Source organism: Neovison vison, chromosome 1, assembly GCF_020171115.1.
Source record: "Neovison vison isolate M4711 chromosome 1, ASM_NN_V1, whole genome shotgun sequence".
NCBI lineage: Eukaryota > Metazoa > Chordata > Mammalia > Carnivora > Mustelidae > Neogale > Neogale vison.
Genome location: NC_058091.1, coordinates 77,730,141 through 78,018,498, shown reverse-complemented (window position 1 = coordinate 78,018,498; position 288,358 = coordinate 77,730,141). Strand labels below are relative to the sequence as shown.

Here is a 288,358-nt window from a genome sequence, read left to right as displayed (position 1 = left end):
CTAGGCTGTTGCCAGGCCAAGAAGAAATCTTCCTTTCTCTGGTAGGGACTTGCAAGGTCCCTTTCTTCTGTTGGGTGTGCAATTGGTAACTGGTGCTAAATGTAGAGCTCCCCCTGCTGGCCTCCGGACTTCATCTAAACGAGGTTTTTTTCTTGTTGCTGTTTTTAAATTTTCACACAATTTATCAAAGTACAATTGCCATACATTGTTTTGTTAAGAGAATTTTTTCTTTTTAAAATCTTACTAAAAACCCCATTTCAGGAGAAGGTGAGAATGGAGCCATTTAGAATCTATCCTGGAGGCAGAACAGTTCTAGGATTGGCTAAAGTATGCACTTAAGCCTGATAATTTTGAAAAAGAGAGAAATTCTTTGTACCCTCCTTACACCTTACCAAACATCTCTTTTCCTTAAGGAAGGAAAGTATTTTCCAGAAGCCTTGACCACCTGTTATCAGATTCTTCTTCAGTCTCAAGATCAGAACTGTGTTATATGTATCTGCTTTAAACAATTCTTGAGAAAAGGAGTGGAGATACCACGATAGATTTACTCATCAGTATTCCCACCATAAAGCCCTGAAGAACGCAGTCCTGGATCAAACCTGAACAAAACTGAAGTTCAATTACCAAGCCACCTCAAGTCTAGAAGCTGCTTCATTCTCAAGCAAACTTTTAAAATTCAGTATATAACTTCTCAATAATAAAAATTAGAATTAAAATACCGTTTTCATAAGTAAATAGAAAATGTAAAATTTTATTCACAATAATTAGGAACTTAAATCAGTAGGATACTAAATTTCTTTTTAAAAAAAAGATTTCTTTATATATTTATTTATTATTTAGAGAGAGCAGCGGGGAGGGAGGGAGAAGGAGAATCTCATGCAGATTGTGCCGAGCATGAGCCCAATGTAGGGCTTGATCCTAGGACCCTGAGATCATGACCTGAGTTTGTTAGGGTACGGAGTGGACCACCCCTCAAGTAGACAGAGAATACTCTCGATAATGCAAATCACACAGTGAGGTTTATTTCCAGCTAGCTAGGGTCCGGCGCAGCGGGTTTCAACAGGGACCCTGAACACTCAAAGCCAAGGATTTTATATAGCTTTTTCATGGCTACATACATATCTTGCGCCCCACTTTGACAGTTTAACTTTATATAACTTTTTGCCACCCCAGCATCACCCTGGCACCATTCTGGCAATTAAGTGAGATTTAGGTTTAGAAGAAATTTAACTTTATTTACATTTCCTTCTGCCTCAGCCTCCTTCAGTTTTACAGTGGGGAGGGCGACCTTAGGCCTTGAGGAACTGAGCCATTTGTCTCAGGAAACTGGGCCATTGAAGATATGGCCTTTTTGTTGTAAATCACCAGGACATTTGCAAACCAAGGAAGACTCCTGTCTTGCAGGATTGTGATCTCTGCAAGTTAACTATTTGTTTTTCTTTAACATCTGGTCCCTGTGGCGCCTCCGCCTAACCGCCCTCGTGGTATATGATTAAGTTGTTTCTTAGGTTTTAGCTACTTTCTCTTATCTCAAGTTACGTGAGCCGGTCGGCTAGTTAGGGATGCTCAATAAAATGGCTTCCAGGCCTTCAGGATGGCCATTCTTAACGCTAACCCACTCTTACAGTGCAAGGTGCCGGCTTTTGCTTTGCCAAGATGGCTGTGCTTATGTCAGGGCTAGACTCGAGGTGGGTACAGCCTTGTTTTTCTTGGCCTTCACACCTGGAGCTGGTTTTCCAGGACTTGTTTTTAAGTCCCCTGGGGGAAGGGGAGCAGGGACAGTTTAAGGGTTAAACAACAAAGTTATTGTTTAACCTCAATGGAAGCCTCTGGCTAAAATAAAAATATAAAATAGGTCCTTACAAGTTGAAATCAAGAGTTGGATGGGGTAGGTGGTGGGTATTATAGAGGGCACGGCTTGCATGGAGCACTGGGTGTGGTGAAAAAAATAATGAATAATGTTTTTCTGAAAATAAATAAATTGAAAAAAAAAAAAAGAGTTGGATGCTTAACTGATTGAGCCACCTAGGTGCCCCAGAATACTAATTTTCTATAAAATAACTACCCATCTTCTTTTCTAGGAAATAAAATTCTTTTTTAAAAAATATATTTTATTTATTTATTTGAGAGAGAGAAAGAGCGAGCACAGAAGCAGGGAGAAGCCGGCTCCCCTCTGACAGGGAGTTCAATGTGGGACTCAATCCCAGGACTCTCGGATCATGACCTGAGCCAAATGCAGATGCTTAACCAACTGAGCTACCTAGGGGTCCGGGAAATAAAATTCTTTTGAAAACCAAATCTTGTTTGCTTCAATCTCATTTTCTATAGAAGTGATTGCTAGATCTGAAAGTCTTTCCTGTGACATTGTACACCTCAACTAGTCGTTAATAATTTTTAATTTTGAGAAGCCTCCACTGGCAAATAATATTGCATAAATATATTTGTATATTTGCATAAATAAAAATATATACAGAATATAAAAGTTCTGAAAGCTGTGAAAGTATTTGGAATTAGTGCTAAATATAATGTAATATTTTAAAAGCAGTCACACCAAGGATGTTCAATTATTGGCATATTTCTCTTGCATAAATTCAAGTAGCATAATATATACCAACCCTGTTAAGATAGACATTTATTTTCATCAATTTGAAATTAGTTTTAACAGAGTTAATAGATAAGATACTTCATTAGAATATAGTGGAAAATAATTGTACAAATTACTCATCACTAGAGTCAGTTAATATTTATACTACAATTAAATGTGTTCCTATTAATAAAAATTTGTATGCTGTAAATCATACAAAGTATGTATTACTTAGATGAGGAACCCCTGTATGGTACCTGTCCTGAACAGTTAGACCTGGCAGCTCTACACTGTAGTCAAGAACAATGGAGACAATGGTTTTGGGATGGATCTAATACTTAAACAATTGCAAAATGATTAGAAAAAAAAAATTAAATATCTTCCGCTGAGGTAAAGATATTTAATTTCCCCTGCTCAGTTGTTCACAATGTCTCAGGTGTTGCATTTTCTTCAAGCATATATATTATTCTGAAGTCATGTGCATTTTTATTCCTGGTCCAAAGAATAAAGTTGAAGGTGCCATGTAGCTTATCTGCCTATGTCTCCAGTCTCCTCTCCACTTCTTCATTTTTCAATTATTTATTCTTTCTACAAATATTTTACATTTCTCAGTATGAATACATGTCTTTTATTAGTCATAATTCTATTTTTTTTAAGATTTTACTTATTTATTTGACAGAGAGAGATCACAAGTAGATGGAGAGGCAGGCAGAGAGAGAGAGAAGCAGGCTCCCTGCTGAGCAGAGAGCCCGACGCAGGACTCGATCCCAGGACCCTGAGCTCATGACCTGAGCCGAAGGCAGCGGCTTAACCCATGAGCCACCCAGGTGCCCTCATAATTCTATTTTAATCGTGAAGACATTTAAAGCAATAGATTTTTCCCCTGAATAATATTTTCCATTTCTTAGAGTATGAAAAGTTCTCCCTTTCATTGCATTATATAAAGGTTATGATTTCCTTTAAAATTCCCTTTTTGATATGAATGTTATCAGCAGTAATGATATTTCTCAATTTCCAAATAGAAAAGACTTTTCTAAATATTACTGGCTTACAACTTTTCTAATGTTATTGGCTTATGTTATTGGTTTAATTTTTCAGTGTGTGACCAAGCATCTGATTAGTTTTTCTAAACATTACACTGACATAAAAAGGAAAATAGTACATTGTCTATTAAAGGAATTTAAAGATCCACAAATCTATTAAATTAGGGTTATTACATCTATTATTTAGTTCCTTTGTCTTTATTTTTTATTTGCTAGATAAATCCAGTTGTAAGTGGGGTCTGCTGAATCTCCCACTGTTATTAAGTTTTTAAATCACTTTTTTCTTGTAATTTCTCATAGTATTTACTTGGTGGTTAGTCGTTTCTTTAATATGTTCAAGTTTATGGTTATATTAACTTGTTCAATTATAACTTTTTTATTACACTGAATCCTTCTTCATTCTGCTGTGTCATACCTTAATATTCACTTTCTCTGATGTTTATATGGGTATTCCTACTTTCTTTTGATTTGCTTTAAATGATATCATTTGCTCTTTTAACTGAAGCAATCAGCATTCTTACACTTCTTCCCTCATCCTCTTGCCTCAGTTTTTGTTATTTTGTTATTTCTAAGGCATGAGGGCCTATAACATTTAAGTTCTCTTCTGACCCCCTCAGCTCTATGTTTATTTTAAAATTTGTTCTATAGTAATATATAGTCAGTGTTCACTTCCAATATTTTGCTGTAGTTTCTTAAGTCATCTTTTGGTTAGTGAAGTTCTCTGTGTATTCTCCAAGAAAGGACTGATGAAAACAAGATTCCTTGAGTTCTTCCTTGTTTTAGATTTTTTTTGCCTTTGTATTTGTATAGTAGTTTGCCTAGAAATAAAATTACTGGATCACCTTCTCTTTTTGTAAGGGTTTTTTGTTTTTTTTTTAAGGTGTATATCAATTGTCTTTTTTATTTAAATTAAATGTTTCTGAGGAGAAGTCGGAGCTCAGTCTGATTTTTTTTTCCCTCTTATATGCAACCTAATTTTTTTAACCTTCATCTCCAAAGTGTTATTTTATTAATTCCAAGTCCAGTAACTTCATTAGGATATATCTTGGTATTGAACATTTTGAGTCCGGTTTCTCTGGAGTATGGGGAAACCATTTAAGGGAAAGTTCAGATTTATTTATTTTTGTTATCTTTGAAGGGGCGGGGTGTGGGAGGTCGGGGTACCAGGTGGTGGGTATTATAGAGGGCACGGATTGCATGGAGCACTGGGTGTGGTGCAAAAATAATGAATACTGTTATGCTGAAAATAAAAAATAAATTAAAAAAAAGAAAGTTATCTTGAATTATAATTCTAAGTTATTTGCTTATTTCCATTATTTTATTTTTCTTCTATAAGAACCAACTGTTTAATGTTGGCTGTCTTACCTGCCTTCCATACAAACTCTTCTCCCTAACCATTTTAAACTCTTTATTTGTTTTATGTTGTTCACCTTCTACCACTTAGTGCCTCACCTCTGCTATTAACATTTCTCTCTTCCTGTTATTTCCTCATTTCTTCACTGAGTTCTTTTAGTCTTTGCTTTGATCTATTGCTTCATAGAAGTCAGTTTCCTTCTTCAAGGTTATGGTTTCTCTGGTTTATGAGCATCATCTGCTATTTGTTTTTCTTCTTCCTCTTTTCATCACTCCTGATAATATTTTTATATAGGTCGTATGCTTTTAATATTTTAACTTCTCATCTTAAATGGTGAATTTGGTCCTGGACTTAGTAATTAAAGGAAATTCATATGGAGAAATGGCCAGCACCACGTTCCACCCTATCTGAAATTTTCTTTTGACCTGGGTTTTTTTTTTTTTTTTTTTTGTGGGGGAGATTATGAGGGGTGTTATTTATATTTTATTTCTCCTTAGTCAGTGCAAATTGTTTCTATCCCCTACCACCCCGCAAAAGTTTCTCTTTTATTTTTCTTCTGTTTTTTTTCTTTTACTATAACAGTTTCCTATCTACATATATGAGCTTATTTTCATGATCCTCAGATAAATCTGCCTCTGCTCTTCATACCCAAACTAGGCCCAGAGAAACATAACCATTGTCTACAATTGGTTTTCATGATTGCAAATAAAGAATTTAGTTTTTCACGTCAAAGTGTGCCCTTTTCCATTGAGAAGTGGATTTTGCTGGTTCTTTCAGGGATCTGTAGCCAAGGCATCCCCTCTTTGCTTCCTCTTGAATGTATCCCCTTCTCTTCTCCAGTAATTTTTGTCACCCTTTTCTTCAATTTCACTTGGAATTTAGCTGTCCCTTGATTTTACTTTGAAAATGAGATCATATTTTTGTTTTTCTTTCTCCTCATTCAATTTGGATGACTTCCAGAAATAGACTAAGCAAAATGCCAACTCCCAATTCCACCTTGAAACTGGAAATCTACTCTTGTGACTTGCATTTTATTTTATGCTTAAGTCACTCCACATTGCTTGGAGTTTACCCAATATGCCATGAACTTTTTAATCTTCCTGTCTTTGCTTCTGTATGTATTTCTACCAGCACCATTTCTCATAAATGTTTTTTTACAGCTGATATCAATTCATCAGCCAAGACTCAGTTGCAGCTCCTGCAAGAAATCTCCTGACACCTTTTCCTTTTTTTTTGGCTAATCTCAAACATTAAGTATGATGATTTATCTACTCTCGATGAGGCCTGAGCAGTTTTGCATGCCTACATTTATTATATTGTTACTGGCATCTCTTGTTGTTATTCGTTGTGCTTTTATCTCCCAACCATACTAGGATTCTTGAGAATAGTGACTGTCTTAGGCATTTTTGTATTCTCATGCAAAAAAATGTTAGGCCTGTGATAAACAATCAAGCTAGTTGAATGAATAAATACATTATTTAGAGAGACAACTCTCAAAATATGTGACCAGTAACATAACATTCCTGAGCATAAAAGAATGCATTCATTTAGAATTTAGTTTTTAAAACATTTATAAATAATAACATGTGTAGATATAACTAAAAAATTTAGCAATTCAGCTACAGCAACATCGGTTTGTGTGATTAAGATTATAGTGAGTGAACCTATTCATTTCTCAGAGATTTCCATAGCAAGTATGCTATTCAACTGGAAATGTAATTTTTATTGCTTCTGGTAACCCACAATCCACCTACAATCTGTCAGCAAGTAGTGCTATTTCTGTTTTTTGTATCCTCATCAGTAATAATTATTGCGATTGGATTGTAGCTGATAGTTCTCATTCTGCAGTGTAAGAGAAACATGGTTTTATTCTTTTTGTAATATATAACTGGAAAAGTTAGCCTTTTAGTAATATAAAAAGTAATACTTTCATGTAATCTAACATCATATATAATTTTTAATTTAATTTTTTTTCAGTATTCCAAAATTCATTGTTTATGCACCACACGCAGTGCTCCATACAATACGTGCCCTCCATAATACCCACCACCAGACTCACCCCACCCCATCATCCCCCTCCAAAAACCTCAGTTTGTTTCTCACAGTCCACAGTCTCTCATAGTTCTTCTCCCCCTCTGATTTCCCCCAACTCACTTCTCTTCTCCGTCTCCCAATGTCTTCTGTGTTATTCCTTATGCTCCACAAGTAAGTGAAACCATATGATAATTGACTCTCTCTGCTTGATGTATTTCACTCAGTATAATCTCTTCCAGTCCCATCCATGTTGATACAAAAGTTAGGTATTCATCCTTTCTGATGGAGGCATAATACTCCATTGTATATCTGGGCCATATCTTCCTTATCAATTTGTCTGTTGAAGGTTATCTTGGTTCTTTCTACAATTTGGCGACTGTGGCCATTGCTGCCATGAACACTGTGGTAAAGATGGCCCTTCTTTTCACTACATCTGTATCTTTGGGTTAAATACCCAGTAGTGCAATTGCAGGGTCATAGGGTAGCTCTGTTTTTAATTTTTTGAGGAATCTCCACACAGTTTTCCAAAGTGACTGTACCAACTTGCATTCCCACCAACAGTGTAAAAGGTTTCCCCTTTCTCCACATCCTCTCCAACACTTGTTGTGTACTTTCTTGTTAATTTTGGCCATTTTAACTGGTGTAAGGTGGTATCTCAATGTGGTTTTGATTTGAATCTCTCTGATGGCTAATGATGATGAACATTTTTTTCATGTGTCTGTTAGCCAATTGTATGTCTTTTATGGAGAAGTGTCTGTTCATGTCTTCTGCCCATTGTTTGATGTGATTGTTTTGTGTGTATTGAGTTTGAGGAGTTCTTTACAGATCTTGGATATCAGCCCTTTGTCTGCAGTGTCATTTGCAAATATCTTCTCCCATTCCGTGGGTTGCCTCCTTATTTTGCTGACTGTTTCCTTTGCTGTGCAGAAGCTTTTGATCTTGATGAAGTCCCAAAAGTTCATTTTCACTTTTGTTTCCTTTGCCTTTGGAGACATATCTTGAAAGAAGTTGTTGTGGTCAATGTCAAAGAGGTTACTGTCTATGTTCTCCTCTGGGATTTTGATAGATTCTTGTCTCACATTGAGGTCTTTTATCCATTTCAAGTTTATCTTTATACATGATATAAGAGAATGGTCAAGTTTCATTCTTCTACACATAGCTGTCCAATTTTCCCAGCACCATTTACTGAAGAGACTATCTTTTTTCCTCTGTATATTTTTTCCTGCTTTGTCAAAGATTATTTGACCATAGAGTTGAGGGTCCATATCTGGGCTCTCTACTCTGTTCCACTGGTCTATGTGTCTGTTTTTGTGCCAGTACCGTGCTGTCTTGGGTGATCACAGCTTTGTAGTAAAGCTTGAAATCAGGCAACGTGATGCCCCCAGTTTTGGGGTTTTTTTTTCAACATTTCCTTAGCAATTTGGGGTCTCTTCTGATTCCATGCACATTTTAGGATTGTTTGTTCCAGCTCTTTGAACAATGCTCGTGGAATTTTGATTGGGATGGCATTGAAAGTATAGATGACACTAGGCAGTATAGACATATTGACAGTGTTTATTTTTCTGATCCATGACCATGGTGTGCTCTTCCATCTTTTTGTGCCTTCTTCAATTTCTTTCATGAGTGTTCTGTAGTTCTTCGAGTACAGATCCTTTACCTTTTTAGTTAGGTTTATTCCTAGGTATCTTATGGTTCTTGGTGCTATAGTAAATGGAATCAATTCTCTAATTTCCATTTCTATTTTTTCATTGTTAGTAGTCAGAGATAAAGTAGGACACTACATCACTCTTAAAGACTCTTATCTAGTCTTAAAGGGTCTATTCACTAAGAAGATCTGACAATTGTAAATATTTATGCCCCCAATATGGGAGCAGCCAACTACATAAGACAACTGTTAATAAAGATAAAGAGTCATACTGCTATGAATACTTTAGTAGTAGGGGATCTTAACACACCACTCTCAGTAACAGACAGATCATCCAAGCAGAAAATCAATAAAGAAACAAGAACATTGAATGACACATTGGCCCAGATGGACCTCATAGAAATACACAGAACATTCCACCCTAAAACAATAGAATACTCATTCTTCTCGAGTTCACGTGGAACTTTCTCCAGAATAGACCACATACTGGGTCACAAATCAGGGCTAAACTGATATCAAAAGACTGAGATTACTTCCTGCATATTCTCAGACTACAGTGCTTTGAAACTGGAACTCAATCACCAGAAAAAGTTTGGAAGGAATTCAAACAGTTGGAAGCTAAAGACCACCCTGCTTAAGAATGTTTGGATTAACCAGGAAATTAAACAATTCATGGAAACCAATGAGAATGAAGACACTTGGGTCCAAAACCTATGGGATATGGCAAAGGTGGTCCTAAGAGGGAAATACATAGCCACCCAAGCCTCCCTCAAAAATATTGAAAAATCCAGAATACACACCTTAAAGAACTGGAGAATCAACAACAAATTAAGCCAATCCCACACACAAGAAGGGAAATAATCAGGATTAGAGCAGAGATCAATGAGATAGAAACTAGGGATAAAGTAGAACACATCAACAAAACTAGAAGCTGGTTTTTTGAAAGAATCAATAAGATCAATAAACAATTGGCCAAACTAATCCAAAAGAAGAGAGAGGACCCAAATTAATAAAATTATGAATGAAAAGGGAGAGATCATGACTAACACCAAGGAAATAGAAATAATCATCAGAAATTATTATCAACAGTTATGTACCAATAAGTTAAGCAACCTAGATGAAATGGATGCATTCCTGGAAACCTATAAACTTTTGCAACTGAATCAGGAAGAAATTGACAACTTGAATAGACCAATATCTAGTCATGAGATTGAAGTAGTGATCAAATGCCTCCCAAAAAAACAAGAGCCCAGGAACTGACAGATTCCCTGGAGAATTCTATCAAACATTCAAAGAAGAAATAATACCTATTCTCCTAAAGCTGTTTCAAAAGATAGAAACATAAGGAAAACTTCCAGACTCTTTTTAGGAAGCCAGCATTACCCTGATCCCCAAACCAGGCAAAGGCCCAACCAAAAAGAATTTCAGACCAATATCCCTGCTGAATACAGATGCCAAGATTCTCAACAAGATCCTAGCTGATAGGATCCAACAGTACATTAAAAAGATTATCCACCATGACCAGGTGGGGTTAATCCATGGGATGCAAAAGTGGTTCAACATTCACTGATCAATCAATGTGCTAGAACAAATCAATAAGAGAATAGAGAAGAACCACATGGTCCTCTCAACTGGTGCAGAAAAAGCATTTGACAAGATACAGCATCTAATCCTGATTAAAATGATTCAAAGTATAGGGATAGAGGGAACATTCCTCAACTTCATAAAACCTATCTATGAAAAACACAGTGAGTATCTTCCTCAATGGGGAAAAGCTGACAGCCTTCGTTTTGAGATCAGGAACACGACAAGGATGTCCACTGTCACCATCGTTGTTCAACATAGTACTAGAAGTCCTAGCAACAGCAATCAGACAACAAAAAGAAATAAAAGGTATTCAGATTGGCAAAGAAGAAGTCAAACTCTCTCTCTTCACAGATGACATGATACTTTATATGGAAAACCCAAAAAACTCCACCCCTAAACTACTAGAACTCATACAGCAATTCAGTAATGTGGCAGGATACAAAATCAATGTACAGAAATCAGTTGCTTTCTTATATATAGTAACACCAGATACCTTAATGTCAAGTTTAAGGGTTTAGTATTCACTTTTAACTCCTTGAGAAATATATCTCTGACATTTAGCAATATAAAACTAACATATGTCTTTCTCATTTTTGCAAAAGCAAAACTGCAATAAACTTGGTTTTTTAATTACTCTATAACCTTTTGGAAATAAAGACAGACCCATGAAAAGAGCATCATATAATATTTTTTTCTTTTTGTTTCGAAGAGAAGGTAGTACTATTAGACCATTTACTATAAAGAGTAAATATGAAGAAGCACATTTTATTGTTCAGCCAAACAAAAGATATAATAAAATAAGTTATATACATTCTTACTGTTAGGGATAATCAAAATTACATTGTCTGATAAGTATTTATAAAAGGCAATTTCTTTTTTTCCCCCAATTTATTTATTTTCAGAAAAACTGTATTCATTATTTTTTCTCCACACCCAGTGCTCCATGCAAGCTGTGCCCTCTATAATACCCACCACCTGGTACCCCAACCTCCCACCCCCCCCCCCCGCCACTTCAAACCCCTCAGATTGTTTTTCAGAGTCCATAGTCTCTCATGGTTCACCTCCCCTTCCAATTTACCCAAAAGCACATACCCTCCCCAATGTCCATAACCCTACCCCCCTTCTCCCAACCCCCCTCCCCCCAGCAACCCACAGTTTGTTTTGTGAGATTAAGAGTCACTTATGGTTTGTTTCCCTCCCTATCCCATCTTGTTTATAAAAGGCAATTTCTAATATGTTGACAGATACTTTATTTGCATATGGCTGAATAGAAGGTATATCTGTGGGTGTTTCATATTATGTTTGATTAAATATACCTGGTATCTAAACAGGAATACCTATATATATATATGCGAAAGAATATTTTTCTTTCATTTCTAGAAAAAGTTTGCAATGAAGAAATGAGTTAAAGCTTAAACTGGGACATAAAATCGATACCTTTATTAAACTGCTTCAACAATTTCTTGTTATTTTTAAACAATGACAGCTCTACTATCCCTCAAGCAGCTTTGGTTAAATAAACTGCTTATCCTCAAGTTGTTCAAATATCTTTTATGTATGGTGTGGGTTGGTAGTCTTGGTACAATTCTGAGAGGGGGACAGAAATAGTGGCAGATAGCTCACCAAATTTCCAGAAGTGAAACAAATGGAAAATGTTGAAAATGGTTTACAGTCATCAAGAATAAACAAACGTTACTACATTTATCATGAAATTCAAGTACTCATTCAAATCTGTTATATTGTAAACTTAGAAAATTCTCATCAAAGTATAAAACAAAATTTATGGAAACTATGAACACTTTGGTAGAACACTTCGATAGTACAATTGCTAGTACTTTGGTATCCATGTGTATGTATCATCTTGCTTAGTCAGGAGGAAATCTAGTGATGATTAAGAGTTCAGCATCTTTGGCAAATTCCTTAAACAGTTTGTCTTAGTTCTCTCATCTGGGAAACTGGGATAATTATAATACTTACTTTTTTCTAGTTTTATTGAGAAATAATTGACATATGTCAGTATACAAGTTTAAGGCCTACAGCATGATGGTTTGTTTTACACGTATTGTGAAAAGGTTACCTTAATAGATTCAGCTAACACTCATCATCTCATATAGGCACAATATAAAGAAAAGAAAGAAGCAAAAGAAAGAAAAAATTCTCCTTTTGATGAGAACTCTTTGGACTTACTCTTTTAACAACTTTCCTGTATATTATACCATGGTGTTAGCTACAGTCATCGTGTTGTACATTATATCCCTAGTACTGATTTATAACTGGAAGTCCATACCTTTTGACCAACTTCATCCAGTTCTTCACCCCCAACCCTTTGCCTCTGGTAACTGCAAGTCTGATCTCATAGAAACTCATATGAGTTTGGGGCAGTGGGTTTTTTGTTTTGTTTTGTTTAGGTTCTATGTAAGTAAGAATGTATAGTATTTGTCTTTTCTCTGCCTGATTTATGTCTTTTAGCATAATGCCTTCAAGGTCCATACATGTTGTTACAAATGGTAGGGTTTTCTCATTTTTTTATGGCTCAGTAATATGCCACTGTGTGTGTGTGTGTTTGTGTGTGTGTGTGTGTGTACATACACCATAACTTCTTTATCCATTCACCACCAGTAGACACTTGGTTTATTCCCATGTCTTGGTGATTGTAAATAATGCTGTAACCAACATGGGCATATAGATATCTTTTGAGTTTGTGTTTTCATTTCCTTTGGCTATGTTCCCAGAAGTAGAATTGCTGGATCATAGTTCTGTTTTTTAAGTTCTTTTTTAAAGATTTTATTTATTTATTTGACACACACAGAGAGAAGGAGAGAGAGAGATAGAGAGAGAGAGAGAGAGCAAGCAGAAGGAGCAGCAGGCAGAGGGAGAATTGGGCTCCCTGATGCAGAACTTGATCCCAGGACCCTGGGATCATTACCTGAGCCGAAGGCAGATGCTTAACAAACTGAGCCACCCAGGCATCCCCATTTTTAAAATTTTTTGAGGATCCTCCATGCTATTTACATAGTGGCTATTTACATAGTACCAATTTTCAATCCCAGCAACATTGGACAAGGGTTCCTGTTTCTTCACCTCCACACCAGCGTTTGTTATCCCTTGTTCTTTTGATGATATCAGGCCATTTACTAGGCATGAGGTAATATCACATTGTGGTTTTAGTTTGCATTTTCCTTATGATTAGTGATATTGATAATTTTTAATGTATCTGCTAGCCTTTCATATATCTTATTTAAATAAATGTTTGTTCAGTTCCTTTGCCCATGTTTTAACTGAACTATTTTTTGTTGTTTTTTGTTTGTTACTGAGTTATATGAGTTGTTTATATATTTTGGATATATGGTTTGCAAATATTTTTTCCCATTATATAGGCTGCCTTTACACTTTGTTGATGGTTTTATTTTGGTGTGTAAAGCTTTTTAGTTTGATGTAGTTAATTTTTTTGCATTGTTGCTTGTGTTTTGGATGTCATATCCAAAATATTATTACCAAGACCTACGTCAAGAAGCTTTATTCCTATGTTTTCTTCTAGTAGTTTCATGGTTTTAGGTTTACATTTAAGTCTTTAATCCATTTAAAGTTAATTTTGTGAGTGGTGTAAGATGAGATCCAGTTTCATTGTTTTACATGGAATATCCAGTTATCCTGGCACAGTTTATTGAAGAGGCTGTCTTTTCTCCATTGAATATTCTTGGCTTCCTTGTCAAATATTAGTTGACAGCATATGCTTGGGTTTTAGTTCTGAGTTCTCAGTTCTGTTCCACTGACATATTTGTCTGTTTTTACAATGTAACTATACTCTTCTAATTTCTATAGCTTTTTAAAAAAAATATTTTATTGATTTATTTGACAGAGAGAGAGCGATCACAATTTTTTGAGAATTTTTGAATCTATATCTCTCAGGTATCTTGGCCTATAATTTTCTAGTAGTATCCTTTTCTGGTTTTAGAATCGTTATAATGCTGACCTCATAAAATGAGTTGAGAGTACTCCCTTCTCTTCAATTGTTTTGGAGAGTTTGAAAAAGATTGGTGTTAATTTCTTGTTAAATGATACAATTGGTCTGTTCAGATTTTCTATTTCTTCCTGATTTAGTCTTGGTAAGTGATATGTGTTTCTAAGCATTTTTCCATTTTTTTTCTCTTTTCTTTTAATGCAAGAAATTGCAGGAACTAAAGGAAGGAAGCTAAACTTCCTTCCCTCCTTCCTTTCTTTCATCCATCCATCCACCCATCCATCCTTCTTTTTTAGAGAGAGGTGAGAGAGTGGGGTAGGGCAGAGGTAAAGAGAGGGGGAGTGAATCTTCCTCGTCCAGCATGGAGCCCATACTGGGGATCAGTCTCCTGACCCTGAGATCATGACCTAAATAGAAATCAAGAGTCAGATGCTTAACTGACTGAGCCACCCAGGCACCCCTCCATTTCTTTTAGACTTCTAGTTTATTGGTATATAGTTGTTCACAGTAGCCTCTAATGATCCTTTGTATTTCTGTGATATCAGTTGTAATGTCTTCTTTTTCATTTATAGGTTTACTGATTTAGGTCCCTTCTTTTCTTTCCCCTCGGTAAGTCTAGCTAAGGGTTTGTCAATTTTGTTTATCTCTTTAAAGAAATAACCCTTAGTTTGGTTAATCTTTTCTGTTGTTTTTCTGTTATTTATTTAATTTATTTTCATTCTAATATTTATTATTTCCTTTCTTCTGCTAACTTGGGGGCTCAGGTTGTTCTTTTTCTAGTTCCTTAAAGCATAGAGTTAAGTGCCTTATTTCCAATCTTTTTTACTTCTGTTGTAGGCACTTATTTCTATGAACTTCCCTCCTAGAACTGCTTTTGCTGCATCCCATAAGTTCTGAAATGTTAGTTTTCCATTTTTATTTGTCTCAACCTTTTTTTATAACCCCTTTAATTTCTTTTTTGATCCATTAGTTATTCATAATATCTATATTCATGAATTTTCTGGTTTTTCTCTTGCTGTTAATTTCTAGTTTCATGCCATTGTGGTCAGATAGGATACTTGGTATGATTTCGGTCTTCTTGAATTTGACTGTTTTGTGGCCCAACATATGGTCTTTCCTAGAAAATGTTCCATGTGCTCTTGAAAAAAATATGTATTCTGTTGTTGTTGGATAGAATGTTCTGTATATGTCTGTTAGCTCCATTTGGTCTATAGTGTTTTCTGATCTTCTATTTCCTTATTAATTCTCTGTCTGGATGATCTATCTACTGTTGAGAGTTGGTTATTGAAATCCTCAACTATTATTGTATTACCATTCATTTTTCCTTTTAGATCTGTTAGTTTGACTTTACATATTTAGGTGCTCCAATACTGGGAACATACATTTTTACAATTGTTATGTCTTATTATTGACCCCTTTATCGTAATATAATGACCTTCTTTGTCTCTTTATACCATATTTTAGTTTAAAGTATATTTTTCTGATATAAGTATAGCTAACCCTGTTTTGTTGTTGTTACTATTTGCTTGGAATGACCTTCTATCCCCAACTTTCAATCTATGTACTTTTTTTCCTTTTTAAGGTTTTTACTTATTTTTACTTATTCTACTTATTTATTTGACAGAGAGAGAGAGAGAGAGATGTTTGAGGATCTAAACCGGCATAGATGCACTGTACTGAGTTCCCTGATCCGAGTGTATACCCGACTTGGTTCTATAGATGAGCACAACTACCTTTTGGATTAGTACTTGTGCACTGCAGGTAAGAACTCAGTCTGCCAACATCCCTCTGCTGGTTGTTACAGGCCCATCCTTCCTGCTCTGTCATTCAAATCCACAGTGTTTGAGTCTGGCAAATTACCCTGCAATCCCCCTGGGGCAAGATCAGAGTACAGGCTCCCACAAAGCAACACACAACGTTGGGGGAAAGCTGGTTATCCCCTGTGTGTTCTCTTTTCCCACTGGAAGAACTGGAGGCTCAAAGAGACGTTTTCATTTTCTTGTGGTGCTGCACTGGCCTAGCGTAGGGGCAGTGTGGTCAACATGTAACTGCTTCCCTTACCCTTGTAAAGTGGTCTGTCTTGGTCTCTGTGGTGCAAGGGGTGCTTGAGTCTCACTTCCTGTTCTAGGATTGTCTCATCGGTATCTTGTTTTTGAATAGTTATTATTCTTTTGAGGAAATTGACCTGACACCACCTTGTTGATGTCACTCCAGTATCTACTTTATAGGGCTCTTAGGATGATTAAATACATTAAATGTGTAGTTGCACAGAGCAAATGCTCTAAAGGCGCTACAGTTATTTTTCTATTGCTGCTATAGAAGATTAGCACAAACCAGTGGCCTAAAACAACATGAATTTATTATCTTCTGGTTTTGTGGGTCAGAAGTCCAAAATAGGTCTCTTTGAGCTAAAATTAAGGTGCATTCTTTCTGGAAGTTCTGGGGAGAATCCATTTCCTTGCTTTTTCTAGCTTTAGAGGCTACTGACATTCTTTGGCCTATAGCTGATATCACGTTGATCTCTGCTTGTGTTGTCATATCTCTTTCTTATTTTCCTACCTACCTCTTTATTTTATAAGGACACTTTTAATTACATTGAGCCCAGCTGGATAATCCAGGCTAATTTCCCACCTCCATATCTTTATCTTAATTATACCTGCAAAGTCCCCTTTGCCTTATAAGGTGACATATTCACAGATTCTAGAAATTAGGATGTGCCCTTCTTCAGAGGAGCTATTATTTGGCCTAGGACAGGTGCTCTGATTTTGGAAATAACTGTAGAGTTTGTCATTTTTTGATTAATGAATTTTTATTTTCCTTAATTTTTTGTGATTGTTGTCTGTGGAAAATAATCTAATCTTTTAATATTTTAATATTATTGAAAAATAAGTAACAAATTTGCAAAGTAGTTACATGAAAATTTTAATGAATAATCTGGTTTGTATCCTTAAGGTCACCTTACTGCTACCACATTTAAATACATGTGGTCTTTATCATGCCTCAAACACTATACTCAAAATTTAATCACATGATACTCCTACAATTTGCTATATTTGTAAAATGAGAACATGCCTTTTACATAGGATGTGTTTTTAAATGAATGTAATTTTGCCAGTGTGAAATGAATTTGATAGTTTTGTTTTTCTTTCCATGAAATCATCTCTCCTTGAATGCCCCATATAGTGTAAATTCCATAAGGCCATAGATTATTTTATATGCTTTGAGGTACTGGGCATGTCTTTGTACATAACCTACATTCAGTAAATATTAATTAATTAAATAAATTATAATTAATTAAATAATTAATTATAATTGATTAAATATACATGAATGAGCTTACGGGTAAATTTTGTAGCAGGAGGAAATACGTGAAGAAGGATTTGGATGACAGTGAGTGGTTACTTAAGGTCCCTTCTCACCTTTTTTTTTTAGAGATTTTATTTATTTATTTGTCAGAGAGAGAGAGAGACACCAAAGCAGAGGGAGCGGCAGACAGAGGGAGAAACAGACTCCTGGATGAGCAGGAAGCCTGATGCAGGATTCGACCCCAGGACCCCGTGGGTCATGACCTGAGCTGAAGGTAGATGCTTCATTGACTGAGTCACCCTGGCATACCTCACCTGTTTTTGATTCTGCTGTGAAAGTATTTCTTTAGGAGACTCAAATTTTCTGAGACTTTTCAAAATTATTTTCTTGAAAAATAATCCAAGATATCATAATCTGGTAATCATATTTATTTTTTCCAGATGGATTATTATTTTCTATGAAAGAAGACAAGCAAGCATGTTTATAGTCCTAAATGAATAATAATTACTAAATCTTAGAACATTAGCAAATCTAGAGAAAAGCAATCTATGATGCTATCAAGAAAATCTCTTTGAGTTTCCTTCTTATTTCTTATCCCCGCCTCCAAATTCCAGTAAATAGAAGATTTTTAATGTAAAACAATATTAAACTGACCTCTAGCTCACAAAGCAAAATTTTGTTTTTGACTTTGCTCTTCCTCAGTTACAGAAATAAGGGTGGTATATTATAGTGAAATATCTCAAATTTCCTTGTCTAATGAATGAGATTGAAAACATTTGACCTCTTTTGTACATGAGTGCATAGATAAGTGACTATCCCGGAAACAAAACTTGAATTGATGGCTTGGGTTAGAATTTAATTTAGAAAGCCAGAAATAAAAGTTGCTACAAATTGTAAGATTTAGAAAGCCAGAAATATGATATGCTATGAATTTTAGTTCAGGAATACCTTGCCAAAAAAAAAAAAAAAAAAAAAGAAAGAAAGAAAGGAAGAAAAAAAGAAAGGAAGAAAGACCTTGAAATCTTGAAGAATTTTAAAACTTTTCCTCTTAGTTTTTAGAAATATCATGCTAATTTAAAGGTTCACGGCATTCAATTCATCCTCTTTTCCAGATGGTATCAGTCCTGACATGGAGAATTGGAATTAAAAAGATGAGGGGAAAGAAGCAAGTCTTACAGAAAATATGATTGCTTTTAACAACAAAATCCATGAAATATTTTCAGTCACTGAGGAAAGAAATAGAAAAACAAATTAAACTGAAAGGATAGGGATGGCTATCCTGGGTGGCTCAGTTGGTTAGGTCGCTGCCTTTGGCTCAGGTTATGATCCCAGGATCCCGGGATGGAGTTCTGCATTGGGCTCCTTCCTCAGTAGGGAGCCTGCTTCTCTCTCTGCTTCTGCCTGCCACTCTGCCTACTTGTGCTCTCTCTCTCTCTCTTTCTGACAAAGAAATAAATAAAATCTTAAACTGAAAGGATAAAGCTTGAATGTGAATATTTTGTAAGTGAATAAAAAATAAAACATCTCACCTGTAGTGTGATTGCAAATAATTCCATCATTACAGGCACATCTTGTCATTTTAAAAAATTTGTCATTTGTTGTTCCCCAAACTCCCAGAGGACGTATAATTTGGTATTTACTTACAAGTAAAAATAAGATTTTTCTAGTGCATTTACTCCCTCTTCCATAAATGCCTGCAGCCAACAGCTAGCTGCAAATGGATTCATTTTTGATTCTTTAAGAGCTATTTAGTGCTTCTTCAATAATACCCTCTTCTGTAGGCTCTAGTAGTGGAACAATGTCATAAATTCTTTTGACTTTCACAGCTTGACCTTCCGTCTGTATGTAAAGCCAGCATGTAGGCGTCATAAACAGCAGGCTTTGTAATGCTTGAGAGATCTGTGTGGGCATTATTTATGCCAGCCAATAACTATGGTTGCTTTTATATAAATATAGCCAATGTTTTGTCTGAGGAGGCAGAACAGCTGACTATCTCTTCTAAAAATAGGTTATTGATTCTGTATATATTTATGTTTAAATTAGTACTTCATTTCCAAATAGGAGTTTTATTCTGTATTGGTGTTTAAATTTTTTCTTGAAAACTACACACTGAAACAGTTGCAACTTGGGTCAGAATGTTTAAGAGTAAGAATCCTGACTTATTTATTAGGTTATTGATTATGTCCTGGGGTAGAGGAGAAATATATGGAGTGAAAATAGCCTGGGATTTAAAAGAGATTGTGCATATCGTTTCTCTGCAGTAAGGTTTAGTCCTGCCCAAGGCAAGGTAATGGAGTACTCTAGAATAAATGCACTTTAAAAATCTTATTTTTGACATGAATTGTGGTTTTAAGTTATTACCAGATTTATTTTCTTTTTAATAATCTATCTAGGCAGTGTTTGAATTATCAGAAGCAATTTTTTTCCATTGTCTGATATTTTTATAATATAGATTTACTTTTAAAACATGAGTTTCAATTTAAGAGAGCTGACATTCTTGAATGATATTCCATTTAAAAAGTAAAAGTCAACAAGAATATTTTAGTTGACCGTTTATCCATTTGCCGAGTTAGTTCATTGGTTTTATGTTCAATTTGAAGGCACATTTATTTCCAGGATAGGAAAAATAATTGCCTCGTTTGCTACATGACTCTTATTATCATCAACACCATCAATAATAATAATAATAACAATAACAGTTATAATCCAAAACTTGTACTATATGCATGCTGTTATAAGTGTTTACATGTACTGACTCATTTAATCCTCATCACAACTCTATAAGGAAAATAGAAGAAAGGAGAATTCTGAAGTAAAAGGGGGGCCAAAGTAAAGAGATCTTTTTCAAATAAGTGTTTTCTCTATTAGAGATTCACAGCACATATTACTTTTACAGGTTTTGAGAAATCCTGTGATAAACCTATTAAGCCAGTGTTTAATTTATATAACCTCAGGACTTTCTGTCTCCTGAGACAAAACAAAACAATTAACATATCACATATCATGGGTTATGCTTGAGGAAACACTGGTCAAATATACTCTTTTTCAGAACATGGTAACTAGGTGGTTTATATTTCCATTGAGAATAAAATGAGACAAAGTGGGAAAACTGGATTAATCTATTACGTGGGATATAAATAAGGGTTCTAAATAAGAATCTATACACTGAATTTATTACCCAAGGGAAAATTAAAATCTTATTTTATAAATAGAACAGATAGCCATCCATGAAGTATATATTTGAGAGGTTTGGGTTAAAATATTAGAACAAACTAATTTGTCAAAGCTTTACCATCCTCCAGCTAAAAGGCAGAAGTAGCAGCAATAAAAACAACATTAAATTCTTTGGAATGATTAAGATTAAGGATAAAATCAGTAGTATGTGACTGGAATACAGAAATTAGGATCCAAGGGAAGTGCACATAGCAAACAAGAAACAAATTAAGAAACAAAAGAGGGTTAACACACTTCCAAGTCACAGCGGGAAGAGAGTAGAGGATGGCTAGTTAACAGCGGAAACATCAAAGGCAGTGTTAAAATGGGGAGGTCAAGTTCAGGTTTCTGACATGAGAGTGGAGAAAAAAATCCTCAGCAGACTGAGATGTGCCTGGAGATAGAATCCTTAACTGGATCCGTTGATATCTTCCTTATCATGAATTAAAAATGAGTGCGCTTGAGCAGGCTGGATCTTTCTTGCCTTTTCTCTTTTTTTGTGTGGCAGCGAAGTTGGTCACCAAAATTAAGCCTCTCTTCCACTTTTGTCCTCCAAATCTCCAACAAATTTCTTTCCCCAGCAGCAACCTCTAATGCCAGTTTATGGTTCTCTTCTAGACAGAATATATTCACAGACACAGATAAAAATGTAACTGATAGATTGAACATATAAATTTAGAAATAAAGCAATTTATTTTTGTCTACCACTATCTCTTCTAAGTCATGATGCTACTTCTTCCTGTGGCAATGGAAGAAATCTGGAATCTGGTTTCATCATTTTGGGTCATATTTCAGATAATGAAAAGTCCTGCAGTCATCTTAGTCCCCCTAAACTCAGTCTCAATTAAGTAATTACTGTGTTCATTCTAGAGTAGCAACTATAATATTTTTACAAATTATGTGATTAACTATTTGTTCTATTTCATTATTTTAGCTTTTTCTTTGAAGTTTCCAATCATAGTTGCTTGATCCAACCCTCTTCATCTTCTATATTGTCTTCATTAATTTTAAATTTATTTCCCTTTCACTGGTTCATTTTTTAGTTTTATCTTCTATGTTTCAGCAGTATCTATCTATCTCTCTGTCTATTTACCTCCCTATATATATCTATCTACCTGTCTAATTATGATAATTAGATAGATAAGTAGATTTTTTAAAAATCTGGTCCAGGATCCAATGAAGGGTTACATGTTGCATTTAGTTGTCATGTCTGTTTATTATCTGGAGCCAATCCTTAGGTTTTCCTTTTTTCCCATGACCCTGTTATTTTTTGAAGCATGCCAGTCCAGTTAAACTGTTGAATGCCTCTCATCTTTGGATTTATCTGATGTTCCTTATGATTACATTCAGCTTATGTGTTTTGAGGAATATTATAGAAGTAAAGCTGTGTTTTTATTGTACTACATTAATAAGCATATGATATCAATTTTTTCCACTATTGGTGATAGTAAATTTATCTCTTTTTTAAGTGGTATCTGCCAAGTTTCTCTATTCTCTTTGTAATTAGAAGTATTTTGAAGGGAGATATTTTGAAATTATGTAAATATCCTGTTATTTAATCAATAATAATTTCCTATCATTTTCTTTTCAGCTCTTTCTTACTTTCTGGAACAAGATCTCCAGGTTCATATTATTATTTTATTTTCCCAAGGAGTTCTCATTCTATATAGTGGAAAATGCTATTTAGAAACCAAAATCTGACCACTAGTTCTATTTGCTGCTTCTGGTATGCAGTGGCTTCTAAGCTTTCCCATTAGGTAGAAGAAATATCCATCCATCCATCTATCTGTCTATCTATTATCTGTCATCTATCCATCCAATCATCCATCTATACTTACATACAAGCATTTGTATCTATTTCTAGATCTACATCTATATAATCAATAGCATGCATTCACAGTGGTAATTCCAATTCCAATTCAATATTGTTGAATTTGGCTGATTTTGGTCTTTGGCTTTTAAAATTTTTAATTATTAATTTAAAATTTTTAAAATATTAATTTTAATTTTAAAGTGTTAATGTAAATATCATCATTAATGGGTTACACTTTCTTGAATTCATCATTTGTAAGATTTTCCTTTTGGGAGAAAATGACAAGGTCAGGTTTTAGGCTAGCTACTTTTCACAGAGCATGGGCTTTCTCTTTTTTCTGTTACAGAGTCATATTTCTTCCTGCAAATATGACTTTTCTGTATAATTCTTTTTATAGCCCCACCTCTTCAAAGTAAGAAAGACATGAGGGTCTTTCTTAGATGTACCAGCTCCAGCTAGTCCTTACGCCCAGGATCATAGCCATGGAATATTACTTTTTGACTTCAAGATGTACCTCAATTTTCGGGAAGTATATTTTTGCTGATGCTTTTGGACATCTGTTTTCACTGGTTCCCTGCTCTTGAGCTTTCTCTCTACAAAGTCTTGTTTCCACTGCCTCCTTTTTGTTCCCAAATGAATGTCATCTGCTTTTGTCAGTGTTTGATATAAAATGAAGTCTGGGAATTATATGTGTTTACAAGTTCTCCAAAAATAGTTTGTGAATGTATTAAAAACTTCTTGTAGCTTTTGTATAATTCCCCTCAGAAGGGGAAAATGCTGCTTTATGCAGGCTTGAATATAGTTTTGACATAGCGGGTTCCCCAGGAAAACTCTGAGATGGAGTTTAGCATTAGGATATTTACTAAATAGTACTTTGGGGATTGATTCCTGCAGCAGGGATGAGGAGGAAACAGGAATAGACAGAGGGAGAAGTTGTGCAGGCCTGCCTGTAGCCTCAACTGACTTTATGGGAACCTCTGGAGCCAGAATGACATTTTAGAGTTGAGTGGGGCCTTTATGTCCTGATATAAATCAGTTATTGATGTAGGCCCCTAAAAGAAATATGGTGGCCTTGGTCGGGGCAACACTTTCCCAAGCTGGTGCAAAAAGTCTTTTCTTGAAAATGAATCACGGAATTATAGCATGGTGTCTTGGTAGATGACTTTTGGGATATAATTTTCATCTGATTTCAAATCTGTTCATAACTCAGAAATGTAAAGAATCACTGAATTATTGGGAAAATTCATTATATGTATATCTTAACTGTTTTAATCTAGAAAACTAAAGTTAATCAAGAAAGCTTTGAGCTGAATTTAATTTCTGAATCTAGTTGGTAAAAATAAATATTGTGCTTTTACGGAAGATAAATTTCCTTTACTTATGTGTGAGGATTATGAGTAACAAAAAAAGTTGTCATTTTTATTACACTGCTAAAAGCTAAGACCCACTAACTGTATTGGTTTACATAGGTTATTTCTGAAGTTTGAAGGTTTTATTCTGAGGTTTTAAGCCATTCGTTTCCAGTGCCTGAGAGAGTATTTCCTAAAACCAAAAGGGGGCAGCAGAGGGCCACCAGAGCAGTGAGGTGGAGGCTCAGGAACTCAGTGAGAAGGATACTGATTCTAGCTTGGTCTTGGAGACCCAGATAAACAGTGCTCTACTTATGCTAAATAAAGAAAGTAGTGCTTGGGTTTAAGAAGTACTAGTTATAAGCATACTGGGAGAATCCCCATTTGTTCATGTGTAATGCTCATGGGACAAAAACCCTGAAAGAGGAAAAGCAAATAGAATCCAGGTCATAGGGAAGCTGTGAGCTTGCCAGGAAGTGTGCTTTTCTATTGGATCTCTGACCTAGGACCACCTCTGGACCCTAGATCAGAATTACCATTGAGCACCCAGAAATACTATGAGGCTAAAGACAGCCGCAGTAACTTTTCCAGAAATGTATTTATATTCCTTTTCCACTAATTCCTGGTCTAGAAATAAGGGATTTCAGAGACATTTTTTCGAAATAATTCTCCCCTCTAACAAATCAAGGTTTTGCTTTTATAGATCAAACTACCTTTTTCTTTCAGTTTACTGTTTGACTTTTATTATTTTCATTGTTCTAACACTTTATGTTTTGTTTTGTTGAAGTGCTCGTTCTTTTTATTTTTCTATATTAATAATAATTGAAGTATAAAAAGTTATGCATTTGCCTACTTAAAGCTTTGACATATCTTATCCATTTTAAAAGCTTTGGTAGCTTTGGTTCTCTTTAAATCCAGCAATTTTTTAGGACACGTTTTTCATTTTCCATAAGGGTAAGCCTTTTGGTTGAAGTTATGATCATTAAATTATCTTTTTATTACATTGTACAGAGAATATGGCTTTTGTCATTCTATTCTGGAAAAATTGAAATTTGTGTCCCAGTATTTACCCAGTATTTTTGTTTCATGCATTCTTGAAAAGGATATATTTCCTATGATAAGTTATCTATTTGTATATCTAGCCTCATTAATTAAGCTCCCCAAAATTAAAATAAATTTTAGTTAATTAATTAATTAACTGATATCTCTAAAAATAAAAAAAGAAATCCTTTTGAGCTGTCAAAGTATGAGAAGTATTAAAATCTTACATGGAAAACTGTGGGGTTATTTTTCTCAATTTTTTCACATTTCTATTAGATTTTATGTATACTTTAATGCTATGCTTTCTAGCATGTAAATGTTCATTATCATGTAACTTTGATATTGGTGGTATTTCATAAATAGAATATTTAGCCAGAAGTTCTGCTTTGTCATTTTACATGAGACTAAGAACCCCAACAATTTTTCTAGAATGTATTTCTCCATCATTAGAATACAAAATTTGCCAGCTTGTCCTTTTTCTGAGATTCAGGTTTATGGTTCCTTTCTCTTGTCCTTCAGAATCTTTTCCTGGGCCTTAAATTTCCTTCATTATCTCTATGTAAAAGGCGGCCTATCCAGTCTAATATTTGCCAACTTGACTTTGACCTTCCTCTCTGTTCTCTTTATTCTAGGTATATAGAATTCTTTTCTTGGATCCATAGCCAGGGTGCACATTGTTCCCATTAATCCTGTTCTTGCAGTCATTTATCTACTGTGGCTCTGCTGGAAAGAAATAAGATCTTTCCTGTCCTTACTGTTGCTTTATTGCTTGCTTTTAATTTTTAACTATTTTCTTAAGTTGTCCTTCAGAGTCATGAAGCATATGTTCACGTTAATAAAGAACAAAATAAAAAAAATTATTAGTAATTCAAAATCAGTTACTAAATCCAACTCCACACAGGCCTTGAGTTTTCTTGTTTGAAAATTCAGTTTATTAGTTCACACTGAGTCTAAACAACAAAAATTCAGAAAACTTGAAAGGAATGCTAGAGCATTAAAAAACATTCATGTAACTTAGGAATATTGTTTAAGAAAAGCCTGCCTGCCATTTTGAACTTCACTCATTTTTTCACCCTAAATCAAGCCTATATGACTTCTCTGGATTTCTATTTTACCCTTTCTAAAAACAGAGATTAGTTTAGTGGTGCCAGATGATACTTCCTTCTGGAAGGCATTTGGTAATATTTGGATTTGTTTTAATTGTCACAATAACTAAAGCGTGCTACAGAGTGGGAGCCAAAGTATTAGTTATCCTTTAATTCATGGGACATTGTTGTACTATAGAGAATTGTTCCAACCAAAATCTTGATGATGCTTCCTTTGGGAAACATTGGCAGAGGATTCCTAAATTCCACTAAACTTCTTTAATGTGTTTTGGTTTTTCTGGCTCAAAAACATGTATTGAAAAGGAATGGTAAAAAAAAATTACCCCTAAAATAAATCTCAATTCTATTTGCATTTCAGGAAAATAGTTAATACAGAAGATAATAGTGTTAGCATTTCATATGGTTTTTCAGTGTCCTGTGATTCTTGGACTATTGATTGATAATTGCTGGCAAAATTATCAAAAATACCTACCTAAAATGCTCATTATCCTCACATTTAGTTTTTAAAAAATAAACTTAAAAAATTTTAGAATAGTTTTAGATTCACCAAAAAGTTGCAGAGATAATGTAGAAAGTTCATCTATACCCTGCACCCAGTTTTTAAAGTTTTTTGAACACTTTAGTCAGGGTGGTTTTGATGAGAGTGGGTAAGTGGGATGAAACAATACAACTAAGAGAATGAGACTTAGCTTTGCACCACAGAAATAAAACAACACAAAACTAATCATTTCAACTATGCTTCTATAAATAAATCAGTTTTATGATGTATTTATTGAGACAGATTTGTCCATGAGAGAGAAAACTCTTGCCTTAATAACCCACCCAATGATATTAGGAATAATGGAAGAAAATTCCTCAACAGGCTTTGTATTTCTAGGCAGCAGATGTTATATCATGTTCATATTTTGTATGTATGTATGTATGTATTTTGAAAGATTTTATTTATTAGAGAGAGAGCGCAAGCAGAGAGAGCTGCAGACAGAGGAAGAGGGAGAAGCAGGCCCCCCCGCCCCCGAACAGGGAGCCTGACGTGGGGCTCAGTCCCAGGACCCTGGGATCATGACCTGAGCCAAAGGCAGACAATTAACTAACTGAGCCCATTCAGGCGCCCCTCTTGTTCATTTTTAATATTCACTACCCAGGGCATATTAGGTGTTCAATAAATGTTAATGAAGTAGAATTGTAATAATGAGGAAGGAAACAGAAGATTGCCTTTCTATCTTAGCTCTTTTCTGTAAATTTTCTGTAAATATTTGTTTGCAGTAACTTGTTTGCAGTAACAGCACAAGAAATAACCTTGAGTCTTTTTGCACATTGCTAGTTTCAAACCTTTGCACTGTGTAGCTGGGAGTTCACACACAAAAATGTTGTATGAGATTATCTCTAGAATTATTCTGGTTGCTATAGAGAATTAAGAATTTACCCCTTGTCACATGAATGGACTTTTAGATATGTTCAATTTTTATAAAATAAGTAGATATTATACTTTCTTAGATATAGGGAAATTTATTTGCTATAAAATAAGTACCAAAAATACTTTCTTTATGTACTAAATAAAGCAAATTCGACATTTTGGAGATGAATTCTGTGGTTCATGAATTATGTAGATCCTGGTTTCTTTTCTGTTAAAGAATTTTTCAGTAATTTTTCATAGCTAATTACATATCTTCTTTAAAAGGATCAGGCAGGGGTTGTGAGTCTGAAATTTTTGTATAGCAACTCTTGTAGAGGTTTAAAAGTCACAGAGGAAGTAAAAATTATGCCTCATAAGAGGCTTATGTACTACTTGTAAATTTATCCAAGTGCTTTATTATGGATATTTGGTATTTGATGTTAATAATTTATATAAATGTTTCTGTTTCTTAAAACCCAATTCGAACTGGCTTAAGGAAATAAGGAAATTTATCTTGTATTTCAAGATGACTGGATCCAGGGATTTAAATAAATTCTTCAGGATATTCTCTTTTTCCATCACTTAATCTTTTTTTCCTTTATGGTTATAGCTTCATTCTCTTCTACTACCACAAGCTTCCTTCAAAAGGATATATGTCAGTTCAGTTAAGTACCCCAAAAGAAAGAGAGAACTTGTTTATTTGGGGATGTTACAAGGCGGATTAAATATCTGCCTATAGTTGTGCCTATTCTTCTCCTAACTCCCATTGTAGGGCAGTGGACAACTCTGGTTGGTTAGGCCTTAGTCACAAAGCCACCTCTTAGGTCATGAAGATGAGGCACTGTGATTTTTTTAGTAGCCCACTTTCCAGACTAGGGTTGAGGAAGGACAATTTTCCAAGGAAAATGGGGACTGTAATATGAACCAAAGATGAGAGCAAAAGAATATAGAAATACTGGGGTTCCCAGGTGGCTCAGGCAGTTGAGCATCGGACTCTTGGTTTCTGTTCAGGCCATGATATCAAGGGATTGCTCTGGGCTCTCTGCTCAGGAGGGAGTCTGCTTCTCCCTTTCCCTACGCATACCCCACCCCTCCTTGCCTATGCTCGCTCTCTCTCTCTCTCAAATAAATAAATAAATAAATCTTTAAGACAATATGGAAAGACCAAAACAAATCCCAAAAGATGTCTATTTAGCCAAACATCCAACTACATTATTGTTTCCAATAGCGAGAATGAGTTAATTCCAATGCCTTTTATGGCAGCTATTCAACTATTTTCTAAGGGTTAAAATACCTATTTTAACTATTCATATTCTTTGGAAAGATGCCAATGAGGGATATATTTAAAAGCATTTTTTCATTCCTAATTCACTGGACTGGATCTATATTTATTGTCTTTTGTGGTAGACTTGGCAGCAATGAGTAATTAGTTTCTTTTCTGAGGTCAATGGGTGGCAAGTCTTTGGGTCTTGGGCATCCTGGCTTTAAAATCTTTAATAATCTGGGTAATTCCTTATTTTAAAATCTTTACCATCTATTAAATGCATTTCCTTTTTGAAAAAATAATTTAACTATAAGTTCACCTTGTCTTAAGGAGTATGGACCTTGACAACTTGGAATACATCTGAGTCTAATGAAGCACTGCTTTATTTTCTATGACAGATAGTTTTCAAACCATTAAGTGATCAGTGTCCAGCAGTTGAAACAAACAATGCTACTCTTCATTTAAGATTCCTTAAAAGTTGATGTTAGTTTCTCTGAATGCATTTTGTGTCTAATTTTAGTATGTTTGTTAGAGACACATGGATGCACAGAGAGTTATTTCCCATAGCATGAAAAATGATTTTGGCACACTTCCAACAAATTGTACTATAAATGAACATATGGAAAGAGAAGAATAAATAAAGTAAGATGAAAACAGAGAGGCAGGCAAATCATAAGAGACTCTTAACCATAGGAAACAAACTGAGGGTGGCTGGAGGGGAGGTGAGTGGGGAGATGAGGTAATTGGGTGATGGGTGTTAAGGAGGGAACTTTAAGTCATGAGCACTGGGTGTTATTTGCAACTGATGAATCACTAAACTGTACCTCTGAAACTAATAATATAGTATATGTTGATTAAACTGAATTTTAAAAAATTTTAAAAACTAAATATTTGCCATGTTATATAGTATTTTTCACATCTCTCATATTTTGATATTACATAATTACATATTTTATCCACTGGAGGACATTTTACATAAAGGTAATAAATGTCTTGGTTTAGAAATATGTAAAGATTTGCATTTCTGACACTTTTCAGGGCATATCTTAATCTCTTTAAAATTATAGTGGTATCCTAACAAACTAGCACTTCAGGATTATATCTTTACTTCAAGCAATATAAGATACATTTTGTTTTGTGCATTTTTGAAAATAGGAAAGCATCAGTGCTTTGAAATAATCAGATTAGAGTCTTCTTGAAATATTCTTTTCCTCTGGGATAACTTACTCCCCAGTCCTCCTATCTTCTTGGTGGAATTTTCTTTTTCTTTTTCTTTTTCATTCCTTTTTGTTCTCAAGTTTCTCTCTTTGTCCTCTTGTCATTCTCTATCAGAGATTGGAAATTAGTGACTCATAGGCCAAATCTGCCTATAGATAGTTAATAATAATAAAAAGCTTCTGCCCAGCAAAGGAAACAAAAACTAGAAGATAACCTACTAAATTTACATGTAAGAAGATATTTGTAAATGACATATCTGATAAAGGGCTAGTATCCAAATATATAAAGAACTTATACAACTCAATACCCCAAAAAACAAATAATCCAATTAAAAAGGACAGAAGATATGAACAGACATTTCTCCAAAGAAGACACAGCTGGCCAAGAGACACCACCTGATAAAACACTCAATGTCCATTCATCTACAGGGCAATTCAAATCAAAACCACAATGAAACATCACCTCCCACCTGTCAGAATGGTTAAAATCAACAACACAAGAGACAATAGGTGTTGGCAACTATGTGTAGAAAAAGCAACCCTCTTGCACTGTTGGTGGGAATGCAAACCCATGCAGCCACTGTGGAAGATAATATAGGGGTTCCTCAAAAAGTAAAAAATGGAACTACTCTACGACTGAGTAATCACACTACTAAGTATTTGCCCCTCAAATTCAAAAACACTAGTTCAAAGGTTATATATGTACCTCCGTTTTCCTAGCATTATTTACAATAGCCAAATTGCAGAAGTAGCCCAAGTGTCCAATGATAGATGAAGGATAAAGAACGTGTGGCATATATGCGATGAAATATTATTCAGCCATAAAAAATGAAATGTCATTGTACAAATGCCATTTGTAACAACATGGATGGAGCTAGAGAATATAATGCTAAGCAAAATAAGTCAGTCAGAGAAAGACAAATACCATACAGTTTAACCTATGTGTGGAATTTTAGAAACAAAACAAATGAACAAAGAAAAAGAGAGAGAGAGAGAGAGAAACCAAAAAACATATTCTTAACTCTAGAGAATAAACTTATGGTTACCAGAATGGGTGAAATAGGTGACAGGGATTAATGAGTACACTTTTTATGATGAGCACTGAGTATTGTGAAGAATTATTGCATAACTATACTGTACACCTGAAATTAATATAACACTGTATGTTAACGATACTGGAATTAAAAGAAAAAGCTTAATATAAATAGTAGTAATAATAACCATAATAATTTGGCCTTTCAAATATTTGGAAATGTATCCAATTTAAAAATTGGGGGATTACACATAAAATGTGTTTTCAGCTTTTCCTGGAAAACTGGACTGTCTGGACAACCCAAACTAGTCCTTCCATCTGGTGATAGCTGGAGCTGTGTGCTGGCTGCCCATTGGGACAAAGCATGCACTATCTCTTCCACCAACCACTGTCTTCATTAATCATAACACACTGAGTCTAAGCTTCGGTTGTTGCTTATCACATGGATTGTTATTTTCCTCATAATAGAGAAACATTTCTTGATTTCTATATTTCCATAAAAAAATGAAAAATGAAAGACCAAGAGAACTTTGTGTTTTAAGGAAAATTGGAAGAATGCAAATGTTAATGTCCAAATAGCAAGTCTACTCTCTTATCTCTGAAAATTTTCATTTACTTCCATAAGACAGCAGCTACCATTTTTAATATAAATGATTCTAAACTATATATCTCCCATTTGGACTTTCTCCCCCTCAACTTCTGACCCATATATTCCATTGCTTGCTCAGCCTCTCTGCTTGAATGTCTCACAGATATTTCAAGCATAAAATGTCTTATGTGAACACATTATCTCACTCCCGGCATTCACTCTTCCACCTGTGATCTCTGTTGTGGCAGGTTTATTACTGTTTCCAATTGTTCATTCTCCCCCACCCTCTAAGAGAATAAATATACCTCCATCAGCTGCCATGTGCTCACAGTGCTTTCCTTGGAAAGAACATACCTTCCTATGGCATTGAGACTTGGCTCAGCCATGTGACATTCTGGCCAATGAAATGTTAGCAAAAGTGATGGTATACCTGTAAGAGCAGAAGCATTTGCAATGCATGGTTTCACCAGCTCTTAATTCTGTACACTGAGAAAAACAAATCACAGAGGCGGTACTCTCCTTTCACCTGGATGCTGGAGTGAAAGTAAAAAAAAAAAAAAAAAATGAACTGCTGGATAAAATATTTTAAGGATAAAATATGTAAGTAGGGACAGTGATGGAATCCTCAAAAATCAGAAATAGTAAGACATGAGTCTCTCTCTAGGTCAGTGTTAGAGTCAGCTTTTATACGGAAGGCATGTGTTGCTCCCTAGAAGTTTAGATTTTATTTTAATGAGTAGATTATTAAAGTTAGGAATGCTGGGCCTTACATGTAATTTGAGAGATTGGAATGAGACACAGAGGCCAATCCAGGTATGCCAAAGGGAGCATGTTAAGGGGATGAATTATCTTATTCAGGAGATAGAGGTAATAAGGATGCTTGCCTTTCTTGGTCTTAGCCCTAGGTAAAAGGAAAAACATTCTTCCCTTAAGAATTATCAACAAACCTTCCACCTACTTTGGGGCCAGAATCATATACTCCATATGCTTGGTAAAAACCCAGGCTGCTGATTTATGTGAAAATGGTCCTGGGCTACTAGTACACACAGGTTATCACATGAACTGTTATTTTTCTTATAATAAAGAAACATTTCTAGATTTCTATGTTTCCATAAAAAATTGCAAAATGAAAGACCAAGAGAGCTTTATGTTTTAAGGAAAATTGGAAGAATGCAAATGTTAATGTCCAAATAGCAAGTCTACTCTCTTATCTCTGAAAATTTTCATTTACTTCCGTAAGATTGCATTACCATTTTTAAAATTAACATATAATGTCTTATTTCCTTCAGGGGTGCAGGTCTGTGAGTCATCAATCTTACACGATTCACAACACTCACCATAGCACACGCCCTCCCCAATGTCCATCCCCAGCCACCCTATCCGTCCCACCCCCTCCCCTCCAGCAACCCTCAGTTTGTTTCCTGAGATTAAGAGTCTCTTACAGTTTGTCTCCCTCCCCACATTACCATTTTTAATATAAATGATTCTAAACTATATATGTGATTATACGCATGTTTGGCCTCAGTAGCAAACTCAAATCCTCTATGGATGTATAATCTTTAAACTCAGGCCTCAAAGAAGTCCCACTGATAAAGTTCCATAAAACCTTAAGGTGTTCATAAAAATATTTAAAACACACTTGGAAAAACAAGCCACCTTTAACAAAATTCAGTAGAACGATAAAGTGAAGAGTCAGGTTCACAAAATTGGCATACATAACAGATGTTTAAAGCTGCAGTGTAAGTTTCTATCATATTTCATGGACTTAAAGAAGACAGTTTCAGGGTCCTTCCAACCTTCTTTCTATGGATACCAACATAAGAAATCCTGCCTTTAAAGAGTAGTTTTCTTCAGGCTTTGTATACATTTATTCTGTGCTTCTGTGACTCAGGCCTTTGCAAGAGTAAATGGTAAAGTTCTCAAGCAATTCTTTCTCTCCTGGTATGCTTATAGAGATAATCCAACTGTAAAGTATTTTCATCTTTTAATTGATATTTATGTAGTTTCTTATAAACTCATGTTCTTCTTTGTGAAGAAAAAGTAAGGACTTTGAATGAAGTTTAATTAAATCATCAAAAATTCTATCCTAATATGCAATGCTAAATTGTTTTCCATTCACAGAATTATCATTTCATGATAAACCTCTGGATTTGAACTATTTGTTCCAGGCATAACAGCTTATTTTGAAAACCAATGAATAAAATATTTTAAAAAATGCCTTTTATATTTAGTTCGATTTCTGACCTTTTTGAACTCAGTATGCATCAACAGTTGTCACTTGCAGGGAATAAAAGATTTTCAAATAACTACTTTTATAAAGGATTCCATGGTCCCTCTCACAACTACTCAACTCTGCTGTTGCACAAAACAGTCATAAAAAAATGAAAGCGCATGGTTGTATTCCAGTAAAACTTTATGGATATGGAAATTTGAATTTTATATAATCTGCACATCATGAAATATTCTTCTTTTGAGTTTTTTCCCAACCATTAAAAAATATGAAAACCATTCTTAGTGTGTTGGCTGTAGAAAATAGGCAGTGGATTTGCCCTGCGGGCCTGTGTTACCAGCCCTGCTTTAAGAGTTCACAATCTAGAAGGAGATAAAAGAAAATAAACATATTCTTCTTTTAATACAGTCTTTTAGAGTAGCATATAGCAGGTCTTTTAGCGCCTACCAGTGAGAGGAACTAACTGCTCAAGTGCACTCAGGGAGATTTCATCAGAGAAATTGAGGGAGTAAGGCTCTGCTTTAATCAGAGGTTGTCAGGGCGTCTCTGGGGAAGAACCATTTGAAACTGAGAACTAAAGACTGAGACGGAGCAGCAGTTGGAGAACTGCAGGAGGTGCTTCCAAGCTGGAAGGAACAACATTTCTTATACCAGCCCTAGATGAAAGCACAAGGCACCACACTAGCAAGACTTCTAAGGTCCACCATAGCCCAGATATGATATGTTAATCTCCTCTCTCCACCCTTGTGCTGAACTATTTGCATTTTCCACATTTATAATGCAATTTCCTACCTTTCAAAAATTCTCTCTGCAATGCCATTTATTACCAAAGCAATTTAATATTCCCAGCTATGTCGTATGCAGTCATGGTGACTGAGGTCAAGCATCAATTCCAAGACACCTTTCTTAAATGTCAGGTAGGTCCAAGTGTCTTTTTAGTTTACTTTCCTGGCACTCTACTCATACGATGTCATGGCACTTGTTATACTACATTGAAATTATTGACGTATGGGTCAGTTTCTTCAAGAGTTCCATGTTCTACTAACTGAACCAGCCAGGCACCCCTTACTTCTAGATCTTTGATCGATTTTGACTTAATTTTTGTATATGGAGTAAGGATTAAGGTAAGGGTGCAACTTCATTTTTGGCATGTGGATATCCAGCTTTCTCAGCACCATTTGTTGAAAAGACGCTAACCCAGTGAATAGTCTTGACATCCTTGTCAAAGATAATTTGACCATATATGCTAGGGCTTACTTCTTAGTTCTTTATTCTATTTCAGTGGCCTATCTGTATGTCTTTATAGTAATACCTCACTGTTTTGATTATTGTAGCTTTGTAGTAAGTTTTGAAATAAGGAGGTGTGAGTCCTATGTTCTTCTTTTTCAAAATTGTTTGACTCTTCAGGGTTTTTTGAGATTCTATTTAAATTTTGGAATAAATCTTTCTATTTCTTCAAAAATATCCATTGGGATTTGCACTGAATCTACCACTTTTTTCTCTTTCCCTTTCATATAGGGAAAGTGAATAGAATAATACTTATGGTTTTAAAGGAAGATAAGTTATATGGAGACTACATATTCTGGCCAACTTGAAATTTAGAGAGAAAATTTTGGTCATATTTCTATTATTCAGCACAGCTGCCTCAGTCAATCCAAATTCCAGTCTCTGTCTTCATAACTAGGGAAATCATCATGCTATGTGCAGGTCCTTCTTCCCAATTTGTGGTCTAGGAAAGCCCTCTATGGAGATAGCAAGGTTGTTGTAAAGCTAACCTCAGTTGTCTCCTTTAAAGGGATCATAGTCTTGTACTGCTTGCTGGCCAATGTCTAAAGACCATTGTTTCATATATTTTACTCTGTTTTCTATTTGTTTGCTGTGGGAGGGCAAGTCCAGCATCAATTTCTCTATTATAGTTAGAAGTAGAAATTCTTCTTTAATTTTTAAATTTCTGCCTTCAAGACTAATTTCTGATCTAAATCATGGGTATAAAATAACTAAAGGACCAAAAATAGTTTATTCTTTTACATTACAATGTATTTTAATTTTCAGAGCATAAGAGACTTCATGTACTGTTTTATATGTAGAATTTTTATGCTTGTGTTTTAAAATTCTTGGAAGAACAACTGTATCTTAAGGTGAGCTTGTTTTGAATTTGATTACTCAAGTAACAAGAACAATTTACAGACAAAAACTAACTCAGGAAAACATTACCTGATCATATTAAGATAATGTCTGACTCCTGCTTCCTTTCTCATACATCTACCACCTCTTTCTCTTACTGTTTCTCAATTGGTATAACTTGAAACCTTATCTCAGCCATATTGTATGACCCTCAAACCTTCTAATGCTTACTTCTTAACTTCTCTGTATCTTTAGTTGGGTGAACTGGGCTTCCTAATTCTTGTCTCTTCTATCTACCATCTTCTCTATCCTCCTCTTATTCTTGTCATTTCTTGTATTTTACAATCTTCTGCCCATTCACTTTCTCACTCTTCCAACTCCCAATATTTATGAATTTCACTTATGAGCTGATCTAATTCTTTTCTGTTAACAACATCAACAATATTCACGGATAATAGAATAATTTTATATGAATTTTGCCTGTGATCAGGTTTCTTCTTTCCAAAGAATCTAAGTCTTTTTTGTTAATTGTAACAATAACAATAATATTCATTGATAATCTAATCTATCCCCAGGTTTTTAAAATATCTTTCTATATGGATCACTGCTAATCACCACAGCAACTCTGCTTGATATTATTATAGCCACTTTTTAATTAAGGGAAAGATTCAGAGAGGGTAGCTGGCAACTAGAAATACTGATATTATTTCTATATATGTGGGATTAATAGAAAGAAGGCCAAAAAGAAAAAAAAGAGGTCCAATACATGTTCATTCATATTTTCTCCAGATTAATGGTATCATCTCCCTTTAGCACACATGTGACTTCCTCCAGAACTTTCATAGTTTCTGTAATGCATTCATAATGATCAACTTTTCTCTTACACTTCAGGTGTAATTTGTAGAATAAGTTCCTTTTGCTCTCTAAATTTGAAAGGCCCTGTCAGACCTCAGTTTGTTTCTGTCTCCTTTTCTTTCTTTCTTTGTTTCTTCATACATGGCTTGGAATTTTTGTTTTGTTTAATCTTGTCATGGAAGTCTGTTTTTAGTTAATCTATGTCTGCAAAACCTGCTTTGTAAATTAATTTTTTTTTTTCAGGGACTTTAGGCGAGAGTTTCACTCATCAGATACTAACTCTCTAAGCAATTTTGTTAAAAGTACACAATTTGAAATTTAGGTGTTTAAATATTTTTTGTAAATCACTGGCTATTTCTATTTTCTTTCTCCTCTAAAAAATATCCAATTATGGGTTCCTTTTATATAACCACTACTCATTCAAACAATATTTGCTTTTGTTTTGTATTAGTTCTTTGTTAGTAAAGTGTGACATATTGGGTCCATTATGTAGTTAATTATTAAAATGACAACTATCAAATTTTGACCCCGTGATTTTATACTATTTATTCTTTTTCATTTATCCAGTAATGGCCTATATGCCAACCATAGTTTGTGTAGTTAAGAAGCCCACAAACCTTGCAAGATGATGTCTTCTTTCTTGTTTTATACTCTTATTAGTTCTGTTTTTAACTGCTACCTGTTTTTTGTTGTTTTTTTTTTTTTCCAGGATAGTTGGACTGTGTGGTCATAGGAGAGGCAAACTGGTAAGAAGTTAAGCAAATAGACTTGGGAATTAAAACACATGTACATTTAAGCCCTAGCTCTATCCCTCATTAGTGATATCACTCTGAGAAAAGCTCTTAACTTGGCTCTAAAGAAAATATATCAATAAATTTTTATAAACCTTAAAAATATTCAGGCCAAATATTCAGGTCTAAACATAGCATATTAAGTAAAACCTACAAACATTTAAAATGTGAAAATCATCTTTCAAAAAATCAGATACTGATTTTTTTTTTCCTTGAACAAGAATGTGGTGCAGGAGGACTCTAATCTGGAAGGAGCTTGTGAGATCTGGGCCTGGCTGTAGAAATGGAGTGTGCCAGAAAAGGGAGGGTCCACAGTGGAGGTTTCCCACTCTTTCTTTAAATAAAAAATAATATAAATTTGTACATATACATGTATATATGTATACATATATATACATGTTGTTTTTTGTATATATGTATACATATATATACATGTATATGTACAAATTTATATTATTTTTTATTTAAGTATATATTTGAATACACCATCAGCTTTAAAAGGACCAAACAGAGGTGACTCTAAGTATAGAGCAGAGACTGGCATCTGGGACAACAGAGTAGTTTTAGGGATTAAGTGTGGGGTAGGAGGTAGAGCCCAGAGAGATTGTCCTGGGGGGTCCATGAATAGAGTCAAGAGGTCTTGTTAATGTGTGTTGAAGTCCCAGGAATAGGAGTCTTCTCAGGTTAAAGGTTCATTTCTCTTTAACAGAGCATTTTTTTTTTAAGGTTTTATTTATTTATTTGAGAGAGAGACAGAGCATGAGTAGTGGGGAGAGGCAGAGGGAGAGGGAGAAGCAGACTTCTCACTGAGCAGGGAGCCTGATGCGGGGCTGGATTCCAAAACACTAGGATCATGACCAAGCCAAAGGCAGATGCTTAACTGACTGAGCCACTCAGGCACCCCTAACGGAAGCATTCTAATTAGAAGCATAAATATGGGGTAGCTTAGTGTTCACTAGAAACAAGGTCCTCAGCTGCTGGAAGCTGCAAACAGTTTTCACTTCTTGAGGTCAGTTTTTTGAGTGGCCAACGTAGAAAAGTAGGGGGACAAAATTGCCAATAATGTCTGATGACCCCAGTATGTCATACTTCAGAGCTGTGGCTAACACAGGGATCCCTTAGTCGGATACAAGTCATCCTAGAACCTACAGTTTAAGATGTGATTTTATCACCAGATCACTAGCCAGACTTCTATCTTCAAAATGATGCGTTTCAAAAACGCTGAGGGCTTAGAGACTCAGTTTAGTTGGCAACAACCTCTATGTCTTACAGCAAAAGAATGTGGAATAATTAATATGTTTTAATACCCCCTAGATGAAATATTATATAGCTATTGAACTGTTTTATGATTTTGAAATAACATGGAGCCTGTTCATCTTCACTGTCTAACTTTATGTGTAATTAAGTAGATATCATGCTTATAACTATATAGAAATGGCCACAAACAGGAAAAAAGTAAGGGGAGGAATATTTTAAAACATCTCTGTATGTTTAGAGGAAGAAACTGTGTTCATTTGATTTCCTTTTTTCTTTTTTTGCTTTAGTGTATACTTCAAGTACTCTTTAATCATATTTTTTAAAAGCACTAATAAAAATAATGTATTGAGCACTAAATATGTACAAAACCAGAGCTAGGTACAGTGGGGATAAGAAATTAAATAAGAAAAGGTGGCTTTCTTAACATGTTATATTGTAGTAGGGAGATGAGACACTGCACAATGTGAGGTAGAAAGTTGCATGTGTCAACAAGGGCTCAGAATAAGTACCGCACAGAGGAAGGGACAGGAGGGATGATGACAGCTTCCTGGTATCATTTTTTATTTACCACTTAATACATACAGGTCAGCTTTAGATCAATGAATAATGAAGCCAAATCCATGAAAAAAAATCTCTGTGTAACTTTAGAATATTTTATTTACCAGTCATATTTCAGGGAATAGGAACCTGGTTGCTGGTAGTTTATTGGGTCTCTTTCCTCCCACATTTGGAAGTGTGTGGTAAAGGAAGAACAAAGGTAATTTAATTTCAACAGACCTGTTTTGACATGACTCTAATTAATTGAAAACACGGCTGGGAATTACAGTAGCTTACAGACAACTCTCAACTCATTCTCTGGCCAAAAAAGAAATCCACAGTGCATTTTAAATATGAAAATAACCTCTTAAGAGGCTTTTGTGAGAAGGATTTTAAAAGCTTCTATAATTTGCTCAATGATATATAGACTTTCAACAGCTGAACTCACATTTCCGAGCATTTCTGAAACATAAACAAAGAAATCTCTTAGCAAATATGAAATGTCATCCTACTCTTTTTTAGAATGGTCATCTGACATCAAGACAGAAAGTATACCTAGAGAATAATAGGCAGAAAAGACACAAACATTATTATTTCATTTCAGTTTAGAATACAGTATTGTGATAGTTATACGGGTCATCTGTGGAGACTATTCAAAATGTTTTAATAATAGGATGGCAGAATGAATGCAAAACAGAATGAAGCACTTCATGTATTATTCAGTTTTCATCTTTTATTTTGTGTTATAAAAAGACACAAATATAGCAAGTGAACAAAGATTAAATTGATAGAAAAATGGAGTTAAGTAGCTAGAGTTTAAATTATATTATTCAGAATATATTAGAGTACAATTAACAATATTAGCATTTTGGGAGTTACAAAAGAACACTTAAGCATATTTTGATCGCACTTTGAATTCATTCACATGGAAATTTTAAGAAATTTACTTAGAGAGAAAGAAAAAATACTTTCTTAGGTAACTATAGATATATGTATAGTTAAATAGTTAACGATGAATTTTAAAGGACAAAGACATCTCCATGTTCTAGCACACAGGTCCATTTCAATACAATTGTGAGCTTCTAATAACGTACAGCAGTGACTTTCCACTTCCTCAACTTCAAGCCACAGAAAAAAAAGCACTGTAAAATCATGGTACTTGAAGTAAGCCAAGAAGATAATTTAGTTCATTCCCTCCCTTTGAGTCTGAATCATGTGTCAGCCATCAGCACAGATGTGAATCTCGTCTATTCTTAAAGTTACCGTGATTCAGCTCATCTGTAAAATGAGGCTAATAAGATTTGCTCCGTTATAATTAGGAGTGAGTCAAAAGGTATAGGTAAAAGACCTAGTATGAGTATCTCGTACATAGGAGGCCATAAAAAAGAAAAAAAAAGAAGCAGCTGTTATTATTATTAATGAAATGATACAGTAACCTGTTTTAAGTGGAAAATAAATATTTTCAAGAAATATTTTTTTGTATTTCTCTTAGATAATTAAATTCTCCATGCTACCATTCATACCCTACAGTTAGCACTGATGGCAATGTCCTCTAATTTCTTTGTTTCATGTTTCTCTCGCCACCCTTCTAGCCTGTCTAAACTTGTCGGCTCCTTGATGTCAGGGACTCTGTCTTATTCCAGTTTTATCCCCAGTGCAGAACATTGAGCTGGGCACAAATAAATTCTTAGGACACATTTGTTCGTTGAGTATGAATACGAGAATATTTTTAAATAATATATTCTTTTTTCCTTTATAGGCTAATGTAATTTTTGAAAAAGTAATATACACACACAGTTTATAAGTCAAATATATTTAACAAAATATTATAATTTTTGTCAAACTCTTCTCGGATTTCATTCCCCAGAAGCAGTCATTTTTTATTCCTTTAGAGATTCCCTCTTCATACATATCTGTATATCTGAATAAAATGTTTATACTCTTTTATATTAAGATTATTCAATTTTAGATATTATCTATTAGATTTCAAATATGGTTGTTGAGGATTTAACTCCCTCAAAATTCTGCAGGGCCAAGGCCTGGCCACCCCAAAATACACCACTTTGGCCTGTGGACTATTTTGAGTTGAAGGCAATCAAGACCCTGAGGGCTCAAGAGAAACTTTTGTTCCTCCCCTAACCAAATAGGAGAATCTAAATTGGGAATCTTTTCAAGAATACAAGTTATTACCAGAGATAAATTTTATTTGAGTGACCTATCTGTACAGTGGGACAAAAATCTAATTATCAAACATCTACTCTTCTTATTGCCCTATGAATTGCATTCCTTCCCTTTGAAGTCCCAAACCTCTACCCCATTCTCCTTAGTTCAGGATGACATATGTACCTCATTTTGCTTGACTGTCTCTGGAATTTCTTGTCTGTGTGGATTTCCCGCACATGCAAAACTGAACTTGATTTTCTCCTGTTAATCCGTCTCATGCTAATTTGATTCTTAGTCCAGCTAGGAGACATTGATGGGAAGAAAACAATTAATCGTCCCAGGCCCTTCCATCTCCTCTGCTTTCCCTCCCCAATTCTCAAAATAAAGTTACATTAAAAGTTTTGTTTAGGTATAATTAGTTGCTGACATTATTACAACTGTGTCAATATTTGTAGTTGAGCATTTTAAGAATTTATTGAAGTTACATCTCCTTTTATGCTCTTATTTTTCTTGAGAATAATAGCCTTGGTTTTTCATTAGGTTGATTTCATTTAAACTTTTGTTAACTTTTCACAATAACCTTTTAGTGCCATTTCCCCAAGATCATTCTTAGGTAATCCATCAGTTCCAATTATTTTTTTATGGAGTCATCTGTTTGAAGACCTCCATCTTTTTTTAGGAATACTGCAAAACACTTGGCTAAAAATTTCTCTTCCTTGCAAAGCTGAGAATTCCCTTGCTTTTCTTCTGATTTAAGTGTCCTCTTTTTTTTTTTTTTTTAATTGGAGAGAGAGACAGCAAGAGAGAGAGAGGGAGAGAGAGAGAGCATCAGCAGGGTAGAGAAGGAGAAGCAGGTGCCCAGAGAGCAGGGAGCCTGATGTGGGACTGGAGCCCAGTGCGGGTCCTGATCCCAGGATCCCAGGACCCCAGGATCATGACTTGAGCTGAAGGCAGTGGCTTAACTGACTGACCATCCAGGTGCCCCAACTGTCCTGTTTTCTTGATCTCTTCTTTTCATCTTTCTTTTTTACTCCCTTCTTTTATTGGAGTACACCTTCTAGTATTTCCTGAGAAAAGCTGCATGGCATGGTAAATACAATTTTAAGAATTTGCATACATGAAAATATCTTCTTTTTAACATAACACTAGAAGGCTGGGCATCAATTTCCATACTGAAATGATTATTTCTTCTTAATTTTGAAAGTCCTTCTCCACTCCCTTTTAGGTATCAGTATTATTCCTTATTTTTGCATGACATTCTATAGTTCTTTTTTTCTCTCTTGAAACTTATCTTGTTATCCTGAAATTGCACTTATGGGCCTTAATTTTTCCTTATCACTTAGTGGGTCATTTTAATCTGGGAACTCATGTTTCTCAGTACTGAGAAAGTTTTAAAAATTATTTTATTGGTGATTTGTTGGCTACTGTTTACCTGATTTCCCTTTTTGAAACATCCATGATGCAAATATTTTGCCTCCTGAACAATCGTATTTTCTCATCTTTCTGTCATTTCCCATCTCTTTATCTTTGTACTCCAATTTCTGGATCACTTCCTTGACATAATCTTTCATCACTGCTGTTGGGTTTTTCATCTCCGTCATCCTACTTTTTATCATGCTCTTTGTTTCCCAAATGCTTTTTTTTTTTTTAAAAGATTTTATTTATTTATTTGACAGAGAGAGAAAGAGTATAAGCAGGGGGAGCAGCAGGCAGAGGGAGAAACAGGCTTCCCAGTGAGCAAGAAGCCCAATGTGGGACTTGATCCCAGGACCCCGGGATCATGACCTGAGCCAAAGGTGGATGCTTAACCAACTGAGCCACCCAGGAATCCCACCAAATGTTCTTTTTATTGCAAAGAAGTCTTGGAATGTTTCTGACTTCTCTGAGAATATTTGAGCTCCCCCCCACTTTTTCTTTCTTTTCTTTTCTCTCCTTTTCTTCTCCCTTTTAAGGTCTTCTTTCCAATTATTGTTTTTGTCTCTATCCTTCATGATAGAGGCTTCCTCAGATGTCCTACTAGACTTATCTTCTCATTCTTCTCATTTTTAGGGTGTGGGAACTAAAACTTGTCAACATTGAGCCAGCTTCTGGAAGGCAGGAAGGAAAACACAATGGTCTCAACATTCAGCATTCAGCATTCAGCATTCAATATGCCTGTATTCAATTTTTCGCTTAATTTTCATACTGTGCCTGGGATGTCCCAGCCCAAAGACCTTCTGTTTGTCTTCAAAGCATAAAACTCTGGTCTTCCTGCTGGGTTGAAGGAAGACATTCAGCCTCCTGCAGAAGGAGATGGAAGGATCTGGTGGATCTGAGTACTTCAACAGTGGTTCACCAATCCTCCATCTAGCCTCTGCCTTCCCTGGCGGTTCTAGAGGTAGTACCCGTTGCTAAGTCTTTTGTGCATTCTTGATACAAAATCATGTTGGTTCTGTGCTGTCTCCACTGCTTTCTCTCACTTTAAATTCAGCCTTTTCACTTGTTGTGTGAACATGGAGATAGGCCAAAGAAATTATTTTCTTTGCAGGTAGCACAACATTTAGCTTTGTCACTAGAGGGTGCTGGAAAGACATTTAAGGAGGAAGGGGCTTTCCTTTCTAGCTCCAGTGCTTTTGTTTTGTCTGGCTCTGGCAGCATGTGTGGCTTTGGCAGCACGGGACTTTTCCAGTCCAGGCAGCCTCTCCAAGGGCCAGCTTTGCTCTTCACATCCGGCAGCAGAGCCCAGCAGCTGGCAGCTTCCTCAGCATCTCCACCCTCAGGCAGTTTTATAGCAGAGCCCTCCAGTGAGTCATCTCCCTGTGAATAGTTTTCACCAGCACCCTAATGGTTATATTTCCAGCAGGTTCCAGCAGTGCGACATCACAGCATCCTCTGCATCCAGTGAGCCACTTCTGTGCCCTCTCCAGCAATGTCTGGATCAGAGCTTTTGGGAGCAGATGTAGGCTTGTCCTTGGGCTCTATCTCATCCTGAGAAGTAGTAGCTGCTTCTTATAGCTGCTATTTCTATATTCTCTAGAGTTCTTTTTACTTCTTACTAGCTAATCCCTGGGTATTATAGTTAGTAACCCGTATTATAGTTAGTAATTCTTTATATTAAACCATCCCCACTCAAATTACTCTGATTCAGTCCTGATTGCCACAGTCACTGTGAGCCTGCATTTCAAGCTCCTAGGAGGCTGTCTATCACCTCCAGGGTAATAGCACAGTATATGGCACCCTTTTCCATCTGCCCCGACTACCTCTACATACATCCTCTGGCTATCTTGAATGCGCTGTACTCTGCTCACCATGTCTAAACACTCTTTTTTTTTTTTTCTTTCCAAGAATACTAAATTACTCAAGGTTTCACAATTCACAAAGCAGATTAATATTGCTGGGTCTTAAGTGTGTGCAGTTCCCTTACTTTAGACAGACCTTAACTCAGCAGCATGGTCATCTCGTGGGATTGTTCAATGCCACCTTTTCTGAAAGACTTCCCTGATCTTTTCTCTCTCTCGAGATTTTTTTTTTATAATTTTTTTTTTTTTTACCTCTTGCTCCCTTAGGGCACAACCTGTTCACAAATATGAACCCCTGAGTTTACAGTGAATCCTTTATTTTTCTTTCGGTTACCAGACCTAACACATTGCCATTTTGTCACATAGTAAAAACTTAATAAACTTATGCAGAATGAATCGATGTGTTGAATTAATAAGGAATCTAATTTACAGCTTCTTCCAAAAAGAATTAACTACAAATGTAAAGCAAAATCAAGGTGAAATTTCAGGAGTGAGAAAAATAGTACATAGTAGGATGATTCTTCCTTGGTGTGTAGCCCTATTTCCACTGCCGTTGTCAAAATTACAGCTGTACTAACCTGCTATTTCAGTTTTTTGGTCTGTTGGGGGTTTTTTTGGGGGGGAGGGGGAGAAAGAAAATCCTAAGCAGTTTCCACGCCCACCCAGTGAGGAGTCCCAGTGTCGAGATCAATCTCACGACCCTGAGACCATGACCTGAGCCAAAATCAAGAGTCAGATGGTTAACTGTCTGAGCCATCCAGGCACCCCACTATTTTCAAAGCAGCTGGCAGACCAGCTTGAGCTTGGTGCTTTTCACAACTCACAAGACTAGAGCAAAGTGACACAGGTACTTCTAATTTAGGTGGAGAAAAGTAACACTTCTAATTTAGGTAAAACAAATTATCAGTGTATTTCAGTGTTCTGGTAGACATTTACCTTTATAGGTCAGCAGGAATGACTGAGAATCTATACTTCTCAAAAAAAAATTCAGAACTTAGCATGTCACAGATTCCTTAAATTTACCAATTTAAAACTCTATACCACTGTGTTGGGATTAACCTGGGCTAGAATTTGAACTAGACACAAGGACTATTACACAAGACTGGTATGACTACAAATTACTTGTTTCTTTCTGGTGAAAGTAAAATATTAGCCCCAACAGTGACAGAAAAAAGTATTAACTCCAACTATGAAGCAAAGACTTATGAATTTTCCAGGTGCCATCTCAATGATTTTCTTTGAAAGGCAGTTATTTAAATATATGTTAATTAGGTTTCTATTTTGCTCAGACATTGTGAAGGTTGGTAGAGATATAATATTAAATAATAAATCAACATGGGGGCTTAAGTGGGTAGGAGAAGAATCCATGAAACAAGATGGGATAGGGAGGGAGACAAACCATAAGTGACTCTTAATCTCACGAAACAAACTGTGGGTTGCTGGGGGGAGGGGGGTTGGGAGAAGGGGGGTAGGGTTATGGACATTGGGGAGGGTATGTGCTTTTGGGTAAATTGGAAGGGGAGATGAACCATGAGAGACTGTGGACTCTGAAAAACAATCTGAGGGGTTTGAAGTGGCGGGGGGGTGGGAGGTTGGGGTACCAGGTGGTGGGTATTATAGAGGGCACAGCTTGCATGGAGCACTGGGTGTGGTGAAAAAATAATGAATACTGTTTTTCTGAAAATAAATAAATTGGAAAAAATATATTAAATAATAAATCATAGTGTTCACAAATCACTGGTACTCACTAAATGCACCAATATGTTTAGTAGGCATAAAAAATACTCATAATGCTAACATTGGACTAGTGTTTGTAACTCAATAAACTGTGATTTTCAAGAAATCTGTAAGATGGGCAAGAATTATCTTCATCTTACAATGGAAAGATAACTGAGCAGTAGGATTATCTGTCAAATGTCACACAGTGTGTTGGAAAACACTTTAATAAAGGTCTCTGTCCACGTATGTAACTTAGAGTAAACTATAAAAAGATCAACTTTTTAATTAACTGGTTAATTCTCTTTCTTACAGAGATTCATGCAAAGGTTGACTGCCAAAAATATCAACAAATTAGACATTGAATACCAGACTTCTAAATGACCTCTGAAATTATTTCAAAGGAACATTCTGTTAATGACTTTAGATAATTGCGTACATAGTTATTTTGGAAAAGTAATTTTCCTTTTAAAGATTTAAAATAAGGGGCGCCTGGGTGGCTCAGTGGGTTAAAGTCTCTGGCTTTGGCTCAGGTCATGATACCAGGGTCTTGGGATCAAGCCCCACGTTGGGCTCTCTGCTCAGCGGGGAGCCTGCTTCCCCTCTTTCTCTCTGACTGCCTCTCTGCCTACTTGTGATCTCTGTCTGTCTAATAAATAAATAAAATCTTAAAAAAAAAGATTTAAAATATAATCAACAGCAAATTGCAGGTGACTAGAGGGGGCTCTACAGTGGAGGATCTTGGCAAACCAGAAGGTAATAAATGCTTCTATTCATTTGTTGAGCAAATATTTTTTATGCTCCTTCTTTGTTCTATTCACTGAAATGGGCATATATAGATAGAAAATCAAAAATCTCTTTTGGTGAGCACTCTAACAATTATGACCCAAATGCTGTGGGGAGGCCAGAAGAAAGATTGATTCACTTGTTTGGGGGGAATTAGGGAAATAAGGGAAATCAGAGAAGAAATAGTACTTGAGTTGAATCTTGAGGTTGAATTGAGCAATCTAGGAGAGGGCGGCGGTGGTCATTTCCAGGAGAAGAAACAAAACACACAAAGACTAGTAGTTATGAAAACATACAAGTATTCTAGGAAAGATGAGGAATTCAGAATGGCTTGAGAATAGATTGTATGTCCAGCTGAGACTGGAAAGGTATATGGGGTTGTATTTGAAGGAGCCTTTGGCTATGGTTTTGTTTGTTTGTTTGGTTTTTGTTTTTTTGTTGTTTTTTGGTTTGTTTGTTTGTTTTGCTTTTTATCTTATAGGCAACACGGATCCATTGGAAACTGATATATTATGGTAGGGATAATTGAAAGACCTCAGCATTAGGTTGAGAATAAAAGAAATACCAAATGCTTAAAACAAGGACAAAATATAAAGAAGATAAGGACCTGCAGAATCCCTCTTGAGCGTGCCATTCTCTTTTTGATGGTAAAAGAGGAATAATTTCATTCTATTCTAATTTTGTGATTTCCTACCCCGCAGGCGCTCTCCCCCCCCCCAAATTGCCATTAGGGTTTTAGCCTTTGGTTTCACTTCTTATCTTAGTGTTCTGCTTTCTTTCAGAACATTACTTATGGTTGGTTTGAAGATCCTGTTCACTATCACTTCGCTCTTCCTTATTAATAACGATACTTTTCAGAAGGCTAATCTTACCATAACATACAAGGGAAAAACTCACCACTCTGGAAATGTAAGCCCTTGTAGAATATAGAAATACCACACGAAAGTTCAGAGGCTTGTCCCCTTCATGAAATATCTGCAGGTCTGGTGGTCTGGAGCATGTGGATCCATCCCTTTGAGGATGAAGGGCAAGCTACCGCACGTGCCTCGTTTAACACTGAGAAAAAGACAACCCCCTTGTAGGCCTCTTTGGATTTTTGGAGACAACATATATGCTTTTCCAACTTATTTATCAAGTATTTCCAAAGGCTTCCAATTTTGAGCAGAAAAAGAAGAGAAAGAGAAGTCTCTGTATCAGGTCCGGGGTGCCATACTGAGCAGATCAGATGGCTCTTGAAGGGTCAGAGGTGGACTGGGATGCTGAATTGAATCTTTGGCTGTCCCTACAAGTGAGTCATAGTACAGAGCTTTAATAATTTTGGAGCAAATCTTTGCATTCTCTGCAGAAAACTATATCCCCGCTTTCGAAAAGCAGCTTCCGACTTGTTACTGGGCAAGTCATAAGTAGTAGGATCAAACTAAAAGCTGAATCCTGGGCTCCTAAGTCACTGGATCATCTGAGCTATCTATCAAGAACCAGGTATTTGGCACCAAGCTAAAATATTAGGCATGTATATTGGGAAGCACTTCATTAAATAAAACTAGTATATACAAGATCCAGATTAAGCAGGTCTTGAAGGCAAAAGTTAGTGTAGAGGAGGTGTCACAGATGCTCATAGCCCCTATTTCTGTCTACATTGCTTCCTCCATCTCAACCTGTACCTATGGCCTTATAGGGAGACCCCATGACCAACCTACTAAAGAAGAACAAAATCTGTGGTTTGGTGTACATGTGGTTCTACACAATATGCTGGCAGGACTCTAAAGAAGAAAGCTGTAGGACTACAGCTCCACTGAGTGATAGCCCTAAGGGGCAGTGGTGAGGGAAAGACTTTCAATGGGCAGCATTCCAAGCAGTGCATATGGTTGTTCAACTCCTCCTAGAAGAATAGACAGCCAGAGACATGGGTCTACCCTGACCCATATGTAGTGCTTAATGTTTGAAAGAATAGTCAGAGATTTGGAAGGAACACAGTCAGAAAATTGGCTACAAGATAATCCAGGGAAGAGGTATGTAGATGGACGTCTGCTATGTTTACACATATGAAGAGATTTGTGATCTACGTTAATGGTCAACAAAGGATGACATCAGCAAAGGAGGATTCTAATAATCACTTCAAAATTTGTTATTCTGTGGCTGTCAGTGAGACCCTATCCCCAGCTACTGCTGTCTTCGCCAAATAAACACAGAAAGTGGCCATGGCAACAACGATAGTGGTTTTGCATGGACTCAGCAACACGAGGCTGATCTGGCCACAGCCACTGCTGAATGTCCAACCTGCCAACAGACAAAATCTAATATGGCACCATTCCCCTGGTAGTCTTGCCAGCCACCTGCTGGCAGGATGATTACGTTGAACTCTTCCAACATGCTGCTTTATTTTTACTGGAATAGATACTTCTCTGGATATGGATTTGCCTTCCCTATCTGTAAAGATTCTTCCAAAACCATCATCCTTGGACTTATGGAAGGCCTTGTTTATCATCATAGAATTCCACACCACATTACTCCTGACTAATAAACTTATTTTACAACAAATGAAGTATGGGAATGGGCTTGTGTTCATGGAATTCACTGAATTTAGCATACTCCCTATCACCCTAAAGCAGCTGGCCTGACAAAACTGTGTGAAAACTCTTCTGTGGTGCCAGCTGGACATTAACACCTTTGGGAGCCAAGGAATGTCTTCCAGGATTAGCTATGTTATCTGAATCTGAGACCAAAATATGGTAGTGTTTCCCCACAGCTAAGATTCAAGGGGGCAGAAATAGGAACGTCTATCTAGCAACATTTTCCTCTTATTTCTGCAACTTTTGCCTCTGCTGGTTTGGAGGTCTTAGTTCCCAAGGGAGGAGGAATGCTTCTCCTAGAGGAAATAGCAAGAGTTTCACTAAACTGATTGTTGAGACTAACTGGCCACAGTGGGTCCACATGCCACCTTACCAATTGGAAAGAAGGGGTTATTATATTAGGTGGAGTGATTGATCCTGACTATGAAAGGGAAATTGGGTTACTCCTGTACAGTGGAGAATGAGGAGTTCATTTGGAATGGGGGGGATTCTTTGAGGTGCCTCATGGTACTTTCATGTCCTGTGATAAAATTTAATGAAAAGCTAATCAATAGAGGCAGGACTAATAAAGATATAGCCTATTTCAAAATGAAAGCTTTGATGATCTCACAAGGAAGAAATTACCACCAACTAAGAGGCTTGCTGAGAGCAAAGGGTTTAAGGAATGGCTGGTCAAGAAGGTCATAAATATCAGCTATAATTATATGACCAGATGGTAAAATAAGGAATGTTTTAGTTATGACATGAAGTTATTTTTACCTATACTAACTAATCATTTTCCTTTCTTTTTCCTTTTTCTATTTCCCTACTATATAAATAAGATAATGGTTAAACTGATGGCTCAGTATTTAGTCATAGGATATCAAAAAGAGAGTGTGGAGAAGAAATCACTCTAAGGTGGTATTTTGTATATTCTTTTTTGGGGAGAAGAATAGTGTGTTTTCAGTTAAGCAAGAGGTAGTTGCGCAATGTTAGGCGGAAGCATGGTTTTTCTTTTGCTTTAGATGGAATATGGTTAAAAAAGGTAAGCATTGATGACAAGCTAACTAGGAGAGAACTATTTTGGATTGTGCTATGTCAACTCGGTTAAGCTAAGAACCACATTTCCCAGAATCCAATCCCCTGTGAGATTACAAGTTAAAGTTGATCAAAAGAGAACATGCATCAAATTTGGAAGGCACGAGTGTGAAACAGCAACCTTTATTCTGTGGAGGTCTTTGTGATCAGATAAAGTGGCAGAGAGGAGCTCTTCTGTGCTCAGTGGGGAATCTGCTTCAGGATTCTCTCTTTCCCTCTGCCCTTTCTCTAAAATGAATTTTAAAATCTTAAAAAAAAAAAAAAAAAAGAGCAGTTCCAGGCTTATCACCAGATGTGTGGTTGTACTTTCATGAGAGCTTTTCATAGAACTCCCCCCATAGTCCCACTTTGGTGGCTAGATGTGCTGGTCTTCTCAGAATTCCCTGAAATTATGGACATTTTTACTTGTACCTGTTCTTCAGGAGGACTCATTAGAGACTCTTTCTCTGATCCTCCTACTTTCCCCCTCTGAATTGTCAATTCCCTCGCTCTTCCCACAACTGTGTAAGGTTTACTTCCTATAATATATTGCTTATTCTGCAGTACTCCTAGTGACTTTACTTCTGTGACTGGAGAACATATGTCTTCCAAGGTCTTGAGTTTCTTCAATCTTCATAATCCTAAAACAACTGACTACGTGAATTTTAATTAGGAAGGTTTTCTGTGTAAACTTTCTTGAGAAATTTAATAAATATTATTTATCAGGAAGATTTGGAATTAAGTTTGATTACTGAAGTGGAGGGTAATAGGAGAAATATATTTATGTTTATTGGGACTTCCAAATTTCAGAAATAAACCTTAAACTTACTGAAGTGGAGAATGGAATTTAATTGCTCAAATAACTGACAAATGCAGGTTGTATATAGGGGCTTTGGGCATGGCTAAATTTAGGTGCTCACACGATTTTATCAAAAATCTCCCTCTCTATTCACACCTCTCAAATCTACTTTCTTGGGTGGTTCATTCCTCAAAAGCTTTCTGAGTGGTGGGGCATCTGGGTGGGGCAACTGCTCAGTCAGTTAACCATCTGACTTTTGATTTCGGCTCAGGTCATGATCTCAGGGATGTGAGATCAAGCCCTGCATCAGGCTCTGTGGTGGGCATAGAACCCACTTAATATTTTCTCTTTCCCTCTCACTTTGCCTCTCCCCTCACCCCAAAAATCTTTCTAAATATTAGCAAAGATGAGCATTGGTAGCTCCAGGCTTATACTCTACCAACTTGCCAATGCCAGTAGAATAGGATTGCTCTTTTCCCAGTACTTTTTAGCAAATTTCTTTTTTAAGATTTTACTTATTTATTTGAGACAGTATGAAGGGGGATGCAGAGGGAGAGGGAGAAACAGACTCCCTGGTGAGCAGGAAGCCAGATGCATTGTTCTAACCCAGGACCCGGGATCATGACCTGAGCCGAAGGCAGATGCTTAACTAACTGAGCCACCCAGGTGCTCCTAGCAAAAATCTTCAGCCTAACTCTGTTGACCTGCCTTAGGTCATGTGCCATCTTCTAATAAGTAATTATTGATTCTGATCATGAATGATAAGGTCAGAGTATACTTTTAGACCTGGGGCAGCTCATCCAAATACCATGCATTGAAAAATAGAAGGGTCTGTAAGAAAAAGAGGGTTTCTGTTGTCAAGGATGCTTGATAGGGAAAATCAGTACATCTTTATTATTGCACATGTAGTTTTCCAGCAAACACATACACTTTCTTTTAATAAATACACTTCAAAATTTATTTTTATAACACACATTGCTCCTATGTAACACAGTAACTATTTTATGCACAACAAATATTACATTCACCTCCTCTCTAAAGAGTAAAAAATGAATGTTGTACAGTTATCTTATTACCTCTAGATCAGGATCTTTGCTTTGTGCCTGTCAGTCTCAGATACAGCTTCTTATTGTCTGACAGTCTATGAGGAATGATATATTTGTTTAACCACCTACAGCAAATGTAATAGACAATGGTGGAGTAAATAAAGGATAAATTCAATAAGATTCTCATTTGAAAATAAGGAAAAGGGAAAAAGTAAATAAACAGTTGTTCTACTCATTAGAGATTGTAAGTTCTTACTGTCTTTCTAAAAGAATTGTGGCAAATCACATCATTCCTAGCAAGGAAGAGAGATTAAGTTTCATTGTGCCCTCTCTGGCACAATAGATGGTATAGTTGATGCTACAGTCATCTTCCTTATCTGCCTCGGATTCTACAATTTTGGTGTACTCATATGTCTTCCAATGGGTGACATCTGTATTTCTCTGCTTGGATTTTTTTTTTTTTTTAGCATTTTTTTTCTTCATTTTTTAGCTGGATGCTTCTTCTTCTTTTCTTTTTTTAGTCCATATATAGTTTATATTATTGAAATAACATTGCTCTTTTTATGTGCATCCTTCATTTCAACCATAGAATTTCATCATGAGTATTTGCCTATATCATTATAAGCTTATGATTTTTTGAAATTTTTTTATTAACATATAATGTATTATTAGCCCCAGGGGTACAGGTCTGTGAATCGTCAGGCTTACACATTTCATAGCACTCACCATAGCACATACCCTCCCCAATGTCCATAACCCAGCCACCCTCCCCCTACTCCCCTCCCCCAGCAACCCTCAGTTTGTTTTATGAGATTAAGAGTCTCTTATTTTTTGTCTCCCTCCCGATCCCATCTTGTTATGATTTTTTTCCTTCCCTATCCCTCAAACCCCCCAGGTTGCCTCTCAAATTCCTCATATCAGGGAGATCATATGATAATTGTCTTTCTCTGATTGATTTATTTTGCTCAACATAATACCCTGTAGTTCCAACCACATCATTGCAAATGGCAAGACTTCATTTCTTTTGATGGCTGCATAGTATTCCATTTTTTATATATATATATATATATATATATATATATATACACATACCACATCTTCTTTATCCATTCATCTGTTGATGGACATCTAAGTTTCCAAGTTCTTTGGCTAGTTTGGCTAGTGTGGACACTGCTGCTATAAACATTTGGGTGCATGGCCCCCTTTGGATCACTGCATTTTTATCTTTAGGGTAAATATCCAGTAGTGCAATTGCTGGGTTGTGGGTAGCTGTATTTTCAACATTTGAGGAACATCCATACTGTTTTCTAGAGTGGCTACACTAGCTTGCATTCCCACCAACAGTGTAGGAGGGTTCCCCTTTCTCTGCATCCTCGCCAGCATCTGTCATTTTCTCTGCTTGGATTTCTGTCCAAGTGTAGCGCTGTAGGTCAGAACTGCTGAGGAATTAACATATCCCAGGAGAAGCCTTTAAATATTGACTGATGGGAGTTGATGAATAACTATCCTTTGGGACATGTTGTTTTATACCATTATCTGCAGAATGATGCTCCAGTCACCTACCCACCGGTGGTAGCTGACTTCATACAGTCTTCTATTGCCAATGATGATTTGATATGATTTGTGGTAGTCATTGCAAAATGACTACCACAAAAGATTAGTTAATACATCTATCACCTCACATAGTTACCTTTTATTGTGTGGATGGTGAGAACCTTTAAGATCTACTCTCTTAGCAATTTTCAAGTATACAAGACGTATTAACTACAGTCAACCTGCTGTATATTAGATTCCCAAAACTTATTCCTTTTATAACTGGAGATTTGTACCCTTTGACCACCTTTGCTCATTTCCTCCACCGTCTCACCCCTGGCCCTCACCAAAAAACTGTTTTTATGGGTTCAGTTTTTTTAGATTGCTCATACAAATGAGATCATGCAGGGGCACCTGGATGGCTTAGTCATTTAAGTCTGCCTTTGGCTCAGTCATGATCTCAGTGTCCTGGGATCAAGCAGGGAGCCTGCTTCTCCCTCTGCCTTGCTGCTCCCCTGCTTGGGCTCTCTCTTTCTCTCAAATAAATAAATAAAACCTTTTAAAAAACGAGATCATACATTATTTGCCTTTCTCTGTCTTACTTCAATGCCTTCCAGGTTCATCCATGTTGTCACAAATGGCAGGATTTCCTTCTTTTTTATGACTGACTAATATTATACACACACACACACACACCACATTTTAATATTTTTTATCCATTCACCATTGGACACTTAGGTTGCTTCCAGGTTATGACTATTGTAAATAATGAACATAGGAGTGCAGATATCTCTTTGAGATAGTGATTTCATTTCCTTCAGATATATAGCAGGAAGGGGGATTACTGGATCATATGGTAGTTCTATTTTTAATTTATTGAGGAATCTCCATTCTGTTTTCCATAGTGGCTGCACCAATTTATATAACATACTCTTAATCTGCTGTCTTCTCTTCCGTGTCTTGTTTCCCCACTCTGCCAAGTTTCTTTGTACTATATAGATAAATTACGTACACTTGAAGCCTCATCTCAAGAGCCTACTTTGGAAGGACGCAAGATAAAACAGTAGGATTGGTTATCTTCACCTAATTTTTAAGTTGGCTAACTTAAGAGGAAACTAGTTAGTGATTATTTGTATTAACATAGGTAAATCTGAAAACATATTATTAAATTAAAGAAGCAACATTTAGAGAATTCATAAGTAGAGTAGTATTCGTCAAACAATAACATATACAAAACAATTTTATGCATGCAAAGCAATGTCATATATACAAAAATTGCATAAATGCAAAATGATATCATATATGTAACAAAATATATGAGAAAAAATTCTTGGGAATGATAAAGCCAAAATCAGAATTGCAAAAACCTTTAGAGAGAAGGAAAGGGAATGTTATTGAGGGTACATAGGCTCAGTAATGTTTTATTTTTTTAAGCTATATTATAGCTTTTTGTCTTTTGTACATATAAAATAAATTAATGTAAAAATGATTATGTAAACTATGTAAAGTAAAACGAAATATTTGTAAAGAAAATTCACCTAATAGTTGTAAAGAAATGTTCATCTAGTAGTTAATTAAACCTTTACAAAGTACAAAAGACAAATTTAAGTCCAATAGAATTGACTTTTAAAAAGGTGAATGTTAAGATACTATAATGGTGGATACATGGCATTATGCATTTGTCCAAACCCTTAGAATGTACATCCCTAAGAGAGCCCTAATATCAACTGTAGTATTTGGGTGATAAAGATATGTCAGTGTAGGCTCATCATTTTAACAAATGTACAGTCCGGTGGGGAATGTTGATAACAGGGCAGGCTGTGCATGTGTGGGGGAAGAAAGACTATGGGAAATCTTTGTACTTTCTACTCGATTTTGCTGTGAACCTGAAACCTCTCTAAAAGTTTGTCTACTAAAATGAACCAAAAAAAGAGTGAATTTTTGTATGTCAAAAACCTGAAACAAAATTGTTTGAACTAAGAAACTACCACAAATATGAAAAATATGATATCCTTAGTATATAGAAGTTATATAAATAAATATGAAAAACACAAAGGCCTAATAGAAAAATAGCAAAAGTATATGAACATACAATTCTCCAATAGGAGACAAAAATGGCTAGAAGTCATAAGAAACTAGTTAACTAGTTTTTAGCTAACTTCACTAGTAATCAAAGAAAAGGGTAATAAATAAGAGTTAAAATATTCATCTCTAAAAATGGCAAAGGATTGAAACTTAATTACTTATCATGCCAAATAGCAGATACATACATTCTCAAATGTGCCTGCAGCAGCATTTTAAAATGTTGGTCCCTTTGACTCATAATTTGTCTTCTTGGATTTAATTTTAAGGGTCCTATCAAAGCTGTGGTTTTCCTGTAAAAGAGAAGCTGGGCATCAGAAAAGTTTTGATTCAAATAACTCCTCTACTTCTTAACTAGTTGTGTGACTTAGCCTAAGTTATTTTTTTCTTCTCACTGAATCTATTTCCTCAACTGTAAATGTGGATAGTTACATGTATCTTATGGAAAATCATGAAGATTAAATTAAAAATGTAATTAACAACTTGGTGTAGGGATGAACATTTAGAGTTATTCACCAGATAGCTATTTTATGATAGCACTATTTTTTTGGCAATATATATAATCTTAAAAATTTAGACACTATACAAAGGCCTAATATATAGAAGGCTAGGCAAAAATATCATGGTACTGTTTTCAAAGAGAACAGAATAATGAAACATTAAAGATATTTTCTAAAAATGTTTAATGACAAAGAATGTACTCACAATATGTTAAAAGGAAATAGACCAGGATGCAAAGCTGTACATAAATTATAGTCCCATGTATCAAAACATGCAGAAGGTGTATCCCAAATTGACAGTTGTATTTCTAGGCTGTAAAATTTTGAATGACTTCTTTCCCTTCTTTGTGCTTTCTGGTATTTCCGAAGTCTTCTACCAAAAACAGCACTACATTCTTAAGCATAAAAAGTCACAAAAGGTAATATTATGGAAAGGAATACAGTATAATCTATATGTAAACATAAGTGCATTATAAGAAACACTGCTGACAACATTGATTTAAAAAGATATATTTAACATATTGCATATCGATTTTTCTTAATCATATGATATATTATCTTGGGACTTTAAAAATTAATTTTAACTTGGTTGGCTTTATGTGTAATTAAACCCACGGAATGGGAGAAGATATTTGCAAATGACAGTACAGACAAAAGGTTGATATCCAGGATCTATAATGAACTCCTCAAACTCAACCCACACGAAACAGACAAACACATCAAAAAATGGGCAGAAGATATGAACAGACACTTCTCCAATCAAGAAATACAAATGGCTATCAGACACATGAAAAAATGCTCATCATCATTAGCCCTCAGGGAGATTCAAATTAAAACCACATTGAGATATCACCTTACACCAGTTAGAATGGCCAAAATTAACAAAACAGGAAACAACATGTGTTGGAGAGGATGTGGAGAAAGGGGAACCCTCTTACACTGTTGGTGGGAATGCAAGTTGGTGCAGCCTCTTTGGAGAACAGTGTGGAGATTCCTCAAGAAATTAAAAATAGAGCTTCCCTACGACCCTGCAATTGCACTCCTGGGTATTTACCCCAAAGATACAGATGTTGTGAAAAGAAGGGCCATCTGTACCCCAATGTTTATAGCAGCAATGGCCACGGTCGCCAAACTATGGAAAGAACCAAGATGCCCTTCAACAGATGAATGATAAGGAAGATGTGGTCCATATACACTATGGAGTATTATGCCTCCATCAGAAAGGACGAATATCCAACTTTTGTAGCAACATGGACGGGACTGGAAGAGATTATGCTGAGTGAAATCAGTCAAGCAGAGAGAGTCAATTATCATATGGTTTCACTCATTTGTGGAGCATAACCAATAGCATGGAGGACAAGGGGCGTTAGAGAGGAGTAGGGAATTTGGGTAAATTGGAAGGGGAGGTGAACCATGAGAGACTATGGACTCTGAAAAACAGTCTGAGGGGTTTGAAGTGGCGGGGGGGTGGGAGGTTGGGGTACCAGGTGGTGGGTATTATAGAGGGCACAGCTTGCATGGAGCACTGGGTGTGGTGAAAAAATAATGAATACTGTTTTTCTGAAAATAAATAAATTGGGGAAAAAAAAAAAAAAACAAATTGAAAACTACCAGAAGGAGAGAGAATCAAGGGAAAAAATATGACATCTGAAGCACATTTCTTCTAAAGCACTTTGGCCTGAATGGCCATTCGTTCTAACTCCAGCATTTGCACATTCATTTCTTTATGTATTTCTTCATCAAACATTAGGCCACATGTTATGTGTCAGCTGCTATGCCAGGCAGGAGGCACATAAGAATTAAAGTGGGATGGTTCTATCTTCGAGGATCTCACATACTTTGATAGAAAGACAATGATTACAGTATTACTTTATACATGGTTTACATTAAAAAGTGCGTGGGTCATAAAAGCAGGAGCCACTCATGATTTGATTAGGGCATTTGCCAGGGAGGGAGACAGGATTGGAGAGATGTCAAAGTAAAAGCAATAAAGTGAGAATCTCCTAACTATGGACCTTGAATTTGGGCTTATTTTGTTTATATGTTGTCCTAGGAGTTTATAGTTATACTGCTTTTCAAACAGGTTTATTGAACAGAGTGAAGATTTTCAGAATGTGTGAATTCATCAAATCTTTTCAGAAAAACAGCATCCATTTGCTGTCAAATATCAATGAAAAAAGAAATACAGAAACCAGCACTGAGGAAAAATGGAATAATGGTTGCTTCTTTTTTTAAATGGGGAAGACATAAATTTATTTAAAATGCATTAAGTGACATAAAGGAGACTAGGGAGGTATGGACAAAAATAAACAATAAAGAGTATAGTTAGGAGGAAATATCTCTTTATTAAATTTAATATAAAGATGTAAAATTTTGTGGGCATGAATTACTTTAAGATGGTGTTAAAAGAGAGGAGAAATGTGCTTGGTAAGAAATTAATGAATATTACTTGATTTAGAAGGAAATGTGAGTAGTAATAATAAGAAACAGGAAAATTGGGGCACTTGGGTGGCTCAGTGGGTTAAAGCCTCTGCCTTCGGCTCAGGTCATGATCTCAGGGTCCTGGGATCGAGCTCTGCATCGGGCTCTCTGCTCAGTGGGGAGCCTGCTTCCTCCTCTCTCTCTGCCTGCCTCTCTGCCTACTTGTGAACTGTCTGTCAAATAAATAAATAAAAATCTTAAAAAAAAAAAAAAAGAAACAGGAAAATCAATTCTACTTCAAATGTGAGTGAAAGGAGACTAGGGAGGTATGGACAAAAATAAAATTAGGATTCAAGCAAGACATTTTCAGAGGATTTGGCAAATGAATGAGCATCATGTATGATTCATGCTTACAAGGTTGCTATTTATGTGGAGGAAAAAGGGTAATATAGTTTTTTGACCTCTCTCCCTTGACATCTTCCTAAAGTCTTGAATTCTGCTTGTTCAAAATGGAACTCATCAATTTCTCATGCAAAATCCATTTTCATCTGGCCTTACCAGTTACTATCAGTTACTACACTGATTTTGTAGTCACCGAGATGGCAAACTATTTATTTTGTTATTTTGTCTTTTCCATTTCCTACATTCATTTATATGCCTTGTTGTCCAGGGTCCCTCTCTCTGATGAATCTTTACTTCCTTCCATTTCCAAGGTCACCACCCTAATCTTGGTCTCTATTTTCCTGCCTGGGATCTCTGAGCCTGCCATCTCTTTCCCACAGTGTACATGGTTGGTGATGTAATCTTCTGTTGGCCAGATCTGATCACATCACTCCACACGCTCAAACCTCTTCCATATACTCAGGAGGTTAAGGCTGCCACAATTTATCTACACCTTGCTTTCTCAGGTTAATTTCCCATTGTACCCTTATAGAACGTCTTATATTCTAGTGAAATTGGACTTTTCACTGATGCACTGACACAACTTATGCTTTTTCATTTCCATATCTTTGTATTTGTGCTTTCCCTGTGTGGAATAGCCTGCTTTTCTTCTAGTCCCTGTGTCCTAACCTATTCTTCAAGAGCCATCTTTATATCCCTCTATGAAGATTTTCCTGGTACATCAAATTCCTTGGAGTTCTTTTTTCGTTTAAATTCTCTTCCTATTATTTTTTGTGCCCCTTCCTTTACTCTAACTTCTCTTACAAGAACATATGAATTATTTTTATTTCCTGTACTAGACTTTTACAGAGGAGGGATTTGTATATTACTCATCTTTATGGCTCTTTACATCAGATTAGGCACTAAGTACATATTTCTTGAAGTGAATGAATATTAATGAATAATTAGTAACTAAGCAAAGTACCATTTAAAAAAATATGAAGTATTTGAGTAGTTGATCATTTATTCATTCAAATTTTAAAATTTGAGACATATCATCTCTTGAAAGTATTAAACCACATAACGAAAGTTATCCTCTGGTGTTTTCTCTGGGCCCTATATCTCAAGATCAGGTTGTAAATAATGAATGTTATTGCTGATAATAAAGTGGCAACCTCTCCATAGTTCAGCCTGAGGAAATCAGAATTATTCTTACACAAGGATCTACGTCAAATAAATGATATATATTAAGCACAACCAGATGTTTCTCATTTAGAGAGATTCAAGTGAAAAGACAGTGTGTATAGACTGAAAATGCTGTCAGCTTTGCCCTGAAATTATTAAAAGTTGGTTTTAAAATGCTTTCTATTCAGTAAAATTAACACTTTTTAATTTTAATTTTCACAATATAAAAATATTTTTCAGTGACTTTATACTGAAATTATAGAACAACTATTTTATATCTGACCAGTGTTATTAGTCCAATATATTAAAGGTTTTAAAATTTGTTTTCCTCTTTGAGAATAGAGGATTTTATGTGAATACATTTAAATTCAAACACTAAAGCCATTTTCTTGAAGATTCTTCTGTAGACTGAACTATTTCAAGTGGAATCTAAGCATGAAAAAGCATTCTTGTAGTATTTTTAATTATTAATTATAGAAAACAAAACTTTAGGAATTAGAATTTGGTTGATTCTGATGGGACACTGGGATCTCCAGAAAACGTTTTGGCGTGTAACAACATTAATCTGCTTTCATCTCTTCAAATAAATGATAACTCATTATTAAGCCTATTGTCATTAGTATGTTATTTACTAAGTGAATTAGAAGTATTTTTATTTCTCCTACATCACCTTTCCCTCATTCTCTTTTTATCTCTTAAAAATTAATTTTCTTGGGACGCCTGGGTGGCTCAGTGGGTTAAAGCCTCTGCCTTCGGCTCAGGTCATGATCCCAGGGTCCTGGGATCGAGCCCTACATCAGGCTCTCTGCTCAGTGGGGAGCCTACCTCCACCTCTCTCTCTGCCTGCCTCTCTGCCTACTTGTGATCTCTGTCAAATAAATAAATAAAATCTTTAAAAAAATTAATTTTCTTTGTAATGAAGTAAATTTTTTGCCTGGGCGGGGTTTGCCCAGCTTCATGCTGATTGGTCTCCTTGTACACCAGGGTTTTTATGCTGCTGCAACACTGGCCCTGGAATTTTCCTGCGCCATATCTGCATGTATCACACAATGCAACAGAGGATTTGATTTGGTCTGGTATCTTCTCATTTCCTGGCACACTAGCATTTTCTTTTTTTTTCAATTGACTCTGTTTTAGTGAGCTTCCAAAATGAAAAATTAAAGGATAAATGGACGAGTAAGGTTTACTTATTTTTACGGGATCGTACTCAGTATCTTGTCTGACACTGTCTGTGGTAAATCTGCTTTTTTACTCCCTCTAGAAAGTGCATAAATCATAGCTGATGGAGAAACAATCATTATCATCAATTCTTGTTGTCTTGGCTACCACTAGGTGAGGTCTGCTGATCTATGTTACAGACTCTAGGCTGCCAAATGTCGAGGATCGTCCATTAATCACAGGTTTGAGACAAACCTAGGGTCACACTAGAGCCAAGGACCGCTGGAAATCACACAGCCAGAATATCAACTCACTCCTCAAATAGACCTAGTAATTTTGTGGAAATATAAATTTAACTACTATATCACATCGATTTAGAAGATAATTTTTCTATCCAAATGATAAAATAGACTTTTCACCTCTGAAGCAGTTTCTTGGTATTGAAATTTAAGGTCTCCTAGGAAATGCAGATTTCTGCTTAGAGAATTTTCTCCCCCTATCAGTCATGTCAGAGTTGTTTTTATTATAACATTTCTTTAACAGTGGAAGATATTCCTTTCCATCTTGACCTATGATTGCTAGTTATTATCAAAATCAGGCAATGATCAGGAAAGACTGAGCAGAAAAGAAGTCATGCAAATCGCTTGGTCAGAGAGTCTCTCAGAGGACTTAGATTAGGAATAGAAGATGCAAGACTATGTTACATGTAACTAACTTGCCAGATAAATGTTGAAAAACAATGACCAAATCTTTGAAATTTTGAGATCAAGATTGAAGGCTTAAAAGAAATTAATTTTCTCTTACACAAACTTAATCTTCCTCTTAATGTGTTTATTCTTATAATTCTGTGATTTACCCATGTGCATTTGAATTTTATCATACTTCTGTTTTTCTTCCTTATTACATCTTAATCTCTTTTTGTGGGCAGAGCTCACTGCAGAACTTTAATTGTGCCAGATGTCTCTGACTGCTGAGTAAATATTAGCTGATTGAGCCATGAAGATACGTTTGCATGATTGCATCTTTCTGTACATCACAATTAGGAAGTTTTTGTTCTAGCTTTCTGTCTCTATGGGCAAGAATGGTCTGCATATAGGGCAGGTAGTGGGTGTGGAATGTAAAATATGACATCATTCTGTATTTTAAAAATGTTTATGCCCTCCTTTTACATATGAACCATACAGATACATGAACATATATGTAGGTGTACATATGCATACATTTATATATATATATGTATATATACATGTGAACTGTGAGTCATCCATTGTTCATGGTGGTTATATATATAGAAAGAGAGAGAGAGCTTTCTTTGAGTGCAGAGATTGTCTTTTTTTAAATTTTTTTATTTTTATTTTTATTTTCAGCATAACAGTATTCCTTGTTTTTGTACCACATCCAGTGCTCCATGCAATCCGTGCCCTCTCTAATACCTACCACCTGGTTCCCCCAACCTCCCACCCCCGACCCCTTCAAACCCCTCAGATTGTTTTTCAGAGATTGTCTTTTACACTGTGAACCATACAATATATGTTTCATTGTTAATACAGAGTAGATGCTCAAAAGATGTGCATCTTGATGATAGATAAGAGGCTCTGTAGTTGTTTATTTTCTGTCACCTCCATGGAACTAAAACTATTATGGTTAACATACTAAACAAAAAAAAAAGTCCTTGAGTCTTCCAGGTCATCCTTGAGCCTTACTGTCTCCCTCAGTAAATGTTCTTCAGAAAGCTAAACTTACAAGTCATGCCCCTGGGCTTCTCTTTATTTTCTTCTATTTGCCATGAAAAAAGAGAGGTGAATAAGAGAACGTGACAGAGGAATAAGGAGATGCGGTTACCACCCAGCAACTCACTCAGCTGTTGGCTTTGGCTTTCATTCAGATGCAAATGAGCGGGAATGATTCCAAAGGGCAAAAAGCAGTTTTATACCACATTATATTATTAAACAAACAGATTCTGAATATAAAGTCTGGTTTTTCCCCCCCTCATATGTACTAATGTTTGTAACTAATATCTTTCAAAGGAGTTAAAGCTAGGGATGGTGTTACCTGCAGAAGAGGCTAGACAGAGAAATAGAGGACCAGCCGTGTTTTCCACCCTGTGTGCCTGGGATGATAGCTGCCTTCTAGTTGGTGATGGATGGTATTTGTAGAGGTGCAGTACCTTTGTACAGTCCGCGATAAAGGCAATGATGGCCAGAGTAATGTATCCTTACACACGAATATCTTTAAGTAGAATTGGAATAGAGGCTCTGCAAGGTCAGAGATTTTCATGTTTTGTTTTTATATATCCTAAGACTTAAAATGGTACTTAACACACAGTAGTTATGAAAGAAACAGTTACTCAATAAGGTATTGGAAATCTGGACATCTTATTCTTGCGTTTTATCATCTTCCACTCTGCAAGTTATGTTTTGTTTTCCTGACTTCATAATCATCAACTGAGTATTAATACTAGATAATCTGAAGAGATTAAGATATGGAATAGTTTTAGCAATCATGACGGAAAAATACTCCCATCATTAATATTTTCTTTTCTTTTTTGGCTATTTTTCTCAAATAGGTTGATTATATGGGCTGCTGTTTGATTTCATTGCATAATACACTGTAGGAATCAAACAAGCTAAGCTTTGGTGAAGATTATTTTGAACAAATTAATATAGTATTTAATAATTTTGAGAATATATTTCAGAAAATTTTATTACTAGCTTTAAAACAGAAATATTAATAGTGTCTTCTACATTACGCAGACAATAAATGGTGACACAAGAGTGCTAAAGCACTTCAATGGAAGGACTTACACATTCTTAATAGTCATATTCAATTATTCTTAGAATTGAGAATTTTTATTCTAATAATGATATGGGTAATAAACCAGTAGGACATAAATTAGTTATATGTCCATATAATCATTCTTACATTCTTCCCAACATATAATTCATCCTGGAGAATAAAATTGTTCACAAATGATTCCCTGAAATACCTCTTTAACATTTTCCTTTGTTTACCAGGTTATTCCATTAAATCTTTGCTGCTATTACTTTAGGATGCTAGGTTAGCCCTACACCCCTTCCCACCATTTACTTAATTAAAACACACACACACACACACACACGCATTCTGCAGATATAATCCTAATGTGTCTTTTTAGTTTTATTCTAGATATAATGATGCTGATCATATGAATAACAATAGGAATAGTCTTTTGGGATTAGTTTATTTATTCATTTATTTTCACAAACTAAAATTTAAAAACCATTTTTTCAACTTGAGAGGTAAAGAGTTCCTTAAGATTCTCTGAGACCAGTGAGTATAGAGCAGAAAGGCCGATGGTTAGGATTAACAGACTTTCATTTGGATGTAAGATGGATGTTTCACATGGATGGAGACTGTAGAGTTAGTATTTTGTGTCTTTGCACTGTGGGAGAGTCTAGCTTGGGAAGCCACAGAGGAATGAGTCTAATTTGGGAAGTCATAGAGGAATGAAAGGAGGGTCTTAGCTATTATTTTTCTGGTGGCCTGACACCCTGCCCCACTATTTTTTTTTTTTTAAGATCTTATTTATTTACTTGACACAGAGAGAGAGAGAGAGACAGAGAGAGAGGGAATACAAGCGGGGGAGTGGGACAGGAAGAAGCAGGCTTTCTGCTGAGCAGAGAGCCCAAGGTGGGGCTCGATCCAAAGACCCCGGGATGATGACCTGACCGGAAGGCAGGTGCTTAAGGACTGAGCCACCCAGGCACCCTTGCCCCACTATTTTGAAATGTATGAATATACCATATCTGACATCAGGGGGAGTGTCAGCTAAGTTTAAGCCTTTCATAGCTTTTCCACAGTCCTGGAATGTCTTGTTAGAGGTTACTTGGGAAATTTGATAAATGAGAGGAGAGATGGCAGTACTGCTGGGAGAGATCTAACAAGCACTGCTGTCACCAGTCCTGCCCCTACCAGACAGCGGATTATATTTATGCCTTGAATTATATGTGCTACCTTTACTTGTCTACCTGAGATGAGTTTTTGGATGATGAGTGTACAGCACTCACTTGAATGCACAACGCTGGGCCCAGTTCTGCACTTGGAAGAGATGAAAAATGATTTGAGTGGAATTCTTTATAAGGTTTGATATATGAGGAACCACTTAGCATACAAAGTACGTATAGAACTGAAGGACCTAATCTTACCTATAAGAGATTATATATCACTATTAACTAGAGATGAAGTAAATGACTATTTAAAGTATAGGTTGACAATTAGTATGAATAAGATCTAATTAAAGTGCTTACAGTTCATCATTAAGAAAAGATATCAGGAATGGGAAGAATATAAGAATGGTTATATGTATAAGATAGGGCAATATCCCTAACTTTTTGGTACATATTTCCCCAAATTAGTACCATTTTGTCCTATCTCAGGTGAACAGCAAATGCATAAGTCAAATTAAAATTTACATCTACAAACCACGGGTTAAATATGTCTGTACGAAAGTGAAATATCAATTAGAAATTATAATAAATCCTGGATTAGCTCAACCATGAATAGAATTCTAACCAGATGTTTTATTTTTGCATAAATGAATTTAATAAGTAAACCACACAGCAACATGTTAGAGTCCTATAAAACACTGATTAACAATCTAGTGGATTTTTTCCCTAAATACCACATTTAGAGGAAAGATAAAAAAATATTAGGTAAAAATATCTCCTATCTCACATATTAACTTTTACACCATGGAGATTTAAGTATAGCTTTAAAAAGTGAACAGAGCCAAAGAAATGTTACATTTACCACATTATTTATTCATGGTCAGAAAAGTGGCTTGACTCTAGTAAGAAAGGTTTTTAAAATGGAAGTTTGAGACTAAGTATAAGCTATCTAGTGAAATTACTGTTGTTTCAAAAAATTAAATTCAGTAAATACCTTCATCTCAAAGTATTATGATGAATGGAGGAGTATTTATCCAATACAGTGAGGTAAGATATACAAAGAACAGCAGACGGTCCTCTGAATAATTGAATACCTTTTAAGTTTACTTGGCTTTTGTTGAACTCACTTATCCCACCCATCTTTATTTTCGACTTTTCTACACAAACAACTGAAAGCCTAATAGCTGGTTAAAGCTGAACGTTTCCATACATTATTTAATTTCCTCCCACTCTCACAGCTAAAGAAAGTCAAGTCTATACAAGGGAAATTATGTAATTACACACTGCCGGTTAATGGAAGAGCATAGCTAAAATCTAGTTTCTTAACTCTAATTCCAGTGTCCTTTCCGTGCTATTATCCTGCTTCCCTCCAACAACTGGTTACAAAATGTTAAAACTTGGTAAAAATATATTTTCTTGGATTTTCCAGAATAGTGATTCCTAATGTTTTTGGAGTTATTACTTTCTTAGGATGTTAATCATGCTGAGTTCTTGCAAAACATATATGTATTTTATACTTTTGTAACTATCTTGTATATTTATGTATTTTATATTTCTGTTTCTCTTCCCCTTTGTTTTCTTTGTTTAAAGATGACACACTTTGATCGCTTCTCGGCCTTTTGGCTAAGATCAAGTGTAAAGATGACACACTTTGAAATTAATTTGCTTTTGAGTTTTGAGAACTTTGAACTATTTCCAGTGGAAGTTAAACTCTTTTTGGTAGGAATCACATGATCATGTTTATGTTCTTAGCAATTAATAGAATGTCTGGTGCATCATAAATAGTCTCTGAACCGAATTAAGTTTAACCAAAGTGATATAATCGACAAAGGGTTAGTGAAATCATGCTTTGAAGTCACTTACCCAGTGTTTCAATTTCCCACCTTGTATGTGTAGACATTGTCTATGTTGAAAATAAACTGATCTATTTAACCAAGGATGGTATTGATAAACAGGGTCCTACTTATGGTTCTTCCTTACTTAGGTTTTTCATTATTTATGTTGTAATTGTTAGATGCAGTCTTGATATGTCAATTGTTTTCCTCATTTTAATATAGCTATACTTTATAATAATTTACTTTTGACTGTCTTCTCAGCAGGCTGATAATTCAGTGTCATTATTTACTTTACACTGTCTATGGTGATTCATCTTTTTTGTGTCCTCACATAGTTCTTTTGCCTTTGAAGCTACTGTAACTTCAAAGAAAGCTTAAATAAATGAAGAGATGTATAGGCTCAGTGCTCAAGGGGAGAAATCTTAAAGACCTTGATAAAAGCTATATTTTTCTTATTCATTTTTCATAAGTATTAAATTCAAAAATCTCTTCTTGAGAAGCCCTTCCCCCATATTTCCCCTTCTTGACGTCCTTTTTTAATTCAATGTGTGTGCATGCTATGTGTAATTTATGATACAGCAGATGGGAGTTCTTGTATTTTGGAAAACAATCCAGCAGCTGGACCTTGAGTTCAATGGACAGCTACAAATCTGGAGACACAAGAAACAGCCACCAGAACTCCATGTCCCAGTATTGGCTATGTCCCAGTATTGGCCTCTTCTGGTCAATTACCACTTTGGGGCCGCTGAAAACATGTAACCACCTGTTAGAACAAATCTTCTTATGCTTTCACCTGAGTGGGGTGGTAGGAGAGGGCAATATCTTTACTCCAGATTTTATTGTTTGCAGATAAAGGTATACCAAGCAGCTGCTTAATTCAAACAAATACTGCAAACTAAGAAAATGAGAAGTGTTTAATTTTTGTACTTTTTCTTTTTTTTTTCTTTTAGAAAACACACATTTTGTGGTCTAGATAAATTTGTTTAAGGAATATCTGTTTATGCATTGCTTTACTTCCTGGTAATATTTCTTTTTCTGTCTGCATAGAAACATTGTAGATTCTTATATATGCCTTGTTTATGCTTGTTGAATGAATGAATAAAGGAAGACCAGAAATATGCCATGTAGATATGGAATATTTCTGAGAAGTAAATCATCTAGTCCCATCCCCTAGTACTGTGAGTGAGAATATGGAAGTCTGGAAAGACTGCACAACTTCTAATTAGCTGAAGGAGTGGTTAGTGTCCCATTTCCTTTGATTCCCACTACATTATGTTTTCCATTGCAAAAATACAACAGCTGCTAAGTTGCTAGACTTTTTATAACTCTTGACTTCAGGATTGAGGAGGTTCTTACTTTAATGCCTGAGCCTTTACGATCCTAATACAACTTCCTACCACAGACATATTCTTAGGGTAATATGTGGTCAGAAATTCCATTTCTCAGTATCTACCCTAGAATGATAAATGTATGTAAGGATTCATAAAAATGAATGCTTATTCCAGCAATGTTTATAACAATAAAATCCTGGAAAGAACTTAAATGTTTCTGTAGGAGGAGTGGTTAAATGAATCTTAATATTATTCTATGAAACAAAATTGTTACTTTGCAAACAGTTAAAAAGAATGAGTCATACTCATGTTTGGTAATAGCAATAGAATACAGAGACATTGTACAATAAAAAAAGTTGCAGAATATCTACAGTATGTAAAACACACAAACATGTAAAAAATATGTAAAGTTGTTCTAGATCTACATGACACGTATACAGAAATATTAAGAAAGGATGGGAAATAAATATATTAAATTTGTGGTAGAGATAGTCGCCTATGAAGAATTTAGGACTTAAAGTTGAAGGTGGCTTTCAAAGGTGGCTTGATATCATCTCCATGTTTAATTTGTAAAAAAAAAAAAAAACAGAATATGTTCATGAATTATTTGTGTAATGTAAGAAAAGTTTTTAAAAGCACAGGACCCAATAAAAATTCAATATGCCTCTGTTTTGACCTCACCTTACACCAGGGACTGGAAGAGAATATGCAGATGTTCAGGAGGAGGCTGTCCTAGGCCAGCTAGTGTTCTATAAAAGAGATAAATGAGTTATTGATATCTAATTATTATGAAAATGAAGAAAATCATAAAGAACAGGGAGCAGTAGTGAAAAAAAGATAATGAAACAGATCATGTTCTTGCAAACAGAATTGATTTCATTAATAATAAGAAACCAATTCTTTTAATTCCAGATACTCAAGTATTCACTATGTCATAGTCTCTGGAAAAGATCAGAATTTTCAGGGTTTAGCTATTCTGAAATATTTTATCTTTTGTTGCTTCTGCACTTATTACATGTGTCTTGACATCAATGGAAATCAGAAGAAATGAGTAAAAATCAGGATCAGGAGGAAAAAAGGAGGGATATTTAAACACATGCAGAGAAGAAAGCGTGAAGTATATAAAAATGCTAAATTCTTGGTAAGGAAGAATGGTTCCAATTAAAACATTTATCTTTTTGAGATCTGAGCGGGCTGTTAGGAAATATGATATCATCTTAAAGTGTAGTTTAGGTAGAAGAATGTCATGAATAGCTATTTTATATCAAAGATGATTCAAAAGAAAACTTTGTAAGGTTTGTTTATGGGAAATCATATAGTAAGGAGGTGAAGATCATGGGCCTAATGTTTAGACATACCTAAGTTTTGAAACCTGATTCTGCCACTTAAAGGTTATAAGATCTTGTGTAAATTTCTTAATCTATCTGTGCCTCAGTTTACTCTTATGTTAAAGGCAATGATACTGCATACCTTGCATGTTGTATGGATTATGTAAGGAAGGAAAAGCACTTAGCTTAGGAGTACTAAGTATGCTGGAAAGGAATTACTTTTTTCTCCCTCCAGTAGAAGTTTATAAATGTAGGCAGACAGTAAAATGATAGGTTTTTATCAGTGTCCTACAAAAAAAAGTGTAGATTATTTAGCTTTTTAGTTAATTTGATCAATACAGACATATATCTTACAGAGATGATAGTTTAAACCCTGGGGCAAGCTTTTCAGGGTTTTCGTAAGGACAGAACAATCAGCCGTTTTTCTTGGTTTAGTGTGGCCAAAGGGGAAAAGACAGTCAGTCACACAGAACATGGCCAGGGAGAGACTGGAGATAAAAGTGATAGAGGCGAGATGAAGCTGCTCAGTGTTCTGCCCACAGGGCTGTCCTCTGCACACAGATGATAACTGACTTCAATTGACAAGGATTGGGGGAGTAGATTGAAGTAGATAAAAGCATGGAGAGAGTCTGCCAATGCTAAACTACTCCCCAGCTGCATGGTTCCTTTAGAATTGACCTTTCCTTGGGGCGCCTGGGTGGCTCAGTGGGTTAAAGCCTCTGACTTCGGCTCAGGTCATGATCCCAGGGTCCTGGGATTGAGTCCCACATCCGGCTCTCTGCTCAGCAGGGAGCCTGCTTCCTCCTCTCTCTCTGCCTGCCTTTCTGCCTACTTGTGACCTCTGTCAAATGAATAAATAAAATCTTTAAAAAAAAAAAAAAAAAAAAAGAATTGACCCTTCCTTTCATGGGCATATCTGTCACAACATTTACTTTAAGGAAAAAAAATGTAAAAACCAAAAATTGAAACAAAACATGTACATTCTCAGCCATTTGAGGTTATGGTTTATCTAAGTTATCCCTAACTTTAGAGATAACTAAAGTGGGGTGGAGGCGGAATTCTACATGATCCACTTTTTCCTTGTTAAATATTCTATAGTTAGGAAGGTCTTTCATGTAATTTCTATTTCTCAACACACACACACACACACACACACACACACACCCCACCCTCCCCCCTGCCACGTACACACACATTGCCAGGTTAGACAAACTTTTAATGACTGTATGCTTTTCCTCTGAATAACTGAACGACTACTGGAAATTACTATTTGGCTCTTTTTCTTCTTCAATAGACTGATTTCTACTACTTCCTTTATTAGAAATGAAAAACATCCATTTACTATCCTTTGTAAAATAACTTCTCATAGATCTGAACTTATTCAAATTCAATTTTCAAGACAGTATTTGAAACCCAAGTCAAGAATGCAGTATTCTGTTTCTGGTCTGAATATCAACATTGTCAGAGAATAAGCCCATATCAAATGTATGTGAAAACTATTAGTTCTCAAAGTGTCTTCATATAAGGAAGGATTGACTATTTGTATTGAGTAAAAAACAATTTATTTACATAATACAGGTTGTTTCATGGATACCTAACTAGAGGGTTTTGACCAGGTAAAAATGACTTTATTAAACATTAGGAAGTCAAAATTTTTCATTTTTAAAAAATTAAACCAGATCTTTGTTCTTACCAGTTTCCTTTACTCAGGATTTAGCCAATAGGATTTAGATTTTTTTTTTTCCCCATATATTAGGCTTTTTTCAACAGTTAGAATGACATGGAACCAAATACAGCCATCTTTCATTTGCTGTAGGAATATACCTCTTCAGATAAAAGTCTGGTTCAAAAAACTGATAATCTGTATAGAAGGTTTTAAAAAGCAAAATGAACTATGTGGTTATTAATATCCTCAACTGAGATTCTATACATGGGACTGCAACTGCTAACTGGTTATATATTCTGTTTTGCTTCCCTTTTTTTGACTTAATTTCCAGGAAGTGAAGAGCTAAATTTAATGTTTAATCTCAGTAAACAAAGGTCAGGTGGCTGATATATTTATTTCATTCCCTTTATACATTAAAAAAAAATAAATCTAGTTTAACAGTTTTATGTTATATGGTGGTATTTTCCTTTATTTTTTAAAACATTTATTTATTGGAAAGAGAGAGTGAGTGCGCACCGGGGGGAGGAGGAGGGGGAGAATCTTCGAGAGACTCCCTCCTGAACACAGGCCTTGACAGGAGGACTCCGATTTTATAATCAGTTATTTTTGGAAGTTGGCAGTGTCAGTTATACAGAAGATAATGAGTTCTGCATTTTTTTATTGGAAATTACTTCCCTTTAAATAACAGGAGGTCATCTAAAATAGGAGAACTAAAAAACTTCTAGTATCCCTTCTTGATCTAAATTTCTGTTATTATGATTGGGTTTTTGAACAATTATATCCAGCCTTTCTATCAGAACAAGAAAATTGGTTTTATTTTAAATTAGGAGCTTGTATAAATTCTGGAAAATTCTAATCATTGAAAGAATCGTGGAGTTGCCTTTTTAATATTGTATAGTCATATGCATTGCCTTATAGTTCAGAATCAAGAGATATGGGACATATTTTCAGGGAAGAAAGATCCTTGCTTTCTTGAATGATTTTCTACAACACCTCACTCTTGCACATGAAACTTTGCCTATAAGTTGCATTTGTCATTACAGAATTTAGGTTCAATGCCAGGATTACTGTACAATGGTGAGATGTCTGACTTTCCTTAGAGTAAGAAAAATATAGTTTATCTAGTGTAAAACCCTGAGTTTAGCCACTGAGTTAGGGATGCGAGGTGATGTACAGGAGTGCTTCTCAAACTTTAATGTGTGTGCAAATCAGTTGGGGGTCTCATTAAATGCATCCTGTGACTCATTAGGTCTGGGGTAATGTCTGAGATCCTACATTTCTAACAAGCTCCTTGCCTGTTGAATGAATATGAATATGAATGAATATGAATTCTACTGGTCTGGGGATCTTGCATAGCGACGATGTACATAACTCTGATATTTAGGGCCAGGTAATGTTAATATTTTTGGTTTGAAATTTAAGAATGTTTGGAGGTCACTTTCTGTCATAAACTTTCACAGATTAAAAGAATCATTGATGGTAAAGGTGTGTGCTGCCAAACTAACATATTCAGCCATAAATTGTCCCTTTACTGAGGGACTTTGTTTACTGAAATGAAACTAAATCTCCTAACACATTAGGTCAAATGTGTCTACAGATCTGCACACACGGGTTTTAGGGTAAATACAGAATATTTTCATGTATTTGTGCTATTTAATCTTCTTTATTTTGAATGCCTGATAGGGCTTGATATGAACCAAGAGTGATAGGAATGGAATTGGATGCCGCAAGGTTATATGCCTTTACTTCTGAAATACAGCAGAAATTTGCATAAGCTGCTTATATATAACTATCAGAGATATTTTGTGAAAAAATAGGGACACTTATTAATAAAGACTCATTAAGTCATTCAGTTAATGTGAAAGCTGAGATTATTATCATTATTGAACTGAGAAATAATTTTTACTTTTCCCCCTCCTTGAGATATATTGGTGACTATTGAGATATATATGGTGACTATCAGTGGTGACTTTATCAGGTGATTTCCAGAGCATGACTTGGAATCAGCTTCCTTATTGATAATGGCTAACTTATAAACAGATAAAATTCACAATTGTTAAAGTACTTCAGAAGCAATATAGATAGAATTCCAAAATTATCCTAGTTAAGACTGTCTTTATTTCAGTATAATGTAGAAAAACCTTTCTTAATTTTAGAGAGAACTGTCAATATCCATTACCATTTTATATGAAAATGTAGGCATAAAAAGTTAAGGCCAGAGAAGTTGTTACAAATAGAACTGAGAATAGAACTGTTATCTTAGAATCGTGTCCTTCACTAAATTCTGCAGAAGAATTTTTCTCTGAGCAGCATGTAAGTGAATAGAATTTCTCCTTTCTCTTTAATATTTATTTCATTCAATCTAAAACATTTATTAAAAAGTCCATTTTGTGTGGTGAACTATTACTAAGTGTTTTATGGAAAAGATTTATATGAAAAAAGCAAAAACTAAAACTAAAAATAAAAAACAAATTACTAAATGGACTTCTGCTTCTAGCAAAGATGGGGTAATAGGGGCCAGATTTACTCTCCTGTCTGACACAATTTAAAAGCAGATTAAAATATATGGGGCAATGTTTTTAGACATTGAACATCAGACAGCACCAGGGTAGTGATCTCTGAGAACAAGTAAACAAACAAGTTAAGCACTATGATTGCCTCAGCTCAGTGTCTGAAGAGGACTTCCTGGTCATAGTTCAGGGAGGGGGAACCCAGGCTGAGTCTGGTCTTATCTCAGAGTTGAGGAGATGAAACTGGTCATGTGAGGGGACAGCATTGTTATAAGTTGCAGGGCAGGGTCTCTGCACAGAGAGAACTTCACAGACCAAGAACTCCTGAAATCTCCACAAGATACCCCCAACTCTTCAGTTGGGTACAAACCAGTTTATGCATGTAAGGAAACAAAAACCACACAAAGGAACATAAAGATCAATCACTAAAGCTCAAACAGAGCTGAGAATAGTTCATGTTTTTACACATATGATTTTAGTCATAATTCAAACACATTAGAGTACTCAAAAACTTATTACCTCAGTAGTAGAGCAAAATAAGCCTTAGATTAATGAAATCTCTGTAATCCTACCTCATTAAACCTAATGGACAGCCTCAAAAGGATAAACTCTTTCCAAGTAACTTAACTATGGCCAAGAACAAAAATTAAAGAGTTCTAACAGGAATGCAAAACTATCCATCCCCCACTTGACAAGGCAAAATCACAATGTCTGGCATCTAATACGAAATTACCACACATGTAAACAAACAGGGAAATATGACCCAAGGTGAAGAGAAAAAGCCACCAATTGAAACAATCCAAAATTGACATAGACTATGGAATTAATAGGTGATAAAATCATAGAAGTTATTGTAGCTATATCCCATGTAGAGGAAAGGTGGACCACAGTAAAGAGAGACAGGAAGATATGTAAAAGACCCAGGTCAAACTGCAAGAGATGTAAAATACAGTATCTGAGATGAAATGGACACTTGTATAGAATTCACAGTAGATTAAACCTACAGAGTAAAACAAATCAGTGAGCTTGAAGACAGCAAAAGGACTATTAAAAATAAAACACAGAGAAGAAAAAGACCAAAACCAAATGAATAGAGTGACCGTGATCTGTGGCAAAATGTTAACTAGCTTAAGCCTATGTGTCAATTAACATCCTAAGGGGCGGGGGTGCGGGAGTAGGGGCGTGGTGGGGTGTGGGAGGAAGAAAGATTATTTGAAGAAATTACTGAAATGTTTCCAACCCAAATCATGCAATAGACCTCAAGTGCATGAAACATGAAGAAGCCTACACCAAAGACCTCATGATAAAATTACTTAAAATCACTGGCAAAGAGAAAATCTTAAAAACAGAATAAAAACACATTTTGTACTTAGGACAAAGTATAACAACTTTTAAAAAGTATTGGGAAAAAGAACTTGTCAACCAATATAGAATTCTATATTAAAATTTCCTTATTACTTAAGAAAAGGAATCTTCATTAAATACCTTGGAATAAGTTAGGAAAATATGGGCCTTGTCTGGTAAGTCCTCAAGGTCTGCAAAGATTGCAGTCACTCTTTGTTCCTTCCAAACCTCTCCCCTCTTTTGTTGTAATCAATACAAGGTTGGGGAAAAGATTTATCATATGCATTTCTATTAATTGGTAATGCTATAGCTCATTTGTAAAGGAAGATGTTCCCTCATAGGTATCAGAGTGGTGCTTAAACTCTAACCTTTGGAAATCAATTATTCATTCTCAGATATTTTTCTATTTCTCTTAAGTTCTCTTAGTTCTCTTTCCCTAAATTTCTCTATTTCTATTTCTCTATTTCTCTACTATTTCTCTAAAGTTTTCTTCAGCAATGTCAATTACTCCCCTTTACTCCTTTACTGCTGACCTCAAAGAATGTTGCACACAATGGTCCTGAGGGGGTCAGTGTGTTTATAAACCCACTCACGGCTCACAGGAGAACTTATATAGTTGGGAAGAGAAGATGAAAAAGATGCAGAAGGGAGACAGGCTTTACTTACATTAAATTTTTGTCTAGGGCTACAACTAATAAGAAGAATCATGGATAAAATATATCTAATCCAAGAAACCCAGACAACTGTTACTGCTAAAGATTATATTTCAATTGTTAAGATACTTTAAATTAAAGCATATGATTTTCTGTTGTCATTTGCTCTACTGACATTAACTCTTTCGGGTTCCGGGACCCATTTCCAATGTGGTGAGGGAGTCTCCCACCACAACACCAGCCAATTCTCAGACACTAGCAGGGTGTCCAAGGATTCAACACAATTCTGACACTGTCTACCTGAAGATAGCATCAGATTCCATAGGTTAAGGACTCAGTCCTACAAAGTTATTCTCCACACCACCCCCACCCTTTTGTTATAAGATTTCCCTCTCCTTGTGTGCTTGCTGTTCTTGGTCATGCCACTTTAAAGAATGAAGGGGTAGACCAGACAGAGTGGTGGACAGCAAAGCAAGGTTTTACTGAGTGATAGTATATTGAATGATAGAGTACAAAGCTCCCAAAAAGGGAGGGGACCCGAGAGGGTTGTCACTGTAGTTTCTAAGTCTAGGGGTTTTTATGAGCGTGTTGGTAGGCTGTTTTAATCTGATTAATCCTCCCTGTGCCTGTCATCCTATAAGGTTTTTGTCATCTATCACATGGGAAGCAGTGGAGGGCTCCTTTCAGGGTGATGTAATATCCTTTTAAGGCGGTTTCCTCTTAGGGTGGGGGGCCCCCTTGTCCCCGCCTGCCTTTCTTCTAAGTATACTTCATGAACTTTAGACCCTGGTTGGAAACCCCAGGCTGTTACCTATACTTCTGACCTATCTGTGGACTGGAGGTTCCAGTGACCTCCTCCTTAGGTTCTTTTAATTTGCCAGAGTGACACACAGAACTCAGGGAAACACATCTACCAGTTTGATAAGGATAGGAAAAAGGATGTGAGTCAACAGCCAGATGGAGAGATACATAGGATGAAGTATGGGGAAAGAGAGAGGAGTATCTATGACCTCTCCAGGTGCCTCCATGTGTTCACCCACCTGGAAGCTCTCCCAACCCTTTTTGGGGTATTTTGGGGTTTTATGGAAGCTTCATTGCACAGTCATGATTGACTAAGTCCCTGGCAGTAGCTGATTCAACCTCCAGCTTCTCTCCCTTCCCTGGATGTCTAGGGCTGGGACTAAAATTTCCAACCTCTAATCACATGGCTGGTCCTCCTAGAAATCAGCTCCCTCTGCTTAGGTTACTTAAGAACTTTCCAAAAGTGATTCATTAACATAACAAAAGGTACTTTATCACCCTTATCACAGGAAGTTCCAAAGGTTTTGGGAACAATGAGCCAAAAACCATGGAAGAAAACCAAATACAGATGAGAAATACATTTTTGTCACCATTCATCTGAATGACCAAAATATAGTATTTCTTACAAATCACAATATTGCATTTGCCTTAGATTTATATATGCCTGTTAATTTTTACAGCTTTTCTAACTCCTCTATTGTATAAGAAAAATTAAAAAAAAAAAAAAAAAGAGGGCTGCAATTGAGTTGTTTAAATTCACAGTTTCCAAGGAAATTTTTAAGAGTGTAGCATTCAAGTCCAATGCCCCAGGAACAGCTCAGGAGTCTCCCTTTTTGGGAAGTTCCACCCTAACTTCCATCATTGAAACTTAAATTATGTTAAATTAGAGTTTGCCTCAAATAAAAAACGACTCTACTCATTCTATAAGACAACTTAGATTTAATATAGTTATCTACAGGGCCATAATAAATAATATTTACTATGAATAATATAATAGGTATTGTGCAAATGCTATCGGACTTCTGATAAAATGTATAAGAGAAAATTCTAGTGGACCTGGCTGCTCAGTTGGTAGAACATGCAACTCTCAATCTCAGGGTCATGAGTTAAAGTCTCACATTGGGCATAGAGCTTATATAAAAAAAAAAAAGAGAGACAGAGACAACTCTAGAGATGCCGAGATCCCCTCTGTTATTAATTGATTCTTAAAATTATGATGACCTAATCTTAAAGCACTCATCTCTGATTTTATGAATGTATACAGAAGCAATTCAAATAAAAGTCTATTAAAATATTTTAGCTCTTTCTAAAATATGTTGTAAAAATAAAGCTAATTTGGCCAAATAAACTACCACATACTGGGGAAATGTCATAATATTGAAAAGAGGAAGAATGGTTGGTGTTTTTAAGTGTGTGTTTTTGTGTGTGTGTATAAAATCATGGTTGAGTAGAAAGGTATTGATTGATTTACTTATATATTTACAAAAAAAAAATTATGGAATGCTTACTCTGGGCCAAGAACTTTGCTGATGTTGTACCAGTGGATGACTCCATGGTTAGCAATTTTATTTTTATTGGTCCTAAAACATTGTCTCGTTTACTGGATGAAGTTGGACATTACTATTACAGAATATAAGAACTTCCTGCTAAGAAGCTTGCAATATAATTAGAAGATTTAATATACATGAAAGTGTTTTAAGGACATGCCAAAAACTTGAGAAAAATACCATTTTTCTTTTAATTTAAAATGCTGTACTCCTCAAACTCATGGCATATGTTTGAACAAATGATCAGAGATGGAAAAAATTCAAGAGGTCTCCTTAAGTAGGTTATTTGTAAACAGAAGTTTGAAGAAATTAAATGACATTGCCTAAGCATAAAAGGTGATGAAAATAAGCATATTTCCTACACAAATTATGAATACTGGAACACAAAAGTCAGTCACAGGGACTGGTAAATTGACTAGCTTGTCTGGAAAACGGATTTGTGTTGGGAAATTATAAGAATTGAAGTCAGATTGAGATGGGTCTGTACGGTGTTCTAGATTTTGAGCTGAGGAGTTTGGAATGATTAAGAAAGTCAATTCAGACTTTTATAGAATTTTAGATCAGGACAATCTTTTGATCATAAAACTTCTGTTTCCCTTCAGAGAAAATTGACTTCAGTGAGAGTACACACTATTAATGGCATTGCCATTTGGGATCAGAATCCAAGATTCCTGGTTGTCAATATTTGTTAGTTTTTGTATACACTGTTACTATGTGAAATGATGATCCATTGACTAGGAGCAAGAGAAACTGTAATGATCATGGGAATACTTTGCTATGAAATTTCTACTCTAAATACTAAGATGAAAGCACTCTCTTCCTCTTCTCTCTGCCTCACTGTATAGTCTCAGATGGCTGGATTACCAGCCCTTGATGTATGTGGGTCTGTGATATCATTTCTTCCACACAATAGGAGCAGAGTCACCACTGGGCAACTCAGGCTCCACTCCCTTCTGCCAACACCACTATGTCATCCAAACTCTGTCTCAGGGCAACTTCCTTCAAGGTCACCCAAAGATGGATGCCTCTCTAACCTGCTGGGAATCTCAGCCCAGTTATGTTGATGCTCCGTTGCTAGAACTTGGGATCTTCTCACTACTATCACCCAGAAAATAATGGATGGAACCTTAGATGGAATTTATGGCTCCTGTTCTATTTTAAGCAGAAAAGTGTGACTCCTTTTAAGGGGAATCCATTTGATTTCGGTAGCTACTCAACCATTTCTCTGAGTGCCTGTCAGCTGGAGGAGGAGGATGGGGTAGTACAGTTAGAAGCAGTTTCAACATTTGTTTCTTCCTTCTCTAAGAATTTTAAAGACTGTTCTTTATGAGTTATGGTTTGGGAAGCTAGCTCAGCCTCTGCTGCAGATTCACAAGTTCACTCTTCCAGTCCTGAATCTTATATTTTCAGGGAGCGATGAAATGCAATCATCCTGTAGACTCTCCATAGTACCTGGCAAGGGACCACATATGTCCTCCAGAAAGGAAGATGGCTGAAGAAGAGGAGGAGTGGAAGGTACCATTTGGTCAATTCTCTATAACCAAGTGGGACACTGTCCCAAGTACACAACATCTCAGTGTATCTTGTTTCCAAAGACAGCCACTTCTAGGGATGTCAAGTCTCTCTAGGCAGTTTCATATGTATTAAATTTCATGGTTGGAAAACTTTAGAACATTGATAAGCTTCACATTATTATATATCTTGGTTTTCCAAATAGACTTGAAAAACTATCAGCCCCCAGTGTCATTCAGAATGGCTATTTCTGTGGCTCAGCCAACCTTCCTGTGTGGACTGAAGGCCAGTCTCTGAAAAGATATGTTTGAATCCTACTCAGTCCTTGTGAATGTAACCTTATTTGGAAAAAGGGTTTTTGAAGATGTAATTAAGATCAGGAGCTCCAGATTCGATCACCCAGGTTTAACCAGGTAGATCCTAAATCAGATGACTATCTTATAAGAGGAAAATACAGACCGCAGAGAAGAAACAGAGAATATGTAAAGGTGCAGGCAGAGATTGGAGTTAGGCAGCTATACTCCAAGGAGCACCAATGATGACCTATAGCCAAAAGTTATGGAGGCAAAAAAGGATTCTCCTTAGAGCATTCAGAAGGAGCACTGTCTTGCCAACAACTTGATTTTGAACTTTGGCTTCCAGACTGTGAGAAAATAAAATGCTGCTGGTTCAAGTCACTAAGTTTGAGGAGGTATGTTATAGCAGCCCTAGGAAATGAGCACACTAGCCAATGGCAATGTAAAGCAGACTGGTAGGGACTGCTGTATGCCTCTCTGGCCCAGGTCTCAGCTAGCCTGGCCCTGAAGACAGCAAAATCGGAGGTAGGTCGTTTGAAACCTTACAGCCACACCTCTTCCTGCACCATTCTTGGTTTCTCCTCAAAATGCAATCTCCTTAGTCTCTTCCACACGTTAATCCTCGATGGGATTGCACAGCTTCTTGCTTCACCATGCTTCCATTTCTCCGCCTCCTCCAAACAGGACTGGCTACATAATTTGAGTGAACCATTGAAAATGGAAGTGTGGGGTCATTTTAAAATGAAGAATTTCAAGACAAGAACAGAAGAGTCAAGCACGGGGCCTTCTTTAAAGTAGAACCCTGTGCTACTACACAGGTTGCAAGCTCACGAGGCCAGCTCTGCCTCCTAAATTTATCCACTCTGACTTGGCAGAGTCTTTGTTCAATGCTGATAAATCCCACTACCTTCATAACTTATTCACACTATGCTTTATCCATTTTCTTGCTTCATGTGAAAAATCAGCTTTCTTCTGAGAATAGTTTCCCATAGATCTTCCCTCAGTATAAAATACTTATAATTTTAACTCTCTTGGACATGGGAGGCAGCATTGGCATCCTTCTAACTCCCTAGTATTGCTTTTGAACAGTGCAGCACCTCTTATACCAGCCCTCGATCTGTTTAGCCTCTTGCTCCCTGTATGTGTACCTTCTGCCCCAACTCTGCACTGTCGTTCATTCAGTTCCAGATCATTCCATCACATTTATGGGAATCATTGGTATCTGCCTCACTCCTTTTTTGTCATGGCTTCTGATATCATCACTGTGAGTGGCTGCAGTGTCCATGTGGATGGCCTTTTCACCATCTTAGTCTCCAATTCTTGATTTTCACTCTATGTCAGCTAGCCTCACCCACTTTTCTTCCATAAACCATGTCATCACTTTCAAGAAAACTATCCCACCTTGACTACCATTTATTTTTCTCTCTCCTTCATTTGACTCACCTGTAGTTCCTTGACCTCTTTTTCTCTCCTTATTTATGTCTTCACCTATTCTCCCATGTCATACTGCATTAATCTCATAGCTCTATCCTTCAACTACTTTTTAGTAAAGGCATCCAAGTTTTCTCCTTGTTTTTTCATCAGATCACTTGGTAAAACCCCAAAGTTGATTAAGCTTCCTGTATTTAGAGTCATATATTTTATAAAATTATACAAATTCACACAATGGTATGCTACTACTACTTTCAATTCTTTGACTCAGAAGTATTTCTTTGGGCTTATGGTCATCTCTCCACCATTCCTAGCAACGGCTGCTACAAATCTTTAGGCTATCCACCTGATTGCATCATCTCCCTTACTTGCCTAATAGAAGTGAGACACTACCAAAAACCTTCAATCCACTATAAGTAGACAATAGCATTCTATAAATAGCATTTTCTTAAGTCATTATTTTGTCTTAATTGAAGGAAATGACATTACATTTTTTCATTTAAAAACTGCTTTTAAGCACTTGTTTTGTACAGGTACTATTCTAGCTACTAAAGCTACAGTGTTCATGGAACATACATTCAAGTGTTTCTGATTATTTCAAATACATAATTTAAAAGTATAATGAAGACTAATGATCATATCAAATTCAACCAAAAATACAGGTCTTACAAGACAAATTTTGTGAGTATAAAGAATACAGTTGCAGAATCATAAAAATCCAATCATGGTAGTAAAACTCACATATCTAAACATTTTAGTATCATTCTCTATTAAAATGATTAAGACTCTGGGACGCCTGGGTGGCTCAGTTGGTTGGACGACTGCCTTTGGCTCAGGTCATGATCCCGGGTCCTGGGATCAAGTCCCGCATCGGGCTCCCAGCTCCACGGGGAGTCTGCTTCTCTCTCTGACCTTCTCCTCACTCATGCTCTCTCTCACTGTCTCTCTCTCAAATAAATAAATAAAATCTTTTAAAAAAAAATAAAAAAAAATAAAATGATTAAGACTCAGAATAATTTCCTTTAGTAATAATATTTAGAATATCTTTCTTATATAAATGTATTTGATAACGTCAAATGGTAAATTTTTAAGTTATACTAAAAATATAAGTAACTCAATCTCTCGAATTAATATTTGTATGAACACACAAATAACTATGTTTTCAGAAAGTAAAACACACAGGTCGGCTTTTAGAAAAATCACAAGCTTTATTAACAGAGTGTAGGTTTGAAAAAAGTCAACCAACCTTCTTCTTCTTCTTCTTTTTTTTTTTAAGGGGAGAAAAGGATGGGGTAGGGAGAGCAAGAGAATCTTAAGCAGGCTGCATGCCCAGTGCAGAGCCTAAAGCGGGGGCTTCACCTCGGTCTCAGTCTCACAATCCTGAGATCGTGGCTGGAGCCAAAATCAAGAATTGGACACTTAATTGACTGAGCAGCCCAGGTGTCCCAAAAGTTAAACCTTAAAGGCAGAAACATTTGCAGTCTTGTTAGCTATTTCAATTCATTCAAACCTTATCTTACCTTGCTGGGCTTCAGTTTATTAGGTGAAAATGGCAAGCAATGATTATTACTACATTGTGGAGGTAGAAATATTAAATAATTTAAAGGACCTGATTGTATCACCATTAGTAGGTATCTTAAATGAATTACTTCCCTGATTATATTTTCATATCTCACATAGCCTTTGCCTAAAAAGGGAATTTAGAAGTAGTCAGTAGTGAAGTGGCAAGTATCATAGGCCTTGGGTAGGAAGCCAGAGCACAGTACCAACGAGCACCATGGTATTAAGATTTTGAGCACTAAAAATGACTTTCAGGAAAGCAGATGTGATCTCAGGACTTCAGTGAAGATAAACCACCTTCTCAGGAAGCAGAGAATTGTACCTTAATTTTAATTTTTCAGCAGTATTGTCATCCATTTAATATGGATTTTAAAAGACACAATGAAACCCTAATAATAAGGTCCTCATTTTCCTTGGTGAGAATCTTTGGATGAAACTGGATATGCATTGTTATCTGTTTTACTTTGTCCAAAAGTGGTCCACATTGTATATTGCTTCCCAGTCTGTTAAAATAATCTTCTAATAAACACGAAGACCCAAATTCCTGGTGCAGATAAGAAAACTATGCACATTCCTACCTTCTCCAAACAGCCAGGATTAGATCAAAAGGCAACCTTATGACACTTGGAGCACAAACCCTCTGGGCGCGCACAGATGGGTCAACCGACAAGTCACAACGTCTGGGAAGCGAGAGAGAAGCGAAATTCCCGCACTTACATCAAGCGAATTCTTAGCAGAACCTTAAACAGTCACCCAGGGGAACTGAGAGTGACAGGCGGGGAGGACATCGGTCCTGTGACGATCCCCGACGATCAGTCGTCTGTTACGTGCGCGCAGGACAACCAACAAAGAGCCTCCGTTGCGCTTGTCCTCCAGTCCCACGTCGCCCGGGACTGTACGGCAAATGGACACCGCGGAGGGTATGGGGGGCGGGGGCTCGCTCCGCGCTGGGGGCGGGTCCCGGCGGCCGCTCCCTCCGCCCCTGGAGTAGTTGCCACCTCCTGGCAGCGCCCCAGCTCAGCAGCTCAGACGCGGCCGCATCCCCGTGGACTGTAGAGGCGGCAGCGAGCCCGAGCCAGCATCGCTGCTCTCGGCCACAGCGAGGCTGGGCGAGCCCGAGCGCGAGGACACCTGGCCCAGGCGCGGCGGGAAGCTCTGCGCGCCGCTGGTAGGTACCAGGTGGAGGGGTAGCGGGAGTGAGTGTGGCTGGTGCGTGGGAGGAGGGAGAGGACTTGGGGAGTCGGGGGCGACTGAGTGAGAAAAGATGTGGTAAGTGCAACTTTTCCATTTGCCGCTCAGTCTGCGTTAGCACCGGGGGATTCCAAGCAGGTGCCCCGTATGCTAGAGCGACCGCATCACTATGCAAACTAAGGCACCTTTAGAGTGGAATGGGGCGCTTAGGTCAACAGGGGTAACCAGGGAGGGCTGGTCACCTGCTTTTTGCTGGCTCTGCTCTGAAGGTGGACATTAGTGACCTCCTGTCATAAGTTGTCGAGTCCTTAGTCTCTCTTCGCCCGCAAAGCCACGTCGTTTTTCTTGGGCTGCTTGTTCCAAGCTCGCGGCCACCGGCAGGGACTCGAGCCCTAACCGGCTCTGTGGCTTTAGCCAACTTGCCTCACTCCCCTAGTCTCCGTTTATTCTTCGACAAAATGTGGTACTGGTTAGACCAGATGATCCTGAGGGTCCCCTACGGCTACTGGGATTTCCCCGAACCTAGGACCCCTGCCCAGGAGGAACACAAGTGTAAAGTCGTCTCAGGGGGTTAGGAGATGGAGGGCGTGGGTCCTGGTTGCTGCTGCTGCAACCCCTTTGGGGAAGCACCTAGATGTATCTTCTGGGGAAGAGGGCACAGCTGCCGCTGCCGGTACCCTCCTGAGTGAGGCCGAGACCGAGAAGCCAGTACCGTCGGCTTAGAACTAACTCATCCCAGGAAGCTCAACGGAACTCGGTTCCTTTGGAAAGCGCTTGGCATGAGCCGGACAAACGGGAAACACACTAAAAAAACCCCAAAGCCAAAAAGACACCCCCCCCCACCGCCCCAAACCAAGCAGGTATTTTAAAGTCTGTAGCCCTGGAAAGTGGAGTTTTCAAGGCAGAAGACCACTTAAACATACACTTAGAAAATAAAGACTAAAAACAACGGTCTGGATATCGAAAAAGTAGTGGATATAAATTACTATGAGCACTGCATGTCTCTTCGTGTACATGTAGATTCAAATTCCATCCCTCCACTCCTCTCCAAGATGCCTTTCTTCATATTGACATTGCTACACATTTTAAAAAAAGCCTTCTGGGATTTAGTATTTAGAAAGCTCAGAATTTGGATTATTAAAATGAGATGTGATGGTCACATAGCTCACAGAAAGTAGTGTAATGGAGTAGGTAGATTCCGGATCAAGGTTGGTTAGACCAGCATTTTGAAAACCTTTTTGTTTCCTGCTAGTACGATCCACACTGGTCAATGCCTCTCTGTTGAAACTATCTCAAAAGGGTCTATTTACTAAAAAGATGTTCTGGGGGGCCTGGATGGCTCAGTGGGTTAAGCCTATGCCTTCGGCTCAGGTCATGATCTCAGGGTCCTGGGATCGAGCCCCTCATAGGGCTCTCTGCTCAGCAGTGAGCCTGCTTCCCCCTCTCTCTGCCTGCCTCTCTGCCTACTTGTGATCTCTCTCTCTGTGTCAAATGAATGAATAAAATCTTTAAAAAAAAAAAAGATGTTGTGGAAGATAAAATGATTGAATTTTGAAGCAAAGTACGATTTTGGGAGAGGGAGATGTCTTTAGTGATTGACTTTAGTATTATCTTTGCCACATCTTTCTATAGGAAAAAATCAAAGGCTAATGTAATACTTTATGCAGGATATTTAAAAATGTGTCACATTTTATTTGTGTTAAACAAATTTTCTCCTCTTTAGTCAATTTTAAACTAGAAATTTAGATCTTTAGAAATTTATCCTTTTCAGTGATTTTTAAGGAAGAGTTACCAAGTTGTAAAAACATCACCACAATTCAATTTTAGAAAATTTTCATCACCCCCAAGAGATTCCCTCATGTCCATTTATAGTTACTCTCTGTTCTCATACCCAGCTTCAGGCAATCACTAATCTCTTTTCAGTCTTATAGATTTGCCTTTTCTGGACTTCATATAAATGGGGTCATACACAATACCTGGTCTTTTGTTTATGGCCTCTTTCACTTAGCATAATGTTTTTGAGATTCATCTATGTTATAGCATGTAACAGCCTTTCATTCCTTTTTATTTAATAGTTTTCTATTATATGGATATGCCACATTCTATCTATTCTTCAGTGAGTGCTCGTTCGGATTGTTTTCAGTTTGAGGCTATTAGGAATCATGATGTTAAGGACATTTACATTTAAATCTTAGTGGATATATATGTTTTCATTTCTCTTGCGTAGATAGACTTGGAATTGCTGGGTTATATGATAAACTTATGTATAACTTTGAAAGAGCATTATAGAATGGTATTTATGTAGAAGTTATATATTTATGAAGTGTAGAAAATTCTGGAGAAGTAAGTGTTTCGGACTGGATCATATATGATTTGATAGACATGTAGACAGAATGTTAGAAGAGGAAACACTTTGTTTCCTTTAAAATTTAGAGTTTAGGGTGCCTGGGTGGCTCAGTGGGTTAAGCCGCTGCCTTCGGCTCAGGTCATGATCTCAGGGTCCTGGGATCGAGTCCCATATCAGGCTCTCTGCTCAGCAGGGAGCCTGTTTCCCTCTCTCACTCTCTCTCTGCCTGCCTCTCTGCCTACTTGTGATCTCTGTCTGTCAAATAAATAAATGAAATCTTAAAAAAAAATAAAATAAAATTTAGAGTTTAAATAATTTTGAAAAAGAAGTAGTATTTCTCAGAAATAAAATATTTTAATGATAGTTGTTTTGGAGCAGTTTAAGATTCATAGCAAAATTGAAAGAAAGGTGTAGATATTTCCTATATACTCTGAGCCCCCAGACATGCATAGCTTTCCCTTATCAAAATCTCCCACAAGACTAGTTACATCTTTTTGTTACCAGTTACATTTGTTACAATGGATGAACCTACACTGACACATTGTAATCATTCAAAATACATAGTTTAGTGGCGGGGTGGGGGGGTGGGGGGTTGGGGAGGTGGGAGGTTGGGGTACCAGGTGGTGGGTATTATAGAGGGCACGGCTTGCATGGAGCACTGGGTGTGGTGAAAAAAATAATAATGTTTTTCTGAAAATAAATAAATTGAAAAAAAAACAAAAAAAATACATAGTTTACCTTAGAATTCATTCTTGCACATTCTGTGGGTCTGGAAAAATATGTAAGGACAAGCATCCATCATTATAATATCATACAGGGTATTTTCATTGCTCTAAAAATCCTCTGTTCTCTGCCTATCCATACCTCTCCCCATTTTTTTTTGTTTTGATGTTTAATGAATGTAAATCAGGCCTAATGAAGACTAAATTTCCTTTAGCGTCCACTAAAAATGGAAAAGAAAGCAATTTGAAAATTGTGTTTTAAAAGTTGATGAGACTCGGAACTGAATGGCTTGGTAGTAAATTCAATGGTTTTCCATTCCTTCAATACAAGATTTTAATTGAGTTAAAAAAATCTTTTTTTCCAAATATTAAAAAACCCTGTATAAATCCTGTGATAAAATAAGCCTCCTTAGCCATGATTTTACAGAAAACCTTTAAGTAATTAAATATATTTAAATATAAATAAATATATATTAAAACTTTTAAGTAATTAAAAGAGATCTAAGGCCCATGATTGATTTGTGAAAGGTACAAAAATCATGTATTAAGAATTAATTAAATGTAATCAAATAATTCAAATCGTGTATTATTGATTATTTAATCATGTATTATTAAATTATTTAATTAAATAATTTAAGTCATGCATAATTAAATAATTATAATACATTATACATTAATACATTAAAATCATGTATTAAGAACAAATCTAGGATTTCTGTATTCCTGTTTTAAAACTTTTGCCATGGGGAGCCTGTGTGGTGTTGGTTAAGTGTCCAACTCTTGGCTTCATCTCAGGTCACGGTCTCAGGTTGTGAGATCCAGTCCTGCATCAGGCTCTGCTCTCAGTGTGGAGTCTGTTTAAGACTCTCTCTCCCTCTCCTTCTGCCCACCCCCCAAACAAAACAAAACAAACAAAACAAAACAAAACAAACTTCTGCCATTAGTGCAATGCTCTTCTGAATCTTGTTGGTCTCAGAAATTTTCATATTAATATGCTGTATGTACTTTTTATAAGTCATTATCAGTGACATTACATAAAGAGAACATACTCAGAAAATCAAAAGTGGTTATTATTATTTTTTATTTTTATTGGAAATACAATTGATTTTGAGAAATCAAATAATCTACTTTTCACTGAAGTAAGATAAACTATTTTAGCTCTCAAAGGCAAAAGCAGTGTTATGCCCAGGAATTGTATGTTCTGGACTTTATCAATCAGAGCAGGTTTGTGTCCTTCAGTCACTCCTATTTTTAAAATATGATGGCATCCAAGAGTTGGGATGTCTAGTTAGAAAAGAAGTTCAGAGCTGTCTAAATAAGAATGAAATGATTTGGATTTGTATATATTCATTTTACAGGAGGAGGTATTCTCACCTAGGATCCTGGATCAGTTAGAATAGGATTTCTCAGACTGCAAAGAAGATCAGGGATATAGAGACACTTAAAGATTATGTAGTCTGGAGCCAAGACAGCTTGAACACTTGTTAGAAGCCTTTACAGGTAAAATAAGTGGAACTAAATTTTTTTCTTCTACCTCTTAAATTCATTCTTCCCATAGACCCTACTTCCTGCTAAGCCCTAATATCAACCATGTTGATGAAAAAGAATCCCCATTTTGGAATATGGAAATCATCATGGTTAACTCTAAGGCTTTCATTTTTAAAGGGGTGAAGTAAAGGAGGAAACTGAGGTCCAATGTGATAGTTTCAGGAATAAAACCATAGAAGACAGGGAAGAGTTAAGCAGTCTTCCCAAACATGTGTCTTCTTAAATGACTATATCATTCTTTACTTCTGAACTTCTAGACTAATCTTTATGGGCTGTGCTAATATGTCTCAAAATAAAACAATATAAGGTTCCTGGGTGGCTCAGTTGGTTAAGCAACGCTTTCAGCTTGGGTCATGATCCTGGAGTCCAGAATCGAGTCCTGCATTGGGCTCCTTACTCAGTCTCCCTCTGACCCTCCCCCCTCTCATGCTCTCTCTCTCATTCTCTCTCAAATAAATAAGTAAAATCTTAAAAAAAGAGAAAACTATATATATATAGTTTTTTATGTATATGTAGACTATTATCTATAAATATATATATTTATAGATAAATACAAATATGTATATAAATATATATACATAAATTTTTAAATTGTTTTGAGAGAGAGAGAGAGAGAGAGAACAAGTATGAATGGGGGAGGGGCAAAGGGAAAGGGAGAGAGAATGTTAAGCAGGCCCCATGCTTAGCACAGAGCCTGATGTGGGACTTGATCTTGCAACCCTGCAATCATGACCTGAGCTGAAATCAAGAAGAATTGGATGCTTAACCCACTGAGTCACCCAAGTACCCTGAAAACAATATCTTAAAAATCAGCATGTGTGTGTATGTGCATGGACTTGTGCACACATAAATAAGGATGGCTTACAACTCATGCAGTTGTATTAGTTTATTATGTTTGTTTATTTAAAAAAATGAGAATAGGTGCTTCTCTCATGGAGTCTCTGGAGCCAGATACACGGAAGTTTCAAAACATTGAAATAAACCCCTCTTGTCTGCCTTTCCTAAAGAGGCCTTGAAATCTAATAAAAAGCTAGATTGTAGAGATGATGGATTTTTTCACATTCTAAAGGTTTCTAAAGGGTCCATTAAGCCAAAAGAAGATATTATAAAGTCCAAGGCTTCCACAGAAACCACTCTGCCTCTCAGTTCCTACATCCCTGGAAAAGGATATCTGTCATAATTGTGTTATTGCAGTAAGGGAGAAGTAATAAAAATAAAAAGCAATTCTACATCTTTCTAATATGCCGTGACACTGTGTACTTGTATCTATATATAACTCTTCTAGCTCTGAGGCGGCTGAATTTGAGGGGATTGTAGTAGCCCAAACAAGAGATGCTAAAGAGTAAGTCAGGGATTAGGGATAAAGAATTAGAGATGCACAAGAGTACCTCAAGTCTAGAAATATTAGAGACTGAAAATGATGAGGCTTGATAAGTGGTAGAGGAAATTAGAGGGAGGTGGGAGTGAAGAGTGCTTCTCAGATTCTTGGCTTAAATTTAGAGGCTGTACAAGAATGAGGGCAGATTTGGCAGTTTTACTGGGTTGGGTAATGTCTCCTCAAAATTCACGTACTTCTCGATCCTCAGAATGTGACCTTATTTGGAAAGGTCATTGCAGTTGTAATTGGCTAAGATGAGGTCATCCCAGAATGGGATGGACCCTTAACCCAGTATGACTGCTGGCCTGATTAAGAAAAGACTCAAAGAGACAGAGACACATAGAGGAAGACAAACACATGACAGTGGAGGCAGAGATTGGAGTTACGTAGCTGCAAGGGCTTTGCCAGCCTTCGCCAGAAGCTAGGAGAGAGTCATGGAACAGATCCTCCTTCTGAGACCCCCAAGAAAGAACCAACCCTGCTGACACCTTGATTTTGGGTTGCAGGCCTTCCAAGCTGTATGGGGGTAAATTCATCTTGTTTTAAGGCACTTAAACTAAGTGACAATTTGTTATGGCAGCCCTAGGAAACTAATATAGTGGGCATGGGGGAAGAGGATGAGTAAAAGAGGAATCAGAGGTAAAGAAGCCCAAGAGGCTGTTCTTTAGGAAGCATACTTTTAGCTGACGTTACAACCAGGAGGTAAATATAATAACGAGGCCTCCCATGGCAAGCACATGGAATGAGGAAGGAAATGGGAGAAAATGGAAGCCTGGGAAGTAAGTTCTTCTGGGAGCCCAAAAAGAGAAGCTGGAAAGGGCATTGTCATAGCAACACAGGTATGTAGAACATCAAAATGTGTGACATAATCAATAGGTCATAGTCACAGGATGAACCAGTAGGAGAAGGCCTGAAAGGATATTTTATTTGACAAGTAGAAAGGCTGTATGATTGGGAGGGAGAAGCCAGATTTTATTGGGTAAGAAATGGAAAGTAAGGGAATGGGTTTAGCCAGTGTTAAGTACTCATCCTGGGATTATAGCCAAAAGATACAAGAAAAAGATAGATGGGTGGGTAGTGGGGTCAGAACATAGGGTCAAATTAGTTTTTAGTTTTCAAGGAGAACCTTGGTTCTCTCTTTAGATACCATGAATAAGTGATTAGTATGGGAGAGGCTGAAGGTACAGAAAAGATAATTCATGAGGCTGGTTTCCAAAAGAGGTAATGGGATTAGAACAAAAGTAGAGGTCTTCAACATAATATTTTTCGATTAGTAACACAAGATTGAAATTTTTCTAAGGGAACATGATTATTTTTTCTTTCAGTGGAAATGATTGTACATGATAAGGGAACGAAAGCTTCTTCTTTTTAAAAAAAAATTAATGCTTTTAGAGAGAGAAAGAGAGAGAGGGAGAGCACAGTGGGGAGGGCAGAGGAAGAGGAAGCGTCTTAAGCGGAATCGTTCTGAGTGCTGAGCCCCAGGCAGGTTTAATCTCCAGACCCAGAGATCACAACCTGAGGTGAAACCAGGAGTTGAGCACAACCAACCTTGATTACCCAACTTCACCACCCAGTTGCCTGGGGGGAATGGAAACTTCTATTTACTGAGCAACATACCAGGCCCAGGCTAGGTGGTTTCACAAATTTTATTTATTCTCCAACCTGTGGAGTTGGCCTTATGGCCCTATTTTCTAAGAAATAGGTGAAAACAACATCTATTCAAAGTCATTTAATAGAAAATGGCAGAGTTCAGATAAAAAGTCAGGTTTGATTGGTGCCTAAATTCACAGCCTACCATTCTAACTCAAAATACTCTGCTCATTCATTCATACTGAACATTCTTTTAAAAAAATATTTATTAATACATTATTTTCTTTATATCTTCCTAAATTAGCCATCTGTGAGGTTTTTTTTTTGTTTTTAATTGTTGTTGTTGTTGTTTTAATGAAAGCTGTGCACCCAGTGTGGGGCTCAAACTCATGACCCCAAGATCAAGAGTCGTGTGTGCCAGACAGGCACCCCATTTTTTTTCTTTTCCTTTCTTTCTTTCTTTCTTTCTTTCTTTCTTTCTTTCTTTCTTTCTTTCTTTCTTTCTTCCTTTCTTTTTAAAGATTTAATTTATTTATTTGACAGAAATCACAAGTAGGCAGAGAGGCAGGAAGAGAGAAAGGAAGGGAAGCAGGCTCCCCGCTGAGCAGAGAGCCCGATGCAGGGCTTAGTCCCAGCACCCTGGGATCATGACCTGAGCTGAAGGCAGAGGCTTTAACCCACTGAGCCACCCAGGCACCCCATATTGAACATTCCTAAGTCACTGCTGAGCATGACCCATGTCCTGTGCTCCTCCTCATTATTAGTTGTTAAAGATGGTTACAAAAAAGCAATGTGATAACTTGGGCAGTCCATCCACTTTGTCCTGACATAGTCAAAGTCCTGTACCACTGAAGCAGGTTTGGTCTACTCCAGGTTATTTCAGGTTTTTATTCATTTGTACCATATGGATTTGACAGTGAAGAAATGAGACCAGTCTACAACATGGGGTGCAATTTTTTTTATTTGTTTGCCTCAGAGAAGAGTGGAAGCAGGTTTTCAGGAGGAAGTGAGACATATTTTCCTCACAGGGTAGCTCCCTGAAATGTTTGTGGAATTTTGCCAAAAAATATTAAGGCTCAGGTAAAACCCAGCATGAGTTGTTCCAACTCTGAGGATTCCATGTTTTGGGTTCTAGTTTGAATCCTTTGACAAGACATATAAATCTTTCAGTTTTAATTGCAAAATGCGGGAAGCAAAGCACTTTTTTCCTCATAGATGTTTATTTTTATCAATTTAAATAAGTACCCTATTTTATCCTCTTTTGTTGAAAACTTTTTATATTACTTATCAATAATTAGTATTGGTTTTAATAGTCAATAGGTTCAGTTTTTCACTTTGCTGATTTTATCTCAATATGATCCACTTGAAATATGGTTGAATGAAATAAGGATTTTGTGTAACGACAGCAGTTTATGCTTTATCTAAAAAAATCTCAAATTATCTTACAAAAAAATTGTTGGGGAGACTGGGTGGCTCAGCGGTTAAGCATCTGCCTTCAGCTCAGGTCATGATCCCAGGGTCCTGGGATCAAGCCTCACATTGGGCTCTCTGCTCAGAGGGGAGCCTGCTTCTCCCTCTTCCAATCCCCATGCTTGTGTTCCCTCTCTCACTGTGTCTCTCTTTGTCAAATAAATAAAAATCTTTAGAAAAGAAAAAGATTGTTAAAGGTTTACATTATTTGTTAACTTCTTTCAGATATTTTTATCATAAGGCCATAATGTAATTAAGAATATTTAAAGATTTTTAAATTTCAATTTTAACATTCAATACTAATTATCTTCCAGTCTTGGTACATTTATAAGATTATATTTTTATAATCCTATTGCAAATTTTTAAAAAACTGGCATTTTTTCTTATGCAAAGTGACCCATGAAGTAGTTTTTGGCTAGGTGAACTTTAGGTATGAAACATAAGTTTCCAGTTTTCCAAATGGGTACATTCTAATTTTGCTCCATCCTGTGGTAATTATTGATTTGAGAAATGAGAGAACAAAGGAAAAACATACTCAATCCATTAAAATACATTGCTTTAAATATTAGCAATGTTCAAATGTAGATTTCTGTTTTACCAAGAATAATATGTGCTTACTATTGTAAATTCTTCACCAAAAATCTCAGATTCTTACTCTCATCTTTTTTGTCAATTATACCTCGTTACATTATAATGAGTTATTGTACATGTTATTTCCAGACCAGGTAATGTTTGCCACTTAAAATACTCAGTTTTAAACTTAAAATTTTTTTAAAGATTTTATTTATTTATTTGACAGACAGAGATCACAAGTAGGCAGAGAGGCAGGCAGAGAGAGAGGAGGAAGTAGGTTCCCCACTGAGCAGAGAGCCGGATGCGGGGGCTCTATCCCAGGACTCTGAAATCATGACCTGAGCTGAAGGCAGAGGCTTTGACCCACTGAGCCACCCAGGTGCCCAAACTTTAAAATTTTTACAGTGTTTTTGAGGCAATATACATTGCAGTGAAAAATCAAGAAATTTCAGAATTGTATTAAGAAGAAAATAGGCTCTCTATATATTTCCACCATGAACTATAAAATCCTTTGCACATATGTAGCTTTAAAAAACCAAAACTGATGTAACAGATACCATATCTCTCACTTAATATATCATCTCATATATGTTTCCTAGGCAACAAATTATATATTTAATGGCTGCATCGTGTTCTGTTACATTTTTAACTAATCTTGGTAAATATGCAGAATGTCTCCAAGTTCGGTTTTATTAACAGTGTCATAGTAAATAACTTTGTTCATAATTTTTACACACTTCACATACCTCTTTGATTAATTCCTTTGAATCAATTTCTTGACATAGAATTGGTAGGTCATAACATATTCACTTTTTAAAGACTTCTGATACATTCTGCATAATTTCTTTCAGAGGGCCTATAAGATTTATACTCAAAATAACATTTTTGCTAATATACAAATAATGTTTGAAAAATTTAGAATTTAGAAATCAGTGGGAAAAGATAGCTCATATTTGTATTTCTTTGATCAGATATCTTTGACTATTTTTAGTTAGTTAATATGTTTATTGGTTATCTTGGTTTAGTTTTTCTGAGTTACTTTTTTATATTCTTTGCCTACCTTTAATCCTTTTTTATTTTGAAGCTTTTTATTGATAAGTATATTAACTCCTTGTATGTTTGTTACACTTCAATTTTTATTTTATTTTTTGTTAAGATTTTATTTATTTATTTGACAGAGAGATACACATCGAGAGAGGGAACACAAGCAGGGAGAGGGAGAAACAGGCTTCCCGCTGAGCAGGGAGCCCAACTCAGGGCTTGATTCCAGGATACTGGGATCATGACCTGAACCGAAAGCAGATGGTTTCTGCTTTCTAAGCCACCCAGGTGCTTGCATTTTTTAAAATTAATTATTTTTATTAACATATAATGTATTATTTGCCCCAGGGGTACAGGTCCGTGAATCATCATACTTACACACTTCATTGCACTCACCATGGCACATACCCTCCCCAATGTCCATCCTACAGCAACCCTATCCCTATGACCACCGCCCCTACCCACAACCCTCAGTTTGTTTTGTGAGATTAAGAGTCTCTTACGGTTTGTGTCCCTCCTGATCCCATCTTGTTTCATTTATTTCACCTACTTTTTTTGGTAGGACTTATAATTTTTTTAATTTAAATTTTAATCCTTTGGAAATTATTTTAGTAGTCATTGAATCAGGGGATCTACCTTTATTATTTTACTATTCATTTTATTTTATTTTTAATGGTTAGTCCTGTCTTGAATCCATTTGTTCTATAACTGATTCCTTCTCCACTGATTGAATCTGATCCCATGCCTCCTCATACTTGTACCTCCTGGAGCCCACATTCCTCATAGCTGTGCCGACTATCCTGTAGCCCCAAGCTTTCCACTCATACGCTTTTTTGGCCACTGTTCTTGCACATGACTGCGGGCTCTTTGATTGCCTCTCTGAGCTGCCTTGATCCACATATGTCACTCACCACGCACCCCAGAAGGAAAAAGAATTCCACTCCCTATATCGTAATTGCTAGCTCTTCTAAAATTTCCATATTACCAGTTTTGGAACATAGACTTTTTTTTTAGCCTTGCAAAACAGATAATTTTCTAATGCTTCAAAGCTCTGTTTTCATCTTTTGTCTACTCATTTTTTTCTTGAAGTTTTATTATGCTTTGTGCTGTCTCTCCTTGACCTGATCTTTGCTTTTTGTTCTTCAAAACCATTCGCTCATGCTCTCTGGAACACCTGTTCAATCACAGTAAACTTCTCTTTACTTCCACTTTTTTCTCTAGCTGTGAAACTTGGTATCTCCCTTCCTCTGAGCTCTTTCTATTGGAGACTGTTTAGTATTTCACAGTTCACAAATCTCAAGGCAGAGGTGGGTCACATGCCCTCCATATATCTATATCCCACCTCTAAATCATTATTTCTCCACTCTCTTTGACTCACCCCAATTTCTCTGAGCCATCTGGCTGTAATGCCCTCTATCATTACTCACTCCTATCATCTACTTACTACTTGAACAAAACCTTCCTTCACTGAACATTCTAGTGACTGGTGTCCAGTCAACTTTTCCCAGCCTTCTTCTGTTCTCATTCTGGGTGGCTTCATATCTACATCTAACTTGACCTCTCAGTTTTTGATCTCTACAACTCAAGCAGTAATCTTTACTATTTCTCACCCAACCATTTCTGTGGCCACACCCTGGACTTTTTAATTATATGAAATTATTCCTTCCTACCACTTCAAATTCAGAAACTCTCTAGGCATAGCACTCTCTATTTTTTTTTTTTTTAACACCAGTCCAAAGATTCAGATGTATACTTGTCCAGTGGGTTCATTAGGGTGGCTGATTCTTTGACTCATCTATTTTCACTCTCCATACTCTTACTGCCTGGAGTAAGATGTTTCAGAATGGATTCCATGTTTCCATCAGCACAAGTCTGTGAAGAACCTAAGAACTCTGTGTGGTTCTGGCTCGTCCCTTACCAGCTTCTCCCCTACAACTATAGCACCTTCACACCCTCATCTGTTTTGAGTCCTTCACGACTTAATGTCCCCATATCATCATGTTTATGCAAATTACTGGAGGGATCCACATACTCCCAAAGAACATGAGCAACTTTCCTGGCTTTTCTGGGCCTGAGAGGTTTCCCAGGATGCTATCTATATAGAGTACATCCTTGACTTAAAGAGTCTACACGTTTGAAAATTTTGAAATCCCTTAGTTTCTTTTTATATATCTCCTGTCTTCATCTTCATGCCCTGCTTAGTGACAAAAGAGCTATCAAGAGCCCCTGGCCTAAATTCTCAAATTCAGATTCAAAGAGAAAAAAGTATTTTTACCTAGTAGCTTTTGTACCAGTCCTAAGATGGACAAACTTGCATCATGAACCCACTCTGTAAGCATTTGCTGGGTTGGAAAAATGTAATAAGCTTTTTGGAGCAGGTTTGAGTCACATACCACTTCTGAACTAATCACTGTGGCTAGGTGCATCTGGAGCTCAGATTTGTAAGATCTGAGTCTCAACTTTATTCTTGGAAACAATTGAATCACATGGAGTAAATATAGGAGGAAGCCTTCTCAAAGTGGAAATGGATGTTGAGAAGATGAAATTTTTACTATCCATTAAACTGGTGACACACAAGTTAAAACAGAAGCACAAATGGGTGCTGATTAAACTTGTAAGACTGTCTTGTGAATAAAGACTGTGAATGTTATTAGTGCATAGATTTTGTGACATTTACTTAGCATTTTTAATATCTTGATTCTTGGCTCTATTCTTTGTGGTTAGGTTACAAAAGAATTAAGCTTTGTATAAATAAGTTTTGTTTGTTGTAATCCCCTTTAGTCATCATTACTGGATTTTATTTTAAATTCTGTCTGTTAAAATAATATTTTGAGGATAAAAAATAAATAAGGGAATCCTTCTTTACAAAAATACTTTTGCAGCTAACATTTAAGAAGACATTAACAGAAAACAAGAAAACATGTTGACGCAGGATTTGGGAGATAGCAATAGAAATTATAACTAAACTAAAAAAGCTTGATTGTGAGACCAACTCAGATTTTAATTAGTCATGTGACCCTGAAGAAGTCTCTATCTTTTCAGATTTTTGTCAACTTGATTATACTAATATGAATAATAGGATTTAAGTTCTTCATCATAAAATCAGCACATAGCAAAAAGTACCTGAATTACTCTATTAGAGCCTATAATTCCATATTTTAATGCTACATGTGCCCATTCATTTTCAGGTTCATTTCTCTAGATGGTTATGGATGTCCTTCATTAAAGCTTTTAATGGCTGGCTCAGTTGGTGGAACATATGATTCTCAATCTTGGGGTCTTGAGTTAGATCCCCACATTAGGTGTAGAGATTACTTAAAAATGGAAGTAAATAAAGTGTGATTGTACTTAAAATAAAAAAAGCTTTTGGGTGCCTGGGTGCATTCAGGTCAGGTCATGATCCCAGGGTCCTGAAATGGAGCCCCAAGTCAGGCTCCCTGCTCAGCGGGGAACCTGCTTCTCCTCCTCCCACTACTGCTCCCCTGCTTGTGCTCTTTCTCTGTCAAATAAATAAATAAAATCTTTAAATAAAATAAAAATAGAAAAAGCTTTTAATGAATTTTGGAACTCATCACATGCATCTCTGATATGAATACTTAACTAAATTCAAATAAACAAGTATCTATTAAAAAGCACCTCTTGGATCAGTTACTTGTGGCTAGTGATATAGTACATACAAGGAAGAGTGAGACTCTTGTCTCTTGTACGTACACTTAGAAATATCTGTTTTGAGAAGGCGGGGTGAGATAATATACACAACTTTCCTGCAGGGCAGACAGTAGTAAAGACCACAAAAGAACTAAAGAACTAAAAAGTGCTGTGGGGTTTCAAAGAAGAGAAAGATAAACTTTGAGATTAATCGCAAAGACGTTATGGAACATACAGTAATGGGATGATCCTTGAAGGACTGGTGGAATTTTAATGAATAGGCAAGACATCCCTGATTGAGAAAACAGCATGAACAAAGTTACAAATACAGAGAAGAGTGGGACAGACTTATGTAGAATTATTTAGGGACTGGGAAAAGATAAGGGTGGAAAGATACATTAGAGTTGTAGTGATGAATCTTAAATGCTGGCATGAAGACTTTGGACTTAAATTTTTAGTTAATTTGCATTCTCACAAGTTTTTGAGTAGCGAGTCATACAATCAGTGCTGCATTCTGAGTCAAAAATAATTATTTTGACAGTTTCTTTAGATAAGGATAAATACAGGAGTGATGTACATTTTTTAAAAAAGAAACCCGATAGAGAAAAAATGGTTATTAGTAGAATTGGTTTAAAAAATACTAAAGGATTCTGTTTTATGACCAATTTAATATTAATTGATAGTCAAGTAGCTGTCCAACAAAAGTAGTATAGTTTTAAGTTGGATTAATAGCAGTGTCTTATCCAGAATAAAGAAAGTCGTAGCCCAGCTCTGTTCTGCTGTGGTCAAATTATTCTCCTTCTTTTCCACCAAAAAATTCCCAGAAATCTAGACGCATAACTCAAATTGCTCCATAGAAAAGGGCAGTTTCCCTGAAATTTTGTACTTACCTATTATACTTAATTCTACTTAATAATGTGTTTATTTTATTTTAATATATAAATACACTTTAATATATAGACTATCAAGTAAGACTCCTTTGTTATGCAAAATTTATCATGGGGTTGTGAGTACTTTCTGACACACAGTCAAATACTTCCAAGAATAGAGGTTTCCTAGTTTCAGAAGTGCACAGCCTTAGCAATGTGTGGACCCCACAAACTCTTAATAGACTAACAATTCATAGGATCACAATGCAGATTTCCATTAATTAGGGTTTGTGTTGCATGGGTTAACCTAGACAGTCGTATTACTGCTAATGTTAAAGTCTTTGGCGATATGGTTGCATAATCATATATGTGAACTTGTTATAGAAAAATCCTGAAAGCATTGTTATATTTGAAAATGGAGGGCTGTATGTCCAGCTCCTGAGGTAGTGAGGTAAGAGGTTGAGCGACTTTGAGATACCGGTGCACAATTTTGAGATACTAGCTTTGTTGTGACATTTGTGGTCTTTTGTGTTTTGTTTGGTCATGTTCCTATCTTTAAAATTAGTGCTTTGAGAAACACAGGTTGAGGAAATAAAGTTTTGTGAATTACTATTTAGGAAATTTTAAAATTAGAATAACTTTTCCTTGCTTTTTATTTGGTCTTTAGCTAGTTAATTTCTTTTATACTCTCTTCTCTATTTCAGTTACACCAAGATTTCTGTGAAAAAATTTTAAAATGTATTTATTTACTGAGAGAGGGAGAGAGTGCAGACATATGAGTTGGAGGAGGAGTGGAGGGAGATGGAAAGAAAGGAAGAGAGTGAATCTCCAGCAGACTCCCTGCTGAGCATGGAGCCCAACACTGGGCTCAGTCTCAGAACCCTGAGATCATGACCTAAGCCATAATCAAGAGTTGAACACTTACGCAACTGAGCCACCCAGGCATTCCTCTGCGAAAGCCATTTTAAGAGTTACTAATCTGAATGGCAAGTTTTCTTCCCAGAGACTAGCTCCAGACCAGCTTTTAGTGATTTGGTTGCCAGACCATGTAGTTCCCTTGACTTTAATTACAATAGAATGGGCACAAACAATCTGGTTATTTTAGCCATAATACTGAATGGACTGCATCAATTAAGAGATATCTGCTTATTTACCCTCAATGATTCATCATAGTTTATGGAGAAGAGGACCAGACCCAAAGTCAGGAGATTATTTTTGTTTCTTAGTAAATTGTTTAATTAAGAGGTTAAAAATGCCCACTCCTCATATATTTTACCATTTAGCTTCAGTGCACAGTTTTCTTATCATTAAACTGTAGTATAAATTCATTCTTAATGTTAAGGAATATGCTAGGCACTGAGGAAACCAGGTTGAACAGAATAAGGCTCTAGCCTTTGAACAACATGAGGTTAATGTTAAGTAGGGAAATAACTGTGAAACAGTATGACCAATGCCATCATGGCTGTATCAGGAATAAAGATGCTCAGAAGTGGTTATGAGTAATTCTAAAATCAGAGACAGTTTCTCAGAGGAGGTGATGTTATTGTTACATCTTGACATTTAACCAGTAGTTTGCCAGGCAAAGGGGAATGTGTCCTGGGAAGAAAAAAGAGACTTAAAATGTGTGATGTTGTTTAGGGAACTATAATTAAATCGCATCGTGGACTGAGCAGATGTGACTGGAAGTTTGATGGGAAGTAGATTCAGAAGTGCCTTTCATATTCTGCTAAATAGCTTGGACTTAACTGATGGTTTTAAATGAGCACAGCAGCAGAATCCTATTTGTATCTATGGTGTACTGGCTACAAGATCATGTCTCTTGGAGCACCTACCTTTTCCTCACGATAGAGATCTAAGGGAGTGTAAAGAAGATTGGGTGAGGCTATACTCATGCACTGATGTGTAAGTTTTTAGATTGATTAGGCCTTTGTCCTAAGAGGTAGGTTGGCTGTAGATGGAAAAATATGACAATTTAGATTTGTTGAGTGCAGAAGGAAATATTGAAATTGAAGATGTAAATGTGGGTTTAACTATTGATTAGAATTGAAAGTCTTTCCTAGAAACTGCTGTACTTAGAGTTATGTGTTGAAATATCTTAGGAGCAGGCTTGGAAAATTCTTATGTTTTTCCTATTTTTTAGTCTGTTAACAGGCGATATCTAAATAGCAAAATTCTTTGAAATTATGAAAGCTTTGAAAGCCATATTTTAAATGTGATTGAAAAAAGAATGACCTCCTTTATGCGTGTGTGCGCTTTTTTAAATAGACTTTTTTGGCCACAGATTTTGGCTCTGATGCGTTAGTTTTCTGTCAGTTTCTCTAAAGATCCAGGGATAGAGTTTAAATTAAGGATACATTCCAGAGTACCCTTCAGGGGAGGAACTAGCTGTGCTCTGATTTTTCTTTAGCGACAGTCGGAGAGCATTCTGAGAAATGTGTACGGATTATGTAATTAGTCACTTAGGGCCCTTGGCCTCCTGTTAACCTGGCCCTCTTGAGAAGCCATGCTCTGGGAGCAGCTGGGTCAGACTCAGTGCTGCTGTTGCCTAGCAGTCCCTGAGGAGCAGTCATAAGGGGTTGTTGCCAGGCAACCAGGGGGCCATGGTGGTGGATCATCCCCCACGGAGTTTTACAGTAGTGGGCCCGCCCCTATGGACAAAGCAGTACAGTCTGGCAGGGGTCCAAGTCTCCCTGAGAGGCACAAGGGTTGTTAGCAGTAAGTATTTGACCTTAGAATCAAAGATGATAACTTATGTTCTATGAACATGCAAGCAATTTATGGAATTATTGATGTAAATTTAATTAAACATGAACTTGGAGCAAGTCAGGTAGCTGTCGCAGCTAGAGTTCCCATTTCAAATACTTCCTTCCCAGTTTTTTTCTCCTTCAGGCTTAGTTGCAAGGGGAGGTTTCTGGGTAATAGAAAAGTAATTTTTCTTTATGCCTCATGGAATATGTAACTTTCCCTATTAACATTATTTAGCCAAAGTAAATATGCACATTTGAGAGAAATCAGCAAGCTAACTCTGGTCTGGTCAAGTCAGAAGATAATTCACCAGGCCCACATCTTGTTTTATTTTTACTATTTCATTCAGTGCATAAATGACTCTTTAGGAGAGTTGATAAAATGTCAGAACTCATCAGCTTTCAGAAGAAGGCTGAGTTCTGCTTTTAGGTTTTAAAGTTGCCTTTGTTGAGCACTGGCTTCTCCTGAAGATCCAAGCACATATTTTGGAGGCCAAAATTGAGCTCTTTAAATATCTTGGAATAGCACACAGTTGCATCAAAAGCTAAAGTATGAAGCAGAGGAACATGCGACTGTCACATTTGAGAAATAATTAACACTGACCAGCTAGAGACAAATGATATGAATGAACCTTATTTTCCTTCATCCCACTTAGTTTTCATCTAGTACTCCTGGCCTTGGGCTGTCACTGTTTGCCTGCTGCTGTGGGGACAGAGGAAGCTTTTTTGTTGCATTAGTGTCTAAATTCTTTGAAGGAACTATTTTCTTTAAAAATAACAAGTTAAAAGCTTAAAAATTCCTCTCAAGAATTTCACACAGATTTTTGTTTTACACACATAATGCACACTCACTAATGTCTCTAAGCCATTCAGTTAGAGGACTACTTGGATATTTAAAAATTTTAATGTTTTCTAAGATGTATTATTTATAGCTACTTACTATTTATAAGTGATCATTTTGCTCTTTTTATTGTATATATCATTGATAGGAGTATTCTATTTATATAATGTTAGAGAAGAGTAGTAATAAATCTAAAACATTAAGCACAGTATGTACTGAGCTTTATTCTTTTTGACTTCAATGAAGTACCCATGTCATTTAAACCTCCCAGTAACTGTATATGATGGGTACTATTATTAAGATTATTTTACATGTGGGAAAGTGTAGGCCTGCCTGAAAAGGTTAGGTAATGGGGCCAAATGTACACAGTGAAGATTTGTAATCAGAAAGTATGTCTTTAGAATCTGTGCTCTTGATCATTACAGAATACTTTAGGTTCCATGTTGTTTCATGAGGGCAACCTTGTGGGTATTCACAACAGACTTGTTTCAGGTTCTAATGATATGATGAGAGAATGCCAGAGAATGCAAACTAGGAAATCATTTTACATAACTAAAGTTTGCTTATTTTATGCTATGGGCCAGTAGTCCACAGAAGGGAGCCTTTTAATTATGCTTCTTTACATCCACCCAAATTCTGTGAACGTGTAAGATAAATTCAGGCACTTGGCATTGAAGTTGTTTCTCTTCAGTATGAGATGAGAGGTATATATATATGTATATATACATATATATGTATGTATTGGTGTATGAGATGTACAAGAATGGGAAGTGGTTAAAAGAAAAATTAAAGGAAATGAATAAGTGAATTGTTTTTGCATCAATTCTCAAAAAAATATCATATTTCCTACAGCTTCGAGGCAAAACAATGTGTTAAGGAACTACTGTTTATTTTATTTTATTTTGGAACTATTGTTTAGTCATAAGAGGAAAATAATATAGGGGAAAAGCCCCAAAAGAAAATATCCCAAGAATGTTGTGAAGCATCATGGTGCATAGTGGATCAATCAAAGGCTTTGAGTCAGATAGAACTGAATTTGAATCCTGTCTCTGTGGCTTATCAGCTGTGTGACCTTGGCAGGGAGGTATCTCCCCATTTCTAAGCTTTGAAAAAAGTCGTCTATGTGGTAGATTAATTATGATGAAATGGAATAAAATGTTAAGTATCTAGCAAGGCTTATCACACAGAACACGTGTTTATTAAATGTTAAAATCCCCTTGTCTCCTCTCCCTCCCCATAGCAGCACACTGACAATGGAGTAAAAAGAGAATTATCCTGGGGACCAAAATGGTTAAGGGAGTTTCATAGTGGGATTACGGGGGCAGAATTTGTCAACATTAAGACAAAATTGGTCAACTTTGCCAAACTCCTATATAAAAGCGTTGTACAGTGCAGGCAGTACATTTTTAATTAGAAAACTTCATTTTACTAAAAATATATGTATATAAAAAATAAAAAATTTAAAAAAGGAAAAAAAAGAAAACTTCATTTTACTTTGCCTATTAAAAATGTTTATGATATTGACTTGAATCTAAGAGGCCAGCTGGCTGTTTAACTATTTGTATTAACTGAATGGGAAACATGAATAAATGTCTGATTCTTAGTCATTTTCATCAGGTCCTATTAATTCATTCTTCAGCTACTGAGGCTTCATTCTAAGAATGTTTAATAATTTCAGATAAATTAGAAATATGATATGTAGGTAGCATTTGATTTTTCTCGTTTGTATATATTTCTTATCAACTACTCTAGCTATAACCCGTTTCTCTCCTGAAAGGGTTTGGGTTTCTTCTGCGGTATCTACCACATGATAGACAACAATGTTTGCTGACTGAATGAGGGGAACAGGTTATTTAGAATTCTATATATGTACAATAGCTACTAAAGCTTTTGAAATTATAGCAGTTGCCGAGGATTTCATTAGCAGGTTGGTTTAAAAACTGTTACAGAAATCAAGCATATAGGACATCTGGGTGGCTCGGTTAAGGGAATGCCTTTGGCTCAGGTCATGATCCTGGAGTCCCAGGATCCAGTCCTGCATCAGCATCAGGCTCCCTATTCAGTGGGGAGTCTGCTTCTCCCTCTGACCCTCCTACCTCTGGTACTCTCTCTTCCTCTCTCTCAAATAAATAAATAAATCTTTAAAAAAAGGAAATCACTCCTATCTAGTAGGAAAAATAAGTTGAGTTAGTAAGTAAGTTGAGTTAGTGAGAGGGAAACGTAAGAATAAGTAAATAAAGGAATTTGAATAAAATAATGCTAATTTTATTGTAAAGACTTTTATAAATGAATACATGAGTTTTCCATATTTTCACATTCAAGGTATAAATTTATCTTTTTAGAAATACATAGAGCAAGGGTGAACACAAAACATTTGCAAATCTTTAAAGTTATGATGTATCTTTTTCTCATGCAAGTAAAGATGCATGAATTTTCCATTCAGTAATCACTAATTGAGTATTTACAGTATGTCATGCTAAGTCCTGTGGATGGATGAATAAAACATTACCTCTCAAGATGTTCACAGGCTACTAGGGAAGATTGTCACACACAGTGCCGTAATGCAAAGCTGACCATGGTTAGCACATCAGAGTTTTGAACATAGTGATTTAGTGGCCGGGATTATGATTAGTGTCAAACTGGAGGAATTCCAGAGAGCTTTACAAAAGGAGCAGCGTTTGAGCTGGAATCCTTTAAGGATGGTCCAGAGTCTGCTAGTGAGAGCGAAGGTTGATATGCATTCTAGGCAGAAGAGCAGTGTGTTTTTTATATGGCCTATGTGCAGTTCTTTTGGCATCTGTTGTTAACCCAGTATGGCCAAGGGGTTCAAACCAGCACATCTTATCACATCTTGTGCAAAGTCTCATGCATGGAAGGTACTCAGTAAGTATTGGTTTTGAGTATCTGAAGGAATAAATGAACACACTTTTAGATCCTTCTAAATATGTGACAATAATTTCAAGAAAAATTGTACTTCATGGAAGCTTATTTTCTTTACCTGATTATATCTATGCAATTTAAAGGAGAATTTAAACTTCGTAAAACTCTGATTAACATTAATCTCACCAAATTTTAGGAAAATAGAGCTTGTGGTCTTTATTCCTATCACTCTGCCCTTCTTCTCTACTTTCTTTGGTTTGTTTATATGCATGAGTTTAAATATATTCCTCCCTCCTTTTTTTTTTTTTTTTAGTCTAAAAGAAAAGCATCCTTGAACTGAGGCTACCGTGCTGTTTATATATGAAGTGATGTTTGAGTTGATATTTTGTGTTTCCTCTTTAGAAGCAAAACAAACTCATCCTGATAGTTCATATTGAAAAGTGTCCACTAATGTCTAGAGTAATCATTTGGGTTTTAAGGAGATTGCATGAACATTTGTGCCACAAATGACAGCTTATTTTAGTTATGGTAGTTTCAGCCAATTAAAATTTGTCACTGTTTTGAGGCCCTTCTCCCTTTCTTTCCTCTTTAGATTCATCATGTCTTGGAAGTCCAAATATGTTAGATTATGATTCCTTTGGCATTTTTCTCCCTCTGGAAGCCAAAACAAAACTCTTTAGAACATCGCAGTCCCAAAGGGAAGCTGCAAGACTTAAAAGTGTGATCACAGCTACCTTTTCTAGGATCCCAGTCTGAATCTAGGGTTAACACACAAGAAGCACAGTTTTTATCCCTGCAGTTCTTCAGGGAGGGTAATAGCCGTATTGCACATTTGGTATTTTATTGTATGGGATCACCCTTGATTCCCAGAACAACCTAGAGAGATAAGCAGGATAAATATTTCCATCCCCAGGTGATAAGGAAGGCTCTGCCATTTACCTAAGAAGAAAGGAGAGATGACTCGTCAAAGTCAACAGGTGACAATGAATGAGCTGGAACTAGAACTAAGGTCACTGCTTCTGCCTCTTTATTACAATGTCCTTAGGGCATTCTTGTGCTCTGGGTTACTTGTAAGCTATGCGGAAATATGGAAAGCAAGGAAAGAGAAGTGTAGTGACATTATTTGATAACTGTCTTAAAAGATGGCTAGCATAGTGCTGTTGGCACTTGTGAGACAAGGTACTTTATTTCAGAATAATGATTCAGTATTTCCACTATGTATAATTCTTGGGATTCATACAAATGGAAAGTTCAGTGAGTGTCCCAACATGAATGATCTGTGGAATATGGACTGGAAGGGGCATGTGTCAAACCAGAGAGCCTAGTGAGAGATATCTTAACATGTCTAAGAACTGAGGGGTGGAGGAAGGTGTGGGTCTGTGGGAATGGAATTGGAAGAGTGAGCTGAGGATTTTTATGAGCCTGAAATAGACAGAACTTGGTGGTTTATGAAGGGGAAAGGAGAAAACAGCAGACAGCACTGGACTCCTTCCTACTCTGAATAACCCTCATCAGGTTAGACAGAACATACAAGCATAGGAATATTGATGTTACTGGCCCCACATTTGGTATAAAAAGGAACAGATAAATCTCTGTAACATGAAACATGGTGCGCTCATCTAGAACAACTAGGCATTTACCACGTGCTCAAATACATGAGAGGGGTGCCTGGTTTACTCAGTGATCAGTTGAAGCCACCTCCATCAGGAATCTATGTGGAAATGAAAATAACCAAGTTGTTTTCTGTATTATTAGTTGTAAAATAGGGACTTTTGATTTATAAGTACTGAAAAGGATATGAACAGGAAAACCAAACAAGTGGGTCAGGTGCTTATTCACAGCAAATTTTCAAGTTACCTCTTGATGTCAAGGCAATGCATGTAGGCCAAATCTTACTGAGGTTGTTTTCTCTTCTAGAATTCCAAATATTATGGGAAAAACAAGGTCCTTCCTCCTTGGCATTGGAATTTAAAGATGAACTGCTGTGGGGATTTATTGCTTTCAAAATCACACATTTGAGAAAAGTTGTCAGTCAACTCGTGAATCTATTTCCAATAGAAATTTGAAAAGCTGAAGAAAAATATGTATCTTGCTATATTGTTGATTTTTCTATTTAGTAAGAATGTGTGTGACTGCTCTTGTTAGACAGTCTTGGAAGCAAAACAGGAGAAAGATTACGCAGAATACAGTTGATGAGTTTGAACAGTGAACAAATGAGAAGAAACACACTCCTCATTTATAAGGGAGTATTGAGCTGCTTATGCAAGGAAATTTAACCTCTTCCTGCTATAAATCAGGAGAGTGTAAAAAAGAAATCAGGATGGGGAATGAAAAAAATAACAATGAACGTTGTTTTAAAATTGTGTGGCATTGTGGTGTTAAATTAGACAGTGTCATTGTGGTGTTAAATTAGACAGTGCTATTGCCCAAGGAGCCATTCGTTCTTTCCCAAAGTAGACGAGGAATGAGAGATATTAATCTTTTTTTTTTTTTAAGATTTTATTCATTTATTTGACAGACAGAAATCACAAGTAGGCGGAGAGGCAGGCAGAGAGAGAAAGGAGGAAGCAGGCTCCCCGCTGAGCAGAGAGCCCGATGCGGGGCCTGACCCCAGAACCCTGGGATCATGACCTGAGCCGAAGGCAGAGGCTTTAACCCACTGAACCACCCAGGCGCCCCGAGAGATGTTAATCTTAATAAATCTTTTCCCCCCTTTGTTTCTTTCAGGGATCACAGTATACTGAAAGGTACTCAATCAAGAGAAATCTGGGGGAAGCTGGGAACCATCAAGTTATTGAGGCCACACAGGGAGCAGAAGGACAGACGTAGGTAAGCTTTTGATCCATTGATCCCGCTATTGAGGATGTCCCTAAAAATGTCTTTGTTACTATAAACCCAGATGACAGCAAAGAAAAGCTACAGTGGTAGGTCTTTATTTTAGAAAACAAATCAATACAGTCTAATCAAAGCTTTCTATTGTCATTGTCAGAGTAATAGCAAACAATGCATGCGAGAATCCGAGATAGACATTTTCATCCTGTGTTTGCTAGAGACCAGTGTTCAGTACAGAGATGGAGCCTGCTTTGATATTTACATTCTTAGCTGGGCTTATTTAAATTGTTCTTAACAGAGGAAGTCAGCTTACCAAAATAATGTTTTAAATTTATAGCCTTGAAAACAGAAGAGAAAGTCATTCTATTACCTATTGGGTCAATTCTAATCTCCTCAGAGACCATAGTAAATGCAAGCAAATATTTCTTGATGACACTGGTAGACATAAATCTGAAATACTCTTTTTTAGAGAAACAGATTTCTTTGTGCTGGTGATATGTGTCTATGTATCTATATATCACATATTTCATATTTATAAATATAGATATGACAATGGTGCATATATGTATAAATGACACCCATTTGTACAGGTGACTATGAATATCTATCCAAATATTTGTATATACTCATATATCTATATATAGTATATATATTGTATGTATCTATATTTATATCTGTATAATGCTTATAGACACCTATCATGGGTCCTTTATTTATTTTATTTTTTTTAAAGATTTTATTTATTTATTTGACAGAGAGAGGTCACAAGTAGGCAGAGAGGCAGGCAGAGAGAGAGGAAGGGAAGCAGGCCCCCTGCTGAGCAGAGAGCCCAATGCAGGACTCGATCCCAGGACCCTGAGATCATGACCTGAGCCACAGGCAGCGGCTTAACCCACTGAGCCACCCAGGTGCCCTCATGGGTCCTTTAAAAAGGAGGCTTCATTCATATCACAATCTTAAAATTTCATGAAAATGCTGTTATTTTGGTAGGACTTATATTTGAGGCCACTTCAATCTTTTAGGGATGCATTCTCCCTGCCAGAGAGAGACACTGACCCCCCCCCCACCGCCCAACGTTGTAGTTCAGAGGGCTGATCAGAAAACATGGAGCAAGCCTCAGACTGTGTGAAGGGCCTAACATTCTCCTCCCACTCTCAGATTCCCATGAGAACAAAAAGCTCCAAGGGAACAGGGAAGAGTGGAAGATATTAAATTTGGTTTAGGCTCATTGCCTGTTTTTCTCAAAACCAGTACAACTTTATTTTTAATAACCCACAGTAGTTTCATGTAGACAGTGGCGATATGTTCATTTTCATGTATTATCAGAGCATTTTTGCTTTCATGGCCAACTTTAAATTTATTACTGTAGGGAATAACGTGTCTTAATTGAAATTACCTTTTATTATGAAGCAATTTATACCAATACCTTTATCAAGAGCATTTCTCTTTCTCTATATACAAATAACTACGAAGAAAAAATAGCAAATAAAATTGTAAAATTTAATTTTTTGTTTCAGGAAAATTGAGACTAACATAAAATAATTTATTGAGTCTTTATTGTGGGTGGAGTGTATAGTGGTTTATAAACATAATCTCCTGTAATCCTCACATGTGAGAAAGGTAAGGAATGTATGATTTTTCCCTGTGATAAAAATGCACCTTGCCAAGTGCACACATTTAGCCAGTGGGTGGTGAAGTTAGGATTTGAGCCTAATTTTGTCTGATACTTAAGCCTATGTTCTTGACCAGCTTGGGTAGGAAGATTTGGCAGGAGCTAAAATATTCTGTTTAGATGAGCAAAGTATCGTGTTTTCATCAGGTATTTATAATCAGTGGTTGAAAATACTCATTTTTTTCAAGAACACATTATCCCATATTCTATGAACTCTACAAAGGAGATGAACATATTTCTGATTCATTTAATAAAAAGTGTAACACACACACACACCCCTCTCCAAAACACTGATAAAAGTAGGACAAAAAGAATCACAGAAATTCATTGAATCAACTGGATATAGAAATGTAGAAATCAACAAAATAGAGTAATACAAGTGATGTTTATTCTAGGAATGTACGAGTAGTTCAATAATGGAACATTTATTAGAATAATTCATAGTCATAGGCTAAAGAATAGAACCCCTCCTTTTTTTCTAATAGAATTGCAAGTAACATTTGATAAAATGCAAATGTATTTCTTTTGAGAAAACACACATACATACAATATAGTAATTTAGAAATAGTGAGATATTATTAAATTGTGAAAAAGCAATTTCAAGAAAACAGAAAAATTTTAGAGGGTTACTGGGTGCCTGATTTCATCATTTACAGTTAACATCATTTTATACATTCTATCCAGTACAACAAATTTTAAAAATAGCTAACATTATTAAAGTTCTTATATATGCTAGAAACTAAATACTTTACAAATATTAAATCATTTAACCTTCACAATCCTAGGATATGAACTATTATCATCTTCATTTTATAAATCAAGAAGCTGAGGCCCAGAGAAGCTAAATAACTTGGCCAAGGTCACACAGCTAGTAAGTGGTAGAGCTGACTATAACTAAAGTGGCTTAACTCATGTATCTCTCAAAGGTTATAATTACTAGAAAAGAGGAGACATCTTTTTTACTTAAAAATGTTTACATTTTTTACTAAAAATCCCAAGAAAAGTAAATGAAGAACTATTGGAATAAGAAACTTTATTAAGTGGCTATACAAAAGATAAGTGTGAATAAATCCATTGACTTTCCTATAATAGCTAAAACATGATGAAGAAATCCCATTTATAATAGCAATGAAATATTACAATCAGTAAACTGTATAAGAATGTGTAAAACTGGGGCGCCTGGGTGGCTCAGTGGTTAAGCTGCTGCCTTTGGCTTGGGTCATGATCTCAGGGTCCTGGGATCAAGCCCCGCATCGGGCTCTCTGCTCAGTGGGGAGCCTGCTTCCTCCTCTCTCTCTGCCTGCCTCTCTGCCTGCTTGTGATCTCTGTCAAATAAATAAATAAAATCTTAAAAAAAAAAAAAAGAATGTGTAAAACTTAAATGAAGAAATAATAACATTTTATTGAGAAACACAAAAGAAGATTAGCAGTAATGGAGATTTACAATGTATTCCTGGATGAGAATAACAAATACTGTAATTGTGTTGGATTCCCCAAGTTAATTTACAAAGTTAGTGCAATTCCATTTAAAAACAAAGAGATTTTAGTGAGATGTTGGCAAAATGATTACTAAAATTATGTGGAAGAAAGGGAAAACACATTTTGGGGAAAGAATAATGAGGAAGGAGTTTCATTTCTAAATATTGAAAAAGATTATAAAGTTATAACTACTAAGATGGAATAGTACTTTTTTTTTTTTAAGATTTTATTTATTATTTGACAGAGATCACAAGCAGCCAGAGAGGCAGGCAGAAAGAGAGGAAGGCAAGCAGGCTCCCTGCTGAGCAGAGAGCCGGAAGTGGGGCTCCATCCCAGGACCCTGGGATCATGACCTGAGCTGAAGGCAGAGGCTTTAAAACACTGAGTCACCCAGGCACCCCAGGAATAGTACTTTTTACTAAAATAGAGACTTAGAGGAACTAACCTTGAAAATTCCTCAGATTTAAGCATACAAAGATGATGTTTAATAAAGACAGCATTTCATGTTGGTGGAAGAAAATATTACTACTTGAACACAGTTCCAATAGTTGGTTAATGTTAGGAAAAACTCTAAAGTTGGATCTTTTATTCACACAGTATACTGTTATCTATTGATTAAAGAAGAAAAAAACAGTGAGACATAACCAGAAGAAAATGGCGAATACTCTTATAATCTTGTCTAATAAGACATCAAAGGTAGAAACCATAATTGAAGCTTGATAGACTTGAATATGAACATATCAAAACGTCTGTAAATATAAGGAGAGAAAAGACTCAAGCAGCATGCTTAGCAATGTGAAATTTGAAAATTATTTTTTCTTGATTTTTTTTGAATTAATAGATCTGCAGTTTCTTACTAATATTCCAAATACGCTACTGTCTGAAGGCTTGATAAAGCAGAGCCCATCCTGGAATAGTAGTCATTTGGTATTGTACCTACTGTAGGCACAGAGCATTACTGACATTTTTGTGGAGTGAATATATTATATGTCTTAGCTAAAAATTCTAGAGATGATTCTAGATTCCAGATTCTAGAAATGACCAAATAGTGATATAGAAATTAGAATTATTCCACCTAAAAGGTCAACTAAATTTGAGTTATACCATCCAAGAGAGTAAGGGATTTCAGCTAGACAGTTTTATAATTCTTAACATATGCCAAGGCATTTCCTTTCAATAGAAGTTATATACAACATCATTGAGTAATTTTGAATGTATATAATGTGTTAAAATATGTTATCTCTAATAAAAATGAAATCATTATAGCTTCCTGTCTTGGATTGTGGTATAATTGGTAATTGCAGAAGGGTGTCACAATGATCAAGTTTGGAGAGAAGTATTTCCTGTTTTGTTATAGACTATAGTACAAGAAAGATTTTCTTCCTCTCCCTCTAGAGTAGATTTGCTCCTTCAATGCTGGGACCCTATGGCAAGTGAGAAAGCAAAGTTAACTGTCATCAATGGACAATGAAATAAAGAAAAAAAGTTTTACTTTATTTTAAACATCCAGGTGATATCATCTTAGACCATGACAATTCACATTAATACCAACAAAACAGTGCTTTTCTATCCCCAAACCTATTAGAAAAGTTGCTAAATTACAAGCCCCAAATATCTCATGAGAAAGAGGAAACAGCAGGCCCATGAACTTCCTAGTCTTTTTTTCTGTTCATATCCATATCATATCTGGCCACTGCTATTCCTCCGGGTCTCTCCTCCTACCCCATGGATTTCTATAGTGGCTCCTCAGCTGACATGGACACTCTCCCCTCCTGCTGCCTCTTCTGCATCTGTGATGGCTTTTTGACTCCAGGGTCAGATTGCCCAGTGTTTCCCCACTCAGCCACCTTTCCCTTCCTTTCTAACCCGACCATTGCCTTTGGATCAGATTTGTTTCTTTGACTCTCTCCAGCTGCCAACCCTAAAGAGGTTTCTTCTTCTCTGACATAAGGGCAGGGGCTGTTAATAGGTGGCTTTTTCTCTTAGAAGTCTTGGTCCTAGGGATTGGCTAATAGTCACTACCATTGTCCTTCTTATAAAAACTTTTAGGTATTCATGAAGTTATATCCTTGGCAGATTCATCCATTTATCCTACTGGCTCATGAGACAAGCCTGAAAATGTCTGAATCTTAAAAAAAGAAAAAAAAAATTAATCCCACTTAGGCCCTAGCTCTAATACCCCTGCTAAACAATTATTTGTTTAAGCATGTATTTTATTTGTTCATAAATATATACTTAGTATGTATATATGATTGACCATCCTCAGAAAAAGGCCTGTAAGTAGACAAAAGAAATGTATGAAATGTTTTTCCCTATAGTAAAAGCGAAAGAGAACCTTAGTCATTTTGTGTTAAGAGTAACAAAACCGAACAAATACAAACCTAAAGATAAAGAAATAAATCATGTTGATTTTCATGCTAGCTGTCTCCTTTGAAGATTGTTAGAAAACTACTTGTAAGCGGTTAGTTCTGGAGGAGAAAATGGGCAACCAAACAAGTAACAACCAACATACAGACTTACCTGTAAAGGAGAGGAAAGAGAGCTTGTACATAGAATAAGATGGTCATTGACAGTTTAACACTAATTGTTAATGATCAAAATCATAGTCATTTATTTTTTGTGGTGTTTGCAAAACTCATTTTCTCATTCCTTGGTTCAGTGAGTATTTACTTATCCCTTTCACCCTGCGCTAGGCTTTGTTGTGAGCAGTGAGGTTACACAGTGGAAGAAACTTTGCAATTCCCCAGAGTGTGGGAACTACCAGAACTGTGAAGAGACTCAAAAGAGAAGCTGACATCTATTTAATAGTTTGGGGAGGTCCTGCAGATGCCATGCTCACTTTCTTCAGTTATGTGAGGAATATCATCTGTACTGTATGATTGAGAAGGAAAACTAGGTTGAGTGGTTGGGAATCAGAGGAGACCCATTTTTATTTAATCAAAGAAAAAGCTACCTGAAGTTAATAATAAGCTACCTCTGGTCATTGAGATGGTTCTCAATGTTAGGTACCAGTTAGGTACCAGTCAGGTACCAGTAGAATAGGTTAGGTACCAGTAGGTACCAGTAGGATAAAAGGTAGCACAAGGAATTAATATATGGGATGGTAAGGGGCTGGGGATAGAGGGTTGTTCACTAACCTATATCTGAGAACAAAAGTTCTAGGACCTGTTACTGATATCATTGATATAATAAGGGTTTTCCTGAAGACAATTCAGTGAGAGACTCTAAGGCTGCTTTAGAATCAGGCTTACCAGCTTTATACTTAACTCCTAGACCTTGGCCAAATTTCCTATCTCTGGGCCTTAATTCCTACATCAGACAGATGGGGATAGTATTAGTATTTGTCTCACCAAACGAGATATTTGGTGGTGAGAATTGAATAAAGTAAGTGTAAATGAACTAATTTAAAATGTTTAGCCTGTAATAGACACTTGATAAATAGTACTGTTATAATGGGAACCTAGAGCCTTATCTTGTGAAACACTTGGACAGCCTTAATCCAGAAAATAAAAAGGATACCCATTAATGTAGAAAGTCCCTCTTGCCCTATCCTGGGATTTATAAAAACAAAATCTTTCTAAAATGTGCAGTGAGAAATAGTAAACACATAAACACATACAACATTACAAAACACACTGGGTCAGTTGTTGCATTTTGTTAGCATTTGCTTATTATTCATCTGTTCTTAGATGCTGGGAAGATTCTTTTTTTTTAGCTCAGTTTCTATCTCTCTGAATTATGCTAAGGGACCTGTATTGTCAGTCTCTGTCTGTTGTATCATAAAGGCTTTTGGACAATGTGTGGCCTGTTCAAGGAGATGCTGCTTATGCACACTGGATGACTTTGAAAGTTGCAGGGGCTTTGGTTGCCATGTATGGGTTGCAGTCAGTTCTGTGTTACAGTTATATACTTGGTATCAACCACTGAACGATTTGAATTACCCATTAAGAAGGCCAGAAGAACCTCAGGTGGTTGTCCTAGAGTCCAGTCATGCCAACATGAGCCAGTAAAGCAATGAGTGATTGCCTGGGATACCAACTAAGCAGACCCGCCGACCACAGGTCATGTGTACCAGCTGCAATTAACAAGCATTCTGTATGCTTGCTTTTCCAGGCCCGCCTTTGATTAGCTCTACCTCATGTTCTGAAATTTATATCTTGAGACATTTCAACAACGCAGAGCACAAAATCAACAAAGAATAAAATCCAGTCTTCCTTAGAATGATCACACCTCATTTTATAATATTTGCTTAATCTTTCTTTTTAAAGAAGTAAAAAAAAAAAAAAACAACAAAAACCTAGAATTTGTGAAGTCTCCTTTTAGAAGCATCTACGCATTTGTGTCCATTGTTCCAATCCACTTTATCATGTTACTCATGTATTTATAAAGGCGACCATTTGTCCTGGTTTGTGTTTTTAAAATTCACACAAATAATATCACGGTTCTTTTCTCAACATTATGTTTTTGAGATCTGTGTAGTTATATATAGTTCTAGCTCTGTTCTCCCTAGTGAAATTTGTGTTTTCCTTGATAAGACATTTGCTATTCACATCTACTGGCTTCTCTTCCTCCCAAATCGGGCTCATGGATGACAGGATGTTATTGCTGGATTAATTAGGAAAAAACATCATTCTAACTTACGTCTTTATATGTTGTCAACACTGAGACCTTTTGAAAATGACAAAACCTAAGCCGGATGGGAAGTCAGGAAAATGTAAATAAACTAAGACTTTCCCAGGCAAATCACAATGGAGAATTTGCCCACAAATGAAAAACAAAATAAAACAAGACAAAACAACAACAACAAAACAAGGCTCTGGGAGGTGAAATGACTTTCTGGGCTATACAGATGGTTAATAGAAGTCCTTGAAATACCCAGCCCAAATCTCACATTCAAATAATTGCATGGGGTAAGATAGATAAAGCTTTCTAGCCCATTGTCCTTTTCATCATGTTTTCTTATGTTTAAGAAAGATAGAAGATAATGGCTTCTTAAGGTCACCTCAACAGGAAAATGCCTGAGAGCCTGCTTTCAGAACAGCTGGTTACAGTATGACTTTCATCCATCATTTTCCCCCTATGATTGCTCTCTCCCTTGCCCAGGTGAACCTAATTATTGCCTCTTTCCACTGGGTTAGACCTCTGTCCCTTTTGTCCCAATAGGTAGGAAAATGTGGTTAGGAAAGTCAGGTTTCACTTTTGATCAGCGGTCACTTATTTTCCAGTTACTTATCAGCTTTGCTTTACTCTATAGTTTCCTTGTTAACAGCTGGCAAGTTAATGACCATGACATGTCTATTTCTGCAATGTTTGGGGGTCCCACGATTGTATGGGAAACAGAGTACTCACTCCCTTGTTAGCCAAGGGTTTTCAGTTCCAACTCAGGCCTACAGTTCTCTTTAAACACGTTCTCTCTCTGGCATTCTCCATAGTAAGGTGGTATTGAATTAGATCATTTAAAGTCTATGGAGTTAGGACAAAGAAGTCATCATTTCATTTTTACTTTAAACTTGTAATACAACTCCTTGGATTAAAGGCTTGCAAATAGTTTTTAAATTTTACTTGTTTCAGATTTGTTTTTGTTTTTACAAGATGTTTTATGCAACTGTAAGGTACATAAAACCAGTATTCTTGACTACCTGCTGAAAGTAAAACTTAATTGCTAATGTCCTTTATATAAATTGTATGGTATTATGAAAGTACAGATTCATCATGTGTTAAGTATCAAGTTTCACCTAAGTAGGTTCTTAATAAAATTGATAATTTGATTATTTTATAAATTTGTTCAGCCTGTAAAATTCTAATTTACAGATGCTTGAGAACACATAATTTTTTTTAAAATTTAACATCAGTCTATTATTCTACTTGGTGAATAGCTTAGAAATTGTAACTACAGTCATAAAAAATAAACATCCTTTGGTAGGGAAGTGTTTGTGCTTGTTTTAAAACACAACACTGGGCACTTGGGTGGCTCAGTTGGTTAAGCGACTGCCTTTGGCTCAGGTCATGATCCTGGAGTCTCTGCTTCTCCCTCTGACTTTCCCCCTCTTGTTTTCTCTCTCTCTCTCTCATTCTCTCCCTCTCAAATAAATAAATGAAATCTTAAAAAAAAAAAAAAACCTAAAAGGTCAGAGATACAGCTTTTGAAAAGATGAAATCATTGTCAGAGCTGCACATGAACTGGTTATTGTCAGATGACTTCTCTTCACATTGCTGGAAGACGTCATGAATCTCTTAGCTGCTGATTACTATGAAAGTCTTCATGTGTCACAGTTCTGTATGTGTGGATGCTGTGGCTGCAGGGTGGCCAAAAGGACACTGTCCCTCAGTCATATCCACACTGCCGAACTACGAAAGATACTCTTTGGTTTAGTCTGGTTTGTGGTTATATGTTATTTGTCTATTATGTGGAACATGGCTCAACTTTGTGAGCTGACTGCCAGAGTGTCCCCCAAAAGGAGCCACTTCACTTAACATTATTACTGTTAGTTTCATGAGTCTGTTGTTAGTATTTCAATGCATATCATAATGTAATCCCATCACATCAATTGTAATTTCAACAGTACTTAAAATATTCTTTGGCTGTTTTGCTTGTGGCAGTTTACTAGCCACAGGGGCGTGTCATTTCAGGTCTCTCTGACACTAAGCGAGACTTTGAGCGCCACAAAAGATTTGGTGGAAAGAGTACTGAACGTTGGAAGTGAAATCTCTGTACCTTACTTTGCCAATTTCTAGCTGCATGAGTCTTAGTAAGTCACTCAGAGATGGAGCATGTGCAGTGGATCAAATCATTGATTGCCAAATTTCAGTGCTGCTTGTGCCGTTTATTAGCTGTTTGTTCTAGGGCAGTTTACTTAACCTTTCTGTTTCAGTATTTTCATCTATAAAATGGAACTGACAATAGTACCTATCCTATAGAGTTGTTAAGATTAAATTAACTGGTATTTATAAAAAGTCTTAGTGCCCATATGACTATTTAATAAAATTTTGTGATTGGACATCATTGGGTTTAATTTCTATGAGAGTATCTCCAGTTGGAAGATTGTATCATTTAAAGTTTCTGTTTCTTGCCTTTTTTTTCAACACACCTTTAACTCATTAAATTTATGCTATTGAAAACATTGTTTCTGTACTGAATATTAGTGGCTTTGTGGTTGAACATGGATGATTTTTTTTTTTTTTTTGGGTCATTTAAAAATTTTTTTAGGGGCACCTGGTTGGTTCATTTGGTTGAGCGTCTGACTACTGATTCCAGCTCAGGTCATGATCTCAGCGTCGTGAGATGGAGCCCCACATCAGACTCCATGCTCAGCAAGGAGTCGGCTTTAAGTTTTCTCTCTCGCTTGCTCTCTGCCCCTCCCTCCACTTGCATGCATTCTCTCTCTCTTTAAAAAAAATAAATATAAATAAAAAACATCTTTTTTAAAATGTAATTTTTTTAAGGATTTTATTTATTTACTTGACAGACAGAGATCACAAATAGGCAGAGAGGCAGGCAGAGAGAAGGGGGCTCTCTCAGCAGAGAGCCTGATGCAGGACTTGATCCCAGGACCCTGAGATCATGACCTGAGCTGAAGGCAGAGGCTTAACCCACAGAGCCACCCAGGCACCCCAAAAGAGTAAATTTTTAAAAAAATTTTAAAGAGTTTATTTTTAAGTAACCTTTATACCCAATGTGAGGCTCGAACCCACAACCCTGAGCTTAAGAGTCATACACTCCACCAACTGAGCCAGCCAGGTACCCCTGTCATTTGTTTTAAATTAAAGCACATTATGTATAACTAAAGAATTGTTTTTAAATCTAGGCAAAGTATCTCTCCATCTCATAGTGGTATACACTGACATCTCTATAATTGGGTTTAGAACTTGTTTTTTGCACTGTGTAGACATTTTGTTTATCTTCTGAAGGGTTAATGTCATTTATTTCATTTTTCAATTCCTGTCTTTATAAATGTGCTATTAGATGGCAAGCTGTGTGGAAAACTGAATTTGATGATTGCTTTTCACCTCTGTAGTATCAGTGAAAATATTCCACTGTCTCTCAGGTTTCTTTATTGCGGGTTGGTACAGTGTTTCTGTCTTCTTAAGCGTCTCACACGTACATGACTCTTTGTTAAGGAACTCGCAATATCTTTTAATTAAGCTTGAAACCTATTAAACTGAAATATTTTGTAGGTCATAGAGCAGTCTAACATCAGAATAAGAGCTTTTTGGTAGAGGGATGGATTAGTTTGTTCTTTAAAGACAGGAAAGCAGCGCCTGCCAGAGTAGAAGAGGCTACTGACATTGGCATTTGTTTCAGTTGATGGAAAAAAATCCAGTGAAACTAGTGGGCTTATCTAGGGAGGATGATGACAGCTCCAGGAGGCTGTCCTGACAGGCAGGGGGTCGGAGTCCAGGAAGACCAGCCAGGTGCAGCAGATGGTATCCCAGCAGGTGGGTGTGCCATGGTGACACAGAGTCTGGAAGCAGGCGATATCCAGGCAGATAAACACAGAGGTCTGATCACAGATAGTGGGGCCCCAGGGTTAGGGCTGGGGCTGGGGCCTGAAATTCAGGCCCTGGGAAAACCGGGTAGACTAGGGTACAGGCCTGTTTTGGAGGGAATAGGGTACTATGCAGGGCATTAAAGCAGAGACTCTGTTATGGGGGCATGCAGGTGAGGCCTTAGATAAAGAGGACTTGTGACATCTTGAATCTGGGAGTTGTGTGGCTTGGAGGAAAGGAGGAGCAGGAAGCCAGGCAGGTCTTTATAGGTACTGACTTTAATAGTCCTTGGTATAGACTCATGTGACTGTCTTTTGAAAACTGAAAAACTCAAGCATGTTATTATTAAACTGTGCTTTATTTCTAATGAGTTAGATTAGAAGGCATCTTTGATATAATGAACCTTGCCATTGTTGTTTTTAGTTTTTAGTTTTGTTTTAAGGCTTTCAGATAAGATTGAATTCCATGCAGCTTGAAACTGCCCACATGGGGCCTAGGTTAAGTGAAACATAAAATGTAGAGGTGTTGTTATTCCTTCCTATCCTTGGATTTATTCTAAGAGGTCATATATCCAAGAAGAGAGTGTAAAAATGACAGGGAGCACTGGGTGTGGTGAACAAATAATGAATACTGTTTTTCTGAAAATAAATAAATTGGAAAAAAAAATGACAGGATTAGCAAGTAGGTGGTTGGTTTTTGCTAAGATTACTTGAAAGGTAGGAGAAAACAGTGTAGAAGTGGCTGAAATTAATATCCTTACAACTACATAAAGTGATCGCTGGCCTTGCCCTGGCAATCATCATTTAGGGGAATTTGGGCCAACTTACGTTACTTGGAAATGTTCAGCATCAAACTAAAACCTCTACTTCCAAGGACTAAAAGAGGAAATGGGAAATTGCATCTTTTGTCTGTGTCTTAGCTTTTAACAGTTTTCTGCTAAGATTTCCTTAACTATTATGAAATTCCAAAGCCTCAGTCATTATTTCTCCAAGTACTGTTTTCAATAGAAGAAAATCCATGGTTCTTTCTAATAGATATTCTTTATAATGGTGAATATTGTCTAGAGAAACCTTGCGTTTATTTATCAAATGAGTTGCCTAGTTGATTGGTAATAGTGAGTGGTTGGTAACGGTGAGTTTTACCGCTTGATTCCTGCTCATGAATCCTCACTGTGGGAGACAGAGTATTATAAATTAAATGTTGATTTGGAGCATATGTAACCTATTGAAGGATCTTGCCAGAGCCTAGCCCGGTGCTGCACCTCTCTAGCATGGTGACTAAGTCTTCAAAGGCCAATTCCACTGTTGTATCATGCCATCTGTTTCAGAGTGATGGAGGACATGGTATTACCAGTGAGTGAGTATTGCTGGTCTTTATTTGCTGTGAACTCCTTGATCAGAGGCAATGTGGTGTGGAATATCATGAGTAGAGAAAACATTCTATAAATCCATGGATGCTAATTTGGGGAGAAATAGGGCCTAGAGAAAGAAACTCTATATCCAGAGTATCTGTTATGGTAAGAAGAAAATTTGGCCCCTTCCGTGGTGGAAGCAGATAACTGGCTGAGCTTCCTAGGGAATGGTGCCGTATTAGGAACTCAGTGTATATCTGCTGCTGGCCAATTGAGCACTCAGTGGTGGCTCTAGCCAAGTAGACCTGGTGAGTGCAGTCTCTTGTAGCTGAGCTCATGTATCATCATCATCACGTCTGCTACGGGGGCCACTGTTCATGAGTCCACTGGGCAGTGACAGCCAGGGCTGGGGAAAGAGACCCAGTGTCCACACAAAGGGTCATTCTACCCATTTGATTATTAAAATCTTCCTCTGCTGAGGGCAGCTTCTGGTCAACATTCACATGGGACACAAACATCTTGTTTGCTGCCCATTCAGAGTGGTCTGAGTACTAATACACCTCTTCCTCTAATTTCCTTATCACCAATAATCTGAACATTTTCTTTCCAAATTACTGATCATTCTGTCAAAGCATTTGCCACAGCCTAGGAGTCATGATAGTTTTACATCTCTGGCCATTACTCCTTCCAAGCAACATGGACACCTGGCTGCACTGTTGGAAGTTCTGCCCCCTGGGAGGGTTTCCCTTCACGTTGTGCCTCCAAGATACCTGAGAAAGTCCTGCAGTGAAACAACTGCCCACTTTCAGCTGGGACCTTCATACTGCACAGAACTGCCTGGAAAACCGGCCCAAGTTTTCTCTTCTGTAATCAGCTAGCTTTAGGGAAGTTCTCATGAGACAGTAGGTATGGACTGAGAGATTAAGTTATGTAGCCGGAGTGTGGGCCATGGGCATTTGCATCACTTCATCCTGTAATTTATTTATGCCTTCATGCCTGCTTGAACCTGTTCCCATATATGCCTCTTCCAGCTGATACTGGAGTGCTGCTGCGCATGCCCAGGTTTATGGCTTGCTGGGTCAGCAACCATGTGATAAGTAGCCCAGGTGTCTTGGAAATTTGGTAGCCCATGACAAGGTGTTCATTTTCTTCCAAGGTCCCATATTAAGCCAAAAGCTGTTTGTCAAAAGGAGAGTAGGTATCTGCAGAGAAATGCCTGCCACTGGCACTCATAGGCTGTGAGAAAGATCAACCACATGACTTTTTGTCAGTACAATACATTCTCAGGGGGAGTTGGCCTCCCCTTCATTCAAAGGGTTCTAGGTCTGTAAAATAGGTCAAGGCTAGGGATTGTTTGAGAGATCATGACACTGTTTTGATGATTAAAGAGAAATTTCTGTTCATTAGCCCTAGAACACTTAGGCTTATTTGGATCAACTATTAGATAGCCCATCCATTGACGAGGGTTACCATGATCACATACTCAATTCCATTGGTTTCTCTCTGCAAGTCAGACTATTCTTAGTTTTGGCTTTGCTGTCTATTATGGTAACCACATCTACTTTGTCTTTGATGACTAAGTGCTGCCACCTGTCCCTGGCATCCAATTTTCCTCATTGTATTTAGGGTATCCAGTTCAGTGGCAGAAATTCTCACTAATTTCTGACCTATAAGAGTTACCCCAGATTTCTTCAAGGGTACTGCAGCTCCCCTCACAAATGCATTTCTCAGGTCATAGTGAAAGCTGTGTCCTTTGGGTTCTCCTTGGGGAGGTAAGCAGGTATTACATGATAAGACACTTTAACAATTATTCTATAGTATACCAAGGCAATCAGTTCTGGCCTTTTGATTTCATTTAATGTTGATTCATGTTTCAACCAACTAACCAAAATGTTAGACTTTTTTCTAACTCTTGAACTAAAACATTGAATCCAGAATCTGCTTAGGGAACCCATATCAATAAACTCATTCTGATCCAACTTTATGTTTTCTGTCACAATTATCCAACAAGTTAGAAAAACAGTGCTTCTTATTTGGTATGTAGCATGCTTTCTCACAGGCCACACTTTGCACCTTACCCTTTGGATTTTTTTTTTTTTTTTTCCCCAAAGAGAGGTAGCTGTAGTGACTTTTCCTCAACAGATTTTCTCACCTTCCAGAAAATCATCTTATTTGAAGTCTGTGTCTATTAGTGTCTTTAAATTATAGACACTTTAAGAAGTGTCAGTGCTATTAAAACATCCTTAAATGGGTCAGTCTTGATCTTTGGGTCCTGGAGTCTTTTACATTGTGTTCATTTATTGCTGCCTATTGAGGGCTGATTCTTTTAACAGGTTTGGAATTTAGTTTTGTTTATCTAAGAATTCTAGAACTTAAAAATTCCAGAAAGCTGGCCCCTGCGTAATTGAGTGTTTAAAACATACTTCAGAAAAAGAAGGTTGATATGTGACTAAAATTCTATCTCTTCTGAGGGAACCCTTCACCTCCTTCAATTCCTAAAAAAAGTTTGGTTGTCAGTCACAAAACAAAGTGACAGATCCTCCTGGATTGTTTTTTCCAGGTGACTACAACCTTTAGCCAAGCTTGTGTGACTTGTTTATTTGAATAATGATGTGTGTTAGGCCACTCTGGATTCTTGCATATGCTCTAGTGGCCAAAAGGTAGGAAATAAATTGCTCCGACAGGATTTCAGTTACAATCTATGGCTGTGAGATTTTTGTAGGAAACCTTGAAGGCAGCTTATCTGATGTGTTACAGTTCAAACTGAGGGATGGCGGAGGAGTCAGCAGAAGTATAGGAAGGAATGGGAGGAGAAGGAGTCTGGTTTCAAAACATGTACTTTTCCCTCTATATTAAATTCCCTGTGCCATTTAGTACAACTGAATAGGATTGTTTGAAGAAAAAAAATTGGGGTGGGGGGTGCTTCCTGGTAATGATCAGCAGCCCTCTCTTCCACTGGGTGCCTTTCCCCATCTCTATGTATGATCAGCGGGACATTACCTGTGTTTTAATTTAGACCAGATTATTTTAGTGCTTGAGGACATCCAAATTCCCTCTGTCGCCTCTCCTAGACTTGTCCAAGCTCAGCTCCTGAAGTTCTGTTCTGGCAGTGTGATGTGGTATGAGGAATTTAAGCTCTGGGGACTAACTAGTTATACCAGGATTGGAATTCTTCTATCTTGAGAGATTAAATTTTCTAACTGTTGTTTTCTCATAAGGAAAAAATGGAGATAATTCAGATTATGTTGGAATAAGATCATGTGTGTGAAAAGTGCATGGTACAGGGTAGGCACTTAACAGAAGGTATTTTTCTTGCTGTTATCCCCTACTTTACCCTTTGAACATAAAAATGTGGACAAAAATGTATACACAAAGGGTGGAGATGAGAGATGTCATTCCAGACATTTCCTCTAGTCCTTCAGCTGTGTCTCCATAATTTATATGCTGAAGGCAAACCCATAATCATTACTTTTACCTTGATAATGTTACTTGTATTAACAGACATTTATTGAAAGTCTACTGTGTTCAGGGTTGTTAGCCAAGGCTAAGGAGAACCATGAATACCAACTGGCATTATTGTGTGATTATACATGTTAAGAATGTAGCCTACAATTTGGTATTCTCTCCTCACACTCTAAAAACAGATGTAAGCCTTGTTCCCAGTTATCAGTGTTCTGTTTTTCTGTGTTGATTTACTCATAACCTATTGGAATATATTACATTCTCTATAAAAATGTTATACTCTCTCACAATTCAGTCTTGGGAAAAGAAATTTTGACATCTAAAAAAAAAAAGAAATTTTGACATCTGAATACTTTAGATTTATTTTTCTTGTGTACAAGAAAAACATGGCTCATGTCAGTTTCCCTTTTTGTTTATACTGCTAATATGGTGAAAAATCAAAATAACATTTGGTCTCCATGTTTCCTTTCCTGCATTTCACTCAGGAATTTTAAATTCTTACCTACAAATACTATATATTCAATAAAAATATATTGAGCGCCTACTGGGGCCTAGGGATAGGGAACAAAAGTGGAAATGGTACCCGCTTTCATGGAGGAGGTAATAGTCTAGCAGAGAAGACAGACAAACAGGAAATATACAGCTACTAATCGTGTCGAGTACTATGGAAAAAATATAAGTTATTGGAGAGAGTAGACAATACTTAACAGTGCTAATAAAAGTAATTTAATTTTTTAAAAAGTCTGTATTAGAAAGTTCCTGGGAAAATAGTCATTTGAGCTTGATTCTACCTATAAAACAGTCAGGAAGAAACAATTATTTATGGTCTGTCCAGCTGTAGGACTTTGAAATTTAGAAACCTAAGAAGGTACTTATTTTCATATTTTTTTCTGCCCTTGATAGTTATTTGTCTTCTGTGGTATTATGAGGTTTGTTTGCCTAGGTACATAATATTCTTAGTTTTTCTTTTTTCTTTTTCTTCTTAACTAGGAATCTTCAGATTTAACACCTGCAAATGTTTATACCGAAAAACAACAGTTGGTTATTGAGCTATTGTGTATGTCAGGAGAATCTGACCAGGGTAATGTTTATCTCCATTAAATAATAGATCTAGCAAATCTTTTATATAAAAGACTATTGTGTTATAGACATTATGTCATCAAAATTTCAATGCCTTTTTAAAGATGGATAACAATAACATAAACCTCACTTTTATTTTAGGTGGACTGAACACTAAGACCTCAAGCATATTCCTAAATAATTGGAAAGAACCAGTTTATGGAAAATTAGATGAAATTTGTTTACTTAGATTTTTAAATGTAGTGCTTGAATTTGAGAAGAGTAAATAAGGCCTGGCTATTGTGGTACAGAATTGCTCCTATAACATCAGGAAAAGCTTTTTAGCCACACTCACTCATCGGTGCTGAGACTTGTCCCCATGCATCCTTATCACCTGGCTGGTTCTCATTCCTCCGAGCCTGACCCCAGAGGGCAGCAGGACCAGAGGACCTTGAGTTTACCCTGACAGCCAGCTAGGAGAAGTGCAACTGGGAGGTGGGAAAGGGTCAAAGAGTTTGGTGGAGGACCCTGGACTCCCAGGAGTGAAAGAGAAGGGAAACAAGGGCATCCCTCAATTGTAGACGTGGTACTGACGGTGCAGAGAGAGTTGACAGTGCAGAGAGAGAACTGGCATATAGGCAAAGACGCATCATTTTATCAGTGAAGACGAGGTCGCGGGACCCACGCATTTGCCCCACGGTGCAATTGGTATATTTGGCACGTGCAGCTCTACCAAGTTTGCCTCAGGGTGCTGTCTCTGATCTCTCCACCTGATTTAGACTGTCCTTGAGTTCTCATTTTCCCCTTCATAGCCTTCATCAGAACTGTAGATTAGTAGGATATTGTCTTTCTTCTTGATCACATTACCCACCTTCAGGTTCTAATTGTTCAACACATATTTGTTAAAGCAGTGGGTGACAAAGCTTTTGATTAGTTGCTCTCAGCTTCCCCCTTTGTCCACTAGGACTTCAGTCTAAAAGTGCTGCTCTTGGTTATTTCTTCATTTGGAGTTCTCATGAGCATCACTAACATGCTTGGAAATGTTAGTGTTTTGGTTTTTTCTTCAGAAAAATCATTCAGTCGGCTTGCAGTTAGACATTGGTGACTGTTCCCATCCAAAATGCAGCTGTTCATCCTTACGGAGTGTCACCATTCGTGTTACTGTTGTTAATTATTTTTATTTGATGTTAAGATAATATTTTAGAGCTAATTTAGCTTTATTTGAGGCTAATATGGAGAGTTGTTAGGGAAGTTTATGAGTGACTGATTACAGAAGTATTTGGATTGTCTCTTGTTTTGGGCATATCTGCATCCTGCTTCCTTCTTTTCTGTAGTTAAGCAAGAGTTTCTTAGGATCTTTCTTACATTGGTGTTTTCAACAAACTATGTTGACATATATTGAGCTCTTTTTTTCAGCTGTGTGTTTCTAAGCTTTGAAAGATGAGGGAGTAATTCAACTTAAACACTAACTTTGAGCCAATCTCAGTGTACTCAGCCAGTAAAAGTTCTCAGTCCAGCTTCACAGCTGCAGGAATCTGAAGCTCTTGCTAGAGCAAGTAAGGGAAATGAATAAATATAAGAGGCTTATCGATTATCAGATATGTGGTGATGTATATGATAACCCCAAAGAAATACTCACAAGTACTTTTTTAAAAAATATTTATTTATTTATCTTACAGAGAAAGAGAGAGAAAGAGAGCAGAGGGGAGGGGAAAGGAGGGTGGGACTTGATCTCATAACCTTGAGATCATAACCTCAACTGAAATCAAGAGTTTGTCGCTTAACTAACTATACCATCAAGGTGCCCCTCACAAATCCTAATTCTTGGCTGTTGTCCTGGATCTCTAGATTAAGTTTCTTACATCCTTACATGTTGTTTAGGATATACATTAAATTTACTAATCTTTCATGTAAATTTCAAATTTAAAAATGAGCCTGGAAACTTACTTTGTGAAGTAAGAATTGTTAGAAATATTATATAGTTCTAATTTTTTGGAGGTTGCTGAAATAGTTTTGGAAAAGTTTAGTTTTATGCTGGTCCTGGAGTAATTAGTAGAAAATGTTAGATATAACTTATATTTGCAGAAGTGGTTTGGGTGAAGTCATTTCTATGGTGTCTTGACAACACCTTGCATTTAGGCACTGGATTAGCTATGTAGTTATGATAATTGATTGAATAATCCTTAGTAAATGATGAGTCAAATTTGATTTACAAATTTAGAAAAGTGATTATTCATATATATTTATATGTGTATTATTTATATAATTATAATTAGTATAATTATAATATGTAATTATTTATATACACTTATAAATTTTGGGCTATGTATTATTCATGGAATAGGAAATGTATTGGCTTAGGTTGTTGAATCCTTTAAGACTGACATAAGTATTATCCTTTGAGATACAATAAATCCAATTGCCTGATGTCTAACTTTTCAATAATTGCCTTCATTCATTTATAAAGTCATTTGTTCTTTTTCCAAGTCTGCAATAATTGCTCTCATTATGATGTAGTGTGCATATTACTATAGAAATTTAATGAAGTTGGAGTTCAAGCGTGACTTTACCTTAGTAAAGTAGTGGGGAACCTCTATGCAGGACTCTTTCTAAATTAGGGAGTACCTCATGTTCTTGGCAAGAGCAGATCTGACTCGGGACCATCACTGGCTGCTACATCTTTTTTGCCTTAAATCTGGAACCAGGGGTCATTGAAGACAGGGGTGCGAAGAAAACGTGAGTTTCTTTGATAGGGAAGTTCTCAGCATTCATTCTTATTTTTTTAATTTCTTTTCAGCGTAATAGTATTCATTGTTTTTGCACCACACCCAGTGCTCCATGCAATATGTGCCCTCCCTAATACCCACCACCTGGTTACCCCAACCTCCCACCCCCTGCCCCTTCAAAACCCTCAGGTTGTTTTTCAGAGTCCATAGTCTCTCATGGTTCACCTCCCCTTCCAATTTCCCTCAGCTCCCTTCTCCTCTTAATCTCCCCATGTCCTCCATGGTATTTGTTATGCTCCACAAATAAGTGAAACCATATGATAATTGACTCTCTCTGCTTGATTTATTTCACTCAGCATAATCTCTTCCAGTCCCATCCATGTTGCTACAAAAGGTGGGTATTCATCCTTTCTGATGGAGGCATAATACTCCATAGTGTATATGGACCACATCTTCCTTATCCATTCGTCCGTTGTTCTTCCCAGTTTGGTGACCGTTCATGGCAAGAATTTCACATATTTGAAAGAAGTCATATTCTTAACTAACATCTAAAATTCCAATTTCGTGAACGCTCTGTCTCAAACTTTTTGGGGGCAAGTTGTCTATGTACAGACTGGCATTGATTAAATGAAATAGCAAGAGGAAAATATGTAAATGCAGAAGAAGTTATTTCAAAATCTATTAGCTAAGAGATTTCTGCTCAGACTATTTTTGGAGGACAGGAGTAAGGAAAAAAGTAAGATACAAGAAACTTTTAAATAAAAAGACAGAGAATGACAGTCATTTGAGTCATTTTCATAATAGAAAACACTGAGCAAAAGAAAAAGAAAATGAGAAAAACATTTATCCTGCGCAGCATATTAAAATATTCTGAAAGAACACGAAAATTAATTATGTACTTCAGTTTGCCTTTACAAATGAGCTAGAAATGTCAAATTTCTGGGTGAATGAGAAAACTAAACACTGAATCATTTTGCAGGTGTTTCTGAACACAGCAGAACCCAGAGGATTCTGACACGCCTAAGATAAGCCTCACAAAACATGGCCCATTTATCATACTTGTAGGCACACTGTTGTTGACCACATGGTCAGGACCAAAAAAGCCCATCTTTGGTTATGGACTGAAAGACAGTCTAATGTGGTAAGGGGAGGCGCTCAGAAGACCTGATCTAATTCTGCCTCTGCTCCGTACTTTGGCAACTTTTTCAGGAACTATGGCATAGAGGGCCTCTGTTCTGAAATTAGAGAATTGAGATTAGAGAGTTAAATATATTCTTCTCTAAGGCTCCTTCCCTCTCTAGCATTCTGTAGGTCTGTGATTGGTTGTTCTCTTAGAATCTAAACCATAGACGTAGTCACATCCTCCTTGCATAAAGTTCATGGCAAAGAGAGCTTGCTATATGTTTAGAACAGTAATCACTGGAAAGCATGAAAGGCTTGAATATCTTGAAATTAAATAACTTCATGGTTACCTATGCCAAAAAATTCTGGTTCCATCAAGCACAAATTCTTTTTTTTAATTTATGTATTTTTGTATTTATTTATTGATTGATCAAAATTAGATAAGGCAACCCCCTCGCCATATGATTTTAGGGTCAAAAGGATGATTGTATCTATGATTCAGGGACCAAAGAGAGCATGCTTTTGTATGGAAATGTGTGACTTCTTCAGGAAAACAGTTTTGGACATGAGTTGTAAAAAGAGCAGAAAAGCTCAGTGATTTGTGCATTCCTGCAATCACTTATCTAAAACACTTACCCCTTTAATAAACTTTTTTATACATGAACATTTAGACTTGTATTTTGAATATTCATGTTAGATATTTCTTACTATTTTAGAAAAATAATCAAAAGATAGAGAACATATACAAGGTATATTAAATGTAGCAAAAGGGCATCCTAATTCTACATTCTCTTTTTCAAAAAAAGAATCAAGTTCAAGTTGAGATCTGTTTTTCCAAAATTCTTTAAGAATAAATGACTGTATGGATAAACTTGGGTGGCACACTGCGCACAAATCCTCCCTCATACTAGTATTCGCACTGAACATTAACATCCTCTGAGGATGTTTTGCAGGAAATTTAATGTTGTTTTACGTTGTTGTTGTTGCTGTTGTTGTTGTTGTTGCTGTGTATTAGAGATGGAGGGAGAGAGGTGGGGGGAGGGGCAAAGGGAAAGGGAGAGAAAGAATCTTAAGTTCTTAAGCAGGCTCCATGCTCAGTGTGGAACGGGATGTGGGGCTGGATCTCACGATCCTGAGATCATGACCTGAGCAGAAATCAAGAGTTGGACACTTAACTAACTGAGCCACGCACGTGCCCCAGTAAGTTTATTTAACTTAAAAAAAAAAAAACTTTGCTGACATTAAATTCACATACCATAAAAGTGATCCATTTGAAATATACAGTTCAATGGCTTCTAGTATATTCATACCCCATCACCACAAACAGCTTTAGATCATTTTAATCACCACAAAGAGAAACTCTAAAGTTGTTAATGTGACTCGCTAGGTCTCCCCAAACCATTCCCTCCACACCAGCCCTAGGAAACCACAAATCTACTTTGTTTCTATAAATTAGCATATTTTGGGCATTTTATATAAATGGAAACATACATGTGTTTTGTTTCGTTCAGCATAATGTTTTCAAGTTTCATCCATATTATATCATGTATCAGTACTTCGTTCCTTTTTTATTGCTGAATAATATTCAATGGTGAAGACAGACTGCATTTTGTTTATGCATCCATCAACTGATATTTATGTTGCTCCCACTTTTTGGTTATTATGAATGACATTGCTGTGAAGGAATGTTAAAATGTTATGCCTGTATACGTTTTCAGATGAGTATATGCTTTTTTTTTCTCTTGGGTATATGCCTGGGAGTACAACGGCTGGGTCATATAGTAACTATGTTGAACAATTTGAGGGATTGGCAAACTATTTCCCAATGAGGCTGCACTACTTCACATTCTAACCAGCATTAGATAAGGCTTTCAATTTCTCCATATCCTTGCCAATACTTGTCATTGTCCACAGTCATCCCGCTATAAAGTGATATACTTCATTGTGGTTTTAATTTGCATTTTTCTATTGAATAATGATGTTACACATCTTTCCATGTGCCTTTTGGCTATTTGCATATCTACTTTGGAGAAACGTCTATTAATGCCTGTTGCCCATTTTCTAAATTGAGTTATTTATCTTTTATTATTTAATTGTAATAGTTCTTATATATTCTAGGTATAGGTTGCTAATCAGATATAAGATTGGCAAATAGTTTCTTCGGTTCTGTGGATAACCTTTTTACTTTTTGAGGGTATCCTTTAATGAACAAAAATTTTTAGTTTTAGTGAAGTTCAATTTATCTTTTTTTTTCTTTTATCACTTGCACTTTTGGTGTTATATCTGTGACACTCTTGCCTACCCCAAGTTCATGAAAATTTACTTATTTTTCTTCTAAAAGCTTTACAGTTTAGGTCTATGATCCGTTTTTAATTCTTGTGTGTGGTGGGAAATGGATCCAACTTCATTCTTTTGCACCTGGATATCCAGTTGTACTGGCACCATTTGTTGAAAAGACTATTCTTACCCCCATTCAATTGTCTTTTTTTTTTTTTTAAATTTTATTTATTTATTTGTCAGAGACAGAGGGAGAGAAAGCGAGTGAGCACAGGCAGACAAAGAGGCAGGCAGAGGCAGAGGGAGAAGCAGGCTCCCTGCCGAGCAAGGAGCCCGATGTGGGACTCGATCCCAGCACGCTGGGATCATGACCTGAGCCGAAGGCAGCTGCTTAACCAACTGAGCCACCCAGGCGTCCCACCCCCATTCAATTGTCTCGACACTTTTGTGGAAAATCAAGTGATCATAAATGTGTGTGTGTTTTTTCTCAATTCTGTTCCATTGATCTGCATGTCTATCTGTCAGCATCACACTGTCTTGGTTACTAGAGCTTTGTGTTAGGGTTTGAAATCAAGATCTGTAAGTCCTCCAACTTTGTTCTTTCTCAAGATTGTTTTGGCTGGTTCACATTTTCTACTTTCCAGCTGAATTTTAGAATCAGTTTTTTGCCAAAAGAAAAAAAAAAAAAGAAAAAAAGCAAGCTGGGATTTAGTGTTGCTTATATTTGAATCTGTAGGTCAGTTTGGGGAAGGGGGGGTGGAGTATTGCCATGTTAGCCATCTTAAAAGTCTTCAGATCCAGGGGCGCCTGGGTGGCTCAGTGGGTTAAGCCACTGCCTTCGGCTTGGGTCATGATCTCAGGGTCCTGGGATCGAGTCCCGCATCGGGCTCTCTGCTCGGCAGGGAGCCTGCTTCCTCCTCTCTCTCTCTGCCTGCCTCTCTGCCTACTTGTAATCTCTCTCTGTCAAATAAATAAATAAAATCTTTAAAAAAAAAAAAAGTCTTCAGATCCAAAATCTATCTATAAACTCTATGTTCCTTTCTTGGATGGACCCATTTCAAGGTGGAGAAAAACCTCTAGTGATATTCTCCTTAGCACTGTTTTTGGGTGAGCTTTGTTTAATACTAGAAGACATTTTTTTTTTCATCTTTGTTGATGGCACAATATAGGAAAGGACAGCATTTGGTAGAAATGATACTTATTTCTGACCAGACTGTGAACTGAAATCAACAATATTAAAGTTGTCAGCCTAAAAAGTAAATAACTGTATTTACGTTTAAAACCTAACTGTTCAACAACATGTCGGAAGAGGTTTTAAAAATAAGTTATAGGTAGTTGATATTTATTTTAGTTTGATAAGAAAAGAGTTAGGGCATGATAAATGGTTTTTTATATATCTGAAACTCTACCTGTGGAAGATGAAACAAAATGAAACAAAGAATAGGATAACATTGTAAGGGTATAGATTTAGCACAGTGAGCATGCTTTGTACATTATAGAAGGCAATTTTGATATATTTATTAGTTTAAGTATTATGTAAAAAAGATTATCCTAATAATATTTGATATTCAGGGTATGTAATGACCATCAAAAGCTGTGAGAGCCTCAGTGATTAAGAAGATAGTGTCATATCCAGTATCTTCCACTTACCAAGCAGGAGAAAAGGATTAGAATATTTTAGAGAAACTCTTATCAACAGGATTTGCAAATGATTTTCTCTTTCTGTCCAATTGCATGTAGTCCAAGTAAGGCTACAGCACTCTAGGTATTTTTTAAAGTCGACCCATTTTGCAGCTGACTTTATTTCTTTCTGGATTAAAAATAGATGGCAGAGGTATGGAGGCACACTCTTCCATGACTGAAGTGACAAGTTAACATGGAGATTAGTAATAATAATAATAATAATTGCTAATAATTACCAAATACTTTCTTTATATAGTTTGTAGGATTATTAGTCTCATTTACTAATGAGTGAATTGAAGTTGAGAGAGGATATGTAACTTGCCCAAAGACACAGAGCTCATTAGTGGGGCTGGCATAACTCAAGGGTGTCTGAATTTAGCTGCCATGTTTTTCTACCTTCCAAGAGAAAAACTTAAGCAAGAATTATGAAGATTTAATTTAATGGCTCAATCCCTTGAGCATATTTCTGTCTCTCTTATCCTCATTTTGCCATTGCTTCTGTACTTCCTTTGCTTTGAAAAACTTCATGGAAGTAGGTACTCTAGTGATTCTAATACATCTGTTCATTTTTTTGAGTGTGTTGAAACTTTTAGGCATGAATAAATGTGGTGACAACTTGACATCTGTTAATACTGACAGGTCATGAGATAACACCAGGAAGCACTAGAAACATAAGGTGTTATGGGATATTTGGCTCCTCTCAAGCTATTTTTACATATTTTAAAGTCTAAGGTCTTTAGTTGTGTCCTGATTTTGTTTATCCTCAGAATTATCTACACACTTAAGGATGCTTTAATGTGAGAAAAGTCTCTAATCTGAGTAAACGTGGCCTGGAGAGAAGTCTATGTAGGCACTGTGGTTCCCTGGGTCAACGCTGTTTACACCCGTGCCCTCCAGGAGCAGCTGAGATTCTTTTACCATCCCCAGATCGATACCCCAGTAGGGCTGCCATAGCAAAGTACCGCAAACTGAATGGCTTACAAAGAACAGAAATTTATTTTTCACAGTCTGGAAGCCAGAAGTCTGAAATCAAACTGTCGGCAAGGCTGTGCTCCTTCCAAAAAGCCTCTAGGGAATGATCCTTCCCTGTCTCTTCCAGCTTCTGGTAGGGCTAGGTACTCCTTGGCTTGTAGAAGCATTACTCTGCCTCCATCTTGCCATGAGGTTTCTCTCTATAGCTGCCTCTTCACATTGTCTTTGCTCTTTTTATAAGGATACACAGTCATATTGGATTAAGGGCCTACCTTAATTCGATATAACCTCATCTCAACTCGGTTATATCTATAGAGATTCTATTTCTTTTTCTTTTCTTTCTTTTTTTTTTTTTAAAGATTTGTTTACTTGACAGAGGGAGTGAGATCAAAAGTAGGCAGAACAGAGGCAGGGAGAGGAGGGGAAGCAGGCTCCCTGCTGAGCAGAGAGCCCAAAGCGGGGCTCTATCCCAGGACCCTGAGATCATGACCTGAGCCGAAGGCAGAGGCTTAACCCACTGAGCCACCCAGGTGCCCCTAGAGATCCTATTTCCAAATAGGATAGTATTCATAGGTATTGGGGGTTAGGACTTCAAAGTGTCTTTTTAAGAGACACAATTCAACCTACTACGCCAAATCCGGTATTTGTGACACTGCTGGGGTCTCACCTACCAAGGCCAATCTCCCAGAGAAGCCCAGAAATGGGGGATGGGGGGCTCATTCTACTAAAAATAGGTTTGTCTCCTAGTAGTTGGAATGATTGCTCTTTCACCAGCTCCTTCACAGAATGGTCGTATTTTCATGATGATGTGAATTTTCTGATATTTGAAGGGTCCCCAAGCTGATGTTATTTCAACTAGTGCAGCGTGATGTGACAACAGTAGTGCTACAATGCAATGCAAATATCAACAACCACGAAATCAATAGACGGAGCAGATGCTGTGACTCAACTAGCTGTGACAATCAGCAAATGATTGATGTGAGAAGCACAGCTTTCGGCAGCAGCTGCTTCACTGAGAATTGGTTTTAGTGAATCACCACCGCAGCTGCCATTTTTCTCTGAGCCAGATAAATCCTGACGTGAATAAGCTGCTGTTATTGGAGATGTAAATGCAGCCAGTAATAAATGCCACTGGCCTAAGTCTGAGATATGTAGTCACTTGCAAATTCAAAGAAGGGGGGATGATTTTGGCATTAAATATGTTTTTGTGGAATTTTGGCTCTTTATTTTTGATCCTGTCTGTAACCCTGCATTGAATTTAATGTCTTAACGTGAAGCTTCTCTGCATCAGTTCAAGTGAAGCATATGTAAATAAGCTAATTCTTCTAAAAAGCAAATATATTTAATATGAGGAATTGAGTGGGCCTAGTAAGCAATACTGGGGGAAAAATGTAAATCCTTATAAAAAGTATTAAGATTTTCCTTTGTTCTAAATTTGTACTTCAATGACATCAACAGTGTCTTAAGTTCAGCTGTGAGTGTGGGACTACAGTATGAGTGGTAGTTGTGACGCGCAGTCTACACAGCCTAACGCAGTGGCCAGCTCCAAATAGCTCTCCAGTTCTAGACACACCAAAAATTAGAAAAGCAAAGTTTTTTCTTAGTTGACCCATATACCTAGATTAAAGAAAACTCTTTAAAATGACAACGACAACAAGCAACAACAATGTCAGAAAGAAACAAGACTAGGCTGCATCCCTTAGCAAGGATAGATAGGAAACCGGAAATGAGCATTACAGCTTCCGTCTCTTTACTGACTGAGTATGAAGTCTTGACTTGGTTGCTTTGCTTTTTAGAGACTGTTTTTACAGTTGGTGCTTACAAGTAACTCTTGAAAGACCCTTCAAGAATGGATTTATCTCAAAATGCTATTTCAGGTTTTTTCTTTTCTTAATACTATTCTAAAATCTGAGACTGACATTCTATATCTTATTCAGTTAGAAACATCTCTAAATCTGCAGCAAATTAAATAGTTAGCAAAGATAAATGCCTTTTGAATAATGTTCCTCTGTAGATTTCTCTTTTATGTGTGTTTTTCCTAGGCTATAGGAAAGAGAAATAGCTATAACTGAGAATATCAGGTCAAATAGATGCAAGGAGACCTTTAGCCCAAGAACTAACAGAATCAAATCACATAGGAATTTACACAGTTAGATTTGAAAGGAAATGGAGGTCAGGAAGAGAAAAAAAGAGTTGGCTGTAACGTCAGTTTTGTTAGTGAAAAAAAAAAAGTGCATTTGAAATTTTCTCAGACCTTTTCTGGTCCTATGTTGGTAATTGGTTATTTATTTAAAATTTTTTTTAAAACATTTATTTATTTGAGAGCGAGCGAGCAAGGGAGCATGTGCACAGGTGGGGAGGGGCGGAGGGATAGAGTCTTCAAGCAGACTCCCTGCTGAGCGCTGACCACTAGCCAAGGCTTGATCCCAAGACCCATGAGATCATTACCTGACCTGAAACCAAGATTCAGATGCCTAACTGACACCCACCCAGGTGCCCTGGCTGGTAATTGGTTATTTAGAAGCAATTTGGCTTTAGATGCAGCTGAGTTTGTATTCCCTTCCCCCCACAATAAAGAAACGGCCTATGATCTTGTGCTAGTCACTTAACCTTCTAAAGTACAGTTTCTCCTTGGGTACAAGGAACATCTAATAATGACTATCATTTATTAAGCACTTACTACGTGGTAGGCATTCTACTGAGTACTTTTCAGACATTGTCTCACTTAACATTCATAACCTATTCTGTGAGGCAGAAGTTTTCTTTCCACATTATAAATAACAGAAAGTTGGGCCAAAGTTATCCAAGTTATAGCTATTAAGTTCTAGAGACCATCTGGCTTCAAAGCCCATGTGTGTAGCATTATACTGTCTTTAGTATTAGACTCTTTCCCAGCGTTAGCCTTCTCTGGCCAAACCTTTTGGACTGTCTGACTTCCTTTGCCTAGTGTTCCTGCCTTTGACACCATCTCTCAACATGGCTCAGGAAGGGTTACGTTGCAGAAGCCCTTAAAGCTCCCACAGGCTATCTGAGCAAATATGGAAAACGAAGTCCAAAGGCTTTACTGTTTTGTCACAAGTCATTGTGTCTGTTTCATAAAAGCATCTTGTCTTACCCAAAAGAGCACTAAATAGTAACAGTAACAATAACGACAAAAATAATAAATGTATTTATAGAGAATAATATATTGTAATATTTTTATATTTAATAATATATATCATTTAAAATTGAGAATCCATTTATTGTGCTCCTCTTCCACTTCATACCCATTACTCTATAAGTCCCTGAAATCACTTTCTGGTAGATATGGATATGGAAGGATGGAAACACTTTTTTTTTTTTTAAATATTGGTTAATTTGTCTTTATTTTTTAATTTAAATTCAATTCATTAACATATAGTGTATTATTGGTTTCAGAGGTACAGGCCTATGATTATTAGTCTTATATAATACCCAGTGCTCATTACATCATGTGTCCTCCTTCATGTCCATCACCCAGTGTTGTCCTGAACTGTCCTCAAGGATATTGTTGTGCTTCTGAAAAAACCGAGCTGGCTCCTCTGAGCAGGTCACTGATCTCATCAAGGTGAGGATGGAGCATCTGGTATTAAAGTGCAATGCTAATACAATGTCCTACAAAAACCACTTTGAAAACATAATGTGGCATATTTTCCACGTATTTACTTTTTGGGGCTCGTGTGGGTTGAATGAATCAAGTTCCACTGCTGTTCATGCGACAGTATGTCTTAGTGTCAGGCAGACTGGGTTCCCATCTTGACACCCCTTGGTGCTGGTTCTATTATAACCACAGGCTCTGTCAGGTATCCAGTAGTATTAGTATCTACTTTTGAGAGCTTTTGTAAGGATTCAGTGTGGGAATGTCCAGTGTGAGATATCTGGAAAATCATGAACACTCAGCCCTTGTTAGCTCCCATGTTGGTATATTCACGTTCCTATATAACATCGTTTTCATTGGCTTTCTTTGCGAACATAAACGCCAGATCTAAATATGCTAGTGTGAATGTAAGAGTGTTGGGGTTAGTCTCAGAATTTTAACTCTTTTTTTTATTAACACTGAAATTACTGTATTAACTGTGATGCTGGACAGTGTTCTCTTTAGTCACAGATATACCTATTAAAATGTTGTAAATCATTTAGAGCACATCTGAGGCTTATGAGATGATTTCCTGGTGTTTGAGGGTTATGATATAAGCAAGAAAGTACTATAGGCTAAGAAATTTAATATTGTTGGAAAAATTTAAAATATAGGGTGCCTGGGTGTCTCAGTTGCTTAAGCAACTGCCTTTGGCTCAGGTCATGATCCTGGAGTCCCAGAATCGAGTCTCACATCAGGGGGGCTCCCTTCTCTGCAGGGAGTCTGCTTCTCCTTCTGACCTACCCCACCCCCCATGCTCTCTCTCATTCTCTCTCAGATGAATAAATATAATGTTAAAAAAATTTAAAATATAACTTCCTTTATTGGAGCTTGGCAAGCAAACATTTAAAAATAGTAAGTAGTTTATAATAAATGTGTAACTGGTGCTTTAGTAATGTGGTTTTCCGATGACACATGATAAGGAGGTCGAGAAAGGGGCTTTCCTGAGTGACCAGAGTGGCTTTCAGTTTATATGTTCAATGCCAGGAATTTTAGAACCACACAAGCCACACCTGAGGAGATGGGCAGGACAGATGGGAGTGAAGCATGACAGTTTTGCATGTTGTATGCTAAATACCATGACACACAATCCTCCTTCCTGCCCCTGCCCCTGATACACATATACCTTCTTCCTTTATATCAGCTCAAGATTAGAATAAAGCTCTTTTTTTGCCACAAGCTACCTTGATGGTGTACGGTAACTTTTGTTCAGGTATTCTGCAACCATTTATAAAGGAGAGGTTATTTTGGGGCAAGCCTTTCTACCCTGATTTACTTAAATGAATAAATAGTAATGTCTGGTCATTATTTAAAAAAAAAAAGGCGGGGTGTAATCCCACAATTTGAGCCAGTATTAAGAACTTTAAAAAGATTATGAATCTCAAGTATAAAGCTAGGAACAATAAGGACAACCCCCCCCCACACACACACACAGTTTAAAGACCATGGATAATGCAGTCACTATGTGAAGAGGAAAAGATTACTAACAGATTTCTCTTCAAAGGAAAGGAGGGGAATATCAATTCCTCATACAAAGTGAATTAGTATGATTGGTTTCAATAAAAATATAATGGTAAAGAATCCTGGAATTTTGATGTCCTTGGGTAACTACGATGCACATTCTGCAGCTTAAAGCTAGGGAGAAAATAATCTTAAGAAAAAGCTAATATAGTTATTGTCATCAGTCTGAAGTGGATAGTGGTAACCAGTGGAATGGAGAACAGAAATCTTTGGTCTGATGGCTCCCTAAAAAATATCCTCTGGGGGCGCCTGGGTGGCTCAGTGGATTAAGACGCTGCCTTCGGCTCAGGTCATGGTCTCAGGGTCCTGGGATCGAGTCTCGCATCTGCCTCAGCATCTCTGCTGAGTGGAGAGCCTGCTTCCCCCTCTCTCTCTGCCTGACTCTCTGCCTACTTGTGATCTTTCCCTCTGTAAAAAAAGAAATACTTTTCAGACATTAAAAAAAAAAAAAATCCTCTGGTGGCAGAGGCCAGGTGGGGAGGATAAGCTATCTAAGAGCATGGCACACAAGGCTGCCTGAATATTCTGGAACGCTGGTGATCTTCCAGTAATAGAAATGCATCTGGCAAGTGAAACAGATTCCCAGACTCTTACATTGTCACAGCTGACTTGCCTGTTGTCAACCTTGTATTAACTTCAAAGCAAAAATTTAGATCCACTGTGAATTAAATTTAGATCCAGATCTACTGTGTCTTTGAATGTAACTTAGTAAAAGTTGGGGAGGCTTTTGTTTCATTTTGTCATTTCCAGATATTAGCCTTGTAGAAAAGATGAGAACAGTAACAAAACACTGCTGCTTCCACTTCCCTTTGCTCCTCTCTTCTTGTTCCTTCCTCTACCGTGAGAATAAGGAAAAGAGAAAATGGTGTAAGTACCTGTTGCTTGTTTTTTTTTTTTTTTCTGTCTTGTCCTTCTGGACATTTAAATGGAAACGAAAGCATGATTGAGGCTTGGCTTGTTCAGAACCCTCATTAATGCTTTATTTCAAAAAAATGTTTGCTTTAATTTTTCATGAGAACTTTAAACAGATTTAAGAACTATAAGCTGTATCAAATCCCTTTTAAATTTGTTTGTCTTCTTGGATTAAGGTTAATTCTGTTCTTCAGATTTCAAATCACTACCCTTCTCTTATTAAGATAAGAATAAACATTTTTATTCATTTATTTATTTATTTTTGACCTTTGCTGATTACTGATTCTTCTTCCTGCCTTCTGGGAGAACACCTATTAAGTTTCTGACACACTGATCTCTCTGAGCCTGACATTCTATCAATTCTCATTTTTTCAACTATATTCTATACAAAATTGCTGAAGTTTCCATTTTAAGTTTTCTCCTCTTGCCCGAGTCCATAGTTACATGACTTACTATCCATGTCCCCTGGGCTCTGTTGGGACCATTTAAATGTCACCAGCTCTCCTCCTTATCAGTTATTTTATTAGTGGTTCCACTCTCCTAGTTCCCCAAACATAAAACCTTGGAATTGTTTCAGCTCACGGCTTCCCTTCATTCACTAGAGCTATCACCATGTTCTATAGAGTTTTCCATTTGGAAGTGTTTTTTAGATTCATCTGTATCAGATAAGAGATGTTTGCCAGTTGTCACAAAGAGCCAAAATAGCTGGATTAAACATGATGCAAATGTAGTTTTGTACGGTGGACAGCTCAGGTCAATGGTACAGGGGAGGAATAGTGGCATAGCCCTGCTAAGAATGCAGGCTCCTTCCATCCTCTGTCATTCTCAAAGTCTTGATTGTCCTTGTCTGCTTGATGGGTGATGGCTCAGCACAACAGGCACAGACGGGTGTTCAACAAGGGGACAAGAGGAGGCAGAGGCCACATTCTCCTTTTTTTAAAGGAAATAACCTAAAAATGAAATACATTACTTCTGCTCATAACCCATCTTCAAATGGCAAAATCCAGGGCCTTATTTAGCAGTGTGGGAGGTCTGGTTCTATCGTCTTTAGCCACGTGCCCAGGTAAACTTCCTGTTTCTACAGAAAACAAGGAGAAGAACTTGGGGAGCCAACTAGCAGCAGCTGCTACACTTTCCTTACTATAATTTTATTGTCTTTACCCTTTGGTGTGCCTTTATTGCCCATTGCCAAGATTATTGCTAGAAGACTTTTAGCTGGATTTACTGATCGCTCTATCAAGCCACCCATTCTTTCTTTGAAAGAGCCACTCCCCCACCCCTTGTTTAACCTCCTGCTCTTAACCTTTAAAGCTCTTTATTATCTGGTCGTAGTCTACCTGTTTCTACCTTTTTTTCAAAGTTCATTCATTCATTGATTCATTTATATATTTAGTAAGTATGTGTTGAGTGCCTGCTCTGTGTCAGACATGGAGTCATTTATTTTCCTAAACTAGGGCTGTGGATGGAAACATCTTCATGAATGCACGTACTTGCTAATGTCACGATGATTCATTTCTTTGAAGCTTGTTTTCACCATTGTCATGCTTGAGAGGTTAAATACATTTTAAGAACAGCCTTTTGAAACTAGGTCTTGCAGTTGAAGTAGTTAATTTGCTTTTAGGAATCAGATGATGTTCACTTGACCTATTTCAACTTTCAGGTTTTTATGCATTTTAGAACTACGATTTGCTTTAAAAAATGAAAATAGAAGAATATTTATTGAAGCAACTCTAACTAGATTTAGTAGCTTGCTGAAATTGTACAATTGCTCAAATGCAAGCATGAACTAAGGATTACTTCATGTGTTACAGTTGTCCAGCTGCTTCTTTGTTCCCAAACGCCTTAACCTCGTCCTCAGTCCTTCAGACTGAGGTGTGAAGGTATATATCACAGAACACACCTGGTTTGGACTTTGTCCTCCAGATTACATTTGCTTCTTTTTCTATAATCCTGGTAATGTAGAGACAGACATTTATTTAATACAAGTAATCTGACATTATATTTATATTTAGTTCTTTATTCTTTCAGAGAAGATACTGGAGCAGGTCCAGGTCCAGGCAAGGTATGTGAAGCTGAGTTGCACAAATACAGGTCAAATCTTTATTTAAATGTTTGATTTTTTTTTATCATAGAGTTTTTATTTATTATATATATATATTTTTATATTTTATTTATTTGTCAGAGAGAGTATAATCAGGGGGAGCGGCAGGCAGAGGGAGAACCAGGCTCCCCGCTGAGCAAGGAGCCTGATCTGGGACTCAGTCCCAGGACCCTGGGATCATGACCTGAGCGGAACACAGTCTCTTAACCGACGGAGCCACCCAGGCGTCCCTCATCACAGAGTTTTCAAACTAATTTTGATTTTTTTAAAAAAATGCACTAACTATTATCTTGATTTCTGAGGATTACAGGACCTCCTAAAATCTTGTGTTTGAGATGCTCCAGATCCTTCTTTATGTAAATTAATTGTATGTCGACATGGCTGGCTGCTTGAGTCATCAAAACTTGCAAGTTAGAGAATATATATATCAAAGAGAAAATAAATACTCATTATTTTACCAAACACTAGGAGCAAAAATTATCTTAAATGCTAATGGATCGTCATAGTTTAAGTATTTACATTTACAACTGAGATCAGATCAGGATTCACAGGGAAGCCTCTCCTTAAAAAAAGACAGGGGCATTAAATGGGAAGATGAACAAGTGCTCAGACTGAGTAATTTTAGCTGCTTCTTTACATTCTGTCTTGAAATGGCTGCTCTCTTTCCATCTCCAGCCTGGTAGCCTCATCTCTAATGGCAGTGTGGTTATGTCCTATTCAGACTACATCTTTTGGAGGAGGAGGAGGAGGAGGAGAGGAGGAAGAGGAGAGAGTGGGTAGAGCCTGGGAGCTGCTTTAACCAGAGCAGTTCTGCGTGGATCTGTCTTACGTATTGGCCATCTGCTAAAGAGTTCATTTGGGGAAAAAAAATAGTTTGAAAACCACTGGACTAGATGATTTACAATTCTGAGTGTACATGGTTCTGATATGATGGATTTCTGCTGACCTACCCACACCTTGATCTGCTCCTCTTGTCAAGCCTGCAACAAATACCCTTTGGGGAGACTGCTGCCTTCTCGCCTTGAGCATCTCCTAGCCTTTGTATATAACACTATGTTTTCTCTAGATTTAATAGCAGTTCTAAGAGAGATAGTAGAGAGAATTAGACCTTGTGCAGTAGCAATGTCTTACAGATTCTGCATCTTATACTGAAGTTCAGGAAGAACATAGTAGAATAGCCAGTTATATTTTTATTTCATTTTAAATTTCTGTCAATGTATCTAGTATATGTAATAATTTATAATATAACATATAACTTACATTAGTCTATTAGTAGAGTGATACTTTTAATTTATAAAAATAAATATTCATAAATAGGAGATGCGTTACTCAAACAATTTTGTTGTTGTTATTAAGGGCATGCCACTGTTCTTGAAATCTTTTCAGAAATTACTGCTCTTTTGTTAGTAAAATTGTTGATAGTTGATAACTGAGGACAAGTAAAGACTCTCCCAGTCTCTTAATCTTTAATTTTGATCTGTGTGAGTTATCAAAGTCCGTCCTGTAACTATACTTGGATATAACATAAACTGCAAAGAGGTAGAGAGGGAAAAGTAACTATGTCAACATACTATTTTTTTTTTTGTTTGTTTCTTGGTTCTATTACAATGGGCAGGAATAGTGGAAATTCACAAGATGAAAACACTAATATGGTAAAGGTGTACAAAAGGGATTTTTTAAAACATGCATTTGAAAGACACAAATAACAATGTTTAGTTTTATCAAACTTACTTTAAATTGAGTTCCTGTTTGCAGTTTCTACTAGATCTTTGCCAAGAGCTGTATGCAGATGTTTGAGAAAATTAGAACTACAAAGTTTTTGTAAATTTGTTTTTAGGGGTGAATATTTATATTATAGTACATAAATTTTGAAGCTTATACATTTTTATTTTATTTCTACTTCCCCCATGATCATGTTTTCATTTATTTTTCTCTTCCTCTTCTCAGTTCCCTATATTTGGCCTGAACAAATTAGACTCAACTGGAGGGAAATAGTCCCAGATACAGAGTGAGAGGAACAGTGCAAACCATATGGGAAGCTGCATACAGGAACAAGTTAAAAGATACCCATTTTGGATTTTAAAATTCTTTCACAGTGATAAAGTATGCATCCAGGCAGCTCCGAGTTTGAAAAATACCTCATGCACCTTGACATTCAACAGATATTTATTTTATTCCTCCTACCATGTACAAAATGTTGTGCAAGAGGAATGAGTCACAGCCGATGTCCTCAAAAGGCTTTAAAAATTGTGTGAGGTGGAGATGGGAAAGCAGTAATCAGAAATTTGTAAGTTCAATAATGGAGATACACCAGAGTGTTTCAGAGCACAGGGGAGAAAGCATACTAGCTCAAAGGGCATAGAAGTCTTCTGGGATGGGGTGCCCAAGTTAACCCTGAATGGGAGAATGTGTGCTAGCCAGGGGATAGGGTGGGGATCACGGGCAAAGGACCTCAGTCACAAGGGCAGTATAAATAAGGCAAAGAGGTGCCATAAATTGGGTATGACCTCAGAGCTTTAGGATTAATGCAGGTTGAGTATGGGTGAAAATGAAGGAGAGGTGGATTGGGGTCAGCTCCTGGAGGGCACCATACATTCTGTGAAAGGGCTTGGATTTGATCCTGTAGGTGATGAGAAGGCTGTGAAGGATTAATTAGAGAATGGCCATGAGCACATTTACTTTGAAATAATTCCATCTGACATCTGAGTAAAGAATGGATTTGCAGGAAGCAAGAATGCATAAGAGAAGAGTCATTTAGGATGTCATTGCAATAGTCCAAGAAGAGTAAATGGCAGGCTGGCCGGGGGTAGTAGGAATGTGGTGGAGGGAATTTGCAAAGTGCCCTCTTGCTTTCAATGGCTAATATGAATACAGATAGTTCATTCTCCTATTATTTTTCATCCTTCTTGTGTCAGGTGCTCAACCCTGGGATACAGGGCCCATTTTGTGAACAGAAATTATATGTGCATTGTTTACATTGTTTTTAGGAGCAAGATTGTTGAATTCCTTTCACATGGTCCCCATTTGGGTAGTGGAATATTGGTACAATGCCTCAGGGCACTTAAGAAAGATTTTAAAAATTTTCTACAATCCTATTCCAAAAGTATAATAAGTTTCTACAGTTTCCCAAAGGTGTAGCCATGCCAAATATTTTTTTACATATTTTTTGTGCCTGTAAGTATTTGTTGTAATGGACAGTCACTTTTAGATGATGACCTTCTCAAGTTGACATTAATCCCTAACAGCACTGATGCAGTAATTATCCACTGCATTTTGTAGCTGGCAATTCTAGGTACTAACACCTGTTATTTGAGATGAAGGCCTTTTGACTGTTAACAGAAAATTTTATTGTAGAATTGGAGGTGTTGCTTTTCTTAAGAAACTCAAGTCATGGTGTTTACCAGTTGTAACTCAATAAAAACAAAATGATTAGAATTTGTTAATGTAAGGGCACCTGCATTAATGTAGGGGCTCAGTTGTTTAAGTGTCTACTGTCAGCTCAGGTCATGATCCCAGGATCCTGGGATGGATCCCTACGTCAGTCTCCTAGCTTGGTTGGGAGTCTCCTTCTCTCTCTGTCCCTTCCCTGATCATGCTTGCTTGCTCTCTGTCTCTCTCTCTTTCTCAAATAAATAAAATCTTTTTAAAAAATACATAAAATTTGTTAATATAACTGAATTTGTTTCTTTTCTGGTACTTAATAGTTTTTTTTAAATTAATTTACAGGAAAGAAAGTTTATCAGAGTTTCTTCCTAAACCTTTTAGAGATAACAGCATATTTGAATCAGAGACTTGTAAGTATCCTTTTCTTCTTTATTTAGAAAATTAGATATTGATTTTGTGGAAGAATTGGCTCCTTCAAGAATACTCTTGACAGGATATGGCTAAGCAATCTGAGTTGGCATGCAAAATTTGAGTGAGAGTAAAACACACAGAAAATCACCTCTCAAAACCCAAAACAAAGAAATCAAAACTGCTGTTAGAAAACCATCAAATCTATCTATAGCTTGTGAACGTTTGACTTATTTTTTGGCAATTTCTCTTTCTTGATGTCACTGTCATTACTTTTTTCCCCTTTGTGAAAATATCTGTGTGTCTGCATATTTTAGGTAGTCTGTAACATCAATGAGAAGGAAGAGGAAAAGGGTAGGGTGTGAACACAGGAAAGGGAAGAATTTGTATTCTGTAAAAAGTTACATGGCTTTGGGGCACCTGGGGGGCTCAGTCATTAAGTGGCTGCCTTTGGTTCAGGTCACGATCCCAGAGTCCTGGGATGGAGGCCCATATTGAGCTCCCAGCTCGGCGGGAAGCCTGCTTCTCCCTCTCCCGCTCCTCCTGCTTGTGTTCCCTCTCTCGCTGTCTCTCTCTCTCTCTGTCAAATAAATAAATAAAATTAAAAAGAAAAAAAGTTACTTGGCTTTGGACGACTTTGTATTTTCCAGTCACACTTTCAGGGAAATTTTGTACAAAATCAGACCTACGTCTCCTAATAGCTAAGGTTCAGTCACTTTGATCATATTTTTGAAGTGTCTGTTACTCTGCTAGAAGCCAAACTGGCCGACTCAGGAACAGGGAACTGGGGACACCCTTCCTGCTTCAATTTAGCAAGAGACCAAGACAAGCATATCTTTTCACAAGCAGGTATTTTATCAGATAAACTGAGAAGACTCAATGAGAAGAAGAAGAAAAATCTTTGTCTTAAAAGCATATCTGTAGCAACAGCATTTAATATTTTGTTCCCTGAAAGACATTTGACATCTCATGTAGTCCTCTTCTAGCACTAAGACAAATAATCGTCATACTGAGTTGAAGAGCACAGAGTCTAGGGCCCGTTTAGTAAACACAGACAATGAAGCAGTCAGTAGCTAAGGTCTGGAGCTGAGAGGTTCTTCACTGGTGGTAAGAGATTAGCATACTTCTGGGCTTCTCAACTGTAAATATTTGTGTTGACTAGAGTTGATGACTACCTTAGATCATTTTATGATTCTAGGACATCCTTGAAACTTTGTTGCTTAGTAGTTAATAGTCATTTTATCTTGGGTAATCTATGCTTATTATACTGACTTTAACATGTGTGTAGTAGCTAATAAAACCAACCAGCAGGAACAGAGACCTATTTCTAGCTTGCTACATCATATAAGATCTCAACAAATTTTTTTAATTAGAAGGTGTACTGAAATCTTAATTACACATGCTGTCACAATATAGGTGGTTTCCTAGCTACGTGACATTAATTTTTAGTTCCAATGCATCCATATTTGAATCTTGTGTGTTTGAGCAAGTTACCTGAATTCTCTAATGCTTCAATTTATCAGTATAATGAAACTAAAAATGCTTATTTTATAGGCTTGCATGGGGATTAAGTAAAATGATAAAACAATATAATATAAATAATAATACTGAAATAAACTACTACAATCATAATTTCCTATCTTTATTATATTGTTTCATAGACTTTGAGGGTTTGCCCACAAAATGATTTCATTTGTCCGAGTATATAAACTATTTATAAAATCACTGTAAGAATTGTGAGAATGGAGATTTCTGGCCACATTCCCAGATATTTTTAACAAGTATCTCAGATAATGCACATGAAATTGACCTACAGGCCACCCTTTGAGAAACACAAATTTTCTCTTAAAAATAAGCCTCAGAGTAGTTGATTTATCAAATCACAAGTGAACTTTGTGCAAAATATATATTCTTAGGGCTCCATCTTGGAGATTCCAATTTGGCAGATCTGGAGCAAGGCTTTGCAACTTTTCAATAACTTGCCATGCCGATTTTTATATTTGCAAACCATTGCTCTACAGTCTCACCATATTCTAACTTTTGATTGATAAAGCTTATAGTTGTGCTTACCATACGTAGATGAGGAGATATCATTATGGGTCAATGCTTCAACTAGTCCAGTTCAAGTTCCAGGAGTGAAGGGATGAGCGTGGATGTCTGCATTTGCGTACATGAACAAGGCTGACAGTTTTCTTTACCTTGGTTGTGTAGCTGCTTTAAGTAAATCAAGTCAAGCCCATAAATTGTGGAACCCCTGAATGAGAAAGAACTGTTGGAGACCACCTAGTTTGAACCTGTGTTTCATGGGAAGAGGACAGTGGGGCTCCGAGGTCTACCGAAGGCCAGAGGACAAGACCGAACTGACACTTGGATTTCTGTTCCCAGCTCGGTTCCATTTCCACTGCAGTGGGTTGACTTTGATTCTGTCATTTCAATGAGGTGCAGCCTGTGAAACCAGCTACTGTTGTGCTGGCTGTCGGCTTCCCGGCAGGCATAGAAAGTGCTGTGTGAGTCAGCTTTCCTACTTAACTGTTCAGCTCTCTGAAAGTGACAGCTTCTTCCTTTCTATCTCCAGTTCTCTCTCTCGAATAACAAAGAGGCAGGAAGGCCACTGAAGGACTGAAGGTACTCCCCAGGAGAGGCAGCCTGTTCCAGCAGTGGCACCATCTTCTCAGTTGCCTTCCTGATCCTTTATCTTAGCCAGAGTCATCTGCTTTTTCTCTCTTTATCTCTAGATGGCAGAGCCATCATTGCTTTTGTCTGTAATTTTACTCTTGCATCATTTTCTCTTAGCATTCTTTACATCATCTTACTTGCCCTCATTTGGACACCATTTAGCTCTGGCGTGCCATTAAGTTCAACAAATACTAAATACTACTGTGTTCCGAGAACAGTCTTGGGTACCTGAAATGCAAAATGAAGCTAGCATGGTCCTGGTTTCAGAAGAGTTTTCAGTATCATGGGGGAGGGAATCAATATAACAAATCTGCAGGAGTGTTTGAGTGTTACAGAAGCCAAGGATACCATGTCAGGAGAGTCAAAGAACTTTTGGGAAAGGAAGTGACATCAGTCTTTTTTGAGTGAAAAAATCATAACCCATAAGATAAATGTGCAACATTTTGCAACCACCTGAAGAGAATATTCCTAAGGCTTAATGAAGAGAGCTAATGCCGTCAGAGATGAATAAGGTGGGTGTTGGCATGATGGTGAGAAAGGGACACTGCAACGTGTAGCAGGAGACCTGGGTCTTCTGCTCACACTACCAATATCAACCTATGTGACTTGCGTCAATCCAGTAAGACTTCTCTGGCCCCACTTGAGTGCTCATTGAATTCATTCAAATAATGAAATTCAAGGTATAGGCTGTCCTCCATTTTTGAGATACAGTCAGGTGGAAGGAAAGTGTCTCCCAGATGAAGTGCTATCTGAGCCAAAGCCTCAGTTTTGAGCCTACCTCAGTACCTCAGTTTTGAGGTATTGAATGAGTGAAGAGAAGCTTTGGAAGGAGAATGCTCCCGCCAGGTGGAACTGCGTCCAGTCCCGAGTGGGGAGCAGATTCTTTCAGCTGCTCACCACAGGGGAGGAGAACCAAAAGACAAGGCTTATATATAAGCAGAATGTAGATCATTGTTAGTCGTGCTAATGAACTTGGTTACTTTTTCTTGGCTTAAGGGCAATAGTCGAAGAGCTAAGATAGTAAGATTCGCGTGGCTAGCATAAAGAGTGGAAGAGGAAAAGAAAACTGAGGCAGGATGAAGGAGATACTCCAGTCTGAAGTTGTTGGTGACCTTAACTAGGTTAGGAAAAGTGAGCAGAGAAGTTGGTCCATCAACTAAATAGCTATTTGAGAATAGAGTTTATATGACTTGATGGTCATAGAGGTGAGGGAAAAGGATGCCTGCTGGGCTTCTGGCCTGTGCAACTGGGTAAATTTTAGTCTGTTCATGGAGAAAGAAGCCCAGGGGGAGGAACCGGCTTCAAAAGGAATTTGGGAATCTCTAACATGAGGGGATGAAACCAGCCGATCTGTCCTGGGGCTCCTCATACTAACTGGCCTTCCACATGCTGAGAATATCACACACGTTGTCACACCTAGTCTTCTCAGCTGTGGGAGGTAGTATTCTGTGCTCAAAAGATGTGAAAGCTGAGGCTCAGAGAGCTTAATGCCTTGTATAAGGTCCCTTAGCTAATAAGTAGTGGAGCCAAAAGTTCAGACCGAGCTAAACCAGGTGCATTTCATTCTAAAGCACGCGCACCTTCTATTTTATCGCTCCCCTTTCCCTTTGAGCCTGATATGTGTAATTCTGTGAAAATAGGTCACTTGTAGAACACAAATAACTTTAGACTTTATGTATTGTTAAATTGAAGGCATAAACTCTGCCTTCTAACCGGTCATTATCTCTCACCTGGAATACTGCAGTTGTCTCCAAACTCCTCTCTTGAATCCACTCTTCTTTTCAATCTGTGCCGAAGTGATCTTTTTAAAGTTCAATTTTGATCATCGCGCTATTGCTTAAAAGATGTCAATGACTTTCCATTGCTTTTACGATAGAACAAATCCTTAACATGCCCCAGTGATGTGTAGCCCCTGTTAACTGACCCACTTCATCTTGTGCCATTTTCTACCTTCTTCTCTGTACTTAGGCCATACTGGCCTTCCCTCAGCTTCTGAAGTGTGCTATGCTCTTCTCTGCATGAAATACTTGTCTTCTGTCTCTGTATCAACCAGCCAGTGCCTTTTCTTCATATCTTGTCAACGAATCAGGTTCTGATACACTCACAAAACAATTTTTTCACCTAAGACCGCAATTTGTATTTATACATATTATTTGGTATATTATTTAGAATTGAAAAAAGAACATTTTTTATATTCCCATAAAATAAACTAATTTCAGTTATATATAACATTGTTTGTGTTTTTCTTTTTTTTAAGATTTTATTTATTTGACAGAGAGAGGTCACAAGAAGACAGAGAGGCAGGCAGAGAGAGAGGGAGAAACAGGCCCCCTGCTGAGTAGAGAGCCCAATGTGGGGCTCAATCCCAGGACCCTGAGATCATGACCTGAGCCGAAGGCAGAGGCTTAACCCACTGCACCACTCAGGCACCCAACATTGTTTTTTAATATCTTGTTGATATAGTATTTCCCCTGGTATTGCATTATAATTGTTTTTCCCTTTCTGAAGTCAATTTTCTTTTGCACGATAGATGAAGCTAATTCCAACAGCATAGTGGTAATTACTGAATTGACATTTTTTGGATTAAACCAATTAAACCAAAGCAATTAAGACTTGGAAATGGCAGCTATAAAAGAACAATATGTCATCATTCAGTGTACCAATGAAGAATGGAAATGTGTTATAATTAGTTTGTAAATGTCACATCTTTATTGGACTTGCTAATTAAACGAGACTTTTCCATCCCAGCCTTGCTGAAAATAATTTGGAATTTTCAGGAGTGATATTTTATTTTTTTCCACTCAAGATTGATTCTCTGCCATGTGATGATCATAGTCTAACAAATAAGGCTTGGATTAGGCCTAGTGAAGAATGCCACTAATGTGTGAGCCCTTGGCCCTCAAGTGGTGGTGGACTGTCAGTGCTCAAAATAGGCTACCGAGACTCAGGACTGAACAAATGATTGGGCTGGACGGGGATGGAATCTAGCATAAGATATTTTTGCAACGTATTCTACAGATACATTGCTGAGACACCCCCCCCAAATTGTCTATGAACATTGACTATGATTATCTAGCATTTCAATCTCGAAGAGCCAACTGAAGTGATTAGATTACATGAGCACCCAACAAAGTTCTTTAGCTTGAATAGCTTGTAATACTACATGGAAGAAGGGACAAATTAAAGGCAGGTGGAAGAAGGCTTATATATTAGAGATTAAAGTTCCAGTTGTTACAGGAAATAGGTTTTTGGCCACTAGGACAACAGTTTATGATATAGTCCAGCATTTACCAACATGGGGATCCTGGTCCTCTAGGATTCTACAGAATTATTAGAGGGGTCCACAAGCCATCTATGCCTCTGTGTCTAAATAAATACTGTTGTAGGGGAGCTTGGGTGGCTCAGTAGGTTAAGCCTCTGCCTTCAGTTCAGGTCATGATCTCAGGGTCGTGGTATTGAGCCCCACATCGGGCTCTCTGCTAGGTGGGGAGCCTGCTTCCTCCTCTCTCTCTGCCTGTCTCTCTGCTTACTTGTGATCTGTCAAATAAATAAAATCTTTAAAAAACATACTATTGTATATCATATATATTACCATTTCCAAATATATATAGGTTATTGTTATAAAAATGAGAATTTGTATTTCATAGAATCTTTTCATCTGTTATGTATTTTCTCAGTCAGATATCTAAAAAATGTGGTTCTGCAATCCTGAGACATCATTTTGCATTAAATCTCAATGAACAAGTTATATCTGTCATACTATGGGGTATACCAACTGTTTTTTTCTCCACACCTAGTATTTCTGAGAATCTTCAGATTCTAGGACTCCATCCTGAGAGTGCTATCTTCACTTTTCTCATCTGATGCTCTGGTTTCTCTGCTCACCACTTTCTACTGTTTCCCACAACTTTTTTGATGCTGCTACCAAACTCTCTAGTTGAAATCAGACTAGGATTGTCCTCAGGATCCTCTCTTTGTTGCCCAAAGCAAAGGTATCATTAGGATGGTTGCGGTGTATAGTAAAGTTCACCCAAGACTGGAGGATAATATGAGAGAATTATAGAGCAGAGATGGGAAACTTAGCATTAGGTATTCAACATCATTACTACTAGAATCAGTTCATTATGCACATTCATGGGAGATCCCTACTGGTTGGCTCTGTCCTTAGTGTCTAGCCTTGTTTCAGGTTTCTGCTCTCCTTCTACCGGCAGTTGCCTCCCTGGGCTCTAGAATCCCTCTCTCTGTACATAAAGAAATCACTACATGTTGTGATTTTATATCCTAGAAGTTATTATGTCATTCAGACCCTAGCATATACAACTTTAAAATTACAATAAGTAACTGTTATTGTCTGAATATTATCCTTCCCAGGTAGAATTATCATTTAATGACCCTCTACCCCAACAATCTACTCCCAAGCAAGAGGGCTTTCTAATCGAAAGGGTAAATGATTAGTTTCACAAAGTCTCAGAAGAACATAGATTGACTTCTAAGCACAGCACAGAGTCGGGATATGGAGATGTCTTTCCCTAAGAGATTTTGCAATCAGAAACCTTCCCTTAAGCACATGAAGGCATAACCTTCATGGAATGGGGTAGCAAAAGGTCTACCTTCTTCTCCTACATGCACCTAAAGGCTTGGTCTTTTCCTGTTGCAAATTACATCCACCATGTCCATAGGTGATCTGATGTTAAAAAGATGGTTTTGTCCTTGAAAAAATTAGAAATCATAATTATTGTGGAATAAATACAAGCCCAGATGTCCAGTGACATGATGTCTAGACTTGATTCTGAAATTAATGAGATCTCTGTCATACCAGCAATTTGGTCTCCTTTTTCTCATCTTTGAAATCAGGATTGCTTTCTTGTTAATTTAATTTTTGTTTATTATTTACTGATGACTAAACTCCTTCTGACTCCAAAATTCTCAGGTATCTCCAAGTTACTTATGGAATGTCTATTGTTTTGCTTTTCTCTGGACTGTCTTCAGTAGCTTTGAGTAGCTTGGCTTTGCATCAACTCTATGAAATTGTAAAATAGAGGACACATGTGTGGCTCAGTCAGTTAAGCATGGCTTAGTAAGTTAAGGGTTTACCTTTGGCTCAGGTCATGATCCCAGGAACCTAGGATCTCTCTCTCTCTCTCTCTCTTTCTCTCTCTCTCAGACACAAATAAGTAAATACAATCTTTTTTAAAAAAAGAAACTGAAAAATAGAGAAAAAAACTAGATTGCTGTGGTCAAGGTCAGAATAAACATTTGAACGCCTTGTGCAAAATGTTACATCTCGATTTTTAAAATTAGCCTATTGAAATATTTCTATATATCCTTAAAAGCAGGAAACACACTTATTAATTTTCACCCAGCTACTGAACTTCACAGGTCATTAAAAATGTGTTATGAAAAATTAGTCACTTGTCCCCAGTTATAGATGGTGATAGAATTAGGAGTTGAATCATATGTTTCCATTACTACACTTAACGTTAAAAATAAGAGTTAACACTAAGATAATTTAAAGGAAGAGACTGTGTCAGGGTGCAGATAATATTTTAAAAATGCAATTTTAAAGAGACCAAAAATTCTATTTACATTTATAATTATTACTATGTGTATGAGAAACAAAGATGAGACTATTTCAATATATGTTCCCCAGATAAATCTTGAGGCAAATTACAGAAAGTATCAAAAGAAAAGGAAGATCCTTAAACTCCAAAGAGTTTACTATATGCATTAACTAGAGGCAAAATGCCCACTCAACTTGATGTTTATGGGAAAAAAAATACTCAATGAAAATATTGTTATGACTGGGCTAGCTTAAATTAAAAACACATCAAAGAAACATGATGTTTTCAGACTACAGAAAGCCTTCTGATATAGAATTTACTAAGAAACAGGTTTTGAATTTTAATTTTGGCAATTAATATTTTAAAATGTGAAGACTATGTAACTTAACAGAAGACAGGCAGTTCTGCTTTCCTTCCATGCCTCATGGATGATTTGCTGGGGAAAGTCACATACATAGGTAGGTATAAAAAAGACTCATGAACATCTGCATTGTTTTCATTATTTCCTAATGGGGCTTCTGAAAATGCCAGAATGTTCCTCTCTCCATACAATGTGATGTATGATTATTATGTGCATGATTATTGTCACCATCCTGCAGTCCCCAATATGCAAGACTTCCTGGTTTTCAGAAACCTTACTACTCTGAGGGTGGAGTATGTAGCTTAGTCATCTCTTCGGAGACTGAAAGACCCAGGGACAGTCTCCTGGTGACACAAGAGTGACTTGAATAAGAACATTCCTCATTCAAATGAAACAAGAGCTATTGTGTACATACTGATTAGTTTTTCTTTAAGCTCATACTTTTTAGTGCAAGTAAAATATATTTTTAGTTTTTATCCATTTAGCTCAAAAAATTCCAAGTTTTGAAGTTGTTGCAATAAATGTACCTAGCCCATAGGCCTTGAAAGTGAAACAAATTGGTTTATAAATCCTTATAATTACAATATGCTTTAATGACTACTTTCCTGTTTAGTTTCTGGCTGCTTTTGATGAGTGATTGGGAAGTTTAGGTGGATTTAGGCAGATTTGTGTGATGGTAAGAGGAGTGAAAGAGGAGACAGCTAAAAGCAACTTAAAACTCAAAAGATCTAGGTTCTCCTGCCTGCACTGCGAATGGAAGGATTTAGTCATTGAGGAGAGATAACAAGACAGGATTAGGGTAAACTGAGGCTCAAAGAGGTTGAGGAATCTGCCTGATGGTGTGTAATTGGTCTTGCTAAAAACATAGATGCAACTTCAGCCTCCCTGCCCCAACCTTAAACTTGGGCAGAAGATAAAATGCTAATAATTCAGAATAGTCTTCCCCCCACTTTCCCAAATAACACTTCTTTTCTATTAACTAATTTGCAGAAGTGCCGCCATTAACAATTTGATTCTTTGGTCTAAGACTTTGGGGTTTTTCTTGTAGGGAACCACACAGCATATTTCTGTGAATGAATTAAGCAAATTTTTCCAAGAGTTGGTCTGAATAGGATAAAGAGGAAGAGGACATTGGAAGGTCTACAGTGGGGTCAGGAGAAGAGGAGAAAACTGATGAAGGAAGACTGTGAAGGGTGCAAAGCTGTTGGTCTGGGAGAGTCTGCAATTGACTAAAGGCAGTGCTGCCTGTTGTAATGAAATTGTGCTCTAAATGTGTTTTAATGTAATCATGTAATGTTTGTTTCCCTTACTTCACTGCCTTCATAGATTCATTCACAGTATTTATCCTCTTACAAACAGCTGTTGAAGCAATTCAAAAGATTGCTTCTGATTTTTTTATTCAGAATATGCACATTTATAAATGATGCTCTCCAAATATTAGTTGAATTAAGCGAAATCTTCTTCAACCTTAGCTTTTTCTTAGTCCATTGTTTTTTACAATCTCTTTGAAAGATCCAAAGATATCTTGGTCAATATTGTCCAGAGTGTTCTGGCTCCTCAGGCTGACTTTCCAGATAAACAAGCTTTGGTGAGCAGTTGTTTTTGCTATCTTCAGTGTATCCATGTTTCCATGCTTCCTTCCTCCTCTGCTTCCCCTGCTAGTGAAGATCTTTAGAAGTGTCTATAGTTACACTACTTTTCAGATTATTACAAATGAACTAGCTTTTTAGTATTTTCTTTGGTTATTTTAATGATGGATTTGGGAGAATTTTTCTATACTGAAATTCTTCAGCATCCTTAATCAAATATCAAAGGATAACAATGAGAAATCTGATGTGAAATTGGGGTGCAAAAGGTCTACCTTCTTTTGAACCTTCCAAGAGAGATATTTTTTGGTCTTCTTCTTTCCAGAATTTAATGTGCCTTGGGTGACTCAGTCAGTTAAGTGTCTGCCTTTGGCTCCAGTCATGATCCCAGCATCCTGGGATGGAGTCCTACATTGGGCTCTTTGCTCATCAGGGTGTCTGCTTCTTCCCTGCGTCTGCCCCTCCCCACTGCTTGTGTTTCTCTCTCTGTCAAATAAATAAAATCTTTAAAAAAGATAAAAAGAAATATGATGTGAAATGGATCAGAGTGTTCGGTTGACTTACAACATCCTTCTTGATTCAGAAATATTGCCAGGCCTAGAGTATAAATGTACTAATGCTTGAAATGCCAAAGACTGCTTTCAGGTTTGATAACATAAGCTTCCTATCTGCTCAGACAGGATTTACAAATGATGTGGATTGCAAAGTCAGATCGATGTGAGGTTCATTTGGAAAGCACTCATTGAACAACTACTATCCACTGTCCACACGTAGAATGTATTTTTCTTTCCTGCCAGGAGTTATGGTCTTCTAGGGGTAAAACAAATCATCCACACAGAATGCATCGTGAAAAATATATTAAACTTTATATATATATATATATATATATAAACTTAAATATATTAAACTTATTTAGAGATGGACTTTAAGGTTGACTATTAGAGTGAATGGTGAAAAAGCCCAGGGGTTGACTAATACAGCCAAGACCATCAGTATATGTCCTAATAGAGCAGGTCTGGAAAAATCTAGTGATTTAATTTTTAATCTGCTACAAGAAAATTTGCAATAACCTTGGAGATTGGATGAATAGATCTCTAAGGTTGTGCATATGCATTGATATACTTTGCTAAAACAACCATTCTTTGGGGTCATACATGCTGTTAGACCTTGCAGCCCAATAACTTATAAATAACCTCGATTCCAGTTCAGTCATTCTCAGATTTGTGTGACAGCATGAATCTCCCTGGGTGCTTACAATGCACGTGGTATCAAACACACTGAGTTGGAGGTTCTAGTCTGTATTGTTAACTGACTACCCAGGTGAGCCTGATGCGCAGGTAAATTTGGGAATCTCTAGTTCATCTGGCATAAGATTAATTTTCGTTAAATAGGCTTTTTACCCACCCTTGCCCCCTCTCTTTCTCTATTTTTCTCCCTCTCCCCCATCAAGACTTACAAAAATAAATAAATCTTAGAAAGAGCTAATTTGCTTTAAATTTACTTTTAATCTCCAGGCTGGCATAAGTGAGATACAGTTCTCCAAGAGACCTATTTTTTGGTCATCTTCTTTCAACAATTTAATCAAGCGTTAAGGTGAAAATCTGATTCTTCTCTGTGAAGTGGCTCATAAGACAGAAGAGGAATTAATTTACACTGCCTGGTGTTAGGATGCATTATGATTATGTTGGCAAAGCTATAAAAAGAAAGTATCCAAAGCTTATTAAAAAATTCCATGGAGGTCCCTGTTAGAGCAGATGGGTGAAGCAGAGTGCCTGATCATTTAGCAGCTACTGAGCTAAAGGATCTTTGAGCCAAGGTGTATATAGCTGGGGCAGCTTGACGAAGGTCACCAAATCATAGTTACAGCTTTCAAGGGGAAAGTTCAGAATTTTATGGTAAAATGCACACTTGTCTTACTGTACAAAAATGACTAAACAGGGGCGCCTGGGTGGCTCAGTGGGTTAAAAGCCTCTGCCTTCGGCTCGGGTCATAATCCCAGGGTCCTGGGATCGAGCCCCACATCGAGCTCTCTGCTCTTCCGGGAGCCTGCTTCCCCCTCTCTGCCTACTTGTGATCTCTCTGTCAAATAAATAAATAAAATCTTTAAAAAAAAAAAAAAAAAAGAAAAATGACTAAACAGCCTGATAAATACATTGCCATCCCTAGTCAATTACCCCAGCGAATCTAATATTAGATTTCCTTTGTTGCATTTGTTGGGGGCTCCTCGCCTTTGTAATCATAAAATGTCTTTCCACAAAATGCCAACTAGAACCGCAAAGATAGGATACAGGAAAAATAAATAAATAAGCAATTAAATAGTCTAAAATTACCCTCCCCCCTAACAAAAAGTTTTATGGTTTTTACATAAAAGTTTATATTGACCTCTTACTATTTTCATTGAATTCTGCTACTTATGATATAGGATAAGTTGAAAAGTAAAAGTAACAACCTGAAAATAGCAATAATTAGATTATAGAGACTATTATACCACCAGCAATAAGAATTTGCTCTCATTTTACTCTGGAAAAGAATTTTAAGACATCTGAATGTGTGTGTTCACAGATTATATAATTATACTGTATATGTAAGTCATGTAATAGTTAATTAGAAGTATAAAGAGAACAAAAAAATTGATTTTTATTCAAAGTGCTTATTATTGCAATTATATGATCTTTATTTTTAAGATTTAAAATTGAATGGAAATTTTCATATTAGATGAATTGTTTGAAAAATGTTATGAGTTTGGTCCAACACTATGGAGAATATGAAGTTCAAATCAAGAAAATATTCTTGATAAGGTGATTCATGTGAATGGTATATGGCAGACTAGGCAAATTTTAGGTGGTGTCTGTCCCTAACTTTATAATTCTGGGCATTTCTGTGCTATCTAATCTCTTCTAAACTTCTAAGGGTTGATGATTCTAGAAGGGAGGCAATAAAATGAAACGATGAAAAACCATGTTTTGGAATCACACATAACAAACAGGGCTTAAATCCTAATTTGGAGCAAGTTCCAAATATCTGGAAGATTCAATTTTTGGTTGTCTCGTTTGAATTATGGGTATAATTCCCACCCTATCTCACCTGACCTTGTATCTCTAACATTTGTGGTAAAAAGTAAATAAAATAATGTATATAAAGCAATCCATTATACCTAGGTAAGTAAAGGCTCAATTAAGAGTGGCTGTTTTAAAGGTGTACAGCTGATAATTAAAATAATTATTCCTTTACACTTCCTTTAATGCTTTCTATAGACATTATTTGTTGTGTAATGATACATGTTCACTTAAGTTTCCAATTAGTTTTTTTTTAAAGATTTATTTATTTATTTTTAGAGAAAGAGCAAAAGCAAGAGGGGTAGAGAAGAGAATCCTAAACAGACCCTATCCTGGGCACGAGAACCCAACATGGGACTTGATCTCATGACCCTGATCATGACCTGAGCCAAAACAAAGAGTCAGATGGATAACCTGATCGACCAACTGGACCACCCAGGCAGCCCTGATTAGTTTTTTTAAAATGCAAACAAAAAGCCGAAGTGTCAGAAATCAGAGTTGTCTCCAGAAATAACCTGACTCTGAGAGAAAGGATTTTTTAAGGCATTTGAACTTGGAGAGTTGAAAACAGACTTCAGAGTGGGAAAGAGTACATGAAAACATAATAGTTTTTGTTTCTAGCGAGAGAATTGAGTCTTTCATTAGCTGGTGAGAGCAATTCAAGAAGTGACAAGGCCCTGGGTGTTATCTGAGTCTCTGGGAGGATGCCCAGAACCCGTTTTCTGGGTTGAGTTACAGAGGAATTAAGCAATAGAAATTTGAATGAGGTTAGGAAATCCAAGTATAGACAGACCTGTGACTTAATTCTCAAGGAAACATAGTACCTTCAAGAAGCTTCATATTTAGTAGAACCCTAGAAAGACAGAGGAGCAATGATGAGGAGAAGCGCCTCAGCAGATGGGCCATGTAGGTCCCAACGGGGAGCAGGAGAAAGACTGAAATGAACTCAAGAAGGAAGGGCACATGGTGGTTTAAATAGACCCTAAGCCCTAAATACCCTAGGGTTGGAACAACAAGGATGCAGACGCACATACCTCTACCTGAGGTCCTGGTCATGCATGAGACGATGGCAGTAGATCTCAGAGCACAATGATGAACAAGACAAGTTGTAACTCCATGAGGGTATGCCTGGTCATAGGCCATCTGCAAACCGGATGTCTCTCCTCCCTAATACTTAAGGCTCCCTTTCAAGAGAGAAAGGAGAGTGGTATTGGTGTTGGTGTTTTAGTTGCCTCATATTCACCCCATTGTTGAAGGAGAGATTCCCACCTGAGGATTGTGGGGATGGTAAACACATGACACCTGACACTGGACAGAGGAGATTGTATGAAATCAGAAGCAGTTTATTAGTCACATATATTCACAGCTTTGGGTAGGCAGACACTATTCAGGACTACCTAGGGCATGTACTTGGGAACAGAGTGAACAACAGGGCTGTGGGAGGCAGGCTCTGTAGTAGTAGTAAGAAAGTGGGGTTCCAGGACACCTGGGTATCTCAGTTGATTGAGTGGACTTTGGCTCAGTCATGATCTCAGGGTGGTGAGATCAAGCCTGCTTCTCTCTCTCTCCCCTTGCTCTTGCTTAATCTCTCTCTGTCAAATAAATAAATAAAAATCTTAAAGAAAAAAAAAGAATCTGGGGTTCCTCTTGGTTCATGTGGGAAGATATGATTGGCTTGTCTGAATAATTCTGCAGGCAGTCAGGAAACTGAAATCTGCTACTCAGGGATTAGAGGAATTGTGTCTGGTCCCTTTGATAGAGGGAGGGTTGTTTGGCAAAGGGGCATTATCTACAAGGGCAGTGTGGGGAGGGAACTTGTGGTTAGGCCATGTGCGGTCTATTTTATCACATGGCAAGGCAGAAATCTGTGTGGCATTATTGTAAAAAGTGGATATCCTCAGGGGTCGGCAGGCATGAATTTTTTACTTTGTGACTTAAATAGTACTTTGAGGAGCCCATTCAGCCTCTTGATTGAACTTGCTGCCTGGGGCTGGCTGCCTGGGTCCTATAGAGGAGCTGAAAGTTTGAATGCTTTCTTCAAGATCCCAGTATTATGTATTCTGACGAGTGAAATGAGTGCTTTGGTCACTATTAGTGTACTTAGAACTCCAAAGGGGATAAGGGGTATCCTCGTGAAGCTTTGTATTGTAGTCTTGGTACGTGTAGAGAAATCTGTTACCTTGATTTTTATTTTAGGTATCTGTGAAGAGATTCCCAGAGTTCTTTACAAAAAAGGAGGCAACTCTTAGGCAATGTACAAAAATGTACAGATGGGGCCAGTTGTTACTGCCTAAGGTGTACCAATCATCCTGACCCTTAGGTTTTTCCCTTTATCGGGGACATTCTGGTTAAGGGATGAAAACAGCGGCTCTCCACTGATGTATGACGGTGGTGATATCATCAGTAAAATGTATGAACTCCCACTGCTGGTGATTCATTTGATTCTAACGGGCTGCCAAGTTGCTTAGGGCTCTGGGAATGACATGGCCTCCATCAGCATTGTGGCATCTGTCGAGAGACTGAAGACAGGACACCCTGGGTTATATCAGAGGGTCCAGGTTTGACTTTATCCAGTAGCAAGGAAGGCTCAGAAGCTATGCTGAGCTTTTGGGGTGCTGCTTTAATGACTCAAGGCTTAATGGCTAGTCAGGTACAATGGGTCACAGGCTCAAAGTTTATGAGAGCTTTATTTCCAGAAAAACCCACTATATGGCCAATAATTGCCATTTTAATGGTATATAATGCCAAGCTAGGAAAGGCACTTTCTTGCATCAGAACTCCATGTGCAACTTATGGCCAGCATAGGTGGTCCAGAAACTCTAGGAGCTGTGAAAGATGGTTACTAAAGCCTCTCTGGTGAAGAGGTTTCTGAGGGCACAAACTGGAGTGCCTGTTGATTTCAGTTTGGACAGATTTTTAGAGACTTTTATTGGTGGGATCCCCTTTCAAGGTGAACTAATTTTTAAATAACAACTTTAGTGACATTAAGTAAAATTTGTTATTGAAGAATATGTTACCCCCAGAACCCAAAAGGGACTAAAGATGGTGAAATTGTCTTAACCATGTGAGTGCTGAGAAGGTCAATACCTGTTTCTTTTTTTTCTTTTTCTTTTCTTTTCTTTTTTTTTTTTTTTTTTTTTTTTTTTGCTTTTTAAGATTTTATTTATTTATTTACAGAGCATAGGAGTGGGGAGGTGCAGAGATAGATGGAGAGAGAGAATCCCAAGCAGACACCTCGCTGAACATGGAGCCCAGTGCTGATTGGATGGAGTCAGCAATTTCAGTAATTAGGTTGTTGGCTGTAGAGACCTTAATGGGATGGCATGTGGCATTACAGTTGCAGCAATCAACTACAGGCCACCATTCATTTGTTCCAGATTTAAGGAACAAGTCAAATAAGGCTGTTAAATGGAATACCAATGGAATCAGGGAAGGATTCACTCATTACCTGTTAAACAGCAAGTTTTTAATCCTTGAGGACCTTGTTTTAAATTACATTGAGTCATGTTAACTATTTAATGAGGCTGAGGGAGTAGAGAGTAAGGGATGGGTCATGAGTTCTTATTTTGTTAAGCCAGTAATTTTCATCTATTTTTTATTGGGTCAGAGTATCCATGCTCACTATGGGATATTTTAGGGCAATGAGTGCTATAGCCATAGGGAATTTAAGCTAGACAGAATTTCCTATAGTTAAGGAGAGTCATATCTCTTTGTGTTCTACCTTATATTTAGTAACTCCCCCATGGTAGGGGATACCATGTTTATTATAGTGGGATTCAAGGTATAACTGTAATTTTAGCCTTAGTATTTGTTCAGATCAATCGATGAATTTCTGCAGATAGTAAAATTAATTCAGGGGTGTCTTGGTGGCTCAGTCAGTTAAGCATTCAACTCTTGGTTTCAGTTAAGGTCATGGGATTGAACCCCATGTTGGTTCTAGGCAGAGTAGGAGGTCTGCTTAGAGATTCTCTCCTTCTGCCCCTCCCTCACCTCTCTCTCTCTCTCTCTCAAATAAATAAATAAATCTTTAGAAAATTAATTCAGAATATATATTATAAAGGCACACAAATCAGTGTCCTTTTATCTTTTGCTATATAAATGTTTCTAGTAAATTTTGGATTTCCAGTGAGGTCAAATTGTGGACCTTTGTTTTAAGTTGTTTCTTGTTGGTTTTCTCTCCTTGTATTCAGCATTCTTTCTTTCTTTTCTTTTTTTTTTTATTTATCTTATTATTATTGTTTGGTCACTGGATATAGGTGAGGAATGAGGGTGAGGTGGGGAATGGTACTCTCTACTCCTATCATACTTATAAGTTTCTTCCCCCAGAGAACCTCAAATCAGTATCATCGAGGTTGGGGACATCCCCAATAGCAGTAATTGGTTTATAGACCGTGGGCTTAAATTCAGTTTGAATTAACCCCTTCATGATGCCAAAAGGGTGCCGTGGGTGTTTTGTAGAGGATTAGGATCTTTGCTGCAACAGACACATGGGGAGCAGAGTGGTCTACTACCAGGCTTGTTGGATCAAAACCCTCCTCTGCTGTGGCCCCACCTCCTCTGTCATGTGGAATTCTTTCTTTCTTTTTTTCCTCTGTTCAAATTCCACAAATTTGGGAAATATTTTAGGTTTTTAGCCATGTAAAGTTGCAGCTTTCAGTTTCTGTCTGCACAATCACCTATAGTGCACACCTTCGGGGTATTTATGGGGAAAGTTTCAGGAGCTTGATAGCCTTCTTTGTTGGGGGTTGCCTCTTTGTCCAGGGAATTCCAGTCTTCCTGGAATCAAGGTCCACATCCAGTAAACTTATTTTGTCTATGGCTTGGATGGAGACCATAAGGCCAATGATTGCAAGATTTGCCCTTTGGTGTGTTGGTAGACAGAAATACTGAGCAAAACCTAGGTACACTGGCTGCGAGTTTTATTTTGGGAGAGCAGTTGAGTACCAATGTTCCTTCCTCCCCCACCTTTTTTTTTTCACCAGCCCCTGGGCCACAGGCCAAGATGGATGTGCACCTCGATACTCCTGAAGTTCAGGAGAGCGCAAGCAAGAGTGGCAAGGGGAGCAGCAGCACAGGAAACCAGCAAGGTCACTACCCTTGCATGAACAACTGGGATACCATGCTTAATTCTCTATGGGGTGGTGATCTCCTTTCTTTCCACAAATATCACAAAAAGGCTATCTGTGGGCCTGTCCCAGAGGTGCACAATTACAATGTCTGTATAGCTTCCCAAGCAACTGATGATAGTCACCAGGCCAGACACAGTGACTTAGGCTGATCCTTGGTAAACAAAGACGACCTGCCAAACAGACTAAACCTGACATCACCAGGTTATAGCAGGATGCAGTGAAATAATGATTCTCATCTTGGGGACAAGAGAGTTTTAGGGTGGAAAGTGATGGCAACGCCTAGCAAAGACAACAGAATACCACACAGGAGATAGCCCAGATCTGCCAGCGATTAGCTATTTCTTCCCAGGCAGACTTACCATATCACAGAATCCGTTTAGTTAACCAAGAGCAGTTAATTGAGGCTGACCAGGTGTACTCAGTCATGGTGGAGCATGTCATGTGGTTTGGGACACAGTGGTTTCTTATTCGCCCCATTGGTAAGGGAGAGATTCCTGCCCTGTGGGTATGGGAATAGCTAGACACTCAGCACTTGCCACTGAACAGATGAGACTGACAGCAAATTTTTAGTCACATATATTTATAGCTCAGGGAGAAGGATACTGAAGGCCATTCAGGGCTTCACAGGGATTGTACTTAGACACAGAGTAACCAACCGAGGACAATAGGAGGCCGACTTTGTAGTAATATGAGTGTGTGATGCCTCCTGGTTCTTACAAGGTGATATGATTGGTTTGTTTGAATATTCCACAGGCTTGCAAAAGGATAAATAGGAACTGTGCCTGGTCCCTCTGATTGTTTGGCTAGCATACCTTATCCTTGAGAACAGAGTGGGGAGGGAAACTTTTATATTTAGGCTATTTGAAGCCCTCCCAATTTTACCATATGTCAAGGCAGCATATAATATTGAGCCTTAATTTTAGGCTTTACACCACATGGAGAAATGAATTCTGTGTATGATTGTGAATTGGTTGGAAATTTACCCCAGAGAGAATAAATTTTAATGTGGAAATGAATGATTACACTTGAAATCACAAGACTGTTTTCTTCTCTGAAGGAAAAACAGGGATCTGTGGATTATAATCAGTTCTGTTAAAGAATAATGCATTTATATCATTGTACATCTGTTTTTTGACTGAATAAAATGAGTATCTTGCTATTACTTGGATAAAAAAAATTATTGAGGAACACCTGGCTGGCACAGTTGGTAGAGAATCCAACTCTTGATCATAGGGTTATAAGTTTGAGCCCCATGTTGGATATAGAGATCACTTAAAATATAAAAGCATGGGGGTTAAGGGGGTAGGAGAAGAATGAATGAAACAAGATGGGATTGGGAGGGAGTCAAACTATAAGTGACTCTTAATCTCACAAAACAGAGGGTTGCTGGGGGGAGGAGGTTTGGGAGAAGGGGGTGGGGTTATGGACATTCGGGAGGGTATGTGCTGTGGTGAGTGCTGTGAAGTGCGTAAACCTGGCGATTCACAGACCTGTACCCCTGGGGATAAAAATACATTATATGTTTATAATAAATAAATAAATAAATAAATAAATATAAAAATAAAATAAAACCCCTTTGTCTCTACCACTATACCATCAAACAAGACAGTGAGCATTATTTTAAAAAAATATTGAAACTTAACTAGAATTCCCTTTTATAAAATAATGGAAAACTTAATGTCCTTTAGAAAGCCCTAGTACACAATGCTCTACAATGTAGGATATATTTTTTAAAAATTTTTTTTTAAAGATTGTACTTATTTATTTATTTAGAGCATGCACACATGCTTGGGGGAGGGACAGAGGGAGAGGGATAGAGAGAATCTTAAGCAAACTCCATGCCCATCATGGATCCCTATGCAGGGCTTTTGCTTATGACCCTGAGATCATGACTGAACAAAAATCAAGAATTAGACACCTAACTGACTGAGTCACACAGGTGCCCCCTCTTCAAAACTTTTTAAAATGGATGCTCATGTTGACAAGATTATTTGTCATAATCCCAGAACAACGAAAAATCCCAAATCTAGAGGCATGTGAATGGTGTACTCAGTTCCCTGAGTTCCCCAGTAATTCACAATTTCTGTTTTAAAAAGCCATGCTCTGGGAACAAGGAAAGAAACTTAAGAACCACTCAAGTTGGGAAATCAAACTGAGTTCCTAGTATAAGGTTTAGGCTATTGAAGAGTGACATACTCAGTCCAGCGACAATGTGGCAAAACCCTAACCTTCAAAGGAAAACAGTATGGATACTTGCCAGTCTTATCCTTGACTTATGTGGAAAAGGAGGGAAAATTCTCTTGATCACTTATTACAAGATGTTGCAGGTTTGCAACTTTGTAGTGTGAAAAATTTCATGCTGAGAATTTAAGGCTGACCAATTTGGTAGTGCCCCCAGACCCCAGTAGAGGCAAATTCAGAGCCTGTATAAAAGAAAACACTTTAATCAGGGTCTCAGGTAATTTCTAGGAAAAAGTTTTTTAAAAATGTAAGTTTACAACCATAAATCATTAAACATGCAAGGAAATAAGCCACAATGAGATAGATTATACAGTTTGTAGATTATACAGCATAATTATAGTTTAGATTATAGAGTTTACAGATTTACAACACAATCACAGTATAAAGAATTCAGATATTAGGATTATTCATAAAAATTAAAAAAATAGATAATATATTTGAAAAGATAAATGAGGGTATTTAAGTTATGTGTGAATAAAGAACAAAATATAATACAGTGAGGCAGACTTGAAAAAAGAGCAAAACAGATTGTCTATAAATGGAAAATATAGATTAAAACTTGATGTGTAGTTTATGTAGAAGGTTAGATACAGATGAAGCAATAACTAGTGAATGGGAAGATAGGTTGGAAGACATTATGCAAAATATAGCACAGAGAAATGAAAGAAAGGGAAACTATGAAAGGTTGAGAGACATGGTTAATAGACTGTCTATCTCATGTGTCTAATTGGAATTCCCAAGGAAATAATAAAGGATTAAAGTGGTATTCAAATAAATACAACCTGAGAATTTTCCAGAATCGATGAAAGTCTTAAATTCAGGAATACTAACAAATCTTAAGAAGGATTAAAAAAAAAAAAGGTTCTTAGGCACCTTGTATGACATTTCAGGACACCAAAGAGTAAATCCTCAAAATAAGCCACAAAAATAGACTCCACAAACTACCAAAAATGGTATAATATTATACCAAAAATGGTATACCAATTATACCATCAGTGTATTAGTCAGGGTTCTCTAGAAAAACAGAATCAATCGGGTATATATTTATTATAAAGAATTGGCTCATGCTATTATGGAGATTGAGAAATTCCAAGGTCTTTACTCAGCAAGTTAGACACCCAGGAGAGACAATGGTATAGTTCCCTTCCAAGTCTGAATTGCCTGAGAAGCAGAAGAGTGATGATTTAAGTTTCAGTGCCAGGCTGAGTGTAAAGACAGCAGAGAGACTGATGCCCTAGCTGAGGCCTGAGACAGACAGAGAGAGAAAATTCTTCCTTACTTAGTCTTTTATTATATAGAGGAATTCAGTGGGTTGGACGATGACCATCCACATTGGAGAGGCAATCTTCTTTACTCAGTCTGTTGACCCAAATGTTAATTCCAGAAACACCCTTACAGTCATACCCAGAATATTGTTTGAACAAACACTAGGAACCCTATGGCTGAGCCAAGTTGCCACATAAAATTATCGTATTCAACAACTTCTTAACAACAAAAATGGAATAAAGTATGTTAATATTGTGAAGTGCCTGGAGAAGGTAACTTCAACCTACAATAGTGCACGAAGATGAGGATAAAATAGATCTTTTCAGACATACAAATCCATTGGTTTCCCCAAAGGAATTTCTAAAAGCTATACTTTAAGGGAAACGGGGAATTATCTCAGAATTGCAATGTATATAAAAAAAAATCATGGAAATACAGTGGTAATATGGATATAAAGAAGATAGTAGTTCTTAAATACATGCTGAAATATTTGATGTGAGTGTTTTATCAGAAGCTTCCTTTCAAATGACTGACAAAAATTGTGTGTATGTTTACAGAGAAAGAGTAAATATAGCTGTTAACAATTCTTGAAATCAAATGGAGGTTACACACCATTCTTTCAACTTATCTATATGACAGTATTAAATACAAAATTCAAGGGAAGACACCATAACTTGAAGACACTGATTTAATAATCCTAGAATTTTGTCACAAATTATTATAAGCCCCATCTGTTTTTTCTTCCCATCAATGTCAATATCTAGTTTCTTGGTGTTTCCTCTTTGTGAATCCTCCAAGATCACCAGCAGTAGTTCAGTGACCACATAACTATCTTTGCTTTTTTTCAACAATCAAGGACCCATATGTATATGTGTCTATTTCTGGAATCTCTATTTTATTCTATTATGCTGTTTATCCTTGAAGAATGCCACTCTATCTTAATACCTAATATTTGTAATGAAGCTTTATATATGATGTTCTAAGTCCTTAAACTTTATAATGAGTCCTCATTGTAAGTCCTTCTACCTTTTTCCTTCCTTTTTAAATAAGAAGTTATTCTTGGGTATGTTGCATTTACATATAAATTTTATAATCAGCATATCACTCGTGCGGTGGATTTGCTTACAGAACTTCCATTTTTAATAGCCTTCGAACAATACTCCTTCACAGTAGTCTCTATCTACACATAGTGCATCTTATGCATACTTTTATTATGTGACATAGAAATGTTCCTGGTTCCTCAGTGTTCAGAGGGACAAACACAATCTCCTCTTTTTTTTTTTTTTAAGATTTATTTATTATTTTGAGGGAGAGAGAGAGCTTGTATATGTGAGCGGTGGTTGGGGTGGGGGCATAAGGAGAGGGAGAGAGAGGAGAGAAAGGCAGACTCCCTGCTGAGCATGGAGCCTAACACAGGGCTTGAACGACCCTGAGATCACAACCTGAGCTGAAATCAAGAGTGAGGAATACACTTAACCAACTTAGCCACCCAGGTGCCCCCACAATTTCCTTTTTTTTTTAAGATTTTATTTATTTATTTGACAGACAGAGATCACAAGTAGGCAGAGAGGCAGGCAGAGCGGGGGGGGGGGGGGGGCGGGGAGTATGCTCCCTGCCGAGCAGAGAGCTGGATGTGGGGCTCAATCCCAGAACCCCGGGATCACGACCTGAGCCGAAGGCAGAGGCTTTAACCCACTGAGCCACCCAGGCGCCCCCCATAATTTCCTTTTAAATGGCATTCATTTTCTTTGCAATCTGGGTTCTAGTGATAACTGTGCTCCAACTTATTTTTCCAACTCTATGTGGCTTAACATTCCATCAGAGCTAGATGTTTCCTTTTCCTTTACTTAGAAGTTGCTTTGTACACTCACTTCTTCATGAGTTAGCTTAAATCATTTCCCTGGCTTGATAAGTCTTTCAATTTTTTTTTTTAATCTGTATGAACCCCTCCCAGATATTAGGGTCCGATGTGTGTTCTATAGCTTCTATGAATTTTCTCTTAATTACCAAAATTCAATAACCATTTCCCTTTTATACTTCCATAGTGTTTTTCATTTATACTATTTACGTGGATATATCATATGTGGACTTCTGTTTTTACATTCTCTTTCATGTACATGTATTTCATCTGTACAGTGAGGTCACGTACTTTTTCAGAGTAAAGACCATGCATCATGCTTTTTGTGTGTGTCCCATTCTGGTAATTACAGTGTTTGGTCTTATTTCTCTAGTATCTTGCACTGAATGAAGGATGCTCAATAACAGTTGGCTGAATGAAGGCTGAGTTTCTCTTCAACAATTATTTGGTGAGATGTAATAGAAGGAGCAATGTATGAGGTGTCAGATGGGGTGGGCCTAGTCTTGCCTCTGTCACTCGCTAGCTCCGTTCCTTAGCCAAATCATTTCATTTTTATGGTCCTCAGTTTTCTTACCTTTAAAACGAAGATAGTATTGATCACCCCGCGGTACAGAATCACATGCGTTGTATCTCACTAAAGTGATTTAAGATGGTGTGTGCTCAACACATGCTTATGCCTTTTTTCACATAATGAAAATCTTCATCATAGGAAATTTAGAAAACACAAAGTTAAACAAGAGAATAGAAATCATGTATAATAATACCACTCACAAAGAACTACTGTTAAAATTTTGGATATTTCCTTTATCATGTTTTTCTGTGCAACTGTTTTGAGAATTGTTGTATATACTGGCTTTGAACTTTTTTATTATGCCCATTGAATATATTTTAGATACCATTTTTCATGAAGATTCATTTTTTTCTAATGAACTTATATAATATTAAAGAAACATAGTAACAGAATGTATTATTTTTTCAAAAGCCTTTTGTAAAAAGTTAGATGCATCCATATAAATAATTTCACCTCTACTAACTTAATTGTAGACAAACATCAATATACATAATTTGATGAACAAAAATATTTCAATGGTATAACTTTTCTTTCTGAAGTTACTCGCTATTTGGTTGGGAATTTTCTTTTGCCTATATGACCCAGAAAATCCTCAGAACAGCTTAAAAATTTTTGCTACTGTGATTTTGATTGAATTTTTTGCTTGATGAAACACTAAAATGATTTCTTCTTCTGCAAAGAAAAATAAAATACTGAAAAGAACTTAGGAAACAAATCAGCGCTTGAAAAGGCCCAATCATTTCCTCATTTTTCTCAGTTGGAAGAAAAAAAAAAAGAAATGAAAATGAAATCTATTCAAAAAGGGACTAAAAGACATCCCAAAGAATTTTTTTTTTTTTTTTTACTTTGATGAAATAGGAGAAAAAGACATTACTGGAACTTTTTAAGTTGTTTACATTTGAAAAAGCATCTTACCTATAAATCAACTTTATCCAATTTAATTAAGGAAAGGTCTGTGAATGATTTCAGCCTCAGTCATGTTTTTCATGGTTGAGCTTGTGGCTCTATTGTAAATAGTTGGTATATGCCCTGGAATGTTGGCTTTCTAGAAAATTTTTTTTTTTCAAACTTTGAAAATTCAAAATTGTGTTGGCCTGAAAACAATTATATTTTTAAGAGATATGATCAAATGATTTATAGAAGATATGAAAAAAATGAGATTAAATAAATATATTCTAACTTCAAAATACAGACATGTATGATGTTTGGTCCATCTATGTATGTGAATGCTGAAAAAATTCTGGGAGGATATGCGCCACAATTATAATCGTGCTGTCACTGGATAATGGGTAAAAGGCAACTTCCTTTTTTTCCTTCCAAAAAAACTATCATTTTTCCCCAACAATGAGCATATATTATTTTCATATGTAAAAAGAAAATCATTCCTTTTGAAAGAGAGACAAGGAAGGATAATTGTTTCATTCAGCAAACAAACTCTGTATCAAAGTACCTACTGAGTGAATGACAGGCATGACTGTGGGTACATCAGTAAAAAACCAGTAAAAACCTATGCCTACAAAACCTGTGCTTACAGAAACCTATGCCTTAATGGAGCTTACATTGTAGTAGAGGGAGATAGTCAGTAGGCAGCAGTGCAATCACAGCAAGTTATAATATGCATTCAAGCTACTAAGTGCCAAGGGAAAGTAGAGCAAGTTAAGGGAGGCTAGGAGCAACAGGGAGAAGACAGTTTCAAATGGGCTGAGGAGGCTTACTGAGAAAGCGGAATTGTCTCACGAATTTTGTGATTCTTCTTTCCTCACCATATAGTGTCATTATGTTATTACTCAGATTAAGAATTGTTTTTCAGGGGCGCCTGGGTGGCTCAGTGGGCTAAAGCCTCTGCCTTCAGCTCGGGTCATGATCCCGGAGTCCTGGGATCGAGCCCCACATCAGGCGCTCTGCTCAGCGGGGAGCCTGCTTCTCTGTCTCTCTCTGTCTGTCTCTCTGCCTGCTTGTGATCTCTATCTCTGTCAAATAAATAAATAAAATCTTAAAAAAAAAAAGTGTTAGAGGACTGCATATTTGTACGAGGGAAAGCTGGTAGAATTGTGTCTTACCGACTTTGGTAGGGCAGTCTTCAGTTTAATGTTTATGAATCCCTTCCAGAGACCCAAAGTCTGAAGAGTGTAACTATTCAGATGCCTTGGGTGAGGGTGATTCCAGAAGAGTTTTTGCATTAACTTCTGCTCTGCATGTGACAATTGATGTTACCCACATGTCAAAGCATTGTATTTGCTACTAGGCTACATCCTGCCCCCAAAGCTACTTTACTGGTAATGTCATAAAATTCATTGTAATATATGATTAACTGAACTTTCAGTCTTTATTGAGAATATTAATAATTGAAAGCATGATCACTAGCTATGTTTGCCTGCCCGAAATTTATAGATATCAGCTATTAATTCAGTATTTATTGAATTTATTAGATAACTATGTGTCAGCCCATGTACTAGGTAGAGGGATACAAAGGCATTTCTACCACGACCATGTTGGTCAGATTAACTTCCCTTTTTCTCCTTCCTATTGATGTCATCAAAAGTCACTTGACATTGTAAAACCACTGTCTCATTAAAAGAGGAACTGACTTCTTAGAACTTCCTTTGAACCCCCCTGCACAGATTGTGTTCACTCTGACATGGGAATGGGGCACGCAAACCATAGGATCCTCAAAATTATTTCATTTTCTCAGTAGTGCAAATTCAGTCCTTGGGCTTTTGTGAGCTTGGAGAATATTTGTGCCTTTTTTTTTTTTTTTAAAGATTTTATTTTTTATTATATATTTGACAGACAGAGATCACAAGTAGTCAGAGAGGCAGGCAGAGAGAGAGAGAGGAGGAAGCAGGCTCCCCGCCAAGCAAAGAGCCCGACTCAGAGCTCGATCCCAGGACCCGGAGATCATGACCTGAGCTGAAGGCAGAGGCTTTAGCCCACTGAGCCACCCAGGTGCCCCTCTTTGTGCCTTTTTTGAAATCTAAGAACACTTTGTGTCCTAAAACGGTCGGAAAAGGCGAAGATGAGAGCAGTCTCTTGCTGGAATTTGCTCTCTCTCTCCCTCGCACCCCCCTCTGCGGTTCTGCAACATCCTCTCTTTTGGAACTAACCACTCCCTCCCCTGTGCACGTCCCAGAGCTGCCTAGCTTGTGGCCTTTCCAGGTCTCCAGCTGAGGCATGGGAAATCCTTACTGTGGCAAGCAGCACAGTGCTTTGCACACAGTTGGTGTTAAATAAGTACGTTCTGAGTTAAATACAAGTACTTCCTTTTGTAGCCTGCGTACCTTAATAAAATAAGAAAACAATGATATTTGTGTCCCTTGAATGGAAAGGAGAATGTGAGAAATACGTGAGAATGAAGGAGTACAGGCAGGGTGTGAGATAAAGTGGGGGAAAAATGAGAATGGTTTGTTCTAATTCAAGCTAAGTGGTCTCAATTCTGATCACTCAGAAAGATAGAAATAAAAAGGTGGGAAGTAAAAGGCCAAAACTACGTCAGACGTAAGATAGGAGGGATGCTCTGCTACAACTTACAACCATTTAGAATGACGTTCATCTAAAGGAGAACTGAAAATATCCCTGTGTGTCCTGGATACCACCCAGCACGCATAACACCCACATGCACAGATGTGCTACCCAAGATGATGTACTGATAATTAGGGAAATCTGTTTTGGAGAGGAGCAGGGGGAGTCATGATAATGGCAGAAAGAGGACTGTCTGGACTTAGAAAAGATTTTGACACAAACTGGCTGTGTTAATGGTAAATCACTCAAGTGTCTGGGTCTATACCATTTATGCGGAATGGTCTTTTGGGGAAGCTGCAAGGGGTACGGGGAGGCCTGTGGCAAGCGAACTCCCTCTAGTCCTTGATGGAGGATGTGTTTCCAGTAAATTTTTCTAGCAGGAAATGAAAAAGTAGGATGACCAGTTATATGTGGACCCTTCCACTCAAGAAGGCTGAGTGCTTAGTAAAGTTGAGGTTCTTATCTTTATCCATATCAGTCCACATTATTATTCTAAGTGACCCTATCTTAGCATAACAATGTCATTGTGTCAGAAGGGTATTCAGATTTGTGAATTACTTTATCTGGAAGATTATTGGAAAGTCAATTTGCCTTTATATTTAGAATTTTATAGGTTTCAGTTGTCCAAATATTCTGCACGGTAGAAATAGCTTTCATGTGCCTACAAATGTATATTGAAGGGTTTAATCATTTGTTTATGTTTAACTCATTATAGAGTCTAAGCATGAAAAATAGTATGTGTGTCAACAGACAAGAAGTTGAATTTCCTTTGGCTTGTACTTGAGGCACAGAAACTCCCTATGTGGAGGAATTACCCCCCCCCCCCAAAAAAAAAAGAAAAAAAAAAAAGGTAGGTCTCTAAGTTTAAAAAAAAAATCATTTTAATACAGGTATATGTTTCATGTTAGCTCTGTTTAGCCTAAAGTGGTCTTAGTACTTAGGTGAGTAAATGTGTTGGGATTCCCATTTTTAGAGGTGGATACTTTTACTTTATTTCAAAGAACAGGATTTGAGGTCAGGAAAGCTACTGAAAAGATTAGAATGTGTTTGATCTCACCAGACTGTGGGTTCCTCTTTATAGTTTGTGGGCCTAGCACAGGGCCTGGTACTTAATAATTTAGCAGGAGCTTGATAAATGTCGACTGGATGAATAAATAATTATCTGTTTTTGTTGGTCCACATTAAGAGGCAATTACTAGGTTTCTCTGACCTTGTTTGGAAGAAGTTTTCATACTCCAGAACAGAAAATCTTGCAAAATAAGAGCTGTAGGCAGAGAACTGAAGAAATATAGCATGAAGTATTAAGGTGCTGAAACCTGGAGAGAGAGAGAGACATCAACGGAGAGCAGTCTGTGTCTCGCTCTATCTCATCCTCTCTTTCTTATGACCAGGAAAGGCACGAATTTTCCAAAATATATGTTCTTCATTGTTACTCTAAGTGTTTTTGTCAGAGAGCCTGACTCACACCTTCAGGGAACTGATTAACGGGTAAGAAGTTTATTTCAAGTCATACATGCAGAATGAGTTTCACTGTAGGAGGTGAAGTGAGTGATACCGATCCAGAGATTAGAGAAAAGGTAACCAGCTCCTTGCAGTCTCCGCTTCAAGTAAGGGAACTTGAGAAGAGAGTGAGTGTGAGCTTTGAGGCTGGAGAGAAAGAGGCTGCAAAAACTTTAGTTCCTGGTTATACTTTTAACCTACTAACACACTCCTTTCTTAGCTCACTGGGAGCTGACCAGTGATTTTATATACGTAAATACACATGCATACCTACATGCGTATATATAAGTACACATGTCTTATAGATATGTATTCTTCCAGTGCTTTATTTAGCTTGAACATGGTTGTCCTTTTCATGCTGATGTTGCATTTTCGGTTTGACAGAGCTGCAGATGCTGGAATGTGTGTCTCTCTGACTGGGTAATGGGCTTTTGTTAAGGCACCTTGAAAATTGTGTATTTCCAAAAGAGATGAAAGAGATGAAAATTACATCACCTTGCTAGGGGCATGCAAGGACTTCTGTGAAATCTCCAAATGTCCAAATGGTTTCCACTCTTGTAATCATCCACAGTTGACAAAGCAGAACTCATCCAGATTCCCTGCTAATTCTGTAGAAGAAAAAGAGGAAGAGTCGCTAGTGAGTCAGCTGCCTTCGTTAGCAAACATAAACATAATTAGCTTTTCAAGCCCAGAAGATTAGAAGAACTTGGAAGTTAATCTCTCTTCTGTGTTTATTAGTACTATTTCCTCATCTTTCTATGGGTTATGTTACAAAGCATTTGAAGAGAGCAGTTCTCTCTCCCTATAACGTTGACCAAGAAAGGATCCACCAAAAATTAAAGCAAACAGATATTTACTTGGGCAGTTAGAATTGCAATTCAGGAAACACAGATTCAGGTAGACACCTAAATTGCGTTCCAAGGAAGACAAAGGTGGGGGGGTCAGAGATATAAAGATGGAAGGATAGGAGTGTAGCTTTCATTTAGGTCCTCTGTGCAAAAGAGGAATTAAAAAATTAACTGGGATTGGTTGTGTATGCAAATGAAGGACCGAAGCTTGTTAAACCAAACTGGCTCCTTTAGAAGTGAAGTACCACGGGTGATCCAGTTGTTATGGTTTGAAGGAAGTTAAGTCCAGGCCGAGGGCTTGCAGTTGGCTTTAAAGCTCAGAAAGTTTGGGCACCTGGGTGGCTCAGTTGGTTAAGTGACTGCCTTTGGCTCAGGTTTGATTCCAGGGTACTGGGGGATAGAGCCTTGCGAGGGGCTCTCTGCCCAGTGGAGAGTCTGCTTCTCCCTCTCCCTCCTGGTGCTCTGCCTACTTGTGCTCTCACACTCTCTCTGTCAAATAAATAAATAAAATTTTAAGAGAAATTTCATAGTTTCTCTGTTGAGGGTGTGCATAAATTCCTCTCCTCATATGGCCTCCTAACAACCCTATTTTATTTTATTTTATTTTAAAGATTTTTATTTATTTATTTGACAGATAGAGATCACAAGTAGGCAGAGAGGCAGGCAGAGAGAGAGGAGGAAGCAGGCGAGCCACCCAGGTGTCCCCTAACAACCCTATTTTAAAGGAGACTCTCTTAACTAGGCTTGCATGCTCCATTTTGAAATCTTCTTTTACAATGTATATAATCATCCCTCTAAAAAAAAAAATCAGACGTATGTAATCAATGTTGCATAGGACAATAATGACAGGCAGGTAAGATGACCCTTTGTTACAGGAAGAAACTTACAGATACACTATTTTCAGTTAAATTGTCAACGTGTGACTTTTAGAGACTTTCTGTGCTAGAATATCTGTGTAGTCTTAATTTTGTCAGGTGACTGTATTTCAGTACTTTTAAGTTACAATAATAATATATGCTCATTATTACAAGTTAACATATGTAAGGAAGTGCCAACAAATGGTTAACATTCTTCTTGTTCTCTCTTACATTTTCAACTAGGGTTTTTTATTCTTTTTACAAACTTTTACAAAGTTGAAATCATATTGCATTCATTGCTTCCCCTCCCCCACACTTTTAAAATTTGCTTCATTTTGCAATGTGTCATGGACACATCTCTGTAGATAGCTCTAACTAAACTTAGCACGTTCTTTGTAGCTATATAATGTTCCATAACATAACATAGTTTATTCAACCATTCTTCCCTCACAGACTTTTAGATTATTTCCAAAGCTACAATAAATCTCCCTGCCAGAGAAATCAGAAGAGCCCATTTGAGAATGAATCTGTGGGTTCCAGAGTTCCCGCCACGCAGTGATCTCTAAGTCATGGACACGTTCTGTCAGGAAGATGAGATGACTTTTCACAGCAGACATCTCCCTCTCCCCACAGCCCTGGAGGGCCTGGCTGGGTGAACTCCTGTTTTGTGGAGGAGTCTGGCATCCTGGTCACTTAACCCTGGTGTCAGTGGCAGGCTCTGAAAGGAAGGGCATCCTGGGAAGAGGGAGAGCTTTGAAATGGCAAAGTAAAGCTCTGGGGTAAAGCAGGCTCTCATGGCTTGGCCTCCCTGCTCATCCAATTCTGTTTCTGATCTTAAAATGGTAGTTAACGAATATAACTTTGACAAACTTTTAGAGAGTTTTGTGATGATCTTATTTTCTAACACTAATAGGCAAAAAAGGAGTCATTTAGAAAGAACATGTCTGAAGTAATAATGTAAAGGTAAGAACAAAAACTTCTAAGATAGCAGCCAATAGCCAAAAAGTCTTGAAATAAACTCGGAGACCAGAATTTCTTCTTCCATGTTAATGGTCTACAGGCCACCTTTTGGAAGTTCCCTTTTGATAGACAAATTCTAATTCAATACTTCTTTAACATAGACCATCTTACTAAAGAAGTTTCCTCACTTCGTTTAATATAAAATATATAGCATTTAAGTATTCTAAATAGCATATCTTAATATCTTTATATGTGTTGGTATCTTCAACTTTAAGATTTTAGACTCTCGGGTCGGTAGTCATCAAAGTATTCATAGAACTGGTCCTCGAGTCTTAGCATAGTTAACTTACTTGTGTGACACAGGAAAGTGCTCCATAGAAATAAACATTTGATCATGGCCATGGCTCCTGATGTGCTGTTAACTGGCTGAGGACACACTGGAAGCCTGTAAAGGGGGTCTCTTTCTAAACTTGGTGTCAGGCACCTCTCACGAACTATAGAGAAGAGCTCTATAACTGACATTCCTGTATTATAGATAACTAAACATTTAAGCCAGAAAGGAATACCTGTGAAGAGACAGGGAATCTCTCCTTCTCTCTCTCTCCCTCACAAACCCACACACGTACATACATATGCATATACATAATTTTCCCTATTTAAAGAGTAATGAAGGACAGAATCAAAAGTAGCTCTTGGATGTCTGTCTATACCTATCACAGGGACTTGGAAAGATAATTTTGTGGTAATCCATGTCATCGTGCCTTAACAGTGACATGAAACCGGATTTGCTTGCTTGTGTGCTACAGTAGTAGCTGCGCGACCCCCAGTTAATCATTTAACCTTGAACCCTGGGCTCCGTATCCATGTAGGGAGGGTTGTTCCTTACTACCCCATAGGATTATTAGGAGGTTTAAAATGAGATAATAGATATAAAATGTTCATGTTGAATTGAATAAACCTAGTTTCCCTCTTAGGAAACACAAGTGGTCTTCCACTATGAAGATGTTTCTTGGTAGGATTAAAGGGATACGTAGAATGGCAGTGGGGTAAATAAAACTTTGCAACGTGAATGATGATACCAATAAATAAACATGGTTTTAGAGTTATGAGGAATTTCAGTATGCTTTATCTTATTAGTTCTTCACAAGAATATTGTGAATCAGGCTAATATTTTTGCACCCATTACATGGGGAGGAACTGTGACTCAGAGAAATTAAATGAATTAGTATCACCTGCTAGCCTGTAATGGCATGAAGTTCTTTTTGACTAACAGTCCGGTGCCCTTTACATTACTCTATGCTGGCTGTCAATGCCAGACAGTTGGCAAATACTAAACAGAAGTCTAATTGGTTCCAAAGTTGTGTCTGAAAATCTAGCTGTGTTCTCAAATTTTCCACGGTTCCTACAAAAATGCACCTATTTGGGGAAGGCGCCTCGCCTACTCCTGGACTCCCGAGGGCCACGCTAAGCTCAGCATGCATTTCTTGCGTCTGGGGAACCAAAGGAGTTGTAATTCTAATATGAAACACACCATGTTTTGTGACTATTTTACTTCATTTTTAGCATTTCCTGAGTCGAAGTTAAGCAGTTGGAAAGGGTTCCCTTCCAACAATAGTGAAAAGCTTGGTTTGCTCTGTGTAGGTCAAGACTTAGCTATTTCTGCCCTCAAGCACCATAAGCTCCATCCCTGGTTGGTACTCAGCATATTCTGTGGCATGATGGTATCTGTCTTTGCATGTATACCTTCTTTCTCCTCTTTGAGAGCACAAGTCCCCTGAAAACGGAGAGTCTAGTGTCCCTTTGTACTCTCAGAGCCCGGCAGAGAGCCGAGGGCTTCATAGGTTCTCCATAGATGCTTGTCCCTGCTGCTGCTGCTTTTGTGATACACCACTAGCATTGACTTCTTAGGGAAGATTCATTAGAAAACAACCTACGAACGAGGGTTAGTTTTAGAATAAACAGTGTCTGCTGCCTCCCTGCCTCCCTGTACCATAAATGGTTTCCCAAGACTTCTTTCACAGAGACAATTACTAGAAAAATAAAGGATGCTTCGGAAAGCACTAGTAATTACCAGGTCCCCTTAAAGGCGAGAGAAGGCGATACAGGTTCTACTCTTCCTAAACACGAACATGAGGCTGTTGAAAATTAGCTGTGAGACTCGAGCGGACCGAAATACACAGCTGTCACTGGGGCACAACGCCTTTGAGATGAAGTTGAATTTCTTATTTCTAAGGAGTAGAAGCCGAGTGTGTTTTGTTGGGGGCCTGCAAATTACAGTGATTTGGTTTCAGCCTGAACAAGCACCACAAACAAATCCCGGCAGGCAGGCTCTCTACAGGAGTGGCCGAAGAAGTCAGTTTTCATTTCTTTCCAAGCCCTGGTTGGGCCGATGCATCCACAGAAAAATAGAACAAAAGGCAAGAGATCACTGCCCCCTAAAGCATCCTAGTGGCTTACTCGGCTCAGGGGTTATTTATAGCGAGCCGGCTCACCCTGAGCACGCCAGGGTCTAAGCCGCGAATGTGCGAACGTGCGAACGGAGGCGTCAGGACCGCGACAGTAGACATCGATGCAAGGTGTGACCAACGACTCCGTTCACACGCCTGTCGTGGTTTCGGTCCGGCCACGCCTTTCGCCACCTCTGTGAACCTTTACCTCCCAATAGGCTCATCCTCCTCTTCGTGTGCACCTTCTATTTGCAGATGTTGCTATGAGGACAGATTCGTCCGAGATGACTGATGTGGAGTCTGTGGTCAACAATTTTGCCTCTTCGGCCAGGACTGGCCGCCGGAATGCCGTGCCGGACATCCAGGGCTCGGCCGGGATGGGCGGGTCCGCAGAGCTGCCCCTCAAACTGGAGGCCCTGTCCATGAAGGAAGGTAATGCACAAGTTCTCTCCTTGCCTCTGGAGCAGTCTCTCGTATAACTGGTTATAAGTGCTCTTTTTTTCTTACGTGTGGACTAAGACCTCTCAGTTTTTGTTGCAGGCTAAGTGTCATTTTTTAGGCTTTCTGAAAGTGAACAGATTTATCTTTTTCTCTCCCGATGTGTATGTGCAAGCTGAACATTTATGTATTTGTTGGACATGTCTAGTCAAGCACCGTGCTCGAAATCGGGGATTAAAGGTGAACAAATATAATCCCTTCCCTCAATAAACTTAAATTCATCGAGAAACGCTCCGAAATAAAATAGTTTCCCTCCTACCATCCCCTTAGCAAACCGCTCTGGAGGCTTGTGCTTTGCTATAGTATTCTATGAGCCCTTCTATGTCTCAGATCTAAGAAGTTTATTATCAAAGATGAGATCTTAGGGCACCTGGGTGGCTCAGTGGGTTAAGCCGCTACCTTCGGCTCAGGTCGTGATCTCGGGGTCCTGGGATCGAGTCCCGCATCGGGCTCTCTGCTCAGCAGGGAGCCTGCTTCCCTCTCTCTCTCTCTCTGACTGCCTCTCCATCTACTTGTGATTTCTCTCTGTCAAATTAATAAATAAAATCTTTTAAAAAAAAAAAGATGAGATCTTGAAGGCAAGTATTTGTATAAAAGGTAACATTCTTCAGTGGAAAAAGTTGAATTAAGGACAAAGGGGAGCTGTCAAACTGATGGAGGAAAACTTGGGTTTGTCTCCCCATTGCTTATATATAGTTCATCTAGCTTCCAGAATTCAGTCTTCTGGAAATAAACATAAAAATACTTTCAATAGAGTTTTAAAGAAGTCTTTTTAGTCAGAAAACATTCATGGAGGTTAAAGAAAATTTCAGTTCCAAGTCATTACCAAGATACCTGGGCCTTGTGCCCCATTTAGTCCAAGGTGGACTTTAGTATGAGTAGAAATTTATTGCCACTGCCAAGGAGGCAAGAGAGGCTAGCTAGCAGCTGCTGCACGCCCACTCTGTTCATGCAGGTGCCAGAAGAAGGCTCTTGGTCCTCTGCCTCAGGACATTATTTGTTACCTGGTAAGGTTACAGATGTTCCTTGTTTGATCCCTAGGAAATGCGGATGTCTTTGTCCAGGGACACCTCATGTGTTCCCAGAGGTCATTGCCTTTCTCATATGAGACCCTACAAATAAGAGCAAAAAAGTGCCTACGTCCACACAAACTATTACAAGATGAGAAAAGGGAAAGAAAGAAAATAAATAAAAAATGTGTGTAATGGCTTTGGCCTTTTAAGTCTGAAAATGGAATGGGGTTATCAGACTGTGATGTTGCTGTTGAAGGGCCATCCTCAACTAGAGTGGCAGAGAAGCTAAGTTACCTGTTAGTACGACAGACCTAATGAAAGTGTTCATTCCCTGGACACACACACAAAACGTTACTGATTCTTGACATTACCTCATTAAATGAAAGAGAAAAAAAATATTCTGTGGGAGAGTTAGTAGTCTTCACCATTTTTTTTTGGCCACTAAAGAGACTGTTATCTGAAAGAATATTGTTACTATTTTTATATGTTAAAGAACAAAAATTCAATTAAGTAAATTTGAAGACCTACTTGGCTTTATAAAGGGGTTCATGAACCAGGCAGCATTCTATCTAGCAAGCAGAAGGGAGCCCTGAGGAGCTGTACAAATGGAAAGAGAGTGGGGCAGGGAAGTTACTAGCAAAAGGAAAGAAAGGATTGTTCCAAGCGAGATCACATGCCCTTAGAGGGAAGGGAAAAGGGGATTATTAGGTGGATTACTATGTGGCTATTAGGTGGTTTCCATCAGATCTGTCCTCTTTGGTTTTTGGTGTTGTTTTTGATAAGTATTTTTAGGTGGGAAGAACTGTAGAATCTCAAAGGTCCTGTATCCTGCATGAAATTCACCTACCTAAAATTTGTCTCCCATAATTTGTCTTAATCTATCTCTTATAAATTAATAACCATGATAGGAAGGACAATGATGCCTGATAACATATCGGCAAGAAGTGACAGAGGGTGACAGTTGTAAATGTCACAAAGGGCCTTTTTAAAAAAATTATTTTTATTATCATATAATGTATTCTTTGCCCCAGGGGCACAGGTCTGTGAATCATCAGTCTTACACAACACACAGCACTCACCATAGCACATACCCTCCCCAGTGTCCATCTTCCAGCCACCCTATCCCTATGACCACCTCCCCCCCCCACCTGCAACCCTCAGTTTGTTTTGTGAGATTGAGTCCCTTAATCTTAAGATTCCATTTTGTTTCATTTTTTCCTTCTGTAACCCCCAGGACAGCCTGCCCTGCCTCTCAAATTCCTCATTTCAGGGAGATCATATGATAATTGTCTTTCTCTGATTGACTTTTTTTGTTCAGCATAAAACCCTCTAGTTCCATCCATGTCATCGCAAATGGCAAGATTTCATTTCTTTTGATGGCTGCATAGTATTCCATTATGTATATATACCACATCTTCTTTATCCATTCATCTGTTGACGGACATCTAGGCTCTTTCCAGTTTGGCTGGAAATACGTAAATAGTTTGTTCAAAAAACATGGACAAACAGCTTCAAGACAGGAACAGTAGAGCATGACACCAAGTGCAAATCTCCTCTGAGCCCAGGGCCCTGTGCAACCGCACTCACCCACACCTGTGGAGCCAGTCCTATTTACGTAGTAAATAGTGAAAACTATTTACTACATAAATAGTTTGGCTATTGTGGACATTGCTGCTATAAACATTCGGGTGCACATGACAAGGGTCTTAACACCCTCTGTCACTATTCATTTGATCCATCGTTATAATTTAATGTGCTAAGCACCATTCTAAAAACTAACAGTGTAGTGGTAAACCAGACAAAGTCTTGCTGTCATGGATTTTATATCTCCAGTGGAACAGTAAAATTATCAACAAGTAAATATATGTCAGCAGTGATATGTTCTATCAGAGATTTAAGTAGGATTTGGGGGTAGAGTTACAGCATGGCTTTAGACCGAGAAATGAGGGCAGCCCTAACTGAAACCGGAATGAAAAAGGTGTGTTTTGAATCACAACTGAAGGGAGCAGCAGGCACGTCACGATCAGCAGTAAGCGTGGTCTTGGCAGAAGGAGCAGCTGGTAAAACGCTCTTAGAGTGGACATGCCTCCAAATCCTTTGTCTCTCTCTCTCTCTGATCCTCACCACACCACCCCTCTATTTCAAGATCACAAATGACATTGTCTCGGATGCAATCAGCGATCCGTTCGTAGTCTCCACCCTACATGATCTCCTGGCAGTTATGTCTTGGCGGATCACACCCTCTTTCCTTGGCTTCCTGGACCCTCCCCTCTCCCACATTCCTCCCTGCTTCACTGACTGTTCTTGTTCCTGCTGTTGGTTCTTTATGTCCCCTACCTCTGAATGAATTATATGGTACCAGAACTCACTCACTCTTTGACCTCTTCTCTTGACCTCTTCTCTATCAGCATTCCCTCCTCTTGAGATATCACTTGATTTCACTGGGATAATATCCTCTTCCTGATTACTCACAGATTTGTTATCTCTACCCAGAAGCTCCTCAGACTTCACGCCCATAAGTCCATCTGCCTACTTGACCTCTCTGCTTGGCTATATAACAGGAATCTCCAACTTCTTGGGCAGGAAGGAGAACTCCACATATTCTCCCCGTCACCTCCTCTTCTTGCCTCTTCTCCATCTTGGTGAATGGGAGTTTGACGCGTCCAGTGGCTAGAGCCAAAACCTTGGGATTATCCTTGTCTCCCCTCTTTCTCTCAACTTTGTATCTAATCTGTCTGCAAAACTTGTCAGCTCTACTTTCACATTTGTCCAGACAGCTGCCATTTTTCACCTAACATATGAGGTCTCTTGGTACCTCTCTGACTTTATCTTCCAGTCTTTTTTCTCCCTTTTGGTCCACTTGCAGTTCCTGCAAACTGATGCCTTTGACGTTGCTGTTCCCTCTGCTTGGGATGAGCTCTCTCCGTGCTACTGACATAGCTCACCCCTCCCCTTCTCAGGTCTTCACGTGCTTCGCTCGCATGTCCTTTCTCCCCAGCCAATCCTACGTAAAGCTGTAACCTCCAGGCCCCAAGACTTCTTGACAACTCCTATTCTTTAATTTCCTCCGTAGCACTCAGGACACCTCACACGCCACACATTTTACCTGTTCTGTTTGTTCCTCATATCCTTCATTAGACGTTTCCTGAGAGCTGAAATTACCCCCCCCCCAACCCCCGCTCAACTGCTTGGTACATAATACGCGCTTCACACGTATTTCCTGAGGGAAAGTTGAAGAACTGAATAGGGTCCATCAGATTAAACTTCAGAGATGCCAATGATGATTTTAGTAAGCACTTTTGGAGAAGCAGTAGAAACTTAATCATTTCCATTTAAAACAGAGACAGCAAACAATTAATACATTTTAAAGCACATACGACAAGACAGTCTGTGGAAGAATTGCGGTTGAAAGAAGGCCTTGTTCGTGTGAGGTTGGTAGTGACTTGCGGAAATGAGGAGTCAGGTGAAAGGGAGGCGGGGATGATTGATAGAGGCAGCTTCCTGATGAGGCAGGGACGGATAGGATCCCCGATCATGAAGGAGTAGACCTGGAACGTCTGAGCGGCACCAGGACCGGCTCCACAGGTGTGGGTGAGTGCGGTTGCACAGGGCCCTGGGCTCAGAGGAGATTTGCACTTGGTGTCATGCTCTACTGTTCCTGTCTTGAAGCTGTTTGTCCACGGTTTTTGAACAAGAGGTGTTGCATTTCCACTTTGCACAGGGCTCCCATAAATTGTGTAGCTGGTCCTGAGGTTCACCTTTTCCACTGTAATAGGAGGAAGGGTAGTAGGAATAAGTACAGACCATGGGTTTTAAAGGTTTGTTGGCAGAAAGTCGAGGGAGCTTTTAACTGATGATAAACCTGAATGATATTTTTACCCCTGTGAAGTAGAAAGTCAGATCATCTCCTAAGAGCCATGGAGTTAGAAGTGTGAGGAAGTGGGAGAGAGTGTGATACACTCTGGGGAGATCATTAAGGGGGTGGGCTATGGAACCATTTGGCAAGGTCCAAATTGTGTCTCTGTGCTTACAAGCTCTGTGGCTTGGAGCAAGTCACTTAACCTGTCTGTGCTTTGATGGGCCAGTCTATAAATGGAGATTGTAATACCACCTCGGGAGACTGCTTGGTATGTAAGGCTTCTGGAGAGCCGGAGAGAAAGGTAACTAGGAGAATGTAGATTCCCCAAATGACGCATATATCTTTTCTTCATGTAGTGTCCATATCTAGATTGAGGGGAAAGCATGTCTGAATCAAGGAGAAAATGATTAAGGTGCATAAAGGAAATCCCAACTGTTTCATTGCGGTATAATATGAAATATATTTTACTATACGCTATAAGTGAATGAGATTATTTATTTTTTTAGATGTGCAAAAGAAAAATGAAGAAACAACACAAAGGCAATTGGAAACGCCGAAGAAAGAAGAAAAATGAAGGCTCAAAAACTATCAAAAGTACTGAATTTCTGTACATTGAAAGACTTAGTGGCTCTGCATTCCTGAGATATTTGATCTGGTAGTAACTATGGTAACATTGTAGCCCTAAGCAACATGTATGTATTAGAAAATTTTGTTGTGATGCAACTCACTTGGAATGCAACCATGATGTCCAGTGTAGGTTATTAAAAAGCATATTACTTCCAAATTGCACCCAAGGAAAAGGCTAAGAATGTATGGTCACTTAAATCCGTATCATTATCTATAAACACAAAATCCACTGCTCTCTTTTGGATTTACTTAACCAGATGTATTTTTAATTCCATTTTTATGGTAATGGATGACTTGTTTCTTAGTAAATATAAAGCAAACACCATTCATTTAAAAATTATTGGAATTTCTAGGACATTATGGTTTTTTGGTAGGAAGGAATAATGGTCGAAAACATATAGAGAGTGTTTTTCTAACCAGAAATATACCATTTTTCCCCAAATCCTACAAGGATTTGGAAAAATTACAGAAGTTGGACAACCTAAATATCTCTAGGATGTTTTTGTTTGATGCATTTTGTTTCTAGTCTATGCATACTGTGATTTCTTTCATGTGGACTCTTAGAACACAAAATTTGTGACAGATTGTTTATATGGAACATAACTATTAAATGAATTTCACTATCTTCCTTAACTTGGCTGTATGTGTATGCATATGTCTTTCTTTAATATTAATTATACAATACAAAACACTTTACTAATCGTTTTATACTGTCTTTTTTTTTTTTAATTCTTAGGGCTTTTGTGTATTGTGACATGTTTCTAAAATGATTTCCTCAGGAATGCAGACCTTCATTTTTATATCTTTCCTAAAGTACCTAACATAATACCTAACTATTTAGTGAATGTTGTAGGTAGAAATAGCAAAATATCTGCTTTTAATATATATTTAAGCATATATTTTGAAAGAAACAAAAACAAAACCAAAGTTTTAGTAAATTTTGATTTATTAGACATTTTAGGAAATAATAAAATTCTGTATTTTTAAAAAATGGGCTAACAAACTTATTTTCATTTTCAGATACATATGCATGCTGTTATATTTTATTTGATTGTTGACTTAGGCCATGTCTGTATATAGTTATCAAATAAACTCTTCACTGTTCAAGAAATTTGTTACTGAGATAAGTCTTCTTAATTTTGTCTTCTCAAGTATACCAACTGAAAATTGGCAACACATTTAAAAGGAGAAAGTTAGTAAACTTTACAGTATAAATCACCTCCTATGTATTATTTCATTGACAAAGTCTAACTTAATGTCTTATATACACCAGAGGGGTAGATTTTAAAGAACCCAATTGTTTTCTCAAATACAATTTTTTAATAGAAAAATCTAAATTAATATCTTCAGCGTAGCACTAAATTTTCAATAAAATATAGCCATTTAAACTGTATTTCAGAGCATTATGGAATGACATGCTATTATGCAAACAGTATAAAGAGTATTAGAGTATAACAATACTTTATAACTTGCGGGACAGTGACAATTTGGCCTTATAAAGGACATTTGGCAGTATCTGGATACATTTTTGACTGCCTCTACTAGGGTGGGGGCCAGGGAGAGAAAGCGCTATTGCCATCTGGTGGACAGAGACTAGAGATGGTGCTAAGCGGCCAAGCATCATTCAATCCTGGGGTGGGGGGGGTAGACACTCCCCGCAAAGAATTATCTGACTATGTGTGTCCGTAGTGCTGAGCTTGAAAAACCCTGGCGTAAGCTGCTAAGCATGTGGATTTTTTTTTTATTAAGCATTAGTACTTCATTGTCTATGAATTGTTAGATCGTCTTCTTGTCCAAATATTTAGTATTTATACAATAATTTCTTGATCTGTGTGAGGGAATTATACACATTGAATTCTTTATAAAAACATGATGGCCAGCATCAAATTGAATCTTCATAGCTCCCCTGTTTTCTTACATTTATAAAGGCTCATTTTCTGAAATAAGTATTGTTTCTGCCTCATTCTTTTTTAAAACTTTTTATTTAAATCCTGGTTAGTTAACATACAGTGTCATATTAGTTTCCAGTGTACCATATAGTGATTGAACTCTTCCATACAATACCCCACGCTCATCACAAGTGCCTCCTCCATCCTCATGACCTATTTTACCCATCTCCCACCCACCTACCCTCTGGTAACATCAGTTTGTTCTCCTAAGTATAGAGCCTGAATCTCTCTTTTTTCCCTTTGCTCATTTGTTTTGTTTCACATGAGTGAAATAATAAGGTATTTGTCTTTCTTTGACTTAGTTTGCTTAGCCTAATACTCTCTAGCTCTATCCGTGTCATTGCAAATGGCAAGATTTCATTCTTTGTTATGGCTCAGTAATATTCTAACATATATATATATAAATATATATATATGTATCCTTTATAACATATATATATACATATATATATGTATCCTTTCATCAGTCAATGGATGCTTGGGCTATTTCCATAATGTGGCTATTATAGATAATGCTGCTATAAATATTGGGGTGCATGTATCCTTTTGAATTAGTATTTTTGTATTCTTTGGGTAAATACCTAGTGGTGCAATTGCTGGGTCATAGGGTGGCTCTATTTTTAACTTTTTGAGGAACCTCCATACTGTTTTCTACAGGGCTGCACCAGCTTGCATTCCTACCAACAGTGCAAGAGGGTCCCCTTTCTTGACATCCTCACCAACACCTGCTGTTTCTCTTACTGTTGATTTTAGCCATTCTGACCAGTGTGAGCTGCTATCTCATTGTAGTTTTGATTTGTATTTCCCTGATGATGAGTGATGCTGAGCATTTTTTCATGTCTGTTGGTCAACTGTATGTCTTCTTTGGAAAAATATCTATACATTTCCAAGTCTCAGCTTTATCCTCTTCAGAATGGTATTAAGAATAGCACATACATTGTAGGGTGAGTGGAAGTAGTAAATGAGATAATATATGTAAGACATTTGGCAAATGCCAGACAAAGGAAATTTGTTCAATAAATATTGGTTAACATCATCATTTTTATTCCAGATGCTTTGCCATTATTCTTTGGTGGAAGAGGTAGTGGGCAATTGAACTCGTTAATTTGGCTATTTTGTGCCTTCCTGTGTGATTTCACAAACATCCCAGTTCTTGGTGCTAGGAGAAGACACTATAAGGGAAATTGATGATTCATAGTAATTACCACGTTAATGCCAATTCAGACACACTAACGAGCTGCTGACAGGTGATGAGTATTATCCTTTAACAATGAGTCACCTCACTAATGTTTTATGACAGTTACTGCAACCAAACAGAATTTTGAGTATTTAAATGAGTAACTTATTCCATGAAAATGTAGAAGGAAAAAAAATTAACAACTCTTGGGTCATAGTATTATATAGCATTTATTTCTCATTTAGAATTTGAAGACAAGAAATGAAGCCATATCCTTTCTCACTATTGCTGATAATGATACACATTCCAAATGTATATCCTAAATCACTTATTCATCGCAATGCACACATACATGTCACATTATATACATATTTGTAAGTATTTTGTGTTACAGAAGGTATCAGGCTTGTTGAGTATTTACTAATGGGAGGATTTATTGTTATTATTATTATTATTTGCTAAGATGGACTCCAGACAAAGGAGAATGAGAGGTCTGTTGTAGTTTAAAGGCAAAATTGAATTTGCCTACTGACTTTTTGAAAAAATCAAGTTCTTTTGGGAGAACCTTTGCTGTCAAAGACAGTGTCAACAAAACTATCTAGCGGAGGCTCACTAAAAATCTTGAAGCCCATTTTTGCTGTTGTCTATTTATAAGCCACTTGCTTTAGTCAATAGCTGTAAAGTCTTCATTAATACTGTCAGATAAACCAGAACAGGAGGGAATGATAAAGCTATAAAGTGGCTAGTTGGAAACTTGAAGTTTAGGTGGAGAAAGCAGAACAACAAGAACAAAAAAAATTCTATTCCATGTGATAAGAGATCTTTCTGTGTTCTGGGCTGGAAAGGTTGGAACTGTCTTAGAATGTGAGTGACTACACAGCACGGTGTCCTTTTTGCAAAAGGAAATGGTATGTTAGCTTCAGTTTTGCCAGCTCAGTTGGCTTTGGCCACTTTGGAGAGATGATGGCGGGGGGCGGGGGGGAGGAAGAGTTACCAAAGCACACTAGCCTATTGCCTTATCCAACACCTCAAATTCAAATTACAGTTCCGCCATTTGCTGTCATGACTTTGTTATTTTAGTCTCTGTGCTTCAATTTCTTCAGCGTGTAAAATGGTGAATTATGCAAATCAAATGCGTGAACGCTAGTAGAGTGCTAGGGAAAGTGCCTGATATATAGAACACCTGTTATTATTATTAAAATTATTGTTAATTTCCTGAGCATAAAGAGTGGCAGAAACTTTAAGGTGAATGTTCTTTTCTATATTATTTGCCAAAGTACATTTTCCTCCTATTCCTTTGTTCTCTTTTCTTTCCATGAGCAGCACCTCTTTAGCTAAAACCAGGATAGATTAATCACAATGGATCCCATTTTTTCCAGAGTTATTAATGATAATTCTTACTGGACATTGATAATCTGCAGCTATTTAAAAATGGAAGCATTGGCTCAAACAAAAGGCTGGGAAGATGTTGTTGCTCTCTGTTAAAATTCTAGGACAGATTTCATACCAATAGGAATAATGATAATAAGAATTATTATTATGGAGCCATTCTTTGAGTGATGCTTATTAAGTAGCCTAGGATATTCTCTGAAGCTTCAGATAATGATCATACAAAACAGGCACTAATGTTACCCATTTTACAGATGAAGAAAATTCTTTCAGGAAGTGCCTTTGGGGAATTCACACAATTGAGAAAGTAGCAACAGTGACCTGGGGTGAGGGTCTCAGAGCCAGGATGTGCCCTGCCGCTCTGGCACAAAAAGGCACACTGTTCAAACCATCTCATCTGCCGGTTTTATTAAGTTGTTCTGAATTCCATTCAGGGTTCCTAAAAAGTACAGAGAAGTTGTATCTAGGTAGCATAGCACATTAGCCATCATGAGACATTTATGTCTTTACAACAGGAATTTTGTTTGGCATTTATTCATTCATTCATTTATATTTTAACTTATTCCAGAAAAGATATGGCAAGTGCAACTGCCGTTTAATTCATAGTAACCTGCCAGACTCTGAGGCACAGAAATTGGTGAGGAGCTTATGGCTCTTTTGGGTGGGAGGTAGCACCCAGGAAATGAGGCAGGGGCAAACAGGCTGCACTGAAAAGTTCCTCAAACCAGACTCACTTCATGTTTGTCCTGGGACTGTCTCTGACTGGAAAGCTCACACTGATAATCTGTGGGACTCCCCAAAATAATCCGTCATGAACTATCTTAATATCTTAATATTAACTATCAGGAATATCTGAAAGGCAGGGCTACACAGGCAAATGAAATGATTGCCTTTGTTCCACGCAGACCTATTTGGGGATTGAATCATGTTTGACTGAGCAGAAGGCGAAGTCCCTGAAGCACCAGGTGGGGATAGATTGGGTGGCCTTGGGGGACCATTCTCAGAGCGAGAAATAGACAGAAAAGTCTGGCCTCACCTTGGAGTGTATGGAATGTACTTTGATAGCTCTTTGAAGGGTCTCATGGCAGTTTAGACATAGTAGACATCCAAATGCTCCTGGTTTATAATAAAATTTTCACCTAAATTGGATTTCTGTTAGTGAAAAAAATTATTTTTAAAATATTTCCGTTATTTGGTATTATAAAGATTGTAGAGAACAATGGAAAAGAGAAGGGAGGTGTCAGTCAATAAATCTGAATTTGGTTGATGAATTGTGACCTAACAAGCAGAGTTAGTTATCGTATGGTTTCAGTTACTTGTGGAGCATAAGGAAAAACACGGAAAACATTGGGTGAAGGAGAGGAGAAGTGAGTTGGAGGAAATCAGAGTGGGAGACAGCCATGAGAGACTGTGGACTCTGAGAAACAGGGTTTTGGAGGGGAGGTGGGTGGGTGGTTAGGTGAGCCTCGTGGTGGGTATTAAGGAGGGCACGTATTTCATGGAGCACTGGGTGTTATACATAAACAATGAATCTTGGAACACTGAAAAAAATAAAATTAAAAAAAAATAATTATGACCTAAATAAAACCTAAATTATATTCCTTGGGGTAATTTTTTTTTTTTTCATGTGCAAGAATTACTCAAAACTGACACTAGGTGGCGCCAAGCACCATATTTCTTACTGATTTCACGTGCGTCAAATTTAATCTGTTTTCCCAAGGTTTCCAATTTGTTTTGTTTTGTTTGGCTTTATCAATTCTGCTCTGTGTGTTCTTCAGGATTATTGCAAAAGCAAATAAAACAATAAAAACAAACAAAAATTACAGTATTTCAGACACAATTTTTCTGAGATAGTTTGGAAAGGAAATTATGGGCTAAGAAAGTGTGCTAATCTCTGGCTATTGAATTTTTAGGACACCCATGTTCTTAGGTACCAAAAGAGGGTGCTCTAATACGTCTTAAAAATACACTTCTTAGAAATAAGGCTACAACGTTTTCTTCCATGAAACAAAGAGTTCTTTTTTCTGTACAACAGGGTTGACTGAATGGCTTTCTTTTTAAAAATCTAATGTGGTTATGAACAAATGTCTTAGTCATTAAAATCGAGTTAAAAACAGTTTTGAATTCTCTACAATCTTAGATTCAGAATTGGCCTTTGATGTTTTTTAAACTTAAAAGTACTATTTTCAGTTGTGACTTTGAGACTTTGAAAAGCCCCTGGCAGCTTGAGCCCAATCAAGTGAATGGCTTATGAATATGTGGCTTTCTTCTTGATTTAATTAAAAACATCTTCCAACACTTCAGAGTTTCTCCTCCACTTAGGAGAAAGATGTGTCTCGTGAAACTAGAATGTGGGTTAACTAAGTGATTATTCCTGGTCTCCCAAGGGCAGGAAGGGAAGCAAAGAAACCTTTTCCCATAACTTCCTTGCATGTTGTGTGGGAAAGTTGAGTGCACAAAGGGGACGCTGGCCAAGTAGTCTTGGCAAGGTCCCTGCTGGGTGTAAGAGGCCCTGAGCACAGCTTTTTGATACCTCTGGAGTGTTGTCACTGGACCCAAGTTCCAGATTGGGTGACAGGCCACATGTGGGTGAGTAGTAGAGAAGGGAGGGGAGAGATACTGCTTACTATGCATTAACAGTTAATGTAACAGTACATTAAGGACAGTTACCAGTGTTTTATGTGTGTTCATTTCTCTTAACAGCACAACATATGAAAAAACAGGCCAAAGAAGTCCTTGCCCAAGATCACACTAGTAAATGGCAAAGCCAAGGTTCAAACTAAAGCAGACAGGAAACCAGTATCTGTGCTTGTAACCACTAATTATACCGTCTTCTCAAAGGGAGAGCAAAATCAGTGTTTACTCTATGCCAGGTACTTTTCTGAGTGCTTTGCCCACATACACTCTCTTAATTCTCATAACCCTGATGCATGCATTATCGTCCCATTTTACAACTGAAGAAACTGAGGCACAGACCAGTAAAATGTTTAAGATCGTTATTGAAGTCAAGGGTGTGCTTAAAAGCAAGATTTTAAAACGAAGTCCATTTTAAGAATGCTTGGCAGCTGCAGAATTGAGCCCTGAGCTCCTTTTCCCTGGGGGTCCTTTGACCTCCATGATGCCACTGCCTCCAGGCTGTCCCCGAGTCCCATTGCCTCTTTTGGTAGTTTTGGTCTAGGTATGGGGATGAAGTAGTTTGGTTTTTTTTGTTGTTGTTGTTTTGTTTTGTTTTGTTTATGTTTCTTGTCACCACTGGGGTTTTCCTAAAAGATGACCCTCAATAGGGAGAGCAAGAAACACTAATGTCCTCTGAGGAGCTCTGTGTGCTGAGAGAGTACTGCTTCCGGACCAAAGTTCTGAGGCAGCATCCTATAAGCCTATCTTCTTCCCACCTCCAGCCTGCCCTCCATATATGCCGTCTTCCTACCAGTCTTCCTTTACCCATCCCCATCTCCAGCCAAGATGGCCTTGGGTCCCCTTCCCGACTGTTTGTCCCCTCACTGGTAAGTGACAAAATGAATGACCCCACCCTGTCTGTGAGAACCACTGCTTCCTTGCAGAAATGATGTGGATGGTTGCTTAGGAGATCCTGTGAGGTTTTGTTGGGGCAGGGGATTCATCAGAGGCTATAGACCCAAGGACACTGTTTAGCAGGTACTTACTTCACCTACTAGCAGAAAGTGAGGACCATGGGCTGGATGAGTCTGTCACCAGAAGGGACAGAAAATCCAAAAGAGGTTCTTTTTCATTGACAGGTTCTTTTCAAATAAAAGCATTCTTTATTTCTTGGAATTCTGGTTTTCCTATACGTAGAACGAAGTTTTTTAGAAGCCCTCTAAACGTGGTGTCACACAAAGTTACACCTGGGAAGGAGCCATCTGTCATCTGAGTGGCCAGTGACCATAAGGACATCCTTCTCTTTTTCTTAAGACTTTCATCACTTGAATAATCTATGACTCCTCACCTCATCTGGTCCCTATCTTTAAGTGGCTCTGGAATTTGCGGTTGTCGGCAACAATGGTCAGAGAAGAAAGAAGGGAAAACCTCACTGGCTACCTTTCTGGATGCTCTCTGCAGAGTATCTCCTGCCTCCCTGAATATGGGCCCAGCTGCAAATGATGACAATGTGATCGGTGGAATGGGAAGAGCATTCCAGTCATCACTAAAGACCGAGAGGAGACAGCAATGCACACGGCATAGCTGGAGAGAAATGGGCTGGTGTGGTTGGCCTTGAGGTGCAGAGAGTAGTGGGAGATATGGGAAATAAGATCAGAAATGAGATTCGGGACAGATTCTAGAGACTTCGGAAAGGCAGGCCAAGTCATCTGGCCCCTACCCAGTCAATAGCAACTCACTTCAAAGGGTGTTTTTTGTTTGTTGTTTTGAGTACGGAAGCCATAAGACGAAAATTATCAAACAACTTTAGGTTATAGAAATGAAAATATTTATGCTCTGTTCTTAGATGAGAAATGGGCGGCAACTAACCAAAACTAGCTGAATCTGTCAAGAAGATCACCACATCAGAACCAGATCTAGAAGCAGTAAGAACCCTCAGTCCATAAAAATGACTGTTCAGCATTCAGGGATTCCCCTCCCACAACACTTAATCTAATTCTTACCAATCCAATTTACCCTAGTTAGCAACCTAACAAAAGCAATCTTTCCTCAGATCAAAGGTTCTTCACTTTTTGTTTTTGGGTTTTTGGTGTTGCTTAAGAAATAGCATTTCAGGGGCACCTGGGTGGCTCAGTGGGTTAAGCCTCTGGCTTTGGCTCAGGTCATGATCCCAGAGTCCTGGGATTGAGCCCCGCATGGGGCTCTCTGCTCCTCAGGGGGCCTGCTTCCCTCTCCCTTCCTCCCTCTCTGCCTCCTTGTGATCTCTCTCTCTCTCTGTCAAATAAATAAAAATCTTAAAAAAAAAAAAAGAAAAAAGAAAAAAGAAATAGCATTTCAGATGCCCTCAGCCTTCAGAGAAAGCAGATGGATGTGGAAATTAGTCTGAACCACTGTTGTCTCTATCATGAAGGCTTCCTCATTGTAATAAGCTGGTCCTCAGCCGTGCTCTGGAAGTGTAAGTGAGCAGAATTCCCATATTTATTAAAGGTCTACAGTTGATTTTTAGAGTAAGTGAGCAGATTTCCAAACTTACAAAAGGCCTAAAATTGAGTTGCAGGTTAAGTGAGCGGAATTTCCAAATTTACGAAAGGTCTACAATTGAGTTTTAGCATAAGCGAGCAGAATTTCCAAATTTACGAAAGGCCTATAATTGAGTCTTAGAGGAAGTGAGCAGAATTTCCAAATTTACGAAAGGCCTACAATTGAGTTTTAGAGGAAGTGAGCAGAATTTCCATATTTATGAAAGGCCTACAGTTGATTTTCTAAAAAGGAACAAAATAGTAACCAGATGGCAGTTGACAGGCCAACTTTAAAGGCAAATATTTGTTTTGGTCTCTTTCCTAAGGGAAAGAAAGTTTGGATGGTTCGTAGAAGAAAAGAATAAGAGAAAAAAGCAAGAGGAGAAATACTAAAGATAATAAAGTACATAAAGAGACGTGTGAGGAGGAATAGATATTGGAAAATAAGAGGAATTAGCTGGTTCTAGAAAAATAGGTGAGAGAAAAAAATTTAAACTGCAGATTTTGTCCAAATGGTTGCCTAGGCAACTTAACTATGAGTGGTTCTTTCTCTACTGAATAGTTGTTGAAAGACACCCTGAATTTAGAGTCGGCTCCAAGAGTATCAGCTGGAAAACAAACACGTTTCAGGCATCTTAGTTACGGGCGCCATGTTTTCTATATTATGCTTTTCTCCTAGCAATAGAAGTAGTTGATTTCAGTGATTTGAAACACGGGCATGGTGAGGGTTTGGAAGTTAGATTAGCCTAGGACATTAGTATGTGTAACATCAAGTAACAAACTGAGGGAAGAGTAAATTAGGAAGCAGCCCAAAGCCCATTTGGCAATGTGAGATCATCCTTATAGACTGCCGCTGATCCTGTCAAAAAGCATTTTCCATGTAAAGAGTTTGATACACTTGAAGCCATTTAGTGTGGAGACAAAAATATGTCATTTTTACAAGACAGTTTTTTATCTTCCATGAACATGCACCTCCTATGGATACTGTTATCACTGTTGTCTGTTTAATTGAATAGTTATAAAGAACAAAAATGTTTTAAAATGCTTTACTCCCCCATTAGAATTTGTCTTTTCTATAGTTTACAGTATTTTCCAGAAAATGTTAGTATTACATTGTTATAAATAAATGCATCTCTATAAAGTTGTCCTTCTTGTATTTGGGGGGCTGAATTCTTGGGGGGATGTTTGTAGTAGTGTGGGAAGGGGTGTGGGGTAGTATGAGTAATAAGAGTGGTGGTTTTCCATCATGACTCACGCCATCTCTTTCTTTTAAGTAAAAACAGGAATAAAGAGTGTGATAATCTTTGCTGCTGTTTGGAAACATACTTTGCTTGTGTCATCCTCTTTTGCCTTCATATGAACATGGGTTTCTATAAAGAAAACATAACAAATTCATATGCTATCCTGTGGGATATAATGCATCCTAGATATAAACATTTATTATAGACAACAAATTGGAAAATCGTAGCATGAAATAAAATTATCTTGGGCTTTTGGCAAGTGTTCGAATTTCTTCCTTGGGAATCACTTTGCCAATCATTTACTCTTTACTTTCATCTAGCAGAGAAAAAAGCAAAATCTAAGTTCACAGTAGGACCAAGAGTAAAGCAAATGAAATACTCAGTCCTTGGCCACCTATTTGGATTAAGGTCAACATTTTTTCAGAAATAGGAATGAAGTAGAGAAAGCCAAGAAAAGCCTGGTGGAGGTTTGCTCAGTTGTATTTATTTTCCTGGATCTAAGGGACACTGAAAAGAAAGTCAAGCAGATATAATACATCTCTGCATATTTTGTATCACTTATGCAAACATTTTTTAGGCCTTTTTATGTTTCAGTTGAACAAAATAGCCACACATTTTAATTCTTTTTTTAAAAAGATTTATTTATTTATTTATTTGATTTACTTGAGTGAGAGAGAGAGAGAGAGCAGGGAGGCGCATGTGACAGCAGGGGGAGGGGCACAGAGAGAAGGAGAGAGGGAATCCACAAGCAGATTCGCTGCAGAGCTTGACCTCCATCCCAGGGCCCCACCTCCATCCATGGGCCCTGAGATCACTACCTGGGCCGAAACCAAGTCTACAACTTAACCCAGGAGCCCCACCATACATTTCATTTCTAAGCAAATCTTATAGAAGTATAAAAAAGTGGTCTACTTCAAATAATGACTGTAATAAAATAAATAATTTTGGAAGGTCCACTCTATTCTGATATTGTACAATGTTAACATAGTAAATTTCTTACCAGCTGCCTTCCAGGTTATACTCAAAGAGATTAGCAATTAGCTGAGTGTATGACCTTGATTCTTCTCAAATATTACATGAGGGAATTAACCCAGATGATCTTTTACAAATTCTATTCTGAAAAAAATTCTCTAGGTTTTACTGTTTAAGAAAGAGGGACTGGAAGAGATTATGCTGAGTGAAATAAGTCAAGCAGAGAGAGTCAATTATCATATGGTTTCACTTATTTGTGGAGCATAACAAATAGCATGGAGGACAAGGGGAGATAGGAGAAGGGAGCTGAGGGAAATTGGAAGGGGACGTGAACCAGGAAAGACTATGGACCCTGAAAAACACCTGAGGGTTTTGAAGGGGTGGGGGTTGGGAGGTTGGGGGAACTAGGTGGTGGGTATTAGAGAGGGCACGTATTACATGGAGCACTGGGTGTGGTGCAAAAACACTGAATACTATTACATTGAAAAGAAATAAAAATAAATAAATAAATAAATAATTTTAAAAATTAAAATTAAAAAAAATAAAAGAACAGACTTTTTAAAATAAAAAAGTTCATTATACAAAACGAAAGATAAAAATTGTGCAAAATATAATTGCTTAGACAAAGTAAAAGAACTCAAATAAAACAATTATGAAAAGCATTAGTATTCAAATTAAAAAATAAAGGATGATACTGAAGTGGGAGAGCGAGGTCGTTGTCTCATGGAGTCGAAGAATGAATCTCACGGACAAAGGAGAGTGAGGAAAGTGATAGTTTTACTAAGCAAGGATACAGAGAAAGCTCTCAGTGAGTGGGGTTCCGACAGAGTTGCCAGCATGGGCCTCCATCGACAGTCTTTTGTTTAAACTTACCAGGGAGCTTGTAACCTTAACATGCTTGTGACGTCTTGATCTGAGTAAGGATTGGTGATAACACATTTCACAGCTTCTTTTTGGGGGTCTGGTTATTCTTTGTTGATCACAAGATGACTTGCCCTGATGACCAGGGCAGGGTGGTCTGGTTGGTTCCCTTATCTCTGATTTTGTTAGGCTTCAGCATTTCTGGAATTTCTGTGTGCCTGATGATAGCCCCCTACCGACGGATCTTTCCCGACCTAGCCCCGCCTGTCCCTTACTCAATGAGACCCTTCAGATGTACACTGGTGGGTGGGTCGTTCACTTAGAGGATGATTGCCAACTTGTATCTGGGGGGTAGAGATAAAGTTTCTAAAGGTGTATTTATGTTAAAGTAGACACAGGATCCTGCAGGTTGGGCTAAGATTGCCTTTTGCCCTTAGCAAAGTGTTGACCCTTGATTCTCTTATCCCGGCTGTTGGGTCCCTAGGGGAAGGTCACTGTAGCTGTTTCAAGGACTCGTGGAAGGGCTGTAAGTAGTAAAGACATTTCTTAATTATTTTTCTTCTGCCTTTGCTTCCCACATCAAAGCCAGAAAACAGTTCACAAAGGAGGAAAAACAAATGTTTGAGAAAATAATAAGAGAATGTGAATAAAATACATATTTTATTTTTTCCGACCATTGAATTAGCCAAAATAAAGCAATATGGTGTGGTGATTAAGAGCCTGGTTCTGAGGCTCACAGACCTGAGACAATGGTGGTTATGCCTCTGAGATTGCCAGCCCTGGGCAAGTCTCCATTTTCCTAGAGCAAATTGAGAATAACAATAGCACCTACTTCCTACAGTGATTAATGGTGATTTAAATGAGCTTAATGTGCTCAGCACAGTTCCTGGTATATGTTAAGAGTTTAATCTTAATAAGTTATTGTGTGTCTCATGCTGGTGGAAATGTACAGTGGCACAGACATTTTAATAAGCAATTGGATGATGTATGGATGAAATATTAAGTAGTCCTTAACTTGGTTTAAATAGTTTTATTAACAGCATAAAGTCGATCTAGCAATCTTAGTTTGGAAACCACGAAGAATTAAATGTTCCCTAGATGGTTCTTTTAGCATAGACTGTTCACTTCCAAGCTGTTTTGGGTCAGCACCTCACTTAGTGCACGCACACATACACACACACACAGAAGTATGTATGTATGTATCTATTTATATGGTATATATAAACACTAAAAAAAACAAAAACCTATAAAACTCATCAATGTTGCTTAAAGGGTATATTTTATCATCATTGTGTAACAAATTCTGTATCTTATTTTGAAAATTTGAACATAAAATTCTTTTTTTTTTAAATTTTTTTTTTTAAAGATTTTTTATTTATTTATTTGAGAGAGAGAGACAGTGAGAGAGAGCATGAGCGAGGAGAAGGTCAGAGAGCGAAGCAGACTCCCCATGGAGCTGGGAGCCTGATGTGGGACTCGATCCCGGGACTCCAGGATCACGCCCTGAGCCGAAGGCAGTTGTCCAACCAACTGAGCCACCCAGGCGTCCCGTGAACATAAAATTCTATTGAAGTTAAGAATTTATTTCAGGGGCATTTTCCACAGGCATATTAATTTTTAAAAATTTTTTTGGGAATGGCCACAGGTCTCTATAATTCTTAGCAGTACAGTTTTAAAAACCTAACCAACTTGCAAGTTTATGTTTAAATTAAATAAACTTTTTTATTTGCAAAGGTACTGACATGTTTCACTACTCAACTGAATTATTTAACCACATTGCATATTTTTCATGAAAGAGTCTTAAGAGAGTCTTCTGTTTTAATATATTACAATAAATCTGTATATAGTTAAACTACTTAATCTCCAAGAAGTATGGCATTATTAAACATAGAACATGCTTTTTTAGCTAAGAAAATACCTTTTCTATTAAATTACACATAATAAAATAAACTACCATTGATAATAAATAAATGCATTTATATTATCTATAATAGCTATACATTTCATACAGTTTGACTGCAACATTACAGTTTTTGAGAATATATTCAGAATAAAAGGTCTAGTAATGAATATCTCTTATTTGAGGACACTAAACCAATTCATCATTGCTGCACAGATACTCAGTACTACTAAACTAGCTGGCAGAAGATCTTCAATACACAATTTTTATGATGGGGTGATTTGTATCCCTCGTATTACCATTGAGTACAGAGACACTCTCCCATCTGCCTTCCTCCAGCCTTGTCATGTCTACATTGGGTCTGTTAATCATCTTAATCACGTTATTGTAGATTAACTTAAATTACTCACAGTGCTCTTGTCCTGCAAGACGCAGACACTCAATCTGAATTTAAACAAAAAGAATCAATCAATTTATGTAACTAGAGTCCAGAGGTATGCCTCCTCAAAAAAAAGTCCAGGCCCTTCAACAACGCTGTTGTTCTCTGTCTATATTCCCTACCTTCTATGTCTGTGTATTAATGGTTGTGTTCAGGGGCTCTAGCTGTGTCACCAGAGACCTGCCCCTCTCCCTTGTTTTTCTGCTTGTCTCTGTCTGGCTTGATTTTTCTAGGACTAAACATGTGACTGACAAGAAAGCCACCAACAAGCCCAGACTCCTAACTCCCACCTTAAACATCCCACGGAAGAGACTGCTGTTCCCCAATAGTTCTAGCAAATAATTCCTGGAATATTTGGGTCAGATTGACTGGAGATATGCTCCTGTACTGAACCTTTTAGCTCTAGAGGAAGGTTCATGGATGGGCAATGACTGATATCGGTTCTCCCACTGAGGCAAGAAACAAAGAGGGTTAGCCCCATATGAACCCAGTGAAATTCAACAGAAGGAGGATTTGATACCTAAACTTATTAAAGGAGCAAATCAACAAAGAGGCTAACACCTTATTTCCCTGAGTTTTGAAAATATTTTGTGATACTGAATACATTTTTAAAGAACACGTGCCCATGGTGGTAACAGTGAGCACTAAGCGATTCGTATTCTCTATATATGGGTGTATATGCGAACATTTCCATATTAGGGGAACGAAATGCATGTCCGCTTTTAGGGTTCTGGTGCTCCTAAATGTAGTAGCCTGACTTATAACCCCACATATCCCCTCTCATGACTAATACCATATAGGCCCCAGGGAACCACTTTTTGTGCCTATAGGAAATTAAAGACTTGAAATGAAAGGCAACAATGCCTAACTACTGTGCATGTTTGTGGTCTGTTTCTTTGCCTCTGTCAGACAAGCAAGGCTTCAAGGGCAGGGAGGACTTGAGAGGGAGAAACATTTAGCGAAGATAAACTGACTGGTCAAATTATTTCTTACAGGTTATAAGAATGCAGTAGATTCCTGCCTTACAAAATATTATTTCCCATAATCCCAGTCGTACTGTTTCTTGTGTCTTTCCATACTGCAATTTGTGGTTCCAGTTTTAACTATAAATTCTAACAGCATTCACAGCAGTTGCATGTGGTGGAGGAACACTTGACAGCCTTGTGAAAACTTTGAAGGAAAACGTCATTCAAAATAGGGCTGGGAAGCTCTGGCCGGAGAGCCTTCACCCATGTACTGTTTGTTGCCATTCATTTTACCCAACAGGAAGACGCTTAGTTTACACCCCAAGAGCAAGAAGGGAAATTTTGCTCTTTGCCCAGCAACAACCCAGCCAATGAGAAACTGCTACATTCTAGCCAATAAGTTGCCACAACCTTGAGCATTGTTTCCTTCCAAACAGCCCCTCCTTGAGTCCTTCTTTTCCTCTGTGAAAGAAACCTCCACTCCCTTGTTCTCTGGACTTGCTTATAGCTCACCATAGTTTCCATTGCTGGAATTCCGATTCCTCTGTTATCCCCAAATAAACTCATTTTGCAGTAAAGTGGCTGGATATTTTATTTTTAAGGTTGTCAGTAGTATGTAATTTATATTACTTTTAGATATACATTGTGAGGCCAATTAAACTAGATGAAAATTGAATGCTAGGATTCTGAGAGGTTCACACTTTATTGACACACATAACAAGACTTACGTGAATTTTAAAAATTAAAATGTTTAATATTAGTTTATATATATTTAATATTCATTAGCCTTTTGTATTGGCTTTATAATTTTAGTAGATAATGTTGGAGACACATGAAAAAATGTTCATCATCATTAGCAATCAGATCCAAATCAAAACCACATTGAGACACCACCTTACACCAGTTAGGATGGCCAAAATTAACAAGACAGTAAACAACATGTGTTGGAGGGGATGTAGAGAAAGGGCAACCGTCTTACACTGTTGGTGGGAATGCAAGTTGGTACAGCCACTTTGGAAAACAGTGTGGAGATTCCCCAAAAAATTAAAAATAGAGCTACCCTATGACCCTGCAATTGCACTACTGGGTATTTACCCCAAAGATACAGAAGTAGTGAAAAGATGGGCCATCTGTACCCCAATGTTCATAGCAGCAATGGCCACAGTCACCAAACTGTGGAAAGAACCAAGATGCCCTTCAATAGACGAATGGATAAGGAAAATGCGGTTGATATACACTATGGAGTATTACACCTCCATCTGAAAGGATGAATATCCAACTTTTGTATCAACATGGACAGGACTGGAAGAGATTATGCTGAGTGAAATAAGTCAAGCAAGAGAATCAATTAAATGATTTCACTTACTTGTGGAGCATAAGGAATAACACAGGATATTGGGAGATAATCGGAGGGGGAGATAAACAATGAGGGACTGTGGGCTCTGAGAAACAAACTGATGGTTTTGGAAGGGAGGGGGAGTGGAGGGGGTGGGGGAACCTGGTTGTGGGTATTATGGAGGGCACATATGGCATGGAGCACTGGGTGTGGTGCATAAACAATGAATTTTGGAACACTGAAAAGAAATAAAATAAAATGAAAAATGTAGATAATGTTAGACATTTCAGAAGGAAAGTGCTTTGAAAACCAAAATAATTTTCATTTTACATTTTTATTTTAATTTTAATCTACTTTCTAATGAGACTGTGCAAGCTTTCTACATATTGAATACAGCTACATATTTTCTTTTAATCCTTTAGAATAATTGCTTTCAATAGAATACAAAATAGGGAGGAAATCTTGATGTTTACCCCCTATTTTGCTTAAATGAAGGCAAGAAAATATATTTTATGGAATAATTGTATAATAATTCATAAATTATGCTTGCTGTTATTGCCTATTCATATGTTGGTGTTCATTAACAGTGCAGTAAGACATGGACAATAATAATTGAATTCTTTTGTTTTTGATATTTTACCAATTGTCACCCCATGAAATTCTAGAACATGTCTTTAGCAGTACATGGGCCTCCACTTTTACTCTTACTCTGGGATCTACTGGTGTTAAAGGCAGAATGAACAGGGACAAGAAACTTGGTCTAAACATGGCTATTGTGAAAGAAACTTAAGCTGTTGATAAAAACAGCATTGAATTACTTTAAAACAAGGTCCACAAAGAGAGAAAAATGAAGTTACGAGGAAGCTAGTAAATGAGAGAATGAGGAAACACTGAAAGGCTAGGTTTATGTTGAAAAGGAAAGATTGTGGCATTTATCCTGTTCTTTCGGATTGCTTCAGTTATTCTGACTTTTTCTGGTTTGGGGTTTTGTTTGTTTGTGTGTGTGTGTGTGTGTGTGTGTGTCTGTTAACTATGTTGTTACTTGGATTTGCCATTATCTGTTATATATAATAACTCATAATTAAGAATTCACCCTAAGCATCTTTTCAGTGGGTTTAAATCTTTGTGGGAGTTCAAGCATGCCATAATTTAAACATATATACATATATAATTTTTTGAGCAGTCTAGTTTAGGAGTTATCATGAAACTGATGTCAGTCAATTCTACTTAATCTAAATTAATCCAGGATTTTTATTCTGTGTGTGCCTGCTTCTTCATCTGCAAAATGGATCTCCTAACAGTACTTATATTTTAGGATTGTTGTGAGAATTAAATGGGTTTATATATGTAAACTACATAGAATAGTGGCTGGTCTTCAGGAGGTCCTGTATCTTGGCTACTACTATTCTTACCCCCACCTTCATCCTTGCTGTTAGGCATACAGTCCAGGTGATGATGGTGGGTCCCCAGGGAGCAAAGTATGGTGGGATACATCTTGTCCTCGATTTTCATCACTATGCATGCCGTGGTACCCTCGCTGAGAAGTCCCATTCTTCCAAAGTTTCCCTCAGGTAACTACCACATCCTGGCTATAGGCCTTTCTGGTTTCATTTCACACTTAGCTATTTTCACACTTCTTTTCAGCACATTTAGCTCAGGAAAGTTCTGTGTCAGACACACCTACTTAGATAAGCAAATAGCCACCCTATTTTAACATTGCTCTGCTTCTGGGTATGAAAGGAATTTAAATAATCTTGCTACCTCCTCTCTCTCCACCTGAGAACAGAGGTACAAACTCCGTTTCTCAGATTCCTCCAAACATATATAGGATTTCACTCTGTACTACCCCTCAGAACTCAGCCTGGGGAAAGGTAGCCAGTGAATTACCCTGGGCCCCAAAAGGGACTCACTAGCTCCCAAGCTCTCTGGCTTCTCTTCTCAGCAACCTTTGTTTTCTCTCATAGAATTGCCAGTCATCTTAAAGGGGATTTTCTTCCTTCTAGCACTGGCCTAAGCCACTCCTGCCTCTCCCTGCCCTCCTCTGAGAACACTGACCATCACACAGGCTGAAGCCATCCTTCATGAATGAGCTCTGATGAAAACTTTTACATGAGGGGTGAAGGGTTGGCTTTGCTTATAGCTAGGGTGCATTGTACACTTTGTCTAAGCTTCGGACACTTTTGTAAGTGAAAGGGGATACGATTTCTCATTTTTCCCGGACAATAGGTACGAACTGGGTTAGTCTCTCTCCCCCAGCAAACCAAGCCTTATAGCACTCAGAGTTTACAAACAATGTAGCTAGTCTCCCCACCAAAGTTCTAGCCATACCCACTCCCTCTGCATGGTGATTGGCTAGTCTTTGCCACAATTGGTCAGTATAAGAAAATATTGGTTGAGCTTAGGCTGCCTAGGGTCAGGGGCCTCTCTCTGACCTGTTGAGTCTTCCTAAGCCTGCATGGTCTCTGTTGTTTTTAGCTATGGTTTCTTTTTAAGAGTGTACCCCAATGTTTATAGCAGCAATGGCCACAGTCGCCAAACTATGGAAAGAACCAAGATGCCCTTCAACGGATGAATGGATAAGGAAGATGTGGTCCATATACACTATGGAGTATTATGCCTCCATCAGAAAGGATGAATACCCAACTTTTGTAGCAACATGGACGGGACTGGAAGAGATTATGCTGAGTGAAATAAGTCAAGCAGAGAGAGTCAATTATCATATGGTTTCACTTATTTGTGGAGCATAACAAATAGCATGGAGGACAAGGGGCGTTAGAGAGGAGTAGGGAATTTGGGTAAATTGGAAGGGGAGGTGAACCATGAGAGACTATGGACTCTGAGAAACAATCTGAGGGGTTTGAAGTGGCGGGGGTGGGTGGGAGGTTGGGGTACCAGGTGGTGGGTATTATAGAGGGCACAGCTTGCATGGAGCACTGGATGTGGTGAAAAAATAATGAATAATGTTTTTCTGAAAATAAATAAATTGAAAAAAAAAAAAGAAAGAAAAAGAGTGTAAGCTAAGAACGAAATACTGTTTTCCTAAAGGCAAAGAAAAAGAAAAAGTGCTTCCTCCAGACTAAATACTTAGCAGTTGTCTGATGGAGTTCTTTCTCTGGGACTAAGTGGTTCTCTCTGGCTTTATTGGGGAGTCTGAACTCTCATACCCCAAGCCACTACCTGATGGAAAATCTGCAGGGTAACCAGAACTCTGTGTCTTTCTGTGCTTCCATAGACAGTTTTTTAAAGAAATTCAGAACCTAAGGAATGGGCTCTAATATAACTTTCACTCTTTCCTAGGTATTTTCCAGGCATTTAGAAGACTGAATTTTTGTAGCAATTCATAAAGCTCTGTTGATTGTTTCTTTCCTTACATAGATTCCCATGCACCTACCTAGGAAATTTAAGGATTTAGTAATTTGCTCAGACCCAGAGGTTTATCTGAAATTAGTTTGACTTTGGAGTCCTCCTCATTCCCAACCACCAATTCTCCCCCATCTCTCACCTCAAGATGATTTGGTTCCACAGTGTGTATGTTTGGTAGATAGAAGCTCCTAGGTTTGGAGGGTATCACTATGATCCCAGCCCATAAGACTCAGTTGTGTCAGAAATGTAACTTTATTTTCCTACATTCAAACTTAGTTTCAAACAGGAATTCCACAAAGCTGATTCTACCTCATCTCCCCCACACCTAGATAATCTCAGTTCACTTAAGGTTTATTTTTAGTTGATGAATGTATCCTTGTCAGGGCAGAAAATCAGGCAAGTGTTTTCTCATCTTCTCCCCTCCAGTCCGCCAGATTCCCTGCTTCTGCGCCCCCATGCTGTGCCATGCCTTCTATTTCACTGTGAGAAATGCTGCCACTCCCAAGGCAACTCCTTCACTGCCCTGAACTTCTCAGACTTTCCACCCTCTCAAGAACTTCTCTCCACAGACTATCCCCTTTTTCTTAATTGTCCCAGAGACCTTTAAATCATTCAAAAGTTCAGCCCTTTTCAACTCAAAAGTGTTAGCTTTTACAACTTCTTGTTTTTTGTTTTGTTTTGGCTTTCCCCTTCCCAGTTCATCAGTGGTGACAATAGGTGCCTCGAAGTCTAGCTTTGAGCAGTGGCTCCAGCCAAAAGTCTTGTAATGTTTCTTGACACTGCCCTTTCCTTCATGTGGGTCAGGGACCACCGACATTGAGGCACTGGGGATGAGTGCCAATGTCCAAAGGCGACTGAGAACTAGATACTGAGATACTACCCTAACACAACTCACCTCCTGGCCGCTGTTCTCTGACACTTCCATTTCATTCCCTGTCTTCAGATCTTGGATGAAACCTCGTAGAGAAGGAAGAAGAGGGACTCTTTGAATTGTCTTAATGTAAACCTAAAATGCCTCAATAATCACAAATTTTACTGGATTTGCAGAAAAGTGACTATATCAAGTCTTCTGCCCTTAGATAAGGAGTTGAATTAGCAATCAAGTTCAGTTATAGGAAAGGAAAGTGTATATTATAATATGTAGATCTAGACTACAAACTCTTACCCCATGCCATCCTTGAGGGTTCTCTCCTGTGTAGGTGGCTTGTGGACTTTCTTTCCTGATTGGACTTTCAAGGAGGGTACTTGAATCCCAGTGAGTCTGCAAGATGATCTATTAAGATTCCAGAAGAAATTATTAGTCCTCCTATTTATATTTAATTTTATATAAAATGAGATTTACATTAATCTTTACTATCTTTATGTGTGGATTGATATTGGCCCTTCACACAGGTATAATGTCAGCCACTTGTCATGACAGATCCCGATGGAAGAGCGATGCAGTAGTCGCTGTTTTCCCATTTTTCATCCCATTTCATCTTACTGTGAATAAGATTGTATGTAGACCCACTGAAGTGAATTCTCAAATAATGTTTTCTAGTTTTATTTAAGCATTATAAAATGAGATAAAAAGATTAGAGAAATGTCTACAAAAAACTGAAGATTTAAGACAATGTTAATAATGTATAACATAACAAAAAATGTGTGCTGATAATGTGTTCTATTCCTAGTGTGAGTTTTTCTAAGCCATATTCTCAGATATAAATTGGGAGCATGTAAATCATTTTAGCAAAAAAATGTTGGCTTGGAGAGTTCACAGTTACAAGAAGACCACTTGAAATGTGAATTTATGTGCATTATTACTGAAGATAACCCTTATTCTTAAGTGTATATTTGGCCTCGAAATAGTAGCTAACAATAATAAGAAGCTATTGGAATTAGCAAGACAACAGACAAAAATATTATTTATTTCATCTTCATCTCCTGTTCATATTTTTATGTAATGTTCATACTATATTAACATAGTAATATATACATTTAAATTATGAATAAATAAATAAATAAATAAAATATATGAAAGACAAACATTTTTTATTGATGGGGTGCAAAATAAAAAATATTTAGAGACCATTGTTCAATAGGACAGCAAAGAGCGGGGCTGCTTCTAAATCTTATAAAATGGTAGAGCTGCATGGTGCTTTGAGAAGTTTGTGCACCTCCCTTGGGCCAACATCATGTTTTGTTTTCTTCTTGGGTTTTTCCTTTATAAAGTTATGAAGTTGGGCCACTAGCATCACATACTCAGAATGAGTCTTACATCCTCTCATTCATTCATTTATTCAAACATATTAATTAAGCACATCTTATCTGTACAGTGTTAACAGGACAGAGTCCAGAAGTTCTTCCTAAAAGTATCCAAATCAAGTAACAAGAATTCTTGGCAACAATTCTAAATTGTATTCAGCTGCCATCTTTCCCCACAGGGTGTCTGCCAACTATGCAAATAAAATTACAGGAAGAGGTTTGGCATTGCTCAAGCTAAAAATCTAGACAGGCAAATTAGTTCTAATTAATCCCTAGGTTAAAAAATGATTTCCAATAAAGGGTTATTTTTCTTTCTTCTTCTTCTTCTCCCATTCCTCTCCTTTCAATGCATTAAAATAATGTTACAGGTTGTCAGAAGCGTCCACTGTTAATCAGGGGTAAGCAGAAAATACAGGACATGGTAATTGCTAACAGCTGAGTGCTTACTAAGTACTTTCTTTGTATTGATTCATTTACTCCTTACAATGACCACTTAGCTATGACTGTGCTCATTTTAAAGAGGAACTGAAGCACAGAGAAATGAACTGATTTAGCTAATTTTCTATATGGTAAGGAGGAGAGGCAGGACTTCCCCTCTTACAGTTTGGCCAAAAAGCATATAATCTGAATCACTATGCTGTAATGCTACCTTTAACCCACTTATGGTTTAGTTGGCAGATGTCAATTTTTCTTCATCTTTTTTTAACTTTTTTTTTTTTTTTAAGATTTATTTCTTTATTTTAGAGAGAGAGAGGGAGCTCATGTTGGAGGGCAGGAGGGTCAGAGAGAGAGAATCTCCCTGCTGAGCTTGGAGTCCAACATAGGGTTCAATCTCATGACCCTGAGATTATGAGATTATGACCTGAGGTGAAATCAAAAGCAGGACACTTAACTGACCCAGGTGCCCCTTTTTGTTAACTTTATTAAGATATAATTCATATGCAACAAATGTATCCATTTAAAGTGTGTCTTTTGGTAATTTTATCAAATGTATACCTAAGTATCCAACAGACCAATCAAGACAAAGAATATTTTCATCATTCTACATTTCATTACTTCCTCAGTCCCCTTTACAATCATAAAATTCCCACTTTGTCCCTAGGAAGTTTCCTTGTGCTATTTTATTTTGTCTCATAATAACACAACCACTTCAGCTGCCTTAAATTAAAATTTGCATGGTATTTTTTCTATCATTTTTAACATATGTGACTTTCTATTTAAAGCAAATGTTCTATACTAGGGGTATATATGCATATATATTCAATTCGGCCATGTTGTTCTTTGTTTGCTATTTGTCCAATCCCATCTGTCTTTTGTTCCTTTTCTTCTGCACCTGCCTTTTAATGGGTTAATTAAAAAAAAAATTTTTTTTGGCATTCAATTTTTATAGCCACTGTTAGCTTTTTTTTTTTTTTTTTTAAAGATTTTATTTATTTATTTGACAGACAGAGATCAAGTAGGCAGAGAGGCAGCCAGAGAGACAGAAGAGGAAGCAGGCTCCCTGGTGAGCAGAGAGCCCAATGCGGGGCTCGATCCCAGGACCCTGGGATCATGACCTGAGCCGAAGGCAGAGGCTTTAAACCACTGAGCCACCCAAGTGCCCCCACTGTTAGCTTTTTAGGTATAATTCTTTTCTTCTTATTTTTGAATGTAAAAATATGACTGAGGAGTAGTTTTACATTAATTTTTTTAAATTAATTTTTTTTTCAGCGTAACAGTATTCATTGTTTTTGCACCACACCCAGTGCTCCAGGCAATCCGTGCCCTCTCTAATACCACCACCTGGTTCCCTGAACCTCCCACCACCCACCCCTTCAAAACCCTCAGATTGATTTTCAGAGTCCATAGTCTCTCATGGTTCACCTCCCCTTCCAATTTCCCTCAACTCATTAATTTTTAAATTGGTCAGTTGAATAGCTGGTTTTTTTAAAGTGGGTTTTTTGAAAACAATAAATATCTTAATTTGTTTTAACATTCTGATTTTATTTAAATAAAGTCACTCTCTTGTTACATTTTTATATTATATATTTTATCTTATTGTATATTTTTTTCTGTCACATATAGTGTTGTTATATATAATATATACATAGTCATATATATTTGTTGTCATATGTAGTCATATGTTGTTTTGTCCAAGATGGATAAGATGAAAACCACAAAATGTAAGAAATGAGAAAATGGAGGTTTTTGAGGGATGAATCTGTAAATGTGGCTTCTTCAATACACTACTTGTTTCAAAATGGATGTGAACAATAAAATGAGTCTTTGCTGAGCATTTTCTTTGATGTTGACTTGGGCCATTTTGTTAGCCATAAATACTTGAAAGATAACAGCCAGTTGAGCATGGATCACCACAACCACCTGAAATGAGTGTTTTTGCATTTTTGAAGGTGATTAGCATATAGTTCCTCATTAAATGAATAATCACATTTTTAAATAAAACTTATTCTGAAACAAAATTTGTGCGATTTCCAGGTTAAAGGTAGCTTCGTTTACTCAGAGAAACTCGAACATAGCTACATAGTTCCTTCTCCCTTCCCCAATTCCATTTGGGTGAGTGGATAAGGCTCAAACAAGGTAAGTGTTAAAATAAATAGGTCCAAGATCTCTTAACCTTACAGGATTTCCATGAAGTTAAATTTGAAAACAGACCAACATAATGTAGAAGTACCAAGGAAGCCTAGGACATTTAAGAAAGAAGGAAGCTGAGTGATGATCTAGAGTAACATCATTTCTAGACTAGGACTCGGATGGTAATGTGGTTAGGCAATTTATCTAAGGAAAAATGTACAGAGAGCCAGTGGAAGAAAACCTGTGGTTTTAAGTCACTAATGTCAAAACAAGAAAATCTTCTCATAATAGGATTTTAATATAGGGCAGCCAAAGATTATTATATTAATTTATTTAAGTACTGAATTTGAATAGATTTAAAAGTGCTAATCCCTGGGTTATGGAGTTTTGTTTCATTGTGTTTTTATTTTAATTATTTGTTCCGTTGAAAGCTGTCTTGAAGAGAGTAAAAGAATTGAGGATACAGAATTAATGTGGAAAGTAAACATTTTCCTGAAAGAAGTATCACACTTTGGATAAGTGGAGATAAAACCTATGGTCTCTAAATAGAAAGACTACAAAATGATTCCATCCTTACTGACGAAATTCACAAATTTTAACTCAGTTCTGATCTGTTAAAATTTTGAAAAGGAATGTTCCAAGAGATGGAAAGATTATACTCTCCCAAAGAATCCCCAAGAATTCTTGAACCGAAGCATTTCTTCAATCTTTTATGACCCGTCACCTCTTTGATAAAAACTGCACGCTGACCCTTGACATGATAAGTCAAAACAATGAGTATTTTATATATGCTTTCTTTAACTGAACACATCCTCCCCTCCCACACCCAAGATCCTTTAGAGAAAGGATGAATGTATGTTTCTTTCCTGTGAGTTGCAAGCCGTTTCCTTAAAGTGCTCATCATTGTTCTAAATTTGGACTCCATGATTTTGAAACAAATTTTAAAGGCAAATCTTGATCTTGTCCCAGAGACAGACAAAATTAGGCTGTCAGGATTGATGTATATCATCAGAATTTACTAATTTGTAAGAGAAGTAAAGTTATGGAGTAAATTGGGTTCTCAAGTCCATTGCCTAATGTAGTCTCTTCCTGCAGCCAAGCAACACAAGAAAATGGTACATAAAGAATGGCTGATTGATTTTTCAAAGAGAACATGTCTTCTACATTCACATAATGAAAACAGATTTGAACCACCGCTGTTTTCAAACACTCTGTGACATTACTCTATATTGATTTGGTATGTAAATGCTATAATGGAAAGACATGTCATGTCTTTCCATTACAACATGTCATGCATCTTTTCAACTCTGAACGACTATTGACTTTTATTTTTTTTGTATATTTACTTATTTGAATTATATTTGATTCAAAAATATTGCTAGAATTAGAGTTTGGGTTCTGTTTTCACTTATTATATCAAATGATGTATTTTGATCTATATACTGATGCCTATATTCTATTCAGCTACAGAAGGTTTTTCTCAATTATGATTTTGGTTATTCCCTTTGTTTTGATGTCTATCTTAATAATATCTTTAATAATTAGGCTACAATTTCATTCTTTTCATATCTAACATTTTCACTTTCACTATTCACAATGTGTCCCTGCATTCTGGAAAGTCTCTTCAAACAGTATCATTCTATTTATTACTGTCTCCTTCGCCGATATAATACCTTCTATTTAGTTACTAATTTCCTTGAGCCTTTGATCACATTCAGCTTATTTTTGAATCTCAGTCTTTTTGTTGTTTTCACTGTTATCCTTTTTATTTCAATCTGTTCTCTTCTTATAGGTTCTTGCCCCTGTCTTTTCTTTTTTTTTTTCTTTAGTATCTTATTTATTTATTAGAGAGAGAGAGAGACAGCGCACGCACTTGTGAGAGAGCCCAAGCAGGGGGAGCAGCAGAGGCAAAGGGAGAAGCAGGCTCCCATTGAGCAGGGAACCTGATGTGGGACTCCATCTCAGGACCCTGGGATCATGACCCGAGCTGAAGGCAGCTACTTCCCTGACTGAGTCACCCAGGCGCCCCGGTTCTTTCTCATATCTTATAGAAGCTACTCTCACCTGTTGATATGCCAGAGATATTTTTCAGACATTTTCTTCTTCTGTTTGTTTTGATAAATAATTTTTCAAGGGTATACTCTCATTCTCTCTTGTCAGGGCAAAGTGACCTCTGCTTTTTTGTAGATATGCCCACAGATTTCATGTGTCATTTGTTTATTATTTTCTGGTTTTCCTCTTTAGATCAAAAGAAACCATCAATTAGATGTGGCATTTGTTACACACAGTGTGAGTAGCTCTTTTCTTTCTTTTTTTCTTTTTTTTTAAAAACTGAACTTGCTACACAGATAGTAACTGATGGACTCCTCCCCTCAGATACAGGAGCTATCTGAACCAGCTCTCTTAGCTAGAGGGTAGGTTTGGTGGGATAAGCTTCCAGGTTTGAAATAAATATGAAATGAATTAGAATATTCTGTCCTCACTGCTTAGTTCTCTGACATTTTGGGGATATTATCTGCAAAAAAAAAAAAGCTACCATATCCATCATTTACTGCTTAAGTGGTTTTAAAGTATTTGCTTGAGATAATAGCACCTTGTATATAGAAACCACATTCTAAGGGAGCATTATGCTAGCTACTTCCAGCCCTTCTCTAATTTCAAGAGGAAGAAGGAAAGTGTAGGAAAGAGGGAACAGAATTATAACAATTTAGAATGTAATGTTCCCATCTGCAATAGCCAAGAAAATATGTCTTGCTAAGTTTCTGGTTGGCAGAGACCTAACATCCCATAGCCAGGAGGCAGATGGTAAAGTAGATCAGAGACTTTCTTGCTTTTTAGGCTTTAAAGGCACACTATATTAGGGCAAAAGGGCATATGACCCACCAGCATACCCATTCATAATAAAAATAATTAGGGAGCCGGGAATTTAAGGGAACATCTCTACTATAAAAAGAGATGATTTATAAAAATCCTGGAAATGACATAGTAAATAGGTGAATATTAGAAGCATTCTTTTAAAAATCAGGAATGAGACAACAACACTTTTACCTTATATCCGACCTTAAGTTGAAGTTCTTAGTACAATATTATGGGGGAAATTATATCAAAGACAAGTATTTAAATTGCATAATTTACATATGCTATCATTAGTTACCTAGGAAAATAATCTATGGGTAATTAAAAATAATAGGATAGTGTAGTGAACAGGCTACAAATCAGATGCTTCCCAAGGTCAGTTATATTTCTATGAAACAGCAGCAAACTGCCAGAAAATATAATTAAGGAGAAGATATTATTGTCAGTAGTCTCAGGGAAACCCAGCTGGATAAGGATAAGTCTATATAATATATGCACAAAAGCCTTAGTGGAAAATGATGAAACATTATTACACAGTATTGAAGATTATATCTATAAATAGATACATCATTTTACATAAATAGGAAGACAATATCATAAAGGTGTCAATGCTTCAAAATTGATAGATGCAACTATAACTTAAAAAAAGCAGATTTTGTATGGATATTAATAGAATTTTAGTATATTTATCTAAATAGGGCTATGATTAGTTAGGATATTTCCCAAAGAAGACTAACGAGTTGGGGAGACTTGTTCTTCCAGATACTGGATTGTTCCAAAGCTATAAAAATTAAGAGGGCTTAGTAATAGCAGAGAGATTACAAAATTTATTAGTAGCTAAATAGGATGCAGAGATCAACACATGTATGGAACATTGAAAATTATGGAGGTGAAGTATATTTTGGGTGTTACTTCTCATGATGTGTAAAAATATGGTCTAGATGGTTAAGCACCCAAATGTTAAAACTTTAAAACTCTTGGTAAAAAATGCAGATAATTATCTTTTGGAACTTGAGTAGGCTGTTTCCTTAAGTAAGACAAAACACATTGACCATAAAATAAAATATTAATAAATTCAACAATATTAAAAGTATGAACTTAAAGGGATGCCTGGGTGGCTCAATTGGTTAAGCCTTTGCCTTTGGTTCAGATCATGATCCTGGGGACCCTGGGATCTAATCTCACATCCTGCAATTTGCTCAGCAGGGAGCCCGCTTCTCCCCCTCCCTCCCCCTCTGTCTGTCACTCCACCGGCTTGTACTCTTTCTGCCAAATAAAATAAAATCCTTAAAAAGTAGGAATTTTGGCTATCAAAAGCTACATTAAAGAAAGTGAGTTACAAATTTGCAAGATGATATTCATCACAACCACACTCTAAAACAATTAGGATCAAGAATATGCAATAAGAAAAACACAAACTACCTACATGATATTGGGCAGAAGATGAACAGATACTTCACAGACAAAGGAACCTTAGACCAATGAACACATGAAGAGATGCTCACCTCATTAGAGATTAGGAAAACACGAATGAAAGCAAAATTGTCATTTTATATGCCTCTGAAGGGCCAACTTTAAAAAACCTGTCAATACTAAGTGTTGGGGAAGATGTGAATCCATTGTGGGTGCCTAAACTGGTGAATCCATTTAGGAAAAGTTTGGCATTATCTTCCAAAATGAAGCTTAATCTATGGCCCTGCAATTCCAATTCAAGCTATGCATGGTTGGCTTACTTTGCTCAAGAACAATGTTAAAATGTATTGATACTCTTTGTTTTCTTAAGAAGAAAAAATTGCCATTAAGGAAGTGCCAGGAGATTCAACTCCAAAGCAACTTTTCTTTCTTTGTTCTTTTTATTTCACTATTAAAAAATAATCTTTAATTCATTTATTATCATTAGTTAATATGTAAAGGAAATAGCCATGAAAGAGGGATGAATCTGTCACAGTATTTCCTTTCTAAAGTTTATGGATGTCTTTGGGTTATAAAAGCCATAGCAAAATCGTAAATTGCTCTAAGGTGTAGGAAAATTGGAAACAGTATCTATTAGTTGAATCATTCTTAGCACAGCACTTCTCTATTCTTTCACTTTCTCTTCTAGTAAAATGCTCAGTAATCAGAGCAAATAACCTATTATTTAAAAGCAAACATTCCTAGGCATAAACTAATACATCTTAAATAGCTAAAAACAGAAAGGTTAAATGTGTCAGTTTAGATAAGTATAAAATCATCAAGTGGCTATTCCTTAAATTTCTACTATAGACGTATATAACAAAATTTTCTTCCGCTTCACACTACATTAATATATAACCAAAAAATTATCTCTAATTTGCTGGGCTTTATGTTTCATATGAGGTATGAAAGAATCAGAGTTACAAAATACATACTTTAAGTTAAAATTAGTGTATCATCAGCTTATATCCTTATGTAGAGAGTGGAAGAAATAAATGAGTATGGGTGAATAATTTCAGCACCATGATCTATAAGGAGCTAAGGTGAATATATACAATTTCAATGATCTTACATTCTTGAACCATGAAAAAGAAATGATTCATTACCTTTTAGAATGATACTTAAACATTCCCTCAGTTTTAGCACATTTTATTAAATGGGACATACAAGAATATTCTGGCATTACAAAATAAAATGGTCTAAGAACTTTCATCATAGAGGACTGTTTGCATAATGGTTTAATTAATCATCTAGATTGAGTAAAAAAGAGAGTTTATGAAAAGGTCATAGATGGGGCTAGCTCTAGGGACTTGGTTCAAAGCTCAATTGATGTCAGAAGGGTTTGACTGTATATGCGTCGCTTTCTATGGGTTGGTTTCATTTCAGGCTTTTCACAGTGGCTTCTGGCATCTTTAGTCATGTCAGCACAACATCAAGTCCAAGTTAGTTCCCATCCCAGGTTTAGGGGATTCCAGACCAACTTCTGCCTGCCACCTCACCAGATCTGTGCTGGTGCTCTGGTCTGCAGAGAACCACAGGCTGACCTGCCTGGAAAGGGGGAGGGGTAGACGTTGAGTAGTAGCTGGGATGCTGGTCAGGCTGTGGGCATTGTTGGATCCATAACTATTATTGTTCAGACACAAAGGCATGCAGCCTCTCTTTGAGTGCTTACTCTGAGTCCTTCAAATGTTAGGAGCAGGCCAGGTATAGACACTGTTAGAAATTTTGTTCTTTAATGGGAGGACAGGAGGAAGTCACATGAAGAAGTTTAGGTAGGGAGGAACAACGTAAGATTTAGATGTTTAAAAAATGGCTTAACTGACCAAAAAGAAAAAAAAAATCTTGCCATTTGCAATGACATGGATGGAACTAGAGGGTATTATGCTGAATGAGATAAGTCAGTCAGAGAAAGACAATTATCATATGATTTCCCTGATATGAGGAATTTGAGAAACAAGACAGAGGATCATAGGGAAAGGGAGGGAAAAATGAAACAAGATGAAACCAGAGAAGGAGATAAACCATAAGAGACTCTTAATTTTAGGAAACAAACTGAGGGTTCCTGGGGGATGGGGAGGGGATAGGAAGGTGGGTTATGGACACTGGGGAGGGTAGGTGCTATGGTGAGTGCTGTGAATTGTGTAAGACTGGTGACAGACCTGTACCCCTGAAACAAATAATACATTATATGTTAATTAAAAAATAAAAATAAAAATGGCTTAACTGCTATAATCAACATGAGATCAACTGCATATGTTTAATGTACATACCTGGTAAATTTTGACACACCAATGAAACCATTAATACAATAAAAAAATGAGAAAAATGAAGAAATAAATGACTTTTATCTAGAATATTTAGAGAATTCTGTAATACACTAGCAGTAAGACAAACAATCCAATTAAAAATGGACAAAAGTTTTGAATAGTCGCGTCACCAGTAAAGATATACAAATAGCAGAGAAGCACAGGAAAAGAGTCTTAACACCATTTGTCACTAGAAAGATGCAGATTTGTATTTTAAAATGTCACGCAGGCTCCAGTGTGGGGAAAGAATTGGAGATCAGGCATGGCTGAAGGAAGAACAGTTGAGAGGCTGTTGCCATAGTGACGTAGGAAAGATGCTAGGGTTTGAAGCCAAGAAAGAATTCCTGAGACATCTTTGGTGCAAAAAAGCGGTTTTATTAAAGCACAGGGACAGGACCTGTAGGCAGAAAGAGCTGCACTGGGGCTGTGAGGAGTGGCCCATTATATACTTTCAAGTTGGGAGAGGGTTAGGGAATTTCAGAGACCTCCGTTAAATACTCTATTTAGAACTCTTGAGGTATTTTGCTCTTTGGGGGGCACCCTGAATCAGACAAGTAAAGCCGAAGCTCCTCTGATTCCTGCCCTTCTTCCAATTCCTGGTATTTAGGAAACAAGGTCTCCAGGATCCTGAAAGGGCTAGCTATTTTTAGGAAAAGGTCATTTATCACTGTTTAGTAAAAACTCAGTCATGAGACTCTTGAGATGTATGTCGGCGGGTCATATGCTTAGAGGGTGGTTGCCAACATGTATCATGGGGGTGTAAAGATAAAGAAAGTTTCCAGAGGAATTTTTATGTTCAAGTAGACTTACAAGATCCTGGGGTTCAGGCTAAGATTGCCTCTTGCCCTAAGCAAGGTATTGACATCGAGACAGCTGAGCTCCTAGAGGAATGTCACTCTGCCTGTTTCAAAGACTTTTCAATGGGCTGTAAGTAATAAGGAGATTTAATAATTTTTCTTCTGCTTTTGTTTCCCACATCAATAAGATTAATAAAAGGCAGTGGCTGCTTGAATTAAGATGGTGATTGTAGAGAGAGGGGGTGGATGACAATCGGACAAATATTCAGGAAGCAAAATAGATAGGCCTTGACACTGATTTTGATTTTAGAGAATAAATTTTTAGAATGATTCCAGGTTTTCTGGCTTGCGGGGTGGGGGGTGGGGACTGATGGTGCCGTTCACAAACATGGTGAAAACTGGAGAAAGATTAAATTATTGTAAAAGAGCATTTTTGAGACATCAGAGTAGACTCTCGGAATTGGCAGGTGAACAAGACATGTTCTGAGCCTTGTGTCTCATATGTGGTGTGGGCAGAAGCTGAGGGCAGCGGGCTGAGGCTTAAGTGCTAAGAGATAGAGGACAGCAGGAATTGCAAAATCAGATTCCCCTGTTTGGTCCCCAGGAAAGCCAGGGAACCTATTTTTCATCGGTGGTGTACACTAAGTAAAGCAGGAAGAACCTCTGGGGAAAGGGAGTTTCAGAGACCTCCATTAAATACTCCACTTAGAACTCTTGAGGTATTTTGCTGCTTGGGGGGTACCCTGAATCAGAACAAGTAAAGCCAAGGGTCCTCTGATTCCCGCCGTTCCTCCAGTTCCTGTCCTATCCCCATTGTTAACCCCTAACTTATATACAGATGGTATTTACGTCGATGTGGCCTCAGGAAACCAAAAGGTCCTACAGTGCAGGTCATTCAAAATCTTATTAAATGATCTTACGTTCGGTTTTTCCACATAGATTCTATAATCTGTTGAAGGCGAGAAGAAAGAACATTCTTTTATTTTGTACCTCATTAGTGAGTCCTAACCATACTCTAACTTAGGTCCCTTTCCATTTCAGTCTGGCTTTCAGATTCTTAGAAAGGACAATGGATCTTTAAATTCACTCAGTTTGTGTTGCGAAGAGGCCAAAATTAGTTAGAGTCCCATTGATACCCAGTGGGAGTAGCCTTCTAGTTGTACAATCTAGGGAAGGCATTCACAGCTCCTCTCCCTCTTCTTGTCCTAGTTTGGCATATTCTAGCTTGTGTTTTGCTCTCCCTGTAAATATGAGAGAAAATAAAAGACACTATTCAGCCTCTTTTGTCTGAAAATTCTGGCATTTCAGTGGTTTTCTTTAAAGGGGGTCCTCATTTGTAACCAGCTTTGCCATTAACGGAAATCAATCTGAATGTCCTATTGTGCATCTTTTTCTTCCCGCACAGTCTGAAATTGCCTTTGCCAAGTTTTCGAGCTGAACCTGAAAGACCCTCTCTCATTTCCCCCATCCCCTGCCTCCAGCCCCATTGAAGCCTTGCAGGGCTTTCTCAGCAGAAGGGCTGCAGGGTGAGGATAGAGAGGCATTCGCCCTACTCCGCTAACCCAGTGGCCTGAGCCAATCACAAAGCGGATTGGAACCTCACTTGAGCCCCCCTTCCCCCACATCCCCTGCCCAGCAAGAGCCTCCTGGAAAGGGGGACACTGGAAGGGTGTGTTTGCAATTCAAATCCTTGGCTTTCTGCCTGCCTCTTTTCCCCATAAGAAGGCAGGAGCTGCAGTGAGGTGCGAAGGGGTCTTCTGAGTTGCAGTGGCAGTAAGATCCAGAGATCCCCGCTCCTGTCTGCTTCTGTCTCTTACCTGTTTCCAAAGCTAACGGAAAGGGCAAGGATGGTGGAGGCTTTCTGTGCTACCTGGAAGCTGACGGACAGCCAGAACTTTGATGAGTACATGAAGGCTCTAGGTAGGTGCTCTTCTTCTCTTAACGTGTGGCTTCAGTAGTGCCCGTTCCTTTCCTTACCCATGAGACTGGCAAGGGACAAAGACAGACTGTGTTGTCATAATCCAAAGCTAGACTATGCATTTCCCACAGAAGGGATTTTTTAATGCAGCATGTCTCTGCTTTCTTGTCTGGGGCTAAAATAACAGTGCATTTGATAGTCCGTGGAGGATGTGAAGCTTCCGTGCTTTTTTGTTTTCTCTTCAGCATCCACTTATCATTTGTGCATCCAATTAAGCGTCTGCCTATGATGATAGCTCAGTAGTTGCATTGGCTGATTAATGGGCTAATGAAACTTACACTTGAGGGCCTGGATTCCACGATGGGAAAGAGATTCTTGTGATGTGAGTTATCTTGGAAGTTGCAACTAACTGTATCCCTTCTTTCTTTAGGTGTGGGCTTTGCCACTAGGCAGGTGGGAAATGTGACTAAACCAACAGTGATCATCAGTCAGGAGGCAGACAAAGTGGTGATCAGGACTCAAAGCACATTCAAGAACACAGAGATTAGTTTCCATCTGGGAGAAGAGTTTGACGAAACCACTGCAGATGACAGAAACTGTAAGGTAAGGAGCGGCTCCTTCTCTGGAGTGGGGGTGGGGAGCAGGGAGTAAAGGAGAAATTCCTTCCTACTGGCTCTCCTTTTGAGATGTTGGGAAGAAGAGAATGCTCTCGGTATTTCAATTCAGAGAGGACACCAGGGTTAATTTTGCATCCTAGTGCACATATGTTATGTTCTGAACGGTGGGTGCTGGCTATAGCTCAAATCTCAAATCTACGTGGGAACTGTGGGTACTGGCGGAAACTCAAATCTCATGTCCATTTCTCACTATGCATTTTTCTTTTCATCTCTGAAATTCAAAAAGCAACAGTGTTCATTTAAAACAAAGGTTGCATTTTGCTTAATCTCTCTGATTGCCTCAGTTTGACTAAACAGTTTGTCTCATCTTAAAGCTGTGTTTAAAAGAGTAGAATGACAGGTCTGAGACTACTTGTTCAGGATTTTCATTTCTGATAGATGAAGGGTTTGCATTTAGATGTACACATTTCAATCAAAGTATGAGTTATTAGTTTACATAGTGACTCTAGAGGCAACAGAGGATATGATACTAATATGGTAATTAGTTGCTTTTCATTTATTCAATTATTTATCTCCTTCAAAAAACCACTTCATTTGATTCTCCTATCTGAAATCTAATCTGTACCTTTTGCTATGTTCCACACTTTTTGTCGGTCTCAGTCTGTTGTTAGCCTGGATGGGGACAAACTTGTTCACGTACAGAAATGGGATGGCAAAGAAACAAATTTTGTTAGAGAAATTAAGGACGGCAAAATGGTTATGGTGAGTAATCACGAGTCTCCCTTTGTTCCTTCTAGCTTGGCACTGCCTGCCCCTGCTCCCCATTTCTTTCTCCCTCCTTCCCTTCTTTAATAACATTAAGTCTCCAGCAAGATTCTTTTACCATGGGTAAAATAGAGGAAATGGAAATGTCCTAGCTAAGCATATCTTCAGCTCTGCTTCTTTAATTATAGAAAAAAAAAAGAAAAATTCTATGCGGTATACTTTTAAAAAGTTGCCATTGATTTAGCTAAAACTGTGTCAAAAGAATGCATAGGATTACTGTGAATGTCTAAACCTCAAATGAAATCTAAATATAAAACCATTCTTGGGGACATCTGTGTGGCTCAGTCCGTTAAGCGTCTGACTCTTGGTTACAGTTCAGACCATTATTTCAGGGTTGTGAGATCAAGGCCCATATAGGGCTCTGTGCCCAGCACTGAGTCTGCTAGAGATTCCCTCCCTCTCCCTCTGCTCCTTCCCCTATCTCCCCCACCCTGCTCATGCTCTCTCCCTCTCTCTTTCTCTCTCTCTCTAAAATAAATAGATAAATAAAATCTTTTAAAAATATTCATGGAAATATATAAAAGGAATGATATTACTATAAGAGTATCAAGTTTGCTGAATATCAGAGAAATTACTTTATAGTTACTGCAATAAATAAGAGGTCTTTAACCCTTTTATATTTTAGTTTATAGAAGTTCCTTATGTTCAGTGCAAATAATTTAGGATAAAACAGAAAAGTGTAGTTTCTCTTTAGAGGGGATCATTTTGATGTTACTTCCTTCCTGTCTTTCTTTCAAGGCATGGGTGCCTTGTAAACGTGCCTGTTCAATATTGGTAGTCATGTAAAAACCTGTAAGATGTAAAGTAAAGTAAAATAAAATAAAATAAAATAAAATAAAACTTCTCTAATGATGGAGTAGCATCACAAACTGGGGAAAATGTTATGCCTTAATCTAACATCCAGGAACTTTGTTGTGAACTGAGTAATGGTATCTTGATAACATTGAAATAATAAATATATAATTTGAGGGTTTTTTTTGGGGGGGTGGGTATTGCTGTATATATTCCTTCTAGGATAGTAGACAAAAGGGCTTTTTGTTTTGTTTTGTTTTTGCGATTTAAGGAAATTAACTTGTTTTTTCTTTCTCCTTAACTGCTGCAATCAGGGCTCTTCTAGATTAAGACACAGGGTTACATTATTCGTAACTTCTTTTCATGGGTGGAAGTGAGATGGAGAACAGATTGGTTTTCCTTTTATGTGAATGAATATTTGCCCACTTATTTCTGCACGGATCGTCAAAAGGAAGGACTTATTTACAAAAGATCCAATCTGAGATTCTCCTTTATGCTTTTATCTCCATTCCCCCCGAATACAGGACAGTGGATAGCTCAGTTTTGGCATGAATGACTGATCAAGCAAGAGTTATTTAAAAAAAGATGAAAGCAATGGATGACAAGGGCACGCTATATTCTTGAAAGTCATGTCAACACATGAAAATAATGAACCTAAAAAACAAACAAACAAACAAACAAAAAATCCCTAGGTTTTGTAAAGAGGTTTTAGAGCAATTCTTCCAGTTAATTTGATGTAAAAGTCCATGTTCCATATCATACCCACTTAGCCATGTAGGTCCACATGGGCTACAATATGATGACCAAAGCAATGAGAACATTTGTACCTTTACTTTTTCCTGACAACGTTGAAAAAAGTCATTCCAAATACCATTTGCCCAAATGATTTGTATTTTCCAAAAATTCCTCAAAATTTATGTTTTATGAAAACCTACTATAAATTCCATTCACTTTCAAAGCAGATAGCTATTTTGCTTCAAGTACCCTCATAATTTAAGGCAAAAGGAATTATTTTGACCTAAATCTACATAGTTAATCTCAGTGTTTCAGTTCATTTTCCTTTTAGAGACATGAACTATGTATATGTGTTATTCACTCCATAAGTAAATAAGAAATTTATTTAAGAAATAAAAAGCTTATGCAGCACTTAATGTTTGTAAATGACATTCTTTTGCATAACACATAATTTATATATATGATAATCTTCAGGAATTTCAGCTACCGATATCTTGTATAAAGATTTGATTATCTTTTCCATCTTTCAGACTCTGACTTTTGGTGATGTGGTTGCTGTTCGCCACTATGAGAAGGCATAGAAAGTTTCCCGACACGAGGTTGGAAAAGCTCTACAATTTTTCTGTTTACTCAAGACTCAGTGTTATCCTGCTATTACTGCATGGGTGAACACTAATTAGAAGGTTATCTTTGATGTGGAGGTAGAAAACGGTGCTTTAAAAACTTGTTTTTAAAACTTTTTACTGCAACTAGCCCAACTTTGATCTGCAAGTTCAACATGTTTTAGAATTCACATTAAAAATTTTAAGACACATTTTTAAAATAAAGAAGTGAATTTGTTTTACAATTTCTACTGGAATGCAAATCAAATTGGAATAAAAATCTTCCACTCGTGAGAAATTTTGTCGTTGTTTTTAGTATCATTAATCTGATGGGGAATTAGACATTAGGAGGTTTTAGACAAAATAGCCTTTCTTACTGTGTAAGGTAAAACTGGAAAAGTTAGCACTTTGTTTAAAATACTAATTAAAAAGAAATAAGCAGAAGCCTGGGGAAAAGTGGAAATGCCACAGTTTTGGTTGAGACTGCCATATAGAATTTGTGACAACTAAATTCTTTTGGCCAGAACCCAAGGGAGCCTTGTGATGGTGGGTTGGGCCGCTATTAGAAATAGGTTGTCTGATGAAGCAAAATGACATACATGAAAATATCTTAGTTAAAGGTAAATATAGTCAAAATATCACATAAATAAAATGTCAGATAACTCATTTTTTCTTGAAAGGTAAATAGGGAAAGAGTGAATTTTATCCTGGATTATAAAGATGTGTCTAAAGAGAAGTACATTGAGCTCAATTAAGTCAGTAAGAGTGCTAAAATAGAGTGTGGGTTAAAGCATTCAAATTCCCTTTCTGGCCGGTGTTTGCGGGAGTTGTCAGAACTGAGTGGAACAAGGGAAAGTAAATATCTATTTGTAACTGTCTAAGGTTTGCCTTTGCAAGTAGAAACAATCAAATTTTATTTTGTATTTCATCATTTATAAAATGCTTTTTAGCCATTTCCCCATACCAACAATGTGAAGCCGGTAAGGCAGATATTATTACTTTTAGTTTACTGAAGAGGAAATTGAAGTTTAGGTTTACATGTCCACGTTCTCATGATTAATGATTAATACTGAGAACTATAAACCTTGTGATTTTCCCCCTTCATTTCTTCTCAAAAATTGACATTTCAGTATAACATCTCTTCTGGGGTTTAAAAAAAAAAAAAAAAAAAAAAGGCAGCAAGACTTTAGTTCTCCAATCCTTCAGAAAAGAAATCTTTTCTCTGTTAGTCTCTGGGAGGAAAATAGGGTAAATATTTTTTTTTCATGAAAAAAATGCAATATTCATTCAACCAGCCAGCTGATTTCAGTAAATTTCTATAAATTAATTCAGGATCCAATTAATTTACAGATATAAGCATGAGGAAACTTAATTTAACTTACAAAATTCACTATAATAATCCTATTATCTGACTATTGGATTACCTTAATTACTATAATGAAGAGAAGAAAAAAACTACATTGCAACTATAGGATTTAACATTTGAATACAATTATTACCAAATGCCAAGATAAGATTGCCTGGCTAAGATGACCATTCCTAAAACTACAGAGTCTACCCACACCCCCTTTTTTTCAGTAGGATCCAGATCCAGAGTGGAGCCCAATGCAGGGTTTGAACCCACAATCCTGAGATGAAGGGCTAGATGCTAAACCAACTGATCTACCCAGCACCCCATACCTTTGTCTTTAGGAGCATGAAACAGAACACTGAGAAAAGGTTTGCTCGGAATTGTTCAGACAACCTTCATGTTTGCTTCTGTTGAAGGACTGATTTCACTTGGTGATTACAGCCTAAGCTCCAATAGAAGCATGGATTCTGGCCTCTCTATCCTTAAAGATACAAGGCCTAGGATGGGGATTCGGCCACTTGGGCTTATTATAATTAGGCAAAATAACATTCTGCTGGTGTTTATTTCCATAACAACGGGTTTCACAGAGTGAAGAATGGGAAGGGTTTTGGGTGGCCTAAATGAGAACAAAATTACAATTACAATGACAAAGAACAAGGGTGACAGTTGTGGACCAAATGTTTTTTTCTGGGAAGTTAATTAACAAGTGCTTTTGCATCCCAAATGTTTACACAGGTGGTTGCACATCATATTTCTTCAAGCAGTATTCTAGCTCCTACAGTAATCTGCCAGTGTACTAACTTTTATGGTTTGTCCTTTTTGTTTTTGTTTTTAACATAGTTAATAGAAAAGGGAAAATTACCAAGCCCACAGGCAATTTGACCAACAGGCCCTGGAAAAACATTTGTGAAATCCCAAGGTCTGCAAACTTGAGTAAAGGCTGTCTTGTGAAATCCACACTTGGACCACTGGAGATGAGCAAGCAGCAGCTTCCACTCTGTCATATGTGTTCTCTCTCACCCGAATGTACACCCTCACAACAAACAATTCCTCCATCTGGAACATGAGGACTTATCAAAACATGTCCAAAGTTAAGGTGAAAACCCAGAGATGTTGAGGCACTGGTGCTTTTCTCTTCTTAGAGAGTAGGTATTAAGGAAAACAAAAGAAAGCAGAGGGAGTAGAAGGAGGAATGATGTTTCTACCCATTGTTTTTTTAGGATTTCAAGCATTTCTGAGGTTTCATAATGTGCAGGTGGTATTTTATGCTTACTTACTGAAGAAGAAGTGTTTCACAATCAATTCACTTCCACTAAAGCTTATTGGAAACTGGGTGGAAGGGGTATGGAGAAGACTGAAAATTGCTACTTTTTCACTTTAAAAAATCCTTTTCCTATCTTTGAAAATGTTTTGTATAGAAACGCACAAGTTATTTTGCTGTCCTTAAAGATATTCTCTCTCATCTGTTCACCATTTTTTCCCCTGCCCATCTTCCTCCATACTTTTGAGGTTGTGGACTGAGAAATTCCAAAGACCATTCTGTCCACCACTGGAAAGCATTTTGGTTCTAGAAAGGCTTTTGAATTATCCTAAAACTGAGGCAGGACTTCAGCACTCTGGCAATACATGAAACAAAATGGAGGCACCTTGATTCGCATTTCAAAACCCTTTTGATGTGACACTTTTCCAGTAAATTACACAGGACACCATATAAGATTTCCTCTGATGAGAAACAAACACATGTTACAACCTCTTTTATGAGGTTAGTCATTCTGCAGGATATTTTCCCCCCGAAGGAATTCCGTGCCCTACAAATTTAAGCTATATGCTTTTCATCTTAAAGAGGCCAGCATCCTCATATCATAACTGGTAAAAGAAGGAACACAGAACCCAAAGTAGTTTGGGGATCTTGGCTCCATTGTCAGACTAAGTATTTTTAAAAATTTCTTGGAAGAGTAAAATCAACTGGCTCTACTTAGGCTTTTCTGCATCTCTGGACCGCATAAAGCACAGTTCTGAGATATTGTTCTAACTCAGTTGTAAATGAGCAAACAAAACCCCCCAAACAACCAAAACCCTAAAACCTAGTGTCTTTGGGCAGTGTTCTCAAACATCACCATCACTTTAGCATCACCTGGAGGGCTATTAAAAACACAAATTACTGGACAGCTCGTACCCTCCCTCCTGAGTTTCCGATGTCATTGATCTGGTATGGGACCTGGGAATTTTCATTTCCCACGAAAATTCCCAGGTAGTGCTGATGCTGTTGGTGTAGGGACCGCCCTTCGAAGTCCACAGTGCTATCCAAAATTTCTGATGACCTACTCCAAATTATGGTACTTCAAGTTTCTCTGCAAGTGTTCCGGAAAGGAGCCCCATCCGTTTGGTGCCAGTGCCATTTAGGAAAGATGATTTGTTTGGGGTTTACCCAAGCACATTCCTTCCTACGCCAGTCACTGACGCGAAGACATAAGAGGGCAGATAATCGCCAGACAGTTGCAGAAGGTCAAACGAACCCACTCGTTGCGGAATCTACCCTCGCACGTGACCGCTGGACGTCTACACCCTCATCCTCCTGCCTTCTCTCCACCCCCGGGCCAGACAGCCCCAGGATCCCCGACCTTGACCCGCGATGGCGCTGCTGGGCACGCTTGTCTGCTGCCTGTTGGTCGTCTCGCATTGCCTTCCCGGGCTCGGACTGCCCCTGGCGCCCGGTGGCAGCCCGAGTCCCGCTCCGGCAGTGGGTGAGTCCGCGACCCTTTCCCCGCCGGGAGTTGCGGGAGAGGGCAGAGTTGAAGCTCCCGCGCAATTCGTGAAAAGTGCATGGGGGCAGCAGTGCGCCCGGGCCGGGGCCGGTGGGGAGTGGAGCCCCAGACGCGCGGGGCGCTGGGAGGAGGAGGGTGACTGCGGGACGAGACCGCGGAAGGTCGGGCTGGGTCAGCACCCTGCCAGTGGGGGCGCTGCAGAGGGAGAGGGGTTGCGGAGGCCAGACTCCTCCGGGCGTCCTCGGAGAAAGGAGATCTCCGCGTGTCTCAAGGAAAACCGAAGCTAGAAGCTGCGAGTCCCGCGTTCCCAGAGGGCCCGAATCTGCCCAGAACACAGGGGAGCTGCGGAGTTTGCTCTTCCCCACGGGGATGCACATTTCAGTGGGACTCAGGTAGTCTTCTGTCCTGATCGCCGGGTTTGGTGGCCTTTTCTTCCCACTCCAACAGCGGAGGACCATCACGGTCCCGATGCTACCCACCTCTTAGTCTTATGTTAGAACTCCTGGAACCTTCATTTCACTTTACCTGAGTGCCCCTGGGTTCTCTGTGGGTGGGACCAATTGTACTCAGTCTTAACACTTTAAGGTAGTAGCTTTTGCCTTGGTGGTTCTCAAAGTGTGGTGCGGGACCAGCAGCATCAGCGTTACTTAAATTTGCCGGAAAGGCAGGTTTCTAGCCCACCCCAGACCTATGGAATACGAAACTCTGAGAATTGGGGCTCAACAAACTGTTTAACGAATTTTAGGTTTTAGGATGCCTTTTGAGCTTTCAGTTTCAAAGATAAGGAACCCCCTGCCTCCCTCCCTGACTCTCTTGGAAAAGAATGGCTTTGTTAGAGGGAGGAAATTTTGATAGGTGGAGTTCTGTTCTGTATTTTGGGCATAGCTGTCTCAAACTCTGCAGTGTTTGGTGCTGAAACCTCTCTTCACTGAGGCTCTCGCTGTCTCACACGACTTTGAAAATGCTCTGAAAACACACCTCCTCTTTGTCCAAGAGCCAAGTTCTCATGACTCAGCTGTCAGGCAGTTGAGAGCAGGAACTGCGAATCTGGTTTCCCAGTTGTCAGTCATAACAAGAAATTGTCCCAAATACTTACGCACACTGGTTGCTGCTTTTTATTAAGGCTAGTTGTTTTTCTTTAATTATGGAACTGTTTAGGATTTTGAGATAAGATGTCCCAGGTTGCGTGGGACCACCCAATGGCAAATTTGCTGTTTAGCTTTAGCAATCTGATAGCAGAGGGTCTCAGTGACAGCTTTTTGATGTGTCGGGAATCTTCACTTACACTTCCCTGTTTTGATAGGGAAGCTAAGGGGCTGAGTCACTTAGGGTGCGGGTAGAGATGGAGTAAGTGGGTTTAAAGACCTGCAGAAGTGTTGACTCAGCAGTTTCACGGGTTATATTATTTTGTTTTCTATTTGATGTGACTCTCTCCTCCTGACCACATCCCGAATTGCTTCCTTTGCAACACACACCATGACAGGCCTCTGCTTGTTTGATGTGTGTTGTGTGTAAATTCCCAGTCATGTCAAGCCCTAGGGGTCAGAGGACAACACCCAGGGAGACCTTACCTGAGTGTGTTTGTCTATAACTCTTTAGAATTAGGGGCACCAGGGTGGCTCAGTCGATTAAATGTCTGCCTTTGGTTCAGGTAATGATCCCAGGTCCTGGGATCAGGTCCTGCACCAGGCTCCCTGCTCTGTGGAAAGCTTGTTTCTCCCTCTCCCTCTGCCTGCTGCTCCCTCTGCTCGTATTCTCTCTCTCTCATTCTCTCTCTCGGTGTCAAATAAGTACATAAAATCTTAAAAAAAAAAAAAAAAAGAATTAGTAGGTCAGAGCCTGCAGGAATAATTTGGTAGGAACTGACATTATAAGCAAGCAAACAAAAATACCTATTTGAAACAAAAACCATATGTCCAAATATCTGAATTATGGTTTACTAGGTTCTTTAGGATAAATTAGAATGTTTTTAGATAAATTATAAGGGTTTTTTTTTTTTTGGTATAGTGTTGAGCATTTATCTATATATATTGAGAACACGCACAAGCATATACACATACATTTGTGGAAATCTTGTTAAATATTATCTACAGAATAAGAGAAAAATCATCATGGAGTGAAAAGAACTTGGGACTGCCAACCAGAGAATCTGTAGCGGAGTGTGGGCTCTGCCACAGGCCAGGTTTGTGGCCTTAGACACACACACACACACAGTACTTTATCTCTAATTTCACTAGAGGTGGGAGGTGAGGCCTCCAGAGGTTCATTATTCATAAATCCCAGGTTAAGAACCTGGCAGAGTTCTCTTGGCTTCTATTTAAAGACTTTCTTCAGTGCATCTAAATAATTACCCCCTCACTTATCTGGATCTGGCAATGCAATGTAGTGGAAAGAGCACTCGACTGGAAGTCTGGAGAGACTTGTTCTGGTTCAGCTTTCATTACTGAGTCACCGGGTGATCTTGAGGAAATCCTGAAACCTGACTGTGCCTAATTAAAGAATGTTTATTGAGAGCCCACTATAGGTCAGACATCTTCTAGTTGCAAAGGATCCATGAATCTAGGTACTAGAGATGTGTTCTTAACATGTTTCCAGTTTGGGTTTATAAAATTTTAACCTTATCTTTGTCATTACATTATCTCATGTAGGTGTTGTCATCTACTTTACATGAAGCAAGTGGGACAGAAGGACACGTGAGTGCACACAAGAGACAAAAGTAGTGCAGTGGTTAAGAGCAGCACGGAAACTGGAGTTAGATTTCCTGAATCTCTGTCTCAGCTCTGTTGTGTCTGACACACGTGACTTGAATTAATCTTTGTGTGCTGCAATTCCTTACCTGTAAATTGGAAATAATGAGTTAATGCATGTAAAGCATTAAAAAATACAGTATGACACTTACAGTAAGTACCTGATAAATTCTAACTCTTACTTGGAAATGAGGAGGTTCAATCTCAAATTCAAGCTTGGGGTCAACTAATAACAGTATAACTAACATCAAGTTTAATTACCTAGATGCCAGGTATCTTCTAAGAACTTTACTTCTACTAAATCACTTAACTCTCATACAGGAGGCAGTGATATTCTTCCCATTTTGCAGAGAAAACAAGTCAAGATCACACTGTAGATTAATTAAGTGGAGCTTGGATTGGTTGATTGGTTTTTAAAGTCTATTTGAGAGAAAGACAAAGAGCAGGGTGAGGAGGGGCAGAGGGAGAGGGAAAGAGAAACTTTAGTAGACTTTGTGCTGAGCATGGAGCTCCACGTGGGGCTCGATCTCATGACTCTGAGATCAGAACCTTAGCCAAAACCAAGAGGTGGGAGCTCACCCAATTGCGCTGCTTAGGCGCCCCTGGAGCGTGGATTGAAAGTCATGGTAGTCTCACTTTGGAGTCCCCACTCTTAACCGCAACACTATACTGTTCTGTGTGCAGTTTATTGTACCTTAACATTCTGCAAGCTATTAAAAAATGTTTGCATAAAAATAAGAGTTACTATATATTTAAAGGCCAAGAAGGACAGACTCCAGGATGATTCTGAGCTGCTTGCCAACACTGCTTTGTGTGCTGGCTAAAGAATGTCTAAGCTAAAAATGAAAGTTGGAGTATTTTTCTGCACTAAAGAATAAAATAAATCACTCTTGGCAAAGGTTTTCAAACGGGAACAGAATACCAAGTAACTGATCATAAAGACTGCTTTATGTCTACTTTCTTCTGGCTCTTTTGTCTACCACTTCTTAGCTGTCAACTTCAATATGTTACAAAATTGTAACAATGTTGTGGAGAAAAAATCAACCCAAATATAACTTACCTTTTCCACCTTACCAAGTGAACCGTTTGCAGTTTTTTGCTCTATTATCCCAGCTTTGGGTTCTTTTCAGGTGTTTGCTCACATCCATACTCAGTCTTTGTCATCTTCGTCCAGACAGATGAAAGTTCACCTTCTACTTGTTTGCTCCACGTTTCTGCTGTAGGATCTGCTGCTATGTCACATCCGATGTCTCTCTGAGACAACTTAGTCATCATCAGAGTGAACTCAAAATTGAAAGTGTGAAAAAGCCTCAATATTAAAATAATTTATTGACTACAAATGAGAAGGCAGCAAAATCATAGACTATATATGTAAATGAGGTATAAGCAAACTGGAGAACCTTTCAAAATGGGGTTCAGATTTTGACTCTGCCTTTTATTTGCTGTGTATACCTGAACAAATTTCCTAATTAACCCGGCATTCATTTCTCAACTATAAAACGAGAATAGTGATTCCCACTTCAAATTTTGAGAACAAAATGACATAGTGTATTTAGTTTCCTTATTATAAGGCCCGGCACAAATGCTTAATAAAGAGTGGAACTACTGTGATTATTTGTACTACTATTTCCTTTAATGGAAATTAAAGAATTTTTCCCCTGCTCTCAGGTGGGTTCTCGGTTTCTCCCTGAGGTTTCATCCTCTTTAACAAATGCTTTCCTTAATATCACTAACATTTGGTACAAGCGTACATTAGGAGATGTTCCTGTATTTAGTACCCTTTTAGGGCTTCTGGCAATCCCTACTTTTGACTTAAAGCTAGTATTAAAATGTTATATTCTTTTTCCACTAATGTTGAGAGGCAAGGATTTTCAAGAAAGTAGGAGTGAGATTTAGTTCCTCATTCTGTAATCTCTTCACTGTGGAACCCTAACAGACCACATCATGGTTCTATGTCAGTTTTTCCACAAGAAGAACATAAATAATTTCTAAAACCTTAAATTCTGCAAGGAAGGAAACATACTATTAAGACAGGATATATATTATTAGTGACCTCCTGGAAGGATCTCTCCCTGTATTTCATTATGCAACTTATGTTTGTTATGTGGTCTTTGTTTGGTAGTCATGCTGTCCCTGAGCTCTTGAGTGCTGACACGTGTAAGTAGTAAATTTTGGTAAATTCTTCCTACTGTCTTTGGAATCCTTATCTTCTGACAGGGAAGTATTGTATTTACCTTCAGGGCAAATGAATATTTCAATCGTTAAGGCTTTCCTCCATCCCAGGGAGGACTGTCTCTAGTTTTACTGTAAATATTTTGACGGGAATTCCTAAACACAAGTAGGTTTAACACCATTTCTTTTCTAATCAACAGGACAGTTTTGGCATGTGACTGACTTGCACTTAGACCCTACTTACCACATCACAGATGACCACACAAAAGTGTGTGCTTCATCTAAAGGCGCCAATGCCTCCAATCCTGGCCCTTTTGGAGATGTTCTGTGTGATTCTCCGTATCACCTTATTTTGTCGGCATTTGATTTTATTAAAAATTCAGGACAAGAAGCATCTTTCATGATATGGACAGGGTAAGTGATTATATATATACCGTTAGTTATTCAATATTTACCTACAGTGTCCTAAGCTTCATTAGAATGCTGAATTCCTATAAAGATTAACTGGGCTTTAAGTTAAGAATTATTTGGGTTTTAAAAATACTATGTCCAATTAATCATTAGATTATTAGAGATAAGGAAGATTTTAGAAGTCTCAGAATTTTAAATTTTTTTAGAATACAGGCTCTAGAAAAATGTTGGTGTTAGCTAAGAGATGACTTCACAGACAGAACACTTATATCAGTGTTTTGAGGTGTTTTTAATGTGATAATAGGTCTTGATTAAATAATCAAAAACAAAAGACTACAATGGGAGTTAGCCTGTTATAGCAATTTTGTAAATATCATCTTCTTGTAGTATAATTAATTAATTCTATCTGTCATGACAGAGTGATGAGATCTATATTTCCTGTGCCAGCAATAATAACCATGGTGTTATTTAACTAATTTATACATTATAATTCACATAATCTTTACAATTTATATTATTGTTATTCTGATTTTATAGATGAAGAAATGTAGGCTGAGCTTCTAAGTAACTTGTTCAAGTGCACATAGCTAGTAAGTGGCAAACCCAGGCATTTTAGATCTGGAATCTGTGCTAAAATTTTAGTTGCTAAAATACTTGCCTCTCATAAATCTTCAGTCAGACAGAATAATAGGCTTTGTATTTGTATTACACAGATTTTTAAAAATAGGACTCCCTGTGGGAGAGAGGTAAATGAAGAATAGCTGATCAACTCTTCAGCAGTCATTTGTTGTTTTGTTGTGGAAGGTGTGTGGTTCACCTTCAGGGCAACAAGGCATCATGCATAAATCTAGTGACTTTTTATAGAAATTGATTTTGTTCTTGGGGTGCCTGGGTGGTCCAGTTGGTTAAGCGGCAGACTCTGGATTTCACTTCAGGTCATGATCTCAAGGTCCTGGAATAGAGCCTCACACCAGGCTCCATACTCGGCAGGGGGAGTGCTCGAGGGTTCTTTCTCCCCCTCCCCCTCTGCCCCTCTCCCTGCTTGGACCCTCACCTTCTACCTCTCCCCCTCCCCATACTCCTTCTCTAAAATAAACAAATAAATCTTAAAAAAAAAAAAAGTTTAGAAATTGATTTTGTTCTCTACGATTCTGTCTCCTTTTCAGGGATAGCCCACCTCACGTTCCAGTGTATGAACTCTCAACAGATAAAGTCATAGATGTGATTGCTAATATGACAAACACCATCCGGACTGTCTTTCCAAATCTCCAGGTGTTCCCTGCACTGGGTAATCATGACTATTGGCCACAGGTAAATTTGATTTCAACTTTCAAAAGTGTTGTTTTTTTTTTTAACATTTTATCGATTTATTTGAGAGAGAGAGAGAGAGACAGAGTCAGAGATAGTGACAGAGATAGCAAGAGCAAGCACAAGCAGGGAGAAGTGGGAGAAGCAGGCTCCCAGCTGAGCGGGGATCCTGATGTGGGGCTCCATCCCAGGAGCCTGGCATCATAGCGTGAGCTGAAAGCAGACGCCCAACCCACTGAGCCACCCAGGTGCCCCCAACTTCCAAAAGTGTTTAAAGGGTTTTTCCCATCGGGAGTGTCAAAGCTATAGCAATAACTAGCTGGTGGTAAGCCATGGGATTGGGGCTCATGGTGGTGGAGTGTGCTCTTAATGACTATTGAAGAAGGTAAGACAAGTGCTTTAGAGACTTTAAGTGATTCTTAATAATCCATAAAAAAGTTACATCCATAGTGAGTTTTGGAAGCAAATTGCTTTAGTTTGATTTTTGTTTTCCTTCATATTCTTCTTTATTTTCTACTTTCTTTTGAATAATTTTGTTGTTCATTCACATTTCCATGATAAGGTTAGCAAGGAAGTTTAATATTGACAAATGCTTACATCTTGCAGAATTTCTATCACGCATACAAAGTTCTCCACACTCTGATCTGTGCTAGATTATGATTAAAAACAAAAGCGTAGGCATGGTTAGGTGGCTCATTTGGTTAACCGTCTGCATTAGGCTCAGGTCATGATCCCAGAGTCCTGGGATTAAGCCTCTTGTCGTGAACTCCGGTCCACAGGAGTGTGCTTCTCCCTCTCCTCCCTGCTCAGGCTCTCTCTCCGAATCTCTGTTTTTCTCAAATAGATAAATAAAAAATCTTAAAAAAACAAACAAACAAATATAGCAAACTATCGTAAGTACCAAGTTCAAGTCCAGTTTATCTCATTAAGATGTGATTCAAGATAGAGATTATGTTCAGAATATTTGCCTCTGGATAAGCCCGGGTCTCAATCTGTTAGAGGGGCTGTTTGCTAAGCAGCCTGTAGATAACTGTGGGACCTTGGGCCTTGCCCACAAGGTCCTGTTAGAGCAGAGCAGTGTAGAATCTTAGACTTACACAGATTCAAGAGATCTCAGAGATTGTTTTTTAGCTGAGGGCTTGGCAAACTGTGACCTCTGGTCCAATCTGGGCCTGCACCTTGTTTTTATTAATGAAATTTTATCATAACACAGCCATGGCTCTTCTTCCTGTATAGCTTGTGGCTGATTTTTTTTATTTTTCACTAGAACAGCAGAGTAGAATTGCGGCTGCAAAGACTGTATGGCCCATAAGCTTAAAATATTTATTATTTGGCCCTTTGTAGGACACGTTTGCTGGCCCTTGGTCTAGATCAACCCTTCATTTTATAGACGAGAAAGACAGAGGCCCAGAAATGTCGTATTGCTTGTTCACATGCTCAGAATCCCTTGGTGGTAGAGCCCACATCCCTGATCTTTGGTGTTCAATTAGACTAACATCCTTTCATCTACCCCTTGTTCTTGCCGGATTCACAGGCTCAGTATTCCTGAACGTGGTATTTTTTCCCCCTACCTCTCTTTGTCTAGATGTATCTCCTTGCTTTGAATATGTTTTCCATCTCATTTTAAAAGAGTGCTTCATGAGGGGTTTAATCACCTAAGCACCGTGATTTTGAGGAAAAGTTGTACTCTAGGATGAGCTTAAGTTTCGAGAAACTTCTTGACATTGGCCTCCAGGCTTGAGATGAACAATAAATACATTAATCTTTGTGTGTCATCCATGTAAGCCGGTGGTCAACTTTGTTACTGCTGAGATGTTAGACCACACAGGGCAGAGGCTTGGGAATGTCCTAAAAGATAGATCTATTTATTTATTTATGTATTTGAGAGAGAGAGAAAAAGAGAGTGAGTGAGAGGGGGAGGGACAGGGGGAGAGAGAGAATCTTGAAGCAGACTCCCCGCTGAGCTCAGAGCCTGATGTGGGGCTCAGTCACAGGACCCCAAGATCATGACCTGAGCTGAAAACAAGAGTTAGTGCCTAACTGACTGAGCCACCAGATGCCCCAAGCACCTTGTTTTTATATGCTTTAGGTGACAGGCAGATTGATGTAGTGGAGAACACGTGGGATTTAGAGTTATAGTCACTGGAATATAAAACCCTATGGTGCTCTGCTCCTAATAGCTTGACCAACTTGGATAATTCACTTAATGTCCTTGACCTATAAGTCACTAATTTGTAAATAGGAGCAGGAATACCTGCCCTGGAGAGTGTTTGTGAGAATTAGTGCTAATACCTGAAAAGTCCATAGCTTCCTACCTGGCACATACTAAGCCCTCAGTAAGTGGAGTGGTAGTTATTACAACAGTAAGCAGTGACAAGGGATCCATCTTTCCTAACTCCTTTGGGGATTTGTTTCATCTTCTTTTTTTTTTTTTTTAAAGATTTTATTTATTTATTTGTAAGAGAGAGAGGAGCGAGAGTGAGCACAGGCAGACAGAGTGGCAGGCAGAGGCAGAAGCAGGCTCCCTGCCAAGCAAGGAGCCTGATGTGGGACTCGATCCCAGGACGCTGGGATCATGACCTGAGCCAAAGGCAGCTGCTTAACCAACTGAGCCACCCAGGCATCCCTTATTTCATCTTCTTTTTGTGAAGTCAAATCCTGTAATAATTCAAAGGTATAGATGATATCCAAATTCTAAAATATATCCTACTACATGTATAGCTAGGGTGTATTGGGCAGTCTGTGTACCTTAAAGAGTTTTTTTTCCATTCTAGCTTATAACTTTATATCTGAAAATCTCCTTTCTATTATTCTACTTCCACCCTTCCTCCCCAGTTTCCAAAATGTCAAATGTAATATGCAAAAATAACAAAATCTCAACAAATTCCCACAACAAAATCTTCTACAGATGGAGAGCTGAGGTCGAATTCTGGTGAATTTATGTTAGTAACAAATCAAGCAAATAATTTGTTAAGTATTATTTCTCTATTATAATCTCATAAACATGCACACAAACATAGTTACATAAGCATACACATACAGGAGCACCTCCCCACCCATTACATCAGAAGTAGATATTAGCGTGGGCAGCCTGGGGATTCCTTCCAGTCACCACCCAAAGAGGCAGACTGGGCCAGGGTCCTCATTTACTCCTACACTGGCAAGGCTGGTGCCAACAAACTTATGGGTGAGTCACTTCTCATTATACCTCGTTTCTCGGCAGTGCTCATGTCACAGCCAAAGAGGATTGAGATGAGGGCATGGTACAACAGATAATTGGACATAGGAGTGATGGTGGAAAGACCTGGGATTTAGACCGAGCTCTGGAACTGACCAGCTGTCCCTGGATGAATCATCTAACTTCTCTGGTGCTCTTATTTCTCACATCTAAAGTTGAGAGGAGAGTCTAGTGTGATTTTACATAATTTTAAGATTATACATGACCATACTGGTATGTTGGCATGGCTAACACCAATGGCTAACCCTTTTAGGTTTTTGATGTTGATAATGATAACCAATTTTTAATCAAAATCCAGATTGACCTGTAAGTCTTCATGTGATTTTTCAGACAGATAATTCTGGTATCTGACATAACCAATTTTTTTTAAATTGTTTTATTTTTTATAAACATATATTTTTATCCCCGGGGGTATAGGTCTGTGAATCACCAGGTTTACACACTTCACAGCACTCACCAAAGCACATACCCTCCCCAATGTCTATAACCCCATCCCCCTTCTCCCAGCCCCCCTCCCCCCAGCAACCCTCAGTTTGTTTTGTGACATTAAGAGTCACTTATGGTTTGTCTCCCTCCCAATCCCATCTTGTTTCATTTATTCGTCTCCTCCTACCCACTTAAGCCCCCATGTCATAACCAATTTTTAATCAAAATCCAGATTGACCTGTAAGTCTTCGTGTGATTTTTCAGACAGATAATTCTGGTATCTGACATGAATTGAAAATATACTTAGGATAGTTCTAGTTAGAACAAGTCATTTGGATATTACATTCCCTCAATGTAGTTATATTTTCATCATGTATGAGGGATATGTATTAGGAATTAATGTGCCTTGGATGTCACCTGAAAAATAACTAAGCATTTTAACTAATGCTGACAGGAAACGCCTTTAAGAAATAAGCCCATATCACCAATATGCAGAAGAATATGAGGAGAGTAGAAAAATGGCTTCAGGTTATTAATGCAATTTTTTAAAACAAAAAATATGAATAATTATGAAATTTCACACATGATTTGTGGATTTTTATTCAGTATGTACTTTCTTAAAGTTTGGGGTTTTTTTCCCCTTCCTTAAAGCTTATGTCACCATAAAGATTCTTTATTATAATATGATAAATTGGGATGATAAAAATACTTTGATAATAAAAAATGTTTTATATACATGTTGTCTAAAAAATCAAAACCTCTTGCTATAAAGAGACTTCTTCAAATCAAAAGCATGTGTTTATAAATTTTCATTCAAGAAGTTCAGAAGTTTTATACTGGGGTGAGCATTTCAGAGGACTTTGTTTAGTTCTAAAATCATGATATTTCCTCCCTTCTATTAGCGTACTATACCAGGCCCTGCATGTTTGGGCTCAAACCTGCCTCTGTGTCTCTTCGATGAGCTCATTCCCACATCCATCCTATATACTGGCCAACCAGCACAAGTGCTTTTCTCTGTATATAACACTGTGTGTGCTGGCATCTGGGTCATTGTCTTTGCTTTGATGCCCTTTCTTTTCAACTCAGCCTGCTTTGTATGCTCTCTTCACTTTCCGCCTTGACGCTATGGGCCAGACTCAATTATTCACGTCTCTACCCTCCTAGAACCTTTGTGGTAGCACCTGCACATTGTCACATTGTCTTATAGGTGATTGGTTTTATATATGTGTGTGTGTGTGTGTGTGTGTGTGTGTGTGTATATCTCCTTATGTTATAAATTCCTGAAACAGCAAATCTATCTCGTATTCATCCTTGTGTCTCCTGATGTCTAACATAGTAGTATGTGCTCAAGTAATGCTAAAATTAGTTAACCCATGTCTCTTTAAAGTTTCAATGGTGGGTTATATTGTTTGTGGGCAGGATCAACTACCTGTAGTCACCAGCAAGGTGTACAATGCAGTAGCAGACCTCTGGAAACCCTGGTTAGATGAAGAAGCTCTTCGTACTTTAAGGAAAGGTAAGTGAAAGATGTATTCATCCCTGTTTCATCTCTATTTTTATTCGTGTTGTTTAGGCTAAGATCTTTAATGTTCACACGGCTGTAGTCGTTCTGGATATGCCCAGATTTCTGGAGGCCATAAGTCATCTTTGAAAGCTGAGGAGAGGCAGGGATGGTGAGTGGATCCGGGGCAAAGAGAGCAGGTCCAAGGTCAGGGGCTAGGTTTGAAAGTACCATTGCAGCAGCCCCTTGGGTGTTGTCACCACCAGATCGTGGGTATGAGTCTCCCTACTCCGGAGACTGTAGCAGCTCTGGTTTCTCTGACATCTCTTCCATAACAGTCTCTAGCAAGGTCAAAATGGGTTCCCATTTTTGCATTTTGTATTTCACGCTCTCATCTTAACTCCCCAAACATGCAGAAGTAGAAGTTGACGCACTAAGATTTCTTTTCAAAAATTCGGAACCTGGTTGCCTAGTACCCATACACTTTATTAGTGTTTCATCTGACTATTGGATACACTTGTTGTGATTAGCTCAGTATGTGGAAGGGCTGCTGCTGGACCTGGCACACAGTAGGTTCTCAGTAAGTGTTAGACCTGATTCTTATTTAATGACAGCCTGTGTACATACAAACTAAATGATGACAAATAAGTATAACCTTTCCAACTGGCTTGTAAACCATAATTAAGAATTTGCCTTCATAGTCCCTGTGAATCTCTGTATGTGTTTTTCTAGAGTGTGTCTAAATTTCTTTTTATAGGTGGTTTTTATACACAGAAAGTATCACCTAACCTGAACCTTAGGATCATCAGTCTAAACACAAACTTGTACTACGGCCCAAATATCATGACTCTGAATGAAACGGACCCAGCAAATCAGTTTGAATGGCTAGAGAGTATACTGAGCACTTCTCAGCAAAATAAAGAGAAGGTAGATCCCAGACACCAAAATCTATCAGGGGATAAAAAGGAGCTAAATGTGTGTATTTATTAACTTGAGTGGGGTCAGGTATTAGTAAAAGTATTAAAATTTGAAGATGTTTTCTCATGAAACACCTTATGGTTTAATTCACTCTGTTGTATTTTTGTTTTGTTTTGTTTTGATAAAACACAGAGAAAATTTATAAACACAGGATTGATACCTGTTTTTTTATTTAACAAAATTGTGACCAAGGTCACAGTTACCAAATATCATCAACAGTATAGTTTAATTGATACTAATATGATATTGATAGTTTTATAATTTCATCTTTTTTGGTGATAGGAGAGGTAGAGATGGGATATTAGCTTTTTAAATTTTTAATTAATATAATTTCAGTCTTGGGTATCCAAATGTTAGTTGGTTGTGGTAAGTGTGCAAAAAGATTCTCATTGGTCATCCTTGTGTTTCTATTTCCAGGTGTACATCATAGCACATATTCCGGTGGGTTATCTGCCCTATTCAAGCAGCACCACAGCAATGAGAGAATTCCATAATGAGAAATTGATAAATATTTTTAGAAAATACAGCAGTGTCATTGTAGGACAATTTTATGGACACACTCACAGAGATAGCATGATGGTTCTCTCTGATGAAAAAGGTAATATGATACTCTGTTTGCATCTCCCCAGTCCAAGATGCTAGAGCAGAGCAGTGACTAGCTGGTAATCTTGAACTGATCCAGCAAATTAAAAGTTTCACTAAGTCAACCTGTCAGCGATAGATTTTTCTGAATTATCTTCTATGCTTATAAGTCAAGTGTCTAATGTATATTTAGACCTGCAATTGTGTTTCTCCCTATTTGTCCCATGGGCCACCATCATTTGATAGCTGTCAACAGAAAAGTCTCTGAAACCCTCAGCTTACTCCGCTTTTCTTTTAGATCCTCAAGTTTGGAGAAATACTGCTGTTCATTATTTACCTCCTAGACTCAAGTCTCTTTTGATATGACTTGTTTTATTTCTCAGAATTTAATTAACAAAATACAATCTACTGTTAGTTTAAAATATATCAAATACTTAATTTTTTTAAAAGATTTTATTTATTTATTTGACAGACAGAGATTACAAGTAAGCAGAGAGGCAGGCAGAGAGAGAGGAAGGGAAGCAGATTCCCTGCTGAGCAGAGAGCCCGATGTGGGGCTCAATCCCAGGACGCTGGGATCATGACCTGAGCCTAAGGTAGAGGCTTTAACCCACTGAGCCACCCAGGCACCCTCAAATACTTAATTTTAAGTGTAAATCCACATTGTTGTCTACTCAGGATTAAAATAAAAAAAAAATAAAAGATTGAGCATCAAACAAACAATGATGACCTATTTTTAAAGATGATTTCCTCACAAGAAGAGGAAATTGGGAGTTAACAAAATAAGAGTTCTGATTTTAGAGTAGTGAGCCAGGAAAAAATATATATTCATATATATATTGAACATTGGGGAATGTTTTTGAAATACATTACCTCTTTTGTCTACAATGAATAAACTTGGCTAAAAAAATGACCCATTTTCAGCATTTGATAGCTTTTTTACTCAGAAATTTAATCCTATAATAACTATGTATTAGAAACATGGTGACACTAATCAGATTCTTATGTGTCATTATTGGTTTTTGTTCTAGGTAGATGTATAGAACAAACTAGTTTTGTATCTGTGTGTGTGTGTATTTGTAATACTTGGGTTTTGTTATTATGAAAAATTTCAAATATACCCCAAAACAGAAAATAATAATAAAACCCCCATGTACCATCACTTATATTTAACACTATCAAGATTTTGCCACATTTGCTTTACCTATTCATTTTTTAATTCTTTTTTCTTTTCCTCAAGTATTTGAAAGTGAATCTCAAACATTAGATCTACTTTAGCCCTACGCTCTTCTATCTGCATTGTTAAAATATGTGACTAGCTTATATAATCATAATATGACTGACTTACCTAACAAGATCAACAATAATTTTTTGGTATCATCTGATACCAAATCAGAATTAAGATTCCTCTATTTTCTCAAGTGTCTTTTTATAGTTGTTTCAAGTCCGGATTCATCAAGGATCATATGTCATTTGACTGTTTCATCTGTTAATGTCTTAATCTTGAATTTGTTCATATTTTTAATAAAGTTAAAATCAATTTAAAAAAACGTTAATGTAAATATGTCTTATACAGGAAGTCCAATAAATTCCTTGTTTGTGGCTCCTGCTGTTACCCCAGTCAAGAGTGTTTTGCAAAAACAGACCAACAATCCCGGCGTCAGACTATTTCAGTATGATCCTCATGATTATAAATTATTGGTGAGTTGGTACAATTTTAGAACTATGCTTGTCTTTGTACAATTTTCATTAGTTTAGCTGAATGTTTTCAGTTTAACTATGTAGTTTCTATCTTGAAATCTTGTGATGTCTTCTTTTTTGTATTTGACTTATCAGTACTTGCTAAGTATGGGTATAGGATGTCACCTTTTGGGAGGTGGTTTCTATCCTCCTGAAGACTTCACATTCCTTTAGCATACTGGGCAGGGTCTGAGTTATGGACTTGGATACATATTGAAGCTTTGCACTAAGCCCTATTTGTTACTAATTACTCTTCTCTAAAACACAGCTGTGCAGGTAACTGTAGATTCTGAAACCGTACTCTCAAGAGTTGTTCTACCTAACTTCCTTGTCCCCAGTCCATTTCTCTGTAAAATGAGGCTTAAACTAAGTCTGACTGACCTCACAGAGTCGCTGCGAGGGTTACGTGAATGAATACATGTAAAGCACTTAGAAAAATGCTTGGTTTATAGTAAGCACTTGATACCTGTGAGCAAATTTTTTTTGTAGAGAAAATAAATTGAGCTGGACACTCATTTTTGAGACAAAAGTTCTCTGGAGCTTGTACACGACAATGTTTTAGATCAATTTAGCCTCAAAAGTCTGGACGTTTTGCTTATGAGTACAGTCCCTTTTAATTAATTTAATTTGAAAAGAAATTTTCAGTTAAAGTCTCTGTTGATGTAAATGCATTTTTTTCTAGGTAAGTTTAATGGGAGGTAGTTCTTTTATTCTGTAGAATGTGTTTTTATGAAGGAAGAAGGGCAGGGGAAGCATGATTTAATTCATAAACACTAGATTAAATGAGGAAATAAAACAGTTGACTGAATTATTTTTACAACCATTAGTTTCCTTTTTGTGGATCTGAGCATCAGACACACACACGTATACATACATATATATATACTGACATGAAAAGTTGCCATGATACAGCACTGAATTATTTTTAAAAGTGCAAAACAGTGCATTGTATAACTCCATTTTTTGAAAAAGCCAAAAAGATAGTAAATGGGTATATATATTCTAAATATTTATATTTGTTTTGCACATAAAGTCTAGAACAACACACATACACTGGTGCTGATAAATGTTTAACAGTTGTCCATTGGGGGAAAAAGACACTTTAGTTTATAGTGCCAATTTCCATGATATAGATACTCCCATCATGGCCAATTTAAAGCTGCCAAAGTGATGTCAGTTAACTTGCAAGATTGCTGAAAATTTGATCACTGGCTCTGTGAGCTGATACAAGCTGTCTCAGAACATCACTGATTTATGTACAGTGATTTTATTAGCAGTGGTTACTTCTGAGGTGTGTGAATCAAAGCTTTTTATTTTTTACATCTTTCTGTATAGTTTAGACTATTTTCTATTATGTTCCTTCATTATTTTCGATTTAAAAAATGTAATACAGATTTTTCTATTGGGACTTTTTTTTTTTTTAACAAAACCAATTCTCCTATTTTTAACTGACTGCAACTTTAAATTAAGAATGTCACATAAATCCAAATAAGGGCTCTTCTTGCTGTTCAGTACTTTATATTCCAAAGAATGAACCAAGCTTTGTGACTGTTTTTGATATAGGATATGTTGCAGTATTATTTGAACCTGACAGAGGCAAATCTAAAGGGAGAATCCGATTGGAAGCTGGAATATGTGCTGACTCAGACCTACAGCATTGAAGATTTGCAGCCAAAAAGTTTGTATGGATTAGCTAAACAATTTGCAGTCCCGGGCAATGAGCAGTTTCTAAAATACTACAATTACTTCTTTGTGAGTTATGACAGCAGTGTCATTTGTGATGGGAAATGTAAGGCCTATCAAATTTGTGCAATTTTGAGTCTTGATCATAGTTCCTATATAGATTGCCTCAAACAACATTATATTAAGTACCATTCCTAATATTTCATTGTTTGTGTTCATAGAAAATGTAACGTTCTGTTTCTGAGATCAGTGTGTGGGAATTGTTACATAATTCTTTATGTGTTACTGAGTGGGCGAGCAGAATTCCTACTTTTGCTTTCTTTTTATAATCTTCAAATGTTGATATTTGTAACATTCTAAATCTTTATTATATCTAATGTAATTGAACTGCCCATTTCTAGAATGCTGTCTGGACGTGAATACCTTATCTTCCAGTTTATCTATCTAATTTAAACTCTTGTACACTTTTGAAATGGTCATTTATACAATAAAACAAATGATTTCTCCTCAAGTATGATGAATTGTTTTTATTTTTTATATATTAATTTTTATTTAAATGCAGTTAAAGTATAATGTATTATTGGTTTCAGAGGTAGAGGTCACTGATTCATCAGTCTTACGTAATACCCAGGGCTCATTACATCATGTGTCCTGCTTAATGCCCATCACCCAGTTACCCCATCCCCCCACCTCCCTCCCCTCCAGCAACCCCAGTTTGTTTCCTATAATTAAAAGTCTCCTACGGTTTGTCTCCCTCTCTGATTTCATCTTGTTTTATTTTTTTTTCCGTGGTGAATTATTTTTAATAGGAAAAATTTCTTACTTTCTAAAAAGATTTTATTTATTTATTTATTTGACAGAGAGAGAGAGAGAGATCACAGGTAGGCGGAGAAGCAGGCAGAGAGAAGGGGTGAAGCAGGCTCCCTGCCAAGCAGAGAGCCCAATGCGAGGCTTGATCCCAGGACCCTGAGATCATGCCCTCAGCCAAAGGCAGAGGCTTAACCCACTGAGCCACCCAGGTACCCCAGAAAATTTTCTTTAATTCACTCTTAAAAACTCCTGTGTAAACTGGGGTTTAAGCTATTTAAATCTCATGTGTAAACTGAGGCTAACATAGTTTCCATACACGGTCTATGGTTGGGAAAACCCCAAGGTCTCATTTGAGCCATCATGGGACCTGTGAACCACCACAGGACAGGAGATGCTTAGCAGTGTTGACTCAGTGAAGGAAGGGGAGTCTTTTTTAATAATGCTAACTTTTAAGGAAGAGAATGTCATAAGCTGTGCTTCTTGTAACTGCAGTACTAGCATAAGGCCGAGATCCTCGTCCAGGGCCTCACAGCAAATCATGGTCGAAAGGCATTGAAAGGTATTAATATTTCTCAGAGAAATGTGTGAGGATGCAGCAGTGGTGTTTTCTTTGTTATGATACTCCAAGAGAGGGAAAAAATGAGACTTTGTTTTGTGGGATTGTTTTTGGCTTCTTCCATGGTTGCTTGCTTCTCACCAGCGTCTCTCAAGCTGTAGTTTGTGAGGCTAAGTGGGAGAATTTGAGTAGAAGAGCAGGTGAGGAGGCCCAGAAATTTAGGAAACCTCAGTACTTTGGTCAAGCAACAAGAAGAGTGAAGCTCATTATCCTGTGACTGGTTTGACTTTGTGTTAAAAAAAAAAAAAAAAAAAAAGACGTGTAAGATTTCAACATAATGACACTAAATTATTCTGATTGCCAAAGGCCTGAGCATACAAATATTGCAAAATAAAAATATAACATCTAAGAGACTAATGATATTCATTAGGGAACATTTTCTTAATTTTCAGGTCTAAAAATAAATTAACGTGGTTTATAGTAGTGAGGATCTGGAAACAAAACAAAAATTCATTGTTATAAAATTAATCTCATTATTTAGAAATCATCCTGCCTTCAGTTATATTCAAAGTTGTTATTGTCAAATGCCTACATTATATATTGATATATTTTTGTACTCATAGACAGAAGTTTTAAGAAAACAGGTTTGTACCATATGAGAAAAAGAATTTTAAATGGCAAAAACCAAAGATGGCATTCACTGACTCTAAATGAGTCCTCATGGTGGGAGAGAACAAGTTAGGGCTTGCAGGATTATGGTGGATGAAATTCCTGCATCTGCTAGGATTTGGGGCAGTGAACACACAGGGTCCTTTCTATGTTATTCTACGGCTTAAAATTTTTATATATCTTTTTGTGTTCAGGTTACTTTTACCTTTAAATAAAAATAAATGGTCTCTCTCATCGCTTCTCGGCCTTTTGGCTAAGATCAAGTGTAAAAATAAATGGTCTCACATTTTAAGTATTATTTAGGGATTTTACCAGTAATTAAGTGAATGTTACCATTCTAAAATCAGAGCATAATATCATTTTTTTTCAGATTTTTAATACCAAATATCAAATCAGCTGCCCATTGCTTGAAAGGTCAATACTCAAGAGACAAGTGTTGATTGGGAAGGGAATATGAGCTCTATTCAGAGGGCCAGTCACCTGAAGAGGAGGCAGACACTTGCCCAAAAGCCAGCTCTGAGGTTTCTGCCTCACAGAGAGGATTTCAGAAGGAAGGAAGTCTCCTTTATCAGTGAATGAGTGCATTAGCCCGTTATAATTTCTTGATTCTCTGTAGATTTTGTGGTTCCTATTTACAACTTTCAGTGCTGGAGGGTTGTGCAAGAGGCCTAATTCTTGTTCTGTGATGTGCAAGGGCTTTCTATTCTCCTTCAAAAAAGAAAATAAGATATATAGATTCACCAGGAGTGTTAGTAAATCAATCATATGAACCTAAGAACACTTATTAAAGATCATCTTGCTAGTTATGAAGATCAAGGTGGCCTCAATTCCCCACTGTCAATTTATCATTCCATATCTATGGGATTAAGGACCAAGGTCCATCTTCAGTAGCTGCTTCATGCTGATCTAGGGCGTAGTCAGGATCTTGGAATGGAATATGTTAATGTGGGTTTGAAGCATTCCTTAACGCACAACTGATGTGACTTGCTTGCACAGTTTTGGCACACACATTTGTAATGAGCTTAATTCCTATGTATACACATAATACTACTAGCACGAGGGTGAGTCCTAATTTTAGAATGTCTTAGAATACCCCCTAATATGAACCTAAGTCCCTATGGTATCCAGGGGAAGGTATATGTGAACCAGTTCCATCCTCTCTGGAACAGGGGTGTATGGCAATCTAGAGTTTGCTGCAACCAAGTGGCTTGCTGTCTGATGTTATCAATACTGGTTTCCACTTCCAAGGAGGTATTGATATAAGCACAGAAAGATGAATTTGCAGCAACATAAATTCCCCCTTGATAAGCTAGGGTATAGTCTAGGACCATATGGTTATCCAGGACTTTAGGGAATCTAATGATATTTGTAAGTTAGTTGAAGTTTTGGTGGTTTTGTGATGGTTAGAGTTTGGGACGGGTTGCAAAACACACATTGATGAGAAGCAGCCTCCCATTATGGCAACAATGTATAACCAAAGAAACATTCATTCCCATCAGGGATATTGCCTGAGTGGTCACCATCAGTCTAGTAAATCATTTCAAGGATCTAGCCCAATGTTTAGTCTCATCAGCCAAGTGGAGGGAAAAGGGAATTACTGGAGTGTCCAGAAAGGGTAGAAGAATTTGCAATGCAGTCGGTGGCCCAGGGCACTCCACCTGATTTGCAACTAAAGACAAACCCAGCCAGAGCACAAAGACAAATGGTGGAGTCCTTCTCAAGTCTTAGAATCAGCTGACCAACAGGACAGCTCAGTGCATCTAATCTCTGCTTGCCTGAAGCTTGCTATGATATCATCTGTAGCCAGAAAGGAAACAAGACTTTTGTTTACACACATAGGGAGCTGGTCCCTTTTGGGTGATGGTTTCAAGTGGTATCTAACTGAGGAATACAAGCCTATTTTCTATCCTTTGAAAATAACCTCTTTTAATACAGTACTTTGAGGGACTGTGAGACATCAGGGTGACTCATGATCATTTTGAAAGAATCTAGCTATTTTAACACTATGGATTTTTAAATAGTCCCTTTTTTTTTTTAATTAAGTAAGCTTAATGCCCAGCATAGGATTTGAACTCTTGACCCCAAGACCAAGAGTCACATGCTCTACTCACTGAGCCCACCAGGTGCCCTCTAACATTACATATTTTTATTTTGGCCTTAACAATTGGAAACCAATCGCCTTTGAGGATTTCTGAGGTGTTCTAAATGGAATGGACCAAGGGGGTCCATGATCCTGCACCAACTGGGCTTTCAGATGACATATCCAACAATCGATAGCACATGTGGCTGTAGCCGAAGTCTGAATTACCCATACTATTGTCCTGTCTTTCCAGTCTAGGGTGAGAGAAGACATAGTTAATATGGATTACAGGGTGAACACAGTTGTCATGGATTTCCTTTCCTAAAGGGGTATTTTAAATCCTGAATAGGATGGCTTTCCCAACAGGGGGGTTTATTTATTTTTGTATTTTTTGTATTTTATTTTATTTTATAATGTAATATTTGTTTCAGGGGTACAGGTCTGTGATTCATCAGTCTTACACAATTCACAGCACTCACCATAGCACATACTCTCTAATGTCCATCACCCAGCCACCCTATCCCTCCCTACTCTACTCCAACAACCCTCAGTTTGTTTCCTGAGATTAAGAATCTCTTATGGTTTTTCTTCCTTTCTGGTTTCATCTTACTTCATTTTTCTCTTCCCCTATGATACTCTGTTTTGTTTCTCAAATTCCTTATATCAGTGAGGTCATATGATAATTGTCTTTCCCTGATTGACTTATTTCACTTAGCATTATACTCTCTAGTTCCATCCATGTTGTTGCAAATGTCAAGATTTCACTTTTGATGGCTGCATAATATTCCATTGCAGATCTATACCACATCTTCTTTATCTATTCACCTGTTGATGGGCATCTCTTTCCATAGTTTGGCTATTGTGGACATTGCTGCTATAAACATTTGGGTGTACATGCTTCTTTGGATCACCACATTTGTATCTTTAGAGTAAATACCCAGCAGTGTGATTGCTTGGTCATAGGGTAGCTTTATTTTCAACTTTTTGAGGAACTTCCATACTGTTTTCCAGAGTGGCTGCACCAGCTTGCATTCTCACCAACAGTGAAGGAAGATTCTCCTTTCTCTGCATCCTTGCCGATATGGACCCTGACTAGTTAATTTTAGCCATTCTGACTGGTGTGAGGTGGTATCTCATTGTGGTTTTGATTTGTATTTCCCTGATAATGAGTGATGTTGAGCACTTTTTCATGTGTCTGTTGGCCATATGGTTTTCTTCTTTGCGAAAATGTCTATTCATGTCTTCTGCCCATTTCTTGATTGGATTATTTGTTCTTTGGGTTTTGAATTTGATGAATTCTTTATAGATTCTGGATAGTATCCAAAATCTTTTGATCTTTCTCTTAGTTTCTGCGCCATTAAGTTACTGTTTTCCTGGGCAGCATCTTTATGATGTAAAAACATAAGGGTCAGAACGTAGGATATCTCATGATCCTTTCCTGCCCTTTGACAAAAAAACTCTAATTGTAAATAGTGTAATATTTTAAAGATCTGTTTAAGGACCATCTCTTATCTGATTCTAGATGGCACATTAGCCAGGCAGTATTAACATAGAAAATCAGGGCACCTGGATGGCTCAGTTGGTTGAGAGTCTGCCTTTGGCTCAGGTCATGATCCCCAAGTCCTGTAATCCAACCCCACATTGGGAGCCTGCTTCTCCCTCTGTCTCTCTGCACCCGACTTGTGCTTTCCTTCTCTAGTGCTCTCTGTCAAATAAATAAATTTAATTTAATTTAAAAAAAGAGAAAATTATCTTTTCTGAGTCATAGATTCTTGGCTGTATTCTTTCCATTTATTCAAAATCCAACCCAACAGGGATAATTGGCAGGATAGAGATGGAACTTCCCATTACACAAGAGATGATAAACACACACATGCACGCACACACACACTAAAGACAGATCTGCCCTGAGTCTTGGGGAAATTGACTGTTAAAGTTTTTAGTTTTTCTCAAATGTTTTCCTTCTCCCAAAACAGAGGAGCACAGACAACAAAATCACCAGGCACTTCACAAAAAATTACGTCACTTACACTTCTGACAAACTCACCTGGTCCACTCACCTTCTGACACACTCACCTGCTTGTCACCTTGCTCCAAATCTTCTTTTCCTTTCCATTTAAGTCAAAAGCAAAACTGGCAGTTAGTGTTGGTTAGGAATCAACAGGCAGTTTCCAGGAGACAGAAGAAGCCTTCTGCATCTGCAGGGACAGATCTTTCAGATTTCCTCCTGGAGATCATCCAGCCCTGAGCTGGTCACCGCCTCCAGTCTTCCACGTAGCCAGCCTCCTGAATAAAGCTCCTCCTCCTTCCCAATCAACACTTGTCTCCTATTAGGTTCAAATAGATTATAAACGTTATTACGCCCACACTAATACTTGTCTCGATTTATCTCTGGTCATGGAGAATCCTTGACAAATTCATAAACCACATCCTGTGTAGATTTTTTAAATTGCCTTTTTTTTTTTTTTAAATTGCTATTTCAAAACCTGTTTTGTTGATAGGAGGGAGGGTCACAAACATGAGTAAAATGGCAAGTAGTTCTAATAAGAGCCACTGATTTTGGTAGGTAGAGAGACTTAAGGGCAAAATGCGCCTGCTTATGTATGCAGTACTGGAAATATCTATTGAGTGAATTCTTCCCAATTATAATAGGCCTATCTTTGTATATTGTGAGTGGGTTGGTGAAATTGAACAGACATCTCCCATCTTGTATAAATACGGTAGAAGAATCTGCTTAGTGGATTCAGCAGCCCTCTGAGTGTTGTCCTAAGACATTATCTGATCTTACACTCAGACTCCTGAGAGAATTCTATTACTCTAGACTCTTGGCAGATGAGCACAGTATTCACCTTCCTCTAATTACTGGAGCTATCTTATCTTCCAAAAGAACTGACTCACTGAAAATAAATACAGTGGGTCAGTTCTATAATGTAAATTTGAAGATGAAATTCTCTGTTGCTTAGCAATTTAGTCTGAGGAACATACCTAAGAATAAACTCTCGAAAATATACAGTAGAGTATAAAAATATCTATGGAAGCATTGTTTGTAGTAACAATAAAAAAACCCTAAAAACCTCTTAAATATACATCAACAGGAGAATGGATGAATGAAATATTATTTATTCAGAATGTGGAATATTAGGCAGAACTGAAAATTGACATTCATAAATGTCACAGGCATAACAATGAGTGAAACAACAAGTTGCCAAGGGATGAATACAATATAATACCATTTATATCAGACTTTAAAATGAAGAAGTAGCATTTCTTAGAGATATATATGTAGCACACCAAAAAGAGGTATGCTGGTAAAATAAACATCAAATATAGGAGCGTTAGAGGTTAGTGAATGAGAAAATTGATTGAGGAGAGACAGGTAAGGGAATTGAAATGTGTTGGTAAAGTTTTATTCCCTAATGTAGTCTGTCAAATACCGACATTTGCCCTATTTTTCTCTATACATTTTTATATGTTAATATAAATATAAATATATATAAATATAGTAATATTTATAATATTTTAATATAATATAATTTATAATATAATAATATAATACTTATGTATAAGATAAGATAAGATAATGTTTTTTTATATGCCCTAATGCGGTCTGTCAAATACTGAGGTTTGCTCTATTTTCTCTATATATTTTTTATATGTTAAATACTATATACTCACTTTTTGTAAGTGGAATTAGAAATCCAGCTTTTAAAATTGATTTATTTTAGCTCTTCTTGGAGAATGATTCATAATGAAAGCATGGAGACATTCGCATGGGTTGAACTAGTCTTGTTGAGAGGGGATTGTAGGTGGGCAGAGGCAGAGACAGTGTAGAAGAATAGCCCATTTTGTGATATATTTTGGATGTGGAAGTGACAGGTTTTGTTGATGACATGGATGTAAGAGATGAAGTAGAAATAAGGGATGATTCCTAGATTTGTGACTGGAAAACTGGTAGACGGTGCCGTCATGAAAGAGCGGGGATTACTGGGAGAGGAGAGGGCTGGAAAGGAGTGGGTGGGGGATCGAGGAACAGAGGGAGGGTATCATCGTGTGTTACCGCTAATGTAGACTGCTGAAGACTTCATTTAGTTCCTTAAACATTTTACTATTCTAATCATCTCATTAGGATTTTAGGGTTTCTTTAAAAAAAAAAAAAAAAAGAGTATCCTAAAAAAGAACCCAAACCAACTTAGACACTACTAGTATGAATGTTTCTACATTATTTAAAATTTGTGAGGAATAAATATGACTGACTTATGAAAGTAGATCACCTCCCTACTGGTATTGCCCAAAAAGACAAATGTTGAGGACAGTTATGAATGGAAAAATAGTATTAATTCAGTTATTGATGAGCTGTCTATTCTTTGGGTGGAAGATGATTTCCTCATGCTACAAAATCCCTTACTTGGGTTGCTTTTACTTAGAGTAACTGTATGCATATGTATAATATAGGTAACCACCCCATGAAACATTGAAAGAAATAATGAAAAGATAAGGATCATACCTATTTTATAACTTTAGTTCTTCAAGACATAACTAAAGTTCCTGTTTTATAAAATTGTCCTCATTAAATTTTAGCAGCACTCAGCATCCTTACTTTTTAATAAAAGAAATTCCTTTCTACAATATGTATCTGCACTTTAATTTTAAAAATTAAATCAGTATAAAACTTCTTTCTCTTGTGTTGTAAAAATCCAGCTCTTTTGCATTCTTTTTATATATAATACATTCCCTTTTGAAAATTCTGTGTCCTCAAACTAGTAATTTGGAAAGATGGCTATGGATGTACTCTAATTAAAATAGATGATCAGTTTCTAAACACAAATGCAATTACCCATTTTCTTCATATTTGCTCACAGTGTTCCTCTTCTTAGTCTACTCCCTTCCCCCATTTATTTCTCTCTCCAATACTATTTTTTTTCTAAAAGACCCAACATTAAAATTGCCTTTGTTGTTAAAACTTACCTAACCTCTTCCTGTAGAATTTTTTCTCTTTGGGACCACCATGGCACCTTATTTAAAAACATTAATGCTACCATCATGCCTTCTTTTCCTCTCATTTCCTCTCTTCCATTAGTTCTGAGAGGATGAGGGCTTTGCTTTATTCAACTTCATATCCTCATTACCTAACACAGTGCTTAGCAAATAGGCAAATAAGCTTTTAATGAAGGGTATGGAATGAATGAAATTTTATCTGCCTTTAGAGATGTTTTTATCAATTTTTTGCTGTTGCCTGAATTCTCTATGAACAGATGAAACTTACCACTGAGCAGAGATGAAAGGTTTGGCTTAGGCAGTACATGAACTGAAATTTATTTACCCCAAAGGGTAATGAATTGATTAGTCAGCCATCCTACATAATTGAAGCGTCCCCATTCTAGTTGAGGCAGAGAGGATGGGTTCTGGCATTGGCAGGTTAAGGAAAGGGAACTGAGAAAAGAAGGGTAGCATGTCCTCTTACCATTGTGGTACTGAGGAGGAGTAGTGGGTAAGGGGTCATGGGGAAGTGATATAATAAGGTGATGAGGTAAGGCTTCTAGGTAAAGGTATTCAAGATCTCGTCCCAGCTCCTCCATTGGTTTCAAAAGTGGTCAAAGTATTTACCTTTCTGTAATTCAGTTTAACTCATCTATCAAAGGAGAGTTATAACATAAGTTGTTTTGTAATATTGTTGTAGGAATGAAATGAAAATATAAAGCACACAGTTCAGTTTCTGGACTTGGTAAGCACTATATTATGTAAAAATTATATAAATATTAGTATTATTTTTAACATTATTAGATGCTCAAAGGAAACAGAGTAGATTTGACAGGGACTCCGAAGGCTACAGAGAATAGAAGATGAAGTTAAGGGAAAATAGGGGGCATTTAGTTGCTCTAGGGGGCATTCAGTTTATATACAAATAAAACCATGGCCATTGTGTTTCACATGGCACAATTCTCTCCACAATTGTGTATGGGGTTCCTTCAATGTTCAGGAACTGTTGTAGGTTCTAGGGATACAGCAGTGAATAAATCAGACAAATATTCCTGCGTTGGTGGAGCTCATGCTAGCATGCACCTTGGTGTGACGTATGTGTCTGTGCAACTAAGTAAGAACATTGATTGACTTTGAACCACATCATGTGTAATTAAAACTGATTTAACAATTAAAATATTTTTAACAGGATCACCATCATTACAAGGGACTTCATTACCAGAGAACGAATTAGTGGAGGCTGTGACTGCCATGTCTCAAACAAAAATGTCAAATACTGACAATCACATTACGAAGATGGCCACATAAGTCTTCAGTATTTGAGAAGAATAATGAATGATGAATAATGAAGAATGAAAATTTACTCAAACGATTCCTTTGCCTAAAATAATGTGATTGCCTAAACATAGAAATGGTTACCACGGTATAGAACATAGAAATGGTTACCACAGTATAGAAGAAAAAGCTGTTTTCTGATTAGTCTATCAGGCAAATTTTGCTATTTTGATGATCAATATTGAGTTGTCTGTCAGATACTTACAGTCTCTTTTTACATATGTGTCTTAAAAGCATTTATTCTCACATCACTCTGACAACAATGGAATCATGCTTGGGACAATGGAAAGCGGTACACAGAGCATTTTGTTCCAGTGTTTATTTGTCTTCTGCAAATTGCTGCCAAGTGATATCAAAACACCATGGCAGCAGCCCAAAGTAGTTTCCACTCACCTGAACACTCATTAATAATCTTTCACCTTAAAATCTAGTTGGAATCTTTAGCTGAAATATAGTTCATTTCTTATGACCCTGTGTTTGTTTGGGAAAGGTTGGTTGTACTGAGTTTAGAATTTACAGATCTTAAATTCCTTTGAAAATAAAAAATATCACTTAAAATTTAAAATTTTAAAATATCACTTAAAATACCATCTACTCATTGCCGTGTGTGTGTGTGTGTGTGTATCTCCTTTTTTTAGAGAGAGAGAGAATTTGTGCACATATGCTCTAGTGGGGCGATGGAAGGCAGTGCAGAGGGAAAGAAAACATCTTTTTTTTTTTTTTTAAGGGGAAAGCATGAACACAGTTCACCACTACCAGAATTATGCAGTCGAGTTCCCCACATTTGGGGAAATTGCAGGTGTCTGCACATCTGGAGTGCAATGGGTAAACCTCACCCTGGGAAAACCACCTTTGTGATAGTGGTGAGGGAGAGCATCTTAAGCAGGATCCGTGCTCAGCGCAGAGTTGGATGCAGGACTCTTAGCTCATGACCATGCAATCATGACCCGAACCAGAATCAAGACTTGGACACTTAACCAACTGAGCCACCCAGGACCCCTACTTACTGTTATATTTTAATGGATATGTTTGCTACACCAGAAAGAACCAAAACCTTTCGTATGGAATCTTCCTACTTTAGAAGCAAAAGAAGATCTTTTCAGTAAGAGTACTTTTAAGGCACTATCTTTTTCAGTTGGGAATGATAGGCCACAGAATATTAAATGCAGGCTCACTTGCAGTGTCTTTATTTAAGTTATTCCTATGTCCAACACTTATTTTATAGGAAAAGGGAGGAGCGGATTTTTACATTTATTCATCAAACATCTTTTAATGCCTCTTGTGTGTTGGGCCTATGTTAGGTATGAGTGTACAAAGGTAATCAAATCACAAAACAAAAGGGAAGACACACATGTAAGTGAATAATTACAAATTATTATACTTCTCACAAAAAAGAAGTGCTAATTGCATGCTGTGATGGAGGTGTTAATGCTAAGGTGATTGTGCTACTGGGAAATGTAAATGTATCAACTCAACGTGTACCCTTTAAACTTTCACTCTGCTGTATATCAATTATATCTCAATAAAGCTGGAGGAAAAAAAGGGCTATTTGGCTGAGAAGTTCTAAATTCAGAAATTATATCCACCCTTAGAATTCTACATGACACACTCTTAGAATAGATAGCATTAAATGCCAGTCTTTGAGACATTTTTCTGAACCTGGATATTTTTGGGCTCATCAGTGCTACAATTGAGTTTTAAAGTATATTTAAACCAAGAGTAGAGCAGAAACATTTTTAATGAAAGCTTTATGAGGATTTACTTTTAACTTAACAATAAAAGTTACTCTGGCCTCCTAAAAATTGTTATAGTAGATAACTCCAATTGATTTGCTGTCTCATTTTCCCTGATTTTTCATAATTCTGAATTGTTTTTGCATTCCATGGAGGATTTTAACAAGGTTTCTATCCTTTTTTGTTCTTTTGATGAATTATTTTAAAAATACAGTTTTTCTCTAAGTCCTAAGTTTCAGTGTTTTTGCTTTTGTTTTTGTTTTTGTTTTTGCTGTGTTAGGTTTGTTTGTTTGTTTTTTAAGGATTTTATTTATTTATTTCAGAGAGAGAGTGACTGAGGGAGCATGAGAGGGGAGAGTCTCAGAGAGAGAAAAAGACTCCCTACTGAGCAGGGAGGCCGATTTGGGACTCGATCCTGGGACTCTGGGATCATGACCTGAGCCAAAGGCAGTTGCCCAATCAACCGAGCCACCCAGGTGCCTAGTTTTATATAATATCCATGTGGACTTTCTCATCCATGCAGTTTCAGTTGAGGTGAACCTCTCATTCTGCATTTTACCAAGAGAGAGAAGAAAGATTTCTCATCTATAAACAGAGATGCTAACAGTATTTCACATGGAAGGTTGTTGTGAGTCAATTTTTGTAGAGCATGTGAAATAATGTCTGGCATGTAGCAACTGCTACAAAAATGTAATTAAGTAAAACTGAATATGCATCATCCTTGATTTCATTCATTGTGTCCTTGAGTGCTATGAACTAACCTGAGTCAGCTTTCTGTTGGCTTCTTTTTGGCAGATAATGGTAGCCATCATGAAATTATTGGGTGGCAGGTTAAAATGAAAGCATGTTTGAGCTAAGTTATACCAGACATAAAGACATTTATAAACTAAATATTTATTAGTAAGATAACATAAAACAATAGAAAATAAAAACAAAAAAAATTTTACAGTACTCATTTTATAGTCTCTAGAAGATACAATTAGTTCATCATCCACTGAGGTGCTTTGAGTACTACCTGGAATGAAAGTATTGCTGGAGCCAAGTGCCAAAATCCTAGAAAAAAGGACGCCTGGGTGATGCACGAGTCAGTTAAGCATCTGCCTTCAGATCAGGTCATAATCCCGGAGTTCTCGAATGAGTCCCACATGGACCTCCTTTCTCAATGGGGAGTCTACTTCTCTCTCTGCCTGTACTCCCCTGCCTTGCTCTCTTCCTCTCTTTGCATCTCTCTGGCAAATAAATAAATATAATCTTTTTTAAACATTCTACAAACAAGATATTTCAGTCTTATTCTCTGACGCTCAAAATCAGGGCTGTGAGTCACTAGCATCTGGTGCAAAATTTGAAGACATGCCAAAAAACTTAGCAATCAAGAGAAATAATATTTTAAGTCAATATTTTAAAGGGTTAAAATGAATGCAAAGTAATTTATTATGAGCAAAACATCAAAATTTTAAATAGACACTGTTGTTTAAATTTCTGCATTATTGTTCAACAAAAAGTCATTTCTGAGTTGCCAGTGGTTACTGGCTTTCCATAACAGTTATGAAGGTTAACAATGGCATCTGATCCCATTAGGCCAACGCAGGGTTTTATATATGGTCATATTTTTGATTATAGAGATTCCATTAACTTTCTTCATTTGGTTCAAAATATCGGAGAACATTTTGGTAAACGCATAAAAGGGCACACTTGTTTTGTTGCTGAGCTAAGACTCTAATATGGCTGGATAGGGCATCACTCAAAGCCCTCAAGAGTTCATTTTTGAAGGCAGAGAGGGTAGAGTTTTAGTCTAAGGCATCATCCCTAAAGGCTGTTGACCTTTCTGGGCTTTTTTACCTTGTTTATGTGGTAGGAGTGATTGTCTCTTAAAAAATAAAAATATATCTATATCGACATCTGTCTGTATATAGATCCATCTGTCTTTCTAGCCATGTTATTTTAGCTAATTGAAATAATTTGAATGTCATTATTTTAACCTTTGAGCGTTCATTTCCAACATTCATCATGCCAGTCCACAAGCCATTGTTTCGACCAATAAAAACCCATTTTTGCAATTGTGTGAAAATTAGCAGAGCAACAGCTTCCTGATTAGGACTCATACTGACCACTTCCGGGCCTGTATTCTTGATGGAAAGTTAATTGATCCTTTAAGCATGTGAACTTTTCAATTGCAAACGCACAGTCCCTGGAGCTGAAGCTTTAACTAAGTGACACATATAGAACACAATGTCTTTGATAGGGTATTTTAAAGTAAGTCACAGTGCAACACTGAATTTTAGTCAGTATATTATTTGATCTAAAGTTGGATGGCATATTGTTGCTTACCTCCTAGGCTAATTTAAATATATTCCAAACATATAGAGAATGGGGTTCTGTTTGACTTAAGCTGATATCTTATTTTATCTCTACTATTTGGTTGTCTGAGACACTAAAACACCATTATCATGAGACTATGTGTAATTTTTCTGTAGTATTTGGTCTCATCCTACCTCCATATACATAATTTTAAAAAAGATTTTATTTATTTGTTTTACAGAGAAAAAGGGAGAGGCAGGTGGAGCTTGAGAGGGAGAGGGTGAAGCAGGCTCCCCAATGAACAGGGAGCCCGAAGGCTGGGCTGGATCCCAGGCCCCTGAGATCACGACCTGAGCTGAAGGCAGACGTTTAATGAGTGAGCCACCCAGGTACCCTCCCGACCACATAACTTTTCTTTTAAAGATTTTATTTATTTGAGAGAGAGAGAGTGAGTGGGCTGTGGCATAAGAAGGGGGACAAGCACACTTCCCAATGAACAAGGAGTCCAACACGGGGCTCCATCCCAGCCAGGACCCTGAGATCATGACCTGAACCTAAGTCAGACGCTTAACTGATTGAGCCACACAGGTGCCCCCATGTACATATAATTTTTTTTATGAAGACTACATCTCCCACAGTTCTACAAACATTTCTCCTCCCTATTTCTTGCCTACTTCTCTTCTGGGGGTCTTAGTCTAATTTTTTTTTAATAGAAAGAGATCGATTGAGGGAAGGAAACTAGTACCCAAGTTTCTGCACTCTGGCCAGAGAAAGGTATATGCCTTGATTTCTGGTTGGTAAGTATCTTGGTAAATACCAGTGGCAGACAGTGGGGTAGGGACAACAGTTTCATTTCTTTCCAGCCAGCAGTTTGCATTCCTTGACTGTGTATTTTACAGAGATGGGTAATTTTTCTTCCCAACTAGTTATCAGTTCAAATACTTTCCAGATTCTCACAAAAGGATGATGCCTAGTCCTAGTTAATTTTGCTTTTCACCAAGTATTTATGGAATTCCTCCTTCATGTTAGGTGCTGTTTTAAGCACTAGGGATACAGGGAAAAAAAATCCCCGTCTTTATGGAACTTAAATTATTGTTATGCCTTTTGATTTTATTCTGAATAAGAATTCACGGGATAGCAGTATGATGAACTGCTAGACAGAGGTCATTTGAAGTCCAGCCCAAAAGATTTTAGGCATATCTAATGAGCTTCAATTATTAGGGTCATTATCAGTTTAATTTAGTCTAATATCCATAAGCTACCCCCTAATGAGATTAAGCATTTTAAATAAAACTGTATAGACTTCACTTATTTCCTCTTTCAAAATAATGTACTTTTTTAGCAGTTACTATTTCAAAAAAATCTTTTAACCTAACTGCCACATTATTTATGGGCAGAGTTGACTCAGAAGGATTGAATAACCCTCCCAGGGGATATACCCAATTAAGTAAAGAAGCTGAAACTCAAGCCCAAGCCTTCTGACTTCCAAGTTCAGTACTATTTCCATTATACCAGGCAAGCCTGTAGCTTCCAGGACTTTCCACAGTGATGCATGATTCATCAGGCTCACAGGACAACCAGTAATAAACTCTTCCTCCAAAACAATTTTAGTTATATATTTCACAACTGAGTCAGACGATGGATTTTTTCCAGAATTGCCTGTCAGTATTTCAAAATGTTGTGTTTATTTAGGAAGTCTCTTGTGTCTGTCATGTTAGATTCTGCCTGTTCTGAGAACTCAGAATCAGCACTCCTCAGATGCTACGTGCCTCCTTATAAAGAAACACCCCATGGTTTTTGAGGAGCTGAAAACACAAGCAATGGTAACGTTGCGGGGTGTTGTCTTGACCTGCTTCTGTTAAATTAACTCTTCTATTATATATCTTGGTTTACTTTTTCTCCTGATCAAAACATTAATTTAGAAATCATGCTGGAAAGGGTTTATCCTTTTTTCTACTGTTTCAGATAGGTAAAATGTAACCTTTCAAGTATAAGAGAGTTTTTTTTTCAATCTTGACTTTTACATATTAAATGCATCATTACTTTTAATATGTTGTTAGAAAACTTTCTTTTATCTTTTTTTAACAGCTCATTTTATATTTAATGGGGCCCAATTATCCATTTAACATAGTCGATTGAGCATCCATTTTATGCAAGCTACAAAATTAGTTCCTATATACGTGATTATTCCAGTTTATGGAATGATTTTCAAGTTTCTGCACTGTTTCTGGAGCCCCCAGAGCATCTGACCTGCTTTAAAAAGGATTCATCATTTGGACATCCATCTACCAATCCTATTCACAGGGGGTGAGTCCTACAACTGCGTGAAAAAAAATAAGGATTGTACTGGAAAACACACACACAAACACACCATATATATATATGGTGTATATTTATATTTATATAAATATATATATATTTATATAAATATAAATATATTATGCCACAGAACTTTCTTAGGAAGCAATTGATAATATAACTACTGTACACACATGCACTTACACCTAATGTGACTGGGAAAGAAATATTTCTGTATTGTTTTAGGAAGTCGGTTAAATTGCATGTTCAATCAAATTGAGCAGACATCTCTCCATATGTCCAAAGGCATAAAAATGAGAAATGACAAAAAATCCAAATCTCTTTCCTTAGTTTCTACCAATATAGGTTTTTCTTAAAGCTACTGAAATTATTTTTCAACCATCACGTAAGAACTATTTCCTTCAAGCATCACTGATGGATGCTAAAATGCTAAACATATGATCTCTAGGTATCTCCCAACAGATTACAAGTTAATTATCAAAATTAAAAAAGTAACTTTTTCATAGAGAAATGCAGCAGGTGCCATCTTAAACAAGTCTTAATCTTTAAAGTCATTAACAAACAGCTGAGCATCTTGTTGGGATTCACTAATGACACACTACCCCTGCCTAAGATGTGTAGTGTAAATGATGTACACTTACGGAAACGTCAGACAAATCCACATTGAGAGAGATTTTGTGACCCAGCTAGCCCATGATCTTCAAAAAGGTTACTGTCATGAAAACAAACAAAAGACTAAGGAATTATTTTAGTTGAAAGGGGATCAAGGAGACCTGACAGGTAAATGCAGTGCAAAGTCCTGGACTGGGACAGAAATATCCAAAAAGAACATGATGGAGATAATTAGTGAAGATCGAAAGTAAGATGTATATTGTATAATAGTGCTTTCATATAATGCCTCTGAATTTGATAATTATCTATAGTTAATTAGGTAAGAAAATGTCCTTGTTCTTGGAATTTGCACTGAAGTATTGAAGAGTAAAAAGCATGGTGTTTGCAACTGTCAGGTCAGGAAAAAAAAAAGCCTGGCATACACAGGTTTTTGTATGAATGTATGTATGTATACACTCCATACATATAATGTATACATACATACAGTAGTATGTATACAGACATAATACAATACATAGTATGTATACACTCAAATACATAAATGTTAATAAATAAAGTAAAATATGAAAAAGTTAATTCAAGAAAAACTGCCAAGCTAAAAACCGGAAGAAAAGTGAGACTTACTGCAACAACAATGGTTGTTATTTCCTACAGTCTGTAGCCTGAGAAATAACAGAGTACTTCAAATTAAGTGATCAAGATTAGGGACAAAACTGTCAGGTTTATTTTATTTATAAATCTAACAAGTCCAATTTTTTTTCTTTTTGCTTCAGTGTCATAAACTATTTCTTAATTGCTTTAGGTGGCTTATGAGATTTTGCATAGAAGGCAACTTAATTATGCTTTCTTGAACTTCTTTCTCTCTTGTTCTACTCACCATTCAGGCAGATGGTTTTGTTGCTCTCCAACAAGGGACGCTTGGATTCCGTACAGCACCCTCCCGGGTGCCTTGACGTCATCTCCATTCACACAGGGCGTGTTGAGCATAGCTCGTCATTAGGCTGCCCGAACCATGGTAACCCTGTAACAGTAAGCCGTGGAGAGAACATGGATCATTCTTTCTAGGGGCATGTTGTGAGGAAATCGGCTTTCATTACAGGCTTTCTTCTCCTGGAGGTGGTATGGATTAGATGCTGTAAGCACTGGGTAGAATCTCTCTGTTCTCCTAAAAGGCCACGTTCAAGATCTATAGGAGCCATGCTTCTTACTTTCCCACAGCCATTTTCAGTTTCTTTCTGAGCCTTTAAAATGGAAACCCTTTCCAGTGTGGCTTCTTTCCATTTTCAACATCCCTTTAAGGCATTTTCATCCCTCTATTGATTGATTGATTGATTGACTTTTTTTTTTCATCCTTCTATTTAAACGATCCTGAGAACTGCTCTGTTTCTTTCCTATATTAATGCAGGAATGAGTAGCCCAAATTCATGTGACTGGGAGATGCATTTTCCTGGGGGAAAGGAACTGCTTCTCTGAAGCTTCCCTTAAGGAAAATGTAAAGCTTTCTTTTGTGTTTGTGGTTTTGATGACCTAATGTCTTAGGCAAAATCAATCAAATATGCTAATTTATATTTTCAAAATTTTAAGTTTTTAGTGATAAAAAACTGGCAGATTATAATGAAAAGAACTTACCCAGTACTACTTTAAAGTGTATTCTCATAACATCAGTGACCTGGGATCTTCCTCATTTCCTGGTGCCTCCTGCTGCTATTAAGTTATCACTGAAAGAACAACACAGATTTAGCAGCAGGGGATTTTTGTTGTACCTGCTTTCCCCTGCGGAGTTTTAGGGCAGACTTAATCAGCCCTACCACCTCTCGCTTACTATCAAAGTCACTGCAGACATGTTTCCCTTAGACTGTATTTCTCTTTGAAGAATCTCAAATCTATAATTAAATAGTAGTTTGCACTAATATTTGCAGGAGGAAAGGTTTGAAAATCTGGCTTTTGTTGTAAATGAAGAAGCTCTTTGACATGGAGGTAATTATGAAAAAACTTCTCTGGGATTTGTCATAACAAGTTGGGGCCTTGCCCAAAAGTTCAAGAAATGGTTCTGTTCTGTTTTTTGTTTGTTTGTTTTTTTGTGAGGTGTTTTTTTTTTTTTTGCATGTTTTTAAAAATTTTTTTTTATTTATTTTCAGCATAACAGTATTCATGGTTTTTGTACCACCCCTAGTGCTCCATGCAATCCGTGCCCTCTATAAAACCCACCACCTGGTACCCTGACTTCCCACCCCCCACCCCTTCAAAACCCTCAGATTGTTTTTCAGAGTCCATAGTCTCTCATGTTTAACATTAGTTTTTGTTTCTTTGAATAGAGATAGAAGGAATTGAAATTCCCAGTACCTGTTCTGTCTCTAGAGTTATGTAATCTTAGCAACATTAAAACTTGAAGAAAGCAGTTAGTACCAGATAATGCGGACAAGGATTTTCCAATGTCACTCTTTCTAAAATTTATCTACCTAAGGAAGCACCTATGATATAATCTCAAGACAGTCCTTTTCCATTGCCTCATTCATAACCATCTTACTTCCATTTCTTTTCTTTCCTTTTTAAGGATTTTACTTATTAATTTATTTGTGTCTGTGTGTGAGAGGGAGAGAGAGAGCGAGCACAAGCTGGGGAGGGGCAGGCCGAGAGAAGCAGGCTCCCCACTGAGCAGGGAGCCTGACAGGGGGCTCTATCCTAGAACCCTTGGATCATGACCTGAGCCTATGCTAGCCGCTTAACTGACTGAGCCACCCAGGCGTCCCCTATCCAGGATCTTTCTATGGCTCATGACCTCTACCATGTCAGATCCAAAATAAGGGGTCACTGAGAAATACTGCAATGTTAAAAAAGTGAATACCTTTAGTAACTGGATAACAAACCTTGTTATAAAGATGTGCTGTCAATATATGGATAGATTTTTTAAAATAACAGAGATAGATTATTGAAATAAATAGAGCTTTAAGCAGCTGCTTTGAATTCCTTTGCGCCAGCCTTGTTCCTTAACTCCTTAGTGTGGGTTCTGCCCACTAGCAAACAGATTTTCCAGAAAGTGAGTCCCTGCTGTATGTCTAGCTCTGGAATAGCCAGATACTGCATGGATTTCTAATGGCGTGACCCTCATCCTTAATAGAGATAAGCTTCTAAGAAATGTACTACCTTCCTCCCTCCTGAGTTATGTGGAGGAAGGGAAGACAGCTGAGAGATTAGGGATTGGAACCAGTTTTATAGCATGACATTTTAGGAGAGAGATGCAAAGCCAAATCACTGTGGAAAACTGGAAAGGAAGGTGATGGGCAGCAGGCTGAGACAAGGAAGAGGGGATGAAGTCAAATCAGAAAGCTGAGCTTAGCCCACTTAGCTCGGAGCTTAGGGCCACAATCTCGCGCCACAATCTCTTGAGAGAGTTTGGTAGTTAATGTTCTTTAAAACATGTAATCATTGACATAGCCATTAAAATAAATAATATAACCAATAATATAACCATTTACTTAGCATTAGAAATCTGGGTTGTTTCCAGTGCTTTGCCATAAGAAATAACGCTATAAAGGATATTCTTATATGTCAGTCTTTGAGTAGATTTTTTATTATTTTCCTAGCATCAGTTTCTAGAAATGGAATTACTGGATCAAATGATGAAAAATTCTGTTGATACCACTGTCTTTCCATGTAAGATTTTACATTCCAGTTTATACCTTCACTAGGAAAGCAGAGCACACACTTGACCAAGCACTGATTATTATCATTTCAAAGGCCGTTCAGCCATGTGATTGATGACAGTGTGCTTTCATTATGGATGTCTTTGAACAAATAACTTTTGATATTGAGTAGTAACTTCTGAAAAAAAGTAAGAAGCAGGACTACTCTGGACTGAACAAGAGTATGTTTTCTGAAATGTCTCTCCATTTCAATTTCATAAACAAACTAAAAAAAAAAAAAAACTGGCTGCACCCAATGATTAGATTTTGTGACGGACTAATCCACGGTCCTAAATCCTGAGCCACCTTCTCCCCCAGTGTCACTCCTCACAGGCATTCATCATTACTATACATTCAGTCCAACTACAGTCCTGTTGGCACAACTCTCTGGAACGGAGTTGGTCTCCATGTAAAATCCGCTTCTACTTCTCAGTAATAATACCATTGTTATGATCGCTGTTAATTTTCTTGGTGTTCCAACAATAACCATAGGTTTTAAAATAACCTAATCTTGATTAATATGTAATCAATTTAGAAATTGCTCTTATGCTTCGACAATATTTAAAAGTCAGGCCCATATTGTTTGAAACTGAAGTGTTCTTCCTTTGTTTCTTCCTCAAAATCCTCTTTTTGAAACTCGAGACCTAAATATGGATCCTGCCTTCTTTGGTTATATGATGGCCTTCAGATGAAAATGGGGTGTATGTGAAGATGTGTGCCTATCTTCCAAAAGGAAAGAATGTGAAATATCCCGATGCAAATCAGAGGGTAATTTTGGTGCTTCAAGGCCAACTTTTAGCAGGGCTCTGGAATCAGCTCAGCACAAGGCTTGGTAGCACCTTGGATGGAGACGCAGGCATCAGGATGGTAGGACCTGATACTCTACTATGTTTAAATCGCTAGCATTATGGACTGAATGTTGGTGTTCTCTCAAAATTCCTCTGTTGGAATTCCAACCCCCAGTGTGATGGTATTAGGAAGTGGGAACTGTGGGAAATAATTGGGTCAGGAGGTTTAGTGTCTTTATAAGAAGAGACAGGACAGCTCGCCCTCTTATTCTCCAACTATGTGAGGATACAAGGAGGAGATGACCATCTGCAAACCAAGAAGAGTGCTTTCACCAGACACTGGATCTGCCGGCACCTTGATCTTGGAGTTCTCAGCCTCCAGAGAAATGAACTGTTGCTTAAGCCACACAACACAGTCTATGTTTTCTTTGTTGTTGTTGTTGTTTGGTTGGTTGTTTGGTTTGGTTTGGTTTTTGTCATGGCAGCCCAAATTAAGACACATGGCAAATTCTTCTTGTTCTAATCCCTTTCTTACTCAGCATCTTTCTTCTAGTTTGACTTCTTAGGTAGCTGGTATTTTGCTGGTAAATATTTCAACCTGCTTAGTGCTCATATTATTTATTTTTCCAAGTTAATCAAGTGACATTTATTTTTTATTTAAAAATAGGTGTCAAAATTCCTTGAAAGGGCTGATTAAAAAAAATCTTAAGCATGTTTGAACACAAAGGATGTGTATCAGAGATTTTAAGAGCTCAGCTTTTGGATCTAGACAGCTGGGGTTCAAATCTCATTTCTGCTACCTATTAGCTGTATTACCTTCTTAAGTTTGTGAGCTTTGGTTTTCCTAATCAATAAAATATGATTAGCAATATAATTTATATCACACAATTATTATATGTATTAAAGGAAAGAATATTTCTTGAGTGCTTTGAAAAGTGCGGGGCAAAAGGTAAGCACTACATAACTCTACGTTAGTGTAATTAAATAAATGCAGTAAACAGTGTACACATGCAAACTAATCTCTTAGTTTCCTCTTTCACTCCACATCTCATTCTTTTTTTTTTTTTTAAAGATTTTATTTATTTATTTGACAGAGATAGAGAGAGAGCACAAGTCGGCAGAGCAACAGGCAGAGGGAGAGGGAGAAGTAGCCTCTCCACTGAGCAGGCAGCCAGAAGCGGGACTCAATTCCAGGACCCTGGGATCATGACCTGAGCTACCCAGTCGCCCCTCTGTGTCTCATTCTTAAACCTTATGTCTCCCACATCCAATTTTTTTACAAAAAATTACTAAATTACTAAAAAAGTCTTTTAGTAGACTCAATGTTTTGTTTTGATTATTCTGTTTCACTCAACTGGAAGGAAATTGACAAATTTTATGTTTCAACCTGGAATGAAGCACGTTTCTGTATATGGATCTTTCCAAATATCTCTTTAAGAGTCTATGATAAAAGCCTGTAATTTTGTATTGCCGTAGGCTTTCGGAAGAGGAAGGTGATGACAAAGAGGTAAATACAAATAAGCAATATGCGAGCTACTTGGGGAGTACTGGATGCGTGGAAGGATGCATTAGTAGGAGTAGGCAGACAAGTGTGTGGATAACAAAGGCTGATATCCTATAAAATGTCTTGCACTACCCTGTGAGGAGAACTGGTTCAGATCTCAGGGCCAGATTAAGTCAGAGCTGGCACATTTCTTCTGATACAACCCGTTTCTAAGATGATCAATGACGTGACTGTAAATAATTTATAGTGTATTAACTAACAGTCTCTGCCCTGGAAGAACAGACTTACTAAATGCTATTTTAGATATTATTTAATGATCTATGGTCAGTGTTAATTTTTTTTTTTAAGCGCTTCCAACAAAAGGCATTTGAACTTTCAAGAAATGACTCTTCCTAATGCTTACATTAGAAAATAAATGACATGCAAAGTATATGCGATTCACAAAATTCCTGCTTGTGAATAATTAGCTGAGTTCACCGGAAGCCGGAGATCTAGCAAACACCATCAGTTCTGCTGTTACCACACGACATCTTCCTTCTCCTCTTCTCCTTATTTATTTGTTTGTTCTGTATCTTGGCACTTTCCTCCAAGTCCTGGTGTTAAACATGCAGCATTTTCCAAGTGTGAACTTCAGATGGTGTTCCATCCGTCATTCTTCCTCTGTAGGCAGCACAATGCCCAGAGTGGGTGTTACTGTTGGAAGCCTTCTCCTTCAGCAGCTTCAGGATTCCCCTTTCTTTCTGGCTTTTGAGACGCTTTGTAAACTCTTGAATGCCGCCTCTTTGGTTGTCTTTGTGGAGACAGCTTGTGCTCAGATGTGATTTAGTTGTAAGCTGATTGCCGCTCCATGTGTGAAGAGAGCATGACCAGTTCACGGGCAGCCAGTCCTCACGCCCCCAGCCCGTTACATCAGCATCGCATGATGGGGAGCTGGGCAGCGCCAAACAGTCTCCCCTTGTTGCTTTTGCCTTTTTTTTTTTCTTGGTCTTTCAAGGAAAGACAAAAAAGCCTGGGAAAAAGAGCAAGACATGCCTACTTTTCTGTGAGAATCGGTGAATCCACCACATATATATACATACACACACACACACACACACACACACACAATTCAGCGATTCTCACAGAAAAGTAGGATGTCTTGCTCTTTTTCCCAGGCTTTTTTGTCTATATACACACACACACACACACACACACACACATACATATATATATTCACATACATATTTTTCATTGAGGTTCTAAAATGGGAGGGGGAAATAAAGGGAGACAGAAGATGAAGAAAAATTTACAGTGCAGTGAGAAATGGGTCCGGGATATCAGCCTATTTGTATTCATACTTTATTGATCCCCCCCAAAACTCCCTCCCCATTTTTCCAGTGATTATATTAACTTTTATCTAAAAAAGTATTTGTGCATTAGCAGAGTAGAGACAAAGAAAATAATACTTCTGTTCAATTTGGTTTTGATTAAAGGAAGTAGAATGTTTCTCCTGTTTTCTTAACATTTTGGATAATCTCTCTTCAGATCTCATATTACATTGCTTATGGTTGATTGCGTGATTTCAATAAATGGTGAGCTGGTTCCCCTTGTGTCTCTTGTGTCATTCCTCCTCAAGGGCACAAACTGGTCTGGGGAGGTGTATTGCGTGTGACACACTGGTTTTCCTGAGGCAGCCGGCTGAGGACTACCCAGTGGAGTCTTTCTTTCCCAGATACATGGAACAATGATATGCCCTATGTCCTACTGAAACAACTATGGTCAATACTGGTGACCCATTCACACAACAATCAACAGTATTTGGACTCCTGAGTTTGAACATTTGATCAAGAAAAAGTTTTTAAAATTGGTTTTGTGGCAATCAACAGTATTTGGACTCCTGAGTTTGAACATTTGATCAAGAAAAAGTTTTTAAAATAAGGAGTTTCCTTCTACTGAGGTCCACTAATGTCTCCATAACATGTAGACCAAATTCCTGAAAGCGCTTCTTGCTGCTTATCTGAGACAGACTTGCAGAAATCTCTTTTCGATCACATGGGGCTAAAAACGGTATCCCTGTTGATAATGCTCTTCATAAATTAAAGAAGAAAGTGTCCGTGTTAACGTATGTCTTTTTATCCTTCCGAGAAGAGAGATTAGTCTTGCAGAGAACATTTGTTACAGTTATGAATCAGATCATCACACCAAATCACGGACATGAAATCTTTTTGTCACTTTTAATAAAGCTCATTTATAATATTCCTTTATGTGTGTCTCCTCTCCCTGGGGAGGGGAGACTCTTTATCATTAACAACTGAAATGTTAATGAGACTATCATTATGTATTATTTAGTACATTCTGCTAATTTGATTACATAAGTCAAATAACATTCTCATTACAAAAACTTAGAAAATGCAGAAAACATAAAGGAGAAAACTATCCCATCATTCTATTACTTAAAGAAAACCTCTTTTAATGATCCCTTTATTGATGGTTGATAGATTATTTGGGAAGGGGAATTGGAAGGCATCCAGCCTGCCACGTTGATCCTGGCACTTTTCCTTTGTAGCACTTGTCACAGATGAAATAATTTCATTCTTTTGTGTGATTTTTTGGGGTGCAGGGGCTATCTGTCCCATATATATATATACATACACACATACATATATATGTATACACACATACATATATGTATATATATGGATGTGAGTGTGTGTATACATATGTGTGTGTGTATACACACACACATACACACTCAAATACAGACACATACATACATACAGGCTCCATGAGGACAGGTGCCTTTTCTGCTTTGTCCACTGTTGTATTTCCAAAACCAAGAATGATGTCTGGCATTAGAAGGCACTCACTAAGTATTCATCAAATAATATTTCCTTATTTCTTTGAATGGTCCTTGCCTCATTGAACTTACCCTGTTTAAGAAATTTTGCATCCTGGTATTTAAAGCAGCACTATAAGCATAGTATTTCCCTAAGCTTTTATGGGGAATTCTTTATATAATGTTGCAAAATCAAATGCTAAGCGTATTGAGCATTATGCTTTTGAGTGCTTAGTACAGGATTCCTTTGTGTTTGTTATTAAATGATTGATTTGTTATTGCATTCCTTGTACTATCCCTTTCAGGCTCCTTTTCTTTGGTTTCCATTACCAAGAATGTCATAGATGGATGGCCGTGCCATTCTTCAGCAAATCCTTCTGGCCTCACTGATTTTTCAAGCCTGCCAAACTCCTGCACAGGGCCTTTGCACAAGCTATTCCCTTGCTCTTATTCTTCTGTGCTCTTCAGAGGACTGTGCCTTCAGCTCTGAACTTGACTGTCAGTTACCCAAAGCAGGCTTTCTTGACATGCTTTTGCAGTTTATGTACATTTATTACTGTTGGATATTTTAATTATTTTTCATGCATGTGTCTGTTACTTCTGTTCCTCCAGCTTTTACTAGAATGTTTTCATGAGAACATGAAACTCATTTTGGTCCCTGTGGTATCCTGTGGTATCCTGCAGAGAAAAGAAATATATTAGACAATGCTTTATCTGAGAAACATTGACTAGATCTACATGCCCTACCGTGATATGTGCTAGAAACCAGAAATTTGAAGACGACTATGAGACCCTCCCTGTCCTTGGGGCTGATAAGCTAGAATAATTTATTTATTCTAGCACAAATATGTATTGAGCCCCTGATATATGAACAGGCATTGTGTACATTGTCAGGTATATAGCCCTGAATGAGGAGAGATTTAGCAAGAGTGGAGGGTGGTACAATTATAGGTGATAAAGATAGAAAGTGAAAAACACAAAACCTTAGATAATTCCAGTTTTGGTAAGTGGTACAAAGGAAATAACTGTGGATTACGAGAACATAGCCAGGATTGACCTCGGATGGTTTGATGCATTCCAGATACTTTTACCTGTTATTCTCCCAGAAAACTGGAAAATCAGATGTGTTTATTTCGTGCTCTTTGGATACATGACATAGAAACCTTTTCCCTCCTTGTTTCTTAAGCAACCCACATATATTTCCAACCAGAGACACCCACATACATCAATGGAGTTAGGCCAAAAAAAAAACCAAGCTCCTAGGTTGATTTTGCTTTAAGATAATAATAGCTAGTCCTAAGAAGCCAACCTGATTGTCTGTTCCTGTTCCCCTTTTCCAAAAATAAAATTCTGTGAGACTGTGAGACATGAATGTGGATTAGACATTCTGAAATAAGTCAAATGCCAGGACAAAGAAAAAAAAATACTTGAGTAGAAATTAATGCATTTAATCCCGTAAAAAGGATCTCATTAAAGTCACTTAAATATCTGATCATGAAAAAAGGCTTTCTCTTACCTATGGTATTAGGCTTCATTTTGCTACGGTAACATGCGATTCATGAGTTTTTATTGCAAAGTGCCATGCTAACTTAGTGACCGAAGTATTATCCACAAGCCCCTTGATGACACTAATTTTTTTCAAACCAACAAAACGGTGAGTGAATTGTATTAGGGGACAGGAAAAGAAAATAAAGTAGCTTAAAAGAGAATTCTCTCTTGTAAGGATGCTTTACTGACTAGTGGCTCTAGGTAACTCTTCACTGCCCTCCCCTGATAAATTTTAGAAATGCCGCTTCTTTCAGAGAAAATTAAACTCCTCTATCATTAGGAAAATAAATTCAGTCATTTCCTTTGATGGGTAAATTCAAATGGCCTCTTTTCTGGAAGGCAATATCTCCTATGCCTCTCCTATATGTACAATTTGTTGTACATATCAGCTTCTCCCCAAAATTAGTAACAAGGAAAGAAATCACAGCATTTAATTAACACTATCTCAGATCTCCAGATAGGTACTAACTTCCTTCCCTTTCCAGAAGTATTGCTCTGTCTCATTAAAAGAACAGAGGTGGGAATAAATAAATCGAATGAAGCTCCCTACTTCATATAGTCTTCACACAAAAGGCTCTTTTTATTGAACTTGTGAGGAGTTAATGAAATCCCAGTAGCTTGAATACAACTTTATGGGAAAGGCATTGCTTTACCTTCTAGCTTGTGTATGAATTTTAAAACGGGAGGGTGAGTGAGCAGGGTCCTTTTTAATTTAGAATCAGGAATATTAGGGCCAAAAGGGAAGCAGAGGTAAGTCAGTCTAGCTAGCCCTTCATTTAAAATGTGAGCAAACTGAGACCCAGAGAGAGAAGTGAAGGTCAAGGTCACACACCGGAAAACAGAGGTTGATTCAACTACCCCTGATTTCTTTTCTACGCAGATCCCACCATACCACCGTGGTTTGGGAAAACCTCTTCTCACCCCGCTGTGCGTGGACCTGAATTTCCGCTTTTTCTTTTTTCTTTAAAACCTTAATGCTAGTGTGCTGCCGTCTGGTGACAAAGAGCATGTACTACAGCTACAGGACTAGGTTAAACCCCTTCCTTTACTCTTTCATTCAGCAAACATTTATTGAGGCCTGCTAACTGCCTGCCATTGCTCTACATACTGGAGTTTCAGCAGGAAAAACAAAATACAGTGTTCCTTCCCTGATGAACCTTATGTCCTACTGCAGAGAGATAAACACAGTACACACATGATATAATACATCAGGACTGGGAATTGCAGTAAATCAGGGAAGCAAGTAGGAGTGTGTGGGCAGGAAGTTGTGACTTTTACTAGTGTGTTCAGGGAAGGTCTCGGTGAATATATTTGTGAAAAGACTGGACGGAAAGGAGGGAATAAATCATGATAGCGTCTGGGGAGAAATGACCTAGGAAGAGGAAATGCAAAAACGTCGGCGGGGAGAGAGAGCAAGTCTTGTGTTTGAGAAGGCTTGTGCACCCTGAGCCCTAAGCAGAGTGGCAGGGAGGACACGGGGCAGGTGAGGGGTGGGGTGGGGGCTCTGGGGGACGGGACAGAGCAGTGCAAAGATTGGGGAAAGGAAGGCCCTATGAAGCCTGTGGGCTGTAGCAAGAGTTTGGCTTTTCTCTCGATGAGATGGGGAGCTACAACGGGCTTTGTGCGTAGAGGTGTGACATGCAGCGGCCTGTTTTTACAGGATTCCTGGGACCTCTGAGTTGTGAATGTACACTCTGCTGCTAGATGCAGAGAAGCTGATTAGAAGGTTGGGACCGCGTGATGGAGGTGAGCATCAAGGAGAGAGCTGTGGAGGGAAGATTCTGGACATGTTCTGAAGTGAGAGCCATGATTTGATAAAGGATGTGTGGGAAAAAGACAGGTCAATGTTGATTACAAAATTTCTGACCTTAAGATGGAAGCATGGAGCTGTCATTAAAATGTGATAAAGAAAGGCTGAGCAAGAAGCAGATTTTGAGGAAAAATTCAGAAGCTCAGTTTGGGATATTTTAATTTTTTGTATTTATCTACATATTTACCACTTACGGTACTCTTCATTCCCTCACGTAGAGCCAAACTAGCACCTGTCTAGCATGATTTTCCTTCTATCAGAAGAACTTCTTTTAATCTTTCTTTTATTGCACTTCTGTTGGTGATTAATCCCTTCACTTTTTCTTGGTCTGAAACAATCTTTATTTCAGTTTCATTTCTGAAAGTTATTGTCCTTGGATATAGAATTCGAGGATGACAGTCTTCACCTTTTCTTTCAATATATTCAGTTGCCTCATTGTCTTCTGGCTTTTATAGTTTCTGACAATTCTACTGTCATCCTAGTCTTTGTCCTCTGAATTTATTGTACCTTCTTCCCCAGCTGCTTTTAAATCTTCTTTAACACTAATTTACAGCAATTTGGTTTTGATGTGTGGTGGTGTGGTTTCCTTTATGTTTCTTGTTCTGTAGGGTTCTTTGAGCTTCTTGTGGGTTTCTAGTTTTCATCAAATTTAGAATATTTTTTTGTCGTTATTTCTTCAAGGACTTTTTCTATCGCTTCTTCTTTCTGGGTCTCCTGTTACACTGTGTTAGATTGCTTGATATTGCCTCACAGGTCATTGCTGTATTGTTGAAAAAAAATTTTTTTGAAGTCTTCTCTCTGTGCTTCCGTGTGGATCTTTTCTGTTGCCTTAAGCTCACTTCGACACCTTTAAGTTGATTGATATTTTCTTTTGTAGGGTCTAATCTGTGGTTAATTTCTTTCATATTTTTTATTTCTGATGTTATACTTCTATCTCTACAAATTACATTTGATCCTTCCTTCATAATTTTCATGTTTTCCTCCACCTTCTTGCGTCTATGGAATATAACAGTGTTTGAAATTCATTGTCTGCTAATTTGACCATCTCTGTAAATTCTGGTTCTGTTGCTGATGATTGACTTTCCTCCTCACAGTAGGTCATATATCCTACTTATTTGATGTCTTTTTTAAAAATTGAGGACAGAGATTATGAATTTTATGTTGTTGGGTGCTAGATTTTGTTGCATTCATTTAAATAGTGCTGGACATTATTGTGGTATGCAGTTAAGTTACTTGGGATATGTTTGACCTTTTTGAGATCTGCCTTAAGCTTTGTTAGGGTGAGTCCAGAGAACCCTTTAGTTTGTGTGTAATTTATCCCCAATATTAAGGTGATACTCTTCTGAGGATATTATCCAGTGCTCCACGTATTACAAGGTCTTTCTCCTCTGGCTGCTGGAAATATTAAGTTTTCTCAACCCTGTGTGTCCTTTTCTATTAAAATTGTTCTCTTATTGCTTTTGGAAGATTCTTTCTCTGATCTCAGTTTCTTTTCACCTACATTCACGTCAGCGCTCCAACAAGACTTGAATTGTCTCCACATAGCTCCCTTTTCTCTGGGATCTGCCTCACAAATTCTAGCTGCATTAGATTTTCTGAACTCAAATCTGTCTTCTCAACTCTTGTCTAGTTTCCTTCTCATTGTTCTACAGCCTGGAACCTCTTTCTTCATGCAGTTAACTAGGGCAAACATGGGCTTCCCTTGTTTGTTGCCCTTTTTTTGGAGATCACTATTCACATTCCTTATTGTCCAGTGTCTAAAAACTCCTTTCATATATTTTTACTGGTTTACTAGTCATATTATGTTGGGCTGATGGTGGTGGTGGTTCAATCCAATCCCTGTTGTTTCGACTGAACATGAACCAGAAGTCCCTAGGGCTAAAACGGTTTATGTGTCTGTTGAACATGCAAGAGAACATGTCAAGTAGGTGATTAGGTATATGAGATTGGAATTTACAGGATCCAGAGTGAAGATGAACTTTTATTATTTACTTTTTAATTATACTTGCCATTTAGAACATCTTTTTTTTTTTTAAGGTTTTATTTATTTACTTGACAGACAGGGAGCACAAAGTAGGTGGAGAGGCAAGCAGAGAGAGAGGAGGAAGCGGGCTCCCTGCTGAGCAGAGAGCCCGATGTGATGCAATGTGGGGCTTGATCCCAGGATCCTGGGACCACGACCTGAGCCAGAGGCAGACGCTTTAACCCACTGAGCCACCCAGGTGCCCTAAATTTATCACCTCTTGCCTTGGATAATTTCCTCCCAACTTTGGCTCCAGCCTTCTTATCAGAACTAAATTTTTCCACATTCCAGCCTATCAAGTCTCAAGAAAGAAACAAACTAAAAAATTAAGATGATATAGTGTCATTGGGTTACTCTTTCCTGTACATATTTGTATGTTCATAAGGCCTACCCAGGGTCAGTATCTTGTCAAGAAAGCATAGATAGATTTTACTTGGTGTGCCAGTTCCTGTCTATTAATAGTAGCCTCCTGAAGGTTGTGTACGGAAGGAATCTGAGGCCATGCCCAGGCTCAGGAGGAGAGTGTCATGATTGATTATTAATTGCTGTTGTGGCAGCAGGAGAGAGAATTGAGGCAATTATCCCGTGTGTTTACTTCACCTGTCTTAGAATAACGTAATAAATGATATATTTAAGGCACATGATGCACAAATGACACAATATGGGCTATCAAGTATTCTGCTTTAATTGATAGAGATATTAATTAATTCTTTCTGAGGAATAACTCATTAGTATATTCTTCCAACCCCAAATTAGTCAAGAACACAAATGCCTGTTTCATCTTCCCTAGTGGTTGGAAAATAGAACATTTTCTTATGCAGGCCATATGTAGTTTCATTTGACATAATGGAGGATGGTGCCAACAGGCCAAGGAAAACTCTCTTCTCTCCGTTCTGTCTTGTTGGACTCATCACTATGCCCTCACTGTCTTTCCTGTAGCAGGGGCAGTCTAAGAGGATAAATGTCATTCTGTAACCTGAGTTAAGATTTACCTTAACATTAGAGCTAAACGCTCTTCAGATTATCCTAAGTTGGATATTCAAGTCTGGTTTTGTTTGTTTGTTTTTGAGAAAGAAAGAGAGGTGGGAGAGGGACAGAGGGACAGAGGGAGTGAACCAATCTTTTTTTTTTTTTTAAAGATTTTTATTCATTTATTTGATAGACAGAGAGAGATCACAAGTAGGCAGAGAGGCAGGCAGAGAGAGAGAGAGGAGGAAGCAGGCTCCCCGCTGAGCAGAGAGCCGGACATGGGGCTCGATCCCAGGACCCCGAGATCATGACCCGAGCCGAAGGCAGAGGCCTAAACCACTGAGCCACCCAGGCGCCCCGGAGCGAACCAATCTTAACGTAAGCAGGCTCAAGGCCCAGGGCAGAGCCTGACGTGGGGCTCAGTCTCACAACCCTGATATCATGACCTGAGCTGAAATCAAGAGGTAAATGCTTAACTCACTGAGCCACCCAGCTGTCCTTTCTAGCTTGTTTTGAATAGTATTTGAATATAGTAAACTCTCAATGAGTATTTCATGAATGTATTCATGTGACTTTTTCACAACCTGTTTGCATGAATGTGATACTTCAGCCTGCATTTAGGATTTTCCTTGGAGCAAAATGTTGACACACGGGGCTAATGTCAGGAAAGCTGGGACACCCCAGCCACATGAAAGCTACTAACGGGGGAGGTCAGTTTCCTTCAAAGGGGTGAACTGAAACTAGACGCCAGAGCGTAACAGAGCACGGAGGTTCCATCATCCTGCACAGATCACCTCTCATAATTCCTCTTCAGTTGACTCAAGTAGAATAAGTCATATGAGAGAATTGTGTTTGCAGTTCTGGTTTAGCTCAGCTTGACAAACATTTCGTTAGAACTTACTCTGTGGCATGGTTTCTCAACCTTAGCATTATCAGCATTTTGGGTTGTCGAATTCTTTGTTGCCCAGCACTGTCCCATGCGTTGTAGGACGTGCAGTGGCATCCCTGGCCTTTGCCCACCCAAATCACCCTGTCAGTCTTGATAATGTTTACAGACATTGTCCAAAATTCTGAGGAGTAAAATCTTTACTGCTTGAGAATTATTGCTCTACACCCTCACATGTGTCAATAAACCTTCCTTGAATGGTCTTATTTTATTTTATTTTTTTAAAGATTTTATTTATTTGACAGAGAGAGAGAGATCACAAGTAGGCAGAGAGGCAGGCAGAGAGAGAGAGAGGGGAGGAAGCAGGCTCCCTGCGGAGCAGAGAGCCTGACGCGGGGCTCGATCCCAGGACCCTGGGATCATGACCTGAGCCGAAGGCAGAGGCTTTAACCCACTGAGCCACCCAGGCGCCCCAAATGGTCTTATTTTAAGTATGACATCTGTCCCCTGTTGGAATTATGGCTGATACACAGTGTGTGCAAAGCTAACGCAATTCAATGTTCATTTTGTAAGGTACAAGGAAAGATAAGTATTTGGTCTTAGAGTATCCGGTTAACTTATAATTTAAAAAAAAATCACTTTGTCTAGTAGAACATGTGTTTCAAGTGCTAAATATGGAAGGAGATAGAATGTCTATTCGGCTACAAAAGTATTCAAGACATGTGATTAAAAATGCCTCAAATAAACCTTTCTCACAGAATGAATGGGGAAGAGTTGTGCAAAGAGATGGATCCCCCGATCCCTGAGGATGGTTGGAGAAATGGCTGGCCTCTTGCCCCCAATAACCTACAGTAGATTTGCTTACCTCTACAGCCTATATTTTTTATATGTAAAGTATGTGAAAAGTATGGGAACAATGGCCTAAAGTAATTCATTGACAATAATGATGATAAAGAGGGGCTGGATTTTCAAAATACTAAAGGGGCAAACTTAATTTGACTTGACGCTTACTTAATGTGGGAGTAAGAGACAGTGATGAGTCAAAAATGACTCATGTATTTGGTTACTCATGTAAAGTGGTGATTTTGCCAATTAAGATTGGGAACACCAAAGGAAGAGCATAGTTAGTGGTTCTCATTGTGTGTTTTTCAGATTAGCATCAGCATCACCTGGAAACTTGCTACAGATATAAAATTCTGATGCCCTAACCCAACATATTGAATCAGGGACTCTGAGGGTAGGGCCCAGAAATGTTTTAACAAGATCTCTAGATGACTGTGATGCTTGATAGAGTTTGAGAGCCTCTGAGATTAGGTAATAATCATTTCTATCTGAGATTTGTTGAGTGTTCCAGATAGACGTTCTGGTGGAGATATGCAAGTGGCCAAGTCTACTATGAATTTCACTGTGGTCAGCATGTATTTGGGGGGACAGGAGTGAATGAAGATGTCAGCCTTCTTCTTCTTTTTTTTTTGTCCTTCTTTCTTTCCTTAAGGGAGAAGATAGAATTGTAGGGAACATTTCCTTTAAGAAAATAACACAAAATTTTGGATATGTGATGGTTATGGAGTTTATATTTCAGTCTTAAGGCTACTCTTTCCCTCTTAGCTCTGGACTTGCACTGAATGACTAATTGGTAGATTTATGTTCATCTCTTTCTACTGCTGTCTTTTCTGGAATTACCCATAAATACTAAATGGCTTAAGTACTTCCTGTGCACAATTCTCAAGTAGAAATAGGGATGTGCACACACTGGAAGGTACTTTGGTGCCTTCTGGATGGATCATCACTAGGTGTCAGGAAAAATGAGAGTAAAGCGGGGAAGGGAGAAGTGGTGAGCCAATCTGCCTCCTTCCTCTTCTCCCATCAGGTTTCTTCTATACCACAGTCAACCATGGCCTTTGGGTCAAATTGACCCATGAATGGTTTTTGTGAACAGAATTTTATTGGAAAATTTCCATGGCCGTCAGTTTACACATTGTCTATGGCTGTTTTTTCACTACCCAGCTGAGTTGAGGAGCAGTGAGCATAGTACAAATTGCAAAATCTAAAACTCTCGGGCACCTGGGTTGCTCAGTGGATTAAGCCACTGCCTTCGGCTCAGGTCATGATCTCAGGGTCCTGGGATCGAGTCCCACATCGGGCTCTCTGCTCAGCGGGGAGCCTGTTTCCTCCTCTCTCTCTGCCTGCCTCTCTGCCTACTTGTGATCTTTCTCTGTCAAATAAATTCTTAAAAAAAAAAAATCTAAAACTCTCTGTCCTTTTACAGAAAAAGTTTGCTGACCTGCTTTAGACCAGTGGTTCTCAAAGCTCAGCTTGTATTGGAACCCCAGGGAAGGGTTTTTTTTTTTTTTTTTTAATATTAACATATAATGTATTATTAGCCCCAGGGGTACAGGTCTGAATCACCGGTTTACACACTTCATAGCACTCACCATAGCACATACCTTCCCCAATGTCCATAACCCAAACACCCGTTCCCTCTCCCCACCCCGCTTCTTACTGGTTATGGGTCTGTTCAGGTTTTCTATTTCTTTCTGGTTCAGTTTTGGTAGTTTATATGTCTCTAGAAATGCATCCATTTCTTCCAGATTGTCAAATTTGCTGGCATAGAGTTGCTCATAGTATGTTCTTATAATTGTTTGTATTTCTTTGGTGTTGGTTGTGATCTCTCCTTTTTCATTCATGATTTTATTTATTTGGGTCCTTTCTCTTTTCTTTTTGAAAAGTCTGGCCAGGGTTTTATCAATCTTATTAATTATTTCAAACAACCAGGTCCTAGTTTCATTGATTTGTTCTATTGTTTTTTGGTTTCTATTTCATTGATTTCTGCTCTGCTCTTTATTATTTCTCTTCTCCTGCTGGGCTTAGGCTTTCTTTGTTGTTCTTTCTCCAGCTCTTTTAGGTGAGGGGTTAGGTTGTGTATTTGAGAACTTTCTCTTTTTTTGAGAAAGGCTTGTATCACTATATATTTTCTTCTCAGGACTGCCTTTGCTGTGTCTCACAGATTTTGAACCATTGTGTTTTCATTATCATTTGTTTCCATGAATTTTTTCAATTCTTCTTTAATTTCCTGGTTGACTCAATCATTCTTTAGAAGGATCTTCTTTAGTCTCTGTATATTTGGATTCTTTCCAAATTTCCTCTTGTGATTGACTTCTAGCTTCAGAGCATTGTGGTCTGAAAAAATGCAGGGAATGATCCCAATCTTGTGATACCAGTAGAGACCTGATATATGACCCAGGATGTGATCTATTCTGGAGAAAGTTCCATGTGCACTAGAGAAGAATGTGTATTCTGTTGCTTTGGGATGGAATGTTCTGAATATATCTGTGATGTCCTTCTGGTCCAATGTGCCATTTAAGGCCTTTATTTCCTTGTTGATCTTTTGCTTGGATGATCTGTACATTTCACTGAGGGGGATGTTAAAGTCCCCTACTACTATTGTATTCTTGTCGATGGTTTCCTTGATTTTGTTATTTTTGATTTTGTTATTAATTTTCTTTATATAGCTGGCTGCTCCCATGTTAGGGGCATAGATATTTAAAATTATTAGATCTTGTTGGACAGACCTTTTGAGTATGATGTAATGTATAATGTCCTTCCTCATCTCTTATTATAGTCTTTGGCTTAAAATCTAATTGATCTGATATAAGGATTGCCACTCCTGCTTTCTTCTGATGTCCATTAGCATGGTAAATTCTTTTCCACCCCCTCACTTTAAATCTGGAGGTGTCTTTGGGTCTAAAATAAGTTTCTTGTAGACAGCATATTGATGGGTTTTGGTTTTTTATCCATTCTGATACCCTGTGTCTTTTGATTGGGGCATTTAGGGCATTTACATTCTGGGTAACTATTGAGAGATATGAATTTAGTGCCATTGTATTGCCTGTAAGGTGACTATTACTGTATATTGTCTCTGTTCCTTTCTGATCTCTTTGCTTAGAGGACCCCTTTCAATTATTTCCTATAGAACTGGCTTGGTGTCTACAAATTCTTTTAGTTTTTGTTTTTCCTGGAAGCTTTTTATCTCTCCTTCTATTTTCAGTGATAGCCTAGCTGGATATAGTATTCTTGGCTTCCTGTTTTTCTTGTTTAGTGCTCTGAATATATCATGCCAGTTCTTTCTGGCCTGCCAGGTGTCTGTGGATAAATCTGCTGCCAATCTAATATTTTTACCATTATGTGTTACAGACTTCTTGTCCCAGGCTGCTTTCAGGATTTTCTCTTTGTCACTAAGACTTGTAAGTTTTTTTTTTTTTAAAAGATTTTTATTTATTCATTTGACAGAGAGAGATCACAAGTAGGCAGAGAGGCAGGCAGAGAGAGGGAGAGAGGAGGAAGCAGGCTCCCCGCTGAGCAGAGAGCCCGATGTGGGACTTGATCCCAGGACCCTGAGATCATGACCTGAGCCGAAGGCAGCGGCTTAACCCACTGAGCCACCCAGGCGCCCAAGACTTGTAAGTTTTACTATTAGATGAAGGGGTGTGGACCTATTCTTGTTGATTTTGAGGGGGGTTCTCTGTGTCTCCTGGATTTTGGTGCTTGTTCCCTTTGCCATATTAGGAAATTGTCTACAATAATTCACTCCAATATACCTTCTGCTCCCCTCTCTCTTTCTTCTTCTTCTGGAATCCCAATTATTCTAATGTTGTTTCGTCTTATGGTGTCACTTATCTCCCGAATTCTCCCCTTGCGGTCCGCTAGTTGTTTGTCTCTCTTTTGCTTAGCTTCTTTATTCTCTGTCATTTGGTCTTCTATATCATTAATTCTCTCTTCTACTTCATTTATCCTAGCAGTAAGAGCCTCCATTAATAGCTTTTTTGATTTCAGCTTGGTTAGTTTTTAGTTCTTTTATTTCTCCAGAATGGGCTTTTATTTCTCCAGAGAGGGTTTCTCTAATATCTTCCATGACTTTTTTGAGCCCAGCTAGCACCTTGAGAATTATCATTCTGGACTCTAGATATGACATATTACCAATGTCCATATTGATTAGGTCCCTAGCCTTCAGTACTGCCTCTTGTTCTTTTTTTTGTTGTGAGGTTTTCCACCTTGTCATTTTATCCAGAGAAGAATATACGAAGGAGAGAATAAAATACTAAAATGCTGGTGAAGACCCCAGAAAAATGTGCCTTAACCAAATCAGAAGAGACCCCAAATCATGGGGGGAAGAAAGGAGGTAAAAAGAAGTTAAAAAATTATAAAAAAAAGAAAATATAGATATTAGATTGGTGAATAGAACAGAGCCACCCACTTAATTTTGGGAGTACTTTGGTCTCTTAGAAGAAACTACCTCCCAAAATTTTAAAGAATGAAAACCTACACACACACACATACACACACACACACACACGCATGCACACACACACACACCCACAAAATAAGGGTAAACACGATGAAGGTATGGAATATGAGTAAAAAGATGAAAATTTAAAAAAAATTCTAAAAAAGGAGTTGATAAGTTGGTTGGGAGAATAAAGAAAAAGAAAGTTAAGAGAATTTGCTCAAGCTGGAGACTAGAACAAAGCCCTGTGCTAGATTCAGGGTATATTTTGATCTATTAGAAGAAGTTGTATCCCAAATTTTTTTTTTAGAAGAAAAAACCCATGTGTATACAAAAAATAAAATTAGATACAATGAAGGATAAAATATGACTATAATAATGAAGGTTCAAAAATATATTTTTTTAATGAAAGGTATTGTTAAGATAAACTAGTTAAAAAACATTAAAAGAGGAAAGAGTAAAAGTTAAAAAAATTTTAGCATAAGAAAAAATAAAATTAAAAAAATTAATTAACTTTGCCAGACTAAAGAATCATAGGGAGAAAACCATGAATTCCATGCTTAGCTTTCTCCTCTGGAATTCTGCTGTTCTCCTTGATAAGTGAACTTGGTCTTGCCTGGATTTCTTGTTGATCTTCTGGGGGAGGGGCCTGTTGTACTGATTCTCAAGCGTCTTCCCCTGAGGCGGAATTGTACAGCCCTTACCAGGTGCCGGGCTAAGTAATCTGCTTGGGTTTGCTTTTGGACTTTTGTTCCCTGAACACTTTCTGTAGAGTTCTGCTAGATGGGAATGAAAATGGTGGCCTCCCAGTCTCCGGCCCAGAGGAGCTGAGAGCTTGGGGCCCCACTCCTCAATGTGCCCTCGGAGAAAAGCGCTCAATCACTCCCATTTCCCTGGCCTCTGGCCACACTCTGAGATCACCCAGCCTGTGACCAAACATCTCTGTCTCTGGGACACAGCCCTGCCTGGAGTCTCCAAACCCAGCAGATCCCTGTGCACTTCCTGGGGGGGGGGGTGTCTTCCTGGATCTTGTGAGGTCCCTGCTCACAGAGCAGTGGTCTTACTTTCCCACGGATCACAGTTTAAGGCAATCCTGAGTTGAGAACTCACTCCTCATCTCCATCTCTGTAGCCGGCTTCCCCGCTCTAATACCTGCAAGCTCTGCAACACTCCGACACCCCTGATCCTTCTGTGACCCCACAGGACCTAAGAGCACACTGTCTCAGCCAGGGCTTAACCCCAGCTTGCCTCTGGAGTGATGTCCTTCAGCAGAGCAGACTTTTAAAAGTTCGTATTTTGTGCTCTGTTGCTCCGCTGCTTGCCAGGAGCCAGCCCCTGCCCCACGGTGTCTTTCCATTGCTTTGGATTCATTTCTCCACTGGTCCTACCTCTCAGAAAGTGGTCAATTTTCTGTTTCTAGAATTGTTGCTCTTCTTCCCTTCGATCTCCTCTTGGATTTGTAGGTGTTCGGAATGGTTTGATAAAGTATCTAGCTGATCTCCTGCTACCTGATGTTGTCTCAGCTTGCTACTCTTCTGCCATCTTGACTCTCAAACCTTGGAAGGCTTTTAAAGCTGAGGGAACTGTGCTCTATCCTCAGGGTTTCTAATTCAGTGGGTTTGGGGACACAGTCAGGGAATTTGCAATTCTTACAAGTTTCTGGGTGATGCTAATGCTACTGATCTGGGGACCCCTATTTTGAGAGTTACTGCTTTCAGTAGTAAATTTAAGCCCTCAGGACACCCATGCCAGATCAAAGCAAAAAACTACCTTAGCTACAAGCTCAAGGGACTGTTTCAGTTTCTATCTCTACCTCAGCTTGGACTATCACTCTTATGAAACTCCATTTTCATCCTATGGACTTTCTTTTTCTCTTCTTCCTCTCTTCCCAGAGTTTTGAGATAGGAAACTTGTTTAAAAAAAAAAATCCAGGGTGTCTGGCTGGCTCAGTCAAAAAAGATTGTGACTCCTGATCTGGGGTTTGTGAGTTTGAGCCCCATGCTGGGTGTAGAGATTACTAAGAAAATAAATAAACTTTAAAAAACAAAACAAACAAATGACAAACCTGAGAATCTCATTGTCCTGAGATGAAATATGTTACAATTTTGGCATCCAGGTCTTTTTAAGAATTAGCAACTGTTTTAATAAATATTTTTCCCGGAGGAGTCAAGATGGTGGAGAAGTAGCAGACTGAGAC

General features: G+C 37.6%; 3 protein-coding genes, 1 long non-coding RNA gene, 1 other non-coding gene and 1 pseudogene across 7 annotated transcripts; 4 read left to right on the top strand and 2 right to left on the bottom strand.

The window, feature by feature from the left end:
* The first annotated feature begins 67,529 nt into the window (after positions 1-67,529).
* Positions 67,530-67,661, top strand: LOC122896948 (annotated as a pseudogene).
* Positions 67,662-84,758: 17,097 nt separating this feature from the next.
* PKIB (cAMP-dependent protein kinase inhibitor beta) lies at positions 84,759-188,818 on the top strand. 3 transcript variants are annotated; one of them, XM_044249667.1, is made up of 5 exons: positions 84,759-84,908; positions 109,310-109,411; positions 147,620-147,687; positions 182,377-182,553; positions 187,998-188,818. In XM_044249667.1, exons 4-5 carry the CDS (start codon positions 182,385-182,387, stop codon positions 188,063-188,065), a joined length of 237 nt encoding a protein of 78 aa, XP_044105602.1. In that variant the 5' UTR covers positions 84,759-84,908; positions 109,310-109,411; positions 147,620-147,687; positions 182,377-182,384; the 3' UTR covers positions 188,066-188,818. The 3 variants fall into 3 exon arrangements, with proteins under 3 accessions (XP_044105602.1, XP_044105595.1, XP_044105586.1); XM_044249660.1 differs by lacking the exon at positions 84,759-84,908 and adding an exon at positions 143,821-143,854; XM_044249651.1 differs by lacking the exons at positions 84,759-84,908; positions 147,620-147,687.
* Positions 188,819-203,108: 14,290 nt separating this feature from the next.
* LOC122899302 lies at positions 203,109-210,066 on the bottom strand. Its single transcript, XR_006383102.1, has 3 exons — positions 210,011-210,066; positions 209,741-209,802; positions 203,109-203,186 (listed from the first exon to the last, which is right to left on the bottom strand). It is a non-coding gene; the product is annotated as an uncharacterized LOC122899302 (long non-coding RNA).
* Positions 210,067-222,726: 12,660 nt separating this feature from the next.
* On the top strand, positions 222,727-226,858 carry FABP7 (fatty acid binding protein 7). Its single transcript, XM_044236846.1, has 4 exons — positions 222,727-222,991; positions 223,420-223,592; positions 224,267-224,368; positions 226,489-226,858. The coding sequence occupies exons 1-4, from the start codon at positions 222,919-222,921 to the stop codon at positions 226,537-226,539; spliced, it is 399 nt and encodes a 132-aa protein (XP_044092781.1). The 5' UTR covers positions 222,727-222,918; the 3' UTR covers positions 226,540-226,858.
* Positions 226,859-230,383: 3,525 nt separating this feature from the next.
* Positions 230,384-247,973, top strand: SMPDL3A (sphingomyelin phosphodiesterase acid like 3A). Its single transcript, XM_044249640.1, has 8 exons — positions 230,384-230,655; positions 235,796-236,009; positions 237,173-237,317; positions 242,398-242,494; positions 243,237-243,406; positions 243,875-244,055; positions 245,616-245,740; positions 247,343-247,973. The coding sequence occupies exons 1-8, from the start codon at positions 230,544-230,546 to the stop codon at positions 247,658-247,660; spliced, it is 1,362 nt and encodes a 453-aa protein (XP_044105575.1). The 5' UTR covers positions 230,384-230,543; the 3' UTR covers positions 247,661-247,973.
* Positions 247,974-258,613: 10,640 nt separating this feature from the next.
* Positions 258,614-258,775, bottom strand: LOC122896760. Its single transcript, XR_006382431.1, has one exon. It is a non-coding gene; the product is annotated as a U1 spliceosomal RNA (small nuclear RNA).
* Positions 258,776-288,358: the final 29,583 nt, after the last annotated feature.

Excerpts from the sequence above, each read along its gene's own strand:
- PKIB (XM_044249667.1), top strand. The coding sequence starts at position 182,385 with ATGAGGACAGATTCGTCCGAGATGACTGATGTGGAGTCTGTGGTCAAC. Across the intron at positions 182,554-187,997 it reads GGCCCTGTCCATGAAGGAAG|ATGTGCAAAAGAAAAATGAA; the intron begins GTAATGCACAAG and ends TTATTTTTTTAG.
- FABP7 (XM_044236846.1), top strand. The coding sequence starts at position 222,919 with ATGGTGGAGGCTTTCTGTGCTACCTGGAAGCTGACGGACAGCCAGAAC. Across the intron at positions 223,593-224,266 it reads CAGATGACAGAAACTGTAAG|TCTGTTGTTAGCCTGGATGG; the intron begins GTAAGGAGCGGC and ends TGTCGGTCTCAG. Across the intron at positions 224,369-226,488 it reads AGGACGGCAAAATGGTTATG|ACTCTGACTTTTGGTGATGT; the intron begins GTGAGTAATCAC and ends TCCATCTTTCAG.
- SMPDL3A (XM_044249640.1), top strand. The coding sequence starts at position 230,544 with ATGGCGCTGCTGGGCACGCTTGTCTGCTGCCTGTTGGTCGTCTCGCAT. Across the intron at positions 230,656-235,795 it reads GAGTCCCGCTCCGGCAGTGG|GACAGTTTTGGCATGTGACT; the intron begins GTGAGTCCGCGA and ends TCTAATCAACAG. Across the intron at positions 245,741-247,342 it reads CTCATGATTATAAATTATTG|GATATGTTGCAGTATTATTT; the intron begins GTGAGTTGGTAC and ends TTTTTGATATAG.